This window comes from Notolabrus celidotus, chromosome 8 (assembly GCF_009762535.1).
Source record: "Notolabrus celidotus isolate fNotCel1 chromosome 8, fNotCel1.pri, whole genome shotgun sequence".
Classification (NCBI taxonomy): domain Eukaryota; kingdom Metazoa; phylum Chordata; class Actinopteri; order Labriformes; family Labridae; genus Notolabrus; species Notolabrus celidotus.
The window spans coordinates 26978821-27236914 of record NC_048279.1 but is presented as its reverse complement, the minus strand read 5'-3'; the positions used below and the strand labels follow the sequence as shown (position 1 = coordinate 27236914).

The 258094-nt window shown below is 39.2% G+C and overlaps 18 protein-coding genes, 1 long non-coding RNA gene, 1 other non-coding gene and 1 pseudogene across 29 annotated transcripts; 15 read left to right on the top strand and 6 right to left on the bottom strand.

The window, feature by feature from the left end:
* The first annotated feature begins 1154 nt into the window (after positions 1 to 1154).
* LOC117817652 lies at positions 1155 to 3702 on the top strand. Its single transcript, XM_034690404.1, has 5 exons — positions 1155 to 1449; positions 1570 to 1863; positions 3158 to 3280; positions 3462 to 3508; positions 3586 to 3702. The coding sequence occupies exons 1-5, from the start codon at positions 1200 to 1202 to the stop codon at positions 3700 to 3702; spliced, it is 831 nt and encodes a 276-aa protein (XP_034546295.1). The 5' UTR covers positions 1155 to 1199.
* A 3584-nt stretch (positions 3703 to 7286) lies between these two features.
* Positions 7287 to 9760, top strand: LOC117817651. The gene is made up of 6 exons (XM_034690403.1): positions 7287 to 7296; positions 7837 to 8172; positions 8408 to 8761; positions 8909 to 9025; positions 9122 to 9180; positions 9280 to 9760. The coding sequence occupies exons 1-6, from the start codon at positions 7287 to 7289 to the stop codon at positions 9427 to 9429; spliced, it is 1026 nt and encodes a 341-aa protein (XP_034546294.1). The 3' UTR covers positions 9430 to 9760.
* Positions 9761 to 11142: 1382 nt separating this feature from the next.
* Positions 11143 to 14499, top strand: LOC117818037. Its single transcript, XM_034690895.1, has 7 exons — positions 11143 to 11170; positions 12037 to 12131; positions 12266 to 12586; positions 13171 to 13527; positions 13618 to 13743; positions 13918 to 13964; positions 14044 to 14499. Exons 2-7 carry the CDS (start codon positions 12089 to 12091, stop codon positions 14176 to 14178), a joined length of 1029 nt encoding a protein of 342 aa, XP_034546786.1. The 5' UTR covers positions 11143 to 11170; positions 12037 to 12088; the 3' UTR covers positions 14179 to 14499.
* A 4170-nt stretch (positions 14500 to 18669) lies between these two features.
* Positions 18670 to 21625, top strand: LOC117818042. Of its 2 annotated transcripts, none has more exons than XM_034690900.1 (6): positions 18670 to 18723; positions 18846 to 19154; positions 19278 to 19568; positions 19718 to 19855; positions 19946 to 20004; positions 20115 to 21625. In XM_034690900.1, the coding sequence occupies exons 1-6, from the start codon at positions 18681 to 18683 to the stop codon at positions 20247 to 20249; spliced, it is 975 nt and encodes a 324-aa protein (XP_034546791.1). In that variant the 5' UTR covers positions 18670 to 18680; the 3' UTR covers positions 20250 to 21625. The 2 variants fall into 2 exon arrangements, with proteins under 2 accessions (XP_034546791.1, XP_034546790.1); XM_034690899.1 differs by having other exon boundaries at positions 19275 to 19568.
* Positions 21626 to 24100: 2475 nt separating this feature from the next.
* Positions 24101 to 28897, top strand: LOC117818035. The gene is made up of 6 exons (XM_034690893.1): positions 24101 to 24262; positions 24386 to 24715; positions 26767 to 27126; positions 27232 to 27354; positions 27454 to 27515; positions 27595 to 28897. Exons 1-6 carry the CDS (start codon positions 24184 to 24186, stop codon positions 27721 to 27723), a joined length of 1083 nt encoding a protein of 360 aa, XP_034546784.1. The 5' UTR covers positions 24101 to 24183; the 3' UTR covers positions 27724 to 28897.
* Positions 28898 to 31034: 2137 nt separating this feature from the next.
* LOC117818041 lies at positions 31035 to 33118 on the top strand. Its single transcript, XM_034690898.1, has 6 exons — positions 31035 to 31077; positions 31219 to 31539; positions 31806 to 32162; positions 32249 to 32362; positions 32711 to 32760; positions 32868 to 33118. Exons 1-6 carry the CDS (start codon positions 31035 to 31037, stop codon positions 32982 to 32984), a joined length of 1002 nt encoding a protein of 333 aa, XP_034546789.1. The 3' UTR covers positions 32985 to 33118.
* Positions 33119 to 36751: 3633 nt separating this feature from the next.
* LOC117817649 lies at positions 36752 to 41948 on the bottom strand. Its single transcript, XM_034690402.1, has 7 exons — positions 41906 to 41948; positions 41444 to 41764; positions 40193 to 40549; positions 39993 to 40106; positions 39756 to 39805; positions 39539 to 39650; positions 36752 to 36879 (listed from the first exon to the last, which is right to left on the bottom strand). Exons 1-7 carry the CDS (start codon positions 41946 to 41948, stop codon positions 36752 to 36754), a joined length of 1125 nt encoding a protein of 374 aa, XP_034546293.1.
* A 1403-nt stretch (positions 41949 to 43351) lies between these two features.
* On the bottom strand, positions 43352 to 50349 carry LOC117817648 (annotated as a pseudogene).
* A 1586-nt stretch (positions 50350 to 51935) lies between these two features.
* LOC117817690 lies at positions 51936 to 56656 on the bottom strand. Of its 2 annotated transcripts, XM_034690443.1 has the most exons (7): positions 56552 to 56598; positions 56399 to 56460; positions 56110 to 56204; positions 55675 to 56022; positions 54002 to 54118; positions 53822 to 53886; positions 51936 to 52124 (listed from the first exon to the last, which is right to left on the bottom strand). In XM_034690443.1, exons 3-7 carry the CDS (start codon positions 56144 to 56146, stop codon positions 51996 to 51998), a joined length of 696 nt encoding a protein of 231 aa, XP_034546334.1. In that variant the 5' UTR covers positions 56147 to 56204; positions 56399 to 56460; positions 56552 to 56598; the 3' UTR covers positions 51936 to 51995. The 2 variants fall into 2 exon arrangements, with proteins under 2 accessions (XP_034546334.1, XP_034546333.1); XM_034690442.1 differs by having other exon boundaries at positions 56110 to 56460; positions 56552 to 56656.
* Positions 56657 to 70329: 13673 nt separating this feature from the next.
* gpc2 (glypican 2) lies at positions 70330 to 91659 on the bottom strand. 4 transcript variants are annotated; one of them, XM_034689344.1, is made up of 13 exons: positions 91474 to 91659; positions 90160 to 90338; positions 87487 to 87678; positions 84963 to 85121; positions 82934 to 83068; positions 81761 to 81936; positions 81551 to 81631; positions 81047 to 81212; positions 79685 to 79815; positions 78456 to 78602; positions 76843 to 76979; positions 74816 to 74988; positions 70330 to 74693 (listed from the first exon to the last, which is right to left on the bottom strand). In XM_034689344.1, exons 3-13 carry the CDS (start codon positions 87668 to 87670, stop codon positions 74416 to 74418), a joined length of 1767 nt encoding a protein of 588 aa, XP_034545235.1. In that variant the 5' UTR covers positions 87671 to 87678; positions 90160 to 90338; positions 91474 to 91659; the 3' UTR covers positions 70330 to 74415. The 4 variants fall into 4 exon arrangements, with proteins under 4 accessions (XP_034545235.1, XP_034545238.1, XP_034545236.1 ...); XM_034689347.1 differs by lacking the exon at positions 87487 to 87678 and having other exon boundaries at positions 91474 to 91656; XM_034689345.1 differs by lacking the exon at positions 91474 to 91659 and having other exon boundaries at positions 90160 to 90346.
* Positions 91251 to 118854, top strand: LOC117816947 (cohesin subunit SA-1). Its single transcript, XM_034689348.1, is given in 35 exon segments — positions 91251 to 91359; positions 92172 to 92240; positions 92683 to 92779; positions 93267 to 93470; positions 94223 to 94319; positions 94593 to 94669; positions 95004 to 95118; positions 95121 to 95165; positions 95168 to 95206; positions 95618 to 95769; positions 96284 to 96481; positions 98499 to 98597; positions 99160 to 99239; positions 99879 to 99986; positions 100366 to 100459; positions 102205 to 102307; positions 102569 to 102672; positions 103412 to 103504; positions 103819 to 103911; positions 105387 to 105425; positions 105427 to 105615; positions 105688 to 105752; positions 105848 to 105935; positions 107826 to 107906; positions 109425 to 109517; positions 110957 to 111125; positions 111596 to 111729; positions 113822 to 113923; positions 114326 to 114459; positions 114608 to 114730; positions 115414 to 115592; positions 116877 to 117072; positions 117550 to 117651; positions 117761 to 117872; positions 118372 to 118854. Coding segments are annotated over 34 exon segments (3681 nt in total). The 5' UTR covers positions 91251 to 91359; positions 92172 to 92211; the 3' UTR covers positions 118420 to 118854.
* Positions 118855 to 120263: 1409 nt separating this feature from the next.
* On the top strand, positions 120264 to 130457 carry mcm7 (minichromosome maintenance complex component 7). Its single transcript, XM_034689558.1, has 15 exons — positions 120264 to 120454; positions 124077 to 124156; positions 125059 to 125223; positions 125373 to 125497; positions 125604 to 125784; positions 125872 to 126009; positions 126094 to 126243; positions 126352 to 126466; positions 126559 to 126690; positions 126934 to 127017; positions 127296 to 127507; positions 127614 to 127879; positions 127991 to 128159; positions 129154 to 129263; positions 129845 to 130457. Exons 1-15 carry the CDS (start codon positions 120424 to 120426, stop codon positions 130068 to 130070), a joined length of 2184 nt encoding a protein of 727 aa, XP_034545449.1. The 5' UTR covers positions 120264 to 120423; the 3' UTR covers positions 130071 to 130457.
* Positions 130458 to 133450: 2993 nt separating this feature from the next.
* Positions 133451 to 136395, top strand: LOC117817741 (extensin-like). Its single transcript, XM_034690503.1, has 5 exons — positions 133451 to 133513; positions 133872 to 133935; positions 134027 to 134071; positions 134151 to 134311; positions 135323 to 136395. The coding sequence occupies exons 2-5, from the start codon at positions 133881 to 133883 to the stop codon at positions 136121 to 136123; spliced, it is 1062 nt and encodes a 353-aa protein (XP_034546394.1). The 5' UTR covers positions 133451 to 133513; positions 133872 to 133880; the 3' UTR covers positions 136124 to 136395.
* A 460-nt stretch (positions 136396 to 136855) lies between these two features.
* cops6 (COP9 signalosome subunit 6) lies at positions 136856 to 143588 on the bottom strand. Of its 2 annotated transcripts, XM_034689100.1 has the most exons (11): positions 143570 to 143588; positions 143304 to 143377; positions 141738 to 141863; positions 141469 to 141600; positions 140907 to 140995; positions 140303 to 140365; positions 140171 to 140218; positions 139960 to 140074; positions 139291 to 139383; positions 138952 to 139052; positions 136856 to 137319 (listed from the first exon to the last, which is right to left on the bottom strand). In XM_034689100.1, exons 2-11 carry the CDS (start codon positions 143344 to 143346, stop codon positions 137179 to 137181), a joined length of 951 nt encoding a protein of 316 aa, XP_034544991.1. In that variant the 5' UTR covers positions 143347 to 143377; positions 143570 to 143588; the 3' UTR covers positions 136856 to 137178. The 2 variants fall into 2 exon arrangements, with proteins under 2 accessions (XP_034544991.1, XP_034544990.1); XM_034689099.1 differs by lacking the exon at positions 143570 to 143588 and having other exon boundaries at positions 143304 to 143568.
* LOC117816775 (F-box/LRR-repeat protein 12-like) lies at positions 143364 to 146187 on the top strand. Its single transcript, XM_034689098.1, has 3 exons — positions 143364 to 143772; positions 143901 to 143976; positions 144623 to 146187. The coding sequence occupies exons 1-3, from the start codon at positions 143672 to 143674 to the stop codon at positions 145661 to 145663; spliced, it is 1218 nt and encodes a 405-aa protein (XP_034544989.1). The 5' UTR covers positions 143364 to 143671; the 3' UTR covers positions 145664 to 146187.
* A 1923-nt stretch (positions 146188 to 148110) lies between these two features.
* Positions 148111 to 152976, top strand: aurkb (aurora kinase B). Its single transcript, XM_034689101.1, has 9 exons — positions 148111 to 148241; positions 149821 to 149859; positions 149979 to 150057; positions 150144 to 150189; positions 150327 to 150515; positions 151075 to 151213; positions 151412 to 151560; positions 151658 to 151832; positions 152386 to 152976. The coding sequence occupies exons 1-9, from the start codon at positions 148236 to 148238 to the stop codon at positions 152557 to 152559; spliced, it is 996 nt and encodes a 331-aa protein (XP_034544992.1). The 5' UTR covers positions 148111 to 148235; the 3' UTR covers positions 152560 to 152976.
* A 323-nt stretch (positions 152977 to 153299) lies between these two features.
* On the top strand, positions 153300 to 153381 carry trnal-aag. The gene has a single exon. It is a non-coding gene; the product is annotated as a tRNA-Leu (tRNA).
* A 473-nt stretch (positions 153382 to 153854) lies between these two features.
* Positions 153855 to 168764, top strand: bod1l1 (biorientation of chromosomes in cell division 1-like 1). 2 transcript variants are annotated; one of them, XM_034690757.1, is made up of 30 exons: positions 153855 to 154148; positions 154491 to 154615; positions 154740 to 154930; positions 155306 to 155773; positions 155862 to 156011; positions 156139 to 156287; positions 157727 to 157823; positions 158146 to 158272; positions 158379 to 158433; positions 158533 to 160354; positions 160447 to 160517; positions 160656 to 160758; positions 162236 to 162340; positions 162420 to 162463; positions 162546 to 162597; positions 162694 to 162755; positions 162843 to 162933; positions 163101 to 163159; positions 163267 to 163342; positions 163491 to 163528; positions 163695 to 163836; positions 164452 to 164531; positions 164627 to 164753; positions 164836 to 164888; positions 164983 to 165049; positions 165259 to 165338; positions 165456 to 165561; positions 165854 to 165986; positions 166415 to 166486; positions 167724 to 168764. In XM_034690757.1, the coding sequence occupies exons 1-30, from the start codon at positions 154032 to 154034 to the stop codon at positions 167845 to 167847; spliced, it is 4986 nt and encodes a 1661-aa protein (XP_034546648.1). In that variant the 5' UTR covers positions 153855 to 154031; the 3' UTR covers positions 167848 to 168764. The 2 variants fall into 2 exon arrangements, with proteins under 2 accessions (XP_034546648.1, XP_034546647.1); XM_034690756.1 differs by having other exon boundaries at positions 153883 to 154148; positions 158379 to 158436.
* Positions 168765 to 172117: 3353 nt separating this feature from the next.
* Positions 172118 to 190175, bottom strand: LOC117817949. 2 transcript variants are annotated; one of them, XR_004632269.1, is made up of 6 exons: positions 189501 to 190175; positions 185657 to 185838; positions 181195 to 181486; positions 175088 to 175180; positions 173892 to 173988; positions 172118 to 173484 (listed from the first exon to the last, which is right to left on the bottom strand). It is a non-coding gene; the product is annotated as an uncharacterized LOC117817949 (long non-coding RNA). The 2 variants fall into 2 exon arrangements; XR_004632268.1 differs by having other exon boundaries at positions 172118 to 173988.
* nkx3-2 (NK3 homeobox 2) lies at positions 179792 to 182416 on the top strand. The gene is made up of 2 exons (XM_034690758.1): positions 179792 to 180474; positions 181229 to 182416. The coding sequence occupies exons 1-2, from the start codon at positions 180102 to 180104 to the stop codon at positions 181651 to 181653; spliced, it is 798 nt and encodes a 265-aa protein (XP_034546649.1). The 5' UTR covers positions 179792 to 180101; the 3' UTR covers positions 181654 to 182416.
* On the top strand, positions 189570 to 224207 carry rab28 (RAB28, member RAS oncogene family). Of its 2 annotated transcripts, XM_034690759.1 has the most exons (8): positions 189570 to 190032; positions 196141 to 196237; positions 198988 to 199076; positions 202071 to 202200; positions 216016 to 216119; positions 216221 to 216298; positions 220765 to 220866; positions 222610 to 224207. In XM_034690759.1, the coding sequence occupies exons 1-7, from the start codon at positions 189958 to 189960 to the stop codon at positions 220858 to 220860; spliced, it is 669 nt and encodes a 222-aa protein (XP_034546650.1). In that variant the 5' UTR covers positions 189570 to 189957; the 3' UTR covers positions 220861 to 220866; positions 222610 to 224207. The 2 variants fall into 2 exon arrangements, with proteins under 2 accessions (XP_034546650.1, XP_034546651.1); XM_034690760.1 differs by lacking the exon at positions 220765 to 220866 and having other exon boundaries at positions 189572 to 190032.
* Positions 224208 to 258094: the final 33887 nt, after the last annotated feature.

The window sequence follows — 258094 nt, the reverse complement described above, 5'->3', positions numbered from 1 at the left end:
TTCATTTTGTTTTAATCTTTGCGCCCACTTTGAATAAAGCAGTAACTATCCTCTCTGATTCTGCCCAGTGAATTGTAAGTAGTACTCCATAACACATAAAACTCCCTCTGCTGCCTTTAACAGTCAAACATATTACTCTGTGTGAATATTTTCTACCTAAGATGTAATGTGAGTAAAAGGCACATCTGATCTTCCCACTGTAAGTTGCCTGTGTGTGTGGATCGAGTGCTAAGAATCCTACAGACTCTGCTATGGCAGTGAGACCTGTAGATGTCTTCCAGGGTGGGGCAGGTGGAATCTAATAATTTTTCAGTGTGGAGAAGGAGGTACGAGGGTTCCAGTCTGGGCGTGTCACCTGTAGCCTGCAGAAAGATATAGCAATCAATGCCCCAGACCCCTTTAAATTCCTACAACGTCTCATATCCCCTTAAAGTAGCAGCACTACCTTCTTTATGTCAGTAGGTGAAGTGACACCTGCCAGAATATCTAAGTTATAATATATATGTTCACCACATATGCTTAGGCCATATTTACACAAATGTTTTTCATCTTTTTAATGAGCTGGGCCAGGCCATGCACCAAATCATGTCAGGACTGGAAACTGATCCCACAACTAGTATCACAGTTTGTTCCTCAATCACTTCCTGACCTGCACCCCAAGTACTTTTAGTTGTGTATGTTTTTACCCTTACCCTGCAGCATTAAAACAGAAAGTATAACACAAAAAAGTTCCTCTTGTGTATTAAAGGAAGAGCTCTTAACATATCACCTGAAAGAGGCAAAATAATGTTTCATTACAGAGGATAATTTAGTATGTTCTTTGCTAATAAAAAAAAAAGAACCTGTGACACATGAAACCAAAAGCCAATCAGATTGCTTTGACACTGATCCCTCCCACCTGAAAGTATTTTATTACTGTGAATCATTTTAATGTGCGTTCATAACAACAGCTGTTTCCAGCGGATTAACCTGAAAATGCTTGTTGTGTTTTATTTCTTGCTGATGCTCAGAGCAACACGTGAGTATATGCTAATGTGTCTGAATCAAAATATACATTTAAAGTTTGTCATCCTCTTACAAAGGTTGAGAAAAGCACTTTCATGATTGTTCACCTGTTAATGTGAAATACTGTCTTTTCAGGATGCAAGAACAATCTGACTTTTGAGACACAGACTGTTGGTGTTGGAAGAGACGTGGAAATGGAATGTAAACGAGAGGGTTCAGGGAGCCTGTTTTGGATCAGGATTCATTCTGGAAAATTTCCAGAATATTTAGGCAAATCATACAGTTTACCTAGTTTGGATACTCATATTAAAACCTCAGAGCACACTGGAGCATTTGTTCTGCATATTACCAAAGCAAAGCTTGGAGATACAGGACTTTACTTCTGTATGAAAACAACTCAACAAAACTTGACGTTTTTGAAGGGAACAAATTTGACGGTCAAAGGTAAGCAACCCTTTTTTCTTTGTTAATACTTAACACGCTTACATAATTTAGTCAAAAGACAAAATAGCTTTCTTTCAGGAAATTGATAAAAGCTTCAAACCATCTGGTTTCAATTCCCAGCAGCAGAACCTGTTACCACTGCAGTCTCTACACCTGAACCAGTCCATCCTGGAGAGTCTGAGGGTAAAACCTGTCCAGAAGAGCACAGTGTGTGCTGTTATAGAGCCGGATCACATTCAGGAGGATCTAATTTTACTCTGGGAATCAGTGTCGACCGTGATGTATTCTCAACAATGAAATGCAACTGCAGTTTCTTCAATAACACCAGCTGTCATGATGATGGAGCATATTTCTGTGCTGTGGACACATGTGAGAAGATAAAACCAGGAAACAGATCAAAACCAGACAACAAAGGTAAATGCTTCTGTGTTATGTGAGGAACTTGCGGGTCTTTGATCTGGGTAATTTTTATTTAATAGCTTTGTTTCTGGAAATTGATTTTAAGAAAAAAGCAGCTTCGTTCAGTGTTTTGACTTAAGACTGGATTGTGCTGTTTTTGAGGGGGGGAAATCTCTACTGCTAAATCAGCCTCCTGTAAAAACTTTGCAAACCAAGAAACCTGGAGGAATCCTATACTAAGAACACCAAATAAGCTATCTGAAGCTCAGCTCACAGCCCCTAGTCTGATTCAATATATGCCAAAGAATGTTGGAGAAGCAAACATTTTTAATATGATGGTGCTATTGTACCTGTCTTAGCAAAAATCCCTTGACTGACTTTAGTCAGTGCCAGGTTTTCATCCAGGACTAAGAAATGTGATCTTATTACACCTGTTTTAGCATATTTACACTGGCTGCCGGTATGTTTTCAATTGATTTTAAGATTATATTGATTATTTTCCAGCACCCATCGGTCCCTTATATCTCCAACCTTTTAATACCCAACACTCCAGTGTTCACTTTGCGATCCTCCGGCAAATATCGCTCCGTTCCAGACGCTCGGCTGAAAACATCAGGGAACAGATCATTTTCAGTCTGGGCCTCGTGGCTCTGGAATGATCTGCCTGAGGAAGTTAGACGTGTTGAGTCAGTACTCTTGTTTAAGTCCCATCTCAAATCATACTTTTATCTGAGAGCCTTTCCTGAAACTGACATGTCTTTCACATTGACCTGATTTTATATTTCAATGAATCAATCTTTATTTGTATAGCGCCAAATCACAACAATATCTCAAGACGCTTTTACAAACATAGCAAGTCTAGACCGTACTCTGTTAAATTATTAACAGAGACCCAACATCAAGACAGGATAAGACTCAGTCTTATCTCATCTTAATCCACCATGAGTACAGCACTTTGCAGCATTTAGCAAGTTACAGCAAGAAAAAAACTTCCTCAACAGAGTTGGGGTCGGAAAGAGGGATACAGGAGATTAAGAGAGGAACAGATATGATAGTGATGAGACAGATAGCAGCAGTTGTTTCCTCTGGAGTGTCCTTTTGCCGCCTCATAAAGCACTGTGTGATGTGAATTTCGAAAAGTCCTCTATGAATAAATATTTCTATTATTATTAGATTATGTGGACAGATCTTATTTGGAGATGGGACAAAACTGCAGATCGGTATGATTATTTTTACAGACCTGGAATTTATATTTCTTATATGTGAATAACATCATCATTACTTTGTTTTTTTCTCCTTTGTTTTCCAGAGCAAACAGCAAGTCCTGAGTTAATCGGCCTGATGATAGCGATACTCTGCTTGGTCATTTCTGTGATTGTTAATATTTTCAGCTGCTTCCAAAAGCAAATGGCAGAATGTGAACCACTTAAAGGTAAGAGTTATTGATTAAACTCAAAATTAAGTTTAAATCTAATGTTTCTTATTAATGATATCAAACTGCTGGTGTTGTTACCAGAAGTAATACGACTCACTTGTTCACTCAGCAGAAATATAATCAAACTACTTCATCCCTGATCATAAGTAACTTTGTATTTGTCTGTTTCATGATCTAGCTGCTGCTGACCTGCATATATACAGTGGACGTCAAATAGTTCAACAGGTAAAGTATTTTAAAAGCAGGTCAAACTTGTACGAATATGTATAATTTTTAACTTTTATTCATACTCATATTCACAGACCGATGAGGACACACTAGTTTACTCTGCGGTTGTCTTCACCATGAGGAAAGCTGCCAGCGGTGCAGTGAAGGAAGAGAGGATCAGCTCTGCTTTAAAGGCTTTTGGGTTAAACTGATGAGCAAACAGGTCTGTTTTTTTCATCAGATAGTGTCACATGATCTGGATAATTTTGGTGTGAGCTAAAGTACATCTTAGCTGTATTACAAACAGTACAACCTTATATCAGCAAACCATTTATAGAGAGTATAACTTCTCGCCCAATGACAGCTGGTAGTTGCTCCTGCTATTTGATGGATGTACAGTACATATTAAACTGAGCAGGATTCAGGTTCATTGGTATGAGTCATGACTTTGCAGTTACCATAAAATCCAGAATATAAGTCACATCAGTTTATAAAACGCAGCCTGTTGTATCCAACATGCTTTGTGCATTGACGCAGCCGCTTGCTTCTTTGAGAACCACCATCTGTGTGAAATACCAGTAGGATACGTCTCACTGCATTTATTACTGGTATATTGGTTGCAATAGTTCATAAAGGGCAGATGACTTTTTAAATAATGATACAAGTATTAAAAGTGCATCTCATGCATCACTTTATTTGGTAATAGCTGTTGGTAATAGCGGGCCTTTGCCATAGCCGCCCCCACCCTCTGGAACTCTCTCCCCCCACACATCCGTGCTTCTGACTCACTTCTTTCATTTAAGAAACAGTTAAAAACTTACCTTTTCAAACAGGCATTCCCCTCACATTAATTTTTCCACCTCTTCCCTTGTCGTCTGCTTGTCTTGTCTTTATTTGTATTTATTTATTTATTTGTAAAAACGTCTTTGAGTTATTTAAAAGCGCTATATAAAACTTAGGTATTATTATTATTATTAATTTTCAAATTTATCGCAATAAATAAGCAGGTCTACATTTGAGCTGTTGGTGGAGGCCTGGGTATACTGACCCTGCTTTCACATCATATTGGTGCAGCCAAGCTAAAGTTATCCCTTGGAAAGTTATCTATCTGCTAACCTCAGATTCATTGGTGCCAATATAGTGGTGAAAAAAATGCTTTTTGTGCAGGCTTGGTATGAGTCACTTTTGTCCGTGCTTTAAGCAGTTTTGTTTGACTGTTTTATATATAAATGTACAGCTAAAGTTTCTGTGTTTAACTTTGATTTATTATAAGTTTTGATTTCCTAACAATTTCCTATTTACAATAAAATAACAGTTTAACATTGTTGACTCTGTATCATCTGCAAAATGTATATAAAGTCTTTCCTAAATTCTTAAAAACATAAAGTTATTGGATAATGTTTACAGCATTAATCATTCAACTGTGTCATTTTTATGATAAAGGTTATCCCGTTGACATGTACATTGCTAACATCAAGCTATTATCATTATTAGTTAACGTTGCAGTTGCATTGGTTTTTGACATGTGCATGTTTTTTATTAAAGCTGATTTTTAACTTGTATTCTAGTCTGTTTCCTCCATCATTTGTATCTGCTCAGTGGTAAAAACAAGGTACAGTCTGTTCCACATGACCCACACTCACCATTGAACTCTATTAGGTACGGTGTTCCAATCACCTTGTCAAATTCCTTGTGTGTGTGATCTCACTTGGCAGTAAAGCTTTCTTGAATCTTGAATCTTGAATCTTGATACCAGTGAAGGTTTCCCCTCCTTTGAAGATTAACTAGTCCTGATTCTGTTGCTTGTTATATTAAGCCCAAGTTGGATGAATCTCCACGTCACGGTGGCTGAAAAGGCCCAGAAGGCTCTGCAATGACAAAAAAAGATGTCAACTAGAGAATTTGGATGCAAATTGAAAAACATGCACGAAAGCCTGGAACATAAATATGCCAGTCTGAAAAAAGAATATCTATGAAATAATACGAGGGTCTCTTCTAACACAAACCAATACCACTGAAACACAGGCTGTAGTCGTCTGTTTCTCTACACTTTGACCAAACTTAAAGGCAGTTCACTAAAGGCTGAGCTGATAAGACCTTTAACAGGATGTGTGCAGAGGGAGGGGCTATTTGAGGCTTTAGCAAGATCATTTAAAAGTGAAGGGATTGTTTTAGTTTTTCTTGCTAGTTTGCTCATTAAAAGTACAAATGAAATATGTTGTTGTTTTAAATATGCCACCAAAGGTATATTGTAATATGTATGCATTATTTAATCATTAATTGATTGTTAATTTGGACTGGCTGTCAGTTCAACACTGCTCTCAGTGAGTTACACTAAGAATAAACATCACAGTGTAATATCCTGCTCTGGTCAACAGAAAAAGGGGGTGGGGCGAGTGAATGAAAGCAGCTTTATTTACTCATTTAAGGTTTTGTGATCATAAAGGAAGAAAACTGAAGGTTCATTCGTCTTGCTCTTTTATTAACACTGATACTGCAGTGCAGGTCGACTATCACAGGTCTCATACTGAGAGTGAGGAAGCAAGACCCCTCTCTGTTTTCACACCTCCGTTTGACGCCCAACCACAACACAGCTTAAAGTTTCCATCGTTCATTTGTTTGTCAGTGGTGACTGTAAATGCATCTCTGTTTGTGTCTGTTTGTGTCTTTGAATTCAAAGCTCTGTGCACAAAGGACCAAAAGTGGACCAATGTAGCATTCAGAACCACTTTATGGTCAAAATGTGACCATCAGGAGTGCATGGTTTCAGCATCTTCCATCACGGGTGCTGCAGGAAGACAGTGCAGCCGCTTCAATACTGTGTGCTAAAATTAGCAGAATAGCAGAAGCTATGAAAAAAAAAGTGTAAATGTTAGATCTTAAAGACATAACGATCACCACAATGTGTTATTTCCGATGCAATACTGCTTTAAAATAAATCATTTGAGGCTTACAACTTTGTATCTTTTGTCGTTCTTCCTGTTCTTATGGTCAGTCTCTTTGTTCCTTTGTGAGCACTTTGGGCGATATGTTTGTATGAATGATGCAATGTCCAAGCTAACACACATATATTGGTGTACCACCTCAGTTACTCTACAGTGACATACAGGAGAATAATTATGCAACGCAGTGTGAATAACATTTAAACTTACTGTTTCTAAACTTTGAGTATTTTGTACTAGCTTAAAAAGCTAGCTCTAGTTTAGTTGTGGCGTTTCCTTCACTGAGATGTGGAAAGTAAAAGTCAACTCACTGTACACGTTTCAAATAGCGCTCTAGTTTTCTCCCTAAGGGTTGCAATAAATGTTAAATTATGATATTGTGTGAATATATCTTCATTTGTAATAAGGGAATTCACAGGCTTCCCAGCAGTTACCACTGTCCCTCACTATCAATCTTAATCTGTATATTACAATAAATGGATATCCTTTCAGGGGCAAACCACCCCAAACCTCAATGCCTGCATTGCCTTTTGTATCTTGTTGCATTTTAACACTTTTAGAGTTTGTTAAACTACAGAGTATCACTACTAAGTGATAGCTGGCTAATTTGTACAGACATAAATTGTACCTGACTGTAGGCCACACTCATTTGTTAAAGCAGCAGTAAGTTGATCTGAAACATCAAAAGTAGCAGATGCATATATTTGTGTTAGAACTTGGAGCCCAACCATACAATGTCAGGAAATGATCAGGATTGTGGTGCATGTGTGAAAGGGGCTAATGCGTATCTATCTTGTTGTCCGAATAATGTTGCTTCTGGTTACGGAAAAATACAACAACATGGCGATGGCAAAATGACCAAATGTAAGTACTTTACAAAAGGGCTTCAAAAACCAGCAGGTAACTAAACTGATCCTAAACTTTCATTCAGTCTATGAAAAGCAAAGAAGAAAAGGGAACTACGTGTGTTTCCTCTCAGGGACAATTATAGAAACCTACCATCAAACTTGAAACAGAAGCTTGCTGCTGGCAGTGTTTCACATGCTTTGGCCTGAAATATGGTTGAAGTTTTTTTCCATTGTGGTAGAACAGTGGAACAACATCATAATGAAAGACCAATCAGATTGATCTGCTATTGTCTCCTCCCACTTGATATGATTATATCTAGAAGAATCTGCTTCTTGTCCGAGCTGATTTTAGTGCTGTCGTAAGTGGACTTACAACAAAATGCTGACTGTCTTTTTAACACTTTTGCTGCTCCGACTGAGTCGTAAGTATATTTTACATTTTCTAAACTAAACCAGATTTATATTTCAAGGTTGTTGAATTTTTGTTGTTCAGCACAGAGCAAACACTTTCTTTCTGTGTTGTTGAATACTGACATTATTTCTTTATTTTCTTCAGGGTGCACAGTTGGTGAGAACTATGAGACAAAGACTGTCGATGTTGGAGAAGATGTGACTTTATTTTGTCCTCGCAAGACCTCTGATGGAACGCATTTACTTTGGTTCAGGCTTGTTTCTGGAGATTTGCCTGAATTTTTGGGAGGAACTCATACCTTTGATTATGATGATGTTAATATAACGAGTAAAACTCCTTGCTGCACAGCAAAACAAGAGCCTGGAACATTCATCCTGATTCTCAGTAAAACACAGCTCAGCCATACTGGACTTTACTTTTGTGTTAATCAAAATCAACTTAAAGTTACACTTTTAAAGGGAGTGTTTCTGAGAGTTAAAGGTAAATAAAACACAGAGCAGTCGTTTTTTTCAAGATATCTTAGAAATACAACCAACCCAGTTAATATGAGCAGTTACAATGTTTTTTTGAATGTAGACATGAATATAGAATATAGACAATTAATATAGAATTAAGGATACAACATTTCTTTCATTAATCTAGGAAACTTAACTTAAACTACTTTTACTCTCTTACACATCTCAAAAATGTTCTCTTTCTTTATTGAATATATAAGACCCAGGACCTGACATCACCACAGTCATTCAAGACATTTCACCTGATCCAGCCCGCCCATGGGACTCAAAGACTCTGCAGTGTTCAGTCTTCAGCAACCCTGACAACAAAACCTGTCCAGGAAAACGAGCATTCTGGTTCAGAGCAGGATCAGATGAATCCCGTCCCAGCATCATTTACACTCATGGAAAGAGAAGTGATGGATGTGAGGAGAGCTCTGAGGCTCCCTCTCTGCAGAAATGTATCTACAGCTTCTCTAAGACCTTCAGCTCCTCTGATGTCGGGACGTATTACTGTGCTGTGGCTGCATGTGGGGAGATATTGTTTGGAAATGGAACAAAGCTCAACACTGAAGGTAACTGCAGAATATTTCATGTGTAGCATTTTTAAACATATTTCAGAATCAGGTTAAAGCCTTTGTGGTGTTTTTATATTGTTTTCTGTAATCAACTGAAATATATTATTAAAATAACTGTGACTTGTTATTTTTGCTTTGTGTCAGGGAACAACATGCTGATGACGAACACACCTCTGTGTCTGCTCTCAGCTGCTTTGGCTATCTGTCTGATTGTTATAGCCTTCCTGGTTTATACCATCAAGACAAAATCTTCTTTTAACAGTAATAACATTTCCTCCATCATAAGTCGATCAAACAGTTAGTATTACAGCTCTGTGTAGATTAACCAACTACATCTTTGGTTTTACTTTATAACAGCTGCTGCTGATCTGCACAGAAATGCTGAAACAGCCAGCTCTGGTCAGCAAAGACAGCAGGTAAGATACATGAAGATACAACAAGATAAAGAACATTTTTCTCCTCTTGTCGATATTAACATCTGTCTCATCATGACATTTTTTGCTGTCTATCGTCAGAGAGATGAGAGCTTACTGGTTTATGCTGCACCACCATTTTCTAAGAAGAAGAAGAAGAAGAAGAAAAACAGCAACGGTGAGAGAAGACACGTGAAAAGAGCAGAGGAAGAGACGATCTACAGCGGTGTCAGAACTGTTGTGACCAACTAACAAAGCAAATAATGGAGTTAAAGGAGTTATATGTGTGTGCGTGTGTGCGTACGTGCGTGCATACGGTGTGTGTGTGCGTGCGTGTGTGTGTGTGTGCGTGTGATTGTGTGTGTGTGTGTGTGTGTGCGTGTGTGTCCTAATGCTATAATGTCTAGCTTTGTGACCATCAGGTATGGATAACATTGTATTATATTATATGATTTGTTTGCAGTAGTTGTATTTTGTTCTGCTGTTCTTAATGATGTCTTACAGGATTTTGCTTTGGATAAACGCCCCCTTTTCTTTTTTTTTGGAGCCTTTATTGAAAAAGTGTTAAACAACATTTGCCTAATTAAAGTTTTTTTTATCACTTTTTAAATGATTTATCTTTATTAGGTAGGACAGCTGACGATAGTTAGAATACCTTAAATGAAAATCAAATATTGTTTGTGTTAGAAGCGTATTTCTTTTTGTAATACTGAATAAAATATGCATGTTTACTCTGCTTTGGTGGTACACGATTATTTCCGTTTTGGTCTAAATAAGATATGCATGTTTAATTTACCATTTATGATCTTACATAACGCCTAAGGTAATTTTACATTTAAACAATAGTTAAACCAATCTGTTAGGCAAATGTCTGAAAAAGAAATAAATGGCAAAATGATGACCCAGTAATTTGATGCTTATTTCTAAATAATCTTATTATCAGAAACATTTCTAAATTTTAAGTCTTTGTTGAAAGAAGTACGTCGATCTATCTATGATCAAGAGGAGGGAGGAATCTGCTCCAGCAAAGTGTAACCCCCCCGCCTAAAACATACCTGCACAGAGCCAGGAAGTTCAGCCTTCTGTCTTAAGTTCTCCTTTGTTCTTCCTCAAGTCTTTTTTTTTTTGCATCTTGTGTTTTGTCTTGTCATGCTGTGACTTCACCTTTTTGAGTCTGCATGCACACAATTTTTTTCTTTCTAGTTCAGGTTATCTTATTATAACTTTCTTTTATGTACAGCTTCTAAATTTTTTTCATTGTGTGAAACATTCACCTTCAGTCAATTCATCTATTTTTCTACATTGAAAGTGACATTTTTCTGATGATGTAGACTGGCTGTAAGGATGGCCTAGTTGATTGGGCTCTAAAAATGAGGCAAAAATCAAAGCTGCAGGCCAAGTGTATTTATTTTCAGTGTAGAAAAACAGATGTGCAGCATTATGTATCATGCAGACCTGGGATGGATGTAAAATCTAATATTTGCAAGAAAAAAGTAGGAAAATGCAACAAAATAGCACATTCACAGACAGATGTGTTAGCCAAAATTAAGGGTCAACACAATGCCACTTGGGCCCTTGCTGCTCAATATGCTCTTTGTAATTGCAACACTCTCCAACAACTGATTGGCTTAAACTTCAACCAAAATCTCCCAAGGACATCCAGCCTCCTCTTATAGAGCAGCTGGCTCCTACCAAGAGTGAAGGATTCATAATCTGTAATCAACTCACCTAAAACTCCTACCTGATCTGCAAATGATCCAAACATATGAAATGGGGCTTCAAAACAATATCCAAATGTATTTACATCAAAGTCATTCTCAAGTTGCATCTAAAAGAGAATTTCTTATTTCATCTGTCAAAACATCCCTCCATCTCATTCAATTCATTCATGCCTTCCACTTGGTAAACCTCCTCATACGCTAATGGCAGGCTGCAGCTCTGTTTGGCAGTTCCTGGCTTTGAATGAGGAACTCAGGCATGCAGTGGAAGACAGGTGACAAACAAAAGATACCTTTAACATGTTTAACAATGAATAAAAAAAACTTTGTTTCATTTGCTTTGAGATATGGCCTTTGTAGTTTTTCCACACACAGGAATATTTGTGTTTTGTCAAAGGGGTTTTCACAAACAGTGGTAACATGCTATGCTAACTTTAACTCAGGCCTCTCAGCCGGCAGTAAGAGTTGTCGTGTAACCTTAGAGCATGCATATGAGCACTTTACTCTACAGGGCACAGGGTTTTCTCATGAAACTGGCCATCTAAGTTAATTCTTTATGAAGTTTTGTGAACATCTAATATGTATGTATATATTTTTGGTAAGCTTTTTGAAAGACAAGGAGACATTTCCTGTAGGTATTTTTCTCTTGAGTGTATTTATAACGCTGTCAACTTTACATGCTTCTTTTAATTCATAAACTATTTCATTAAATGTAAATGGTGTTTGCGGATTAATGTTGCTTCCCTCTTGAGAAGGCAAACTTTGATTTTACTAAAATATATGAAAGCAAAGCATCAGAAGAGTTTATGAAGGGAACGCTGAAATCCTGCTGACTTGATGTTAAACACTGTTATATTAACTGGTGTACATTTTTGGTTAAAATTTGATTTTTTAAATTAGTTTATTTTGAACAAAACTTCTAAACAGCCTCAGTCTTGTTTTAGGTTTTAAGAAATCAAGCAGTGATTTCTGTCTGTGGGAGATCTTGGCAAGAAAAGTCGTAATGAAAGCTTTCTTAGTTGAGATCAAATGTTAAGGCACTCCTTCAAGTCAAGTACAAAGAGTAAGAGTGACAGGAAATGCACTTATAGTGACTGTCAAGGATAACCAATCAGATGCATTTCATGGTTTGACTTTTGAGGACCAAGTCTCACTGAAAAACCAACGAGTTCTCAAATGAGGACAGTGTCAAGATGCTGGTGGTTTGGCTCATACTGATTCTCCTCCGAGAGGGATGTAAGTGAAACAACTCTTTATTTTCCTGTTAGAGTATATGAATGAATTCTAGAAATGAGATAGTTCATGTGATTTTCTTAATGATAATTCAATACTTGTCATTTATTTTTTCATGCATTGTTTGTTTTCTTCAGATACAGAGCCTCTTGTGACCACAGTCCAGCTGGGTGAACCTGCGACATTGACATGTGCTTCTCCTGATATGTTGAACGGTAAAGTCTTCTGGTACAAGCAGCGTGCAGGGGAAACTCTGTCATTAATCGTGAGGCTGCAGAAACACATATATCCTGTGTTTGGAGAAGAGTTTTCTGCCTCCAGATTTGAAGTGAACATTTACGAGAGTACGAGTAATCTGACCATTTTGAGGACCGTGGAAGACGATGAGGGGATGTATCACTGTGCAGTCTCAGAGTGGATCAAGGTTACTTGGAGTGGAACGTATTTGTCATTGAAAGGTAAAGCCAAGATAAGTTTTCCTCTTATTCTCTTTCTCTTTTTTTAACCATTAAAAGCTGCACTTAAATTAAAGCTAGTACAAGAATATTTGAGAGACTGGTAAAAAAAAATTGTACATTAGATGTCTTGACCTTTTTTGCAAATGTGCAAGTTGCACTGGAAAAAATCTTAATTTTTCTATTTGGTGTTTCATTATTATTATCTTAGTGATTTTCTTATTTGATGTCACCGGAATAAAAAGAACCAAGATAACATAAAGTAAGTCGCAGCTCAGCTCACAGTTCCCTTACCTCTCCGAGTAGTGTCAGAAAGGCTCAGATTTATGGTTAACGTGTGAACCTGCTTGATTCACTGTATGAACATTTTTCATGACTATGTTGTGTCGTTTTTGAGAGGAGGAAATCTCTGCTGGTAACTTTGCAAACCTTGAAACTTGGAGGAAACGTATACTAAAATCACCTGCAAATAAGCGATCTGCAGCACAACTCACAGCCCCTGCTTTTGAGTCTATATTCAGCAAAGAAGGTTGCACATAAATGTTCTATCTACCTGTTTTAACCACTGTCTCTGTTCTTCTTTGCAGGGAACACTCAGAGGACATCAAACTTGACTGTTGTTCAGTGGCCATCAGTCTCAGATCCAGTCCGCCTAGGAGACTCAGTGACTCTGCAGTGTTCAGTCCTCTCTGACTCTGAGAGTGACATGTGTCCAGGAGACAACAGTGTGTACTGGTTCAAATCTGGATCAGATCAATCTCATCCAAACATCATCTACACTGATGAAAACAGGCGTGATGAATGTGAAAGAAGATCTGACGCTCAGAAAAGCTGTGTTTATCACCTCTCTAAGAACTTCAGCTCCTCTGATGCTGGGACTTACTACTGTGCTGTGGCCACATGTGGACAGATCTTATTTGGAGATGGATCAAAACTGCAGATTGGTATGATTATTTGTACAGACCTTGATAATGTCTATATTTTAGAAACATCATTATTCATTCGTTTTGTTTTTTTTCTCCTTTGTTCTCCAGAGCAAACAGCAAGTCCTGAGTTAATCGGCCTGGTGATAGCAGTACTCTTCTTGTTCATTTCTGTGACTGTTAATATTGTTTTCATCTGCTTCCAAAATCCAAGAGCAGAATGTGAACCACATAAAGGTAAGAGTTAACAAAACTCAAAATCAATCCAAAATTTGGCCTCTAAATCTTAACATTTTAATCATCCTTATTAATCCCATCAAACAACAACTGGTGCTGATGTCTCAAGTGATTGAACCAAACTGCTTTATCCCTGATTAAAATTAATTCTATATTTTCTGTTTCATTATCCAGCTGCTGTTGAGCTGCATAGAATCAGTGGAGGTCAAATAAATCAACAGGTAAAGTATTTCAAGGTTAATTCAGCTGTAACCAAAGAACTTCAGATGTGTTAACCTTGCCATCTCTTTATATTCTCAGACGGATGAGGACACACAGGTTTACTCTGCTGTTGTCTTCACTGTGAGGAAAGCTGGCAGTGGGACTGTAAAGGACACAATATCAGTGGAGGAAAAGAGGATCTGTGCAGCTTTAAAGGCTTTTAGGTTGAACTAGTGAGTCTACAGTTCTGCTTTCAATCAGTTAATACCCGCTGATCTTTTTTTTGGTTAATAGTTAAACATGTGTTAGTTGAAATAATCTGCATATGTAACTGTGCTGTTTATAATTGTATTGCTATGTGTACATTTTGTCCATTTGTTTCACAGAAATGTTTGTGGTCTTTCATACAAATGCACAGCTTGAGTTTCTCGTGGTTTTCCAAGTAGCGTGTTTTAAAGTTTATAACACTGCACTGTAGTTTTAGCACTCGTATTTCTTATCAAATTCAAACTTCTGTTTCTGCTTTTTTATTCCACTTCTCTTTAATTGTCGTGGTCTGGTGTGATGATTTTTAAATATCCTTAAAGTTTTGTGTGAAGCACTTTGCAACGCTTTTTTTTTCTGAAATGTGCTTATAAATAAACTTTCTTTACCTTGCTTTACTAGTTTTCATTTATCAGTGAAGTTATGATATAAATTTAAATGACTTTCCGTAACAACTTTAAGGGTTTATGTCTCCAGAGTTGCTCTCTTTCTGTGTCACATTAGATAACATATTACACCAAATGTTGGCCAAAAGTCAAACAGTATGGACAGCAAGTGTTCCTGAGAGCATTAATATTGTTAATGTAGTGTGAAATGTCTACACAATTAAATTACAGACATTTCAAATTAATGACGAGGACATTCTGTGGTTTAGTGCAAAGATGCCAAACATGACCTGCAAATATTTAGTTCAAGTCTTACAAGGGATCTTTGTTGGGCCTCTCTCCACCCATAAAGTACAAAAGTGTATCCAACAAGTTTGTGTAGATGCAAGGCCGAAGACTGACTGAACTTGTGTGGCATGAGACTGTAAGCCAGATTGCCCCTGATATCCCAGCCCAGCGCCGGGCTCCGAGAGATGATCCGTCTGTCTCTCCACTTTTATCTATTTGATATCAACGTAGCAGAAAAAAAAAATCTTTTTGAAAAGAAGTTTTTAGGTCAAACAGCGCTAATTGAAATGTCTTCCTTATTTTTTTAAATTTATGTTTATATGTTTACTCAGACATATAAAACTGTAAAAAAAAACTTCATTCGCCAATAATGAAACAAGAACAAAGGTCAGATCTGAAGATATAAGAAGGGGATGGCCTCCTGTCATTAGCGTGAAATGTAGCGTGTCCTTAAGAAGTATCTGTATACATGATTTAAAATCTGTAGCTGACCTGTGGCCTGTTTAGTCAGACTGATGGAAACACCTCTTCACACTAAATCTTGTGTTCATTAATTTCCCCCTCATTATATAAATCATCTCTCCAGCCCCTCTGCAGTTTTTTTTTCTCAGATTCGTTTTCTTATGTTAGGTGACTCAGCCCCCCCCTCCCTCCACCCTTCCTGTTCTGCAGCCTCCCCTTTCCTGTACATGCAACAACTTCACTGAAGCACACAGGCTGTGGTGGGCTGTTTCTCTGCCCTATGACCAAACTTAAAGTCTGTTAACTCAGAACAGAGCTGATGAGATATGACCTTTAACAGGATGTGTATGAAGGAGCTACATGAGGCTTCAGCACAATAAACAAAAAGCAAAGATTGACCTCTTTTTGCTTTTATATTTGCTTTTTACAAGCTCTGAATATTACAGATGAATATTATTACATATGTTGTGGCCATTTAAATTTAATTCTATTGATTCAACAAGTGTTCATTTGTACAAGCTGCCTGATAAATGCTGCTCTAAGCGCTCCTCATCAATCATAAACATGATGTAAGATCACAGTGGGACATCCTGCTCCGGTCAAATAAAAATGGGTGTTGAAAAAGTGAATAAATAGCCTCTCCCCTGCCTTACACCGACTACAAGGGAGGGAAAAAGCACCAGATCACAGAAAAAGTGATACAAATGGTCACAACAAAGTGGGAATGTGCACTTTGTTTACGCATGTAAGGTTTTGTGATCTTAATGAATCATAAATCCAAAGAACTGTAGAATCGTTTCTCTGTTGCCCTTTTATCAACAGTGATGCAGCAGCACAGGCCGACTGTCATGGGTCTCATACTGAGAGTGAGGTAGTGAGAAAAGCCCCTCTGTGTTCACACCTCAGTTTGAAGCCCAACCACAACACAGCTTGTAGTTTCCATAGATCATTTGTTTGTCAGCGGTGGCTGTAAATGCATGTCTATTTGTGTCTGTTTGTGTGTCTGCAAAGCTCTGTGCAATGAAGGGCTAAAACTGTACATCTGTAGCATTTACAGCAACTTATTGGTCAAAACAGTTTTTCGTATGTGGTCAGAATCATGTTGACCCTTGTAAAAGCCACAAACCACAATGCCTTGATCTGAATATTACTCAATGCAGATTTAATCTGAAGGATAGCAAGGTTACCCATGTGTTCACACTCTAAAGAAGCTAAAAGGAGGCATTTATGTTGCTGAATTGGGTTGCATTATATTCCCTCACATGAATTCAGATCACAACATGCAGATCAGTTAAGTGAAAGAGTATAAAATCCTCACAGGTGAACATGTTCCTATGAAGTCTTTCTGAAGTAGAAGCTGCTACAAGTGGATTGAAGAGTGAAGTTGAGGAAATGGCTTGACTTGCACCAAGTTTAATAACTCGCCTTGCTGAATCACTGTCATTGTTTGACTGTCATGTTGAGCACCATGCCTCATCATATTACAATTACTCAAAGCTACGGTGTGAAACTTTCATTTTGTGTCAATCTTGGCCCCCAGTAAACAAAGCAGCAAGTCCTCTTCCTGATTCTATCACAGCACATTTGTAAGTAGCACTCCATAACACACTGTCTGCTGCCTTTCACAGTGACACATATAACTCTCTGTGAATCTTTTCCACCTAAAATATAAGGTGAATAAACTCTTATGTTAAAATGTTAAAATGCAAAAGGAGAGGGGGGAGTGACATGCACCAAATCATGCCAGGACCATTGACTGTATAAAATGTGGATGTAGTATCCATGACGTCACCCATCTGTTTCTGAAGAGCTGTTTTGAGACCATTCAGCGGCAGCAGCCATATTGCTTCTGTCGAGCCAGTGTGACGTAAAGAGGCGGAGTTTGAGCCTCCTAGCCAACAGCTGCAGTGTTCCCGCAGTCAGCTGTGCCTCTCATTGGAAGACTCATAATCTCTATATCTTCAAAATTGCTGCGTTAGAAAAAAATTCACCCCCCTCACAGTGAGAGCACATTGAGAAATGAGCTATCCAGACTACACTCGTCTTTTGTACCAGGCTGTAAACATGTTTACTTGTGGTGTAAAGATCGTCTTTTTCCCATTCGTGTGTATGTGACTTCTGGTACTTCCGGAGCCAGCCTCAAGCGGATCCAAGATTAACTGCAGCTTTTAACTCTTCCCCATTGGACTCATATCTTTAGACTGGAGGTTGCCACTTGGCCAGGACCAGGAGTCCATCCCACAACTAGTGTGATGAGGACTGCAGCCTCTGCACATTACAAGCCTGCACTACCAACTGCTCTCTGCCTGTGCCCCCAAATAAAGCATATTAAATCAAACAAGTTAAAAGTCTGGTTCAAAAAATGTTTAAGGTTTGAATCACTCCTTCCTTTATTCGTTCACTGTGCAGGATGTAAATTGTTTATTGTAAGTCATCTGTTTTGATTGTATAAAGCTCAGACTTAATCATGTGTTTGCATTCTTAAGGGCTTGATTGGAGGAGCACACTGTTTAAAGAGAGGCCAAAATCCACCTCAACTCCACCTCTTCGCCTGTTTCTAGGTTAAGTATGGTTGAGTCAGTATTTCCTTTACAGCAGCGGCCATCGTTGGGCTTCATAACACCTCTCCAGAAACTGATGGTGTCATCACCGAGACTATGTCTAAGTTTTAAATAGTCTAAAGGGGAAACACAAAAACCTCTGACTGTTTCTTGCATGCACCTCAAAACCCATGGGATTTAACTTTTTCATCAGAAACAAAACTGTTTTTGGTTTCACAAATTATGTAAATCTTGTCAATGTAGTGGAAAATACTTTTTCCCTTAATAATTTTCAACTGTGTAGTAGGATTATTGGCCATGCTTTCTTATCGCTGAAGCCAATCAGCATGTTGAAAAGGGGCTTTTATCACAGTTTATCATATCCTCTTTAACTTTCTGACCTACACCAAGTGGTTTTATTTGCTCAATCTTAATCACACCCCTTAACCACACTGTATTAATACATAATAAATAAAAACAAATATATCTCTTGATATCAGGAGGTAAAGTAATGTGTCATGACGGAGGATTTGTGTTTGTATCAATTCTTTTGTTGTCAGCTATAGAAAAAAAAACCCTGTGACACATGAAACCAAACCTTGCTCTCGTTTTGTTTTATGTGTTTAGGTTGGAAAGATTGCAGATGTTTCCACAGACGTGGTATACGAGTCAACGTGATCAAAAGCCAATCAGATTGCTCTGACACTGATCCCTCCCACCTGAAAGGATTTTATTACTGTGAATCATTTTAATGTGTGCTCATAATAACAGCTGTTTCCAGTGGATTAACCTGAAAATGCTTGTTGTTTTTTATTTCTTGCTGATGCTCAGAGTGACTCGTGAGTATACGCTAATCTGTCAGAATCCAAATATACATTTAAAGTTTGTCATCCTCTTACAAAGGTTGAGAAAAGCACATTCATGATTGTTCACCTGTTAATGTGAAATACTGTCTTTTCAGGATGCAAGAACGATCCGACTTTTGAGACAAAGACTGTTGATGCTGGAAGAGACGTGGAAATGGAATGTAAACGAGAGGGTTCAGGGAGCCTGTTTTGGATCAGGATTCGTTCTGGAAAATTTCCAGAATATTTAGGCAAATCATACAGTTTACCTAGTTTGGATACTCATATTAAAACCTCAGAGCACACTGGAGCATTTGTTCTGCATATTACCAAAGCAAAGCTTGGAGATACAGGACTTTACTTCTGTATGAAAACAACTCAACAAAACTTGATGTTTTTGAAAGGAACAAATTTGACGGTCAAAGGTAAGCAACCCTTTTTTCTTTGTTAATACTTAACACGCTTACATAATTTAGTCAAAAGACAAAATAGCTTTCTTTCAGGAAATTGATAAAAGCTTCAAACCATCTGGTTTCAATTCCCAGCAGCAGAACCTGTTACCACTGCAGTCTCTACACCTGAACCAGTCCATCCTGGAGAGTCTGAGGGTAAAACCTGTCCAGAAGAGCACAGTGTGTGCTGTTATAGAGCTGGATCACATTCAGGAGGATCTAATTTTACTCTTGGAATCAGTGTCGACCGTGATGGATTCTCAACAATGAAATGCAACTGCAGTTTCTTCAATAACACCAGCTGTCAAGATGATGGAGCATATTTCTGTGCTGCGGACACATGTGAGAAGATAAAACCAGGAAACAGATCAAACCCAGACAATGAAGGTAAATACTTCCTTTTTGTGTAGAAATAGGAAGTTGTGGGGTTTTGATTTGGGTAATTTTTCTTTTCTTTATCTGTCACTGTGTCATACATTGAAAGTTACTTTGGAAACTAGTTGTTAACTTTCATTATTTGATGATTTTTATGTCAGCAGTGCAGAGGGATTTGCAGACAGACAACACAGTCCTCCATCTGTTAAGTGCAGCTCTGGCTGTAAGCCTCATAGTTATAGCCTGTCTCCTTTACTCTTTGAGGAATCTCAGGAAACAATCTGGTGGTTGTAACAAAGGTAAGAAAAGTCAGTTATATGTCAATCTATGAAACAAGAACAGGCAGAAGTCAATGCAAATTAACATTTTGTTTTTATTTTATTACACAGTTGACGTTGTCCTGCAGAGTGGAACTGAAACAGCCCGTAATGATCAGCAAAATCAGCAGGTAAGGAATGTAGTTAAGCACAGTCGGAAATTTATAAGCATGTTTTTTCTTGGCAGTTGTGTAAATGCTGTATTTTGCCATAACCTAACAGTACTCCTTAATTACATCAGGCAGATGAGGACTCGTTGATTTATTCAGCACCAACCTTCACCAAAAGGAACTCTGGCAAAGCCGGAATAAAGGGTGTAAGACCAGTGGAGGAAGAAAGCATATACGCCCAAGTCAGAGTCCCTGAGGTGAACTAAAAGCAAACACTTGAATCAAGGGAAGAGAGAAAAAGGCATCTGAGTATTCATTTATTTTTGGGAGTTTTTTGGAGAAGGTGGAAAAATTCTGAGATTTACATCAGAATTGTTCTGTTTTTCTTGAACTCTGACTTTTCCTCTGACAATTTAGATATCCCAAATCTGAATTCTGTCTATTTTTCTCATGTCAGACTTTAATATTTTCTGCCATCATGATTCTCCTCAGAATCTCTAGAATAATGTCAAAACTCAGATTTTTCAGTTTCCTCAAAATGTTGACTTCTTTTATCAGAATTCTGAGTTTCTTTTCAGAGACCTGATTTTTTTTTCAGAATCCTGAGATTCTAATCAAACCCTGAAGTCTGACTTTTTTTTAATCTCAGAGTCTACACTTTCTCAGATCTCTGAGTTCACAGTCAGATTTGGGTCTGACCTAAAAATTAAAGAAAAACATTTCAGTGGCCCAAATCCTCTCACAAGAATTTCTACTGATTGCTGCTGTAAAACGTTTGTGTTGTCAATTTTGCCTGTAAAATATATATTTAAATTATTATTATTAACTTAAAAGTATATATTTTTTAATTTGATATTATTCATACGTGTTGTCGAGGAAATGAAACCCCATGAATTAAAAATAATAAAATAGTCAAGTTTTCAGCAGTAGAAGAGATACGTTTTCAGAACTGAGCAGATTATTCCGATGTTGTGTGTCCCTTCTGGCCGATGACTATTTAAATAAATGAAAGCCTTTTCAAAGTATTGCATTGTAGACAAGATACCAAACCAATAATGGAATAAAAGGTACAATGTTCTACTTTAACTGCTCTTTGTTCAGTGTGACTGTCACGACTGCTCTCTTCTAGTTTTATATATGTCTTGTTTGCTATGTTAATATCCACTTCCTGTTTTTTGTAGTTTCATCTTGCGGTTCATGTCTTGTTTTACTTCCTGTGTGTCATATGTTAATGTTGTATTTTATGTTTCTGTAGTCTATTTCTCTTTGGTTCCCTTGTCTTTAGTGTTGTCTGTTTTATTTTCTCAGTGCTGTCTCCTTGTGTATAATTTATAGTCTTACTTCCTCTCTTGTCCTTCCTGTGTTTTCACACTACTGTGATTGTGTTTCACGCGTGTTTGATTCCTCGTGTTTTCCCCTCTCTGTGTTGGTTCATTCGGTGTCTCAAGTGTTCCCGGCCCCGTCACCCTTGTGCTTTCTTTCTTCATTCCTGTTTTACCTACTGTGTTTTTTGAATAGTTTTTTTTACTGCTTGTCCTGTTTCCTCAAACTATTTTGAGATTAGAGTTTTGATTTTTGGACTTTGATAAAAGTAAGATTTGTTTTGACGCTTGTTTATTAAACAGTTTGTATTTATCAATTGGGTTCCTGCCTTTGTTTTCAATAAAACATGACAATAACTCCATGGTTGAGCATCTTCTTTAATCAATGAGATTTTGCCATTTTAACATGGTAATTTTTTTTACCACTGTTGTAGTTTTTTCTTTGAGTTTCCAATATATACAGATACACTTTGTCAAAAAAAAGTTGTGTTAGTGCTCCAGAACTTTGAGTATGAAATCACTGAGCCCAAATAGTTTGTTAAACTCTGGACAAAGTTCAACATCAGTGGCATCAGGGCATGAACACCAGTCTAAGCACATTGCAAAGCATCAAATGCACAATAATGGAAATTACATCACAATTTTAGACTGTAATACAGTAGAACGAGGTTTGAACCTTGAGGTCCTCGATACTTAATATTCCTTAAACAAATGTCTTAAAAGCCTGCTTTTTGGATAAACGATGACCTCTATATGTCTTTTTCGTTTTTTATCTGCTCTGTATGTAATCCCCCTGTCTGTCAGTTAATTGGCATACTCACTTTCAAAGAGAAATATCTTAACAACTATTGGACAGATTCACAGAAAATGTTCCACGGACATTCAACTGGAGTACGTAAGAGGGAGCACATTACTCCGATCCTGGCCTCCCTCCACTGGCTACCTGTGCACTTCAGAGTCCATTTTAAGATTATGTTATTTGTATTTAAATCTTTAAATGGTCTGACCTCGCCTTACCTCTCTGAGCTCCTTCACCCCTACGCTCCTGCTCGGTGCCTCAGGTCAGCTGATCTGCTGCTCCTGGAGGTACCGAGGGCAAAACGGAAGCTGAGAGGGGATAGAGCTTTTTGTGTTGCTGCTCCAAAATTATGGAATGAGCTTCCCCTCCACATTAGACAAGCCTCCTCACTGTCCATTTTTAAAACTCACCTTAAAACCCATTTTTATTCCTTGGCTTTCAACCCAGCATGAGACTCTGCTCCTGTTTTAGTGTTTTATGGCTTGTTTTTATTTATTGTTTTATTGTTTTTATTGTTTTATTATCCTGTGTTTTAATTGTTTTTATGCCTGCGTTGTTTGTCTATTTATGTACAGCACTTTGTTCCGGCTGTGGTTGTTTTAAAGTGCTTTATAAATAAAGTTGAGTTGAGTTGAGTTGAGTTCAAATTTCCAAGTGGATAAGTTGAACTTGCACCATTATTTGGGGCCCCATCATGAAGCTGATTATTTGCTTTATACTAAAGCTTACCAAGCTAAGGTCGTACCCATTAGCTTCCACTGTACTTGTGTTTGGAGGTAATTAGCTTACTTATGATTGCAAGAAAATATTAACAGGCTTTTTTCCTTACACATCAATCGACCATGTTGAAGCTAAATTACAATTTTTTTATAACACCTGTTTTGCGTTTTTTGATTTGTCCTTTAGTTATACTGTGGTCAGTTTGCTTGTCAACCAAGCTAGCCATAGTAATGTCTTTATTGGCTAGTATGTTGCTAATATAGGCTGTTTTCAAAACCGCCTACTATACTAGCAGTACGTACTGATCTGGCCAAAATTCAGTATTTAGTAAGTAGTATGTGAACAAGAGCAGTTTTTCGGTGCTGTGAAAAGTATTAAATTCCATATAAACCACTTCTTAACTTTTTAAATCATAAGTGATGCTAAAGAAGCAGTTTCTCTGTCAGCTTGGCCGTTGTTTACTTCCGCTCTCCGAAACCTGAAATTCAGTGACGTCTGGCCCAGCGTACTGCAACACAGATAGAACAGAACAGACAGACTACAGACTAAATTCAAACACAATATGTAGTAGGCAGTACCTGCTGTCTGTAATCTACCTTAAAATCCTTCCCCTCAAAGACTTAACCTTAATCTCTTAATCTTCATCTCTTTCTCCACTTCTCCTCTCTAACAGTGGAGCAAACTCTTACCATATTACTGCAGTAACCACGCTACACATTAAAACTAAATCAAATAATTTGCCCGACACAAGAGCTAGTTTTGCAAAGACAAAAACATAGCTTGATTTAAGAATTTTAATGGTTTGTTAGATTTCAAAGGACTGGTGTTCATTTGAAAGCTGAATAAGTGTGATTCATGATCTGATTAGTTGATAAATCCTTCAGTAATCAATTACCTTCATTTGAGGCTCATTTGGACAACCCATAATGCACATTAGCTCTGAACTATGTCTGGCAAGACTTTCTCATTGTTTGTGTTGTTTGTTCAGCTTGAACATCAGGATTACTGAAGGACAAATGTTTATATGTCTTGAAAGATCCAACAAGGTCAACTTCCCTCAAGTGTAAGATGTGAAATATTTCAGTAATTTCTTGCAGTAAATACTTGAAACAGCATTGGTAACAATGGCAGCTAGTGCTGCTACGAAAGAAAAAATAACGCCCAGAGCGGATATGTGTGAAAAGGTGAACATCTTGTCATTGGTTACATGTGTTGTAAGAGCGGTAAAATGTCTCACAAAGACCAGGACAACGTCTCTGTGGCAGGATGTGTTTTTTTGGGTTACTGTCTGTGGTAACCAATCAGATTCTTTTGATGGTTTGACCTATCAAGACCATCTCACTTCCTTCACTTGCTGAAATGCCTTTAAGATTTCTAAGAAGAGACAATGTCAAGATGATCTTGTTGTGGGTAATGCTGCTTGTTCTTCATAAAGGATGTGAGTGATACTCCACTTTTCTCTCTTAAGAATTTAAATGCCATCTGTAATCTTTTTTGCTGCTACATTTCCACATCATGGACTAACTTTTATGTCACCTGTCATACATTTTCGGTTATTCAGACACTCTTGTTCCAGTGACAACAGTTCAACTTGGTGAACCTGCAACCTTCACGTGTGTTTTACCTAAAAGTGAGATCAGCCACAGAGAGCTCAGCCTGTACAAGCAGAGGGCCGGGGATACTCTGAAGTTAGTAGTGACGGTTCGGAAATCTATGAAGCCTCAGTTTTCACCGGAGTTCTCCGAGTCAAGATTGGAGGTAAAATGGGATGACAGTTTTACCAACCTGACCATCATGAGAACGATCCAAGAAGATGAGGGCATGTATCACTGTGCAGTCAGAGAGTGGATGATGAAGACGGAATGGAGTGGGACCTATTTGTTACTAGAAGGTAATCATGTGATGTGTTTCTTAATACATTTGTTGTAGAATCGAATTTAAAGCTTCACTGTGTTAATTTTAGAAGGACACAATTTATTTGGGCATAACAAACCTGTTAGGACATTTTTTATAAACCTGTAAACTTCTGTTCACTACAAACGCATTAAAGATAGCATTTTTATTCATTTTCAATATTTAGAGTTACTTGATTATATCTGATTACAAACCACTACAAGTGACCACTTTTTCAGTACCAAATACGAAACTTCTTTCAGAGCTCAGTGCCACAGCGGTGTGTGTATGATCGTGTAGCACATAAGCAACAAATGTGTATTTGATCAGTGGTTTTACTAAAACTACATTATTCTGTAAGTTTATATCAATAAACCTCTCTTTGTTTTTCAATAAGAACCTTTTAATTTAAAACATATTATTGCAGTTCTTCATCTGAGAACCACCAGATGTTGTCACTACATAAAGTTAATAAAACCATAACCAAAAGTGTTATTGTGTTACTTAAAGATGAAACTATTGAAGTGGAAATAATACACTCTTAACTCGGGACCTCCTGTAACACTCTTATTGACCTTTAGCAGGTGAAAGACTCCACTTGAGAACTGCTATAACATACCTTTAAAAAAAATGAGTGACAGAACCCCTCTTTTGTGCCATCTGCCGTCGCCACTACTCAACAAAACACCCCGTTAGATATCCTGTGTGTATATGTGTCCTGTGTGTATATGTGTCCTGTGTGTATATTTGTCCTGTGTGTGTGGGTTCGTGTGAGATGTGTGGGTTGATGTGCACTGATTGTTGTGAGGTTGGGTGGATGTTAAGTACCATATTTTCCATGTCTGTATGCTTGTACAGACTGTGGCAACAATTTTCCTTGCTAAGGGCAATAAAGGTATATCTGTCTATCTTATGACTATAGCATATTTATTTAATTTATTAAAGCCATGAGAGACCATAGACTGTAAAAAATATGGACGTAGTATCCGTGACGTCACCCATCTGTTTCTGAAGAGCTGTTTTGAGACCAATCGGCTGCGGCAGCCATATTGCTTCTGTCGAGCCAGTGTGACATAAAGAGGCGGAGTTTGAGCCTCCTAGCCAACAGCTGCAGTGTTCCCGCAGTCAGCTGTGCCTCTCATTGGAAGACTGGTAATCTCAATATCTTCGAAATTGCCGAATTAGAAAAAAATTCACCCCCCTCACAGTGAGAGGACGTCGAGAAATTAGCTATTCAGACTACACTCATCTTTTGTACCAGGCTGTAAACATGTTTATTAATGCTGTAAAGATCGTCTTTTCCCCATTCACGTGTATGTGACTTCTGGTACTTCCAGAGCCAGCCTCAAGCGGATCCTCGATGTACTGCAGCTTTTAACACTTCCGCATTGACTCATATTTTTAGACCGGAGGTTGCCGCTTGTGAGAGACACGACTGGGTTTTGCAGCTGCCCCAAGACACTTAAGACTTGACTTGACTTGGACTCGTGACCAAAGACTTGAGACTTGACTTAAACTTGCAAAAAGTAACTTGTGCCCATCTCTGATATCAGACAAATTAATTCACACATGAGGGGATGGAATGTGACTGATATGTTTGATAGAGGACAACAGGATGTTTTTACGGAGATATTCACAGGACTGGACCGGCAAAGAGATAAGATGTAGCACTCTGTTCACACAGCTTAACTAATTTGACACACTATACAGAAGGTTTAAGATATTTCATTGAAACCAAATGTGAGATGTATTTTATCATTGTAACTGTAGCTCTGGTCAATGTTTCGACAGTCTTATTTTGGATAAAATAGCTCTACTCTTGCTTAATTTCAGCAGACTATCATGCTGAGTGGCATAAACCTAAACTCCTAATGGGGCCGTACTTAACTTGTAATTCTGTCACTTCGAGTTTCTTATAAAGATTTAACTTTTTTTCATATTCTTTTTAAGCTACACCACACCATACCTTGATTTTGTTAACATGAAACTACTTTATTTATTGTTTAACCTGTCTCAATCCTCTGATGTGTCTTTTTTTTGTCTTTGCAGAAAACACTCAAAGGACATCAAACTTGACTGTTGACCAGTCACCCACTGTCCCTGATCCAGTTCGTCCAGGAGACTCGATGACTCTGCAGTGTTCAGTCGTCTCTGACTCTGAGAATAAAACATGTCCAGGAGGTCTCGGTGTGTACTGGTTCAGAGCCGGATTAGATAAATCTCATCCAGACATCATCTACACTGATGAAGACAGACATGATGACTGTGACCAGAGATCTGAGGCTCAGAAAAGCTGTGTTTATCGCTTCACCAAGAACGTCAGCTCCTCTGATGCTGGGACTTACTACTGTGCTGTGGCCACATGTGGACAGATCTTATTTGGAGATGGGACAAAAGTGGAGATTGATGGTAACAGCTAAATACTTTTTTTATGAATTAACTTGCAGACTTAAGTGTAAAATGATTGTGTTGACATTATTGTTTCTTGTATTTTGGGGGGCGTTGTTTTGTCAGGGAATTTTCCGCTGAAGGCCGATGTGATTATTATTCTGCTTGGTGCTGTCTTGGCTCTGAGTCTGATCGTCATGGCCTTCCTCATTTGTGCCATCAACAAAAAGGACAATGATTGTTGTAAAGGTAATAATGCTTATGCTTATTTCCTTTTCTTTAAATGTCATTATTATGTTTTCTTTATCATCTTATATTTATCTATTTGTGTTTTTCACAAACTCTCAGGCTCTCGTGTTCTGCAAAACAACTGCAGTGGTTGGAAAAGTCAACTTGTAAGGAATTTAAAGGTAGGAATGATTTTTTTAAGTGCCCTTTTTTTGTTTTGTATACATATTGAAATGTCTTGTCTCATTCATATTACCTTAGAGAGAAGAGATTTATTCGGCTGCCATCTTCACCATGATGAACTCAGAGAGAGGTGCAGTGAGAGGTGCAAATGCAGCGGAGAAAGAGAGGATCTACGCCGCTGTGAGGGCTTTTGGTCTTGATGAGTGATTTAACAGTTAGTTGGTATCCTATGGTCTATGTACATTTTAGTCTGTTTAGCTCACAAAGGCTTGATATTGCTGTAAAATAGTGCTGTAATAATAACAAATCATTTTAAATTCAATTTTGTCCTTATACATTTGAGATTATAAATGAGCTGTTGAGCCTTCTCATATGATATTTACACCAACTCACCCTGAGCTGGGTAACAGGGTGGTTAGTGGAGCCTTTTTCAGCTCAGGTGTTGTCCCCCTAATGTATACAATTGGTCTAAACTTGACTTCTACCTGTACTTGTCGTCTGAGGGCAGGATTGCAGGTGACTTGCCAATCCACCCAGCTCCTTACAAAGGGGTTCTTTTTACCTACAAAAAATAACTGTATAAATCTCTTGCAAGAATAAATAATTTATTTTTTTCCCTTAGCATATTACAGTTTTACCATGCATTCATGGATGCAGCAACAAACTGTAATCACAGACTATGAGACGCAATTTTGAGCCCATGCAGCGATTTCCACAACAGAGTATTTCCTCTTTTTAATACAGAGCGGCCTGAAGGCACAAAGATCACGGCAGTCCAGCATTGGCTATTTGGCCTTTGAATCTCTAATGATTTGATCTAGTGTAGATGAAGAAACCCTTTGAATTATTTGCTTACGCAGTCTCTGACAGAGTGAAGGACCTCCTCCCATCTTCACGTCTCAGAGACTCAGCCACTCTAGGATGCCATTTTTATTATTAACCTCTTTCAAATTAACCTTATTTGTCTTAAGGTGTTCCTCCACATGTTCTTTGTCAGCATGACACAACTTTTCAGTGTTTTGTTGCCCCTATCCCAACTTTTTGAAACCTGTTGCATGCATGAAATTTGATATGAGCACATATTTTAATAAAATGATATATTTTTCAGTTTCAACGCTTGATAATTTGGGTTTGCACAATTTTTTATTTACAAATACTAATAGTTTAAATGATCTGCAAAGTATCCACATCTGCTTTTATCACCATGTTACACTGCATCCTAACTTTTTTGGAATTGGGGTTGTACAGGGGTAGATGTGGACTGTATGGATGTCTTTCAGGTACAGGTGCTGTGGATGTTCTATATGTATGTATCCTCTGTACAGAATGTAGAAATGAATTTCCCTGTAAAAGGACAATAAAAGATCCATCTGTTGATCTATCTTCCTGTTAGGTTGACTTTTTCTGTTGCCTTCATATGTTAAGTCTTTCAACTGTAACATAAGCTACATAAAAGAGACAAACAGGTTCCATATATAGGAATGTTGATTCTAGTCACTGTTGAACAGTGATACATCGCCTTGTCTTCTTGCATTGTTTTTAGAAATGGTAAGATTACTCACAATCTTGGTAACCTTCAATCTCTGGGCAGAATACTCTGCTCCATACATAGGGTTTGTATTTCTCTACAGTGTCCGGATTAACTCCAGATTATCCCAGCACTTAGTATGTACCAGTATTGCCTCACTCTCACATGCTTCATGGGGTGCAATACATAGAAAGGTTGCAGGTTCACTAAGTTTAACCCTTGTCAGTGGAATCAGTGACTCTAGAACACAGTTAAATGTACAATAACCTTAAATCGTGATTAACAGTATTAATATAATCTCCAGACTGATAATGAGAGACTATTTAGTCACTATCACTTACAAACCTGCTGAAGGAGAATCAGTGTAATCAATAGCATGTTTATCTTGGCACTGTCTTTTGTGAGGAGACATCTTTGTTATCTTGTGCCTAACATGCTGACATGGTACCTGATACTTCAAATTAATCTGATTCGTTACAACAGAATAATAGATCAAAGAGCATTTCCTAACACACTTGTCCTGGTTAATGTGAAATATACAACCTCCACAGAAAACAAGAGAACAACAGCTGTGGTTTGGACCTCCATGGGAATACTGAATTTCCATCAGATGAACATCAAGTGGTTTACTGCACACTTTGCTTTGCTATCATTAGTAGTAATGCAAGTTAGAATTCCAAACAATACATCAGCCCTCAAGCAGTGTGATGTATGTTTACTCAGGAGGACTTTTTGGGAACGCTTTTATTACTGTGTGTAATGTGTATGTTATAAAAGTGGTTTGGTTTCCATACTTTTTTTCTGTCTTCGTCCAGGATCTTGTTAGGATGTCGAGACAGAAAATCCGGCAGTTATGTAACATTTTCCACCCAGAAAACAAGCAGCATAAAACTGTTTGATTGCCATCATGTGGACAGAGCTCACACAGCATGATTTCAGACTTTTTACTGCTTTAAATTATGTGTGACAACATAGATGAGGAATTTTTGCTTTTTAAGTTAAGTAAAATAAACACATTTAATCAAGGTAAAAAAGGTATGCTATGCGTTCACTCTGATCACACCATTAGAAAATTGGGGTTTGTCCCACATTAGGTTTCTCAAATGTAATACAAAGAAAATATCAAGGTGTACTGCACCTTTCAGTCACATATTGCACTCACCAGCATGTCTTTTTGAATTTCAAATAAACACAAGGTACTTGTGTTTTAATGAAAGGATAAACACTCAGAGAAGAAACCCATCCCATTTTGCCCTCAGCCCATCAATGTGTGCTCTACCAACAAGTTACAAAACCCCATGACCCCTAATGTCCCAATCACATTCAGTGAGCAAAAAGAGCTTGGAGAACGGCAAACAGGAAATCCATTTTTTTTAAACTTCCAAAATGTGCACTTCGGACTACGATAGATCAAGTGTGCAAGAGAGAACGAGTGTAATGTGTAATGTTATAAATAAATACAATTAGATACAGAGCACTGGTGTGTGCAGACGGCATGTTTGTTCTGCCAGTGAGTACAATTTAGAAAATAAGTAATAATAAAAAGAAACACATTTTGCAAACTCTGCCCTGTAAGGAGACCTTTAGTGCCCTAAAACATGCCTTTAAATAAAACGTATTGTTATTCAAAGTATTCAAAGTATTATTTTGTATTCCAAATTTAGAAAGAGAAATAAACATTTCAGGGTTAAATGTTAAGGGGATTCAGAATAATCTGCAATGAAATGTATCCAATCCATGTTCAGACTACATGTTTCAGAGTTCTATAATCTGGTGAGAGTTAGGCGTGATTTCTAAATGAAACATTGAAGGGAGTGGATATGTGTCTGATGCTTTTTATAACAAGCACAAAGCAGTGTGGTAGGAAATGCACGTTGATGTCTATTGTGATAACCAATCAGGTGCATTTGAAGGAGTGACTTTGAAGCCTACGTCACCATGTTCAGTCACAATATAACTGAGAAGTCTCCAAAAAACAGACAGTGTCAAGATGATTGTGTTCTGGATCACACTGCTTCTCTTCCATCAGGCGTGTAAGTAATAAATAATAGAGTCCACCTGACTGATAACTTTTTGTATCTGATGAAGAGTTCTTAATGTGAACTCTGTTTTTAATGCCTTTATGCCAATTGTTATTTAATTTTGAATTTATTGTCTTTATTGTTTTCATTTAGATCCGCTGATTCCAGTGAAAACAGTTCAAGTTGGTGAACCTGTGACCTTAACGTGCGTTACTTCTGGGGAATCAACGGAAATAATCTACTGGTTCAAGCAGAGTGCCGGGGAAACTCTGAAATTAATCGTGACACTGAACACATTTGGAATGCCTAATTATGAGCCAGAGTTTTCAGCTTCAAGATTTGATGCAAACATTCACAAGAATATGAGCAATCTGACCATTTTTAGAACAACTCAAGAAGATGAGGGGATTTATCACTGTGGAGTATTGGTCTGGAAAGTGCCAACTTGGAGTTCAACCTATTTGTCATTAACAGGTAAATATGTGATGAGAATCACTTCAGTGACACTGAGCTGACGTCTCTGAACAACTGTAAGAACAGTAGCCTTATTTACTGTTGTTATTTGGAGCAACTTTTAAGATTTCATAACTGACTATTCAATAGAGCTAAATATAAAATATGTTAAAAGATCCAGTTTGGTAAATTACAAAATTTAGTCAATGTGGAAATTCAAGGATCCAGTTTTTCATTTGAAGACTCAGTTCTTACTCTGACATTTGATCCGTTTTTTTTTGTTCCAGGACACCCTCCGAGGACATCAAACTTGACTGTTGTTCAGTCGTCGACAGTCTCTGATCCAGTCCGTCCAGGAGACTCGATGACTCTGCAGTGTTCAGTCCTCTCTGACTCTGAGAATAAAACATGTCCAGGAGGTCACAGTGTGTACTGGTTCAGAGCTGGATCAAATAAATCTCATCCAGACATCATCTACACTGATGAAAACAGACGTGGTGAATGTGAGCAGAGATCTGACACTCAGAAAAGTTGTGTTTATCACCTCTCTAAGAGCGTCAGCTCCTCTGATGCTGGGACTTACTACTGTGCTGTGGCCACATGTGGACAGATCTTATTTGGAGATGGAACAAAAGTGGAAATCGGTATGACTTGGCATCCATTAACGGAGGAAATATTCAAAACATGTTGGTAACATCACGACTGACGAGTGGCTTTTTTTGTTTTCCAGTGAAAACTCATCCAGAATGGATTGCCATGGGGATATTAATAGTCTGCTTGTTCATTTCTGTTGTTGGAAACGTTGTCCTCTTATGCAAACAAAAAGTGCTTCAGCAACTTAAAGGTAAGTGCTGTAAAAAAGTATTACATTCCTTCACTTTGAAAAGACTTAAACTATGAACTTTCTGCACATGAACTGGTTAAACTTTACTGTACAGGGTTAAAACATCTCATTTTACATATTGATCCTGCCTTTATGAAGAATAGCTGCTACATGCAGTTAAAATAAACAAGCTGTTCTATTATTCATCTCAGAGACTCAACCTTTAAATATTATTTACTTTATTACTTAGAAAATAGTCAACAGTTTCAATCTGAAATCTTCTCTAAAGACATTCTCCTCTCATGTGAAGAGTCAAGTTAAGTACATTTATCCATATATATGAATTTTCATCGTGTTATTTATCTCTAGGATTGGAAAGTGAAATTTCAGAAGCACAAGCTGACAGCGCATGCCTACAAGTAAGTGATATTACAAGTGATAACGCAAAATAAATCTTGATACTTGAAACAGACGCTATTATATTTATATTATTGTGTTTGTTTTACTACTTTATGTCTCTGTACAGACTGGTGCTGATGATGAATTGAACTACGCTGCACTGAATTTTTCTGCAAAAAAATCAAGAGGCAGAAAGAAGAGAGAGTTAGTGGAGGACGGGGTGTACGCTCAAGTTAGATGCTGACACTGTTAAAGACGATCAATCTGAACCCTGCATCCAATTGCTCGATTATCAGGGAAATATTAAGCCCATAATATATTTTGTTGCATATTTTACTTTTATTTCCATCATTATTGTTGTGTGAGAATAAACTGTACAATCTGACAAACTCTCCTGGTCTTCATCTGAAAGTTATTGTAAACAGCTGCAATAAAAAAATATGTGGTATAATTTTCAAACAGAGAGATTCATTTTTACATTTTTGAGTTCTGGACATTTTAACACTCTTTCTCATTCACCTGATACATCCATCAGTTTAAACGGCTCTGTGAGTGAACTCCTTCAGTGAATCTAAAGGAGGAGGTCACACAAATCTTGCAGCGAGCTGTGTGAGGTACTTTAACCTCTTTTTAGCTTCATTTGAGTTTTACATTTGACTAACAATGAATATGAGTCAGATAAAACCATCTTAAGCATCTTTAAGCTTACAGTCCTGTTTTGTCAGTAGTGTTTATTGTGTGTGTGTGAGTGTGTTTCAGAGTATATATGCAGAATATGAGAAAAGACACATGTTGTCAGATAACGTATGCCATGTCAGGAAGAGCCAGAACCAGAAGTCACCCGGAGAGTCACAGAGAGAATGAGGGAGATCTTTTAAAGCTGGAGGGCAACATAACAGGTGCAACTCATCTAGCTGGTGACCCTGAGCCGGGGTAGACACAGAGTGGCCTGAGGTGACAGGGTTGTCACAACACACACACACACACACACACAGACACACACACACACGGTTGTTTTTTTAGGGGGGATGTCACCGTTGGAGGATTAATTTAAAGGATTTCATGTGAAGTCACTATGCATTGTTAGTATTATGCATAATAATGATAATAATTCCAAACTTTTGTGTCATTAGCAAAGAGCCAACATCGAGATAAGATAAGATCCCCTCTTTCAGTCAAGACTCAGCCTCATATGTCAGTCAGTATAGAGACACCTGATGAAGTGAGCTGCAGGGTAAAAATGATGTGTATTAATATCTGTGTTCACACCTATCAGGCTCAAATGAACCATACTTTATGTAACTGTTGATGAGATAGGTCCCGGATGATTTGCTGTAACCTTCACATGCTAAAAGCTCCATACAACAGCATTCTACTTCTATTACCAAGCTTAAATGCTGTCATGCTAACATCACTTGCTGTCTAGTTTTAGTGTGCTGCGTAGCTGGCGTCACAAGATGACTGTTTGACTGTCTGTTTGCGCTGCTATCAAATTAGGCATATCACTTCATTCTCTTCTCTAGGAGGGGGTAGAGTGTACAGACTAACCAGGCGGGGATGAGCTGCAGCCTTCAACAGGGTTTTCATCCTGGCTCTTCCTTCCCTGAGCTCTTTCTATTATCTTTCTAAATACTTTTCTCTGTTGGCATTTGATAACTCAGATGATGTGTTTGTGTTTTTATGTAGCCTTTATTATTATTATTAATATTAATAATAATAATAATAATAATAATAATAATAATAATAATAATAATAATAATAATAATAATAATAATAATAATAATAATAATACAGTTTATTTATATAGCACTTATCAAAACAGATGTTACAAAGTGCTTTACATCATAAAACCCACAATAATAAACAAACCATGAGGGGGACACATACAGTATAGAGCTAGCAAAACTATTTAAGAGGAACATCTTAAAGGAACGGCTGAATAAAAGAGTAAAAGAGAAACTACTAAAAGCAATTAAAACAATAAAACATTTAAAATCAGTAAAACAAATAAAAAATGAGTGAATAAAAGAAAAACATTAAAAAAAAGTTAATTAAAAAGAAATAGAGCATCATGGATAAAACAATATTACAAGAAGGCCTTTCGAAAAATATATTTTCAGCTGTGATTTAAAAGATGTTATGTTACAGCTGAAAGTCTTAACATCTGAAGGCAACAGAAAAAGTCAACCTAACAGGAAGATAGATCAACAGATGGATCTTTTATTGTCCTTTTACAGGGAAATTCATTGCCACATTTTGTACAGAGGATACATACATATAGAACAGGGGTGTCAAACTCATTTCAGTTCAGGGGCCACATTCAGCCCAATTTGATCTCAAGTGGGCCGGACCTGTAAAATCATAACATAATAACCTATAAATAACAAAAACTCTAAATGTTTCCCTTTGTTTTCAAAAAAAAGGTACAAGTACATTCTGAAAATTTTTATATTTCATGAACTATCTTTTTACAAAAACAGTTGTTGTATTTCTCGCCATGATGAGTCTCATATAGGGCAATATATTATATTCTTTAAGCCCTGAAACCTGCTGTAAACACACCAAACACACAGGTTACCCATTCACCTGACACAGAGTGTAATGTTTACTGCAAAAGAACAGATAGATTATACTAGACCTTTATGGACCCCCCAGCCGGTCCAAAAAGTCTATGATTTTCCACCGGATTATGCAAATATTCTTTTTCTTCACTTTGAGAAAAAAAAGTCCCGGAGTGCCATTCAGGTGCCCCCCTGTTGGACAAATTTGAAATACCAGTTACATTTATTGAAAAAGTGCAGTCAATGTCTTCTCTGTAATTTCAAAAGTCATCCTGTGGGCCGGATTGGAACCTCTGGCGAGCCGGTTTTGGCCCGCGGGCCGTATGTTTGACACCCCTGATATAGAACATCCACAGCACCTCTACCTGAAAAACATCCATACAGTCCACATCTACCCCTGTACAACCCCAATTCCCAAAAAGTTAGGATGCAGTGTAACATGGTGATAAAAGCAGATGTGGATACTTTGCAGACCATTTAAACTGTATGTGTAAATTGTGCAAACACAAGAAATCAAGCGTTGAAACTGAAAAATATATCATTTTATAAAAATATGTACTCATATCAAATTTCATGCATGCAACAGGTTTCAAAAAGTTGGAATAGGGGCGAAAAAACACTGAAAAGTTGTGTCATGCTGACAAAGAACATGTGGAGGAACACCTTAAGACAAATAAGGTTAACTTGAAAGAGGTTAATAATAAAAATGGCATCCTAGAGAGGCTGAGTCTCTGAGACGTGAAGATGGGAGGAGGTCCTTCACTCTGTCAGAGACTGCATGAGCAAATAATTCACAGGGTTTTTTCATCTACACTACATCAAATCATTAGAAAATGTAAAGGCCAAATAGCCAAATTGCCGTGATCTTTGTGCCTTCAGGCCGCTCTGTATTAAAAAGAGGAAATACTCTGTTGTTGAAATCGCTGCATGGGCTCACAATTGCGTCTCATAGTCTGTGATTACAGTTTGTTGCTGCATCCATGAATGCATGGTAAAACTGTAATATGCTAAGGGAAAAAATATATATATATATTCTTGCAAGAAGTGTATACAGTTGTTTCTGGGGGGTAAAAATAACGCCTTTGTAAGGAGCTGGGTGGATTGACAATTCTCCTCCAATCCTGCCCTCAGACGACAAGTACAGGTAGAAGTCAAGTTTAGACCAACTATATACATTAGGGGGACAACACCTGAGCTGAAAAAGACTCCACTAACCACCCTGTTACCCAGCTCAGGGTGAGTTGGTGTAAATATCACATGAGAAGGCTCAACAGCTCATCTAATTACAAACATGTCTAATGTGAACCGTCTAGTTTTAAATGTATAAGGACAAAATTGAATTTAAAATGATTTGTTATTATTACAGCACTATTTTACAGCAATATCAAGCCTTTGTGAGCTAAACAGACTAAAATGTACATAGACCATAGGATACCAACTAACTGTTAAATCACTCATCAAGACCAAAAGCCTTCACAGCGGCGTAGATCCTCTCTTTCTCTGCATTTGCACCTCTCACTGCACCTCTCTCTGAGTTCATCATGGTGAAGATGGCAGCCGAATGACAAATAGGTTGAACTCCAAGTTAAAATGTTCTTGTCCAATACTCCACAGTGATACATCCCCTCATCTTCTTGAGTTGTTCTAAAAATGATCAGATTGCTCATACTCTTGTAATTGTCTGCATCAAATCTTGGAGGAGAAAACTCTGGCTCATACTTAGGCGCTACCAATGTACTCAGTGTAACGATTAATTTCAGAGTTTCCCCGGCACTCTGCTTGAACCAGTAGATTATTTCCGTTGATTCCCCAGAAGTAACGCACGTTAAGGTCACAGGTTCACCAACTTGAACTGTTTTCACTGGAATCAGCGGATCTAAATGAAAACAATAAAGACAATAAATTCAAAATTAAATAACAATTGGCATAAAGGCATTAAAAACAGAGTTCACATTAAGAACTCTTCATCAGATACAAAAAGTTATCAGTCAGGTGGACTCTATTATTTATTACTTACACGCCTGATGGAAGAGAAGCAGTGTAATCCAGAACACAATCATCTTGACACTGTCTCTTTTTTAGAGACTTCTCAGTTATATTGTCACTGAACACGGTGACGTAGGCTTCAAAGTCACTCCTTCAAATGCACCTCATTGGTTATCTCAATAGACATCAACGTGCATTTCCTACCACATGCTTTGTGCTTGTTATAAAAAGCATCAAACACGTATCCACTCCCTTCAATGTTTCATTTAGAAATCACGCCTAACTCTCACCAGATTATAGAACTCTGAAACATGTAGTCTGAACATGGATTAGATTCATTTCTTTGCAGATTGTTCTGAATCCCCTTAACATTTAACCCTGAAATGTTTATTTAATCTTAACATATCTAAAAACAATTTCAGAAGACATGGTGATGTATCACTGTGCACTAGTTGCTAGAACTAAGATCACTTGATATAGGACCTGTTTGTCTTTTTTATGTAGCTGATGTTACTGTTACCCACTCGTCATTTGCATGGGAGAAGAGGGGAGAGAAAAGAGAGGAAATACAAAGAGAAGAAAATGAAGTGATATGCTTTATTTAATGGCAGCGTGACAGACTTGGCTTGTGACTGCAGCTATGCAGCACACTACAACTAGACAGCAAGTGATGTTAACATGGCAGCGTGCAAGTTTGATAATAGAAGTAAAATGCTGTTGTATGGACCTTTAAGTATGTAAAGGTTACAGAAAATCATCCTTGACCTATCTCACCAACAGTTACATAAAGTATAGTTCATTTGAGTCTGATAGGTGTGAATACAGATATTATTACACATCATTTTTAGACTGCAGCTCACTTCATCAGGTGTCTCTATACTGACTGATATATGAGGCTGAATCTTACTTGTAAGAGGGGACTGGATCTTCTCTTATCTTGATGCTGGGTTGTTGCTAATGATATAATAGTTTGAGCTAATTATTATCATTATTATTATCATTCATTTATTTATTTTGTACTATGCACAATATAAACAGTGTATCGTGACTTCAGTGAAATGTATGTTTGTGTGGGTATGTAAGTGTGTGTGTGTGTGTGTGTGTGTGTGTGTGTGTGTGTGTGTGTGTGTGTGTGTGTGTGTGTGTGTGTGTGTGTGTGTGTGTGTGTGTGTGTGTGCATGTGTGCATCTGTGTCTGTTTTGCAGGGGCGTGTCCTGGCTCGGGGTCACCAGTTAGATGAGCTGCACCTGTTTTGGTGCCCTCCAGCTTTAAAAGATCTCCTTTCTCCCTCATACTCTCTCTGACTCTCCGGCTGACTTCTGGTTCTTGCTCTCCCTGACATGGCATATGTCATCTGACAATTTGTGTCTTTTCTTATATTCTGCATATATACTCAGAAACACACTCACACATACACTAAACACTACTGACAACACTTTAAGTTGAGGTTACTCATCTTTTTGTAAATAAATTACTGTTTTTCTTTTGCCAACTTGTGTTTGTCTCACTCTCTTGCTACAATTAATGAGCCGGCTTGTGGCTTTGTGTGTGTGTGTGTGTGTGTGTGTGTGTGTGTGTGTGTGTGTGTGTGTATGTGTGTGTGTGTGTGTGTGTGTGTGTGTGTGTGTGTGTGTGTGTGTGTGTGTGTGTGTGCGTGTGTGTGCATGTGTGTACGTGTGTGTGCGGGTATGTGTGTGTGCGTGCATGCTTGCTTGCTTGTGTGTGAGCGCGCGTGTGTGTGTGTGTGTGTGTGTCTTTGTGTCAGAACATGAAGCAATAGAACTGTGAGCTTAATGATGCTTACGATGGTTTTATCTGTCTCATATTCATTGTTAGTCAAATGTTAAACTCAAATGAAGCTAAAAAGAGGTTAAAGTACCTCACACAGCTCGCTGCAAGATTTGTGTGACCTCCTCCTTTAGATTCACTGAAGGAGTTCACTCACAGAGTCGTTTAAACTGATGGATGTATCAGATTAATGAGAAAAGTGTTAAAATGTCCAGAACTCAAAAATGTAAAAATGAATCTCTCTGTTTGAAACTGAAAACATATTTTTTTATTGCAGCTGTTTACAATAACTTTCAGGTGAAGACAAGGAGAGTTTGTCAGATTGTACAGTTTATTCTCACACAACAATAATGGTGGAAATAAAAGTAAAATATGCAACAAAATATGTTATGGGCTTAATATTTCCTTGATAATCGAGCAATTGGATGCAGGGTTCAGATTGATCATATTCAACAGTATCAGCATCTAACTTGAGCGTACACCCCGTCCTCAACTAACTCTCTCTTCTTTCTGCCTCTTGATTTTTTTGCAGAAAAATTCAGTGCAGCGTAGTTCAATTCATCATCAGCGCCAGTCTGTACAGAGACATAAAGTAGTAAAACAAACAATAATATAAATATAACAGTGTCTGTTTCAAGTATCAAGATTTATTTTGTGTTATCACTTGTGATATCACTTACTTGTAGGCATGCGCTGTCAGCTTGTGCTTCTGAAATTTCACTTTCCAATCCTGGAGATAAATAACACGATGAAAATTCATATACATGGATAAATGTGCTTAACTTGACTCTTCACATGAGAGGAGAATGTCTTTAGAGAAGATTTTAGATTGAAACTGTTGACTGTTTTCTAAGTAATAGTGTTAAAAATATTTAATATTTATTTATTTTTTATATTTATTTTTTTACAGCACTTACCTTTAAGTTGTTCAAGCGCTTTTTGTTTGCATAAGAGGACAACGTTTCCAACAACAGAAATGAACAGGCAGACTATTAATATCCCCATGGCAATCCATTCTGGATGAGTTTTCACTGGAAAACAAACAAAGCCACTCGTCAGTCGTGATGTTACCAACATGTTTTGAATATTTCCTCCGTTAATGGATGCCAAGTCATACCGATTTCCACTTTTGACCCATCTCCAAATAAGATCTGTCCACATGTGGCCACAGCACAGTAGTAAGTCCCAGCATCAGAGGAGCTGACGCTCTTGGAGAAGTGATAAACACAGCTTTTCTGAGTGTCAGATCTCTGCTCACATTCACCACGTCTGTTTTCATCAGTGTAGATGATGTCTGGATGGAATCTATCTGATCTGGATCTGAACCAGTACACACTGTGACCTCCTGGACATGTTTTATTCTCAGAGTCAGAGAGGACTGAACACTGCAGAGTCATCGGGTCTCCCGGACGGATAGGATCAGAGACTGTCGACGACTGAACAACAGTCAAGTTTGATGTCCTCGGAGGGTGTCCTGTAAAAAAGCAAAACAAAACACAGACCAGGAGGTCTTCAAATGTCAATACACAGAGTAAAGTAGTTTTAAGTTATGTTCATGGAGAATTTGTGCTTTCCAAGGATCCTCATTGGACAAAGGACGATAGAAGAGGTTGTGAGTTGAGATTGTTTGCAGGTGTTCACCTTGGTCAGGGTTATGATTCCCTCTAGTTTCACAGTTCATAAAGTTGGAGCCCAGTTAAACACAGAAGCTTTCTCTTCACCAAACAAACAACCAGGCGGTAAAACCCAGTCACAACAGGGAGCAGGTTCACTGTTAAAAGGTGACCAAGAGACGAGCTGTGCAGCTTCCTTTAACTCAGCTTTCTTCTCTGTTCATGATGTCAGATGACTGAAATCCTCCAGCTCAGAAATTACACAAAGACATAAAACACAATGCTTTGAGCCGGATCAAATGTCAGAGAAAGAACTGAGTCTTCAGATGAAAAACTGAATCCTTGAATTTCAACATTGACTAGATGCAGTAATTAACCTAACATGATCTTTCAAGCTATATTTCATAATTAATATAGATATTATTTCATAAACCTTTGCTGGATGGGATCTCTGCTGACATTTTAGAAAATGTAAAGAATGTATTAACAGGTAAAAGTCTAAATGTAACTTGAGTCTAACAAGTCCTGATTGTCTTGGAGGTCATAAGGGAGGTTAGATTCTGGGTGAAATGAGGACATTAATAGTATACTGAACATATCCTTTCAATTAGCTATCTTAATATGTAGGTCTATTGAATAGATAGTTAAGAAATCTCAAAAGTTGCTCCAAATAACAGTAAATAAGGCTACTGTTCTTACAGTTGTTCAGAGACGTCAGCTCAGTGTCACTGAAGTGATTCTGATCACATATTTACCTGTTAATGACAAATAGGTTGAACTCCAAGTTCCCAAACTCCAGTCCAATACTCCACAGTGATACATCCCCTCATCTTCTTGAGTTGTTCTAAAAATGGTCAGATTGCTCATATTCTGTTGAATGTTTGCACCAAATCTTGAAGCTGAAAACTCTGGCTCATACACAGGCGTTGCAAATTTAATCAGTGTCACGATTAATTTCAGAGTTTCCCCGGCACTCTGCTTGAACCAGAAGATATTTCCGATTAACTTGTCAGAAGAAACGTGTGTGAAGGTCACAGGTTCACCAACTTGAACTGTTTTCACTGGAATCAGCGGATCTAAATGAAAACAATAAAGACAATACATTCAAAATGAAATAACAATTGGCATAAAGGCATTAAAAACAGAGTTCACATTAAGAACTCTTCATCAGATACAAAAAGTTATCAGTCAGGTGGACTCTATTATTTATTACTTACACGCCTGATGGAAGAGAAGCAGTGTAATCCAGAACACAATCATCTTGACACTGTCTCTTTTTTGGAGACTTCTCAGTTATATTGTGACTGAACACGGTGACGTAGGCTTCAAAGTCACTCCTTCAAATGCACCTCATTGGTTATCTCAATAGACATCAAAGTGCATTTCCTACCGCACCGCTTTGTGCTTGTTATAAAAAGCATCAAACACGTATCCACTCCCTTCAATGTTTCATATAGAAATCACTTTTAACTCAGACCAGATTATAGAACTCTGAAACATGAAGTCTGAACATGGATTGGGTTTCATTTCTTTGCAGATTGTTCTGCATTCCCTCAACATTTGACCCTGAAATGTTTATTTGTCTTTCTAAATGTGTTTCTTTTTTTTACTTTTATTTTTTTCAAGGGCACTCACCAGCAGCAAAAACATGCTGGCTGATTACACTGCTTCTCCTTCATCAGGTTTGTAAGTGATCATTAATTATGAATAAATAGTCTCTCGTTATCTGTCTGAAGATTATATTAATACTGTTATTTATCATTTAAGGCAGTCACAACAGTATTGTACATTTGATTGTGTTCTAGAGTCACTGATTCCACTGACTAAGGTTAAACTTGGGGAACCTGTGACTTTTGTGTGTGTTTTACCCCATGATGCAGTGAGAAGTAGGCACTACTGTCACAAACAAAGTGCTGGGATAATCTGGAGTTAATCCTGACACTGTAGGGAAAGACATTATCTTTTTTTTATGTTGGATTTTTGCTAATAATATGACAGTTTGAAATTATTATGATTATGATTATGATGATGATGATTATTATTATTATTATTATTATTATTATTATTATTATTATTATTATTATTATTATTATTATGCATGAAACTAACAATGCATCGTGACTTCACTGTTATACCTTTCAATAAATCCTCCAAACATTACTAAACTGCATCCCTGACATCCCCCTAAACAACCATTTTGAGTGTAATGTGTGTGTGTGTTTGTGTGTGTGTGTGTGTATGTGTGCGTGTGTGCGTACGTGTGTGTACGTGTGTATGTGTGTGTGTGTGTGTGTGTGTGCGTGCATGCGTGCATGTGTGTGTCAGTACATGACACAACAGAACTGTAAGCTTTATGATGCTTAAGATGGTTTTATCTGTCTCATATTCATTGTTAGTCAAATGTAAAACTCATATGAAGCTAAAAAGAGGTTAAAGTACCTCACACAGCTGGCTGCAAGATTTGTGTGACCTCCTCCTTTAGATTCACTGAAGGAGTTCACTCACAGAGCCGTTTAAACTGATGGATGTATCAGGTGAATGAGAAAGAGTGTTAAAATGTCCAGAACTCAAAAATGTCAAAATGAATCTCTCAGTTTGAAAATGAAAACACATATTTTTTTATTGCAGCTGTTTACAATAACTTTCAGATGAAGACCAGGAGAGTTTGTCAGATTGTACAGTTTGTTCTCACACAACAATAATGATGGAAATAAAAGTAAAATATGAAACAAAATATATTATGGGCTTAATATTTCCTGGATAATCGAGCAATTGGATGCAGGGTTCAGATTGATCATCTTCAACAGTATCAGCATCTAACTTGAGCGTACACCCCGTCCTCAACTAACTCTCTCTTCTTTCTGCCTCTTGATTTTTTTGCAGAAAAATTCAGTGCAGCGTAGTTCAATTCATCATCAGCGCCAGTCTGTACAGAGACATAAAGTAGTAAAACAAACAATAATATAAATATAATAGTGTCTGTTTCAAGTATCAAGATTTATTTTGTGTTATCACTTGTGATATCACTTACTTGTAGGCATGCGCTGTCAGCTTGTGCTTCTGAAATTTCACTTTCCAATCCTAGAGATAAATAACACGATGAAAATGAATATATATGGATAAATGTACTTAACTTGACTCTTCACATGAGAGGAGAATGTCTTTAGAGAAGATTTCAGATTGAAACTGTTGACTATTTACTAAGTAATAGAGTAAAAAATATTTAAAGGTTGAGTCTCTGAGATGAACAAAAGAACAGCATGTTTTTATTTTAACTGCATGTAGCAGCTATTCTTCAGAAAGGCAGGATCAATATGTAAAATGAGATGTTTTAACCCTGTATAGTAAAGTTTAACCAGTTCATGTGCAGAAAATGGATTCATAGTTTGAGTCTTTTCAAAGTGACAGGAATATTGTACTTTTTTACAACGCTTACCTTTAAGTTGTTCAAGAGATTTTTGTTTGCATAAGAGGACAACGTTTCCAACAACAGAAATGAACAAGCAGACTATTAATATCCCCATGGCAATCCATTCTGGATGAGTTTTCACTGGAAAACAGACAAAGCCACTCGTCAGTCGTGATGTTACCAACATGTTTTGAATATTTCCTCCGTTAATGGATGCCAAGTCATACCGATTTCCACTTTTGTTCCATCTCCAAATAAGATCTGTCCACATGTGGCCACAGCACAGTAGTAAGTCCCAGCATCAGAGGAGCTGACCCTCTTGGAGAAGCGATAAACACAGCTTTTCTGAGTGTCAGATCTCTGCTCACATTCACCACGTCTGTTTTCATCAGTGTAGATGATGTCTGGATGGAATCTATCTGATCTGGATCTGAACCAGTACACACTGTGACCTTCTGGACATGTTTTATTCTCAGAGTCAGAGAGGACTGAACACTGCAGAGTCATCGGGTCTTCTGGACGGACTGGATCAGAGCCTGTCGACGACTGAACAACAGTCAAGTTTGATGTCCTCGGAGGGTGTCCTGTAAAAAAGCAAAACAAAACACAGACCAGGAGGTCTTCAAATGTCAATACACAAAGTAAAGTAGTTTTAAGTTATGTTCATGGAGAATTTGTGCTTTCCAAGGATCCTCATTGGACAAAGGACGATAGAAGAGGTTGTGAGTTGAGATTGTTTGCAGGTGTTCACCTTGGTCAGGGTTATGATTCCTTCTACGTAGTTTCAAAGTTCACAAAGTTGGAGCCCAGTTACACACAGAAGCTTTCTCTTCACCAAACAAACAACCAGGCGGTAAAACCCAGTCAGTACACTACAGAGAGCAGGTTCACTGTTAAAAGGTGACCAAGAGCTGAGCTGTGCAGCTTCCTTTAACTCAGCTTTCTTCTCTGTTCATGATGTCAGATGACTGAAATCCTCCAGCCCAAGAGTTACACAAAGAGATAAAGCACAATGCTTTGAACTGGATCAAATGTCAGAGTAAGAACTGAGTCTTCAGATGAAAAACTGATTCCTTGCTGGAATTTCAACATTGACTAAATGCAGTAATTAACCTCACATGATCTTTCAAGCTACATTTCATAATTAATATAGAAATTATTTCATAAACCTTTGCTGGATGGGATCTCTGCTGACATTTTAGAAAATGTAAAGAATGTATTAACAGGTAAAAGTCTAAATGTAACTTGAGTCTAACAAGTCCTGATTGTCTTGGAGGTCATAAGGGAGGTTAGATTCTGGGTGAAATGAGGACATTAATAGTATACTGAACATATCCTTTCAATCTTAATGCGTAGGTCTATTGAATAGATAGTTAAGAAATCTCAAAAGTTGCTCCAAATAACAGTAAATAAGGCTACTGTTCTTACAGTTGTTCAGAGACGTCAGCTCGGTGTCACTGAAGTGATTCTCATTACATATTTACCTGTTAATGACAAATAGGTTGAACTCCAAGTTGGCACACTCCAGTACAATACTCCACAGTGATACATCCCCTCATCTTCTTGAGTTGTTCTTAAAATGGTCAGATTGCTCATATACTGTTGAATGTTTGCACCAAATCTTGAAGGAGAAAACTTTGGCTCATACACAGTTGTTGCAAATTTTCTCAGTGTCACGATTAATTTCAGAGTTTCCCCGGCACTCTGCTTGAACCAGAAGATATTTCCGATTAACTCGTCAGAAGAAACGTGTGTGAAGGTCACAGGTTCACCAACTTGAACTGTTTTCACTGGAATCAGTGGATCTAAATGAAAACAATAAAGACAATAAATTCAAAATTAAATAACAATTGACATAAAGGCATTAAAAACAGAGTTCACATTAAGAACTCTTCATCAGATACAAAAAGTTATCAGTCAGGTGGACTCTATTATTTATTACTTACACGCCTGATGGAAGAGAAGCAGTGTAATCCAGAACACAATCATCTTGACACTGTCTGTTTTTTGGAGACTTCTCAGTTATATTGTGACTGAACACGGTGACGTAGGCTTCAAAGTCACTCCTTCAAATGCACCTCATTGGTTATCTCAATAGACATCAAAAGGCCATTTCCTACCACACCGCTTTGTGCTTGTTATAAAAAGCATCAAACACATATCCACTCCCTTCAATGTTTCATTTAGAAATCACTTTTAACTCTCACCAGATTATAGAACTCTGAAACATGAAGTCTGAACATGGATTGGGTTTCATTTCTTTGCAGATTGTTCTGCATTCCCTCAACATTTGACCCTGAAATGTTTATTTGTCTTTCTAAATGTGTTTCTTTTTTTTACTTTTATTTTTTTCAAGGGCACTCACCAGCAGCAAAAACATGCTGGCTGATTACACTGCTTCTCCTTCATCAGGTTTGTAAGTGATCATTAATAATGAATAAATAGTCTCTCGTTATCTGTCTGAAGATTATATTAATACTGTTATTTATCATTTAAGGCAGTCACAACAGTATTGTACATTTGATTGTGTTCTAGAGTCACTGATTCCACTGACTAAGGTTAAACTTGGTGAACCTGTGACTTTTGTGTGTGTTTTACCCCATGATGCAGTGAGAAGTAGGCACTACTGTCACAAACAAAGTGCTGGGATAATCTGGAGTTAATCCTGACACTGTAGGGAAAGACATTATCTTATTTTTTATGTTGGATTTTTGCTAATAATATGACAGTTTGAAATTATTATGATTATGATTATGATGATGATGATTATTATTATTATTATTATTATTATTATTATTATTATTATTATTATTATTATTATTATTATGCATGAAACTAACAATGCATCGTGACTTCACTGTTATACCTTTCAATAAATCCTCCAAACATTACTAAACTGCATCCCTGACATCCCCCTAAACAACCATTTTGAGTGTAATGTGTGTGTGTGTGTGTGTGTGTGTGTGTGTGTGTGTGTGTGTATGTGTGCGTGTGTGCGTACGTGTGTGTACGTGTGTGTGTATGTGTGTGTGTGTGTGTGTGTGTTTCTGTGTGTGTGTGTGTGTGTGTGTACGTGTGTGTGTACGTGTGTATGTGTGTGTGTGTGTGTGTGTGTGTGTGTGTGTGTGTGTGTGTGTGCGTGCATGCGTGCATGCGTGCATGTGTGTGTCAGTACATGACACAACAGAACTGTAAGCTTAATGATGCTTAAGATGGTTTTATCTGTTTCATATTCATTGTTAGTCAAATGTTAAACTCAAATGAAGCTAAAAAGAGGTTAAAGTACCTCACACAGCTCGCTGCAAGATTTGTGTGACCTCCTCCTTTAGATTCACTGAAGGAGTTCACTCACAGAGCCGTTTAAACTGATGGATGTATCAGGTGAATGAGAAAGAGTGTTAAAATGTCCAGAACTCAAAAATGTCAAAATGAATCTCTCTGTTTGAAAATGAAAACACATATTTTTTTATTGCAGCTGTTTACAATAACTTTCAGGTGAAGACAAGGAGAGTTTGTCAGATTGTAGAGTTTGTTCTCACACAACAATAATGATGGAAATAAAAGTAAAATATGAAACAAAATATATTATGGGCTTAATATTTCCTGGATAATCGAGCAATTGGATGCAGGGTTCAGATTGATCATCTTCAACAGTATCAGCATCTAACTTGAGCGTACACCCCGTCCTCAACTAACTCTCTCTTCTTTCTGCCTCTTGATTTTTTTGCAGAAAAATTCAGTGCAGCGTAGTTCAATTCATCATCAGCGCCAGTCTGTACAGAGACATAAAGTAGTAAAACAAACAATAATATAAATATAATAGTGTCTGTTTCAAGTATCAAGATTTATTTTGTGTTATCACTTGTGATATCACTTACTTGTAGGCATGCGCTGTCAGCTTGTGCTTCGGAAATTTCACTTTCCAATCCTAGAGATAAATAACACGATGAAAATGAATATATATGGATAAATGTACTTAACTTGACTCTTCACATGAGAGGAGAATGTCTTTAGAGAAGATTTCAGATTGAAACTGTTGACTATTTACTAAGTAATAGAGTAAAAAATATTTAAAGGTTGAGTCTCTGAGATGAACAAAAGAACAGCATGTTTTTATTTTAACTGCATGTAGCAGCTACTCTTCAGAAAGGCAGGATCAATATGTAAAATGAGATGTTTTAACCCTGTATAGTAAAGTTTAACCAGTTCATGTGCAGAAAATGGATTCATAGTTTGAGTCTTTTCAAAGTGACAGGAATATTGTACTTTTTTACAACGCTTACCTTTAAGTTGTTCAAGAGATTTTTGTTTGCATAAGAGGACAACGTTTCCAACAACAGAAATGAACAGGCAGACTATTAATATCCCCATGGCAATCCATTCTGGATGAGTTTTCACTGGAAAACAAACAAAGCCACTCGTCAGTCGTGATGTTACCAACATGATTTGAATATTTCCTCCGTTAATGGATGCGAAGTCATACCGATTTCCACTTTTGACCCATCTCCAAATGAGATCTGTCCACATGTGGCCACAGCACATTAGTAAGTCCCAGCATCAGAGGAGCTGACCCTCTTGGAGAAGCGATAAACACAGCTTTTCTGAGTGTCAGATCTCTGCTCACATTCACCACGTCTGTTTTCATCAGTGTAGATGATGTCTGGATGAGATTTATTTGATCTGGATCTGAACCAGTACACACTGTGACCTCCTGGACATGTTTTATTCTCAGAGTCAGAGAGGACTGAACACTGCAGAGTCATCGGGTCTCCTGGACGGACTGGATCAGAGACTGTCGACGACTGAACAACAGTCAAGTTTGATGTCCTCGGAGGGGGTCCTGGAAAAAAATAAAACAAACACAGACCAGGAGGTCTTCACATACACAGAGTAAAGTAGTTTTAAGCGTGTTCCTCAGCTTGTTTGCAGGTGATCAGCTTGTTCAGGGTTATGATTCCTTCTAGTTTCACAGTTCATAAAGTTGGAGCCCAGTTACACACAGAAGCTTTCTCCTCACCAAACAAACAACCAGGTGTTAAAACCCAGTCAGTGCGCAACAGAGAGCAGGTTCACTGTTAAAAGGTGACCAAGAGACGAGCTGTGCAGCTTCCTTTAACTCAGCTTTCTTCTCTGTTCATGATGTCAGATGACTGAAATCCTCCAGCTCAGAAATTACACAAAGACATAAAACACAATGCTTTGAGCCGGATCAAATGTCAGAGAAAGAACCAAGTCTTCAGATGAAAAACTGAATCCTTGAATTTCAACATTGACTAGATGCAGTAATTAACCTCACATGATCTTTCAAGCTATATTTCATAATTAATATAGAAATTATTTCATAAACCTTTGCTGGATGCGATCTCTGCTGACATTTTATAAAATGTAAAGAATGTATTAACAGGTAAAAGTCTAAATGTAACTTGAGTCTAACAAGTCCTGATTGTCTTGGAGGTCATAAGGGAGGTTAGATTCTGGGTGAAATGAGGACATTAATAGTATACTGAACATATCCTTTCAATTAGCTATCTTAATACGTAGGTCTATTGAATAGATAGTTAAGAAATCTCAAAAGTTGCTCCAAATAACAACAGTAAATAAAGCTACTGTTCTTACAGTTGTTCAGAGACGTCAGCTCAGTGTCACTGAAGTGATTCTCATTACATATTTACCTGTTAATGACAAATAGGTTGAACTCCAAGTTGGCACACTCCAGTACAATACTCCACAGTGATAAATCCCCTCATCTTCTGGAGTTGTTCTAAAAATGGTCAGATTGCTCATATTCTGTTGAGTGTTTGCACCAAATCTTGAAGCTGAAAACTCTGGCTCATAATTAGGCATTCCAAATGTGTTCAGTGTCACGATTAATTTCAGAGTTTCCCCGGCACTCTGCTTGAACCAGAAGATATTTCTGATTGACTCGTCAGAAGAAACGTGTGTGAAGGTCACAGGTTCACCAAACTGAACTGTTTTCACTGGAATCAGCGGATCTAAATGAAAACAATAAAGACAATAAATTCAAAATTAAATAACAATTGGCATAAAGGCATTAAAAACAGAGTTCACATTAAGAACTCTTCATCAGATACAAAAAGTTATCAGTCAGGTGGACTCTATTATTTATTACTTACACGCCTGATGGAAGAGAAGCAGTGTAATCCAGAACACAATCATCTTGACACTGTCTGTTTTTTGGAGACTTCTCAGTTATATTGTGACTGAACACGGTGATGTAGGCTTCAAAGTCACTCCTTCAAATGCACCTCATTGGTTATCTCAATAGACATCAACGTGCATTTCCTGTTTCTTTAGAAATAACGCCTAACTCTCACCAGATTACAGAACTCTGAAACATGTAGTCTGAACATGGGTGGGTTTTATTTCTTTGCAGATTATTCTGTAATTCCTCTACATTAAACATTGAAATGTCAATTTCTCTTTCTAAATTTGGAATACAAAAGTACAATAAAAATGATAATATTTTTTATTCACTTTCATGGCACTGAAGGTCTCCATTTAAGGCTGTGTTTCTTTTTTCCTTTTTCAACGGGCACTTACTAGCAGCACAAACATGCTGACTGCACATGCCAGGGCTGTTTAATCATTTGTCATTTGTATTTATTTATAACATTACAATTGTTCTCTCTTGCATGTGATCTATCAAAGTCCAAAGTGCAAATTCTGAAAGTTATTAAAAAATTGTTCCTGTTCATCGTTCGCCAAGCTCTTTTACTGACTCACTTAGGGATGATACAGCAAAGTTTAAGGAGCAGGACCGCACCCCAACCACGGCCTCTCCCAGCACTCATAAATGAGTTTTAAGGTCAGCCTTCTTTCACTTACACAATATTACAAAAATGAGACATCCTGTCTCAGAGTGATGTAGAAAAACTAGTCCATGTATTTGTTACCCCCATGTTGGATTACTGAAATTCCCTTTTATCAGACCGCCCTAATAAGTGTCTAAAGACTCATTAGTTTGTCCCAAAATGCTGCAGCTTGAGTATTGACTAGAATTAGGAAGAGAGACCAATTACTCCCCATAATACCTAGAATATAATTTAAAATCCTTCTTCTGACTTACAGCTCTTAATGGTCAGACACATTCATATCTGAAAGAGCTCATAGTGACCTATTACCCCTCTAGTACACAACATTCCCAGCATGCAGGCCTGCTTTTAGTATGGGAGGTCGGGCCTTTAGTTAGCAGGCACGGAGATCTACCAGTCAGGGTCTGGGAGGCAGACACCCTCTCTACTTTTAAGAGTGGGCTTGAAACATTTCTTTGCGATATAGCTTATAGTTAGGACCGGCTCAGGCTTGGACCAGCTCCTAGTTATGCTGCTGTAGGCTTAGACTGCCAGGGGAAGTGACACACTGGGATCTTCCCCCAGGACTGAGTTCTTTCTTATCTTGTGTTGGATCTTTGTTCATAATTTAACAGAATACGGTCTAAACCTGCTCTATCTGTAAAAACGTCTTGAGATAACGTATATGAAAGATTGATTGATTGATTGATTGATCGATCGATTGATTGGTTGATTGATTGATTGATTGATCGATTGATTGATTGGTTGATGGATTGATTGATTGGTTGGTTGGTTGATTGATTTCCTGATTGATTGACACCAAAGCTACTTCCAGAGAAATATAGCAAGCGATACAGAAACACAACAAAAGTAGCTTGCTACATTAACATATTCTTATTATTATTAGTATGTCCAGTTCAGTAATACACAAAGAACAGAGGACATTTATTTATAATTCATGGTCAAAAACAGATGTTAAATACTCATTCAACATTAATCTGACAAGCAATAATGAAGCCAACCAAATAGAAATAAACATTTATTCTTGGGTCACCCAGGCAAACAATAATGCAGCTTGTCTTCAGTTTATACATTCCCCGTGGAGACACCAGAGTATGTACAGTCCTCTGGTAACTCCCTGGTCTTTGTCCACCTTTGCGTTTTCCTCGATGCAAAATCCAGCGCTACATAGTTCAGGGAGTTCTCTTCACCATCCTGCAAATGACAGTTATGACTGTGAGATATAGGAGCTGTGACACCACAACTATTTACATAAAATGGTGTTGATATTAAATATTCAAGAATCTGATGTGCTAACAAGAGATCCAGTGTTATTTATTTTATTTTAACAGAGTTGCTGATCCAATAATTATTTTTAATTTTGTGGGTTGAAACAAACATAACATGGCTGCTTTGAACAAGGAACTCCTCTCTTACTTCACCTCTGAGCCCCTTCAGGTTTTATTTCAAAGACAGGTTGAGTTTTGCCACTTCATTTAATCATAGAGATATAGAAATTAGTGATGCATCGTTGTGTCAAAGAAATCAGAAATTTCAACCAAGAGAATAGAAGGAAGTTTTGATGGTCAAGAATGTTGTTAAACTGCAGTTTATTTTCTATTTCACACCCACAAGTGACCTATTTCTTTTTCACTCTTTGACCAAATTGTTCCATAACCTTTCCCATGTGTTATCGCAGTAACCCTGACAATGACGGTCCACAGAGCTAAAAGAAGCACTTCTTTTAACCCAAACCACAATGTTTCCAAACCCCAGCCCAGTAGTTTAAGTGACTGATCTTCAGACAGTTATGCTGCTCTGTCAACAGGGGCAGAATATACATGTTTGATACTGGCATGAACCAGTTGGGAATACGTTTGTAAGTGGACCAAAATTTGACATCTATTTCTTTGACCAACATATCTACAAACATTAAACTTAATTTTGAGACTTAACTGATGCATCACCATACCAAGGTTAGGAAGTTCAATCAATCCTCAAGGTCAGGGAGTTATTAGTAAAAAATGCCCTCAATCTAAAATATACATCACATGGCCATGGCTAAAGCAGTTGTTATTCTCTTTGATTTTGGCATAAAGCATCACAAGGCTTAACCATCATTCATCATCCTTCAAGTTTTAAAATACTTAAAAAAAAACACACATTGAGGGAGAACTCTCCTTTACAACCATGGACACAGATAAAGTCCTCTTATTGAAGAGGGCAAAGAGGTAATGAATAAGGAGACACAGGTGAGAGCAAAAAGGCACAAGTGTAGACAATCACAAAGGAGGTAAAAAACAGGGAGTAAAACTAGACTTAACACACTTCAAGAATATTCGACAAAATAAAACACTGAAAACCAACTCAACAACAAGACCACAGGTAACCACACAGGGAGTAAAGAGACACAAAATACAAAACTCACAAGGACCACAAGAACACAAAAAGGTAACAAATGATGAAACACAGGACATGAATCACCCATAAACATCACTGGGATAACTCATAACTAGACAGGAAATACAAGCACAACAAGAAAACACAGATAAAACGCCACTACAATATCAATAGGACAAACGACTCATGACAAATCAAGCATTTAATGAAAAACTTAAGTTAATTAATTAAACATCAGCAATTCAAACTTGAAATAGCTTCAGATGCCCTATTATGGTCGGTCTAAATTTCAAGTGACATGAGTGACATAGTAGAAAAAAGCAGATATTTCTAACTCTGAGAGCTTAGAATAGTTAGAAATACGTTGTTAAAGGGTTCGTTCCCCCCACAAAACAGAAAGGCTAATTGTGAATCCTCCTGATGGTCAATTGGCTCCTCATCTAAAATGAGTGGAAGCTTTGTCCTCAAATTGAGATCATTCTGGTCATACAGTATATTTGTAACATATTTACCTCATAGGTTGGTCGATCCTCAGCAGATCTGGGATGTTCAGCTTGACTGTTTGCCGTTATTTCTCCTGTCAATAAAAGCAAGACATCACGGCAACAAGGCAAAAAAAAATAATTAAGAAATATTATAAAAAACAGTGCTTGCTCAGGACTTAATTAATGTGTTGAGCAATCTGAAGTTACCTTTGCATTGTTTACAAAGTGGCCATCGGCTTCTGGAGATAATTAGGGCAGCAGTCACAAACACACAGTAAGGCAGCAGCACCCCGAGCACGATGTACAATGGGTTCGGTTCTTTTTCTGGAAATGAAAAAGCAGAATCCCCCAGAGACATCTGACTTAAATTTTACATTGTTTTTACATGATCAATATTCAATAACAGTGGTCAACAGTGACACAACTCAAAGTGAATTCCTAAGAGAGTTTCTTACTGAAAGCGTCACTTGCTGAACTAATATTGTTGAAATACTGGAAGCAGAATCGTGTACATTAAACACTCCACGGCATCACTGGCAGTCCATGTCCTCCATTCACAAGTGCATCTGTTGAGGACTGAAGACTGAACTTAACCTCATAAATATTCATTAATGTGTGTGTCTATTGTTCGTCCTTGCACCATCATCAATTCAAACGTGTTTTTCATCCCAAACTTTGTGTTATTAGTAGACACCTGCAAAAGTGTTTACAAAAATGTTTCAATAAACATTCTATCTCCAGAAAATAATCATGCTTGCATTTTCATTATTGACATGTTAGCCCTCTGACCTTTGTAGGTATAGCTTAGATCACCACTGCGCCAAATGCTGTAATATCTATGTCTTTTTTTTTTTGTCATGTTGTTTACATAGTCTTTTTTAAAATCTAAATTGTTTTTTATTGACCCAAGTGAGACATTTTAGATTTTTCTTCATTAAAAAAGCTTTCCTTTCAGCGATGCTATAAAGCAGAGTTGCAAGAGCAGGACCACACCTAAAACCTGCCTCTTTGGGCGTTCTTACAAATCAATGGCTGCAAGTTCAACATGAAATTCAGAATCATTATTACAGTAAAATAAATAGTTGTCATATTGCATCCCATTAATGCATATTTACGTTTATTATTATTCTCATTTGAATAAGTAAACATTATTGATAAATGGGTCTTTTGGGATTAAATATTCTCACACATCAACGCAGTGCTGATTGTAGTGGTTTTCTATCTGCACTCTTTTGTTTGAAGGGCCATCCATGCGAGTTTCAAACACAATTCAGATTTTCAAAAGAAACTATCAATACTCATGATTCGTTAAGCGCAGAAAGGATGTTTTGAAAAACGTGTTTCATAAAGCCTTGGTGATTTAAAAGCTGCAGTGTAATATAGTTTAGTATATGGTTGTGTCTGATCCCTCCATCATTACTATCTTACTCATACATCCTCACAACAACAAAAAATAATGTAAACTGCTTAAGACGGGGTGAACAAAGGAGGAAGAGGCCTTGAATGAACAAAGAGCAGGGCAGGAAATGGACATAAATCACACAGAGGTACTGAGAAAATACTAAGAGAAGAAGAACAAAAGAAAAAACTATTTAAGTAGTGCATGCAGTTGTTAAACATGATGTGGGTGTTTCTGTCTCAAGGTTCTGCATCTGTAGCCTTCTCACACTGAGACAGTGGCTCTAACCTTTGTGGCTTGTAACACCTTGAAATGTTAAGTAAACTCATGCCCACCACATATAAACTAACACACAGTGTTTACAGCTGTAAGCATTTCAAATAGATCTAAATGCCTAACGTAAAATTCAACTCTGTACGCAGGAAGCAAGAATATTAAAAAATGAAAGGTGCTGCAACTAATTTAAGACTTAAAATCATACTTGTCTCCACTGTAGTTCCTTCACCAAACAGGATTTCTCCACATGTGGCCACAGCACAGTAGTAAGTCCCTTCATCAGAGGAGTCCTGGATAGTTTTGGACAGACTGTAGACACAGCTTCTCTCCCCTTGTTTAAATCTCATGTTATTGTGAGTGTAAATAACACCTGGATGAGATTCTTCGAATCCAGCTCTGAACCAGTACACGCTGTGTTCACCTGGACACTGGACTCTGGTTTCTTTGTACTTGTGGAGAAGTGAACACTGGAGATCCACTGAGGCGCCCTCCTGGACCGACTGGGTCTCTGGTCTCTGGCTCACGTAGACTGATCTCTGGTGATTTTTATGATCTGGGTCATACACAGCAAAGAAGGATTAGCTCGTGGTTTTTGGTTACTAACGGAGAAAAATCAAACAATGAAATGAGCATACCTTACCATTCACATTCAAGAGAGTAGTATTGATAACTTTCATTTCATATGCTGTTCCAGCTTGACAGAAGTACGTGGCTTCATCCTCTTTGCTTACATTTCTGATGTTGAGAGAAAACAGAGTATCCGTGCCTGTGACTGTCTCCTCCTGTGTGACTTCAAATCTAGAGTTTCTAAATTGTTCCTCAAGTTTCAGGCTTTGAAAACTTCCTCCTGAAACTTTTTCAACCATGTTTCCAAACTTCAGCTTGTACCAGTAAAACAACCCGGCTTTATTCCCCAAGATTGAACATACCATGTGAAAATCATCACCAGGTTGAATGACAGTCACAGAGAACTGGTGAGAAATTGTTTGACCTGAGAACAAAGAACCAAACATGTCAGAGTGAGAAGATAATACAAGGAAAAGGATTAAAATCTAGAATCCTACTCAGAATGTTGTACTTACATACTGTACTGAGAAGAATCAAAGCAGCCAGCCTTCGAATCATTGTGCTACAGCACCTGTCTGTTGCACAACTGCCGTCTCCCACTCAGATGGTAGATTAAGTCTGAAAGTGATCAAGGTTTTCAGAGAGCAAATCACAGTGATTGGCTGAAACAAAGAAAATGCACTTCCTTCCTGTAATTTTCCAAGCAAGTGGCCTATTTACAGTGAACATAAACTGAACAAATAGTGTTTTTAAATGCCCAAGCAGATCATTTTAAAGCATAATACTGACTTTAAATCATAAATATTTCTATGATTTTACATAGAGGAGTACATTTAAACCAATATGGATGTTTGTGAAATGTAGAAATGTTTTTAGTTTCTGTAGGATTCTTTAACACACTGTAAGTTTTAGACTGAAATCAAATTATTGAACAAAATAAAAAAGGTGGAGATTCTTTTCCCCTTAAATTAATAAATGTGGACCTTAATAAATGTGAAACAAAGGATGGATTAAAAGTCTTCTAAATGAAGTGTTCTCATAAGACAAACAAAACAAAGTCCCATTCATCTCCTCAGTGTCACTTCACTGTCATTCAGGATTGGGCAAATTAATAAAACTGTTGGAACTGGAACACAAGTGATAATATTTTATTTTGAGTAAGTGCTGTAACTAAACATATGTTCCTGTTTTTATATGTTTTCAATTTTATTTTAAAATCCTACATCAGCTGACGGAAAGCCTCTAAAACCACAGTCTCATTTCAGTTTAGCTTGAGGGGTCTATGTAGGCGAAGAAAGCCAGGTCCTTCATAATAATAATAATAATACATTTTATTTAAAGGCGCCTTTCTCGGCACTCAAGGACACAGCACAGATATAAATATATACATACACGAATTTACATTAAAGGAAAGAAAATCTGAGTCAAAAATGAAAACAATATAAACTAACAAGGGGTAAGAAAAAAATAGAAACAATAACAAAATGACAGTGCAATTGGAGTCAGACGGAGTAAGCGGTTTTAAACAGGTATGTTTTGAGTTGTGATTTGAAATGGGCTGGGTCCTTTTAAGGATGCTACCCATGAGTTGAGTCACAGTTTAATTTTTCTGGCTGTCCTTTGATTGACAGCAACTGTCTCCATTATACATCTGTCCCTATCTCACTGGCCAGCTCTTTGTTTCCCCCCCTCTGAATGTCTTTGCTAACTGTAGTTTGTGGGTTGCTTGGTTCAATAGTCCATCAGGTTCAATAGTTTTGACTTCATTTGATTTTCAGATATTTGGGTCTTTTCCTTTTCCCTAACTGGATTGGCTTATTTCAGACTGTTTTCAGGTGTTATAACCTTATTTTGGCAGTAAAGGGCATTGAAATTCATCCATTGTCTTTTTTATCTCTGCATCTGAGTCTCAAGATGGGCATACACTGCGCAAGTTGAGGCCACTTGACACCAATTTTGCCAAAGTAGATCAAAGCCTGATCAGCTGATACTGGCTGGTGTGATTAATCTCTGGTATGTTCAAAGTTTTGGTCGGGCAGCTGCACACTGGTATAAAGAAAGCAGAGTCATGAGCCGGTTCCTACCTCAAAGGTTGTTTCCCTGATTGCGCAAAAATGGCAGAGAGCGTGTGAAGCACTATGGCAACATGGCTTGATGTGAACAACTGAAATACACATCAGCCATGACATTATGACCACCCATGCAGCTCCACCAGAAGGCCTCTACAAAAGAGATAGTTGGACTTGCGAAAGCTGTATTCTCTGACGTCAACTTCTGTATGTGGGAGTTTACAAAGGAAACTTTGACGTGTCAAAGCTCCGTCCATATTTCACCTCTACAGTGTGAGCACTCAGGTTATTATTGGCAGTCAGAATGTACAGAGTGAGCACTTAAAAACCGTGCTGTGCTTCGTAAACGATTCACTCACACATTGTGAGTTCAATTTACACCACAACATTTATAAAACCCTACAGTGTTTGCTCTGGCCTTACAGGTCGGAAACAGCCACAGGGAGCAAGAATGGCCAAATAAAACAGGAGTCAGTGTAAACTTAACTCAGAAACATGGATGAAAATACACACACAAGGGCTTTTTCCGAAACGGCCTGCTACATACTACTTACTAATGTAGTAGGCAGTAGGTATTGCCTACTACATACTGCGTTTGAATTTAGTATGTAGTATGACTGTTCTGTCCGATCTGTCATGCAGCATGCTGAGCCAGACTTTGCTGGATTTCCGGTTTTGGAAAGCGGAAGTAAACAACGGCGAAGCCGATAAATAAAATGCTTATTTAGCATCCATTTATGATTTAAAAAGTTAGGAAGTGGTTTATATGTAATTTGATAACTTTCACAGCACCCAAAAACAGATTTCATCCCGTCAAAAAATGAGGAAAAAGAAAAAGCAGAACGAGCGCTGTGCATTGTGGGAAACAGTACGCGAGGCAGACTGGTCCGATGCACACTGAGATATTTTCCCGTATCAGTAGACATCCGGGGAGTTTTGGCTTACTGCAGATTTTGCTCTTGTTCACATATTACTTACTACATACTGAATTTTGGACATATCAGTACGTACTGCTAGTATAGTAGGCGATTTTGGAAACAGCCAAGGAATACAAGAGCACAAGACATGGTACACAAGGCAAGAGGCTACAAAATAAAGCAGGAAACAACCAAGACTCAAAACAAGGAAGAGGCAAAACTTAAGAAAAGCAAATCATGTCTGCAACATGACAACACAGTTTACATTGAAATGTATGAAATAATTATACAGTACAGTTTACCACAAGTAGACGCCTTCTGTTTTTAAAAATAGCTACTTTTATTACTCTGTAATTGAAAGCCATGCTTTAACTATTTTATTTCCACATATAAGGCAACAGTTTCACAGTGGTGCATTTAGTTCTTACCTTACAGTAAACATCTGGTGCAGGATGCACGTCTGTCCTATGAACTATGCAGACATCAAACATTCTCAGAAGAAGCCAGGATGTGTTATTTTTAACCTTTTTTTTTCACCTTTGCAGACAAGCTTTTACGAATACCTTCTTGTAAAAAAAACCCACATTCTTTAGCACCTCTCTGAAAGCTGAGAAAAGGTATAGGAGGGGAAAGGTACACCTCCACAGTTGACTATATAGCAATGTTCAACTAAGTAAAACCAGTGGACTGCATTGTGCTGGTTTGGGAGGATTATTGCTCTGTGATTGGGACTCTCTTTGTGGTTTCTTCAGGATTAACAAAGGAGACTCCCAAGAGCTCCAGTTTAAATTTGAGCTAACTGGAAAACATTAGCATGCTACGGAGCCCCTAAAGTGACATGTGCAGAAATTTTTTTTTGGAAAGTATCTCGTGCGCACCAGATACTTTCTCGTGCGCACGAGATACTTTCTCGTGCGCACGAGATACTTTCTCGTGCGCACCAGATACTTTCTCGTGCGCACGAGATACTTTCTCGTGAGCACCAGATACTTTCTCGTGCGCACGAGAAAGTTTCACGTGCGCACGAGAAAGTTTCACGTGCGCACGAGATACTTTCTCGTGCGCACGAGATACCAAGTTAGCACTGGAGATCAACCAGTTTCGATCTAAAAATGACAGTACAGCAGTTAGTTGAGCTTTATTTCAACCTCGGGCTGCCTTGTATCTTGTTACATTTATATACGGACTGTTCAGTCTGCATTTATGAACTGTTTGTAATTTGTGAACCTCACTGCATTTGTGAATGGAATTTTTGAGACTGCAGGGCAATGTCTGTAACCAATCAGATGTCTCACTCCTATGCAGCCAATCATAGTGTAGATTCCAGGGTATGTGGTTGTGAAGCGATCCCTTTAGCCATGCCCGAGACCAGAGCGCACCGAGACCAGAGCGCACAGAGACCAGAGCGCACCGACACCAAGACTAGTCGATATCATCCCGCATTTAGGCAGTTATTTAATGAGGACTATGTTTGATCCTTTGTTACAATGGGTAGCCTATCTGCAAACGTTTTATCCTCAGCCCGTTACTGTATTATTGATCAGTCTGACGTTCGTTTACCTGCATATGAAAAGTGCTTTAATTCCTTTAATTTGAACATTATACTGAAGAACTGATTTAGCTTTGGTAGCTTTGGTAGTCTTTGGTAGTCTTTGGCAAATCAAATTGAACTTATTTTTATTGATCAGATATTATCTGTGGTAATAATACTGTTAAATGTGGTCACTAGATGGCGCCCTTGCTCTTTGTATTGTACTGTTCTGTCAAAGGTTACACTGTGCGTGCAGATGTGACGTCATCACACAGTATTTGCGCCCTGTTATGTTAATGAAGAGGAGAGCAGGAGATTATGTTTTATGCCAGGATATTAATGATGAAACCTCCTGTACGGCCTCAATAAATATGTCAAAGTCTAAAGAGTAGAGACTGACTCAAGCTTTGCTTATTCTCCACAGCAAGAAGACACCTGTGCACTCCAGTGCTTTACAAATACATTGAGCAATTTCCTAATCAGTGTTCTATTAACTTTGATATACCAGCAGTGTAAAACGGACTTCAGCAAATCTGGACCAAGCATAAAACATCATCATGGTGTTAACATAATGGGTTAAAGGAATTAAAGCACTTTTCATATGCAGGTAAACGAACGTCAGACTGATCAATAATACAGTAACAGGGTGAGGATAAAACGTTTGCAGATAGGCTACCCATTGTAACAAAGGATCAAACATAGTCCTCATTAAATAACTGCCTAAATGCGGGATGATATCGACTAGTCTTGGTCTCGGTGCGCTCTGGTCTCTGTGCGCTCTGGTCTCTGTGCGCTCTGGTCTCGGTGCGTTCTGGTCTCGGTGTGCTCTGGTCTCGGGCATGGCTAAAGGGATCGCTTCACAACCACATACCCTGGAATCTACACTATGATTGGCTGATACTTTCTCGTGCGCACGAGATACTTTCTCGTGAGCACCAGATACTTTCTCGTGCGCACGAGATACTTTCTTGTGCGCACGTGAAAGTATCTCGTGCGCACGAGAAAGTATCTGGTGCTCACGAGAAAGTATCTGGTGCTCACGAGAAAGTATCTCGTGCTCACGAGAAAGTATCTGGTGCTCACGAGAAAGTATCTCGTGCGCACGAGAAAGTATCTCGTGCGCACGAGATACTTTCCAAAAAAAAATTTCTGCACATGTCACTTTAGGGGCTCCGTAGCATGCTTACCCACTAAGAGATTTTTTAAATGTGTCAGACCCCACACATGACAACAAATAATAGATTTGTATGTTCTTATAGTATGTGGTGAGCACCCAAGCAGCAACCTCTGGTCTTAAAATATGAAGCCCCGGCAGAAGTGCTAAAAACTGCAATCTGTCGCTTGAGGTTGGCTGCAGAAAAAAATGAAACCACATACACCCATTCAAAAAGAGAATCTTTGCAGCATGAAGAACCATGTTTACAGACTGGTTCAAAAACAGTTTATGTCTGAGTAATTTCTCTTTCGGCACACACTGTACGGGGGGGGGGGGGGGCAGTGTGTGTTTGTCACCGGCTAAAGGCCTGCCTCTTTACCTCACACTAGCTTGGGTGAAGTTTGGTTGTGTTCGGCATTTCCAATATGGCGCCCGCCGACGATAGGCTTCAAAACAGCGCTCCGGAACAGATGGGTGACGTCACGGATACTACGTCCATATTTTATACAGTCTATGTGAGCACCAATATTCAGAGTCCTTTACCAGACTTTAGAGTAAACAAACATGAGGGCTGACAGGATGGTTGTCAAACTAAACCTTGCTAGCTGCTCAGCTACTTGGTACTTCCATTGGGATATCAATGTCTGTTCAACTCGTTTACTCGTCAGTTTGATCGTGAATTGTTTTTACAGCACACATTGTATCAACAGCTTTCAGCAAAGTGGTCTTTCATTCCTGACATCCATCTGACATTATGCTTCGTGTTTACTGTTGTTGCCATGGCTGTGTTAGTTGTGCTTCCTTCTTCAGTCAGCTTCATGATTGGCTATCGTTCTTTTCCTCTCTGCAAAGTACGTGCTCGGCTGTTCCTCAGGATTTCCGATCCTAAATATTGAACGTTCGATATTTAAAAACAGGGAGGCCTCAATTATCTTTCGAGTAAATTGGGGGAAGTAAAATATTTTTTAACACAGCTCACTCTGCGGGAAAATCTAGGGAGAAAGATGATCGTTAAGACCATCAAAAAAATTGGGCCTTTGCTGACTTTTTGCAGGAATCAGACTTGCATCAGGCCCGATTATCTTGTAGTTTGTACCCAGCTTTAGACGATACTTTGGTGAACATTTCTCCAACTAAAATGTTATGTCATGTTAGTATAATCACTGGGTACATATCAACATGCTTGCATACTGTATGTATTTCACTGCGGTAAGATAGCTTAGCACAACCCCACATAGTAGCCAGCAGGTCTTTAAACTCACAGGCTCAGAAAAGCGACACATTGCCAGATGAATCTAAACTTAAGAGGTTGACAATAACCAAGCAGTGAATTTATGAACAGACACACATGGCAGGGGTTGAGTACACGTATGACTGGCTTTATAGTGTTATGAAATAAAGTACATGCATATTGAATGACTTGAGCAGAGGGACATAATTTGCTGCACCACCACAGATGTCATTCCCCTGTATGAGTTTACTTTGAGAGAGTTGCATGCACAGTGTTGGTGATGAGATCCCTCACTGGCCTCCGGACAAGAAGAATTATAATACTGTAAAAAACTACAAGTACCCTTTCTCCACCACCATTTAAGCTACCTTGAAACATGCATCAAACGTGTCAATTTTTTATTCAAGATGAGTTTTCAGTTCGTGGCTCTCCTCTTCTAAATTGTTGTTAATTTGTTCAAAAAAAAAACAATATTTTGAGGTGACCTTCTGAAACAGGAAGCTTGAAAGAACAGATCTGTTGTTTGGCCTAACCACTTCAGAGGTGAGATGTGACATTCTCATCACAGGAAATAAGAGATAGTTGAGACCCTGCCCACTTGTTACATAAATAGAGCATGGCTGCTATAACAACTGATGTATATTTGTTGCAAAGTCACACCATCACTAACACTGTTTTTGATGAAAAAGCTGACATTTTCCATATACACCTGAATGGCCATCACCTGTCTTCTAATAATGAATTCATAAATAATAAGGATCTACCTTGAATGACAATCAAAGAAAGAAAATGAGATTACCAGGTGAAAGTGTTACTTTAATCTGTTGTTTCAAATTGTGCCTAACTTATTAAGTACAAAACTAAATTGGTTGGCTTTATCTAAAGATATTATGTGAGGATGAACTTAAAATATGTGCTTGATTTTTATCCCTATTTTGTCACAAAGACAAATCAAACAAAGTGCAGCGCAGTCAAAGATGTAAAATAAATGCATATTATTTATTCTATCTATCACACTATATGTTAACCTGGTATATTTCAGCTTGTTCCTCCTTTGGTTATATGTAACATTAAGAAGTAATTGGGCAAGTAAGCATATGTGACTCATTCTTGTTGCACAACAGAGAGGAAAGAATCAGATAACTGCAAAGAAAGTGTCATTTTTTTCATATTTATTTTGGATGGACAAGACAAAAGCCTTTAAAATTCTGTTTGTACAGAAATGCTAACAATATAGGTTCCACATATTTGTACGCAAAAACAATAAGTAAAAGGCAAAGGATGCATTGGTAAATCTGTATTTTCACAGCGCTATAGCATTTGCATATGCTGTGAAACAACAAGCAAACCCACAACAGGAGCTGAATCTTGAGCTGCAGGCTGTGGCTGGCCAATTCTCTGCTTTTACCAGACCACCGTGCATGTTTACTCAAAATGAACAAGAAACTGGGCTTCAACAGGATACGTAGCTAAGGTACAAGCGGTCTGAGCAGGCTAAATTTAGCAAAGACCGTTAACCTGTGAGCCGAGAGCTCGTTTCCTGGATGTGCGCTTTTTTTTTGTCAGTCAAGTCCTAAAAGCTGAACAACTTTCCACTCATCCATATGCAACCACATATGTTTACTAGTTTTTGTATTCAACTTTTGTGGATACTTTAGTTGTCTTTTACACAAATACCAGATCACAAGCTTTGTGATTGGTCTGCTGCTGGGTAGCATTGTATTTCCTGCATTTACATAAGATTTACAGCACATCAACATATACAGCATAAGCTTTCATTAACCCAATCTTTAAATGTCCGACTCAACAACAGAAACATGTTTACAGCTGATACACCACATACAACACAGTGTTTGTCTCTGTAGCTACTTTATTCATATGAGACAACTGAGGGTGTGAGAAGATCATCTGTCAAAGCCATACACATTATTAGGGGTGCGGTGGCTTTTAGTGATAGGTTGATGCTGTGAACTGTCTGCTGAGGTGTGACCTTAGCAAATTCAGTCACAGAGCTTAACCTCTTAGCTGCAGGTTTGTGTTGCAGTTTGTTTTACAGGCTGCTAAAGAAGTGTGTGCTCTATTTTAATTGTTTGAAAATCTAATCTTGTGTTTTTATATATTTTTCACTGATTATAAGCTTTTCACCTGGCAATAGTTGAGTTTGTATTGTATTGGTAATGTCTTTATTGTCCACTAAGGCACCATCTTATACAAATTTCATTACTTATGGTTTCAGAAAAACACAGCCAAAAGGCCTTGAATGTGAACAATCAGTTAGTGACATCACGGTGGCTACGCTTAGCATTTAACCAGTCTATGGTTGAAAGAGCTGTAATGGTCTGCAAAAAGGTTTCCCATTAAGGCAGACCTTTAAATGTTTGTCTTGAGCGTGGTTCAGCAGATAAAAGTAAGACAAGACCAGCCGGACTAAATACAAGCAGACTTCCTCACTGGTGAGTATAAAAAACATCTCAAAGCCCATCAAACCTAACCAAGTTGTGACAGATCTCTTCCCTTTGTACAGGAATAGTAGGAATATGTTGATAGATATGATTTCTTGCCTTACAGAATGGTGTGAAGAATAATATCAGATTTTGGAAATATTTTTTATTTATAATAGTTACAGTGAGCAGCAAGATGGACGGTCTCAGCATCACTCAAAGATGTGGGCGACATCACAGTTTTCTCATCACATACTTTCTCCTCTGTGCAAAAGAATCGCACATCCCCTTCACTTCAGCAGTGAAAGTAATGAATGCAATGAAATACGTGGTATCAATGCTCAGGTGTTTGTATTCCTCCAAAACCCTCTCGACAAACAAAGAGTTGCAAAATAATAATGTGTTTTAATTTCCCTTTATGAGAAAAGGCTTTGTAGAGCTGTAGTGTCCGAAGAGTAAGCTAGACCAGCAAAATCAACCCCTGTGGTTTCACACCTCACTCTGACCACGCTACACCACACTGCTGCTGAATTTTCCATGCAGCAATGTGTTTTTGTCACATTGTCAGTGCGGGCTGTGGGAAAGCATCTCATGCATCAATTTACTTCCCATCTTGTAACTTGTTGACAGACAATACTGCAGATCTAGCCCTTGTTCTGTGTGTGAAAAAACAAGAGAGTCTGGGTTCTAACTTGCATAACCCCCTTATCACTGAGTTAACCCTTACTGAACAGCTCATGCTTTGAAATATTTGAGCAGAGGTAACATTCAAACTAATCTAATGGAATAGAAAATGGCTTTGTGTGTGCCTTCCTATATATCATTGCCCGGAGAAATGAACCAAACTAAAATTTGAAACTGAAATTCCTTTCTCACTACACAATACCCATATTTTTTTCAATCGGTGAAACCAGGTCTGAGATCCTCTACTTCTAAAAACAAACCTTGCAAATACACAAGAGGTCAAACAAGATGCACAAAATCTTCCACCAACTGAATCACGTGTCATTATTCCCCACCCACTAACCCCCCTGAGTTTTTTCTTTCCAAACACTTACTCAGATGGTTCAATTTCTTTTTAACCACCATTTCCTGTGTGGTGTTCAAGTTTTCTGATAAAACAACAAAAAAATTAGGTTATTTTAAGTAACTCGGTTTACCTACTGTTGTAGAAACAGCACAGATATATTACCTTACTACCACAGATGTTACAACCAAAAAGGGATGGATAATAACAATGATGGTTGATGTAATCAGCTATATACTGCAGTTTATTTTTGGCACATTGAAATGTGGATGATTTTGTTGTTGCAGAGGCTGTGCGGATCTGTCAGCATGCTGTGTTGGACCACCAACCAACTGCTAATAAACGCTCTGGTGCCACCTAGTGAAACATTAGCTTTTAATATCCTTTATTGAAGGATCCCAAGGTTTTCCTTGTTAATGTTCACATTTTGCAATGTGTTTTTACAACCAAAATTCCATAAGAGTTGGAACCCTGTGAAATATGTTGATAAAACTGAATTTGATGGTTTGCAAATCATTCAAGGCATATATTTAACAAAAATAATGCAAAGACAACACATCAAATGTGGAAATGAAATAATGTATTTCTTTATTAAATAAATATTTTCATAATATAATGCAATATCAAAGAAATCCATGAAAAGGAGTCTGGGACATTTTATTGAGAGAATGCATAACTTTAAATTTATGTTTAATGGCTGACCAGTCAACAGCAGAGAGAAGATGATGAGGAGGAAAACAGCACCAACTAGTGGGGGATGTTAAAACACACAAAGAAGAGCATGAAAGAGGCTGATCAAATTAACGATAACATACAAAGAGCAACCACAAACCACATCACAGTGAGGGCTCTGGCAGTGTAACAGGGCTGTTTGAGTGAGAAGAAAATGCTAACAGAAGTTACAGGTGCTGCTGTTATTTCCTGCATCAGGCATAACAATTGGAAAAACACTAATGTTTTGACTTTCCATGAATGAAAATATTCAATTTAATGTGATTTGCAACAATAAAGAAGGCTTATTTTAAGACTTTATCAGGTATTAAAATGCTATGTTATAAGTAAATTCAAACAAAGAGTACGCAGATAAGAGTACAGTTGACGTGGCGCTAACAACCGTCTAATCTAAAGGGATTCTTTTTTTAGCTGCATAAATAAATCATTTTAAATCAATCATTCATCTTTAGCACTTTAGCTGAAGTAGCATCTAAGCTACCCTGCTCATTGGGTATGAAGGGTATGATCTGCTTAGCACTGCTGAGGCAGACAGTGAGCAGTTGGCTGTTCAGTATTCTTGAAGTGTGGGTACATTTTTTATATCATTTTTATACTTATAGTTATACTACTAGTTTACCATTCTATTTATTATTTGTTTCTATGTTACTTTCTCAAAAGTTAGCTTTAGCTAGGTGAAAAAGAAAACTGTCTGCCTCAACCATTTGCCTGAATCACTTTATTTAAAATCTTGAATATGGGTGGAAAATGATTTGGCTAAAAATAAACATTTTGAACCATTACTCATTTTGGCCACAAGAGGCTCAAGAGCAGAGTTATCCAACGTTTTTAAAGAGGACTAAATGCATTCATGTTCCATCAAAGTTTATGTTTTATTGTGTTTAAAAAGGTATTACATTGAAATTAAAAGCATGATAATCAAAGACATTTTAACATTCATGTTTTTTGTTTCCATTTTAAAATTGCATGGAAAATCTATTCAATTTAGTCATCTTTCACTTGCCAAACTAGGATTTACCACCCATTTTTATATCAGATATCAGAATATGAAGAAAACTTAAAGAGGCAGAGAAAATGATTTAATAAACCAAAAGTGAAAATTCAAAAAAACTTACTTCAATCAAAATCCACAGAAGAAACACTGGAGAAGACTCACATGAGTCCCTACCAAGTGACATGTGGTAGTGTTTTCTGAAAATAAATCTCTACTTTTTTCCACAGTAAGCTGTATTGTCTCATTCAACACCAACCGTGACAGTCTTTACAAAAAAAAACACTTCTGTATTGAAGCAGTGAGTCTTAAGGCTCATGGTTGTGTTTGCTTATAGGTCAGAGAGAGGCCTCACTGTTGAATTCAGTCTGATTCATCATACTTTATCACTTTAAAAAGGAAAATATGAAAACTAACTTCAAAGAACCTTTTTCTTTTTTTTACCTGGCAAACATTTTTACCTATTTTTTTGGGATGACATTTTACTTTTCCACCAATATGGGGTCATGAATCCTCTGATTAAATATGTTGTGCTATTTTGGATGCTTTTTCTTTCTTCTTTATATTTACTAATATTTTGACATGGTTTCCTTGCAGACAAGGTTTTCAACCTTAATGAATTAGCTGTTTTAATAAAAACTCATATCTATCTTGTGTTGGATAAAGTCAGTTTTATGTATCTTTATGGTGTTTTCACTTAAGGATTATTTTGCATTACCTTAAGAACTTAGCTGAGGTAGTTTATATTTGGAACAACATAAAAAAAACACCATCTGGTGTCACATGTGCTTTCTTGAATTGTTAACCCCCTTCTTAATGTTGACGAATAGTTGGTAAACTTGTGAGGATATATACAGTATATGGAGGATACTTCCTAAAGTTTGAAGCCACTGTATTCATCTGTAACTCTTACTTATCCGTTTATGAATGCTTTGTTTTATGTTATGTCAATGAGCTTCAATACCGTTGAAGTGACATTATATGTCCACTAGATGGTGGTGCTGGAACATAAATCTTGTACAAAGGCTCTGGTTTGTTTTACCCCTCTAAGTTCACTCAAAATGATTTTATAATGGTCATTTCTCAACTCTGCCTTTTATCTCTTTGTGTCTGCTATTAATTCTTATCATCTTTGTTCCAAATATAGTCACGAAATAGGTGTATTGTCAGCAGTCACATGAACATTTAAAGAGTTAATTTGCAAAAACAGTCAACTCACTTTTGAAAAATTAAAAAAATATGTCAAAAAACACATTTTTTCTGATACTAGCTTTTGGTATGATCAATCAACTGAGGTTGGGTGGCTTTGACTAAGTCAAAAGGACCTTACTAATCAGAGATATATTGAAAATGTAACTTTATTAGGAATCTATATAAAAAAGAATGTTCTTTGAAAATTTATAAAAACTGAGTTTTCTGTTTTTGCAAATGAACTCTTCATTTGCACAAATATCATACAGGCTACTTCTCCATGCACATGTGTACAAACACTGTCATAGCAGATCTTTTTTAATAACTTTAAAGGTAGATTGGACGAATCAGGAAGCTGATGAATCCATATGGACTAACCTTTAAGAAGGCTGAGCGTATTCCTCATTTGGTGAAACCTAATGCATTTTATTATTCATATTATCTATCTGTGTGATAACATGAAAATCACGAGTTTAACCAAAGAAAAAGACCACTGGTCGTATCACCTAATCACCATGTCCCATATCACCAGGTGAGTTCACTTAGCTTGTAATAACATAACATTTGTTTTCATGTTTCTGTTGTAACATTGTGCTATCTGTGTGTAGGCCTATTTCTCCTATTTTTGAAGTGTTTTTTTTAGTTTACCTGTTTATTTCGTTTACAATAAGTAGCTTTAGTTGTTTGTTTTTCTAAACTTTTCTTTTTATTTTGGGGATATATTTTTGATAGTCATTTGTTTAGTATTTAGATTTTTTGTATATTTAGTAATTCTTTTGTTTGTTGGGTGATTAGGAAGTACTAGATAACCTGAGGTTATTTAGGTAGGTAGGTGGCAGAAGGCCAGCATGCACCTGGGTGGGCCTATGTTTTTTTCTTCATTCTTTGTTTGCTTGCTTGCCATCCAAGAATAAACCATAAGAAAAAATGAACTTTTAGAAACCTGTGCTTAGCAATAAGTAAGTTGTGTGTGGATATTTGTAAATAAAAAAAAAAGACACCCGATACACTTTGTTCTTTTTTTAATGAAGCAGAAAATACCACTTGTTTCATACCAAAAACTGTTACAATAACATTAAAAATTTGTGCAATACTTTCACAAAAAGGGGAATGTGTGAGTTGTGTTTGAATGTCATTTGAATACTGTTCTTATTTTTGTTTGCAGTTGTATAATATAATACGTGTTGGTGATTGAGTACTGAAAATGGCTCCTAAAAACTAATAATGGTTTCATTCAAAAATTTAATTCAACTCAAAATAACTCAAAATGAAAAGCTTGTTAACACACAACTCTATACGGCAGCACTTCCTTAGAGGAAAAGTCATCTTTCTCATATGACAAGTAAGAGGTGGATGTTTATGACAAACTTTTAGAAAGAAACCTTTATCGGTCTTATTTTTAGTTCAACAGGTGCAATTGCTGATTTGAAAAAAAAAAAGTGTATGACGAAGGGAGTTTTAAAAATGCTAAAGAGAACAATGTCCCTTATCATCATCTGAACATCACTTAAAGGTGCTTTGTTTGTATCTCCGTTCTGTTTAGGGATCCTGTCAGGTTTTTATCATTCTTAGAGAAACAGTTCAACATTTGAGAAATACTCCAAATTGCTGTATTGCTTACACACCTTTAAACAGAGTGACGTTTACAATGTTTTTTAAGCCTTCCTGATGCAATTTTTTTTAAACTACAGATTTGAGAGTTTTGATGTGTTTACTGGACAAATGGGGGAACCAATGGAAACTCTTATTTTGGTTGATGGCGTGTTAAAATATGTCATTTCAACCTTTTAGAAATTGTTTTCATAGTTGTGAGGAGAAAATCTTCACATTCAAACCGGCCTTATCCTTTATCCATTTCTTTATACAACAGCATGTCCTGCATTGATTGGCGTGCGTGTTTGTGTTTATTTTCACATTTCCTTGCTACTGTGTCTTCTCAACGTTGCCACTTAGGTGCCAAGTAGATGATGAACTTCCCTGTGTCATACCCACAGGTACACAGGTTCAAGTTGAAACTAGCAAAAGAGTTGGATCTGGAGCTAGCAGCTGGTTAGCCTAGCTTTGTTTGACAACTGGAAAAAGTTAGCCAAGCTCTGTCCAAAGGTAACAAAATCCATGAGATAGACAACTGTTTAGCTTTGCAAATCTTTGAAACCCTATACTTCATTAGAAAATAGTGCAAAGACGACATATCAAATGTTGAAACTGGAAAAATAAATTGTTTTATGGAAAATATATGCTCATTTTAAATTTGATGCCAGCAACACATCTCAACAAAGTTGTGACAGGGACAACATAACACTGAAAAAGTCCTGTGATGCTAAAAGAACACCCCAACTAATCAGGCTGATATGCAACAGGCCAGTAACAAGACTGGGTATTACTCCAGAGAGGCCAACTCTCAGACGTAACGATGGGAAGAGGTTCACCACTCTAGTTAAAAAAATTCCGATTAATGTTCCTAAGCATTAAGTTGCACAGAATTTGGTGGTTTCATTGTCTACAGTTCATAATATCATTCAAAGAATCAGAGAATCATGAGAAGACTGTAAAAAAAGGGACAAGGTCCAAAACCAATACTGGATGACCATTATCTTCAGGCCCCAGACAGCACTACATTAAAAACAGACATGACTCTGTACTGGAAATCACTGCATGGGCTCAAAACCACTTCTAAAAATCCACTGTCATCCACAAATGCAGGTAAAAACTGTACCATGCAAAGAGGAAAAACTAAAGTAAACATTATCCAGAAACATCAGGGACTATTGCTGGGCCTGAGCCTTTTCAAAAGGGACTGAGGTGAAGTGGAACACTTTCCTCTGGTCTGATAAATTATAATATGACATTCCTTTTGGAAATCATGGAAGCAGCATCCTCCACTCTAAAGTAGAGGAAACACTTGGCTTGTTATCAGTTTCAAAGCCAGCATCCATTATGGTATGGGGATGGATGAGTGCCCATGGCATGGGTAGCTTAACATTAATGCTGAACAATATATACAGGTTGTGGAGCAACATCCAGACAATGCCTTTTTCAGGGAAGACTTTTCATAAGAAAATGTCAAACCACATTCAGCACATATAACAACAGCTTAGCTCTGTTATAGAAGAGCCCATGTGCTTGCAGTCATAACTTGTCACCCATTGAAAACATTTGGTGCATTGGGAAATGAACAAAATGCTCTCCACATTTCCCAAACATTTTCTGTGTTCTTAAAGGAACAGGTGATGCAACACATTGGTAAACATGCTCCTGTCCTGATTTTTTTTTTTAAGTGTTGCTAGTATTAAACTTAAAATGAGAATAAAAGAATAAAACTGTTAAGTTTCAACATTTAACATGTTGTTGTTGCACTACTTTCAATTAAATATAAGGTTAAAATGGTTGGCAAACCAACAAATGCACTTTTTATTAACATTTTACACAGCGTCCACACTTTTTTGGAATTGGGGTCGTATGATTTTAACACTAAATAGGACAAACAAGACACAAATTTTAACAAGAGAGCTTAAAAATATTGTTTGTGATTTGGACCGAGCCAGACCAGCAACCATAACCCACTATTCTCAGTCTTTCTGCTAGGCTAAGCTAAGCTGGGTGAACTAAGGGTGATGGTTGTAGCTCAACATTTTCCATTCAGACATAAAAGTGGTATCAATGTTTTCATCTGCTTCTCAGTAAGACAGTGAGTAAGCATTATCTAAACTTGTCAAACTACTCTTTCATATTCACTCTCCCCTCCTCTCTATCACAGGATGGCCAATCCTTACAGTTTTAGTTTCTGTATCGGATATTTGATTTCTCTCTGTGAAAACACACCGGGCATATAAAAATGAAGAGCCATCGTCTCTCTGTTCCTAAAAGCCTCTACGGCTTTTCTTCAACATTCAATCAAACTTTACATAACACCACAAGCTCACTGTTTTCTCCAACTGTTTTTTCTTTTAGGAAAAATAAGTAGAAAAGCGCAGTATTCAGAAAACATACCAGCATCTTATCAGCATGATTTCAAAACACTCAAACCTGAACATGTGTCAAACAATATAAAACCATCATACAATTTCACACATTCACACATTCAGACACATTTCTTATTAACAATCTCTGGTTCAGGCTATAAAGCCCAGAACAAGGATGAAGGGTATTTTGTGACCCATTATTGAAGTGTTTTCTTCTGATTGGCTGTCATCACATTTGTTCTTTTCTACACCAGAGACTGCTAAAGTGAAACACTTCCTTTAAAACTTCAGAAAACACTCAACCCTTGCCTTAGAAATCATAATAACATTAAGAACAAAGAAATATATTACAAATAAATTAAAAACATTAATATATTACATTAAACAAACATTTGTCCTCACAAGTAACCGCAAAGTTATTTGACCTTTAAGATACATTCAAAATAAGCCCCTTGTTTTATCCCAGGGGTCATGGTTCTCTTTCTTTAATCTCCAAGGTGTATTAAGGAGGATTAATTATGCAATAAAAATCAAATCCTACTCCTTCCAGAAGACAAATTATAAACGGTTAACACAAAGAAGCCCCTTGAAACCAGGATCAACTCAATTGATTTACTTATTTCATGACAGAAGGCAGCAAACATACCTAATCCGATAAAATAGACTGCTGATAAAGGAAACTATATCATGATCTCACACACCACTAGGCCATAAGCTCTGTCTTCCAAACATGCTGCAAACACATTTACTTCTGTTTGGGTGCTTTTGTTCCACATTCACCAAAGACTTTTATACTCCAGAAGTGAATACTATCCGGCATTCAAACTCTGATAGGTTGAATATCTGATAGTGATGTTAAAAAAAACTAAAGATACTTATTCTAAAGTATTGTTCATTCTTGTCAGTGCCTGGTAAAGCTTGTTCGGGGGCTTGGGGAGGAAGATAAAAAACATTTGTTTCAATAACTATCACTACTTTGTGCTGTAAACAGGCTTTTGATTATTGCTAATTTAGCCTGTTTATGTCTCTTCGTTTTTTTGCTGGTGTACCCAAATGGAATGACTTAATTCTATTAATGTGCTCAAGATCACCAACTAACAGGTACTTCTGCCCTCAGCCTGTAATATCCAGCTATCTCCACATGAGGGCGGTATTTACCACAAAAGGCAACGACAACAATATAACCAGAGGAGAAGTGAGCCTGCTGGCAGCAGATCTGACCCGTCCATGGCCGTTGTTTCTGTTCCACTTGGACCCGTTTCTTTCTCGGTTTCGGGGTGGCTTTGCTGGGTTGGAGGCAGGATTAAGAGGGGGTTTGTTGTAGGGTGGGGAGTAAGGCCCGTAACCTGGCCAATCATCATTGTACCTTTCACCATGATCTCCACCTCCTGAGCCACTGCCTTCCTCACCTGAAAGAAGGGGAAAATGCCAACCAATGGAATCAAGACTATGATTTAAAGATTACGCATTCAGTCAAATTGTCACTGTGTCTTCTTATACTACATATACAAAGACTGCCTGGCACACTCACTGTCCATGAAGTCCATGTCCTGTCCACTCTGAGCATGTCTCAGTTTATTGGTCGCCACCCTCAGCTCCATGATGAGCTGTCTGGTCCTCACATCTGGCCTGGCTATGTCCACTTCCACCTCAGGGTTGTTGATCTGGCTGACCAGCCCGTCGCCTGTCACATCCGGTAGGTACCTGAGCGTGCACACACACAGAGGTGTTCAATGACCCCAAGCACAGGTATAGAGATGCACGGATGGATAGGAGCTAAACAACTTTACACTGCTGCTTCAGATCACACCAACACAATGAAACTGTCATTTTGCAACAACCGTTTTCACTGCAAGGACTGTCTGTGCTTACACATGTGCAACTCATTCCCTGTAATTGAGTTGCAAAAAAGTAGGCCTCACTTACCTATCTAGGTCTTTAAGTGTACAAAAGCCTTTTGCATTGAAAATAATTATTGATCTACTGATGGAGGAATGTTGCACCATTTATCAAAATGCAACAATTTTGTAGACACTCTGTCTACAGATACTTCCACTTTCTTCTAGTACCGCCTTGAGGTTAAAACTTTTGTTACAGCATGAAAGATATTCATCCAATTTCTTGATAGGCCATCATTTTGACTTCATGAGTTGTCGCATAAGGACTCCAAGAGAGAGCTCTGGAGGTTTGCTATCGTATCTGGCGCTGAGACATTTGCTGCAGATCCTTTAAGTACTCTAAGTTGTGAGGTGGGGCTGCCATGGATTAGACTTGTTTGAGCAGCACATCCCACAGATGTTTGATTGGATGGAGATCTGGGGAATTTGAAGACCAAGTAAACAGAATTTGTTTTATTCCTCCAGGCTACCATCTTCCAATGCTCTGTGGTCTAGATCTGATGCTTACATGCCCATCATAGGTGCTCTCAGAAGTGCACAGGTGCCCGAATACACAACAGACTGTGATGACCTGTGTATTCGGACACCTTTTTATCAGAACTAGCATGAACTTTTCTCACCAGGCTGAGCTTCAGTAGATTGCATGTTGGATATGACCACACGGGCAAGCCTTTGCTCCCCTGGTGCATCAGTGAGACTCGGTCGCCCATGACCCAATCTTCAGTCCACCTGACTTCCATCCTAGCTACCACTTTTGTAAGCTTATGACCACTGCAGACTGAGAACATCCCAGAGGAGCTGCAGTTTTGTGATGCTCTGACCCAGTTGTCTTGCCATCATAATTTGGTCCTTGTCAGAGTCACTCACATCCGTTCTCCTCTCCATATTCCTGCTTTCAACACATTTACTCTAAGGACAAAATGTTCAGTCGCTGCCTTACACATTCCACCCCCTGACAGGTGCTAATGTAATGAGATAATCAGTGACAGTCACTTCACCTGCAAGTTGTCACATTGTTATGGCTGATCTGTGAATATTATAAGAGAAAAACAGAGAAAATGGGGAAACTGCACAGCTCAAAAACAGCAGTGATGGTGATTGGAGGAAAATAAAATAAGATGATATTCAAGAATATTAAAAACTACTTTCCTGGTCTGCTTGTAATGAACAGACAGGGTGTCAGATGGCAGACAGGCTAGTGTATCCATAATTTAATGAGGGTGTTTAAAGAGTGCTTCAGGTTTTTTTTTAAACTGCAAACTAATATAAATGACTTGCATTATTGTTTTAATATATGTTATTTGTGCCATTTCAAACCAGCATATGTGAGGCTGCAGTTCCACACACACACACACAAACACAAACACACGCACACACACACACACACACACACACACACACACACACACACACACACACACACACACACACACACACACACACAGAGATAAATGGCATTGGTCTGTTTCTGTGTGCATACAAGCAAGCAGACCCCCGCAGTGAGCATGTGGGTGACTGGTGTTAGCTAAATTAAATAAACTTGCTTCCATCTGTTGCATCCTTCCACCGCTGCGCCACCACCGCTTCTCCCTCTCTCTCACTCCTCCAACTCTATTGAACCCCCTTCCCTCAACTCCTCCTCCTCTCTGATCTTGCTCACCTCCCTCGGGTCTGCCCGTTCCAGCAGCGGTCTTCATTAGTGACGTCGGTAGCCATCTTTTCATCGTTGCAGATGGTGTGTGGGAGGGACACCCAGAAGCCACGCATAGGCCGCAGTCGCTCCTTCAGCTCTGTAACCTGTGGGGGGGCGGGAAGAAATTGGTTATGACTCAGACGTGGTATTAAAACATCCTTGTTTGGTATGGCTAGCTGGGAGAAGCATATTGACGTTGGTCAAAGCAAAGAACTGACACGACTCTGTTTCAGGGTCAGTTCTTGGACCACGTCTTTTATGATTTATAAATAGACATGAATACCTTTCCTCCTCCTCCCTCCTCTGCTCTTACTTTCATTTATTTTCTAGCACTTTTATCACTTTGTGGTCACAGGAGGATGTCTGGGCTCTGACTGTTGCTCTCTTTATTATTAGCTTCTTGTACCAAGAAGAGATTTATTTCACTGTTAGTCCACTTTTTGTCCTCTTCTCAGTTTGTCTTGATTCATGTCAAAATCAGATACAGTTTTGACATATTTGACACTCCAACTACACAAAACATGTCAACTCACATGTTGGATTTATAGGTTGTAAAAACAATGTATCAAGCCTGACGATTGAAGGCGCCATGTTGGAAATGCTGACTCAACATTACTTTCAATCAATCTAACACAGGTAGGCTCCTGGCACACAGCTACAACACACCCACCTGTGAGTCAACTCAGCTATGCCCCCTCATATTCAAATTCATGTATACCTCTTACCCTTAATATTATCTTTAACAACCTCTGCACAGTGTGTGCAAATAAATACATGAGCTACATGGCCAAACATTTGAACTGTCTGGACTGTAAAGATGTTTAATTTTGCTGTAAAAATGGGCATTGTAACATGGAACCTAAAGAGGATTTCATGGTTTTTGCAGCTGTCCTCAAGTACACTCAAGGAACTGCAGTTTGTCACACTTCCCCATTGGCTTCATTATTCAACACCAGAGCTTGCCGCTTGGTATAATTCCTCAAAATTCACTTATCAATATTTAATTTAAATGAGTAAAATTATCATCTGAGATGTGAAATGATTATATTTATATCCAAACTTTAGTTTCCCAAATGTTACAGAGAGTTTTTTCATCTTTAAATCAATGTTTTGTTTATTTGGCATGCAACTTTAATGACTTAGCTCACCCTGACTGGGCTGATCACTTTTTTTTTCTTGTCATAAAAATATTATAAATGGCAGCTGTATGCTACCTGTCCAACACCAAATGGCTGACAGACACAGTTAGCAGCTAGCTGGTGAACACTGTGGAGCATTAAGCACCTGGAGACAAATACAAAAGGACTGCAGATGAAAATAAGCATTAGCTAACTCCGATGTGACGCATAAAAGCAACACAACATACTATGTTAATACTGTACATGGTCCCTATACAAATATAATACATACAAAAAAAGACTTCCTTCAATATAATGATGTTTGAAAATAAAAGATAAGTGAACTCATGCATGTGTAAGATGAAAACATGTCAGTGGTGTGTTGAACTACTCGTGTAACTTAAAAAAAAGTGTATTAAACAAAATATTTTAAACACTCCATCAAAAACAGTTCTTCCCTACCAGCCGGTCCAGGTTGGTGCCTGCAGCAGTGGTGGGCTTCTCCTCGGGAGTGTACGTGCGGAAGGGTCTCCTGTTGCCCCCTGACTCTTTGGATGAGCGTTTGGACCTTCCTGGAGCTGGCCTAGGATTTCCACAGCCTTGAAACACCTGAAATAAAATAAAGATGACAAAGCAATATCAGTACAAACGGCTGTGTCATGTGCATCGTTTAGTTTTACCATAACCTTCAGGTTTTCACACGTGATTATTACCATCGTTGGATACTCTGCTTTCAGCTGTCATTAAGTCTCCAGGAAAAAGAGACAAATTAAGTTTGATACAGATTTAGACATTTATCTTGCCTTTACTTCATTTAGCGATGAACTGGAAGCCAGCAGGGTTCAGGGGTTTGTGGTGCCTACTGCCTACAATGAATCACAACATCCTGTAAGGTCTCTGATCTGAGTCCAGTTAGAGTCTTTTGTTGCATGTCATTGCCAATCTCTCTCTCTTTCTCTCTCTCTCTCTCTCTCTCACATCACTCTTCCACAGTCAAAAATCTCAGACCAAAATATAAAATCACTCTCAACTCCAAAAAAAACAAAGTTTTAAAATATATACTTCAAGTCATTGCTCTTTTTAAAGTCCAGATTTGTGATAAAGCTCCATCAAAAACTCAAAAATGACCCAGACATTTTGTTTTTTGGTTAAGCTTAGTGTTAGTTTGCAAACACAACACAAGCGAGAGCTGGATTTCTCACTGAAGTGCTAGCAGGTAAAGCCAGAGTTCATGCCTGTAAAAGTTGTAAAATAGCTGAAACTTTTAAAGTCACAGTGTTGACAAAGCTCTTCACAACTCCATCACACCATCACACTCTGTTGGTGAAATTCAACAAACAGTCAAAGCTTTAAAAGGACAGAACGGCCTGTTCCTGACAGCACTGCTACCACAAACCTTTTCAGTTTCCAATAAGATGTGGGTGTCTCTGATGGATTAGCTGCTGGGACAAATGCCACGTTTTAATCATACTGTCTTGTTCTCTGTGTGGAAATCCAAGCATTCATCTTTCTTTTTTACTTCACCTCCCATTAAGACATTTGGAGCTTTGATAAAGGAAATTAGCAAGATAAAGGCTTTGACACGTGAGGGATTTCCTTGGCAGATATTAAAAGTACACCCTGATATATTTGAGAGACAGACAGACAGACAGTTAAATCCAAGATAAGGAAATTTTAAAAAACGTCCTTGCCTTGGTGGAGATGCTGACGCTGTTTTCCTGCATGTGCATGATGGCCTCTGACACTTTCACAGATATGGAGTCGGCTGCAAGCTCCATGTTGAATGGCCCCTCCAGCTTTTCTGACACCTGGTAAAGAGCGTCTGATAGTGGAGGAGATACAGAGAAAGAAGATAGCAGGGTGGTAAATTTTCCCATGATTGCACTCAGCCAAGTTCTCATCATCTGATAGTACCTAAAAAAAATCAGATGAACATCAAGACCCTGCTTTTTGTGTGGAAGATCCCTCTGAGGCATCTCTCTAAGCCATTCAGGTTACAACATCAGGAAGAAAGCCAACATCATATAAAGAGGAGTGAGATATAGGGAGGAGAATGGTGGTGGGAGAAAAGGCGACATGGGGGTAAAAAGGGGTTCAGGTGGAGCACACATGGGTTGAACGATGAAAGGTAGGAGGAAGCACTGCACATGAAAAGGAAGAAAGAAAGAAAAAGACGCATGGGTTTGATGAAAGGAGGAAGGAAACATAGGAAGGCAGATCAATTGTGAAGGAGCAGAGCGGCATGAATGATTAATGGAGGAGGAATTCATTAGGGGAAAAGGAAGTGAAGTAAATGAGATACAGAGAGCAATAAAAGGAAGTCTACTTTTAGGTCTGCTTCATAATGGTGATTAAAATGTGTAACACTTTAACATGTATTTTAGCCATAACAATTTGAACTTTTGATTTGTTTGGACAAAGTGGTACAACTAATCTATTCAGTGATGTTGACTGAGTGGCTACAATCAGCACTGAATAATGAGACTAGTGCCAAAGTGCAAAATGCTTCAGTTCCTTGATTATCAACTAGAAGCTGGCTCCACAAGCCAAGGAAACTGCTCGTTTTTACAGGACAAGTACAAATGTTTACAGTCTGGTACAGGACACAGTTTTCCTATATTGAAATAATGAGCAGGAGTTGGATTTTTCATAATGCATCCAAATTGATTCTATTTACCGGTAGGTAAAGAATTAGACATAAATTTGCAAATTAAGTAGTGGCCAAGTTGACAGACAGGTGAGCGAGTTGTAGAGGTTTGCTTTGGAGGCCAAAGTCCTGCCTCAGCTCCACCTCTTTACCCGTTTCTAGATTTATCAAAAGTAGGTTGAAATAGCATTTCCAATATGGTGACCATCATCGTCAGGCTTCTATTTTCTTATAACAGTGAGATGTATCACTCACTGTAAAAATCAATATAATAAAGTAATATAAACTAAAACAAATAAATAATATATTATATCTTTAGCTGAAAATACCTTAGCCCTAAAACTAATAAAATTGATCCATATAAACAAGCGTACAAGCACACACTGTTCATGCTGCTCTCACCCACCAATAAAATTGTCCCATTCGGTGTCCAGGTCTGCCTGATTGGCTAAGCAGCCCTTCATCACGTTCAGGCACAGTGAGCGGCAGGGCCGCAGGGAGGGCAACCCTCGACACAAAGGGCAGTACCACTGACGCATTAACCCGCGTACGCACTCTGAATCTGCGTTCAACTGGAAAAAAAAGAAATGGGTCAAAAAAACTGAGTCTAAACTTAATTTACTTTGTAGCTGAACAAGGGAACTCAGCATTAAAGCAGCTGTAAGATATTAGCCAACTCTGAGGATTTAATGAACTTTATATGTTTGTTTTATTTATCTACTTTTAATGTATTAACAAATATAGGCAAATAAGCTAATAAATCAAATAAAAAGAATACATTATTTTATTTGTACAACAGAATGGGTGCTACTTTTAACAGATTTATGCTTGAGAGATTATAATTATTCCATTAAAATCTTATCAGTTCATTTAAACAGCAGAGCAAACACCAGGACAAAGAGCACCTCACCTTTGTTGCTTTGTTAACAATATCCCGACCAGCCGCCAGAGCCTGGGAGAGAGATCTGGCTGCAATGAAAGCCCTCGACACCTGAATTCAGAGGGAAAGAGACACCATAGAAGCAACATGTTGTTTAAAATCAGTAACTGAAAGGACAGTTCTGCTGAATCAAAGAGTTTTGTTATCATCATGTTAATGTATTTTTAGCCAGCTGCGTACTTGTACGCGCAGTTTGCGGGGCACATCCCCAAACGGCTGCAGCTGCTCGGCATGTTTGCTGACACACTCCAGGTAGTCCTCGCTGAACTGATACTGTGGGTTAACCAGAGAGAAGACCCGCTCCACCAGCCTGGACCAGAAGTCTGAGAGAACCTCAGACAGACTTACACTGCCCCCTGTGGACACAAGAAGAACTGTGAGAGACTGTCTGTGTACTACATAATGGAGAGCATTTGAGACCTGGGAAAACAGTGTTCCTGTAAGGACATTTTAAAGAATATATATTTTGGATTATCATCATCCTTTGTAAAGAAAATAGAATTTGGATATTCCCCTCAAAATGTGTTAATTCTATGAAAAGATTTCAAAGAGACAAGAGAGTTACCAATTCTACATATTTTATTTATATTTGTGATAAAATAAAGTAAATACATGGCCACACATTTTTTAATCTGGCGTCACAAAAAGCCAAGATCAGCCAGACTCTGCAACAAAATGTTTTGCTCCTTTAATTTAAATATATCATGTTTCTTTCCTCATTTTCTTCTTCTTCAAAAAGGTGTTGTACTGCTTGTAAATCTCCTCTCATAGACACGCCCAAAACACGCAACTTCCCAACCTGTAGTCTACCATAGAGCCTGAAAATGAGCCATATATGCAGTTTGGCAGATAGAGTCAGCCTGACTAAGCAGCGACAGCCTGGGGATAGACACGCCAGAGAGCGGCTGTCGTGCCAAAACTGAGCGATGAGGAACAGAAATAGAAACAGTCAGCTGTGGGATTCCAAATCTCTCTTCTTTTTTTTTCCTGCAGTTGTCCCCAGCATTTCAATTCTTCTCCAAAGACAATTCTTCCTCTTGTCTGCTGTCCAGAGCAGCTGTGGATTTACCACAACAGGGGGCTGATAAAACTACACTAAACGGTCCCCTGAAATATGGCATTATCACAGCTCTTTAACAGACTACAGCCAAACAGATGTAGTCTTCATGATGGTGATAGAGGCTTTTGTTTCCTCTGTCTGTCTATGTAATCTTCTCCTTCAATGTTTCATCATGTTGACTGAACAGTATGAAACATGAATGAGGAGTGGACAGCCCTGTCAAATTCAACCCAACTGAAAAATCATCAGACCATTTGGAGACATGAAAGCGAAGTGAGGCGGGTTACACAAACCAGAGTAATATCTGCGCAGCTCCACAAACAGCTCCTGGAAGACATGTGCATTCTGGGTAAAGAGGCGGCCGTAGGTCTTGGTAAACATCTGGTTCATGGACTTCTCCGACAAGTCGATGAGCTCTCTGAAGAACTCTGCAAAGAGACGGCACAAGCAGAGAACAGATATTAATCTTCCACCCACCTTCGTTTTCTGCTCTAATATCTTGGCTGGTTTTCTACCTATGTGGGCGCTCAGTCGGCCCCCCCTCCCCTCCAAGATTAACAGCTCATGGGGACAGTTACATCAGATCCTGCATGCTGGTAAATGAGTGTAACGTGTACTCTATTTAGGTCTTCAGGATTCATATACAGTCTCCCACTCCTTCGACGTGTTTCAGTGATTCATCACGTACATTATATAAAAAGATGAGGAGGGAAAAAAAAGGTGATAGCAGTCCACAGCAGGTGGAAGGAGAAAGTGTAAAATCTATGCTGTGGCCGCTGCAAACCTGCAGCTTTATGTGCAAAATTTGAGACGGCGTGGGCTGAATTCTCTGAAATACAGTCAGTAAAGAAGTCTGGGTGAGTTTCTGACATGGACAGCTTATTTTAGAGGATTGTTCAACCCTTCTCACACAGAGTGGACTTATTTGGGCATTTTTAGAAATGGCCAAATCGTAGCAATGGTGACATCATAATGATGTCAACAGGGGGACCTCAGCTGGGTTGGTGAGTAGAAATGTACAACAGAAAGTCTATGATACAATGAGGAAAACCTGAGGTGTGAACTCACTTTCTCACATAGTTTGATATTGCATTGAGAATATGAATTGTGATAAATGAGCAAATATTAAGGAAGCCAGAAAAGCCTAAACTAACATTATCTTTCTGCTTTTTATCATTGTTTTAGCAGTGCTAATGGCTGTTTTATTATCTCTTCTTCTTCATCATCATGAGGGATGTTATTTTTCACCACAAAGTCCTCGTCAATCCCTTATCCTTTTTTCTTCTACCCTTCGTTTAGGCATCGGGCTCGCCAACCACCTACAAATTTGCAGAAATTCGAGGCTAGTCTACATCTAGCTCTGGCTTTAAATCATTGTCCATATATTCAGGGCTTCATCTTAATAGTTTAATGTTCAAACACTGGCTGTGTGTGTTCATTACAGATTTTTTGTAATTTCTTACAATTCCGGTAATAATTTGAGGGATAACATATGATTTATTGTGCAGCCCTTGAGTGGAGTATGAGGATGTGCATTTACCACCCAGAAATAATCGAATCAAAAACATTAACAAGCTGCATTGTGGGAGATGTAGGATCAAAAGTTTTTGAAGGCCGAGGCGCTGTTGGTCTAGCAGCCTAATCATGCGCCCCATATACAGAGGCTTTAGTCCTCGTCACAGAGGTCTCTGGCTTGACTCCTTGTCTCGACCATTTGCTACATGCCTGCAACCCTCTATCTACTCCCCACATTTCTGTGTGTCTTCAGCTGTCCTATCAATAAAGACCAAAATGCCCAAAATTATAACTTAAAAAAAAAAAAGATTCTGAAGTAACTAAGAACTTCTATTTTAGAGGATTTTTACCCCCTACTGTGTCAACTGAGGCCAGTAGTTTAGCCTTTATCGTCCCTTTCCTGTGAATCCAATAACCTTAAATGAGTGCAATATTCAGGGAGTAGCTCTTTAACTTCAGCAGTTCTTGTGAGTTGATTAAAAATAAATTAGAACCACGCAAGGAGTTCTGCAATATGAACGCATCCCTGTGCTCTTAGCTGCCAACGTTAATTTTGTGGCTCAGATATCGGACCATCAGAGAGGAACTGTGCAGGCGGAGATGCTAAATAAGTTTTTAATCAGCTGCCACTCAAAACCAGCAGATAGGCAGGGTGGGACCAGGAGAAGCAGAGTGAAATTTGTGTTCCTTCAGATGTACTCTTTCTGGTTTCAAGAAGAAGGATACTTTCTAAAACTATTATAAACTTTACAGTGTTTCCAGTAAACGTGACTGATAACTGTTCACGCTTCAGAGTCAGACTCTTACCATCAAACCTGCGGTGTCTTTGGGTAAAGGTCGTCAGGAGAAACTGGCTGTTCTCTTCCACTGCTTTGATGAAGTCCCTCTCGCTCTGGAGAGCCAGTGTCTCCTCCATCTGACTGGAGCAGCATGTGTAGTCCTGAGGGCAGAGCCGCAGGTGCTCACCTGGAATTTGAGAGGTGGAAACAGGCAGACAAAGAGAGGTTAGAAACTGTTACATGTGTACAGAAATGTATGAGAGAGATTAAACAAATCAGGTAATATGACATACAAGGGGGTGCTATTGTATCAAATATCTGGATATCCGCATGGTTGTTGTACTAGATATTAGCACAGCTGATATTTATCATAACAGCACGGCCTTAAGGGTGATATTGCTTTAATACAAGTGCAAAGTAGTGAACACCTGATTATTATTTGTTATTAATTTAATCATTAAATTAACCAGTAAACAGTTGAAAAACTTAATGCAAACTGCACTGTTGCCATGCTATTGCAATATTTTTCTGCAATTTTGCAACGTTATGTACATCTACATGTCACTGTTGAGTATCTATTTGTGTATTTTGTACATTTATATGTTTGTTTGATTAATTCAGACTGAGACTGTCTGCTGCAACATTAAAGAACTGTATTCAAAATCCATACAGCAAAGTAATACTATAAGTAAGAAGTCTCTGTGCCATTATACTCCATATCTGTTTTAATGGAATGCCTAATAACCAATCAGATTACTTGGTTGGAACAAGCTCTTGTATAACTGGGTTTTATCTTTATGTATAATTTAGGTGCCATACTGAAATGTTCCTATGAATTTCTAGTTAGAAGAAAGCTTGAAAATATTGTAATTTTTAATATCAGCACAAAACCAAGGCCTGTTCTCAACCAGTAGCTTTGTTATCAGGTCAAAGCAGATGTTTTTAGTCAGAGTGTCAATTCCTCAGTCTCCTCAGTCACTTTGGGGAAATCTTATCAAAGATAAGAGTGTGATAGAAAAATTGTAATTTCACTACATGAATTATTCAGCTTCAATCTGTCTTTTTTTGTCAGCTCAGGTTGGGTCTTTGATATGTCAGAGGTAATGATATGCAAACGACAACCAGGGGGAGTAAGACAATAAAAGACACGACAGCAGCAGCAGCCCTCTGGATGTGGAAAGGGTTTGGATTCCTTTTTTCTGTAATTTTACATCAAGCATGAATATTTCTGTTAATACAGTAAGAAAAGTGTCATTCCCAACTCCACCCTCGCTGATGTTCCTCTCTGCCTCTTTTGTTCTCGCTGTGCGGCTCACTATTAGCCCTCTCTCATCCCTCTATTTCCATTTCTAAACTGCCTCTCTTCATCCTTCCCTCTCCCGGCCATCTGCTCCCCTGGCCCACGGGACAGTGAGCCAAGACTCAGGCAGTGATAGCCCAACACACACACACACACACACACACACACACACACACACACACACACACACACACACACACACACACACACACACACACACACACACACACACACACACACACACACACACACACACACACACACACACAAAATCAATCAATACTGCAGTTGGGACTCACATTGAGCTAAATTACCACAAAATAAATCCTCACACTGCAGAAAGATTTAAGGTCTGTGGCTCATGGCTTACATTTTATACCTTTTGCAGATAAAGCTGCAGGTCTGTCTTGGGCTCACACGAACACACAGACACACAAACACAGTCATTCTCTCACTGATTTACATGCAAAGCTGAACCTCCACGAAGTAGGCTACATTTTCAGACACTGAAGTGCTCCAGAATTTACTCCCTCACTGTGTCAGACATTAAACTCTACTTATAATCTCCTTATTCCAGCCTCTCATCAGAACTTCACTTTGCCCAAAATCCAGCAGTCTGTAATCCATATGATATCTTTTAATTCTGCAGATAAGATTATCACCGGTGAACAGAGCCTATGGGTATATGCAGGGATTTAGCAGTGGGCCAGTAGGCAAAGACTAATTAGGGGCGAGGTTCTTTGTTGCACCGGTGTTGGCAATTTGCTCATCCCCTTAATCATCCTATTTAAACCCCACAGAGGGGAGGAGGGGGTGGGTATAATTTGTTTTAAACCACCCTGCATTATTTCTCTTGAGAGGGAAACTCTCCATGATATCCTACATTTGTCCCTGCTTCTTATTTGTGAGTTTTAAGACACCTTGCACTTTTGGATACCACTTCTTATGAATAGGCTGCATAAGGGGTTTTCCTGCTGTAGTTCTCCTCATGATTTGTGTTGTTTGAGGCGGTAAGCAGCGAGTTTACAGTGGCCTTAATGTACATGATACTATTTTTATCCCTGATGAGAGAAACTAGAGCATGCTGACGCACTCAAATAATTCCCCTGTGATATTTTCTGTAATATCTTATTAATAAAAACTCGACTCATCGTTGTTCTGAACAGATTAAGTTAGGACCGGTCTGCATGACCCCCCCAAAGCTGTTCCACTTCGTGATTACTCCCACTTCAAGCTTGATGCAGAGTCTTACCAGAGATTTGAGTCATCGGTGCAGTGCCGGTGCTGTACCCCTTCTCAGCGTACACCTGCCGGGTGTCTGCGCAGCTCCTCCCCGCTAAAGCCACGGGGCTCCGGGTCCCCGACAGTGCACACGCCGCGTAGAGCAGCACCAGCAGTGGGTACCTGGAGATGCATAGCCGGGTATCCATCCTCATTTGCAGGGCTGAGCAGCAGACAGGAGAGGAGAGGAGAGGGCGGGGGTGTAGCCTTTGAAACCAGACTGAGGGTGCAGCACCTTTATAAATAAATGAATGGCTGTCCGGTTTGGATGCACGCAAATTAAAAAGAGTAAAAGTATCCCAAATCGTCAAACAGTCATGTTTTTCCCCGATGGGTGCAATGAACAGATGTATCCGGGATGTCTTTTTACATCACGCATATGTTTCCATAGACCGTGTCCAGTTAAATTGTCCTCCCGGGGAGACCCTCTGTTGTACGTAGATGTAAAGAGGCTGTGAATGAATGGGGCACTCCCGTCCCTCCGCCTCATCCAGCAGACCGACTGTCAAGCTCACAAGAATAACAGGATAACACCGGGGCAGTGGATGATTTCATAATAAAAGCAAAAGATAAGTTAAGATAAGATGAGATATTACTTTATTGATCCGGGGGGGATTCGGTTGTTACAGCAACCCAGACATAAGTACAATCAAGAAGTTTCAATAAGTAAAATAAAATAAAATAAAATAAAATAAAATAGAATAAAATAAAATAAAATAAGTAAAAATAGAAATAGATAAATAAAGCTAGAATACAAAAGCGAGTAGTATTTGAAAAGCATGTTTACTTTCTGAAAGGCTTCGAGTTAGATAGTGAGATCATTTGATAAGTTATAAAAAACCCTGACACAAGATGGAGAAGAAAAAAAAACACAAAGGGTTTAACATAAGTATCTTTCTATGTTAACGATTCACTTTCAAATATTGAATAAGCTGAGAAAACAAATCATAAGTTACTTTGTAGAATGAATTTTAGTATACCGTAAAAAATATTACCTTTGTAGCAGTTGAGCTTTGCTAAAGGCCAAAAGGAAACCATGATAAAAGAGATAAAAGGAGAAGTTGGAGGCTATTATTTGTTGACAATGTCTTTCTAAAACTTGGTGGGACAACAGGTTATACCCATAGACTGTATAAATAATGGACGTAGTATCCGTGACGTCACCCATCTGTTCCTGACAGCTGCTTTGAAGCCAAGTGGCGGCGGCAGCCATATTGGTAATGTGGAACTAAATCAGGCATATTGACGTAAAGAGGCGGGGTTCAAGCCTCCTAGCCAACAGCTATGTGTTCCCGCCTGTCAATCAAGTCAGTCATGTCCTTGTTTGGGCAAAAGCTCGGAATCTTAATATCTTCTGAAGTGTTGCATTAGAAAAAAATTCACCCCCGTACAGGGTGTGCTGATAGAGAAATTATCTACATAGAGCCAAGCCGTTTTTTTAACCAGGCTGTAAACAGGTTTATTAATGCTGCAAAGATAGTCTTTTTTGAATTGGTGTGTATGTGGTTTCCGGTGTTTCTGCAACCCGCCTCAAGCGAATTCTCAATGAATTGCAGTTTATAACACTTCCACATGGGCTTCATATTTTGAGACCAGTGGTCGCCGCTTCATTAAACCTAGCTGTGTAGCTAGGTTGAATAGCTTGTGTGACCTATTAACAGCTTTCTTTTTAAAGATTATTATCTCCATATTTTAGGCTATAACACATGTTTTAATACCCATAAGCATGAAACATTTTTTCGAAATAGTTTCTCATGTACGTTTTGGTTAAATGCACAATTTGCATACATTTGCTCACTATGATAGGAATTGTTATTTATTAGGAAAATGTTAATGTAGCAAGTCATTCTTGTTGGTGATTTTTTTTAGAAAAGGGTTTTGCTATTGTTACCCAGTTAAACCATACACTGTATAAAATATGGACATAGTATCTGTGACGTCACCCTTCTGTTTCTCAATCGCTGTTTTGAGGCCAATCGCCGGCGGCAGCCATATTGCTGCTGTCGAGTGATTGTGACGTAAAGAGGCGGGCTTTGAGCCTCCTCGCCAACAGCTACAGTGTTACCGCCTGTCAATCAAGTCAGCTGTGCCTCTCATTGGAAGACTCGTAATCTCAATATCTTCGAAATTGCAGCGTTAGAAAAAAATCAACCCCCCTCACAGTGTGTGCCGATCGAGAAATGAGCTATCCAGACTACACTCGTCTTTTGTACCAGGCTGTAAACATGTTTATTGCTGCTGCAAAGATCGTCTTTTTTGAATTGGTGTGTATGTGATTTCTGGTACTTTCGGAGCCAGTCACAAGCTGATCCTCGATGAACTGAAGTTTTTAGCACTTCCGCATTGGACTATTTTTAGACTGGAGGTTGCCCTTGCTTTTATCCCACACAACACATGTTTTAATACCCATTACCATGAAAATGTTTTCCCAAATAGTTTTTCATGTATTTCATGGTTAAATGCCCAATTTGCATAAATTAAGAACTGTTATTTATTAGGAAAACGTTAATATAGCAAGTCATTCTTGTAGGTGGATTTTTTTAGAAAAGGGTTTTGCTATTGTTATCCAGTTAAAGACTAATGCTGCTCGCTGAAGGTGTCAATCTGATTTTCCAGGCAAAATTTGATTCTGCAGTTTACTTACCGGTATTTTATTTTGGAGGTGCAGACCGGACGTTGTGTGTTTTACTCTGGCTGACTTGAACCTCGTCCTAACCAATCATCAAACACAGAACAATGGGCCAACAGGGGAGAGAAGGGTGAGGAGCCTGCGGTGAAGGGGCGGGGAGCAGCTGAGCCCACTACCTCAGGGTCCAAAAAACACTGGACAGACAGACAGAGAGGGCTGGAAGAATTATATGATGCGCATGACATTAAGTACAGAGGAGATGTCTATAAAGAGGGAAAAAAAATTCTGCAAAAGTTTACAGGTGTATTCTCAGGTATTAAGCAATCTTTAAATCATTGACTGTATAAATCTGCAGTAAGATGCTGCAAGTGTTTTATCAGTCTTTGGTGGCAGTGTGTTATTCTATGCTGCAGTCTGCTGGGGAAGCAGTATGAAACACAAGGATGCGAGGCGACTGGACAAACTAGTGGAAAAAATCTGGCACTGTGATTGGAACCAGTTAGGTTTGGACTCACTGGGGGCTGTGGTGGAGAGATACACACAGAAGAAGCTAGAGGTAATTCTAAACCACACAGATCATCCACTTCCCAACTTCTTTGTGGACCAGAGAAACAGCAGCAGTGGACGAGGGCTCATCTCTCTGCGTTGCAGGACTGAGAGATACTTGATGAATTTAATTCCTTTTTGATATTAGAACATTATTTGGGTGGAGGCTTCAAATAAGCTCTCTGAGTTTTCTGCCTCTTCCTGCACATTATATTATTATCTCTGCTATTTCTTTGTATGTATTTTCTTTTAATTGTGCAAATAAATAAACAATACAGAAAATCATTCATCCCTGCAGCCATTAGGCTTCATAACTCTCTAGCCAATGGGAGATTAGCTGACAGACTCCTGAATTACTTGTTTTATGTGATTTTTATCAATTTATCTACCAGACTAAAATAATAAAGTAAATTCTATTCTGGAGTCTACCTAGCAACAGGGTGTCTAATATGAAAAGTGATAATCAAGTGACCCTCCAGAGGAACCAATCAGCTACCGCGCTTGAGAAATTCCAACCAATCAGCATCCAGAAGCACTTTCCCTCTCTTTCGCGCCGTTGAACCATAGACTGTAAAAATAGCGTTGAACATAATCAAGAATAAAACATATCGCCGTCATCGAGCTACAACTCTCAAGAAAGCAACACACTGGTCCAAAAGTTCATCTCAGGTAGTTAAATTCAGTGTTTTGTTTGTTCGTTGTGTTCACTGAATACATCTTTTCTATGTAAATGTCAGCCAGCAGCTTGAACTCACAATATGCTAATGAGCTTAGCAAACCTACCTTAGCAAAGATAGCATCCTGTTATACCGGGAAAAACTACCAAAACTATTCTATAATTAATGTTCAATGTCCGCTAGTTGATTTAAAATACTATAACAACGCAGATTAATTAACTTGATAATGATAAAGGTCACAGACTAAGCTTTCTTGTAGTGATGGGAAGTTCGGCTCTGTTTGGAGAGCCTGCTCTTTTGACTCGGTTCCCAAAGAAGAGTCGGCTCTTTCGACTCACGAACGGCTCTTAATTTAGGATCTTTTGTAGTCGTATGTTTTACATTGCCCTTGCAAAAATAATGGTTTGTGTGTTGATGCCTTGCATTTGTCTAATTTCGTGCATTCATTCTGTTACAAAACCATTCTTACTTTTGTTTAGTATTATAAACAACTTTTTTATTGTACAAATCAACAAAAAACTGCAAACATATCCACAGAACAGAACCAGAACCAAACTCAAGCAAACAGAACCAGAACCAAACTCAAGCAAACATTATTAATGTCCTCAGTGCAGTTTGGCATTGAGAAAAATCAGATGCCTCAGCTTGGATGGGCTGCAGCTAAAGGAAAAAACTGGGAGCCGGCTCTCTCTCCGATGCGAGCCGGCTCTTCTGATTCACTATAAAGCAGGTCTGATCATGACACATCACTATTTTCTTGAACAATAGAAGTGTTCTAACTTTGTTCCTTCTCCCACGCCTTAGGCCTGTCTGCAACAAGCTAACGTTAACTCTTTAACAGACCATGGCAGGTGGAGAATCACTGCTGGACAGGTAAGTATCCGAGCCCCTAGTTTTTTTGTATATGTTAGACACAGCCTTACATTTCAAAGCCATAAATACACTACTAACTCATATTTTCATGTAAAAAATAGAAAAGTAACAGTGGTATATTGAATTAAACTGGAAGCAGGAAACAGTAAGCTCTTACTTCCTATCTTAATGCAATTTTAATTATAGTTTTTTATAGCACATGGTGTATATTTGATATACGTTTAAACTAGCCAGCAGAGAACCATAGTCAGAACCATGTAAAAGCAAAGGGACAAGGTCAAACAGACATTTAGTTAAAATTGTAACAATGTCGTAGCTCACTAACCTGAGTGTTACAGTAGCTTGAGGGTGTCAATTATGCAGGTGTTAACCATGATTGAAATGATAAAATGGTTCTTAGATAAGTCTTTAAATGTGTATTTTTTTTTAATGCGTCCTTCAGTCATGAGGAGTTGGATGACTTCTCAGATTCTGGAAGTGACTATGAGGCCACCATGAAATCAACGAAGAGGAAAAAACTAGTCGTGCCTGGATTTAAGGTGAATGATTTTATTCCTTCTAAATAGTTCTTATTTATTTACCAGCACAATATTTTTCAATGTCAATATTTGATCATTTAATCATCATATTTTGTTGTTCATTGTTACGCTTGCCTTCTCTCTCTTTCTGCATCTCCTTTATCCCCCCTCTAAGCCAAACATGTTGGGTGACTGTATATAATATAATATAATATGTAGTTAATATGATCTAGACCTGCTCAGTATGTAAAGTGTCTTGATATAACATTTGTTATGATTGGTGATACACAAATATGAATTGATTGATTGAAATTGAATGAATCAAGGTGCATCATTGTCAGGCACCTTATAGCTGTTATGGAAAAAGACTTAACTGGTGTCAAAGTAAATACAAGACTGGTTCAAGCATGCACCTTCTCTTGCCATGCCGACCACTAATTCAGTTGACAACATCAATTCCCTTGAACCCCCTGCTAAGCTGCCCTCCCTCCTTTCTTTCATCTTCAAGCCACCCAAGAGACCCAGGCGTAAAGCTGCATTGAAGGTGTCATCCGGCCCCTCTCCTTCAGCCCCCTCCCTCCAACAGCAGCAGTCCCGAGGGACATCCAGGCAGGCCTCTCATAGACCTGTGGAGAGAGCAAACGAAGTGAACCAGGGCATCAGTGCAAATGATCTCTATACTGCTGTCAGCTCTGGAAAAGCTGCCATGGTGGTGAGCGAACCTGATCTGAAAAGCATGGGGGGAAGTGGGTTTGAAGAAAACATGAAGGGTGGAAGGTGGTGAAGGAGGCATCTGTGATGAGAAGAGAAACAAGACAATGAGAGAGATTATATCTGCTGTCAGTGGCTGACTGATGTGACCCTACAGAATTGCCTTTGATACGCAAAGAGGAAAAAGTGTTTTAATGTTGGGTTGTGTAGTCAATGATTGACAGCATGCGTCCATCCCAACCTTTGTTGTGCTGAGCCCAGTCTCCTCCGGTTAAAGACTAGAAAGGAAGAACACATAACAATAGAAGGGAAGACAAAAAGTGTGTTGAGCAGTGATAAAAAAAGGGGTTGTCACTACTGTGGAGAGCAGCAGCACAATACAGACAGGGAATCTGGGTAAAGGCCCATTTTAACAAAGCACGTTCAGCAAATCTAACAAGTTTCACAGAGTTCCTCTACCTCACAAAGGTTAGCAGCATTTGAATACAGACTGCAGCTGTTCTACAGCAGTGTCTTCTTATTTTTAACCTGCGATCTCTTATGAGGCTTTGCTTGCCAAAAATAATCATGGAAAGAAGATGTTGAATAAAACTCAAATAGAAAACGGATTGAAAGGAGCTTCAGATCCTATTAATGTGAGAAACCTAAAGGGCCAGAGGCAGGATCAATAATCTTATTCAAATGCTATATCATTAATGCACACATCTGCTCTTTGTTCTCCTTATTGGCTCCTCTCTCCCGGTCACTGTTTAGACGCTGGTAGACGAGTGGCTGGACAGCTACAAGCAAAGTCGAGAGGCGGGGCTTCTGGTGCTCATCAACTTCATTGTCCAGTCTTGTGGATGCAAAGGTCAGAGGTCAAGAGAGAGCCAACGTGCTGAGGGGTGGGAGTCAAAGTTCAAGGGATTATCTTTTCAATTTCAGCTCAGGCAATGATCAGCAGTCAGCTATTGATCCTCCACCATGGTAACAATGAAACGCCTCAATGCTGGGTTGATCACTGTCTATTTATAGCACACTATATCGATATTAAAGAGAGGAATGATCATAATCGTGAAATGAATCCACATTATATTATTAAAGTAAGATCTGATCAGATTTTATTTTCCATTTTTCGCTCCAGGTGTGGTGAGCAGAGAGATGTTTGACGGGATGCAGAACGCTGAGATCATCGGCACACTAACCAAAGAATTCAATGAGGTGACTTTGAGTAAACAAATCCTAAAAACTTCTCCCTAATCTGAGAGTTTGCATCTCATTGAGTCTCTTTCTTATCTTCTCATCTAATGATCCTGCTGGAATTTGCAGAAGTCAAACAACCCTCATATCCCAGGAGATTATGATTGGAGGGATTGAGTCTAGCGTGATGGAACATACTAATTATAATCTAATGAAGATGAATCAACGAATTAATGAGTTTAATCACTTTGTTTTGAAAGTGATGTAATTAAAATAGCAAACCCAAATTTTCTGTCTTTAATAACTACACAGAGCACCGTGCTTCCTCTATGTGTTGTTTCCTTTGTTCCTCCAGGATTCAGTGAACTATCCTCTCTGCACCCCGGGCCCTCAGATGAGGCGTTTCAAAGCCGGCCTGTGTGAGTTCGCTCATGTTTTGGTGCGTTCCTGTCGAAATAGCATCATCTATGACGGTACCTCTTCCCGTCCCTGTTGGCCTTGCTCACCGGCCTGTCTGACCACAGGTCAGGGCCTTCAGACACACCAGCACCCTGCTTGGTAAGCACATTGATACAATACAGGTGGATTAAACATCTTAGGGCTATGTCCACATGTATACAGAAGTCTTAAAAACAGATTTTTTTCTCCCTGTGTTTAAAAGAAATCCTGTCCACACTAGAGGTGAATGAATAGTTCTCCTCCCAACGATAACACCACTGAAGCATGGCCTTCAGTCACTACTACTAACTACTGAACACTGCTGTTCAGATCTCTAAGGCACATCAGTTTTAAAACCTACCCTGTAACTGTTTTTCATTTAGATTTTTCAATCTGATATAAAACACAAGCATGCTTAGAAACACAACAAAGCAGGAAATATGACCTGTCTTTCCACATCAGCTCACACTCATTTCATGTAGCTCCACTAGCACTATCCAGCTCTCATCATCTTGCTTGTTTCTATGCCAGCCATGAAGTTGATGACCGGGCTGGTGGAAGTGGCCGTGATAGTGTCCATTCAGCTGCAGACCACACAGCGGCGATACGACTTGGAGAGCAGCAAGAGGGCACATGACAGAGCTTCTGGCAGACTGGAGGAGCTAGAGGCCTCCATCAGAGAGGTGACGAGTACACTCGTGTAAACATTGGGAAGAGAGGAGCAGACACAGAGCTACTTTTAGATTTCAAACATGCAGATCGGGAAATCCTCAGCGGCTTGTGAGACATTCTCCAGCTTTACTAGATTAATGCATGCTGTTGTTTAGCTTGTGGTCAGAGCGCTCAGCCTGTGCATTATGAACCACATCAACAAGTGACTGTGTGTAAGCATGAATGTGAAACACAGGCTGTTTATATGTTGTTTGGTGTAGAAAGATGTAGAAACAAAAACATCCTAAATTTAACATTCAAGTGTATATCTTGTTGTGTTCACACTGGCACAGATAAAATCAATTGCTCTGTTTTTTTTTAGCAGAGATAAAAAGTTAAAGTTTTAAAGCTCAAAATAGTTTAGAACAATAGAAAAAGGAGTCAAACATAATGGACAGATTCAGTCCTGTTGACCAGGTCACTGATTTCTTCAAAGTCTTAATTATGCATGTTTTTATGCACACATTCAATATCCTTGTGCTGCAGCTGCTGGAGAACCAAGGGGAAGTCTCCTCCATGATGAATGCCACATTTCGCGGTGTGTTTGTCCATCGATATCGGGACCTGCTGGCTGACATCCGGGCAACTTGTATCGAGGAGTTGGGCGTTTGGCTGAAAGCTGACCCTGAAGACTTCCTCAATGATGGGTATCTTAAATACCTGGGATGGACCCTGCATGACAAGGTAACACATACAGGATTAGATGGTGGAGGATCTCCGTACAGATGCTAGATAACGATAAGTCATCTGTAATAGACGAAAACTGGTTCCAACTTTGCCTTCTTTCTTAATGGTTCCCTTATCAATGCCTTCCACTGAGTTCTGCAGGCCTTGCATAACAATAACGTCACGCATCGTTAGAGCAGTAAACGCCAACAACAACCAAGGATGACATAATCGTGGCGTCATGCAGTTATACCCAATATGATACTAACAACTCAATGTGCAATATATGTGGCTGTGTAGTTTCAGGCAATGGTGGAAACATCAGCACCATGCTGAAACATTTGATACATATTATAATGCAGCACAGCATTAAATAGCAGGATGTTTAATTCTCAACGCCACCGTGTTACGGTTTTAACGGTGACCCTGTTGTCTGGCGACTTTCAGCTAAATGTATCGATGAGTGACGATAACAACAGCTGTTGGGTGAAACATAAAAAAGATCTTCAAGAATTAATCTTTTTTTTGTTTTTAACAATATGACTAAATTACTCATGAAATAATCAGAATCAGAAATACTTTATTTTCAATTCAGTTGTTACAGAATGCTCTAATACACAGTATGAAAAAGTCAACATATTAATAGAAAGAAGGAATTGAATAAGATATAAATATGAATGAAATAATATAATTGGATTAATAATGAGTATGTACAGAAACGCAGAATAGTTACAGTCTGCTATTTACAAAAGCACTGGGAATGGAGTATTGTATACAGGATGTTTAATGGCAGGGATATTGCACAGTGTATTGCACGTTATTGCACAGAGTACAGAATATAGTTCAGTCATCAGAGGGAGGAGTTGTACAGTCTGATGGCCACAGGCAGGAATGACTTCCTGTGGCGTTCTGTGGTGCATTTAGGGGGGATCAATCTTGCGCTGAATGTGCTTCTGGGATTCACCAGCACGTTGTAGAGAGGGTGGTGGATGTTGTCCATGATGCTGTGTGCTCCTCTCTGTCACCACCGTCATAAATAACTCTTAAAGACAACCTAAAGACAATTATTGAAAGAGTTTTCAATAGCCGGAACTGTAACGGCCATATACGCATTTGGTTGAAAGTTTCCAGTAAACAAGGTCACACTTTTAAATGAAACACTGGTCAACAAATGCCCCCCAGATGTGCATGTACAACCCTGTACTAACATTAGTACAAAGCATGCAGGCTGTGGACAATAAACAGGTATTGATAAAGAATACAATAAGCAGAATCGATAATGGCATGGATCAAAAATTTCAACTTGAGTGGAAGCCAGTCAACATTGGATTTCCTGGAAAAGCAAGCTTTTAAACTTCTTTCCTTCTCCTCTTGAGGAAAGGCCTGAAAAGCTAGCATTTTACTTTTTAAAATCCAAATCACGTTGCAGTTATTTACCCAAACTGAAGACCCATCGATTGATAGTAAAGTACAAGAAAAGGTTTTCCCTTTAGAGTTCATACTGCCGAAGCACACCAGAGTGAACTTCTGAGACTGGTTGATAGACATCGTTAGCAAAGTGCCTCTGCCATGTTACTCCTTTATTTAGCAGGAGTGGAGACAAGGAGGATAAGAACTGCAAAGTACTTTCCAAAGAAGCAGCTTTCTCATTCATATTCATGCTTGAAAGGTTTTCACAGCCTCTCACACCAAATTCAATTTCAGCCTATTTTGTAGTTTTATTACAGTTTTTGAACCACATTTATTTTTTCCTTAAGGTGGTTTAATACGAGACAAACTGCATTGTGCTGGTAGCAGAATCCTTCTCAACATCTCCAAATAAATTTCTTGAAAATATTTCCCACAACTGTAGACTTTGAAGCCCCTTTCACAGAACTGCTTTCTGTTTCGCCCGGCTGTAGCCCATACACACTCACTAACACAAAGAGAAATGCCCACTGTGGATGGGTTTTGTGTCTGTATGGACTGTTATAGATGTGTGTGTGTGTGTTTGTATATTTGTGTGCTGATCCCACTTTCTTCTACATTCCTTCAGCAAAGTCCAGTGCGTCTGCAGTGTGTGCGAGCCCTGCAGGGTCTGTACCAAGAGAAGGAATTCATTGGCCGCCTGGAGCTTTTCACCAGCAGATTTAAAGTGAGGCATCCCTCTGGATTGGATTCACACCTCATTTAATGCCTCATCTCTCCCTCCTGTCTGTCTGCCTGTCTACCTGTCTGTCTGCCTGTCTGTGTCTGTTTGTCTGCCTCGCCATCTTCCTTATTGTCTCAGCTTATTGTATTGTTTCTTCATTTGTCTTTGTCTCCCTACCTCATGTTTCTGCCTCCCGCCCCTTACTTTTTTTACCTCTTTATTTATATTCTCCCCACTCCTGTTTTTTTTCTGTCAAAGTCTCTCCCTTTGTCTGGGCGTGTGTCTGGGCGTGATAATTGTTTCCAGCTCCTGATGTTTAATTAGCTCCTATCAAACACATTAAGCCCCTCCTAATCCACATGTGCTGCAGCAGATAAATGGTTTTCATGCCATGGCTTAGCAGTAATCAGTGTGTGTGCATGCATGCATGTCTCCGGCTGTGCGTACATTTACTCATTTCTGTGTTTCTCTTTTATGCCTTTCTGTCTGCTGGTATGATTGGGCATTTGTCTGACTGTGTGGCGCTGCATATTTGAATGTGTGTGGTGTGTGTGTGTGTGTGTAGGCGAGGATGCTCAGCATGGTGTTGGACAAGGACTCAGAAGTGGCGTTGGAAGTGGTCGATCTGTTGCTGATGATCCAACAGTGAGGGATTTACTGTTCCATTGTCTGACATACAGGACAGGGATTCTCAAACACAGCACATTTTGAACAGATGAATATTTACAAGTGCTCCCTTCTTTGTAATAACTAGTTTTGATCTTTATTTATTTTTTTACAGATAGTCACAACTCATTCAATATATTCCTCTATGTGTTAAAAAGTCGGAGGCCTCTGTGTCCGGTCCCTGAATAATAACCTCTTGTAGACCCCGATTTAAATCAGCATTTTAATGAAATATCAACGTATGCTCAGCCGAACAGTATTCTCACCTGAACTGTACAATAATAATAACCAAATATTGCAAATATGTACCCTGCTTGTACACAATAGAAGTTCAGTCTGTAACAATAGAAGTGCAATGGTGACTCAGAACTGTGACTGCAGTCTTTGTCCTGTACGTGATGATTCACACAGTGAGTCAGGATCTCTCGAGTTAGCAGACAAATCCCACCACAGACTCGAGTCCTGTGGAAATGTGATGTTTTTAGGATTAATGACAGAGATGACAGTGCAGTAATTATATTCAGAAAGATGATAACTTCACTGAAGAAGTTAAGACATGCTGAAGAATGAAATATCAACACTGACCTTCAGTTGTTTTTGATGTTTGTGTTTCTGCAGGAGAGCAGAAGGGGGCCTGATGGAAGAGGAGTGCAGCCACATCTATCCTCTGGTTTTTGCTTCACACAGAGGCCTAGCGAATGCAGCGGGTTTCTTTCTCTACAGCAAGTATGTTCTAATCCTCCCTTGACTGAGTACTGTAGAGCCAGAGGTGCAACTTTGTGTTCTTCAAACAAGGTTCAAATGATAGATACTTCTAGTAAATAAAAGACTTAACTAAGTGTTAAAATCTTTTTCACACACTTGAGGTTTTAGTTAAATTTGTTTGGGATTATTTTAATGCAGAATCGTTTAATTTAATTAAAGTATGGCTGAATCATTGTTGCACATCCACATTTCACTTTATAGTGAAGACATTTTATGATTAAACAAACAGGATCATCAGACATCAATCATAGTGACTCGTCCAGACTACAATTAAAAATTGTTTCTGTGTGTGTGTGTGTGTGTGTGTGTGTGTGTGTGTGTGTGCGTGCGTGTGTGTCAGACTGAGAAGTGTAATGTTGAGTGACCAGGACGAAGATGAAAGTGACCATGTAGCCTTCATTCAAACCCTAATCTCCTTCTACATCCAAAGTGAGGTAATGTCTCCTTTTTTGTCTTAGTCACATCTTTTCCAATCTGCCTTTCATGATATCATTCAGAATGTATTAAGTACTGCCTGGAATATATTAATGAACTAATTGGGTTTCTTATTTTTTCTTGTTAAGATATTAGTGATTAATGCTTTCTGATGACAAAGATAGTTTGTTAAAGCTGGGGTTGGGGTTGCTTAAAAAAGGGTGAAAAAAAGCCGCCATCTACAGCCGGAGTAAACCTGGGAAAACACCAACCAATCCCTGCCATCAGGAGCCAAATTATGAAACCAATCAAATCCCGTCCTGCCATTCTGCCTGCCTCCTGCGCGTACATTTCATGTTTGTTTGTGTTTTTAATTTTCACTGTGATAATGTTTTGGTGTTTTCTTACCGCTGAGTGAGACATGAGTTGACGTAGTGCAAAACACAAACGATGTGCTGAGGACCGGTTTTGAATCAGTTACGATCATATGGTCGAGAATCAGCAGCGCTCGTGCATGTGAGCGGGGGCGTTGTTTTGGAGGAGGGGAGGGATTAGACGGAGTCCTGAGGAAATGCTACATTCAAATTCATGCTAGTTTTCCATGACTACCAACACAAGCTTTAATGCAGATCGTTTAAAACAGCTCTAAGTGTTTTCGAGGGAACTTGTGAGTCAAAGAGTGAGTTTCTCTAATATAGAATAACATTCTTCTTCTTCTGTTACTCAATGCGGTTAGCTAACAGATTTAAGACGCTCTTTAGCCACCGTCTGGCGGGAGTATTGTATTACAACCAGGCACGGTGAAAACAATGAAAAATTGTACTTTCAAAATACAAAAATATTCGCAGTAACTCTTCGATTTTTCTAAGTGAACAAATATTCGTATATTAGTACACACAACATGTAGTGCCCTGAAAAATGACCCAATACCAGATTCATAGAAATCCACCCCATTTATTTCACTGTGTTAATTCTGTTCACACACATCTTCAATCTGAGTCTGCGAGCCACAGATTACTAGGCATTGTTACTAAGCATTCTGCAAATATGGAGAATATTTTGTGCTACAAAAGCAAAACACGTCATCTCCTTAAATTTTATATTAAATTCTTTTTTCAAACAAATCATCTCAATCACTCAAAACCCAATTCAACCAGCAATCATACCGTCGTTTAAACCTGAAGACTAGTTCCATACTTCTTTTTTAATCATCCTCTCAGTTGGTAATCATAAATAAATACAAACAATACACAAGAAATGTCTACGGAAAACAATACATTGTTTCCTAATACAAAAGAGTAATACAAGTAACTCAGTATTAGCAACCTTGTGGCTTAAACGCCAGCCGTGTGGAAGCATATTAAATAAGAAAGCTTAAACAGGCCGTCATCCACTTGCAGTATAGCAGTATAATAAAAACAGATAATAAAAAGAAAACCTTTCATGCAAAGATGCAGCCCAAAGAGCTTGGTTTATGAGAGATTTAAAGAAACTAACAGTAGATACTACTGCAGACTCAGTTCTGAAGGACTGCTACTCTGCAAAAAGCATGAAGGGTCGGCTCTGACCCAGTCTCAGGTGGCTGTGGGCTGATGCTTATCTCATCTCATAATTTGTAATACTCTGATCAGGTTCTGCGTTAGTATTGCATTTCCATTTTGAACCATGCCGTGACTCGTGAGAGAAAATGAATCACATCGCTTAGAAACAAACAGTGGCTGTGTCGTAAAGATGATCAAAATCCACTCATCTGCTCTTTTGACAGTTTCACGAGCATGGTGCTTACCTGGTGGACAGTCTGTGGTCTGTGGCTGGAACTGAGCTCAGAGACTGGGAGACTATGACAACACTGCTGCTTCACGGGACTGGTGAGGAACAAAGTTAGATTAAATTACTGGATGAATGTATGAGTGGTTGGGTGAACGGGAAATTCTGGTGAGACAGCAGGAAGTTATAAGAGATTGTAGCACTGAAGAAAGGCATACACAGTGAATACACCCCAACACTACAAGAAGTATATACAAAGTAGATATAAAAGCAGCTCTGCCTGACTTCCTCACTGTATGCACGATGTACTCTCAGCCACCACCCACTCAATTCTGCACTTGTTGGTCCCTCTGTGCTGCCAGGTCTGATGTACGAGGAGGAAGGCGCTCTCATCGACCTGATGATGTGTGCGATCCGACAGGCGGCACAGGCAACCCCACCTGTTGGGAGAACTCAGGGCAAAAAGGTGGTGTGACACACAACACATTCTAATGCATTACAAGTCTCTGTGGTGCACGGGGGGCAAGAGAACGTCAGTTTCTCTTGCTCCAGGTGTTCCTGTCATACGATAGCCAGAGTTTTAAAGCTACAGTTTGAAGCTGTGTGACAGAAATACAGAAACATACTTTTGTTTGAATACAGATCTGCATGTTTTATTCAATCAATCAATCAATCTGTATTTATATAGTGCCAAATCACAACAAATGTTACCTCAAGGCACTTTACAAACAGAGCAGGTCTAGACCGTACTCTGTTTTAGTATTAACAAAGACCCAACATCAAGACAGGATAAGATCCAGTCCCATCTTACAGGCAGGACTCAGTCTGATCTCATCTTAATTTAGAAAGTTACAGCGGCAAGGACAAACTTCCTTAAATAGGCAGAGACCTCGAGCAGAACCACACTCATGAGTCAGACATTTACCTTGGCTGTGTTGTTGGAAGAGGGATAGAGGGAGATGAAAAGAGAGAGGTGATAGTGGTGAGACGGATAGTAGTAGTTGTAGCAGCTGAAGTGACTCAGAGGAACCTACGAGACAAGGGAGCTCATGGACTCCAGAAAGCTCTATTGCTATTGAAAAAGGGGCTTATGTTGGTAAACATAAAGTAATCACACACACTGCTATGACACCTGGATGATTTGTCCACACACATGCACATCCTCTTCATTAAAACGCTGTGACTGAACATCTATGTGTGTTTAGATCATGAGTATGAAGGACAAGAAGATTCAGGAGCAGGACAGGAGGCGAATCACCACACACTTCATCCCCTTACTGCCACAGCTGCTGTCCAAGGTACGACCTCGTACTTTATAACTGATGGGACACATTTCATCACATTAATGCATCATACCCTGAAGGTGAAAGCTGCTAAGGAGTAATTAGACGAGTTGGCAAAGCATCAGACGTGCTACAAGCCACAATTCAGAACTAATGAGGCATGCTGTGTAACTTTAATTAGAAATTTAGAAACTTGTTTTTAAATTAAGGATAGAGCTCAAATTCCTCAGAGTGTTGTGCATTTTTTTATATTTAATTTTTATTTTAATGAGTAAATTTTTTTTTAAGTGCTACGACTTCATTTCCCTCCTCTCCTCACTGACCTGCAGTACTCAGCAGACGAGTCGATGGTGAGCCTCCTTCTCAAAGCTCCTCTCTACTTTGACCTTGAGATGTACAGCCACTCCCCCATGCAGGAGAAGGTAGGAGTTTTTTAAAATGCCAACTTAATTAATATCCCTGAATCACAAAAATGCTTCAAATGTTTTTAAAACTCACATCATGTCCCGTCTGAATCATACTCCCTCGTTCATGGATCCTCCTTAACCCTCCTCATCATACTTCATTTGTTCCTGAGATGTCCACAAGAGAGGTGAACAGAGAAAACCATATGAGCTGACCTGCTGCTAAAACCTTTTCCTCAAGGCCTTTCCCCATAAGATATCCCCACCTACCCCCCAGACCCCGTACCTGACCCTGTGAAGCAACCTTGGGTTCTTGAAAGGCGCTATATAAATATCAGTTATTACTATTATTATTACCACAGAGCGTATACTGTGGGGCTTTGTGTTGTATTTATGGCTTCACAGTGATTGATCTTCAAATTAATTGAAAAGGGGGGGAAAGAATAAAGGGTTTTAACGCCAAATATCAAAGATTAAGCAGAAGAATTAAACAATTATTGAGGTCAGGGTCAGCTGAGGTGCCTACCTGAGTGAGTCACATTGATTAAGCGAGCCAACACCAAACCAGAGGTCATCAGGAATGCACGCTAGAAACAACAACAAGAGTGTCAATTTGATAAATGAGGTGATATGATCACATAATTCTGTTGTAAAGGGAAGTCCACCAGTGCATGAGATAATGAAAGTGATCGAGTGGTATACAATTGGTCATCGAAGGAGAGAAGCAACTGTTCATATTAGGGATGTACATTTCAAGTATTTTCCGTTTTCCATGTCAAAAACAATGCCAAATCCCCTGAATCAAATATTCCTTCACAACACAATGTATATAATTGACAGTATTGAATAGCTACAGATTGTATTGAGGTGTTAAAAACGTTAAACATGCTGAATATTAACATGTGGAGCAGGCTCATAATCTCTGCGGACACACAGTCATAAAAGTGAAGGCTCAGACTTCAACAAGACAACTGAACAGAAACATATTTCAGACTCACAGTGTCCAGTTTTCTGTCTACTCATTCTTATTGAGAAAAATAAGCATGTGAACGTGGTCAGGTGTCAGCCAGGAGCGCAATCAGGTCATAATCAGTCCGGCAGCGGGGAGAAAAAGCGCTCGTGGAGACCTGTCACTCAGCTGCAGCCCCCAGCTGAGCGTTGACATTTAGTCAGCTGATTCACATCAAAACATGCTTTAAACTTAAAACATCTCCCTGATAGCTGAACAGAATATGAGACCACATGATGTTTGTTCCATGTGATAGAAAATGGAAACAAAAAAATGTGTTCGAGTAAGTTCTTAACAATTAATTAATCGATAGTCGAGTAATTGTGAACATCCCTAATTCAAATGAATGTTCAATCCAACATTCTGCACATGTAAATATGAGGAGCCGGATCCTGATCCCCGTCTATGTCTTTTTGACCCATCTGTTGTACTTCCACCTGCTGCTCACCTCCTCCTCGCCATCCCTCTGCCCTCTGTTTGTCAGCATCTGGGCCTGCTGCTGTCTCAGATATGCAGTATTGTGGAAAAAGCACACAGAGGCCACTGTGTTGGAGGCTTGCGCACACCTGGCCAGCGCCCTCTGCTCTGACAGCTTCACTTTCTCCACCCGTGCACACCTGACATTCAGCCAGATGCTGGACAACCTCATGGAGTGTTTCAGCACCTACTTAAGTGACCGCTGCAGGTAGGAGAGCAAGTAGTCCATCCTTTATGTTCATGATCACATACACTGTAAAGCTCTGATTTTAAAGGCCTGTGTTCTCTCTATGTTTGTATGATCACAGGGTACTGCAGATGATGACGTCTACAACGGAACCATGGCCTTGAAAAGGATTGCAGCCTTCAGCAGGTAGGCGTCTGGTCTTTAGATACAAATAACAATCACATGCACACATAGTCTTCCACAGAAATGATTGTGTGTTTTCATTATTTTGTGTTTTCCAGTGCCAAGGACTTGACAAACTTGAAGCTGTTCGACTCCTGTGTGGAGCTCCTGAAGAGCAGGATGGAGTCAGGAGAGCTCGAAAAGGAGGTGTGTGATGGAATCAGTCATTTTGATTTTGAGAAGGAGCATTGCGTCTTAACATGAAGGTCATAACATGAAGGTCATAACATTTGGGGGTTTGAACCTTGAAAGGGTCATCAAGGAGTAGGTGCAATGAAAATATAGTAACATCCTTTACTGATACAGAGATATTAGGATGTCTCCTGTTTTTGCTACACTAGTATGGTTGCAGAGTACACCAGTAACAGTAGTAACAGTCCTTTGACCTCCCTGGTTCATGGCAGTTAATCTTATCTTGTCAGCGGGGAAGGAACTAAAGGCGTCCTAGATTAGGAACATTTTACTGAGTTAATTTATTTATTTACTTGTCTTTTTGTTTCACTTTTCTACCAGTAACAATTCTATCTGACACCATTATTAGAGATAGGCATTTAAATCCAAAATACCATTCGATAATCATTGGCATCTATTCGATGATTATTCGAATAACCTCCCCCCCCACACACACACACGCACATGCACACGCACACACACACACGCACACACACGCACACGCACACAGGTCCCATTAACAGCCCGTTTGTGTGGCAGTCACATTAACCAGCAGCAGGACAAGGTGCTGCTATTAGCGGGCACTGTCAGCGTCTGCCTCCATCTTTATGTCTGTGTTGCGTGTTTTGTTTACATTTTACAGCCATGCTCAGTCTCTGGAAATATGTGTGTTGTAGTATGAGATTCAGAAAGGGAGAAAATCCCTGCAACTGACGTGAATGATTTCTTCTTCTTTTGCTATTTCAATCAGGAGAGACACAATGTGAAGATTAAATGTTATTTATTACAACTTAATGAATAATGAAACTTGACAGAAATCTGTGGCGTAAGGACTCTATGGGGATAATTTTGTGAGCGTAGGATGTGTGGATTTGGCAGCAGAAGGAAATCCCCCTAGAGTCCAGACACTGGTGGTGGTGGTCCCTCCCTTGGGTCTGCTGGCCTCCCCAAATATATGCACCTCAATCTGGCTTGACTCTGCAAATTGCAAGTCCCCTCCTGAGGGTTGGGGGCTGCTCTTGCAGAGTCCAGCCAGACAACTCAATTTAGTAATTGTTTTTTCCCTCCTTTAATATTTTATTCTTCTTTTAGTTTCATGTTGTCTTTTATAGTCTGATCTGTTTGTGTAACACCTATCTAGTTTACTTGATAACCTTGATTGATTATTATTCTCCAACACAACCTTTTTTTTTTTTTTTTTTATGTTCTGCTTAATGTCTAGCACTTGTACGATCTTCACATTCCTGCACATAATATAAAAAAGTAAGATGGAAAAAAGGAGGAACATTTTACTTGCTGTTTGTCATTTATAATCAATGTAATCCCCTTTTTTTGAGTTGGCTGCTAGATACCGGTCAGATTCCCTTCAAACTTACGTCCTGGTCTCGTCCTTCCTGCTCCCTCATGTACTCAGATATTCCTTGGCTTTGTTTCTACCTCAGTGCCAGCTTCAAAAGCAGAGCAGTCTGCCTCTTCTTCAGTGTTTATACCTTTTATACAGACAAAATAACGGCACAGTGCTCTATTGCTACATAAAGTATAGGGTGTAATTCAACCCTAAAACAGCCCAAACATGCATCATGTCGCTGTAACGTTTCACCAAGCACCGTGGGAAATGTTATGATTGTGTTTAGTATTTCAAGAATCCCACACACTGTTCAAACGTAGCCCGATGAAGGTCGAGTACAGAAACGTCGCCATTAAACTTTTTTATTTGCCAGTTGGACAGTGTGCAGGATTCTTGCAATACTAATTTTGTGAGCTTCTTCTCAATCCTCTCCTACGCACATGTATTTATTTCATGTAGAAACGTACAGTAAATATGGATGGAAAATGAGTCTTAACTTCCTGTGTGTTTGATTCCAGCTCATGGTGTCGGCTCTGAAGTGTGCAGCCTTTTACCTGATGTGGGCTAAAGTGAAGGCAGTGAACTCCACACCACCTAAGGTGCTATTTCACATCATAAATGTTGTTTTCCAACCCTGTGTTTTATTTTTATTGGATGTTTTGAAACATATTTTAGTCTTTCACACACTTACTTTGCACCGCACCTTGGGGGACAGAGCCTTTGCCATCGCTGCCCCCACTCTCTGGAACTCCCTCCCTCCACACATCCGCAACTCCGACTCTCTCCTCTCATTTAAAAACCACCTCAAGACCTACCTGTTCCAAAAAGCATACCACACATGACCTCTCCCCCCGCCCCACCTCTGTCCCTGTTTTGTTTTGTTTTATTTATTTATTTATTTATTTTTTCTTTCTTCTCTCTCTTTTTTCTCTCTCTTCTCTTGTCTGCATATATATTTCTGGTTTGTGTCATGTTTGTCACAAACTGTCAAATATTAATGCAATTTATTCTTGCAGCAAAAGAAAAGAAAGAAAACCTTTTTCTTCTGTGCTTGTGACTGTGTGCATGCAACCATCACCATCCCTCTTAGAACTCTGGCCTATCTTTTATTGACAGCTAATATCATGTTCTGTAAAAGAGGGCGTGCACACCTAGGTGGGCCAAAAAAAATAATAAGAGAAAGTGAAAGAAAGATTACATAAGGATATACAAAGGGACAGGGAGAGAGAAGGAGAGAGAGACCTAACACACTTAGATGGAGAACAGATGGTTTTGTTTTATTTATATGTTTTAGTTTTCACCTTATGTAAAGCGACTTTGAGTATTAAGAAAAGCGTTATATAAATTCTATGAATTATTATTATTATTATAACTTCACTCTTTGAAGTGCCTGCTGACCTCCACGAGCCAATGTATCATACTTAATTGATTGCTATCTCCTCACAGTTCAACAGCAGTGGAAAGTTTCTGGTTCCCTCTTGTATTTGTGGAGCTTTCTCTTCTTGTTCAAATCTGGCTACACACAATTAATTAACACAAGTCTGTTGGTGTGTGTTCAAGCTCAGAATGCCACGTTAATGCTTCTCCCCGAGAGGGTTCACACATCCTCTCACATTTTCACTTCACCTTTCTGTCGTATTCTTCTCCCACTCTCTTCGATAATTTACACTCCTTGTGCGTTTTGTTCTCACTCTCTTTCACACACACATTAAGCACGTCATTACTACGTTTAGAAATCTGGGTGTTCCCTAAAGATCCAAATCACTTGTTTTAAGACGTTTTCTTGTCTTAATGATAGAATGTAAACGGGTAAAGAGCTGCAAAAGAAATGGCGCATTAGGCTGATGATTTTGTTAGTGCCTCTTCTGAGGAAGTCAACAGGCAGAATGCTTTTTAACAGCAGGTAGTTTGAACATCTCCTTCATCTGAGGTGACATTCTTTAACCCCAAGGCTCTGAACTTCTGACTGATTAAAGAGTTTTTTCTTAGAAGCTGAGTTACATTTTTGATGTCCTCATGATGACGATGTCTTTCCCAGCCCCTCATTGCTGCTTTTCCCTTGCACACAAAGAATCCTATAATGAATCTGTCCCTCTGTCTCTCTGTACCTCCATCAGGATGAATTAAAGGGTCTGCAGAAGGAGATGCGTTCATTCTGCAGAGTCAGCCAGGCCTGTCTGTCTCTGAACCAGGCTGAGATAAGAGACCAGGTTTGATGTTTTTGTTTTTTGGAACAAGCTTCATCATGAATCTAAAATAAGAGTGCGTCACTGTTATGCTGCTTTTAATTAGTTGAAAACATTTCCTCTGTCATACATAAAAGGACAGGCAGAGCTTTTAGTCCTCAAGACTAATTAGGGCTTGAGCACCGATAAGGTCGATGAAGGCCCTTTCTTTCTTTCTACCTACCACAATAAATTGGCCTTTTGGAGCCTTCAACATGCCCCAAATCTCCCCAAAAGTTGCACATGCATCAGGCCTGGGGAAAAGTTTGAGATTTTACTGGTCCCTAAAATGGCTAAATAGTGTCCCCTTCAATTTTCAATTTTCAATTTTCCAGCCGTTCTGTGATGTAGAGTAATCTTTATTTTTTTTAAGTTATATTTTTGTGCTTTATTGCCTTTATTTGATAGGACAGCTGAAGAGAGACAGGAAACATGGGGGGTTGAGAGTGGGGGAAGACATGCCGGAAATGGTCGCAGCCGGGAGTCAAACTGGCGACCTCTGCCACGAGGACTATAGCCTCTGTATGTGGGGCGCTTAGACCGCTAGGACACCAGTGTAGAGTAATCTTTGCTGACTTGCTGGGTGTAAACCACATGCTTCTCAACCTCCCTGTGAAGTAGTGGGGACATCATGTTCGGTGTGTGTGGAAGTTAACAAATATGGTTCCTTGCCCCATAAATAAAAACCTTCATATAAATGTAATACTCTTAGCAACATAGGATTGGACAAATATGCTTGCTTTATGCAAATGTTTGATTATAACTATTGCAATTATCCTAAACAATCACAAACACAGTCCATACAATTCTACAGAATAACCTCAAAGGTACTGCAAGCTCCAAAAATTAACTAAAGGCATAGCATGGGAAACTCAAGTCCAAGAAGCAACAACTAATGGGCATATTGATCTGAATTAGTAATACTAACACAATATTAAGTCCAACTTTGCACTCAAAATCCAATCTCCCTCACACCTTACCCCTCATTTTGGGTTTTCCCCTGGTCGCTCCGGTTTTCTCCCAAAGATCCAGAAGTAATAAAAAATATTTTGATCTGAAATAGATTGAGCTTCTCTTAATAGTGAAGTACAACAATTACAAAAGTAATATAATAAAATGAATGTATGTTAGCAACAATGGTTCATTTCTGCTAAGCTTCAGAATACTGAACCAAACCAAACTTTTGTGAAATGTTTGTGTGCCGTTACACCCCTGATGACCACTGTTTGAGCATAGACCTAATTAGGTGTAGCATAGCAACATCTGCTTCACAGGCCGATCCTGCTTCACATCATTCATCACCGCTTGCGGCTTTAATTGCTTCTTCTGATGACTCAAAGTCTGCTCAGACAGACTGCATGTGTGAAATCTTTATTTTTAAAAGGCCTCCTCCTCTGTTACAGTTTGTGTCTTTTCGCCCACAGGCCTTTGAGCTGCTCTGTGACGTGCTGCTCTTGTACAGCAAGACTTCAGCTCAGTCTGAACCTCATCTCCAATCTCTGGTCCACCTGCCGTCTGACTCCCTGCGTTCTGAGATGGCTGCTTTCCTCCTCGACTTCATCTTCTGTGACGCTGAAGATGCTGAGCTTGATGGTATCCTGACACCTGAATATTTTCAATATATACTCTCTATAAGCACAACATGGTGTAACAGATCTAGTCATCCTCTCTGATTTTTAAACTACAGTAGTCTGATGGTGTTTCCATGTGGATATGTAGTGTTTATGAAACAAACTGTTCAATTCTAGCAGTGCCAACGCTCTCCCGGAGGAGCCAACCATCATTTACGCCTGCAGACATAGCTTTTGATGTCTTGTTTTGAGAATCCGCTGCTGTAACAAAACGTTTCTTTTTCTCTGTATTTCACAATGTACTGCCAATTCCCAAGCCAAATACCAGTCTCATCACAGCGCTCTGTTTTGCCTGTGTCTTAAAAAACACCTACAAATGTTCCCTCTGCCTCTCCAGTCTACGTATCTCATGTGAACTTGTCACTGCCAAGTCTCGTGGTCTCCTTTTCTCTGCCCATTTCTCCATTCTTCACGATTCTCTCTTCCTTTTAGTTGAAAGTGAGGAGGAGGTGAGGTTAACGCTTCTCCAGAGGAAGCGCAACCAGCTGGCCGGCTACTGTAAGCTGGTCATCTACGGCGTGCTGGACCTCACCGCCGCCACTGATGTCTTCAAGCACTACAGCAAGGTTAGAGACGGTGGAGAGGGCTTCGAATGGATAGCTACGTTTTAAATATTCATCATCAGCCCACATATTCACATCCACAGACTGCCTTTTTAGTTTCAATTGGTGACAAGTGTAAGCACAATGCTTTCAAGCAGTGAATCTAGAGATAGTAGGATTTTTAGCTGTGTTAGAGACTCGTCCTTTGAAGAATTTAATCAGGTTAAAACAGGATGTGTAAGAGTGGAGGAGGGTGAGAGTCTGTTTTAGATGTAGTTAGGTGCTAAAATGAGTCAGAGGGAACAGTGGGTGAAGAAGAGGAAGTGGGTTATTTCTACACTTTCAGACATGGAGACAGGGCCGCTGATTTAAAGCAAGGGTTCCCAAAGTGGGGCTTGCGAAATGCCTTTCAAAAACAAATTAAAATGGCATATAACATCCATAATTACAAAAATAGAAATGAAAGTAGTGGTTACATTTTAAATGAAACCATACCAATAAAAATGTTTGATGTTTTATTCCATTTTCTTTGTTACCACAAGACCTCTGAGGTGACTAAGCCAGATCAGTGGCAGCAGGTTAGCACAGTAAACACCAACATGTGCACATAGGTTGTCTCATTATCAGCTAAATTATGTATCTCAGGCCTTTTTATTTCTTTGATTATTTATTTTTTTTTGCCTTTTAGTACGGAGCCCCTGAATTCCCCCCAAAAATATTGTTTATCTCGTGCGCACAAGATAATTATAATGCGTGAATATTTCATCCTATCTATGATATTAGGATTTATGACTCTATTTCTTTATACGGTGAATCTGGAATAAACAAACAGGTACAAGGCACAACCAGTAAACCCTGATCAGAGGGGTATACTACGAAGCCGGATTTGCGGTTTTCGAGGTAACTTCAGGGTTAATTCTGGATTTTCAGTACTATGAAGGTGGTTCCCTCCTTTCCTGGGTAGATCACCATGGTTACTCATGCTGAACTCCTAACCTGCTCCGGGCAGGTTCTGTTCAGGATCAGAGATCAGTTTGCAGAAAACTTTTCCCACTGACCAATCAGCTCGCTCGATCACAGAGTTCTGTGTGCTGATCGCGAGGGGACATGCAGGACACTTTGTCTACCAGTATGATTTTACATATAAAATACTGATGACAGTTATTGATTATCTTTCCTGACATCATACTTAAACAGAGTCTAAAATAAGCTAGTCAGAGTAAGTTGTTTTAGGACTACTGTATTAAATTTAAAACTGTGCATGATATCTCTTTGAATCATGTTCTCATTTTTATTTCTCCACAGCGCTCAGTTTGATATCGTCAGGACTGCAGCTGAAATATTACGTTTAAAACTGTCACACACGACACAAGATTAAATCAGAGAGAGATCACTGTCAGGGAACAAACAGAGTTATTATTGTCAGATCTATCTGCACTAATGATGAGAAATAAGACGTCATTTGTGCATTCAAACTGTGTTTTTGTCTTATCTCTCAGTTCTTCTTTTATGTTTCAAACTCATCTCTTTTGGTCTTACTCTGGGTGATGTGTTTAACTTCTTCATATTTTTCTAATAGTGCAGTACGGTGCAGTGTTTGAAAAATATGTGGATGTGCTGACTGCAGACTGTCCGTGTCTGTGATTGGTCACATGTTGCCTTCTCCGCCCCGCTCATGTGAACGCGCTCAGGGTAATTCTGGATTGACTGAACATGTTGATAACTAGCTTCATATGACAGTTTAGCGCAATCTCCTTTGTTAGGTTGAGTGAAGCCGGATCAGGAGAAGATATCTGGGATATGTTGAACTCGCTTCGTAGTATATCCCTCAGCTCCCTGATTTAGACTGGAGCCTGACCATTGAGTGCTTTCTACACAATAACAAGAGTTTAAACTGGATTCTGTTGTCCATTGGAAGCCAGTGCAGAGATATGAGGATTGGAGTAACATGAGACCCTTTAGATGATTTTATCAACAGCTTAGCAGCAGCATTTTGGACCACTTATAGGCGGTTCAGGGATGCACTGTTTTGAGGGTCAAGGGCTTAAAGGTTTGGGAATCCCTGATTTAAGGGACTAAAGATCCTAACTCAAGTCTTTTCTGTTTATTTCCCCAGTACTTTAAAGACTTTGGAGACATTATCAAAGAGACTCTGAGCAAGAGCAAGCTCATCTGTCCTGTCCAGAGCGCCAAGACCGTTTGCCTGAGTCTGCAGCAAGTGTGTACTTCCACAATAATAACCCACCTCGAATATTCTAGTATTAAATTGTTTTACGAGCACATTAAAGGTCTGGAGTAGTTTAAAAGTGTGATGGTTATGATGATGATGCTACGACTGTTTCAAATGTATTATAGTTCATTTCAAAGTAACAGCTTTTGGTGGATTTGAATGTGTGCTGTTTACACACAGATCTTAAACTTTAAATGTTTCTCAATGGGACTGGATGGTAGATTTAACAAGCATACCTGTATGTGTAATTTAACCGAACAGTTGAAACGCTTGAAGTGTTTTTTAACTTGAGCAAACCTGCGAGGAAGTGGAAGTGTTGGTCCATTGAAATGTTTTAATTGCATAAATCTGGCGTTGTAGGATTGTTCAGACTTCTGTTTGTGTGCTCAGCTGTTCTCAGAGATGCTGACGGAGGACCACAGCAGGCGGGATCTTGCTGGGATCAGAGAAGTGGCAAGGAAGCTTGCCATGAGCTTTGGCATCGATCTCCCCCGTGTCCGCAAACCACTGGTGGCCCTGCACATGCAAGTGACACACCTGTCTCTGACAAACAAACACAGACCGGCTCGCTCAGTTGGATTTGACTTCTTATCAGGGGAGCGTAAAGCTTTTTCATTCTTTGTTGTGCTTTGTTGTTCATGTCAGTGCTGCTGTGTGTTTTGTTGATTGTAGGGATGGTATACATTTTGCATTCCGGGCACCACAGGAAGGAGAAGAGCTGCATCCGAACGTCACCTTCTTGGAGATCCTCAGCGAGTTTAGTTTCAAGCTGCTGCAGCAGGACCGCGTTATACTGTGAGAATCTCAAACCCAGTCATAACTTGATGAAGTTATCAATATTATTATTATGTTTCTTTCTTTTTTGTTCTCCCTTTTTGTTTTATTTTATTTTATTTTATTTTTTATTTTTTATTTTTTTGTTTTGTTTTGTTTTGGGTTCCCTTTTTCCCCCTCTCTTCTCTTCTGTTTTCTCTCTCTTCACAAGTGTATGAATGTGTTTATACACTAATTAGTGAATTATAAAATAAAAAAATAAATAACTTGGTGAATTCAGGGACAGACCTTCTCCAAACTGAGGGATTGAGCCTACTAAATCAAGATTTACTGAGAAAAACAACCACAACAAAAAAGCAACGGTCATCTACTTATATTCTACAATGTTACTTTTAGTAATTGAATTATTTATCTATTCTAAGTTGCTGTATTGTTCGAATAATGTCCTGAATATTAGCAAAGCAATATGATCTTATTATAATAAAAATTCTCAGTATGAATGGTCTCCTTGCTGGTGACTGGAGTCCACTAAACCCAGATATTTAATCAGCAGTTAAGCTTAAGTAGGAATGAAAAAATGTCTTTTCAACATCTAATCCTCTCCGATATTTCATCCTGTAAATGTTTCTCTGTTTCGGCCTGAATATTAACAAAGGTTTTCTCTCTTTGTCCTCATCTCTCTGTCACACTGCCACCTCCTGTAGGGCTGCTTTTCTGAAATCTAAGTGTCCTGCTGCTGCCCTCTCCTGGCCGTCGACGAGAATGTATCAGCGCTCCTTGGAGGTCCGCTCTACCTCTAGAGCCCCGGAGCAAGGGGAGGGAGGGGACGCTGTACCCTCAGATGACACCCCTGCTAGTAAACGAAGTAGAATCATGGCTCAGGGTGAGACAGACTTGATGCACAGCTCATGATGACATTACTAAAGGATTTTGGAATATTATAAAAAGAGAAAACTGATGGTGATTCCTGAATGAGCTAGTGCTTGTCAGAGGTGAAGGTTTGTTGCTGGGGTCATTTGTTCTTTGTTAAAATGCAACTTCACTACTGCTGCAAACTCCTTTTTTCCGTCACTCACCAGGGAGAATAACAAAGACATGATTCACAAGTTACCCAAAAAGCCAAAGCTGAAGGCTCCAAATGTCCAGCTCACGTCCCAAATTTAAATGATTAATGATAGTAACGTATAGGGATGGGAATCGAAAAACCGGATCCGACTTAGAACCGGTCCCAATTGATCAATTCCATGGGAATTGTACACCTGAAATGTTATCGATTCTTCTTAACAATTCATTTCCCAGCACAACGTCAAATTACGTCGCAGTACTACCTCTCCCCTTTCGGAGTCGGGACGCTTTCCCTTAGGCTCGAGGGGCCACCATGTCCGGACTCTTGCGGCCGAAAATGAGGCACCGAGAGCGGGTGAAATACCTTCACGATGACCCCGAAGGAAAGGCATTTTTTCCTCTCCATATTCAAAGTCTTTTCCTCCAGGCTAGAGGGGCCAGGTCCGGCCTCACGCGGCCGAGAATGAGGTCAACCTATTGTTCAGTATGTTCAAGTTGAATATGTTCATGTTCATGTTCAGTCTTGTGCAGACATAATTTGGGGGAAAATAAATTGGTTCCTTTTGGTGCAGAAGACTGTAGAACTACTTTTTTTCCCCTCAAAAAGATACTCAGGAATCGTTCAGAGAATTGATAAGGAATTGGATTGATAAGCAGAATCGACAATAGCATTGACATTGAAAAATATTAATATAGCACATTTCAAACATAGATGTGGTGTTAATAGAAGTGCTTTCTTTTGTTTACCATTCACCAAAAACAGAATCAAACACTTCACATTATGAGCAACAAAAACCTCACTAAACTTAAGAATTATGAGAGAATAACAATGAATGAAGAAGATATGTGAAAATGTATATTTTCCAACAGAAATGAGTGTTAAACTCCTTGTCTCATATTCATGCAAGGTATATTTGTTTAAAAAATGACCCTGATGTGCGCACTGATCAACTCTCTAGGAATTAAACCTTAACCTGTACAGTGTGTCAGTATCTTTGAGATTCCTTTCGACTCTCTGGATTTGTGTTTTCAAACTACAGAGACGATTTACTCACAAATATATAGTTAGAACTCTTCAGTTACTGACTTCCCTCTCTTCTAGGTTCAGCGTCTAGCACAGTCAGAGAATCCTGGTTGGAAAGCAGCAGCATCCACAGCAGCCTGCCCACCCCCGCTCTCACCTCCACCGCGCACAGACAACCAGCCAAGCGGACGACCTCCAGGAAGCCCAGAGCAGAAGAGCCAAACATCGGCAGCGGTTTAATTGAGCCAGAGTCAGAGGATGAGTTCGCCTCGGGGTGAGTTTTTCTTTTATCTTCCAACATCTCTATTCCAGGTTTTGATATTACTGCCCGTCATGTGCCAAACGCAGTCAGTTTTCACAGGTCAGATGCTTTTTGTCCGTGCAGCGAAGAGTCAGCCACTCTCTTTCTGCTCTAGATGAACAAATTCAGCAGAGTGAACGGACAAAAGGCCGCTCAGTGTGTCAATCAGCCTCTATGAAAGCAGAGGAAAAAGCTCTCTGTGTGCAAGCTGCAGCTGCAGAGACATTATTGACTTGACAAGTGAAGGCTCTGCTCTCAGTGTTTGTTCTGTTGTCGAAAAAGTGATTTAGAAATCTTTTCCCCATCTGTTATTTTACGTACAAACGCAGATGCAGCAAGTAGATAAACACGTAGAAATGCGGAAGGATGGGGGGATTACAAGTTGTCCTCTACACATTCAGATTTGTATTAAAACCTTTCAGTGCAAAAAGTCCCGCTGCTGTTCCACAGGTCAAACCTGCGAAAGGTGAAGTCTACAAAACGCCGACAGCTCTCCTCCTGCCAGACCAGCTCCGTTATGGATGAGCAAGACCTGAACTCCCACCTCACCCTGTAAGACTGACCACATCTTTTCTCTACAGATGTTGTCATAGTGATTAAAGAAGTGATTACAATCAGTCATATATGATTCTGCTGAAGTGAACGTTTTTCTCCCCCCCAGGCTCTCTCTGATTGAGGATGAAGATGAAGGAAGAGCAGAGATTGAAGATGAGGAAAGAGCAGAGATTGAGGATTATGAAAGTGACTCAAACCATGATTCTGAATATGCACTGGTAAATGGAGTAATATCTACATGTTAATAACAGCATTTTAAACAATACACTCATTCACATTGGGTGTACTGAGTCTGCTTTAAACTCTATATTTGTGTTTAATTTGGAGATTTGATTTGCACGTTATTAAATGCAGGTAATTAGAGGATTGTCTCTGCTTCATATAATCACTTCCGATTGCACCTTATAATACACTGCCAAAAGCCTCTGAGATTATTTATTGTTGTCATTTATGGAGCTGACAGTAGATTCTAGATATAACATGGAAACAATCCTGGCCACACTAGGGTGTAATGAATGGAGTTTAAATAAATTCAGTCCTCCGTACAAAGCTGAGGCTGCTGCTTTGTGAATATACAGAGGTGAATGTGGGAAACTGACTTTAATGACACATCTGGTTTTCTTTGCTCCATATTTTTCCTCACAAAACAAGTAAATAGAGATAACAGGTAACATTCCTGGAAAGATCAAACTTTTTTTCCCTGTTTTTCTTCTGCAGCCCTCCACTCGTCACTCAACCAGTGTCCTCGAAGAGCTGTTTGACTGAGGACACCGGAGACCAGGACCACCAAGGGGACAACAGTTCTTTTGATCAATACGTCTCACCACCACCACCACTGTGTTTTCAGTGTGTCTAGCATTTCTTGGTGTATGCAGTAGTCTGTTCTTTGAAATATCCACTTACTGAGTTTGACTGTTAGATCTGTGTCGGTCCTTAGTTTTGTTCAGGGAGGAGAAGAGACATGCGATATTAAATGTTTGTGGATAAAAGCTGTTGTATGTCAATCCAAAGATTGTTCATGTTTTGACATAAAATTCTCCAGATAAACAAAGAATTGTGATTAGTGGGGAGCAAAGAAAAAACTGTTGCACTGTTATTAATTGAAATCTCGTATTTTTTTCTGTGGAAAATTGATTTTGTGTTTATTAAAGTATTCTTAATTTGATTTATAAAATTGTTATATCAACATGAAAACTCAAACACGTGTTACTTCAGCTCGTTTGTGAAAAAATGGAAGTTGTACTATGTAATTTAAATTGTGTTTTCAAATAAACAATATAAATAAATGCACAGGTATTTAATGAATATTAAATACTAAACTGTAAAACATATTCCTAACCTTAAAACATAACAATATGATGTATTAAAATTTATTTGGGAATAAGAAAAGGCTAGCTAACATAATTTATGCTCTTACTGTCTTTGTTTTTGCTTTTTTAGCTAAAAATTTAAAAACTAACAGTTTGCCAGGGGTTCACAAATTCAGACATTTTTTTTTATTATTATATATAAAGAGAACCGAAGTGCAAAGTATTGAACATAACATTTGTAAGAGTTTAACCTGTAATTAACTGGATGACAGTGAAATCACGGTCCAAAAAAGGTTATTTTTGTAGTTTTATTTACGTTTATGAAACTTATATTTAATTTTCTGTTATTTAATGATAAAAAATATTGCATATCCAGCCATAAAATGTCCAGTAATTCAATGGGAAATATTTTATATTACTAAAGTTAGGTGTATTTATAATGCCAAGAAGACTGTTTCAGAGTAGACATTTGTGTTCGATTAAAGAAACCCCCTCATAATACCTGAGAGTTTAAATAAATTTAATATTTATCACATTCTTGATCAAGTACACTACCAGTCAAAAGTTTGGTGACACCTTCTCAATCAAGGGTTTGTATTCATTTTAATTATTTGAAGCACTGTAGATTAATACTGAGGACATCAGAACTATGAAAGAACATATGTGGAATTATTTGATGAACAAAAAAGCCTTAAACAAAGCAGAATATGTTTAATATTTTAGATTCTGTAAAGTAGCCCCCTTTTTCCTCCATGACAGTTTTGCACACTCTTGGTATACTCTCAGTCTGCTTCATGGAGTGGTCTCCCAGAATGGTTTCTAATTAACATGAGCCTTGTCAAGAGTTCATTTGTAGAATAACTTGCCTTCTTAATGTGTTTGAGACCATCAGTTGTGTTGTTCAGAGGTAGGGTAAGTACATGATGGATAGCCCTATTTGACTACTGTTGTAATCAAGATTATTTCATAGTTTTTATGTCTTCAGTATTAATCTACAATGCCGAAAATAATTAAAATAAATAAAAAACATTGAATGAGAAGGTGTGTCCAAACTTTTGACTGGTAGTGTATGTGATTTGGATTATTTGTGCTTCATCATGTAATGTTCGAGTTCACCTTTGGGTCACTCAGTTGTGTGAAATCCAATCACTGCCTTTCGCGCCAATCCCGACTATCAGGCCGGAAGTTTGACAGGTCACCTGACCCGGAAGAGACAACAACTTTCGCGCCACTACAAAGTCCCACCCCTCCTTGCTGTAAAATGTGACCTGATTGGCTGAAGCAGACGTCAGACTCGCGCCACTTCTTGGAGAGACCCGCAAGCTGCAACTGAATGAATCCAGGACTCCGGTTCTTTTTAACCGACTAAACAGTGTATTATAAGTCTGCTTCGGTCTGTTGCGACCTGAAAAGGTTTTGGGAACAAGTCTACTTCACTTGAGGGTCCACGTCTGCAGCCATGGCTCGTAAGGATTATGCGGCTGAGAAAGGTATGAGTTAACTTTCACAATAACAGCATGGCAGCAACAGGTTGCCCTCATCTTTACACTTCTAAATGTATCTTCAGAAATGTGCCTTTTGAATATGTGTTCTCATATTATTCTTGTATAAGTAGTAAATCTGACTTTTTAATATGTTAATATATTGTCTGTGGAGTCTAGAGTTATAACTCTAGTTTCCTTCTGCACCAATATACTTACCGTAACACGTTATTCATGTAAGTTTGCGTATCTCTTTATAATCAAATAAATCCTGGGTATGTGTCACTAACTTGTACTTTTGAAGATGGACACACTTTTCTGAACATTAGTTGATTTCTTAGTAAGGAGTTGGGTATTGTCTCTGAGCCTGTGACTGGTTGGTGACCCGGATGGATCATCTTAAACAAAGGAGCAGGCGCCACTCTGCAAGCACATGTCCCACAATAACCATAGTTTCAATCGAAGAATAAAGCAGAATATAAATCAAAAGCAATGCTGTTATACAGTTAGCATCATGTGTTCTATGTGACTAGGAGTTGAAGTCTCAATGCATGTTCTGGGATCGATTATATGAAGAACAGACGTGAAGTTAGATACAATAGAAAATGCACATTCAAACGCGTTGTCAGGGTCCTTCTTTATAAAAGACGCCGGATTCATTGATGGCGATGAAAGCTTCAAAATATCTTAACTTTTGTGATTTTACATTGTGTCTCAGTTGCTCAATAATTCAGGTGATTTTAAAATAAATAACATGTTTGTGAATGTGAGTGAGCACTGTTGCTTATATTGACTAAAACTATTATGTACATCTGTTTTTAACGTATTTTGTTTTTTTATTATGATTATCCTACTTTATATTTACAAGTGAGTAATAGTTTCTAACGCATGAAGTGAACACTAAAATGGAAATGAGTTTATAATTAATTTAAATATTACCAGCACTTTTAACTGCTATTATCTGATGAGACATAAAGAGATGTTCTTCCCATATTTGGGCTTGAAGTAGCCCTGAAACTAAAGAAAAATCAGTCTTCTAACTGTTTTGTTTGCAGGCTTAACTTGCAAGTCATTGCAAACAAGTAAGTTTGCTAACAAATGCACCCTGACTGAGATTTAAATTACTTAATTGTACTATATTGATCCAGGGTGTTTTTTTGTATGTTGCTTTTAATTTGGGTGTCATTTCCTTTAAGCTTTGGACTACATTATTACCATTATAACTATTGTTTTAGCATACTTTTTATTTATTTCATTTTTATTCTGTCTTTTTTCTATTTAATTTATTTCTCTGGTATTTATTTGATTAGATTTTTAAGTATTTCATATCCCACTATTTCTTGTCTTAGTCTATAATTGTATCTGTTGTTTTCATGCCTCTGTTCTTTTATGAAGCACTTTGGGCTGCATGCTTGGATGTATGAAAGGTGCTATATAAATAAAGATGTAGATAAGATAAAGATAAAGTGTCAGATTTGATCATGATAGTAGCTGGTAGCTTGCAGGTGGTCCCTATGCTTTGTTGTATGGCACTAAGAAAGGCTATGATTTAACTGCACTATGTGTTGAGTTAACATTGGGGAAACGCTTATAAAAGCTCACTGCAACCACTGTCAATACTACAGAAAAGAGCCTTCAGATTAGTGCATGTTGATTTCAGTGAACACACAAATTTAATTTTTCTTATTTTAAAACTGCACAAATTGTGTATAAGGCCAGGAAAAATCCCTTTCCAGGAAAATTAAAAGATTATTATTTGAAAGAGAGGGGGAGTTATAACTTAAGAGGGAAGTTAAAGATGGTGAGCGTTCGGACCACAAGGATAGCTTTTGTATTTCAATCTGTGGAGTAAAACTGTGGAACAGACTCAACATGGAGCTACAGCAATAACATAATTCAGTTCAAGAAAAGGTGTAAATAAATAATTTTCATGAGGTACAAGGAGGAAGACAAGTGTTGAGAATCATGAGGGGTTTGCTTTTGATTGTAGGTAGTAAAGTGCAACCAACACTTCAGGTTGAATTAACAGGTTAACCCTTTTCTGCTCTCGTTTCAACATCCAATACATTTTCAATAAAAGTACATTAAGTGCAACCAACATTTCAACAGTAGGTTTAACTGCTAGTTCTGCTTTTGTTTGTCAACATAAAAATAATACAATATTACTATACCCTTTTTAAATCTATTTTAAGCAAAATATGCCTTCCAACCCAGCTAAATGCAGCATAAAAACTGCATGTGACAGAAGAGGTGTCATGTTCATTTTTTCAACATCACTTAAAAAAATTCAATTCAAAGTGTAAAATAAAATAAACAAATCTGTTTAAAAAAAACTATTGTTTTTATATTTAGGGCTTTCCAATGTGCATTAATGAAAAACAAGTGAGTTATCCTCATTGAACCATGATCTTTGATAATTAAAGAACACCAATGAACTAAATATTGTCATGGAGTTAATAATGATATTAAAAAAAAATCTTATTGGGATTTTTTGGGGTACTGACACTATTGCATAATTGAATATACCTGGGTCAAATTGACCCAGGAACTTTATTGCTGTTCCAGAGAAACGAACATAGCAGGAGGGTTAATACTTTAGTAAATGTAGGTTGTAAAGACAGAAATGGTAAATGTTATTTATTTGTAAATGCACTGGCCACCCCTGCCTAAGTGAGAGCCTCAGTTGGGCCACCCCGGTCCCAAAGTTCTGGACACGCCCCTGTGTCTTCGAAGTTTACAATGAATGCCTCCTCCGCCTTTCATCACTCCCGACATTTTAATGCTTTGTGGTGATGTTATGAACGGTGGTTGTAATTGGACGTGCTGTCACGGTTTATCCAAGCTAAGCTGACTCGAGCTAACGTGGAAAGATGGCTGTCTGTAGGTTGAAAACAACAGCAGGGACTATACTCCACCGCGGAGGACTCGCGGAGGGATATCCAAGTGACGAGGCACAAAGCCATGTGCTGCTTTGTTTACAATAACATCCTCGAACAGAGAAATAACAAACCACAAATGCAGATTTTTCCACTCAGCGTCGAAGTAAGTTTGTCGTTTAAGTTGTCGCTTTGGGACTAGTGTGGTTTCTCGTAGCTTGATATTTATTTATATTGTTAATAGTTGAGGTTCTTCTTTCGAGAAGTGAGGGATATTTTTCTCCAAAAAGATGGACACTGAGCTGAACGCGCCTGTTGTTGTATTTACATCTCTCTCTGGAGCGGATCTGCTGCGTAACTCCTCTCTGAAACTGTGATGGGGACTTAGACTGGGGAGGAATCTGATTCATGTGGAGCATCAGAGGCAGTTTGAGCTCCACAGCAAGCTATAGTGACTCATCGAGATTACAGGATGCCATGTTACTCAACAAAGGGGGTCGTCGCAGGACAACAAATTAGCTCACAGTCTCTAGGCCCACTTGTGGTTGTGTTTTGTAAACCAGCATTAACAACACATCTAAAACTTACAACACAGCCTTTACATCGAGATGAAAATGATTAACAATGATTTCTCTTGGTGTTTGTGTTTACAGCTAACTGCAAACTCACCACCCAGTGTCTGCTGGATGTGGCCTGTGTGTGTTTCTGCTTTCAAATCGTGCTAAAGGTGTTTTTTGTTTGTTTGTTTTTTGTAGAAAAGTGCAAAAGATTCCTTCAGGAGTTTTACTCAGAGGATGATAATGGAAAGAAGGTCTTCAAATATGGAGCTCAACTTGTAAGTAAAGTTTACAAATAATAATAGACTGTTTTTAGCCTCGCCTTGCAAAATGTAATGCCATCATTAAAAAACAAGTGAATAAATCAGATGGTCAGTGAAAGCTCTGAACAGCAATGCCTTACATATTTCTTAGTAAACAAGTGTGCAGATGTTTAGATTTGATATGTTTGGCCCTGTTTTTGAACATGCATGTATTTTAATGTGTTTGTAATTTGCATCTGTTTGTTTTTGTTAAGGTGGGTCCCTTTTTTTGTTTTGCTTAGTGCATCTGATTTTGCTTGATACTGTACAGAAAGAACTTTGCAAAACGCCCAAGCAATTTAAATAATGTTTCATATTAAAGGCATCAAAATAACCCATCAGTGATTATCCTTTTTATGTGTTTTTTCTTGTAATCTTAGACAATATTTCAGTTTTATTCAACAAAACATTTTCAATCTCTAAAAACGTCTGAGATATTCTTGAATTTTTTTGTTTGGCGTGACTAATTAATGTGACCCTCTTATTTTAAGGAAGGTAGTTTTTCACTGCACTTATCTTAACTGTTTCCTGTTATGTAAACTCTCTGTAATAAACGTGTAAACTCTGAAGATATGATCTAAAAAAAATTGGGTTACACAGCTTGCATATGCTTTTCAGATGAGCTTAATCTAAAGTGACAGCTTAGTGGAGCTTAATGTTATCACAGTGATTTATCATATAACACATTATAGTGGATGCACTCACTTCCCATTCAGTGTTAAGACCAGTGTGAATGTGAGTCACTCGTATCAGGATGTACTGTCAACCTGCCTAATTCGGTAAACGTCCGCAGGCCTCATTGGTGTTATTTATGAGAGTCTGTGCCCACAGGTCTGTTCACTGAAGTGGCTTATCAAATAATTTGTTTGTGTGTACAGGTGGCGCTGGCCCACAGGGAGCAGGTGTCTCTCTTTGTGGATCTGGACGATGTGGCAGAGGAGGACCCCGAGCTGGTCGAGAGCATCTGCGAGAATGCGAAGCGCTACACAGGCCTGTTTGGAGACGCCGTCCACGAGCTGCTGCCAGAGTACAAAGAAAGAGATGTAAGTGTGTTTCTGTGCAAGTTATTAAGGCACTTTGACGGTCAAATAATCCCAGTCATTATCACAGAATGAATTAGATTAATGAGATGTTTTGATGTAATGTTGCTGCCCTCTGTAACTAATGCATCCATCACTTTTAATGCCTCCAGATTGTGGCAAAAGATTCTTTGGATGTGTACATTGAGCACAGGCTGATGATGGAGCAGAGGGGCCGCGACCCTGCAGACACCAGAGATGCCAGAAACCAATACCCACCTGAACTCATGAGGAGATTGTAAGTCAGATCAGGGCTCAGATCATTGGATAGTCTTCCACAATGACTCTGCCATAAAGGCAATTTAATGTGAGGCTATGTTTAACACTCAATCTCTCGTCCACAGTGAGCTCTACTTCAAATCTCCCAGCACTAATAAACCCAAAGTGGTGCGTGATGTGCGAGCAGACAGCATCGGGAACCTGGTGGCTGTTCGAGGAATAGTGACCCGTGCCACCGAGGTCAAACCGATGATGACCGTCGCCACCTACACATGTGACCAGTGTGGCGCAGAGACGTATCAACCAGTAAGATCAGATTCATTCATTTATATCCTGAGACGACACTGACATTTGTCCCATGTTACTTATAAGATCCTTTCTCTATCCCCTCAGATCCAATCGCCCACCTTCATGCCCCTCATTATGTGCCCCAGCCAAGAGTGCGTCACAAACAAATCAGGAGGTCGCCTCTACCTGCAGACCAGAGGCTCCAAATTTGTCAAGTTCCAGGACCTGCGTATTCAGGAGCATGTAAGATACTTTAATCAATGAAAATCACTTTGTAATGAATTTAGAAAGTTTCTTCTCTAACAAATTTCTTCTGTCGTCTCACAGAGCGACCAGGTGCCAGTAGGAAACATTCCCAGGAGCATGTCCGTGTATGCCCGTGGAGAAAACACACGTCTTTGCCAACCAGGAGACCATGTGGCCATCACCGGAGTCTTCCTCCCTCTTCTTCGCACAGGATACTCTCAGGCTGTCCAGGTATGAAGATGCAAATATCTATTTTTTTTATTTTGTGATGTACTTCAGCTGTCCAGGCTCCTAGAATCCACCCTGACTATATCCTAATGTGGTTTTTGGTTGTTTCAGGGCCTTCTGTCGGAGACCTACATGGAGGCTCATTGCATCACACTCATGAACAAGACAGAGGATGACGAGCTGGGCAACGAGCATCTCAGTGACGAGGAGCTGCGCAGCATCACAGGTTTGACTTCAACTTGGAATATACCACTATCATACCCGTCTTAGATCAAGTGTGTCACAATTTATTAAACTGATGTGATTGGTTTGTGACAGATGAAGGATTTTATGAGAAACTGGCCGGCTCAATAGCACCTGAGATCTACGGGCATGAGGATGTGAAGAAGGCTCTGCTCCTGCTGCTGGTCGGAGGTGTAGAACAGGCTCCCAAAGGCATGAAAATCAGAGGTGAGCACTGACTGGAAGCATCAAGGTCTCCCTAAACAATCAGCAAACCCCTTAACCTAACACAGACAGACCAAATCCAACTATCTTTCCTAAAACATCCTTCTCCAAATTCTCTGGACTTATAATATCACGCTCTCAAAGTTAGGATGATCACATGACCAAGTCTGTGAATCATTCTCCTCTTATGAAATCTTTTTAAAAACCCTAACAACTCTTCCTGTTTTGTTCCCTCCCCTCCTTAAGGAAACATAAACATCTGCCTGATGGGAGACCCAGGAGTTGCCAAGTCCCAGCTGCTGTCCTACATTGACCGCCTGGCTCCTCGAAGTGAGTGTTTGTTGGAGTATAAGTTGTGTATCTGGTTTAATGTTTTATCAAGTGAGGTATTATCTTTCCATTAAGGAGTTTAGTGGTAAAATATTAACTTGTGATGTTCTGGTCTGGTTAAAGAAAAGTTGAGGGAGGTCTTTTCAGGAGGGAGAAAGGGAACACTGGTTTTCACTTTGATTAAAAACTTTTAGTTTAATAATACTAGAACCAAACACAACCGCCATCTTACTTTGATCTCACCCGTCACTCCCTCCTCTCTCTTCGCTCCTCTTCAGGCCAGTACACAACAGGTCGTGGATCGTCCGGCGTCGGTCTGACTGCAGCAGTGATGCGTGACCCTCTGACCGGAGAAATGACCCTGGAAGGTGGAGCCTTGGTGCTCGCTGATCAGGGCATCTGCTGCATTGATGAGTTTGACAAGATGGCTGACGCCGACCGCACAGCCATCCACGAGGTGATGGAGCAGCAGACCATCTCCATTGCGAAGGTAAGCTGAACCTCACCTGTCATTAACCTCCACAGATGGTTACATTAAGTAAGGTATTAAATCCCGATGTTGTGCCTCCACTAACGTTTCCTCCTCCCCTCTCCAGGCCGGCATCATGACCTCCCTCAATGCTCGCTGCTCTATTCTGGCAGCTGCCAACCCCGCATACGGCCGCTACAATCCCCGCAAGACCATCGAGCAGAACATTCAGCTTCCCGCCGCTCTGCTCTCCCGTTTCGACCTGCTGTGGCTGATCCAGGACAAACCGGATGCCGAAGCTGACCTGCGTCTGGCGCAGCACATCACCTATGTCCACCAGCACTGCCGCCAGCCCCCCACACACTTCACTCCCATCGACATGAAGCTGATGAGGTACTGATGGATTCACAGATGCATGTTTTTTGTTTTGACACATCAGCACACCAGCCCAGAAGAACAAGCTCTTGAAGTTGTTATTTCAACAAAAATATGTCATCCCCTCAGGCGTTACATCGCTGTGTGTAAGAAGAAGCAGCCCGCAGTGCCAGAGAACCTGGCTGATTACATCACAGCTGCTTACGTAGAGATGAGGAAAGAGGCCAGAGTCAGCAAAGACACCACCTTCACCTCTGCCCGTACCCTGCTCTCCATCCTCCGCCTGTCGACCGCTCTGGTGAGAATTACAATTCACTTTGAGGACTGTTGGTGGATGGAAAATTTCACAGGAAGATGAATGAGTCAGATTAGTTTAAGAAATGTTTAACTTTTGTAACACATAGCTCACGAGGATGGTACTTTGTTGTGAAAATGTGTTTGTATTACTGAAGATGAAACACAGGAGGTTAAGAATCTTCATTAACAGTGTGTGATAAAGTGCTTACAGTGCAGGTAGTGATGATAACATGGCCTACTGCAGTGTGAGCACTTCTTTCCCACGCTGGATACCATTCTGCCAAACAGAGATATAGTTCTCATTCCTCACAGAGTGTCTGTAATAAAGTGTGTTGTTGTTAAAGCTGTTGACAGAAGATTTGAAAATACCCTGAAACGAGTGTCTTGGTGTCTGTTTGGTCCCTGGCTGCCAAAAGTGCTGTTTGTGCAGGTAGCAGTCATCCACCTACTGCAAAACCAGCACTTCAGGCAGACAGGAGAACAGTGTGCTGCACCGTAGTGTCCACCGGAGGGCGAGCTTCAAACATCACAGTGGAGTTCAAGTAATCAGGCGTGTGTGTGTTAGGATGCTATTTTCAGAACTGTAAGACTTCCCTTTGTCTGGTCCTGGCCAGCTTTGCAGGGTGGGCAGTCAGCCTGTGTTCGTAAGGAGCAGCTGTGCAAACCCATGCAAAACTGACCATGACCAGAGCTGTCGACCACACGCTCTACAGAAACATAAAAGACCTGCTCTCCAAAGTGTCATTACATTTCAGTGTTTTATGACCGCAGCCTCACGAGAGATTAGCTGGTGTTGAGAGGCGGAGACTTGGGCAATTGCCGGCCATCCCAGAGGGCATTGCACTTGTCTCGGTCTGACAGTGCCGGCACAGCGCAGCCTTCGTCGATCAGACCGATCTTCAGTCTTAACAAAGATTCACTAAATTATACAAAAAGGGTTTGAATTTAATATCCAAATTCAAACTCTGCCCTGTTCTCTTGTGGCCTTTCTGCAGGCTCGTCTCCGTATGATGGACGGGGTAGAGAAGGAGGACGTCAATGAGGCCATGAGGCTGATGGAGATGTCAAAGGACTCGCTACAAGCTGACAAGTCTAACACCACAAGGTGAGCATTCACACCAAAACCTGAAACTTGTCTTCACGACTGGAATTGTTGAGCTCCGAGTGACCGGATGTGGTTTTACCCTTTTTTATGAGTTTTTTTTGTATACCTGTAAGAGAAGCTGTGTATCCTGGAGGAGGCTGTAAAACTTTGCTGGGTTTTTATTGAGCTCTGTTCACACGGCAGCACGTTCAGAGGCAGGCGACATGTTCTCAACTCAGAGCTTTAGATATCCTGGAGGCTCTCTAACATGATAGAAGAGACACCTCATCTTTGATATACAAAAAGCAGATAGAGTACCTTTTTTATCATGCAGGGTAAATATCTACTTCTAGTAAGATATTATTTGAAAATACGTACACCTGTTAGCCTTCTGCCTGGTACATGCAGAAGAATATTCAAAGTATGTAATCATGTAAAACTTACAAGTGAAAAAAGTCTAGCATCAAGATTTTTAAATCATACAAGGAGAAGTTCAGCACAAACCTTTTAACTGAACATTAACTCGACGCAGCACAAGTCAAATCACTTCTCCCCCTGACGTCTTGAGTTCTCAAACCATCTTTTTTTTCTCCGTTACTCAGAACTCAGCGCCCGGCCGACGTCATCTTCTCATTGGTGCGTGAGCTCGCCACAGAAGGCGTGAAGGGCCGTGGCGGAGCGGGCGGAGTCGTTCGCATGGCCGAAGCAGAGCAGCGCTGCGTCTCTCGTGGCTTCACCCCTGCTCAATTCCAGGAGGCCCTGGAGGAGTATGAAGAACTGAACGTGTGGCAGGTCAACCAGGCTCGCACTCGCGTCACCTTTGTCTAAAGAGAAAAGGAAAAAGAAGGGACAACTCACAATGCACGCTTCATTCTACAGCTGATGGAAAACCTCTTACCTGTGGGCGTTCTTCAAACTTATTCTGGGCTATTCTGTTCTCCTGCAGTGTTTTGTAATAAAGGTCAAGCACAAGCATGACTATTTTTAAGCATGACTTTTTTGCAAGTATTCCACAGCTTTTTATATTCCCATTCTCCAGAAATGTGCTTGTAAATATGTATGTCATATTATAGTGTAGCTTCTGCAGTTTAGAGCTTCCAGTTTCTCTGACGTGAAGCATTTCTGTATATTATTTTGTGCTTTAATGAAAGTCAAGCAAGATGAACATTGAGCCTTGTATTGTGACACATAGTTATAATAAATTGATGGTTCAAACCTGTTTCATGTGGTTAATGTGGGCTGGACTGAGGGGTGCACATAAAATGGGACAAAGGGATATTTGAAGTGTGCTGTGGTTCCCTCTGAACACCTGGTTTGTGGATGGAGCAGCCACGCTGACATAATCACTGCTTTCAGAAACTCCTCTGACACGGCTTCCTCATAAAACTGCGACTTCCAGGGATGCAACCAATGATTATTTTCCAAACGTTTGGTCCATAAAATGGTGACAAATGGCCATTAGAATTTCCTAAAGCCCACAGGCCATGTCCATAAATATTAATGGCTGTACTCAGGAACAGATATATAAAAACTGTTTGTTTTTGAACTGTGCCATGGGGAAAAAATGCCTTTATTGGATTATTTTGTGTATTTAATGTTTGAGTGATTCAAGTCTAGAGAGTATGATTAAACTTTTCAATATGTAGACCTCAAACTGTCTAAGATGTAGATGCAAATGTAGACGTTCACGTTCAGATTTTCATGTCTTTTTGGCAGTCGCAAATCACAAAACAACCAAAGTCATTCGGTCAAGTCGCACAAAGTTCTAAAGAAAGGTGGTAAATCTTCACTGAATAAGAAGCTGGAACATTGTAAGTTTTGTCATTAATGCTTGAAAAATCCTTTTGACCAGTCAGAATAACTCATCACACTTAAATTATCTTTATTTTAGATAATGCATGGACAATGATTCAACAAAAGTAGTTTACTTTCAATGAACACTTGGGATGACAAAACTGTTTAAATGCAAACAATCACAAACTTTACCTAATTTAATGCAAAGAAGATTGTACAGACTAAAGTGGTCGTTTTGTGTTGACAGGGTTTGACTTTCCAACATGCATTGAGTTTGTGACTTGAATGTGATATGGCAGCACAGTAAACCACAAATTCATCATTACTTTGACACATGCAGCAAAGTGTGAATTTATCTTAAGAAATAAGAAGTTTTGCAAACTACCAATGCTTCCTACGTTTAGGTTTTTAGCATAATGTGTAATTTTTCTAAATTAAACATAATGTAGATTGCAGAGGTGTCAAGTAACGAAGTACATATACTTGGTTGCCTTACTTAAGTAGAAATTTTCTGGTATCTATACTTTACTGGAGTAATTATTTTTTAGACTTTTTACTTCTAGTCCTTACATTATCACGCAATTATCTGTACTTTCTACTCCTTATATTTAAAAAATAGCCTTGTTACTCCTATTTCATTTAGTCTTGTTTTCATTCAAAAAAACACACAAAAATATAAAACCTATCCAGATAAATCGCACCATCCAGATAGAGTGAATTTGATTGTGGTTGGATGAGAAATATAAACATGATATATTAACATATTAATATAGCATTATAGTCATTATGGCCTATAGAAACATGTTTTTTTGGGAGGTAGGGTAGTGCACTATAGGCCCCTGTGGTGCAGCCTAAGCTTTTGTCCTTAATGGCATTTTTTTCCCCTTACATTACTTTTACTTTTATACTTTTATACTACTTTTAAACTACTAAGTAGTTTTGAAACCATTACTTTCACACTTTTACTTGAGTAAAAAGCTTGAGCTGATACTTCAACTTCTACAGAAGTCTTTTTAAACCCTATTATTTATACTTATACTTGAGTAATGAATAGTTTTGATACCTCTGATAGATTGTTAGATTAATAGGTGTATTTCAGTCAGAACGATGCAGTCTGATCAAAAAAAGTGATAACTGAATCCCTTTTTTAGAATTATTATGAAACAGTAACAAAAAAGTTTCATTACAAAATAACATCCTTGTGTTTATCGTCCAAGAAACAAGAAGTGTCAGATTGGCAAAGGAATATGAAGATGTTATCACTAGCAGAGTAGCCTAATGTTTGATTACCTTAATTACCTTTTAAAGTATATTGAAATACAGCTTTAAGTTAGCTATATTTAAAAAAAAAACAGCTAAAAACGCAGCACCTTATCAGATCTCCAGGTTACTTTCGTACATTGTCTGTCATACATCACTATCAGCCCTTGTTTTGATTCCAACCTCCACTAGACTGCTGCCCAGTTTCCCCATTCTAGTCCACTTACAGTATTTTCTATTTTCCATCAGTATTAACTTTACATTAATGTCAAACTTTGTAAAGAAGTTCCTATGTGGGACGTATTCTAGCATGACGCCTACAGCCTCACCTGAAGTTATCACTACTTTAATGGGATATCTCAATGTCAGTTTCAGCAAAATTTTAAAGATGAGGATGCTGAATAAGAACAAGTTCACAAGGACATTGAAAATTGCAGCAGCAAACTGCATGTGGCGGAGGCAGCAGCGACTGCAGTGGCAGCAGCACAGAATAAGCTCTCGTGTTGCAGTATTTCAAGGATTTGCTCTTCTAGTTGTTTATCACATCTCATATTGTTTACAGTGAACACTAAAATCACTCATCATATGTTTGCCTTACACTGCTCAGACATAGCATGTTAGTGTGACAGCATCCTGTAAGAATGAGGCCTGAGCTCTTATTCTGTGAGCCTCAAATGTAATCATGGACATGCTGAGACATAAAAAGCCTCCTTATCGCTCAGAGAGAAGATGACCAGCCTTTTAAATACAGAACTGTCAGTAAAGCAGATGTTCTCTGTGTAAAAATAACAACCTTTGAAGCTGGATGTGTTTTAGAGATCTAACATCTCGTTCTGAATGTACAGTTGAGGTGGTTCATGTCACCATTACAGGTTTTTTCTTTTTTGGCTGAGTTATTGTTTGTAGGCAGCATTTTTCCCCACAGTTGCAGTCGCCCCAGCAGGTGATACTTCCCCCCCAGACTTAATGGGGAGTTTCCATTTGAAGTCTGTTCTCTTTACGGCCTTGCTGCTAAAAGCACGGGGGCTTTTATTCCTAATTGGCGCCAACGGCTCCCTATTAAACTGTATGAGGAGAGAGGAGGAGACTGAAGATGGAGGTCCGAGAGTCGGTGGAGTCTTATTGGACGTGAGGTAATGTTTCAGGGTGTCTGACATGCAGATCTGTATTTAACCCACCCAGCTCTGTGGAGGAGTGAAGACAGCCTCCTGAGGCAGGTGAGTAGAACAGAGTCAGATGATGTTGAAAATGCATTTTAGACTGTGAAATGGTTTAACCTAGTCTCTTGAAGTTACTCTGTGTTTGATTTTGAACTGATGAGAGTGAATGTAAGAATATATTTATTAGTTAGTGGATGCTTTCAAAGATGATTTTGACACCATGAGAGAATCATTTAAACATGTTTTCTGACATATTCTGCACGTATGGTCTGATGGAAAACCCAAATAAGTTATCTTTACACCCTAAAAAGTGACTTTTCCAGAGAGAACATAAATAATGTTATAAAATCATTACATTATTAAATATATGGGAACTTTTCTTTGTTATATTAATCACTTCTTTGTTGGATTGCAGGCGTTCAAGATGATTTCCTCATTATGGATGTTTGGGGCACTTTGCTGTCAGATGTTGCTTCCGGGTCAGTTCTCTTTATTTATTTTACAAGCAGAAAAAGTCAAACATAAATTCAAAAATAAATAAACATCTCAATGATTTCTCTCTTCTTCCAGGCCTTCTGGAAGCCAAATCTTTGTTAAATGTCATCCAGCAGGAAGGTAAGTGAGCTCCTAAAAACTTTTACATTTCAAAATGATGTGATTTCTTCAATGGCTGAGATTTAACTTCTTATCACAGAGATGGTTCCTGTCGGTGATCTCAGTATCGACTCAGAGAGAGCAAACGACTTTCTGACTCACTCCAGACCGAAGCGTAATGCGGACCCCAGATGGTACAGATCCAACCCAGACTTTCAGGCTTACTACCGCTACTACAGCAGCATCGGACACACTGAGGGGGTGAGACACCATCAGATTAATCAGTTTAACCCTTTGAGATATGATCATCTGGCAATGGATGAGTGTGCAAATGTTTAATTCAGCAGATTGCAGTGAGAAAGGAGGTTTCCATAATAATAATAGATTTACAAATCCTCATTCTGGTGTCCTAAAAATACATTTCTTACTGCCAATCCAGTGATTGTGACCTGTAAAGTCAGTATTGATGCCGAAAGACAGAAAAAAGTGAAAAATTTCTTCAAGTTGACTTTTTATTCAACAGCAAGGTAAACATTAAACATCTTCATTTATTTGTCATAGATCAAACTGATCATCTCTGAACTGAAGCAGCTGGATTGTTGGAATCTGCAATTCTCCAACCTTTTGTGTTTAAAAAAACTACTGAAACAATTCCTCACTTATCATCACAAGTTGGTGAAAAAGTCTTACACCCATTTTTATTTTTTTTTAATTTTGAAGTCATGTACACCATAAGTACGGAAGCCCTAAAAGGACATGATTAAATACATTTTATTTTCTCCATTTTCTCAAGATGAAGAGAAAAGTAAGTCCAGATCTCGAGAAAGCAAGTGACATTTACTCATTATTTTAAGAAAACTGAGAAAATAAAATGTAGCAGTCACATGCTGAAGCGTCCAAGACACTGACCTCTAAATTGACACAGTTGACAGTGTGAGAATGGCACATGAATGGAGTCTCCTCTGCCATCAGTGTATGAATGTGATGAGAGGTGAATTTGACAAGTAGTGTAAGAACGCTCTGAGTGATGGTGAGCATTAGAGGAGGGCAACATGAGCACAAGTCTATGTAGTGCAACAGTTAGAGTTTGATGAGGCTGATGCTCAAACTGGATTAGAGGTTTGTCTTTTACTTCTACGGTTCTCTTTTCAGGAGGGCACTGTGACAGTAGAGTTAAAATGCCACCGAACCCAAACCAGGGTCATTCAGACTACACCATCATCATTGTCCTGAAATTTTAATGCTTTCTAATCCTTTCCATCTCTGTCTCAGCTCTATGAAATCGACAAGCTGAGGATGCTCTACCAGCAGATGAGGTACCTGGAGCACACCTATGGCCCCAACGCCTCCTACTTCCAGAGCAAACTGGGGCTTGGGCAGATGCCCATGTGTGACCCGGCCACAGACAAGAAGTGCAAAGTCCTTCTCCCTCCTCCCCCTCCAATGAAAGGTGTTCCAAGGCCCACAGAGCCCCCAGCAACACCTCCTCCTCCTCCTCCTATTGCTCCATCCATCTCTCAGGCTGATGTCCTCTACCTGTGCAACAAGAAGGACCCCCTCTGTAAGCCCCACATCGTCTACATGCCCACTGGTGCCGTGCCTGTACTCTGTGACCCGCGCTACCACCCCAAGTGTATCCCCCAGAAAGCACCAGAGGCAGTCGCAGTGCCCCAATATCATGTACTCCCTCCTAAAAAATCTGCCCCACCTCCACCTCCTCCAGTCCTCGTGAAGAAGTCTCCCCCCGCCCCCATCCGCACCTTCAAGGGCATGGAGTATGACTGTGACCCCTACTGGGATCCAGACTGCCTGATCGACCACCCACCCAGGGCCATGAAGGGGAAAGGGGTTGTTCTCCCACCACCTCCCCCTATTATGGTAAAGGAAAAGAAAGAGGAGCTGGTGGAGGAGCCAGCTCCTGCTGCTCCCATCGGGAAGAAAGTAGCCCTCTACCCTTACCCGTACTACCACCCTATGCCTTACGACCCCAGAGATGATCTGTACGACCCCGCCCGCTTCCAGTATCCTCAGCCTGCTGCCTCTGCTGACGAGCCTGCAGAGGACAGTCAGTGAAACAAGCAGGAGACGCTGGAGGAGGGAGGTTCATCTTTAAAATCAAACAGACTTTAGCAGCTGAACAGTTTAGAGGGATTCTAACATCTTGTAAATGTACTTTTGAAGAAAACAACGTGAGCTAAAGCATTGAAAAGTTGCAGTATTTGTTCCAAGCTTATTAAAATGTAAATGTATTTACCATCACACTGCTATGCTTTGTTCTCAACCAACAGAAGCATATAATACAAATGACTTTCTGAGTGATAAGACAATAAAGTGTCACAAAACAATGATGTGTACTCTGGCGTACTTTTGAAGGTGCAACAAATATGAAGGGAGGAAAATGTGTGCTCCCTTGGTGCCAGCACAGCAGGTAAATGCAGACTAGTTAATGTAGAGGTGCTGGGCTTGCAGGCCGGAGGTCATTACCTCTAGTTCCGTTGTACATTTAATACCCATAAAAATGCTGACTCCTGTTGGACCCCCTACTCTGGAGCTGTAAATCCACAATGCACCTCTTCTCCTGCCGTGTACGTGTAAACCTCCAGAGGCAATCGAACAGCAGGAGCATAACTTCAAAAGGCGAGCTAACTACAAATAAACCAACATAATAAACCTGCAGCTACGTAGCTCACTTTCACAGGCTCGTTTCAAAATGCAGCTCTTTACATTTTTACAAGATGCGTGTCGTGTATATATGGCTACAGGATACCTGGTTACATGTGAGCTTAGAAAGAAGCAGAGTCAAAGTCCCATGAAAAAAATCAGCAGATCATTTATTACATACAGAAACATGAAACAATAAAACAAAGGGGGTAAAATAATATAATGTTCATGTACAGTGGATTCATTTCTGTGCACACTGGAGAAAGAGTTTGTACGCATCTCTTACTGTCTGATGTGATTAAGTGCTTTTAGATACACTTGTGGTTGAAAATGGTAAACTGGTTTGAAAAGCTACTGTCGCTTTAAGAACTTGTTTCAGCTGACCAAAATACAAAGAAACCAAAAAAAAGGGAACAAAAAACAGAAAAAAAAGAAACTGCAGTGCTCGTTTGTCTCTCTGCTTCTCCTCAAAAGAAGAGTCCTCTCATCCTCCTGCCGATGCCCTGTCTGTCGTACAGAACGTTGAACTTGTTGATGAACTGGTTCATACTGTTGCAGGTCTTGGTGATGGTGCCTAAGTAAGCCATGAGGCCCACGTCATTGCATTGCTGGGGGGAGAAAATAAAACTTCAGTTATAGAAAGCAGAGAAGGAGACTATCAGAGCTTAGCTGACACATACAATCATAACAGTCTGACAGTCTCTTTACTTTTGACTTCTCAGAGATTCAGATCCTACAAATAAATCATACAACACACAAATCAATCAAGTGAAAGAAGGAAACGAGAACCAATGCAGGAACTTCATCAGTTCGTCTTATCAGAAGTTGAATAGGAAACTCACCACCTGATCGACAGATACGTTTACATCCTTAGTTATGAGAAATATTCAACTTGTAACACCTGTCCCTGGTAATATACACCTGGGAGCTTAAACTTTCTTTACAAGGATGATTATTTGGAAGATATGAGACGATAAGGCAGTTTAAAATCATTGATCCTGGACTCAGATTTTACACTGAGCTGGTTGAAGTGAAAAATAGAAATGCTAAATTTAAATTTCTGTAATTATCCTATATCTTTTGTAGAGCCAATAACTAATATAAATAATATCAAACACCAAAAACAACAATAATATCAACCAGCAGTTATTCTTTCTGTACTCAAAGCCTTAAGCCGGTCGGAGCAGATGGCTGTCTAACACGAGTCTGGTTCTGCTCGAGGTTTCTGCCTGTTAAAGGAAGTTTGTCCTTGCCACTGTAACTTGCTAAATGCTGCAAAGTGCTCTGCTCATGGTGGATTAAGATCAGAGTCCTGTCTGTAAGATGGGACTGGATCTTATCCTGTCTTGATGTTGGGTCTTTGTTAAAAATATACCACATAGTAGGGTCTAGACCTGCTCTGTTTATAAAAGGTCTTGAGATAACATTTGTTGTGATTTGGCACTATACAAATAAAGACTGATTCATTGATTGATTAATTGTTGTACGCGGGGCTTTAAGGACACATCGTTGAACTGCACTGTAGCACTGGGTCAAATCTTGGGCACTCTAGTTCCTTTTATTCTGCTAAACCTTTGAATCAGAATACATTGGATCTTCTGCCGCTATAACTAGTGCTGTCCCAGTTGAGTACAATTTGCTCTACTTGGCCTGTATTTTGCTGTTTTGTACAATGGCACTTATTTACAGAAGCTGGTGTATGTGAAGCACTGACCTAGTGACTTCTCCTGTCTGTGTATTTGTATAATTTAGTATAATATTGGCATACGACAAAGAAAAGGCATCTGTCTTAATACCCTGTTTGTGTTGATTTTGGCACCCTCTGTGGAAAAAAATGGCACCTCTTATCTCTTTACTGATCATGACCTGTGTTTTTTTTTTTTACTCTTGTATGGAATGGAAAAAGTAAAAAGGGTTTCTCTTCATCGTCCTACCTGTCCTAATGCTTACAGGCATTACAGATTAAAACAGAAAACTGTCATTGTTTACTTTTGTAGATCATAGAAAGGCAACACTGTAAATATAAGTGAGTTTCATAACCACATACTCCTCAAAGGGGCCTTAAAGAAGGTATGAATGGCTTGAGGCTGGGAGCCACATACAGGCTAGAGAGGGCTTATTATTGAGAAATGAACAAAGGTTCAGACAGCTGTATCCTTTTCATTTCTTTACAAGTGCTACACAGTAATGTCATTCCAACACATCTCCATGCATGCCATGAGTTAACCAGGCTTTCTTACATCATAGAAGTCAGTTTTGAATTTTGTGGTGCTGAGGACCGGCAGTCTGTGACACAGGGCGTTTGCTTCTCGAAGGATCTCGTGGTTAAATGGAACCTCTCCTGCAGCACAGATGGAAGACGAGCAGGAAAGACAAGCACAAAAACAATGAGGTCAGAAGATGCTGTCAAGACGGTATCAAAGTGAGGCTTGTAATTATGGAGGTGTGTTGGAGGGGCCTCTTTAATGAGCTAAAAGTGAAGACAGGAAACATCTTATTCTAGCACAGCTGTTTTCCAGACTTATCTTCACATTCTTTGCGCTCACAGCCTCATTAAACCGAGAGTGTCGTCTGCTCACCTGATTCCACGGCTTTGACGTACTCTAGAATGATCTTCACCCGGCTGTGCAGCATCTTTATTGCACTGTGCTGGGCTATAAGGTGTTCAGCAACTAACAGAGAAGACAAAGAGAAAACACATTTGTAGTATTGTTTTTTTTTATTTATGAAGCATTCATTTCTGTTCATTGATTCATTGTTGTTTGTTTTGTTTTTTTCAGTTTATTCTGCTCTGTTTCATCACTGTGTTGGGAATTAATTTGCTTTCATTTGAGACAAGAATAAAAATAATCTGGGATGGAATATAACTGATGTGATGCTTCAAAAGAAACAATACTGGATACAGTTTTCTTCCTTTGTTTTGCATTATTCAAGGTATTTTAATGATCTCTTGCCAACAATTTTAATAAATGAATGAATGTTATTTAAGATACAAGATCAAAGATACTGTGTTGAAGCTACTTAATGTTACACACAAAGAAGATATGTATGAGACTTCATTTGAGAAAAGGTACAAGATTGAATGATATTCAAGATCTAAATGTAGAATCAAAAAACATCGGTCACACAATGTGCAGCTATTCCCTAAAATACACATGAACATATATGTATAAGCCTAGACTCACAGTTTTATAAGGCTAATTAATGTATCTAACTCAAACACTGATTTTACCAACCCCCAGTCTTACCTGTCGAGTTCTCTCCTGTACCGGTGGCGGTCATTCGAGCAACGTGGTCAACACCAATTCTCTCTGCTTCCTCTGTGGCCAGAGTGTACGTCAGCTCAGCAAACAGCATAGTGGCCTGGATATAAAGAACATTTGTATCACATGAAACTTGAAACACTCTTTTGGTAGTGATTCACATTGACATGCAGATGAAATGGAGTATCAACATTACCTCGCCGTTGATGATGTCGATCACAGATTCATAAACACTAACAGGGAGCTGAGGGGGAAAAAAAACACTGTTACAAGCAGCTGCATGTTAACACACAGTCATGGTGTTAATGAGAGAGGCAAAGAAACTCACATCGGTGTGTTTGGTCATTGGGTTGAGCTTTAAGAAGAGAGGGCTCTCAATAATCTCACACACCTGGCAGAAACAAAGGAGAGAACATGTTTAAGGGAAACAATAACCAACATAAACCAGTTAAAAAGTTATCACACTGTGGAGTCCTATAATAACAGAATTACTGATGCTTCTGCACACAAGTCTGTCCTACACAAACTTCATGAGACAGGAGTTTTATCTGTAGAAACTCTTATTATTACTGATCACAACAGATTTTATGTTACAAATTCAGCAATTCAAAAAAAGTCACAGAAACAGGCACAAATTCAACCTGCTAAATCTCTCTGGGTTGTTTATGATGCATCAACCAATCTCTTAAATCACATCTTTCAAAATTCACATATTCAAATATTTTTTCAAGGGTCAATTCGCCTCTCATCTGAGGTTTTTATCAGCATCTTAAAAGATAGTATGATAAAAATCCGGCTAAAATCCAGTAGTGAAAATTGAGGACTAACTCCAAGGATAGTCCACGGTTACTCACTTGCCATCTACTCTAGATAACAGTTCGGGACCTTCATCTTCTCCTTTTAGTCAGATATTCTGCACAAATGTTGCCTACCTGTTTATGAATATGGATATCTGAAGGGTCAGGGGGGCCGCCTGTGGTGTACCAACCCAGGAACTCCATTTCTTTGAAGACCTGTTTGACTGAGATAAGGATACAAACATGAGAGAAAGACATCAGCAAACACCTGTCTTTGTGTTTTTACCAACTTTGAAAACATCCCCCCTAGAAAAATGTGTAGTAGTCTTTAAATTCAGACCCTGAATGACAAAAAAGTAAAACCCAAACTTTTCAGACATGAAAAGATATTATATAAATTCACTTTCATTTTTATAATCCCTCTAAAACCAATTAAGCAAAGATAAAAAGCAGAGGTAAAATGTGTGACTTCATCTAATGGATGCTGGAGTAGCTAGAATCATTGATAGAGTTGAACAGTAAAACATAGAAAAGACTCAGAAGAAAGGCAAGTTACTTTTCCTCTGTCATTACACAAGTAAAAAATTAAAACCTTCCTGTCAAGATGCCACTGACTGTCTGTTCTACATTTCATATCAATTTGAACAGAGTAAGAATAGCGCTGTATTCTTGTCCTTCAAACATACAAACAACTCACATTGTTCCTCCTTGGTGTAGTAGTACTCCTTATCAATATGCACCTGGTCATCTATGGTGTGAGACAGCAACTCAAAAGAATTCATCACCTCGATGTTTCTCCCCTCCTGTTTCCCGATCAGGGCACCAATCACTGAGCAGGAGACAAAATCAATGTGAACAACTTCTACTATAACAACATAACCACATAGCCTACTGTTACTCAAATCCGTACATCACATCACTGCGTAGTTTCAGGCTACACTTGTAGCAAAGTGTCGTCACACATACCCTGCATTGGTCGTCCCTCTTGTGAGCGGATGCGTATCCAGTGGTCGGATATGTTGAGGATAACCAGAGGGTGTAAGGCCACAGAAACACTCCCGGTGACCCCTGATGCCATAACACTGGGGCTGGCTGTAGTGACACAAAGACACAATAAATCAATCTTTATTTGTATCGCACCAAATCACAACAAACGTTATCTCAAGACCTTTTAAAAACAGAGTAGGTCTAGACCGTACTCTATGTTGAATTATCAACAATGACCCAACACCAAGACAGGATAAGATCCAGTCCCCTCTTACAGACAGGACTCAGTCTGATCTCATCTTAATCCACCATAAGCAGAGCACCTTGCAGTATTTAGCAAGTTACAGTGGTGAGGACAAAGTTCCTTTTAACAGGCAGAAACCTTGAGCAGAACAAAACTCATGTTAGACAGCCACCTGCCTCGACCGAGTAGGGGTTGGAAAGAGGGATGGAGGAGAATAAGAGAGAGAGTGATAATAGTGATGAGACGAATAGTAGTAGTAGTAGTACTAGTAGTAGTAGTAGTATTAGTAGTAGCTGTTGCTGCTGGAGTCCAGTATGTCCGTATCAGCTGGAGTCTGGAACTTTAACTGATTATTTTCTGCTGATTTTTCGACAGTTTAGTGGTACTGCTGGAAAATGTACCTCTGTGAATAATAAACATATCCTTGTATTAAATATACATTTTTTTTTAATTTGCAAACTGCAACCAAAACATGCCACTATGAAATGTAGGGTTTCAGTGCCACATCAGTACAACCAGCAGGTTTATTATAGATACAGATGATAGGTTATATTATGTTGATAACATATACAACCTGCTGGTTTGAAACTATGTTGAAGTAGAAAGATAATTCTAAATATTGACACCTGTTTAAAATCTCAGTATCAGCCAGGGTCAATTTACAACCACAAACATTTGATTGAAATAAAATAGGGCAGTGTGTGTTGAGCTCAAAGTCCACATCTATAGGTTTATTATTGCATGTGATATACTGGAACTATTTATTAGACATCTCTTTTCCTTCTCTGTTCTGCATTGCAATAACTGGCATGTGGTCAGTAAAATACTGCTGAAAAAATGTATCCCTATAATAACTATTGGCATAATCCTGAGTGAGCACGTATATTTAAGAGCAGTGTATTGAATGTTAAAGAAAGGCCGACATATCGGTTCATCTTATGGGCAGCGGACCAGCCCTAACTTGAAACATGGTCGCTGCTGTTGTTGTTACAAGGCAGTGAGTCTTCAAACATGTCGGCACTGATAGGTTTCTACTTTTATTCTTGTAGGAGACTCCAGTCAGGGAGCAGAAAGGAACAGTGACACAAACATCCACGTTTATAAATGTGTTGACAGCTTCACACAGCAGAGCCGTGTACGTTAAACCGCTTATAGCAGCGAGATCCTTGCCTTCCGCCTTTAACACCACCACTCATCACCTACGGCCACTCACAGCATAAATGGACCAGGGACGCGACCGCCTGCAGCCACTTTTATGTTCATTTGAACAGGATATTGAAAGATAAATGAGAAATACTTGCCTGCCCCATCCACTTCCATTCCTCCACCATTGCTGGTCGCCATCTTGTCCGGTAAATCGCGCAGGCGCACTGGACTGTTCACATAACGAACGTTAGGTGGCAATATCGCTTTACATGGGCGTTTTAAAATAAGCTCTACCTCATAAGTACTGTCATACATGGGCTGAGTGTAAACAGGAAGAACGACTTGTTTGAACTGAAATGCATTTTTGTGTGTTAAGAAATATATATTTTAATTATTGGAAAAGTTTGTCGCTAGGTCCTACCGCTACTGGGCTGCTGTTTCCGGGGGATTGCTGATGCGAGTGCAACCTGTGTGCGTCCCGATATTTGTCCGTGTGTGAGATTTTAGGAGTTTTATTGATACAATGGATGAATTTAAAGACTCTAACCTGGACTACTTTCCTGAAAACATTTTAATTGATGTGTTGTCGTATTTGAGCGTACGGGAACTCGTGAGAGCTGGGAGGTAAGGGAAGTTGCTATCTGTATTTTATAATCAATCGTCTTGTGAAACAAAAGTCAGTGTCAGCTTTGTCTTTGTTGTGACTCGTGCCAAGTGACTTTGTTGTTTTTCGTGTTTTACTTTGATTTTAGAGTATGTAAGAGATGGAAACGCCTTGTTAAAGACCAAAGGCTGTGGAGACACGTCGATCTGACAGCATGGAAAGGGGTAAGGTTATTCTCTGGCAATGTTGCTTTGCGTTTTTTGTTTTTTTTTCCAGCAGTGAAGTGTTTATTTAAAGGGACACAAAGTCCGTACAGAATCATTTGACTACAAATGCAATTGCCCGTACATGCAAACAGCATGTATCCATGACCCCAAACATCAACATTACCTCTCTGTCTTTGTAAACAAAAGAAAAAGTCACATTTCATTCTGTAACTCAGGGTTAAACATTCACTTTCAAAGTAAATGACCAAGTCTCTGTCATACCTATTAATCAGACAGAAAAAAATTGGATGGAAATTCACAAATCACTCTTAAAAACTTGTTCCTATCTTAATTTAAAAAGCTTTCACTATTCAAAATGCTGCTGCAGTGATTATACGTCGTGTCCTCCCCAGGCGTTTGGGACAGAGTTGCCATTTAACTTTATATTGTATGGTTTTGTGAGGTTATTTGATTGGAAGCAATCATGGTATGTACAATGTCAAAAAAGCAGAGTACTGTACACATTTTACAGTACTCTATGAACTGATTTCCAGTGTGTCTCCTGTGTGTGTCAGTTCATTTATTGACATAATCCTTTGTGTCTTTCTTGCCTTCCTCCCAACCATCATGACAAACATGTCATGGACTGTCCATTGTGTGTTAGGTAACGTCCCGCATCCTTTGGCTCCTGCTGCGTCAGTACCTGGGTTGTGGACTGAGGAGCATACGGCTGCGTGGTTTGCTGCTTTCTGCCAGAGGAGGAACCTTCCTCTCTGAGTCTTGGCTCAAAGCTTTGTCCACTAAGTGCCCTCGCCTAAGTAAGCTCTATCTACTGCATGCAGACCTGAGAAGCTTGCCCACTTACCAGATCCTACCTCCGTCTTTAAAGGTGCTGGAGCTACATGGGTGTGAGTTGCCTCGTGAGTTTTTTAGCCTGACGCCTGCTTCACCTGCTCCTTCCCAAGCCACTTCAAGTGTTGGTGCTCAGCAGCAAAGAAAGGATAAGAAAGGAAAAGGGCCTAGCTCTCCATCAGTGATTGGAATTGAAAGGTTAGTCCTTAACAATGTGCCCTCTTTCACGGACCAGCATCTGCTGAGTCTGACATCCTGGGAGAGGCTCAGTCGATTGGAGCTAAAAGACACCTTTCGTGTGACAGCTAACGGGCTCAGGAGCTGTGCTGCCAAGGACGGTGCCTGTGGTGTGGAAGGGCTTTCGGGTCTCAAGTTCCTGGAAATAGGCATCACTGGGCGGCAAGGCTACCAGTTACAGATGGCTTCCCTTGGGCTAGGTGCAGGATGGCTCGGGCTGGAAGAGCTGAGTCTGGGTGGTAAGGAGGTGGGCCCAGGCCTGCTCTGTGCCAGCCGCCTGAAGGACCTGAAGTGTCTCTGCCTGTGGGCCTGCACGCTTAGTGAGATGCAGATAGTGCGGAGCTGCAGGATGCTCCGTGGACTCCGCCAGCTGGAGTTTTTGAACGTTGTCTTCCAGCCTCGGCAGTGTCCACCAATGGCAGAGGGGGAAGGTGGTGCTGGTGCTGAAGAAGAGCAGGACAATGAAGAGGCCGCAGGTGGAGATAACAGCAATGATGAGAACAAAGTGCTAGATACAAACGATCCTATTCCAAGTTTACGCCGCGCACTTGCTGCCCTGCTGCCGTCCTGCACTCTTGTTTTCACAAACTGCACTGTGCAGATCAATACAGACTAAAGTATACTGATGTATACAGTTGGATAATTTCTTAGGAATAACTGCACAGAAATTATGCGATAAGTAATTGTATTTTATTTATTTTGCGAAGCATATATTTTTGAAAATAAATCAGAAATTCCAAGGATCAAACTCCTATCAATGCATGCATTATCAAAAAATGCTCTGAGAAAGTCTGTTAAATAATCTGCAAGCATCATCAACCAGAGGAGGACCACCAGTTCTCAATAATGCAACTTATTTGCCCTCAACATGAGCTAAATATTGAATTTTATCCAGGGCTATTGTTTGTTTTTATCACTCACATGTCTTTTCTTTCTGTATTGGTAGGATATTTTTCACTATTTATCTTCAAACTTGAATAAAAGTCTACTTTTAACAAGGCTTCACTGTGATAAAGTATGTATGAACTAACCAGACAAGGATGTCTGTTGGCTAATCAGGATATGTAAAGGATAATTGAAGGACTGGAAAAAAAAAAAAAGATAACTGACGTTAGTATTTTAGAAACATTTCTTACAAAAGGCAAATGTATTTATTTGCCAGATGCATTGTGATTATATACAATACATCTGCATTAACAAGTCATTTTAATGTAAATCACATAACAGTCTAATTTTTAATCTGAAAAAAACAAGCCTGGCACATTCAGAAAAAACAACAACCAATAACTAGACTATAGAGTCATGAGAAAGCAGCGAAGGCAGAGAAGTGAAGCATACTGCAGGCAAAGAAAACCTGTTTCCTGTGCCTTCACTCTTTTTAAATACTGCATAGATAAGGACATTTCTGTTGTAGCAGATGTTTGGTTTTGGTGTTGAAGAAAGACAGCAAAACCTTTAAAATGATCTTAAACAAATGTAATTTGGGGTTTCTTTTTAAGTTTATGTCTTCCTTTTAGAAAGTATTAAATAGAAAAAAAAATGTATTTTGATAAAGAAAAGGAACTTGGTGTTCTGTATAATGAATTGTTGAATCAATCAAAAAAAGTGGTTAAAACTTTGAATAAGAAATTATTTTGAATAAAGTTATTTTTAACTATTCTTGTTGCCTTTCTTTTTTTTCATCAGCAAGCCTATCATCAAGTTGACTCGTTATAAAACAGCTGTGAAACTTCATATAACCATGGAAAGCTAGTTTACAGTGTTGCTTTAGTTGACGTCGATCACATGCCCGATTTGCAGCAAATAACATAACTGATGGGGCATTTATTTATTAAATGTTATATTTGATTAAGATTTCTGACACACCTGTATTGAGTAAGAGAACTTGGTGACATATTCAAGATTGAAGATTCAAGAAAGCTTTATTGCCAAGTGAGCTTGCACACACAAGGAATTTGACGTGGTGAATGGAACACTGGTACTTAACAAGACAGTAAGGACACAACAAGACAGTAAGGACAATAGATATATAAACCTAAACACAAATCCAAAAATTCTAAATAAAAATAAAAATACTATCTGTACAAAGAAAGGTAAAGAAGTACTTTTAAAGACATGAAATACGTTAAATTAGCCTAAGCCAGAGTGCACATGTAGTAGATGAATATAATAATTAGATATGGAATAATTTGCAATATTGCATATGGATTGCACTGGAAATCAAAGTATTACACATGTACTCCATTCGATCTGCAGAGTCCCTCTCTACTTTCAAAAGACAGCTAAAGACCTAGCTCTTTAGGAAGCACTATGCACTTAGCTACACTGTTCTCCACTGTTGTCCCCAGTGGCAGATACAATTGACTCGCACTGTCCTGCTCTACTCTGGGAATCTGTGTTCAGCTCTTGAGTGACCCAGCACTTGGTACTTTGGTCATTATTGTGGTGGTGTTAATTGTTGATGATGATAATGGAAGGTCTTACATTGGTTGGTTGCTTCATTGTAGATGTTCCTTATTTTGAAAAAACAAAAACAAAACAAAATTCCTTACTTACTTTTGTGCATTGCCTTTACACTGCCTGGCAGTACCTGCACCCAAATTGACTTGAAGCACTTTGTTACTCTTACTGATCTTGTTTCCTCTTGTCTAGATCTTTGCTTGTGTTGTTCTTGTTCTCGTATGTACGTCGCTTTGGATAAAAGCGTCTGCTAAATTACATTATAACATTGTAACATTGTATGTATGTGATATTGGACATTAGCTGTTTTTTCTTCCATATTTTGGCAGCAAAGTGATTTGGATAATTTGTAAGGATCGATAAAAAAACAAAAAAAAGTAACAATTCAATAATACTCTACAAACAGGGTTGGACCTTTTTATTTACAGTCTATGGGTTGAACTTCTATCGGCAGACAGCAAATATTCATGTGAGCCGGATGAGGCTGGAGCACGCCAGCTGTGTATTGCAGAAGGCGGGACCAGTTTTGAATAGCAACGACGTCCACCAATCACACGCTTCATGTCTGAGCAATTCTGACCAATGAGAGCCTTCGGAATGCAGCACACCGACCAATCGTGTCAGAGAGGGGAACCTTTTTGAAAACGTTGGCGGCTGATGAGGAAAGTTCAACACAACATAACTGGGATTACATCGCCATAAGGGGCTCGACTACAACTCTTAACAGGATGCAGGTAAATAATTTTAATACATTCGATTAGGAAGTATGACAGTATTCAATTACACGTCAGAAAAACGACATGTACACGCGAGAGTCATAGTTCTGAGGTTGTCAAAGGTTTTGTGCTAACTAGCTAACGTTAGCAGTGAGGCTAACACTGAGTAACACCACGATATTTCATGTTAAATGATAAAGAGCAGAATATAAAGTATGCCTTGTGCTATTGCCTCTGTGTTTTACGTCAAAATGACCCATGGAGTACAGGTTGTTCCTGCATTACACCGAACATGCGGTAAGATAGCTACTTTAGCCTGATCTAAGAGGTGGGATCCGTTTTTAAATCAATCAATCAATCAGTCAGTCAATCAGACTTTATTTATAAATTCATACAATGACATTTTAACACAAAGTTCTGTACATACAAACAACCTCAAATAGAATAAATTGAGAAAAAGATCCCACCCCCAGCCCTGACCTAAAACCCACCCCACGATCCTAAGGTTAAGAACACAATATATGCAACAATAGTAATAAAAACAATAAAAAGAAGTTGCTGAACGAACTGAGGAAACGCTCTCATAATATCTTAATGAGGAAACACTGGAGGTAAAATAAGATGTTAAAATTCAACACAGGAAATTGAAATCACCAAAATAAAATACATTTCTAAGATAATAAGACACTAAAATATTAAACCATTAAAATAAAATAAGATGCTATACTTAGAATAAATGAGTACATAAATACAATAGAATAAAAGTGACTAAAATTTGAACTAGATAATAAATGAATAAATAAAACTGTTGTAAAAATGAAACTCAGTTAAAAGCTAGACTAAAAAGTTCGGTCTTGAGTTTGATTTTAAAAATGTGTCTGCTCTGTGCAGCCCTCAGATCTGAAATGAAGAAACACTCTACAGCACATTCAGTAACACAAGTGTCTGTAGAGAAATGTGCACCATACCTTTTGGGTTCAAACAATTGGTGCATTTTTGTGACGTTAACAATAAAGATGGTGTGTTAAGACAACCCTGTGTGATTCACAAAACAGTGTGGACATTTTGCACAAAAAAAATCCTACAAGAATGAACACTTACACACTCATGTAATCCAGACTATGGTGCAGATACTGGTAACATACTTTTGGGGGGGGATTTAAAAAGGTATTTTAATACTACATGTCTGTTTTACTATGCTGTAAGTGAGTCCCGGTTTTTGATGTTGTATAGTGCATCATACTGAATGCTGCTGTGACAGCTGAGTGTAAATATGAGATAAACTGTGGTATGAAATACTCAAAAAGCCTATTAAAAAAACATCAATAGTTGTTGTTAATGAGGAAACAGCTGAGCCCCTTTACTCCTGTCTCAACTTTCATATATAACTCTGCTATTATGAAGCTTGCACCAAAAAACCCACAGTAAATGAGATGTGATGTATTTGGATTGGATGGCACAGACATTGCCATCCTCAAGCACTGTGTGAAAAACACTATAGCTCTAATCCAACACAGGATTGTCTGAATCAAGCCAAAAACACAAAACTCAAATGTACTGACAGTTAATGAGTCCTGTTATATTCTTGTCTTTGCAGAATAAGGAGAACTATGAGCCCAGGGGCTACCAAGGAACCGTAAGTTGTGATAACTTTGTTGATCTGATTATAAATATATTGAAAACTTGGATGCAGAAAATCAACAGAACCTTTCCCATGTATGCCTCATTTTGTGTGTTTGCTTCTGAATGTGTTAGTTCACAACTCCGAGCATGGTGGCAGGTCCTCAGCGTGTTCAGGTGAAGACTTGGGATATGGACAAAAATGCCATCACAGGTAAACTGAAGCCCATCACATACTGTATGAACCATAGTCAGACACCTCAGGAAATCTGACACTCTGATTGTGTTATCATATTTCAGGTCCTGGGAGAGACCGTGTTGTCCCATCTTCCAGTTCCGCTTCAAGGTAAGAATGTTTCCTTTCACTTCTAAATTTTTTTAAGTTGACAATTCTGTCATTTTTCTAATCAGTACAAAGATCTCAGTGATTTGTTTGCCCTTAAATCATTCATATCACAGTAACCTATTTGTTGCTTACATCAGGAAAGTCTCCATCGATGACTTTGACATCGGTCGACCACTGGGGAAAGGCAAATTTGGTAATGTCTACCTTGCGAAGCTGAAGAAGCCGAAAGCCATTGTGGCGCTGAAGGTGTTGTTTAAGTCACAAATGGAAAAGGAAGGAGTGGAGCATCAACTCAGGAGAGAGATCGAGATTCAGGCACATCTCAAGTGAGTTTACTGGAATGTTTTTTCATGAGCTCAACATTATGATAGCCCTATTCAAACTAATCGAGGAGTGAGGACTACTATGTGAGCCTAAACATGGCCAAAGTGTCCCTCAGTACAAATTCTAATCATTACCCCTCACAGGGACATCTACTTACAGATGGTGTAGGTAAATAGAAGAATTTGTAGGTGCTTTAAGCTAAATAAAACTAGTCTTTTTTTTATGCTTTAGAGCTTTTTTTTTTTAATGTTTGAAAGAAGCTTTTTCATATTGTTAAGGCCTTTCAGAAGAGGCAGCCATGCAACTAGAGAAAGGAAGGGTATACGAGATGCAACAACAGTTGTTGGTTAGATATGAAATTATATGGGTTGCATTTATCTCTGTTGACATATTTTGTACCAAAAATGTTGTCTTGTTTAAAAACCGGCCAATCAATCATGTCCATACCACATTAACACATTATTTTAACTCCTATTTACACTAGTGCTGTAATACTTCCTCTGTCAGCTTTGGAAACACAATTTGAAGGCTTCCTCAGATTATCAATTCTTCTCTCCTCAGGCACCCGAACATCTTGCGCTTCTACAACTATTTTGATGACCGAAAGAGAGTGTTTTTGGTGCTTGAATACGCTCCACGTGGTGAAATGTACAAGGAACTACAGAGATGTGGAAGATTTGATGATCAGCGTACCGCAACGGTGAGAATTCTAGCTGCTAATAAATCATCTAAATTTGAACCGTTACCAAAGGAGTCAGTGAACCTACTTTTTAAATTGACTCTTTCATCCAAGTATCCTGTGTTAAAAAAGACTGATCACTGGACCTCTTTACATTTCTGACTTTAAGAAAGTTATCTTGAACAATTTCCGTTTACTCTTTAATCTTTACATTTCCAGTACATGGAGGAGATATCTGATGCACTGCTATATTGCCATGAGAGGAAAGTGATTCATCGTGACATCAAGCCTGAGAATCTTCTTCTTGGCTATCGGGGAGAACTCAAAATTGCAGATTTTGGTTGGTCAGTCCATGCACCCTCTCTCAGGTGAGCAACCTAATGCAACTAAGGTTCCATGTATCATATCAAATAATTAACTTCTCTGCTCCCCCGGCTAACCCCTTTTTGTTTTTATCCTATTCAGACGTCGTACAATGTGCGGGACCCTGGACTATCTCCCCCCTGAGATGGTTGAGGGCCACACTCACAGTGAGAAAGTGGATCTGTGGTGCATTGGGGTTCTCTGCTACGAATGCTTGGTTGGCAACCCGCCTTTTGAAACTGCCAGCCACTCAGAAACTTACAAAAGAATCACAAAGGTTTGTGTTGGGTGGGAACTTCGGGATCTCAGTGTCCTGAGATATCTTTTGGTATTATTTGGTGCTGTATAAATGATTGATTGATGGAAATGCAAACGTTTTGCATTTAGGATAAAACGACCAAGCTTTGACAGTTAAGTTACAATATAAGACCAAAGATAATATAGGAAGAACCCTTTTGGGGGGTTGCCTGGTGCAAAAGTACTATTCCGCCAGGCTTGAGCTTATCCTGGTTGTCCACATCTTTTCTGTTGAGTTGTGTTTTTATGTATTGTTAGTTCCTTTAATAACATTAAAATCTGTCTCTAAGGATTCCAAAAGAGCTGTAATATTTTGTCCTTATGCTATCAATTGAAATGTTCAAAATTCAAGGACAACTTCAGGGTAGTTAATGAATAGAAGCACAAGTAGATTAAATATTGTTGTGTTTGTGCAACAACTTGCCATGAATGTTCTTCTGAGGAGGTATGTTGAAATCTTAATAGATGTTATCTTTTCTACTGCATCAGCCGTCTCCAGGGTTCATATGTAATGGCAATTTTTCTGTCTGCAGGTGGATTTGAAGTTCCCCAAAATCGTCTCAGACGGTGCACGGGATCTGATTTCCAAGCTGCTCCGCCACAGCCCATTGGATCGCCTCTCACTACAGAGTGTCATTAATCACCCGTGGGTACACTCCAACTCCCGAAGAGTCCTACCTCCTATCTGCCCAGCCAAGAAATCCTGAGTCCACCTGGTTGACCTGCTTTTCCTCCCACTGATGGGTCTTTACTCTGTCCTTCACAAGAGACTGGATGTGTCAGCATGTTTTGGTTTCAAACTGCCATTTTTCTGGCATGTTTTTTTGATGGGTATAAATGCATACCCTCCATTTTATATGTACAGTGTGATGTCATTATCTATGTGTAGTTGATTAGAAATTGTTTGTGTTTTATTTGCATTTCTCCTTTGACACTTTTTAAATGAATATAGCTATATTCTTCTCTGATGGTGTTGACACCAAAGTGCTACTGTCAGCCTGCCTCAAGCTATAAATATATTCTCATATGGAGTAAGAGGAGGTATTGTAGGGGAGTTTTGGGTGGAAATGATGGTATTTTCCCTCAAGCAATACTTTACATTTCTAATAAATATTCTGAAAGGATCTTTTGTTGTGCAGTTTTGGTTGAAACCTTGAACAGTAATTGGAAATGATTCAATGTTGAGTCCATGTGTTATGTACTTCCAATGTGACACTGCTCTATAAGCTGGAGTTTGTGATGCTATTTCAAACATACATTTTTTAAAATATCCACTGACTTAAGATATAAAGGGTTTACAAGTATAACGTATAGACATACAGGGACTTGTACTGCCTTTAGAGCAGCAGGGGGTAATATGCAATGTTGCAAAATTATTGAAATAGACTTCGAATTGCTCATTTTACATTCACGTTCATATAACCACTAGACGGCGCTCTGACATCACGGTAGCGTGGCCGAGCGGTCTAAGGCGCTGGATTAAGGCTCCAGTCTCTTCGGAGGCGTGGGTTCGAATCCCACCGCTGCCAACACTTTTGATTCATCGTTGGTGTGAATGAGGCGCAACCACGGATAGCCTGTGCCGAATTTGGAGATCGATGTTTTTCACTGTCAAAAGTATTATACGGTAAGAAGATAAATGATAAGGAGGCTGAGAGAGAAGAAGAGTGCATTGAATATATAAGATATTTTACAAAGAAATTCAATGGATAGCTGCTATAGATTTTTGTTTAAGTTTTGGAATAGAACTAAGTTGATACAGAATATTTAGTTTTGATGCTATTACTTTAAATTTTATTTAGAAATATTATTGTTGTTTATTCATCTATGTATTATTATTATTATTATTATTATTATTATTATTATTATTATTATTATTATTATTACTTAGAGAAGAGAGTTAATAGTTCCAGGTCCACACTCCACACCAATAAGTGACGGTAATGCACATAGAAGTTACTTGCCAACCGCTAATAAAAATCATAGACTGATAAAAATCCAAGAAGAAGAAGAACTTCCGGGTTACAGAAGGAGGAGGAGTTGTGTTTCCGGGTCAAACCTGCTTCGAACTTCACCATAACAGAAGACCGGCGCGTACAAGTTGCTTCCTCTCTCATGTATTACCGGTAGTGATAATTTTAATAAACCGAGTAACAGCTAACAGAGACCGCGGTGAGAGATGGCTGGTCTACCGCCTGGAGATCCCCAACTGGTCTCGATGATAGTCAATCATCTGAAAACGCAGGGTCTGTTCGATCAGTTCAGGAGGGACTGTTTGGCAGACGTTGACACAAAGGTAACATCTGAATAACGTGAACTGTTCTGTGTCTCGTGACTGTAGTTTTTACACTCGCTATTGAAACATGTAAAAGTGGGTCTGTTGTGGGGAAAGTTGGAAGCAGGTGTCTGCTTTGGGCTACCAAAGCTGCATACGACTATAAATGTATCACATAACGTTAATGCACTGTCTATTACTAACATGGGATTTGAAAAAGCTATTTTTATTCATTGTTTTCACTAAATTTAACTTTATATGTAATCATTTGAAGTTAAATGCTCTTTATAGATGAATGAGTGTGCTTAATTCATGTCAAACTCAGAGATATTGCTATGTCTCCTTCTATTTCTTCCCTTGCAGCCAGCTTACTTGAACCTTAAACAAAGAGTGGACAACTTTGTCTCCAATCACCTCTCCAACCACACATGGAGCCCTCACTTAAACAAGAACCAGCTCCGAAACAACATCAGACAACTGGTGTTACAGTAAGTAGAGGCAGTGATATCTCTTGTGCATCTTTTGTTCTGCAGCAGGTGGTACACTGTATATGATTTCAAATTAAAACAATAAAGGCTTTGTTTCATATTAAGTCAAACTGTTCTCTCTCAGATCTGGGATGCTGGAGCAGGGAGTGGACAGAATCGTAGCCCAGGTGGTGGATCCCAAAATCAACCACATTTTCAGGCCGCAGGTGGAGAGGGTGGTGCGTGAGTTTCTGTCACCTGGCAGCTGTTCTGAGGAGCCGCCTCCCCCGCTGCCTTTATCAGAGATCAAACCAGACAGCAGTGTTCCTGAGCAAGGTACACAACATTTCATCACTTACATTGTGGTTTGATTTGTAATGATTTTGATTAATGGTTATAACAATGGGAAGAGTTATTTACTCTCCCTCTGTGGTCCCTTTTAAAGTGGGGTCAACTTACAGGCTGCTGCCTGTAGCTAGTATTGAATAAACTGCAGAAAATAGCCACCTTCTTGCTTTGATGTCCTGTAACTACTTATAAGCCGTATAAAGATAAAACTGTATTCATATTTTGTAAGATTTTAGTCTCAGAAATCATCAGAATAAGAATATTTCTTGAAAAAGCAGATAATTAGGTTTATTTCTAGGAAACTTTCAGGTTAGAAGGGGTCATGCTTACACTGACATATTTTTTACATGTTACATCTACCAGCCTCATCGTCAGTTCCAGCCTCCATCAATGCCATGTCCATCCTAGACACCATAACCTCGCTGAACCAGGAGGCCAGCGTCAGGGCCAGCTCAAGCACAGACAGACGCAAAGCTCCAGATGAGCCAATGCAGCTGGTGGAGGAGGGCGAGCAGGACATGAGTATCGAGGAGGGGGACAGCGACCAAGAAAAAATGATGCCAGAAGATGGAGAGGAGTCTACATCTGAGGTCCGGGCATTGGAGATGAAGACAGAAGACATGCAGGAACAGGGGGATCTGGGCAGATATGGGTTGATAGAAGAGGTGAAGATGGAAGAAGAGGAGTCAGGAGCTCATGAGCAAACAGAGGAGGAGAGAGAGAAAGCAGGGAGTCGAACAAGCGGGAGACCATCAGAAGAGAAGCAGGATGAAGATCTGATGAAGTCTACCAGTCAGGCCAAGCAGAAAGCCAGAGAGAGGATAAAAGAAGGTGAGCTGTGGTACCCTCTCTGTGTGTGATTGAGTGCAGTGTATGATTAGATATATTAAATGATCTTTGACCTGCTTTTGCTTTGTAGAGTACTTTTTGGAGGACTCTGACCTGGATGGCCTGAGCGACATCACAGTGAGCTCCGTCCACACCAGCGACCTGTCCTCATTCGAGGGAGAGAGTGAGGATGAGGAGCTGTTCTCTGATTCCTCTGAAGAGGGAGAACTTCCACCTGATGGTCTCAACCTTTCACTCCTTACTGAGTTTTCAAACATATTTGACTGTACTCCAAAGTGTTAAATATGGTTTTCTCTAATACTCCCATTTGTGTTAAGCTCCCCTGTGTGTGTGTTCTCTCTCCGCAGATGAAGGTGAGGGAGGAGAGAAACAAGGTGATGAAGGAGAAGATCGAAAACCTCGTCGTAAGGCGTATGTCCACAAGCCCTTCCTGTACTCCCGTTACTATAGCGACTCTGATGATGAAATCACAGTGGAGGAGCGCCGGAGATCTGCGGTGAGTTCTGTCTTTGTCTACAGTAAAGGAAGGGCCTGAGTGGAGAGTTTTTGAACCATTACTATTTGACTTAAAGGTTTTTATTTACAACAGTGGTGAAGGAAGTCTTTAGATTTGTATATTCAATCTAAGCATTGATAATGATCACTTGTTACAGTGCTTGTTTTTAAGTATTTTTAGTCTTATGTTGTAAATGCTTATTAAATAAAAGTATCCAAATGTATTCAGGCAAACAAACTAAAACTACTAGAAGCAAAATTATGAATGCATTTCAATGTACCATGTGACTTTTCTTCTATTGTTTTTATGTATTTTTGTAAAACCAGGATTTTTTCTAAAGGCAGCAGGTTGTTGTAGCGCATTGTTCTGCTTGACTGCAACTAAGACTGTTCAATCAATCAATCAATCAATCAATCAATCAATCAAGCAATCAAGCAAGCAAGCTGTATGTATGGAGCACCTTTCATACAAATCAAATGCAATTCAAAATGCTTTAAACGATTGAAAAAAAGGAAAATCAAATATACAGTATAATGACTAAACATAAAACAGAAATGGATTTAGGAGTAGAGACGAATGCCCATCAATTGCAATACATTGTATATAGGTAAACACCAAAGGGGAATAGTTAAAAAATAATTAAACAAAAGACTAAACGTAACAAGTTAAGATATTAAAAAATGGTAAAGATAAATAAAAGCATTAAAAATAGCAATAGAATTGATCGTTTTTAATCATAGAAAATTCAAAAATGATGAGATGTCCTGACATATTACACAAAGCCATCATAACATTATGATTAGGAATAACTATTTTTAAGGCGCAGGTTGGCCTTGTGGTTAAAAAGTGAGCTCCATGTACTGAGGCAACGTGCCATCGATGTAACAGTTGCTGGTTCGACTGCCGGCCGCCACCTCTCACTGCATGTCATCTCTGCTCCCCATGTTTCCTGTCTCTCTTTAGTCATCCTGTCTGAGTAAAGACAACAATTTGAATAAAAATAACGGAAAATAAAGTAAAAGGAATAATAAAGGGAGGAAATAAAGGAAGTAAGAAATGCATATTTTTAATTATTAGAATAACTTAAAGGAAGGTCTGCAAATCCTAACATTGAAGAAACCCAAAGCAGTCTTTTTTTCTGCATGATAATTATTTTCACATTATTAATACTTTTTGCCGTTTTGTTTGTTTTGACATTATAACAAGACATCATGATTGAAAAACTCTTTATGTTTTAGATGCCTCCTAATTTGCAAAGTAACCTAACCTTTCAGATAATGTGATGAGGTAAAAAGGATATTATTCCCGTTAAAGTGAAGTGAAACAGAGTAGAGAGAGTATGAGAAAACTTATGTTAAGAAGAAATAACCTCAATTTCTACTAAAGTGCAGAACAGTGCTAAATGTATTAACTAACATCACACTGCTGTGTTCCAACAGGCGAAGGACAAAGAGGAACGTCTGCTGAAGAGACAACAGAACAGAGAGCGGATGGAAGTCAAGATGAAACAAAAAGCTCTGCAGGCTGAGGAACAAGGTATTTCAGTCTGTCATGGTAATCATGTGGGCTTCATGAGTAGTTCTTGTCATCCTCATGTTCCATTATTCTCAACTCTTCTGTTATCTTTCATCGTCTGAGTTCTGCCACTAAATGATTTACTACGAGACACGACTAGTGAAAGATTGGAGTTTCTGTAAGACTTTGAGTAGCGTGTTGGAAGAAGAAGAGCATCTTATGACTTAATTCTGTCTAAATGCTCTATTTACCTATGAGGTGTGTTGAGCCAGAGCACATGTTAGAAATGTTCCCATTTTAAATACCTATGTGTAAATCACTCATCACCTTTATTCTCGTACAGATTACAGAAAACAGAGGAGTGGAGACTCTGCTGGCTTTGAGGGCCCCAGAGCCAAAGAAGCTCGCAAAGAGAGGAAGGTTCTGGAGAAGAAAATGGCGCTCAGCAGGAAGAGAAAGCTCGACTCGAGGTAGGGAATGAGACGATCAGGTGCTGACTTGAGCGGCTCTGAAACAAAAGCAAATATTTAGATACGCAGAATATACAATAAATGAATGAGTCATTTTCATTTTCAGGAAAGAGACGGATGTTTCCACCAGAAAGAGAGGAGATGCAGAAGGATCCAAGAAGGTGGTATGTTTAGGCTGTCCTAGAGAATACAGATTTCTTCTCATACTTCATTGCATTCCTTATTTGACACAAGACATTTGTGCTTTTTCACCAAATAAGGAGGTGAAACATACGGCTGTAAAAACCCCACAACCAAAGCTGATACGAAATCTGTCAGAGTCTGCATCGTCTGACGAGAGGCACAGAAGAACAAGTGGCAACGTCTCTGAAGACTCCAGTGAAGCTAAGAAACTCTCAGACAAAAGCCGGACGCACTCCTTCATCCTGGAGTTGGAGCAAGGTTCCCAAGAGGCTCTCAGACAACGCTCCGTGGGGAAATTTGATCGGTTCTCCCGCAAAGATCCTCTCTCCAAAGAACGGAAAGACAAAGAGCGTAGCATGTCGGATGAACGTGCTAAGCTCAAACAAAAGCCGGAGAAGAAGTCTGAGCATCAGGCGGATGAGCCTCAGGTAAAGGAAGGAGTTGCTGTGAAAGTGTCCTCTGAAGAGAAAGGAGAGAAGAAGCTGAAGGTTAAAAGTGAGAAGAAGACAGCATCAACTCAAAGAGAGGGGAGGTCGTCTATAACTGAAGGGCAGGCAGATGAGAGTCAGAAAGATGTCACTCTTAAAAAGGCGAAAGCTTCTTCTGTGGATGCCGTCAAAGTGGATAAAGACAAAGAGAAGATCAGGGAAAAGGAGAAAGATAAGAGCAAAGAAAAGGAAAAGGCCAAAGGAGAGAAAAGTTCAGCCAAAGGTGACCTCAAGCAGCTGATCCGACCCGATTCTACCGGCTCCTCTGAAGATCGATCCGATATGGAGCCAACAGGGTCCGACAGCAGCAAGAAGAAGGAGAAACACTCAAAGGAAGTGCTGAAGAGGTCAAAGAGCCACACTGAGGACAGGCCAGGAGACAAACCCAGATCTAAAGACGGCGAAAAGGAGAAGACCAAAGCAGATCCAGACACCCAGAAGTCAAATAAGTCCAGCTCTGAGAGTGAGAAGGATCAGAAAAGGCTCAAGCCGACAGAGAAGGGAAAAACTTTCGAGAAATCCAAAACAAAATCAAAAGATGAAGCGAAGACCATGTCGACATCAAAGACGGATAATAAAGCTCAGAGTTCAGACGTGAAAAGTACAGGAGCTGCATCCGTCAGCAAACCTGAGAAGAAGAAAGAGGTCAGTGCGAAAGAACAGCGGAAAGCCTCAGAGGAGCCTCAACAGGAGAAGTCAGAAATGAAGAGCACGAAGAAAAAAGTGGAGAAGAAAGATAAAGGTCCAGAGAAGAAAGACGACAGCCGGGCGGAGAAGAAAACACCCAAAGAGGACAAAGTGGAAAAGTCTGAGAAGTCTGAGAAGTCTTCTGTGTCCCCCCAGAGCCTGGAAGCAGAGGAGCCGCTGAAGAAACCATCTCTCCTACAAGACACCAGCACGGACTCTGATCCCATCACCACCACCGTCACCACCTCCTTCTCTGATGACACCTGCGATGCACTGAGCGACATCACACCTGAGCCACCCGAGGGTGAAACAGAATCACGGCTTAGTGAGATACCAGCTGTGCCCGCGGAGGCAGACGCTCTGCTGACTCTCATGGACATTTGCACCTCAGTGGAGGCGAGACTTCCGCATGAGAGCGAGCGAGTGGAGGCGACGCCCGATATACAGGACGCTGACATGAAGATGAAAGAAGCAGCTCTGACTCTGCTCTCCATGGATCCTGACAGCACGGTGACCTCCACCTTAATTTGCCAAGATGCCAGAGTAGAGCCGGAGATGAACCCGGCCGCTCCTCAGCCAATGGAGACCGCTGAGGCTCAAGGAGAAGAGCAGCAGCAGCAGGACGTGGTGACCCAAACAAGTGCTGAGACGCTGTTGACACCCGCAGGGCCGTCACTGGTCACGTCTCAGAAGAGTAATGAGCTTGAAAAACAAAAACCTGCAGGTATGTGTTGAACAATGATGACAAAGTACTTATTTATAGCTGTCTGAATGTCAGAATGTTTCTTTAAATACTAATATTTCTCTTTTTCATAGATTTGTCTGAAACTCCAGAGAAAGAAATGGATGTGGAGATGCCTGAAACATCCCAGTCTGTCCCAGTGCAGGTACAAAAACACAAGATCTTGTTACATTTCTTAATGTGTGAACTGCTTTTGGATCCAAAACACATTTTAAAACATTCAAAACTTTCACATTTCTGCAATATTCTGTGTGTTAAAATAATTTCTCTGTCTTTAACACAGGAGGTTAACACTACCTCGGATAAAGTTCAGACACCATCAAGGGAGGAGAAGGTAAATCCTGCAGAGATTGTTCCTGAAGCACAACCAGCAGCCTGCAAAGATGGTAAACTTTCTGATCACTTGTTAGAGATCCAACCATATTTTGTATTGTTCGTTATATGTAACTTTCTTTTCTTATGATTTCCAAAGTGATGTGTGTGGTTTGATAAGTGACACTGATACAATACGATACAATACGATGTACTTTATTGTCCCATAAGGAAATTTGTCTTTGACATTAGTGCTGCACATGCTACCTGCTCCTTCAAAAATCACGGCAATGACACAAGAACACATAAATAAATAAGAACAAATCCAATAGATAATACACATTCATACAACACACAGCATAACCTTAAAGAGAAAGCACCATAACACTGTCCCAACCCTAACAGGCTATTTAATATTTAAAATTCTAATAGAGATCGGCACAAAGGAGTTCTTAAAACGATTCAGCTTACACTTGGGGACTCTGTACCTTCTTCCAGACAGTCTTCCCTATGACCTTCATGGCAGTCTGTACCAGGCGAGAGAGTTTGGTTTTGAGCTGAACAGAGAAGTTACCATACCCTGGTGTCATCCCATACCTAATAATACTCTCCAGTACAGCCTGATAAAACAAAAACATAGCCTGCTGATTCACACCAGGCTATGTTTTTGTTTTATCAGGCTGATACAACCATGTACAATCTGTGCTTCAACCTCTCTCATGATATATTCATACGTTTTCAAAAACTTTATTAGTGAAAAAAACATGACACGTGACAAAACGAACAAAGAGGAACAAAATGCTCTATAGCATTTTAAATGGATTCACTGAATCAACATTTGGAAAGAGACAAGCAAAAGTAGCAAAGCCGTCTAAGGAGTTTTAAAAACTGTGGCAGAGACCGGCTGGTGTTTCCATTTAAAGAGCGACCAAGTGGGCAACTTCCAGCCAGATGCATCCCTCTCTACTGTCTTTAGATTATCATTGAATACGTCTCTGATGAGGATATTTTGACATTGTAATACAAACTCAACTAAGACGCATTCCCAAGTGCTCCTTCCATGGTTCAACGACTGCTGTAAACTCGACAAAACACTGAGACCTTCAGCTGAGGTCTCCAGTTTACAGGGTCACTCTTCATACTGTAACACCGGGAGCTGATGTAGACTCAGAGAAGACGACTGTTACACAGCTATTAAACCCAAGTGTATCACAGTTGTGTGTGATGTTAATGTGGACGGTGGGTGAATCAAAAACTATGTGGGTACTCTACCAATCAGAAAAGTTCAGCATTGCAGGCCCTGCCCCCCAATGTTCCTTGACTCCTGGAAAAAACTACCCACATCACTCCCATCCTATTCTCCTTAAACTGGCTACCAATCAAATTCAGAATACAGTTTAAGATCCTCCATATTAACATACAAAGTTTGAAGAAGACCAGGAAAAGAAAGTAGATGAGAAATAAAATAAATAAAAAATGTTGAAGAAACAAGGGAAAAACACGAAATTATGAGTAAAAACATGTCTCTCTCTCTCTCTCACTATATTCAAGCTGCTGATGCCGTTGTGTCTGCATCAGAAGAGGTCAGAGAAGAAGAAGCAGAAAGCACGGTCACAGTTGCTGCTGTTTCCGCTGAACAAGACTCCTGTCAACAAGGCAAGTGCTTCAAAACTTTCCTGTTGAAACGGGTTCTCCTTTCTTGTGTATTAACTTCAGTGTTTTATCTTTACTTTAGAGCAAACAGAGCCAGATGTTGCAGACACAAAAACCAGCTCTAAGGTGAGGAATCAAACTTGATTCATAAACTTAAAAATGTTCTGAAAGTGTTCATTTAAGACTGAAATTGAAATTTCATGAATAGGCAGAGGAAAAGGATGCTTATGACAAGCAGGTGAAGATGGATGTAGAGAAGAGTAAGTGTAAAATCAAGTGTTAATCATGATCAGACATCATTTAAAGTATTTCCAAATACTATAATGATTCTAAGTGACATGCCTTTACACCACCAGGTGAAGCTGAGAGGAAGACAGAAGAGGAAGAAAAGGTTGCGTCAAAAAGTGATACTCAGATTGTAAGTGTTCCCACTCCTCCATGCTCATGGTCACGTATGTTTCACCTTCCCTTTGTTGATGAATGCATCTCTATTAATTATGTTCAGGTGGAATCAACAGTGCCAGTTAAGACTGCAGAGACGACAGAGAGTGGACCTGAAAGACCTCAGAGTCAGTCCAAGCTGGTCCACCAAACCAGTGAGTCCGATTCTTCCTTCTGTCATGAAGCGCTCACAGCACCCTCATGTGGCTGAAACTGGAAATACATCCTCACTGTTGTGTTGTGTTTCTCTTCATCCTTCCACTACAGGTTGTCTGCCCTCTTTTCATTAACCTCAGTGGTTTCTGTTTGTTTGTGTTTTCAGGTAATGTCTCCAGCACAGACAGCCAGGACGATGAGAAGGCATCCGACCTGTCAGAAAAGGTGACACCACACAGTTTCTTTTGAATTCAGCTCTTACATTTGATTTTTTTTAAAAAAAGGTGGTAACGCTCTCTGTGGTAAAACTCTGTTTTTCTTCTGTCCTGCAGGAGGAGAGGACCGGGGGGAGAGGAAGACGCAAACGAAAGCTGTCCATTCAGAAAGTCGAAGCGGTGAAAGAATCAGGTGTCGTGTCTGAGATTTCTTACAACTTGAATTATTAAAGGTTACAGGATTGTAAAGAGTGAAATTTTTCCATTTTGTTAATGGAAGAGTGTTTTTAATAATTCTGTCTATCTAATGTGTTCATTAATTATTTTTTTTAATTTACCAGGTGATGAAAAGGAGAGTAAAGAACAACCATCAGCAGAGGTCAGTACAGCTTCTATTCATATCAACTCTCAGAGAATACTGACTTTGTTGCAACAGTGGTGCTTTGTGAGCTTTTGTTTTTAAACACAACAGATTTTTTTGCTGAATCATATATCAGAATTTGTTTTCTCACGATTGATTTATATATATTTGTTTTAATTCCCAGGAATCTGATCAGGGGAAGATCACAGAAGTTAAAACACCACGCCGGGGTCGATCATCTAAAACCACGGAGGAGGCAGAGAAACCAGAGGAGACTCCGAGCCGTGGGAGAAGACGGTCGGGAGCTGCAGCCAACAAAGTTCTTGGTATGGTTGTCTCTTTAAACCAGCAAACTTTGATGTTAAATTTGGAATGATTTAATTGTCTAAGGGATGCACTACATTGGTGGAAGACTGAAACATAAATTCTGTACTTTTTAAAACGTTGGATTTTTTTTTTTTCAGTATTTTGTTTTTTTCACAGATATGTTTATTTACATTTTGTTAAATGCATACAACACAAAACCAAGACAGCACACAGAGTGACACACAGCAACAACAACAACAACAACAACATTACAGATTATATTAAAATTTAAATGATATAGAGAAGTACATACAAATTAATATATGTATAAGTAAATAGCAAAATAAAGAAGTAAATAAATAATTAAGTAAATAAATCAATACAAAAATTTAATTATATAAATAAAATGAAAAATAAAAACAATTAAGGATAAGTAAATTGTTATTGGTCAGTCTGCCGCCCTCAACATCACTTTTGAAAGTTGCCAAAATAGGTAATATAAGTCACACTTTATTGAGAACAGCAATTCTCCAGATTTTACTTTCGTTGTACGTCATGAGCCAATGAGATGAAGCAGCTCGATGAGTGTTTATCTGACTTCTGTGATGTTAAACTGTTGTCATTTTCACCCTCAGATGATCAGAAGAAGGATGAAAATAAAGACGAGAAGAGCACCGACAAAAGTTCATCAAAGCAACCAGCAGAGACCCAAGCGGTATGTTAACAAACATGAATGCATCATACCTTGTATAGGAGAAAAAACAATGACTGTATTTACTTTAAGTTGTACAATATTCTTCTAATCTGTAGAGAGCTGATGGAAACAGTGATCCAAAGATGACTGAACAGAGAGGAAGTCAGGAGAATCTGTCGTCTCCCGTTCCTGAAGAATCTGAAGCTGCAGGAAGCTCTGCCTCCAAAGAGACCACAGATACATGTAGGTTTGAAATAATATCAGTCTGGATGGTCCTCGTGTTTAAAACCAATGGTTAGAAACATTTATATTATTTCTATTCAAGGTGAACCAACACGCAAGAGGAAGAGGTCAGAGGAAGTGGAGGAACCTGTGGAGGTATGACTTAAAACACACTCTTAATCCTGTTCTACCATTAGTCTCTCTGTTGGAGTCCTGTGCCCTTCTGTGTATTCAAATGATGTTTGTTCAGGAAACCCCGGCTGAGGAGGAGGCAGAGAAAGACGACGGTCAGCAGGAAGAACCTGGCACAGATAGTGGTGAGAATCACACCCTCAAACTTTAAATACTTTTTCTTCATTCTCATTAAATTATCATTTACATAACTTAATACATAGAGCAGACACTTGTGCACACTTTTTCTAAAAGTTGTGATCTGTATACTTGTTATAAAGACAAGATTTAACAAAGAAATGTCTGAGTTAGGAAGAAAATCATTATGATCCCTCTAATATTCCTTGTTTTCCAGGCTCTACTCCGTCTGTGAGCCAGGCAGAAGGTCAACAGGAAACTAAAGAGGAGACGAGCAGCAAGGAGAAACCAGATGATGTATGTTGATTAGGGGGAAAGAATAGTTATTCTGTATTCTGAAAAGACCTAATTTTAACACAATTAATTTTAATCAAGACCTTTAAATCTCTTCAATATTTTTCCTCTCCTCTCCAGGTTGAGGAGGAGCAGCCACAAGAGGACCAGGAGACGACTCCAAAGAAACCTGGCCGGAGGGGACGGCCCTCGAAGGCAGCAGCAGCCACATCCACAGAGGACACAGGTGAGGAAGAGCAAAGACAGAAACATGTGTTACAAAGTAATGAACTGCTTATCATACTTATGATTGATCCAAATAACAACTATTATTTTAGCTTCACAATGCTGTTTGGGAAATACTTTGGTAATATATTAGTGACAGGTAAGATTGTGTAATGCCAATGAGTGCATATTGACAGGTTTGATCATTCTTCTGTATGACTTGTGTTTTTACCCCTGAATTAAAAGTATAAACAGTATATGACCCAGGTTACTGTCTAAGTGCAACAAATCAAAGTGTTTCTATACTCCTTCAGATAAAAAGGACAAAAAGGCAGAAGACAGTGAGCAGAATGATGATGAAGAAGAGGAGGAGGATGGGGAGGATGGGGAGAAAGGAACAGCAACCAGAGCGACCACACGGGCAGCGTCTCGTCTGGAGGCTGAGAGGTAATTTTAAAGCCAAGGGGCGAAACTAACCTTAATAACAAAAATAACACTGACTGTAATGTAGGCATGGAAGTGGCACCACTTAAGTTTTAAGACCCACAGCTCAAACTTGTTTTTTGTTTACAGAATTTACAGTCAGAACCTGCAATAAAAAAAAACAATTAAATATTTAAAATCAGGTTCTTCACTAAATATTTCATCACAACTTCAGATAAAATCAAAAATACTTCATATTAAATCAAAGTCAACAGTGCACTAGCAGGTGTGACATCAGTGTATCATCCTCTCTCTGAGTACTGGGTGAACCTCTGCATGTCTCACTCTGCAGCAGTAGCAACGTGGCTGTCACATCCTATTAAATAAAAGAAGGAAAACTGTAGCACCAAAGCAACAACTGTTGTTTCATATTTGTTTTTATTTCTCCTCAGAAACAAGCCAAGCAAACCGTCCACCCGGGCGAGTCGACAGAGCGGTAAAGAGGAGACCGCAGCTGGCACGCGGTGAGTTTGTCTCATTGATGGTTCAGCAGAACCAAACGGGCTCAAAAGCGGCCGCTCTGTGAAAGAGAACATTTGAGCAAAAGCCTTCCTGGAATCTGAAAATATTTTTCAGGTATTAGCTCGCAAAATAAAAATAACAAATCATTTTGGATGGCCTAAGCTGTGTTTTCAAGGAAGGTACATTCAACAGCTGGGATTACAGCACAGGTACAGGTACAAGATTGGTGGGTGGGATTTCATTTCAAAGTGTTTCTCTTTTTTAAATGAGAAACTCTTTGAACTCAGGATTTTGAGTCTAGTTTCATCACAGATTTATAAGTCAACAGGTTCTAAAAGCTGAAAACATGAAAAGAAAACTTTATTTATTACACCTAATAAGCTGTACCCTTTTTTGGCGGATGGATTTAAGCACTTTTAAATGAAGTGCATCAGATTTTTTTTAATTAATTGCTTTATAAAAATCATGGTCACGGGGCGCTGGTGGCCTAGTGTTCTAAGCACCCCACATAAAGAGGCTACAGTCCATGTTGCAGGGGTCACCAGTTCGATTCCCAGCCGCCACCATTCGACTGCTCTCTACTCCCCACATTTCCTGTCTCTCTTCAGCTGTCCTATAATAAAAATAAATAGGCAAAAGGCCCAAAAATATAACTTTTAAAAAAAAACCAATCATGGTCACTACTACTGCTACCATTTAATTAAAGCTCCATCATGGCTTTGTTCCTCTATTTAGTGTAGCACCTAGAAACTGTCATTCTCTTGACATCATTATCTTTGTTGGCATATTTTTTTTTAATAACAAGCAGCATTTTTCTTCAAGGATACAGATATTTAAAGCCAAAAATAATTGCTAAATATTCTAATAAGATTAATATTAATCTAATATTGATTTTTTTTATCCAAATCTATTTATAAATTAAGCTTTTCATAACGCAATGTTTTCTGAGTCTCTGCTTTTCCCTGAAAACATGCGTAATTGAAGGAGGAATTAAAATTGTATCATATCAGAAAAAAAATTATTTTTATTTATTATTTTAATTTAAATTCATGTGAATTTCACAAAAGTCTTTCAACAATCTTTCAGAAATCTGTCTCTTGTAGGTTTGTCCCTCCTCTCCCTTGTTGCAACACTTCTCCTGAATAACTCGTGAATCAGCAAAGACAAATTTTCGCTGCGCTTTCAACCGGACACACGAGACAAACGCTCTGACACTTGCTCCTTGTTTCCTTCTCGCAGCGGGACCAGGGGCCAGGCAGCAGCAGCGAAGGGGGGCCGCAAAAGGGAGGCCAGCCCCCCTGCTGTGCGAACGCGGGGAGGACAGAAATCAGAGGAGCCCCCGTCGAAGAGAGCCAAACGCTAAAAAACCTCAGACACTGATATTTTTCTCTGCTCTCTAAATCCAAGTCAGTTTTGTTGTCGGGGGGGCCGAGGACCCTCTGCATTCAGTCACTCTGCACATAAATCTGTTTCTGCTTCATTGACTGTGGGTTATTGAAAAGCTCTGGTTAGTATTACACACACTCCTCTGATAGCGGAGTGTAAACCTGAGGATCTGTGTAAAAATCCCCACGGAATACCTTCTACTGCGCTACACCCATATGGTTTGGATCATCATTCCTCGGTTTATTCAGTAATGCTCACTGAGTCTGTGTATTTCAGGCCAATCAGAGGCCTAATGTGCGGCCCAGTCGAGCGCTCAGATAAGAGGGTGAACTGAAGTTAGCCAGAGTGAAGTCTGAAACAGTTTCCCCTCCGCAGATATCTCTGCTACACATGCAGATACTGTTGAATGCAAAGAATTCACTGTGAAAAAAACACTGTGAATTTTGTTATATATTACTCATTCTGTGAATGAAAGGAGAAGTTTGCTCCCTTTTTTTTAAGTTTGTGCTTTTATACTTTGACACTCAGAGGAAAAGGGGAGATGTTTCCTTCTTATTTTAATAGCAGTATTAGGCAGAGATTAGAAAAACCTGAGGAGTGCAGTTTTTTTATAGACTCAATCTTCCTCAGAGCAACACATGCTGCAGACACAGCTGTTTCTTACTGTTCAAATTGAGTTAATGTAGTTATTTGTACTGTTTTAGAATTACCAGTTACTGTTTATCATATAACTGTGTTAGATATCTGTCCTACATGCCCATGCAAAGACATTTGTCTCATAAATGTAAAGAAAACCCTGAATACTGCTTCATTTTTCATTGTTTCAAGCAAGTATGAACCATTTCAGGATCTTGAATTAAATTAATATCTCAACTTCTTGAGAGAAAAATTTGAGCTGAAACTTGAATTGATTTTTTTCCCCCAAGTTCATTTTCATCTCTAGACATTTTTATTAACAGAATGAACTTCAGAGAAAGTTCTCCTAGGTTTGAACTCATCCCAAAAAAACATGTTCACAATCTGAGATGAAAATCTAAACTGTGTTGCTTCCGTCTTTCTAGAATCAGAAATCTTGTTTATGAGAAGTCAAACTGCTGCACAAGTCAGAATAAATCTTTTTCTTTTCTTTAATTCGCCCTTATTATGTCTCAAACCTTATCTCCACTGTGTTTCCTAAATGGGTGTACTGTCGGTCTCGTGTAAATAGCCAAAGGCATCAACCAATCATCTCAGAGTGAAGAAGAGGAGAGGACATTCCTGTCTGTTAATGGGGGATAAAACTGACAAACTCAGAATGAATTATTCCCCCATCATTAACACGTTAGGAGGCTTTGATCGCTGCACCTGAAGCGACCAGATCTAAAAAAGCACGGAGGGAGGTTGTGGAAAGCCCGTTTTCCAACCATTCCTGTGGATTGCTAAATTTGATTCCTTTAAGGTGCACCTCTCCCAGGTATTTCCTGGTGCTGCAATCCAAGCCTTAAAATATTATCCCAGCAGCTCTCATTTTAAAGGTTTTGGATCAGCTTTCATTCAGCCACCAGGCCTGGCAGACAAACAGCGCTCCTTTCACTCTCTGATGCCATTGGAGTGACTTGAGACGTCATTTTTACGATGCTCGTTTGCATTGTAGTCAGAATGATTATTGAATTTGCTGAGCAGGCATCGACTGCAGTCTGAGAGGCATTAGGCTGATTTATTAGGAAGGTTTTATGTTTGTGATGGAGGACCGCTCGGCCTGCCCGGACCTCACATCAAGAGAGAGGTTTTTTAGACAGACAGGGAGCAGAAGCACAAGATAGTCATCTGAAGTATTAGATTAACTGCAGCTGCACACATCTGGACAGATGCTGACTTGTTTTTAGGCACTGAGGAAGTTATTTAGATGAAAGTTTTTTTTTTCTTTTGTGTCAGCCTTCAAGTCAGGTCTTCATTTTATTTCACTATTCTATATTTAGGATATTTAAATGATTGAATCATTAAAATCACTCAAAGTACACGCACAAATACACAAGAGAAACATTGACTAACATTTAAAACACACATTATCACCAGTGTTGGAGCAATCCGTCACAAGCAGACAGCAAAAATTCATTTGTATAAAGTGATTAGTTTGAAGAGATTTGTTTTTGTTGTGTCATTGAGAAAAAAAAAGGCCAAAACTTGCTGCTACTTGTTTTTGAAGATTTTCTGTATTTTTTATGTTTGATATGATAACTGAACATGTAGAAAAGTAATGAATGTTTTTCAAAATCTAGTAAGTACTTGACAGTTAAATTGATAATGAAAATAGCCACTTGTTGCAGCTCTTCATTTTGCAGCAAACTGACCCACAAAGCTCTTGAGGAAGTACAATTTGTTTGGTTTCATGTTGACCCATCGATGTGTAAAAGGCAGAATCTGTGTTTTTTGACACAAAGCTGTCATCCAGATATTGGAGACCATGAACTATTAGAATATTGGTATAAAAATACGAGTTCAAAGGGTTTAGCATTTGTGTTTTTTTAAAGTGGAGATTCAACTTTTCCCCCTGCTCATTCCTAGTTAACCTCAGATGGATTGTAAAAATGTTTAATTTCATAAAGGCCGTTTTGGTGATTTATAAATTTAATTGTCAAAGCTGTGCAGGTAAGTGTGTTTGTATGAGAACATTTTGAAGTAGCATTACTGTAGTGAGGAAACGATTCGTAAAGGTGCTGCATTTAAATTTAGAGGCAGGACTACAGATTAGCATCAATGTGGAGGTAAGGCATGATGACTGCAAATATTCTGCAGCAACATGGAAGATTTCAGAAAAAAATAATGTTATTAATAGGTTCTTTCTATACTTAAAACTGAAAGTTTGCTATACTATGTATTTGTATATAATATTTAATCAAAAAGAAAACTTAGTGCATGCTGCGAATAACAAAGAAAGAAAAACTTGAATACAGATTTAAATGCAAGAAAAATAGAAACACAAGGTTTATTCAAATTCTTCATTCCTGCAAACAAACAAACAAAAAGAAAAGAAAAGAAGCTTGAGACACTTCTACTGACAATGCTATAACCTGCTGGGTGGCCCAACTTTCATTAGTCGGTTTAATGTTGTTTAATTTGACTGTGCCAAGAAAATAAAACCACCAGATACATTTAGTTATGTTAATATTTGTGTGTTAAATATATATATATTGGAGTTTAATGTAGAACATTTAAAAGTATGAGATTAAACCGTTAATGTGCTGAACTCAGAGAAACGACATCCGGCTCCACCTGGATGAAGGACAGACAGCCGACATGCTTTAAGACTGTAATAAGTTTACAGTCTTAAAGTACAGATGAAGATTCTTCTTTGAATGGTTGGTGCAGGTTTGAGGATTCTGGCAGCACCAGCCGAGTATTTTAAAGAAAAGGTAAGAAAAAACTGACCCTTGATATAAAATATCAGCAGCATACGCTGCCTCAGACCTCCTCACATCTTCTCTCTGACTCTTAAGCAGGCCTGCTGCCGGGGAGCGCTGCAGTTATTCCAGCAGAGAGCTTGTGGAAGGACGGTGGTTTCACGCTGCTGTCAACTGAAATAGAGGTAACTGTGTGTGTGTGTATGGGGGGGGGGGTCCCCTCAGGCTGCAGGGATAAGGGGGGCACACACACTCCTGCTGCTGCCTCTCTGCTCAGGGAGTGGTCTTTCCTCTACTGGGGATTTGGCCAGCGCTGCACATAATGCTGCTCCATTCAGCCACTCCTCTCATAAGACATAAAAGTTAACAGGTGTTTAACGTCAGAAGCGTTTCATAGGAGAGTCATAGAAATAGCGGGCGACAGGCAGCAGGGAGGGGTGGTAGCTCAGAGTCTTGAAGGTTCATTTTTTTTGCAGCATTAAAATAGTTCTGCTGTTGAGTGGAGATTTAAACTGACTTCTGTCAGCTGAGGCTTCAACAAATACACTCCAGAGTGCTGGAATACTTCTGAGATATTTGTTTACTGACCCACACTTTGGGGTCAAGTTGAGCTGTTGTAATATGTTTGAACTTAAAATGCAGCTTTTCTCCAGATGGAGCATCACAGTTCTTTTTTATAGAGAAACTTTTTAACCACATATCCTCAGAGTACTTCATTTTTAAGCTCTTTATACATGTCCTCAACCAGAGTTTTCTTTTAAAAAATGACAATAACATGCTTCAAAATAATATAACAGTAACAAATACAAGGTAATCCTTCTCTGGACTCTACTTTTTTGGGATAAAACTCGCCTGACACTCTAGTTGTAGTTTGTATGTGGTAAGTCAGTGCAGTTTATTTATACATTATTTCTCAAGAACAGACATCACACAGTGCTTAAGAGTGAAACTGAGTGATTGCAGTAGACATCGAATATCAACTATTACACAAAAGCACACACGGATTAGGAGAATAACATGTCCAAACACGAGTCTTCAGCTGCTTTCTAAAAATGTCCACAGTGTCCATGTTTGTAAGCTCCAGCAGGAGGCAGTTCCAAAGTTTAGGAGGTACATGTTCTAAAAGCTCAGTCTCATTTAGTTTTGAGTCGGATGTTAGGTATAACCAGAAAACCCTGACCTCAGAGGACCTCACAGTCCTGCTGATGTTAGAGGCCTTCAGCAGATCTTTAATATAAGAAGGTTTTTGACAATGCAGCGCCCCAAAACACAATCACAAGAGCTTACACAGCAGCCAATATTTAAATTTCTGCAGATAGATCTTTCACATAACTTTTGGTAGTTGAGCGAAGTTAATATGATGAAAGATAAATCTTTGTGTTGCCTTTGTTTCCTCTGACTGTTAGGTGCTCTGGTGTTTCTATAGGCTCCACATTTGTTTAAACTGTGAAGTAGCTTTGTTGTCAACATGCCAATAAAACTAGCTGCTTTAATTGTACATTAACTGTACTACTGACTTTGCTGCTCTATATTGCAGAGCATTGTTTTCAAACTATATAAGACATGCACTTGAATTTTCTGAGTTTGGAAAAACTGTCTGGCTGCTGTAAATATGCACAGTTCACAAAACATATATTAATCTGCCAATGAAAGTAGTCCCCATTAAACACATTGTTTTCTTTGCTTTGATTGATATTTAATCCAAACAATAAAGCTCAGCGGTTTCAGGGAACCCTTTTGCTTTAGAAAGAAAAGTAATATGTACTATCCTACTATTTGTAACTCGTATTTTTTGTATGACTTAAGTTTTATTGGTTTTTAAATTTTCAACAGCACATATCCACAACATAGAGGACCAAATAGTGCCAAGCCGAAGAGTTAAAATTTTTTTAAAAACGATAATATGTGAGTTTGACGGGCATGAAAAAGAATAAAAAACAAACAGACAAATAGACAAAACAACAAACAGAGAAGAAAAATACCGTATAGACAATAAAAAAAATAAATGCTCAAATAGTGAGAATAACAAAATACCAGTATTAACAAGACATTTTGGGCGAGTTAACAAGATGTCCACCGTACCACTGTCAGATGTCCTCTACCCACACTTCACATATAGATATTTAATCAACGTCCATCCAACAGTGTCCACACTCCTTCCTTTCACCGCACCATCGCCACACCTCCTGCCTTCAGTTCAGAGTCCCAACAACCACACCGCAAGGAACATGTCTCTATATGTTTACAAATACAAACAACTTGTTGTACAATGTATACATTATATAATCTGGCATTCAACAAAAACAGTGAGCTAGTGCCCAGAAGGTTCCCCTGTGGTGAGTGAAACCGCAGAAACTTTCCCCATTTATCATTATATTTTTCTACCTTGTAACTCGTGTTTAAAGACAAATGATATCAGTCAAAGGTGTTTAGACAGAGTGTCAAAGACGGAGTAGGAAAACAAAAGTAAGGCATAAAGATATGATTAAAAAAAGGAAAAAAAAAGGTATTTTAACAAAGTACAACCACAGCCCTTTCCGTAAGGCTTCAACAAAACAAATCACAAGTCATTTTTATCAACGATATAACACTAAATAATAAAAACAGTCCCAAGTTGCAGTCCTGTCTGTTTTGTTATCACCTGTCAGAGACATCAGTCCATCATCTGCAAACATCCAAATCACAGTTTGTCTTCTTGCAGAAGTTGCAGCTGCAGGCAATGACACCCACTTTACCATCTGAAGGGAAAAGAGCAGTGACATCCCAAGAATTTCTAAATGGTCCTTGAAGTTTTCATAACTACATCATCTTGTATTTTTTAAAGTGGTATTTAACAGCACGGGACATGAAACCACTGAAAGGGTCTCTGCTGCTCTTTGAAGGACGTCTTCATTTAGGCCTGAGCTCTGCAGACCTGAGCAGCCTTTCATGATGTGCTTGAGCAGCTTGCATTATCTGTTGCGTGCCAGCGAGGGCGGATGGAAGCTCATTTGTCAGCCAGAAATAAACTATAAATCACGTCTGTGCTATCTACACACATTAATTGGAGTGTAACAGCAGGGCGATCCCCCCACTTCTCCTCCTGTGTGTGCTGTGCAGCCATCACTGAGATGTTTTGAATAGCTTCCCCCTTTTTGTCTCTTGGTTCCATTTACTGTATTAAGTGTTCAGTCCCAGAGGATCCTCCATTTAGTGCCCCATCGCATGCAAGGATAATTTTTCTTTTAGAAGAGGGTTCAGTTGTAACTGAGGCGACTAAAAGCGTACTTAAAGCTGGCAGTAACCCCTCCCTTTCTCCCCTTTTCTTCCACTTTCCAGTGTTGAGGTTGATTAAGGGTGCTATCATGGTGGATGTGATATTCAGTGAGAAATCTAGAGGGCATTTTGGGAGCATTTTCTGTAAATCAGTCTTGGCAGTGCCCTCTCATGTGTTGCTCCATCTGAACATAATTTGGCAGCTATCCTCACATGAGAGAGGGGGGGTGTACAGGGGGGTGTATGGCATGCTGCGAGCCTCCTTCATACCAGCACGCAAGAAAAAAATTCAAAACCTGTCATAAACACACCCAGGAGAGGAGGGGAAACAGAGACGTTACCATGGCATCAGGCAAGATTTCAGTTTGAAACACCAGATTTCACTTATGAGGACAGACAGGGGGAAAATTAGGGTTGGGGGGCTTGTGGGTGGAGGTAAATGTAGTACTGTAATATGCCATTAAAGTTTATGTCTTTACTGGAAAGGTGGTGGTGTTAAACTGAAGGAGAGCAGACAAAGAGTCTGGGGGTGATTATGGAATTGTGTCACTGTACATATAGAAAAAAAGAAGATGAATATACCTTTTCCCGGCAGAGCTATTAGGAAGTGAAGGTCTCATCTTTCCCTTTTTTCAGGACAGCGGTTTCTCGTTGTCACCAGCAGAGGGAGCCCTCCTGTTCACAGATAGAAAACCAGGTTCTGCTGAATATCAGGTAAAAACTCTGAACTGTATGTGTGTGGTTCTTTTACACTGTTTGGTAAAACATACAAAAATGGTTTACGGTCATGGCAAAAAAAATTCTGTCTGCTTTTCTGTTTTTTTTCAGTTTTCTTAATTTCTAATCTTTGACTTTTTAATGCAAAGAAAAACCAAAAACCAAAAAATAGTGTATCTGATGTTTGAAGCTTCTGGAGTCAGGAGGATGTTCTTTCTTTCACTTTCTAACATTTATCAAAATTCAGTAACTTTATTAGATTAGTTTACAAAATAATCCATTTTTTTAAAAGTCATTAATTTTGACCCTTTTGGTTGTATATCTTTCCATACATCAAATATTATATATATGCTTTATGGTTGATATTTTCCAAAATGTGATAAGACACTGACTGACATTACCATAATGACAGGACCAGCAATGAGAATAGAGCTGTAACAAAATGATCATTTTATATTTTAAAGCTACTGTGAGGAACATTTAACTAGTTATGAAACACACTGAAATGTAAAGTGATGCCTCTTTGCATCCTACAAATTTGAACAAGACCATCTGCAACAAGATTGATAATTCTCATATTATCCTTTTTAACGCGGGTAACCACTGGTAGAGGATAGGTGTCAAACAAAAGGCTTTTTTTTCACATTTTACATCACAAAGATTAACAAAGAATTACATTTTCAACTATTAAAAGAATGCAGGGTAAGGTTTATCTCCAGAAAAAAGGTATTTGCACATGTACAGAACAAGATCAACAAAGAGATAAAAGGTATCTCTCACTGGCACCAAACTCCCGATATGTGGTGTCCAACATTAAAAATAACTCAATAGAAATAGTCACTTTCTCGCTGATGGTCTTGTCTGCTCATTAATTAATATTAATAGACATCAATATTAGATTCTGTCTGTTTCAGAACCAACCAAAAACTCCTCACAGGAGCTTTAACTTTTATTTCATGGGGTAGTTAATAACCTGAAATTAACTCAATAATCTCTCTCTTGCAGCTCTGAAATATAACCCGGTAATATTCCCCATTGGTGTTATTGATAATTAAAGTACATTTAGCTACTATTTTTAAATAACTTGTTGAATGTAGGACTTCTATTAGACTACTTTATTCATGTTTTATAGTTTTGCTGCTTTTATTTTAGTTTACATTTTACTTTCAATTGGCTTCCTATTGTGTTCAGAATAAATACATCTCTTACATGTTTATCCTCTAAATGGACTAAACCTACTGTTAACTTAAATATGCAGCTGAAACTTAACCTTGGACATGCAATGTATGCTGTTCTGCTCATCATTGTAACAGAAAAATGTGCATGCTCATTTTGATATTCCTCAGTAGTTTATTTCCTTTTAGGTATAAATACATTTTAAAAAGTAGGATAATGTGTTGCTCAGATGATGAACTTCATTGTCCTCTGAGTGTGAGCCACAACAAAGCAGCTGTGTGTAAATGTCCCTGCAGTTTTCTGAATGAAAGCCACGCTGCCTGTTTACATTTCCTGCCACTTGCAGCTACTTACTGCTTATTACTCCTCCTCACAGTGTGGTTACCAAAACACGGAGTAACCCGGGGAGTTCTGCTCCACATCACATTGATAGGCTCACACTGACTCACTTTGTTGTAGGATTGGCACACTGTTTTATTTATTTTTCATTTTTCCCAGGCTCTGTATGGGGGTCAGTAGTAGGCTGTTTTTTAAGGACAAAAGACAACAGTGTGGTATGAGAGAAAAAAGCATGAAGGACAAAGAGAGAAAAACTTGTATAATACAGCATGTGATGTAGCACTTGTGTATTGGCTCTGGGTGGAGTGAGTATTTTGTGAGGGAACAAGAGGCCGGGTGTGTGAAAATATCCAGACGTGTCAGTGGTTTTGTGTTTTCCCCTTTTTCAGTTGTGTTTTCATTGCTTGCGGTGATTCTGGCTTTAATACCACAAGATCACATCCAGCCCGGAGACAATGCTACATAATTTCATTCTGTTTGTTTCCACTGAGCTCGATCACACAGTTAAGCCAAGAAACAGGGATTTACATAACTCTTCATGATAAGTTTTTGGAGCTGAAACTGAACTAATGAACACACATCTGACTCTAACATGCAACTTTCTCCTCAAATATAAAAGTTTCATCAAGCTCCTTGTGTATCTATTGTTATGTGCAGAGTTTGAGAGAGGTTCAGTGTGGTGTCTGCCCTGACCCCAGATGTGAAAAAGTCAGGGTGAGGAGGTATTTGCAGTGACCACTAGATGGTATAATGTATGCATGTTACAAGTCTGCACAGGAGCAGCAGCACTAAGGTGCGATAAATGTAAAGAGGACTCTTCTTATTGATGAAGACGGGATCAACCAGTTTTTATTGGGATCCAAAAGGCGCGTGATTTTTGGGCGTTTACATAACAAATCGTTTGACATGGAAGGAAGAAAGTGATTTACATTACTATTTTTTGTCAATGTTTTATTTCAATAATTAATTCTGCTCATAATTTAATTCTGCTGCGCGCGCTCAGCCTGTGAACTTCAGACCCCTCACGTGCAGAAAAAAAGTACGGGTAGCCTACTAATGCATACTAAAAGTCCTAAACAAAGAAAAGCAAGAACTCTTGTTAATTTCTCCTGCAGCTGATCTGATGCAAGTGCCAAAATTTATACTTTGTAACGAAAATGCTCGAGCTGACTTCACTGTCGATTTTATTTTATGGTTTTATTATGATGTGACGTTTTATGATAACAAAAGAAGCGAGCAGGTAGCTTTATTATTATTATTATTATTATTATTATTATTATTATTATTATTATTATACATTATAATCATTTTTATTTATGTATTATTATCATCATATTTGAATTTATTATTTTGATAAAAAGTATTTTTTGAAATTATATTTATTGTATGTCTATGACACTTAGGCCTATATGACATCATTTTACTAGACTGCAACTGCAACCGCTTCAAAACTACAATTAAAATTCAATCAGGTCAAATGTGTTGATTGTGTTATATATGATAAACATGATAAACAGGCAAGCCGTTACACATTAGTAATATTATGTAGCCTACTTTATTTTTACCCAATAACGTTAAGGGTCCGAAGATTTCAGAGTAATGTTAAAATTGACGGATAAACTACAGGGATAGGGTGGCAATTAAACGGAATAAAAACGCATTTAATTTGCAGGAAATTATCTAAGGATGCCTCAAGACTTCTGCGCTCGCTTTCATATAAATAATGAGCAAAGCAAAGTACTATCCTTGAGGTTAAATCATAGCTGTCCAACCTCAACATTATGAAATATCTCCTCGCGCGTAAAAGTGAGTAAAATCTTATAGAATTTGCCATTTGCCCTCATAATCACCCGAACTTTTCACCCGAGTTTCTTTTTTGTTTTTTTGCTTCTGTACTGTGGACGGAACGCGTAAAGGACGGCAGAGGTCACGGTCTGGCTCTGCACATTTGTCTTCTCAAGCTCTGAGGGAGAGCTCCACACTTAATGTTTAATACAAAATGCTAGAACTGACAGGAGCCCATGTGTGAGATTACTCTGTTGAGATTTACCCGAGGAGAAACATGAGGTACAAGTAAGGAAAAAATGAATTACCTCAACGTTACAAAAGATGCATGTCTGAAACTTAATTCTCATAGAATATCTAATTTTTAATGACTCCAATATTTAGCCAATAACACGAGATAATTACAGTTTGAATGTCTGTGACGTTTATCAGGATTTTTAGAATCATACGCCAATATTTACAAGACGTTTCACAAGCTGACTGCTGCTAAAAATATATCACACATCATCCCCTCATTTATTGACACAATTTTTTACTGTAAATGGTCAAGTGTGGGAGAAGGCACTTGGTAGAATTTAACTCACCCAGCTTCGTTTACTGACAAATTTGGGGCCTACCTGTTCATGACGGCTCATGATGCAGAATATTTGAGAAAATTTAGCACTTTGATGACCTCAAAATGCAAAATGAATAATAACAAAGTGACACATGTTGTTCGGTGCCATTAATGTAGCCAAACTGCGAAAATCCGTTACATTACGCAGCAGACCCAACAGACATTTTTATGTAATTAAGATGACAGATCCCACAATTTTTTTTGTCCATGGTGCTGCATTCGAGTCTCGAAAGGAAAACTGGACACATGGCTTTCCCCATTTTCTGTAAGTAACAAATTAAATATTCTTCTTTGTTGGGGTGTCAGACTTTTACATACGGGTCTTTGTATTTCAGTGCTGCACCAATTTGGAAAATTTCTTCGACGAAATTAAGTCCACCATCGCGAGATTAACCCAATTAATTGATCAAAATGAAAGAACAATTTCGCCATCAGAAGCCATGCACACAACACAGTCCGCTCCACTGATATTATATTAAGTGTCAGTTGAGATATTTTTTGGGTTGCAACTTACATGTAAGTTCAGTTTCCTGTAAAAACTTACACCAAACTTTTCTTGAACTTTTTGCTAACCAGTTGAAAGCAGCATGACGTCGTGTACAGCAGCCAATCGTGAAACGGCTTTCCTCCCCACAGGGCCAATAGGAGGCGACGAGGAGTGCCTGTCAGTCACAGGTGAGGGTGGATGGTTAAAAAAAATTGGGTGAAAAGGGCCGGAGTGCGGAGACAGCCTGTGCTGATGGCAGAGCTATGCGGAGGAGAAGCATCGTACTCGCGGATGTAGCAGAAACTTTCCACGGCTTCTCCCGCGGGGATGTGAGCAGGAACCACCACTGGAGGGAAACAAGCAGCGCTCAACGGAGGTAGAGGCTTAAAATGTGGATGAACTGACATTTACTTCACGTATCGGACCGGTTATTTGCTCAACTTGAAGAACAGAGCGCAAACTTGTCTCCTGTGAAAATGGCCGTCCGTGGAAACTCGTTGATGCCTTTCTCAATCCAAGCCATCCTGAACAGAAAGGAGGACAGCAGACACTTACCAGATTTGGACATGTGCTTCTCCAAGACGGCGTGCTGGAAAATATTTGGGGAGATGAACGGAGGGTCTCGGAGGGCTGATGGGGAGGCTTGTGAGCCCACGGACCAGAAAAGTTACGACTCGGATTCGGGACTCAGCGATGACAACGACAGCAAGACTCCGGCCGCGTGCAAGTCAGAGAAGGACGGGGATCCTGCTTCGGATGTGCTGGAGGAAAGTTTGCAGGAGGAGACGGATCATGAGTCTGCAGCTGCGGAGAACGCGAAGAGTGATAGTGAACCCAATAACGCCACGGGTGAGTAGGACAGAAGGACTGTCATGCACATTGCTACTCTCTTTTCTGAACTAAACCACCGAGACTCATTTCAACGTCTGCCTTTAAAACAGCCAAACTATAGAGCCTAGTTCCCTTTTATTACTCTGGTTTAATATTTTTGGAATAATTCTATAGAATCATAACGAAAGCTGCGAGTGTGTTATTGTAAGATAACAGGCCTGTTAGTAAACTTCCTTGCTTCCTGCTTACTTTTACGCACGGGTTGTTCTGCTTTTACGCACGATTGTTCATGAATACATCGGCATCATGACCCTAATTTTTATGGATTTGTTGGTACCAACATGACTTAAGGTTACACTTTTTTATACATTAGCAAGAATTGTATTCATGATTCCTTTATAAACTACCATTGACACGTTATTATTTGAAGCATATTTTAAGGAAATTAACTTCAAATCTTTCCAAAACAGAAAAAACCTTGCACACCACCTCTGTTTAGGCCTTGATGATAACTCTTCTCAATAATTTTCCACTGCAACTTTGAAATTAAAGTGTCTAGATATGTATTTATTATAACTTGCTACATTAGAAAAATTCAACAGGGTTTTGTACAACTGTGCACTTATATTTCTATTCCCTTTTCCTTCCTTTGGATGTTTTCCACAAATATGCACGAAGCTCACCCACTACCACGTGATTCCAGCTGTGCTAAAATAACAAACAAGTACAGGAATTTACTTGCATGTTGCATCTGCGTGTCTCCCTCTGCCAGACTCCAGCACCCTAGATGAGAAGAGTATGGACCAGCCCAAGCAGCGGAAAAAGCGCTCCAGGGCCGCTTTCTCTCACGCGCAGGTCTTCGAACTGGAGCGCCGATTCAACCACCAGCGGTACCTGTCTGGGCCGGAGCGCGCGGACCTTGCGGCCTCCCTGAAGCTCACAGAGACTCAGGTGAAGATCTGGTTCCAGAACCGCAGGTACAAGACGAAACGCCGCCAGATGGCCGCCGATCTCATGGCTTCGACTCCGGCTGCAAAAAAGGTGGCAGTGAAAGTTTTGGTGCGGGACGACCAGAGACAGTACGGCCCAGGAGAGATCCTGCGGCCCCCGCTGCTCTCCCTGCAACCGTCCTACTATTACCCATATGCATACTGCCTCCCGGCATGGACACTCTCTGCTTGTGCGGGGAACCAGTGAGAGCTCGGTGACTGTATTTATTCTTTTTTGGTTTATCATTTTGCTCCCAGGAAATCAAACTAACTCGATATTTTTCTGACAAGAGGAGGAGCGCCTCTGATTGAAGTGCCTCATCGTGACGTCCAGGCAAGACCAGGGGTTCCTCAACTGATTTTATACATCCCAAAATACTCTAAAAGGACTCTTAATAAGAGTCTTTCCAGAGGAACCCTGTTTAAGAAGACATTTCAATTGGTTTAGGCATTAAAACCTAAGTTTAGGTCAGCGGGGAGCCTGGACTTTCTTATAAAATGTCAGTATGTGAACCTCCGAGGAGGGACTCAGAAATAACAAAGTATTCCTCTCTTTGCTCGGGAGACTTCTGAAAGCACCCAGGCCCCTTCTTTTGGAACCGGCGGCCTCAACAGACTGAACATGTCACCTTATGTTGGTTTCTATTTTACATGCGCCTTCCTACCTCTGCAGTGATTGGAAATAGGCATATTCCATTGACTTACATATAACTGTTTCTGTTGCAGGTTGTGTTTTTATTTTTTTTCTTGTTGTGTTTGTAAAGGTAAGATATTTTGGCACTTTTGAGCATATACGTTATATTATTTCAATGTTTAAATGCATTAAGGTGTGTGTGGACATGTACAGTGTCATACCGAGGAGTGGTGGTTTGTTGGTGTGATCATTTGACACGAAGCAAAAACAGACCAATCGAAATGTACATGTGTTTTGTTAAATGACTGTTTTAGACATTAAAACATATCAGGCATAATTTATTTGGATGCTATTTCATTTAATATTTTAGAATTTGTGTATTCTTGGTACAATTTTCTGAATCGGCAATCTGACTTCAAATAATTATATCAGGGTTTAACAGCTAATTTACTGAAGGATTGTGCTTAGGTTTTATTTTTATCATACGACTGACTGACTGATAACTACACTCGAAAAACGACATGACGACTTATTTTCTACAGTTAGCCTATACCACTGCTAAACTCTTACAAGCGTTGTTTTCTAGTGCAAAATAATACAAATACGAAGTTTTGCGCATTCCTTTTTGCAAAAAAAAACTTAACAAAAACCGCACTTTAATTTCATTAAATAAAGTAAATTCACCATTAAATCTTTACTTGCCTTTTTGTTATTGGCACAATGCTTTGGGACATTTTTACCCAAGTATAATAAAAAGAAACAGCCTTAGTGGAAAATACCACAACATATAGAAACGAGTCTCCCTCAATTTCAGCTTCATCGTACGTATTTTGCTTGAGCGTAATAGTTTTAATTTTTCCCCGACACAAGTTCAGTCTTAATTGTTTAAGCTTCACACTCACACCTTCCAAAATGCTGGGCCACCATTGCTGTCTTCCCAAACACACCTGTCAAACAATGATGAATAGCTCTGTGAGTCTTGGACAGGGCAAACTGACAGCTACCTTTAAGGCTGTATGTCAACACAAGGAGAGGAGGATTCCGGGGTTAAGGAGGTCCATGTCACTGCGCAAGAAGGGTGGAAAATAGGTGTACAGTTTGGGTTTGTTGAAGATCGAAAACTATGGGTTATTTTCAACAGAAAGCTGCAGGCCTTTTATTGTTTTCGCTTTATGCTGGACATGAAGTATTAACGGGAGGACGTCTAGGTGATATTCTGTCTCCTCTAACAACCTGAATGTTAAGTCGGGGTCAGCAGGGAGCTGCCGTTCATCAGCCTTTAGCCCTATAAAACATCTACCACCTTAAAGTCACTTACAGCCTGTGGGACAGCAGCTGCGTATATCATAAGTGAAAAGCTCTATCAGGCACTGACAACTGAGACTGACAGATGAAGGAAAAAATGATGACTATTAAGCACAGGTGTCCCTTTTCTAGCCGATGCCTGGAGAGTGCACTTTGTTATTTGTGGGCACACCAACGCATCCCCTGTATTTTTTCAGTGCCTGCAAACACTGCGCTTTTACGCACAGCTTTTACGCAAACGTCTTAACAGACATGCAACAAATATCCAGGAATAATCAGTGTTTTGTCTCATCATAGTCACATCTTTTTTAACCCTTTGTGGGAAAAACTATAAGGCGCCTATATGTCCTAAAATCTGATCTCCCCGATGCAGGTATAGACGCCATCAGAAGCCATCACCGGCGGCACTAATGCTCCTCATTGGCTGCCCGGAGGCTGTGAGAGGACAGAGAGGGATACTGAGGAGTGGACCGTCCCACATAACTTCCTTTCATACCTGCATGTGGAGTTATCTGATATAGAGGGACATATTGCGGCTGTTTTTCCTTTCAAACTGCGATCATTGAAATGCAAACACCCCCTCCCTCAGGTTTGACTTAACCGCATCTCACTGAAATGTTTGACTTTCTGATATAGCCCAACATTAGCGCGTGAAAAATACACGTATGGTTTCATCATTTAATATCTGATTGGATATTTTTTTCAAACTTAAACCACGATGACCGCAGGGTAGGTATTCTTTTTGATTTAGATTGGATTGTTTTGGGTCTATTTCATAATTTACGCACGAAAATGAACTTTACGCACAGGTTACCTTTTTGACTGTTTTTTTGTTTTGTTTTGCTTTTGGAGAAAAAAGTAACTACTTTTTAAAAATGTATATTATATTAACCTGTGCAACTTTTCAGTAACAGAAACAAAGCGGACGGTGTCAGTATTTAGATACAGAAAATATACATATGGAAGTAGCTCCGGTGACATTCCCATCAGAAGCGTTTTCTTTCCATTTTTTTGCACCTTCCTCCTTCATCTCAATTAAATTTACATGTAAATCTCACGCTGGTCCATCAGTTCACCCGCTCCCTCAACACCTTTTCTCTGATAGGCTATATTTTCTATTTGCAGAGCGTCACCACTTGATATTGTTGACAGAAATTGTGCATGCAATAGACATTTATTTTAGGAGCCGAACTATGCTTCGGTTGAGCTGACGGTTATACAGTGGTGCCTTCGAAAGATGAATGGTAATGAGCCCTTGCGCCCTTTTAAAAAAAAGACGGATGGAGTTATTTATGTCTTTTTGTGGCGGAGCTACCGCAGAGAGAGAAACTAAGTTTTTAGGAAGTTTAACGGAGCAGCAAAATGCCCTGAAGCGTACTTTAAATTTCACTTCAGGAAACATGTTACCACCAAATAACGCTGTTTAAAACGTGTATTTATACAAGCGTTAAATCGGAGTCTAATTTTATTAAACTGGCCTTTGTAGGACTGTCTCGTGTATTATATTACTTGTATTTACTATTATAATTTGTCTTGAGATAATCTCGTAATATCAAGATACATACCAATATTAATGCTGAGGGATAGAAATAAATGAATGCCCCAACAAAATAATTTTAGATTTCCTGCATCAAATTTGTTGTGGCTTCCCCTGAGTCTCCTGAATCAAGAAAGTCACCCTTCTGCAGTGTCAAAACATTCAACCTTGAGGCCTAACAACTTTTAAGCACAGCTTGTCTTTGTGTAATAAATCCAACAAAGAGCAGTTTTTTCTGGGTTATAAAAATATAAATAGATAGATCTGTGTAGAGGTTGCATGGATCTGTAAGTGCATTCTGCCCTGCAACTTAAATATTGCACATGCAGAATAATCCTCTTCTAGGTGTTTTAACTATAGCGGATATTCAGTACATCAGTATTCTAAGACCTATGTAAGTTAATGTCTTCTATGGTAGCACTATAAGTTTGAAATTAATTTAAATGGCATTGTCCTACAAACTGATCATTTCACCTGACTGCAACTATCAGCTCAAAGATCACAAATGATGACTTTTTGTGTTTTCACAGTTGCATTTTTGTTGTGTGTACCTTATTCATCCTTGTAGTCATCCTAATTCTTTCTTGTGAGTTTATTCATCTGTGTTCAATCAGTTTGGCCTTTAAGCTCTAAAGTTCCTTGTCTTAGAATGAATCAAATATTTTCTCCTTTAGGTGATGATGTACCAAAAAAAAAAAACAGTAAAATGAAAAATAAGTAATTAAAGAATATTACCTGCCTATCCATCCTTTAAAAACATGTAAGTTTCATTTTGCTCTTGAGCTTTCTGTCTGTTGGGAAGCTGTCAATCACACCATGAGCATTTTGTCTTAGTATAACTTCACTGACAGTCGCTGCACCCTGCTTCAAAGTGGCCCAGGTGCATATCCATCCTCGTCCCTCATGACATCCCTCTCCTGCAGTGAAGAGAAAGAGTGAAAGACGAGGACCAGGAATTAAGCCTCTGAGAAACTAAAACACAGGTTTTACGGAAGTATCACAAAACATATAACAGACACATTACCAAAGGTTATCGCATGGAAGAATTGTCTGAAGTAACATTTTGCATTAATTTCTCTGGATAAAACTTGATGACATTGTGTTTATTAACTTTTTAACATCACACTCCAGCTCAAACAGTTAGGAAAAAACAGTTAGAGTCTTTGAAAAGGTATTAGCCCAGCCGTATTTGTTGTTAAAAAACATGTTTTAATCTTCCTCTGAGGCTCATAAAACTATGTATATATGTCGTTTATTTAACTTGCAATTCATAAAAAATAGCTTATTTATTCTACATTGATTTCTGCATGAAACATTTTGTCACAGCCCCAACTTTACATCTAAACAAAGATGTGCAAAGATGAAAACATTTAAATGTTTCATGCTGAAATGTTTGACCTTGAATCATGTTTCTGTAACTCTGTTTCCTCGATGATGTTGCATTTCTATTGAGCATTGAATCCTGGACAGATTAATTAAGAATAATCTACAAAAACACTGGAGGAAAGTGTCACAAAATAACTGCTCCAAAAGGATTTACTGTGCCACTTAATCCACGTCTGCAATATTAATGACGGTAATAATAATCATTCTTCATTCGGTAAACACATTAAAGTGTCATAGAGCAGTCACATCACACAGCTGGTAAATACATTTCTCCAAAGACTGTTAAGCTTTGATTGAGCTGTGGAAAAAAACAGAAAACACACTGCCAGAACAGAATAGCACTTTAGTTTAAAAAAATTAATTAACCCTGCAAAGTGTCTGACTGTTTTAGGGCAAAAATATTTATAGACTTTAAGTGTTTGTTGGCCCTGCTCATATACTTTTTAATAGTAGAGGCCTGTGCTTTCAATCAGTCACAGTCATCATGATCAGAAATCCCAAATTTTGACATAGTTTGCATGTGTTGAGGATGAAAGACAGCCCATCAGTGGACAACTTTGAGACTGTTAAAACAGCTGAATGTTTTAGTGCATTATAAATCTTTGTTATTAGAGATATCTAGGTAAACATTTGGTTATTCAGGCCATAAACTGTTAGATGGCATCTTTTTTATATTTATATCCACTTATTTATCTCTGAAGATCTTCGAGAAAGTCAATTTGTTACACTTCTGAGGTAAAGAGAAGATAAACATTCAAGATTATTCACCAAATATAAAAGGGCCAAGGCTAGACCTACACATAGGGATTTGAATTTAGAGGCTGGGTGAAAGGGTGTGCATGAGGAGAAGAGAAGAAAGGTAAACAGGGGCAGAGAAAAGACTAATGATCAATCATCTAAAAAAATATGCTACCTTCCAAGTGGACATAGTTAGAGGATGTATGTGTCACACCCTTCAAAAAGATGTGTCATGTACACAAGCAAAAGAAGCAAAGCGGCGATTTTACACAAAATAAATGTTGACCCTATTGCCTGTACAGTCATTGACTCATGCATGAATATTATGGTAGCAGGTGGAGCCTATAATTGCTTGATATTCTGTTTTAAATGCTTGTTTAGAATTCATAATTCAAACTACTATATTTTTTAAGGGTAAATTTGAAAATTAAACGAACTATGGCATTTAATAAAATGTAGGGCAGTCAAATGTAAAATGTTTTACAGTCTAAAGCAGGGGTGTCAAACGTGCGGCCAGTGGGCCAAAACCGGCCCGCCAGAGGTTCCAATCCGGCCCGTGGGATAACTTTGAAAAGTAAAAAAATTACAGAGAAGACGTTCACTGCAATTTTTCAATAAAATTAGCTAATCTTTCAAAATAGTCCTCTGAGGGTCGCATACAATCATAGTGCTTACGAAGCGCACCAGAACCAGAACGGCGCTCCGAGAATTTTCTTTTTCCCAAAGTGAGAAAATAGATTTCTTGCTGTTTGCATAATCTGGTTGAAATTCATGAAGACTTTTTACAGCACTTCATGATCCAATTAGCATTAAAGTTTACGTATATGTAAATTTGTCACATTTGAATGGTGGATCCACGATCTTCGAAAGGGGCCACATATTGTGTACGTGCTTACCTACATGTGCGTATGTCATAGGTGCGCTCTGTCACTACTAACACTACACCCCTGCATACAACACTGTCAAGCAAGCAATCTGCTCATGCTAGGATGAGGAGTAAATAATAGTCAACTTTACCTTCTTCATTATTATAATCTCTGTTCTTTTGCAGTAAACATTACACACTGTGTGTCGAGTGAATGGGTAACCTGTGTGTTTGGTTTCTTCGCCTAAGGTTTCAGAGCTTAAAGAGTAAAATATTCTGCCCCACTATGAGACTCATCATGGCCAAAAATACAACAGCTTTGTTTGTAGATAGTTCATTAAATGTGAACATTTAAAGAATGTACTGGTACTTTTTTGCACTAAAACAAAGAAAATTTAGAGTTGTCGTTATTTATATGTTATTATGTTATGATTTTACTGATCCGGCCCACTTCAGATCAACTACGGCTGTATGTGGCCCCTGAACTGAAATGAGTTTGACGCCCCTGGTCTAAAGCAAGGGTTCCCAAAGTGCAGGTCAGGACCCCTTGGGGAGGTCGCGAGATGTCTTCCATTTTTAATTTTTTATCTAAATTTGCTGATTTTACCCATTGTTGTAAAAATATAGACAAAAATAGTGGTTACATTTGAAATAAAACCCTGCAAATAAGTACATTTCACTAGTTTTCTGCCTTTCTTTGTTGCCAGATGACTCCTAAAGTTAGGGTTAGCTAACAGTTAATTAAAAAAAGGATCAGTAGCAGCAGGTTAACTCACAGCAGCACAAGAAACACAGCCACATGTGCATGTAGGTAAACTAATTTTAAAGTATGAAGTAAATTAAGTATGAAGCAACATTTAACCACTTCGAGGGACAGTGGGGGTCAAAAGTCTTTGGCACTTATATTTTAGTGGTCACATGTCATTGGCACTAATATTTGGGGGGGTCACAAGTCTATGGTACTTATATTTGGGGGGTCACAAGTCTTTGGCACTTATATTTGGGGGGTCACAAGTCTTTGGCACTTGTATTTTGGGGGTCATGAGTTTTTGGCACCTATATTTTGGGGGTCTCATGTCTTTGGCACTTATAATTTGGGGTCATGAGTCTTTCGCACTTATTTTGGGGGTCACAAGTCTTTGGCACTTATTTTGGGGTTCACAAGTCTTTGGCACTTCTATTTTAGGGGGTCTCAAGTCTATGGTACTTATATTTTGAGGGTCGCGAGTCTTTGACACCTATATTTTGGGGGTCGCAAGTCTTTGGCACTTATATTTTGGGGGTCACAAGTCTTTGGCACTTGTATTTTGGGGGTCACAAGTCTTTGGCACTTGTATTTTGGGGGTTGCGAGTCTTTGACACCTATATTTTGGGGGTCTCGAGTCTTTGGCACTTATATTTTGGGGGTCGCGAGTCTTTGGCACTTATATTTTGGGGGTCACAAGTCTTTGGCACTTATATTTTGGGTTTCCCAGGCCGAAAAGTTTGGGAACCCCTGGTCTAATACTAAATTTGAATTAATGAGAAACGTAAGTAGGTGTAATATTTGAGTCAGTGATCAGGGTAAACAGTTAATAAGGGATTATTTACCTTGTTTAGGTCATTTTAGGCCGCTGGATTAAGCATTTTGATATTCACACTCTGGCCCTTGTTGCTGTGGCAACAAGAACGCGTCACACGGGACGCAACCACTGCGGCGGTGATCTGGTTTCCGGTTTTGATATTGTCCCCGTGCTGGTAAAGGGGCCTCGGGGCAAAAATTGACATATTTAAACTCTGAGTTGTCAAGTCGAGTCCTTCAGCCCGTTTCTCGGTCTCTGTTCCCTCCGTTTAAACTGAACTCTGTGTGTGTGTGGGAGAGTGGAGCATGCCGAGCCGAGCCGAGCACAGCAACAGTGTTAGTAGAGTCAAAATGGCGTCTCTTTGCCCACTCCACTGTCGTCTAATCCATCTGTGATTTGCCTGAACTCCAGCTACCTGTGCTTCTTTTCTCGTGTTTCGTTGATTTCCCTCACACTGGTGCTTTATCGGAGCACACTACAGCGTCATGTCGGACTCGGAGGAGGACAGCCAGGACAGGCAGCTGAAGATAGTAGTTATTGGAGACGGTGCGTGTGGGAAGGTGAGACCATCACAGACACACTCACAGCCTGTTACACACTCTATGTTGGTGAGGATATTTGACACTGAGGTCTAACATGTACACACTGTTGGCTGCACGTCGTGTTAAATCAGAATCCTGCAATTTTACGTTTCTCCTCCGGACGCTGCGCCGTCTCCCCAGTCACCATGGAGACCGACGCTATTACAGCTAGCTAAACCGGCTAACAGCTAACAGCATCAATGCTAACAGAGCACATAATGGGATATAAGAAGCGCCACAGTGCTCATGTAGGATTAACTGAAGACAAACACTGATAGCGTCTATATACGGAGTTATAACTCACAGATGTTGTGTCGTTCAATCATTAAAAAATCTGCGACGCCTCGTTATTAATTACGTGTCCATTATCCATTAGTATTTTATATTTAACTTACAAGGTAAGTACATCTACAGGACAATTCTTAGTCTATGGCATGATTTGAAAGCATTGGTTTCTAGATACTTTTAAGATTAAGATTAACAGAATGATTTATAGTTTACCGATACAGATTCAAGTAGTTGTTTTATTTTTCCAGAGCATGTTATTATATGACATTGAACAAAATTAGGCACACTGGTCCTGGTTTCAGAAAAGCAATAACATAAAAATACAGCAATACTCAGGGTTCCCACGCGTCCTGGAAAACCTGGAAGACAGTTGACCAGTTTTCCAGTCCTGGAAAACACCTGGAAAATGGGAGATAAAGTAATATGTCCTGGAAAATCACAGATTGTCCTGGAAAATTATTCCAACATGACTACGTTTGACCTGGCACGGTTAAGAAAACACATCCTCATTCAACATTTGTGGCCATTTTTGTCATTCAGTTCTATTTAAGTCAATCAATGCACTGATCCTCTGATTATAATTATTATTATTATTATTATTATTATTATTATTATTATTATTATTTATTTATTTCAGTAAGGCAGCTTCCAGATTCTTTTGCAGGCTCTTTTGTTTTTTACTTAGCTAATTATATATTATTTGAGAAAAGAGAAAGCTGAGATGTTGCCCATCATTGTTACCTGGTTGCTCAATAAAGTGAAGTGCTATACATCTGCGGTTGCATTATTCTATAATCAATTTAGCATAATTTTTAAGCATGTAAGTGATGATTTCACAGATAGCTGTAGACTGCACGTCATTCAATGTAGACTTCCACTGAGAGGAACTTATTAGACTATTTAGGAACTAAATTAGGAACTAAATTTAGACTGTCATACCAGCTTGATCATCATCATGAATACTGCAATAAAACTTTAATAAGAATAGCAATAGCAATTTTATTTATAAAGCACATTTCAATACACGTAAGTTCAATGTGCTTTACATGGAGAATTAAAAAACATAAAGACATTTTTCCAAATAGAATAAATAAAAACAGAAAAACAATACATACACCCAACATACATCAGTCACAGCAATCAAACAAACAGCAGTTGCTGCTGCACATGCATGCAGTCACATCAGTCATTATATTATTCATACGCTTGTGAAAATAAATATGTTTTCACTCTTTTTTTTAAAAGCGGAGACAGTTGTGATGGACCTGAGGTCAGCAGGCAGTTTGTTCCAAAAAGATGGACCACAGTAACTAAAGGCCCCTTTACCGGACCTAGATTTCACCCTGGATACATTTAAAAGACCTCCACCTGCTGACCTAAGGATCAAGTCAGGGATGTACTGGGGAGCTGAACCGTTGACTGCTTTATGGACTAATAATAGGATTTTGAAATGGATTCTGTATTGAACGGGGAGACTCGAAAGGTTTTAACTTAAGACTGAATAGACACTGTGGATAAACCTATATGAAAGCATATATTATCTTTATTAGCCCAACGATTGCAGGATGCCGCATACATGTATAAATAATACAAATATAGAATCATATTCTTGAATAAAAATACAGCTTTAAGAACCATAACGCTAACCACTGTAATGGTGTGCAAGTTATGTAGAAAGTCTGTTTTTGTTTACGTTAAAAAAAACTAACTGCACTGGCAACCATAACAAAACTTTGTGATAATATACAAGCGGCAGCCTCCGGTCTTAAAATATGAAGCCCATTCAGAAGTGTCATAAACTGCAATTCATCTAGAATCCCCTTGAGGCTGGCTGCAGAAACACTGGAAACCGCATAGACACCAAACCTTTTGAATGAATTTGATTTGTTGTTGTACTGGGTAATTGATCAATCTTAGTCTCTGAGTTTCCCTACAGTATCTGCCTTTTCAGTGATTCCACAGCTACAATGTTTTTTCTCAGTTGTGGTGGATCAGAGTTGATAATATTTCAGCTGCAGTTGAAAGTCACACCTTACTTAATTCCACTCATCAGTGTGAGATGATGCAAACAGTGGATGGCAGAGTTGCCCGCTCTAAAATTGTACTTCTGTATTTTGTATTTCTGGAAAAAGATAAACACAACAAAAATCAGTTTCAAAGCTGTGTTGAAAATCAAGTGGCACACTTTATAAAGCTGTAACATACACGATCAGATGGAGATGTGTAGGTTTACTGCTGATTTCAAGATAATGTAGCACTATGGATCTAAGTCTGTCTTGAATCTGTTGTTGTAGATGTGTTAAGTGCCTGGACCCTAATCCAGGTTGCTTGTCTTTGTATACAGTTATATACTATATGCCTCTACTGCTGTGTTTTGAAGTAACTAAGCTCATAAGCTTAATTAGTGATACATTTGTGTGTTTACTTATTGTTACCTGCCAGTCAAGTTTTAGTATCACATCAAATAAACCATTTTACTTGTTTAAATACTTCTGTGAAGCCTTTGTAAACTTCGGACAAAGGTTTAATTAAACTTTTAACATTTTTAAACTTCTGTGACCACATGAAGCAGATAATAATGCTTGCATACAATGATATATTGCATTCAAACTCCTACATTTAAATTAAATGCTTCTTTTGAACTGTTCTGAACGGGTAGTTTCTCTAAGGTAGTCTAAGTTCTGAGTTTTGATCCATGCTGCACACTTTGGGTCTGTAGCTCCTGCTGAGTGATCTACTGCACTGTACAGTTTAACCTTGAGTGTGAGAGTTGCTCAACCTGGCTCTTTGAGCTGGTGCTTGTTTTTCATCAGGGACCTTCTTTTCTCCTGGTCATGGACCCCTGTATGCATTAGGCTCCAGGCTGAGGTCCCATTGGAGAGAAAATAATGTCTGGGTTGTCCATTTGGGAAACATTTCTGTTCCTTTTTTCACTTGATAGACTAAAACAGCTACAGAAACAAAGCGTGGGTTAAGATTTTATCTGAACTGTGAACAAATATTATTCTATTCAGTGTTCTCTTTCTTTGCCAAATCCATTTAGTGTTTAGTACAGCTGATAACTTGTTCCCTTTTAAGACAACTGAACTGAATCAATCAGAGTGTTTGTTTAAGTCATTTCAAAGATATACAGATCCACCAGAGATTATTTTTCCTTCGTCAAACAGTGCTACCATTTGCAACAAAGCAAGGAGGTTGGCATGACAAATCAGTACGTTTCTTCTTCATTGCGTCTTAAATTCCCAAATGTGTGAATGTGACTGCAAAGCGGGGGACATCAAGTGCCTCTCAGCTACACATCCTTTTCCCCCAACTAATCCATCCTTCCTCGAGGAGAAAGAGAATGAATGTAGCATTAATGGAGACCCAATGAGGAGAAATGAATGTTCTCATTCTGGAGAGTCGACATTTTCTTTTTGGGGAGGGGGAATTAGAGAACACACACAACTCAGTTCCCAGCAGATACGCTACATTAATAACCCTCCCCACGCTGCTGCCAGGTGTCAGCTCGTCACTGTCTGAATGACTTACCTGCTTGTCTGTTTTGGGCAGAAAACAGCAGCCCGGCCCCCCATTTTGAGCAGGCACCACTGACTGACATCTTGAATGCCGTTTCCCCCCTTATTAATGTCAATTTGCTCAGCAAATTGCAATCGGATCAGTTTTTCTTGGACAGCGTTTTGGTTGGTATTTTTGCTTGTGGTTGGTTGTCCATTCAGAAATATAGGGAGATGTGGGAAGGCTTGTCCACCTGAGCACGATGTTTTTAAATATGGACTCTCACATTCTGCCAGGCTCTTAAGGTGCTGGGACTGACTCACACTATTTCTCAGAGTTATAAAACACTCAGTTTTTCTGAATATTTGCTGTTCTCTTCCCCTCAGGCTGAAAAGGAGCCCCAGATGCATTAGGTCCTGTACTTTTTTAGACACTATTGCATCCAGCAGTGGTATTTACAGTTAAACTCCTTATCAGAATGACAACATTTATATCTGTCTTTGCTGCTAAAGTCCAATAAAGAAAGAGTTTTAAAACGACTGCACTGCATCTCTCATACGAGTTGCATCACATGGATATAGTCAGCGTGTCATTTTTTTCCCTCTCTCTCTACGTTTCTTGTTTCAGTAGAACTTCCCCCATTTCCCGGCAGTGGTATCATTGGTGACCCGGTGCTGTTCTCTGTTGGAGTGTCAGGATTACGCCAGCTTTTACATTCGCTGGTTAGTTCCAATTGTACGTTGGAAAAAAGGTCTACGTTTAGGGAGGAAAGCCAAGCTACTGGAATGCCAAGACAAATGGCCGACTGGGCCAGCGCTCGCATGTGGAATACATTTTTGCTGTCGGAGCTTGTTATTCCTGTGTTGTCAGTGATTGTTTGGGCTACTTAAATGGCCGATTTTCTCCTTGTTGCGTCAGTCACCTCTAGTAATTTTGCAGTCACTCCTGAGACTGTGACACACTCAGCGGGCTGAAATTAGAAAAGGCTGTAGGTGAGTGAACTATTACAAGAGTTAGATGGATACAACTTTATTCTGCTCCTCATAGGAAATCACGAAAGCCATTTGCAGAAGTCAGGGTTACACACAGAATAAAAAAAGTATATAAGAATCCAAGCTGAGTGGAGCAGGGTTGGGTTGACAATGAAAGTTGCATTATTATGAAAAAATCAGAAAGGTTAAAGATTGTGTAAATATCTTTACTTTCTGGCTGCCCTGAAATAATTTAAAGATAATTTGTGGAAAGCCAAACCCTCTGGTCATGAATGGAGCTGGATAAGTGGTGAGACTTAAGTGAAAGCTTAGTTGACTGAAAAAAAGAATTGAGTTTAAATCCTCTTACCCTCAGAGATCGTAGAGTACAACATTCAAATGCATTTGTTGCCACATGAACACTCAGGGAATCCCGCAGCTTCACTTCTCTGCTGTGTTTATGTAAGCAAACTGCTCTAAAGATAGCTAATAGACATTCAGCACTTCGTTTTTCCCTCCTATCCTCATCCATCAAAATGAATCAAACTTGGCATGTCAAGTCTGCTCAGTGAATTCCCATGGATTTCAGGAGAGCCCCTAACATGTGATTTTTTCTTCCCCCCCTCCTGAAACACGACAGTGACAGTGATGGAGGTTTTATAATTTGTGGCAATTATTGGGTCTGCAGTCTGGAGACATGACACACACTGCGACACCTGTTTTTGTAATTTGCGTTGATTTCTGCTGTCAGAGCCGTGGCGGAGCGCTGAGACAGCAGAGGAGGAGGCAGACAATTACATCAGCGCAGCGTCCAGTCAATCATGACAGTTTGAAGGAGCCTGAAATGGATTTGTAATGATGAAATTAACGTCTTACAGCATAAACTTTACTCAAGACTTTACGCTGAATTCTGTTGAGTAAAAGACTCACAATGAAGAACTCTAAAATGATGAATTGTACCTTTAAATTATTAGAAATGTTCTAAAAAATACAAGGCTTGTATAAAGCTTTGTTTGGCCTCTCTTCCAGGGAGTGTTTTTTTACCCCTGCTTTTTCTGAATGATATTTAATATGAAGGGTTTTTTGTGTGAGTTTTGCAGTTTTTCCCTGAATTAGCTGTTATTCAACTTAGTTTTTTTTATATGCACGTAGGTATTTGGTTATTGTATATTAGTGAAATAATACACACTGAATCAAAGTTTCTTCCTGAAAGCAATCTCTTTTTAAAAAACCACAAACCTGCTTTGAATTACATATTTTTGACCTATTAGTTGCTGCAACTGTTCTGGCTCTCATTCTGCACATCTCTCCCTTTGTGTCTCTGTTTCAGACATCACTCGCCACTAGGTTTGCACAGGAGGCCTTTGGGAAGCAGTACAAACAAACCATCGGGCTGGATTTCTTCCTGAAGAGAATAAGCCTTCCAGGTGAGACACCTTCATAATCTTTTGGGAGCGCTCGCTTGTTTGGAGACGCAGCACTGATACGCGTGGTGCACAAGAAAGAAGTGGCTGACTGTAGTCTTGTTAATTCAATAACACACTGTGGTAGACTGGTTTAACTGAATATTTCAGATGTGTTTATATGTTTAAAGATATTTATAAAATTGTATTTTAAATTGATAGTGTAACAAAAAGGTCTATTGTTCCATCTTTGTACTCTCATATTTTTACTTCTCAGATTTCTGGATCCGCTCATATTTTCTTCTTCTACCCTCTGCAGGCTAAGTTTGTTCTCCAGGTTAGCTCCGGAGCTGAATGTTTCTTTTTTTGGTCGCTCCTTATTGTGGAGTGTCTGCCACTTCTCAGGCTTATTCACTCTGAAAGCTCTTCTCTCCTGAGCAAACAGCACACTTTTTTTTGGACTCCACAAGGCCAATGGACTGCTTAAATGTCCTAACGGGCGAGCCCTGCTCATAATTCTGTGGGCACAGTACAGAGTAAATACATTAACATTTTATATCCATATCACTGATCCCAAGGATCAACTGATCTTTGTCCTGCACCACATAAAGCATCCATGCTCTTATTTGTTTATGCTGAACCTAGAGAAATAAAGCACACTCTGTCCAACCTTAGATCTGTAAAATACATGTTTATTGACTAAAGCTATATTTAGAAGAAAGCAATCCATTTTTACTTCCTACATGTGAAATGGGGATTTTCAGCATTTTAAATTGCATTTCAAAAACTCTGCCAAGGCCTAAGCTCCAGAAATCTGCAAAGTGCTTCCATTCTTTCATTACTAATAAAATAACATTAAGCAAGGGCAAATTAAGTGCTAAAAGTAAAAGTTATGCCGGTTTGTGAGTTGGCCGAGGGATAGTGTTTTGATTTTGTGTCAGTTTCAGCTTATGAGACTTAGGAGAACTAAACCCCCAAAAATGTTGTGGTGGATGAAAAGAGCCAACCAAAAGCACAGGCTGCTCTTAGCTCCTTGATGCAAACTTGAACAAATGCTTTCAATCGTTTGACCTCTCTTTCCAGTAAGCTTCTCCCCTGAAACCATCCCTGATCTTTTCCCTGTTGAATGTAGCCTTTGTCTAAATGCAGTGTACATGTATCTGTATCACTAGGCAGCAACAACACAGGGTCCAACACTGGAGTTGTTAAATGGCCCATTTTCTGGGGAATTGGGTGTTGATGAGCTGATGAAGAGGAAGGTGGCTCGGCTAGGTGGGTGGTCCTAAACTAGGACCCCCACCCTTCCTTGTATTGGAGAGGTTGTGGCTCGGCGGGTCTCAGTGGGGCTGTTAGGGTCTTTTGCAGCAGGGGGGTGAGTAGCCTATAGCCAATGTTGGCCCCCTCTCACCATGAAGGCCCAGCTTGTCAAAGTTAATGTACATTTTCCAACGCAGGGAGAGGTGAGGCGAGGCCGACTGGCACACAACAGCCTCCTCTGTGTGTGTGCGTTTTATAACAATACCTCCTCCAGATGTGTCTGCCAAACCAGTAAGATACAGGCACTGAATCGGGCCGACTACGGGGGAAGTTTCCTTGATAAGTTCTGTTATATTCTAACTTCTGACTACTGATTTGCCTGTTTTTTCTGACTTTATTATCAGCTTAAAGATTCACCCATCGCCTCTGAGCTCAGTTTCTGCTTCTTGCAATCAGTACAGTATCAGCCCTGTTGAGTAAGCGTGAATCTTTACAACATAAATAAAGCTTGGGTCCAGACATGGTGGATGGATGGGTGGGGATGGCTCTTTATAACACTAAGGAGTCGTTATTCGTCGCACTCCTGAATGTAGCTTTACATTGACACTGTATAGTCTGGATGTAGTGACTGTGAACCTCAGCATTTCCTGCCTCTGCTTTAAAAAGGGGACTTATGAAGGGCTTCAGTCGTCCAGCCGTGTCCACAGTGTGTGCTCTCTGCTCCCCATCACGCTCCAGCCCAGAGCAGGGCCCTCATCACACCAACATAAACTCTTCGCTGTCTGGTCCTCCCTCCTCCTTTTCTTCAACCACCTCTTTCATTTTCCAGCGGAAGAAAATATGCCTTTGGATTTTGTTTTTGTGCCCTTCTTCCTCCCTCGGCCTCATTCACTCCTCTTTTTTTTTCTTTCCCAATACATGAGGACAAGAGTCTTCTTTTCCTCTTATTTAGTGTTTAATTATTACTATTTTCCTTAACAGCACATAATTCTCCTCCTTGGCAGGATAAAGCAACATGAAAACAGCTCTTCCCAGGCTAATAAGAGGTCATTTTTTATATTGCCAGGGTGTATAAGAATGTTTAAATTAGAGGGTGAGCGCACCTATTCATCCTCCACCATCTCTTGGCTGGATGTCCTTGGATGTGAGGTGTGGGTGACCTGCCAGGCAAGAGCGCTTAGCATGAAAGATTAATCGCTGATTTATTGTTTCCATTATGTACATCAACAACATTGACTTTTATTATAGAAATCACTTACCAAAAATACAGGCTCCAGTTACAGCTGACTCGTTATTTCTTTAGGGTTATTAGCTTTGTTCAAACAATGGAAACCCACAAATTACAGCTTTATTATTTCAATTTTATTGATAGGGAACATTGCATTTTTAAAAACAGAAAATGAACTCCACTCAGTCTGTGTCCTCCTTCAAAAGGCTGATTGGTACATATATTTTGTAATAAATGGGCCATCCTTGTTTAATATTAAAATGATTCCTGCCTCTCTTCTCCCTCACAGGCAATATGAACGTGACCCTGCAGGTGTGGGACATTGGAGGCCAAACATTAGGAGGGAAAATGCTGGACAAATATGTATACGATGCACATGTAAGTTCAAAAACACTAACACACATACAATTTAACAGTGACCTTTCTGTTGGCGCTTCCTCTTCTGTTATCTAAAAGTCGTTCATTCGTCAAAACAGGAAAACTGTCTGTGACTCCGGGAGCCTGAAGAAGTATATGAAGCTTGTAAAATAACAAATCAACTGCTGTAGATATTCTGTATCGAGAAGGGTCAAAGCGTGGATAAACTTAATGTTAAACGCAGTCGTTCCTTTATAGAATAATCTTTTGCACACTGTAGAATTCATGAAAAATGAAAGTGCCCTCTTTTATATGGCAGTGTGTGTTTTCAAAACATCTATCACCCTGTTAAATCAATGCATTTTACCAATGCTATAACCACTTTATTAGATGGAATAAGCAAGGAGCAACTGTACGTGATTACTACAAATACCCAGACAGATTTATACTTGGATGAGTCATGATTTTTAAGTGTTTGAATTGTCTTACTTTACATATTAAAAAAAGAGTGGATCATGCTCGTCCTAAGAATGTATTTTTTCCATTATTATTACTACCTGACTAGGGCCTGGCTGTAATGCAGTACACTCACCACACAGTGGCTTTAGCCCAGGGGTTTCCAAACTTTTCAGCCCATCACCCCCAAAATATAGGTGCCAAAGACTCGCGAACCCACTGTCCCTCAAAGTGATTTAATGTGGCTTCATTTAGCTGGTCTGCATAAAATCAGCCTACCTATATGAGCATGTGGCTGTGTTTCCTGTGCCGCTATGAATTAACCTACTGTTACTGATGCTCTTCATAATTAACTGTTCACTAACCCTAAACTTAGGAGTCATGTGGCAAAAAGAAAAGCAGAAAACTCATTACATTTTCAAGGTTTTATTTGAAATGTAGCTACTACTTTTGTGGATATTTTTACTATAATGGGTAAATGTACTCTTTTTAGATAACTTAAAAAAAGAAACATTCTAGAAGACATCTCACGACCCCCCAGGGGGTCCCGACCCACACTTTGGGAACCCCTGATTCAGCCCAATCTTAATTAGAATCAGAATCAGAATCAGAAATACTTAATTTATCCCGGGGAGGGAAATTCGGCTTAAGCTGTTTTCTAACTACCAGTTCATAACAACATGAAGACAACTTACAAGACAGCTTTACTAGAAGGTGTTGTGATGTGAGAGATGTGAGAAAACTTCTAAATGTAGACTTTTACAGGTCAAATTATCAAACCATAAGTGTACAGAAGCTACACACACAGAGCAAGGCACCCTGCAGAAAGGGAGGTTAATTGCCAAATAGTTCCCAGTCACTTTTGAATGTTATTTTTACTTATAATGACGATCCCTACTTTATACTCCATTGTTTCCATCAGCTATATATGTTGTGAGAAAGTATTGGAAGCACAATAGAAACTAGTGTCTTGGTGTCTGTGGTTAGGTTTGTTAAACAGCCTCAGCAGCTTCATTCAGAGACTTCTACTCCCTGCTCCTAGAGCTGTATCATAATGAACTGATATTAGGTGAGGGAGCAATAATGAAGAACTTAAATATTCATTTCGGCTACATTTTCAGCTATAAAAATTACAGAATGGAGCAATTTTAAGTGAAATTATTAAAAGTAATTCCTACATTTTTAAAAAGCTCAGCTCATCTGTGAAGGAGCATAAGAAAAAATAGGCCTTTTGATCTATTTAATCATGTTTAATGATTATCCTTAGAGAAAACTCAGCAGTTTGTGATTAAAGTGACAACCGAGCTCTCTGAAAACACTGTCATTTGTGTCAGTCTGTGTTTATTTACACTTGACAGTGACATCAGTGTCCACAGGTAGCTTGTTGTAATAGATGAGTGCTATCTGTCACTCCCAGAATGCCTCTTGTTTGAAGAGGTTTATTCTAAGAGCGTTCTCTGTCTAATCTGAGCCCCGCACTGCAGTACAGACATCACATTTTTTGTAACTTTTTCTACATGAGCTTAATAAATATAAATACAAGGTTCCTTTCCATTCTGTGATCTACCTGGCTTCAGAAATACAGAGAATGACAAGTTTTTAGGACAGCATCTGCACCATGATATTGTGTACTGTAAGCCATTCATGTCTGCAGCACTTCCTCCACCGTCTCTGTCCTTCACAAGCAATATGTCGTACATCAATGCCAAATTACGACACTTTGCTTAGGGAGTTTCTCGTCAGCGCTTCATGGAACTTTCACACCTATTGTTCAGCGCTGTGTGTCCTGTAATCAATCATGGCTGTTGGAGGAGACTGGCAGTAATTGTCAGAGGCCTGAGCTGTCGTCACCAACCCTGCGTGTTGTGACAGTGCATGTCTGCTGAACAAAAAGCAACAGACACCTCTACAGTCATGTTGCATCATGTAGCAAAAGCCGAGACATATCGCACGGCTCGCCTTAATTTCCAGCAAAAGCTTCAGAAATGATGGCAGACAGTTGAGACGTGATTATTTATCTTGAATCATGCCAACAGCTCTCGTATCTGTGTTTACTCTGATTAATTTATGTGTAAACCAGCCCAAGTGTTTGCTCAGACATGGCTCTGGTTTTGCTGTGTGAGTGTTTCTGTAGTGCATTGAGGATTACACGGGAAGTAGGGAAATATCTTCATGGCAGACAGCCTTCATTCATTAGCTCAGGTACCAGATGACCAGACCTCTTTTCTGCGTTGAATTCTGGGCTGTGCTTACAAAACTGAAACTATTTATGGACACATGAAAACATAAATCATAAATCTACATACTCTGAGTATAGCTCTCAGATTAAGATAATTCTGAAGCTGTCTGAGATTGATCATGTGTCCCCTTGTATGTGAGTCTGTCCCCTCCTCTAAGAAGAAGAGGAGCAGTGCCACCTACTGTTCCCTTGCTCCTTTAGTAGCACTTATGTTGACATGAATGTACATGAAATGAAGCTCTGTGCCCACATCAGGTGTAATGTTGTGCTGCTTGGATTCAAGTCTGAGCACTTTATTCTTTCATGTGTTTCCTTTGCAGGGGGTTCTCCTGGTTTACGACATCACAAACTACCAGAGCTTTGAGAATCTGGAAGATTGGTTCAGCCTGGTGAAGAAGGCCAACGAGGAGTCTGACATCCAGCCTGTCATCTCCCTGATAGGGAATAAAAGTAAGATTTACACATGCACATTATTATCTACTCCTTTGGTTTTCAGTAAGTAGGATATGCAGATTGAAAACACTGTTATCTTTATTTCTGCTAATAAGCTTCAAATTGAATCAGCTTTGGATTTTTTCATTTATTTTGACCTTGCACATTTTCCATTTAGCGTGTCTATGCTTGTGTGTGAAGGAGTGAGTATTTGATGGTAGCAGACATGTTTGTTAAAGCACCAGATAACTGATCGGTGTGATAAGCCAGTTGATAAGAGAGTGAGGTTTTGGAGCGATGGGAATGCTGATGTTTGTGAACTCTGGGGAGTGACTGACGATGATTTAAGATCCACCGGCAAACGGACCTAAGGCATAGCTTATCAGCTCCCCCCCTGCCTCCCCCCCGAGCCCAAGCCTCTGCTTCTGTACCAGGTTGTTGGTTAAGAAGAAGACCTCGACGTTAACCAGACGGCTTCCCTCCTATCAGCCTGCGCCCATCCACCCATCTCCAAAATAAAGAGTAATAACGAAGACTCTTTTTAAACATCACCCTGACAGATGCGCCGCTGTGTTATTGTAAAGTGGGGCGTCAGAGTGTGTGTGTAATGGTGACTGTCCACCTTCCTGAGCAATGATGAACGGTCAGCAGAGTGGTGCCTGCACACAGGAAGCTCTCGCTAATGTTACTCAACAGGAGGCCACAGGTCATGGTTTAATTCGCCTGTCTCGAGCAGATTCTCTTGTCTTTGCATCAGTTGCATCACTTAATGCCTCAGCCTTAACAGCGGGCGCCTCTGTATTTAGGCTAGGTTTTAGGCTTGTGGATGAGTGTGTGTACTGTAATATTTAAGTTGTGTTCATCCTGCTGTCATGCTCCTCACCCCCACACTCACAACGTTTTTTTGCCCTTAATAGCTCTATTGCTGAGAATGGCCCATGTCTGTTTTTTCTGTTCCTGCACTCTGAAAAAAGAAAAACAAAGTCCCACACAGATTGCCCCACAAGGAGCAATTAATTACCCCGCAAGACTTCATCAATCCACGAACCCTCCCATGGGCTTCTTTTTTCCAGGAATCTGATGAGAGTTAGTCTAGTTAACTATCTGTAAACACACACCTACAATTTGATTTTGATTTTCTGTCTTCACTCCTAGCTTCTAACATTTTTGTATTGTTGTAAAGGTATGGTATTGCTTTTTTCCCGACTTGAATACTTGGCACACATAAACAAAAAGCTGACCGTATGATCACACAGGATTCTTTTGGGAGCCAAGTTTAGATTTCTTTTTAATGGTTCCCATGATGTTGGACCGAGTATGACAACATGTTTGTGACAACCGAAATAGAAGTAGAAACATAACAAGGAGCTTATGAAAATACAGCAGATTTATGTCTCTGTGAGGACCCATCTGAGGGGAGATTGTGGTGTTTCACACATCAGAAGTCTGAAGTGTTTCCACTTAACACTGACTGTGAATGAGAGTTACATGGTAGGGCTCACTTTAGTAAGTACTTTAGCAGGTTGGAGCAGGAGTGCTACACATCAAAATAAAAGTTTTATTCAATTTCAATTCAATTTCATTTTTTTTTCCAATTCAATTTGCTTTATTAGCATGAACAAAGACTTGTTGTTGCCAAAGCACATAAGATCCATACCAAGCGGCAACCTCCGGTCTCAAAGTATGAAGCCCATGCTGAAGTGTTATAAACTGCAATTCATCGAGAATCTGCTTGAGGCTGGCTACAGAAACACCGGAAGTCACATAGACATGAATGGGAAAAAGACGATCTTTGCAGCATTAATAAACATGTTTACAGCCTGGTTCAAAAAACGGCTTGGCTCTTCGTAGCTAATTTCTCTATCGGCACACACTATAAGGGGGGTGAATTTTTTTCTAACATGACGCTTCAGAAGATATTAAGATTAAGAGTTTTTGCCCAAATAAGGACATGACTGACTTGACTCCCGGACGGGAACACATAGCTGTTGGCTAGGAGGCTCAAACTCCGCCCCTTTACGTCACACTGCCTGGTTGAGTTCCGCATTTCCAATATGGCTGCCGCCGTCGATTGGCTTCAAAACAGCGCTCAGGAACAGATGGGTGACGTCACGGATACTACGTCCATTATTTATACAGTCTATGATCCATACACATACATTACATATTATATACATTACATATTATACTTTACGTATTATATATATTACATATTTTATACGCATTAATAAACAATGTTGTCACCAGTACAACATATCTCAATGTCCTCACAAACCAAATATTATGGGATGGTGCGTCCCTCAGGCTGTGACAGGCAGACACATATTTAGCAGCCAGAGGTGCTGCTGACCCTTCCACCAGGAGAACTGACGGTTTCTCTTCTGGGGTTAATGTTGGGAAGTTTGTTGCTATTTTTATTTATTACAATTCTCTACTGAAGACCTGACAGAGAAAAGAAAATTGTATTTGTAAGCACCCTTTTTCACACAGAGTCCACAGTCAAACAGGCATCTGAACATTACATGTGCTACAGTGTACATTGAGCTCAAATTTCCTGAATTACCCAGTACCTGCCTCCTAGCCTAATTTGAACACTGTCTTCTTTGCCCAGTGTACCAACAGTAATTGAGCCTATAGAGCAGAGACCGGTTCATTAATGATGCTGTCCCCTCCTCTCCTTACCCTGGCCTGACTGCCCTCCTGTGCCATGTCACAGCTGGGGGAACAACCTTTCCTTTCTTTGGCTTAGCGCGGCCGGCTGGGGTTAAGTGTGCTTGTTAAGCACTAGTATGCTGCCCCCCCATGCCCTCTGTATGCTGCCCAGAAAACCTTGTTTTAAACAATGGCACCACTTGTAACAATTCAGAGAGGAAGCCAATGAAATGTTTTATTGAGGGCACACATGGGCGCATACAATTGTTAATGCATCTGCACGCACACGCACACGTACATGCACACACACGCACGCACACGCACACACACACAGGGAAACATGCACTGAGGTGAAGCGACACACTCGTGGAGTTTCTGGGAACACATGGGTAATGGAAGAATGCTAAGCTCTTGGTCTGTCTAAACATACTATAACTGTTTATTACAGCGCAGGCCAGTGTTACACCATATGCTATACAGGAACCTCTCAAGAGAAATGTTGGCTTGTTGCGCAGTCATCTCCTCCACCACTCAAGTGTTTCATTTTTAGGAGACTAATAAGTGCTCCATGTTTTGATTTGAGCTTTAAATGATTAATTCTGTTGCTCTTTACTTTACAAATGTCTCAAGAATGTTTGCCTTTCAGGGTAGAGATTGACTGAACTCACTTACTCAAGGAATACAGCAAACTATTAGCAGACAATATTCATATTTAGCATGTTCTAGCTTATTAAACTGTCTTGTTACAGTTCCAGATCAGAGGACATATTTCTTTAAGCCTGTGCCGTCTATCAAGACAATTTGTTTTTATTAAGTGGGGATCGCAGGACCCATGCTCGTTCCCGACCCATCACCCATCCCATCGCTAGCGCTCTCTCCCTCAGGAACTCCAGAGCATCCATCATGGGGTTGTACAGCCCTTATTTGGGTGACTTAAATGGGTTCAGTTCTCTTAACCCCTCCTCATCACTCATGGCTTTTTGCTCAGAGGTTCTAACACTGTTCACTGCAGATCCACTCAGGCCTGCCATGGGAAATGTTCTCTTCTTCAGGGAGATAAGGTCCCCGCATGAAGAGACTTAGTTCACTTAATTACATCTTACCCGTCTTTCTCTTCCACTGTTTCTTTTTCCACCGTCTTCTCTCACTCGTTATCTTCTACCATCTCTCAAACACTCTTGTACATTCATTTTCATCCTTGTGCAAACATTACCTCTTTCAGTCACACACTTAGACATACTCTTAGCGCTTATCTCTCACATGTGTAGACCAACACGTCTGCTGTTGCTGCCTTTACTTACAGTAATGTCTTTTCATTGGCTCTGCGTCACTGTTGTGTAAAACAACATGCGTGTGTTTGCTTTCTGCACGCTACGGCAGATCTCGCCACATACCATTACACGTCGCACTTCTCTCTCCACAGTTTTCCATCCAGCCATGTGAAAGCTGAAGCGAAACACGGATCTCCCCTAACTCTCGATTCTCATGAAGCATGTCCTTGCCACCAACATTGTTGGTCTTGAGTTGTTTGGCCTCTTGGCAAACCCCCCCTCCCAGCTCTCTCACCCCCCATCACCTCCCTGCCCCTGTAAAGCTGCCACAGTTCCTGTCTGTTCAGTGCAGGCCTGCACATTTCTTAATAGAGATGCTCAGAAGTCCAGGAGTGCAGAGGAGCTCAATGCGCTTCTGTTTTTGGTTTAGCTCAAAAAATGTTTTTCCTGGCTCAACCCACTCGTACTTAGGTCCTCTTACAACAAACTAAAAGGTCCTAATTGCCCCCAAGGGAAAGGTTAGCCACAATAGACATGTGGTGGGACAAAAGCCCAGTACTCTTACCCAGCACCCTCACCCCTCCCCAGATAGAGGGGATGAACACGTCAGCAGTGTCTGTTTTGCACTGTGGGCAGCGCGACCACAGGTTAGACACTGTAAAACGTTATATATACAGTATATAGACCCAGTAAGGCAGGGTGTATGGTCGGCTAAAAATCTGGAATGTTTACAGTTTACAGCAAATCCAGTGCTTCCTGTTTCTCTTCACATTTTATTAAAGGTAAAGGGTCAGAAAAGACGTGTGTATCAAATTATCTGAGTAACCACACTGACTGTAGCCTGTGCTGTCTTTTTGTAAATCTGGAAAAGATTGGAAATAAAGATTCAGGTTACAATAAGAATATTGAGGGATGACAGAAGAACACCAGCTGCATTGAACTGCGGCTGATAAGTTGGTGTTAAATCGCAGCTGCAGATGCTGGGACGTGTGTCCTGCAGCGATTCAATAAAAAGGTTGTTTCAGCCGACTCAGGTTGCTGATAGAAGGTTTTTCCGACTCAGCATTTAGTTTATATAGCACGGAGCACAAGATTGCCATTTGTTGCAATGCTCTGAGACTTAATTGTAACAACTGTTTGACCCAGCTCTCATCTCTCTTGACTCTCATGCCTGTCGAAACATGGAAAGTCCTCATTCATTTTAGCCATCCATAAAGCAAATATTGTTGCACATGCAGAAGATGATCAGTCTTCGCATACCTTCTTGTGTGGTAGGTCATGGGCCATTTGAGTTGCACAGCAAAGCTTAGCCACCTGACCTGAGTGCAGCCTGGAGCCCTCATCATGCTCAGGCTGTACTTTATTTCTCCGCTGCTCCACAACATTGATATGGAGGAATTCCTGGAAGAGGTCTTGCTGACACAGGGCTGGGTAAATAACTGATTGATCTGTACCCTCAGGCATATATTCAAAATGTGTGTGAAGTAACAGAGTTTTTTCCTCCTTTTTTTTCCTAAATGTTTTTTTTTTAATGTGTAAAATGTTACTGTCTTTGCACCCTGCTTCTTAGCTTTACTTTCTGTTATTTGCTCTGGCATTTGGGAACTTTGCGTGTAACAGCTCACTACTGTGGCCTGAAACTGAATTTATATTTGTAGGCTGCTTTAAGGCATCATTGCCCATAGAACGACTGTATAATTATGAATAGACTTGTAGGGATGGGATGCATACAATATGAAGGCTCTCCTGTGGTTTGTATAATTATTACAGCTCATAGTTACACTGCCGGCTCACAGAGGCATGTATTACCTCTCGCCCATAAAAGACCACTTAGTTTAACAGCAACAGGAGAGCTTGGAGGACATGGCCAGTGAAACCCCGGGCAGCGTCTTGTGCGGTCGGCTCAGAACTGGGCCTTTTGTTCACTTTTCATGAGTCCTGGGAGCCCGTTAACGCAGTCTGCGAGGCCCTTTGGCCCCATGTTTTACTGTAGCAGTGACAGCCGGGCTCTCATGCTCCTTCCCTGCCTGCAGAGCTACTGCTGGACACATTCTCTGACCTGGGAGGAACACCACATTGTTTTACTGGCCGCTGTGGAGTATCTGATTAGGGTTTAAAGTGTGAAAGAAATATGTGTGCCTGTGTGAGTGCACACGGTTTCACGAAGAACGATCAAATGACAAGATGAGCTGTGATCAATGAGCTGTCGACAGAACACTTCTGACCTAGTGGAAAGCGAGTCCCCTGACGGTCCCCGCCTGCTTCAGGCCACCGGGGCAGGGGCCCAGAGCACAAAGAGTGCTCTGTCTCTGTCAGGATCCCCCCGAAGACTCCTGCAGCGGCCCCGCTCACCTCCACAACACCAGGCTACTAACAGCACTTCATCTGTCCCTGCTCACGCTGAAAAGTCATGATAATATTATCAACTCACCTTCAAGCTTTACTGTACTGAATATTTTTTATTTTTCCACAGGAAGTTAAATTCTTGTGATTTCCGTTTTACAAGTTTCTGCCAACATCGTTATTATATATCTGGCATCAAATTGCTGATATTTTATGAAACTGTACTAAAGCAAAAATGTTGATTGCCTTAACTGTAGAGGAAAAAGCCAACATCATATCATAATAATTATTTATTTCTGGTACTTTTGCAGTAAATTTAGCTGCTCAGATCCTCTAAAAATAAACATTGCACAGGGTACATAATACCTACACTGTTAAAGTCAAATAAAATGTGCATGAGTGGTGGGTGCATTAGTGGACTTCTGACTGACTGACTAGTGTCCTAAGTATGAAGACAACTCGACCTCTTCTGTGACACCTCTGTGTGATACTTTGTTTTAGGGAGGGTAAAATGGAGCTGAAAACCAGCCAGTCCTTTTTTCAAATGAGAATGAAATCCTTCTTGATTGCGTTCACCTTATGCCGTCCATATTTTAATACAGGTAAAGGACGTTTTAAGTCCTTCATATTTCAAAAACACTCAGCTTTTATGAGCCTGCTGTAAGTCATGTAAACCAGTTGGGCTCAGTCAGTTAAATGCTTCACATAAATCCCTTCAGTCATTTTGTTTTATTAGGCACTTGTGCTATGAAAGTTAAATTCATGTCCAGTTCAATCAGACATCACACAGAATGATTAATTATAACTTTTACTGCCTTCTTGAGCTAGTAAATGTTTCACTGTGTTGTACCTGAAAATTTAAGGGTAAATAAAATGTCTCTTGCAATTATTTTACCCGATGCTATTAGACGCTGAAGGAAGGTTTTTCTGCTTCTTTCCATTATTCCTGCAGTTTTATAATTACTTTAATTTAAAAGCTAAAGCATGTGCAGTAAGCTACTATAACATGTTAGTGTAGTTACATTTTTCAGATAGGGTGTGGTACTGTTAAGAAAACTTACTAAACATACTGAGAAATACTTCACGCTGCTTTTGACTGAATGTTTGACTGTTATGTAGGAGATTTGGACGCTTTAAGCTACCCTGTGGAGTTTATGACTACCTGTGGTGTAACTGATCATTGTGTCGACATGTAGGTCATCATGTTGTTGTTAGTTGTCTTCTGCTAGTGTACACATGGGGATGCAAATAAGGACTCAATGAAGCTCTGGCTATATACAAGTGTTTTTGTTGCTGGTTGTAAGGTGGGACAGGATTGTGGTTCTTAAAAGTTAGTACTGTTAGACACATGACAGCGTTCACATGCTTATTTTTCTCAGTAAGACCGAGTAGACAAAAAAACTGGACACTGTGAGTCCAAGATATGATTCTGTTCCGTTGTCCTGTTGCAGTAAATCCACATGTTGTAGTCTTCACTCTATCACCATGTGTCCACAGAGATTATTTATAAGCCTGCTCCACACATTGACATTCAGTGTTTAACATTTTGAACACCTCAATATGATCTGTAGCTGTTTAATATCGTCAGTTATATACATTGTGTCATGAGGGAGAATTTTATTTAGGGGGGAAAAAAACGCATTTGGCATTATTTTCAACATGGAAAACGTTCACGTTTTTTAAATGATTAAATGATTAATTGATCGTTAACATTTCCAAAGATCGATCACGGAAAATACATGAAATTTACATTCCTAATTCAAAGAGTTTACTTTATTTGTTTTAATATTTAATACTTTCATTTGGGAATCGTTCACTTTCCATTTCTTGATAATTGTTCTGAAATTTTCCAACAAGGTATTTTTGTACAGTAATTTTTAGTTTTTTTTTGCAAGGCACTAAAAAAAAGTGTGCAGTGGTTTTATTTGAGTTACAACACACCTTAAAATGAAAAAAGATGACTTTGTTTACAAAGAAATAGAAGAAAAAAAATATTTATTGCAACTGTCCATATCTGAGAATTGAAATAAAATAGTAATTTAAATTTGAGCTCAATCCAGTTTTCTTGAAAATCGTTAGAGAATCGTGTGTGAATCGTATCATGAACCAAAAATCGGGATCTGAATTGAATCATGAGTTGAGTGTATCGTTACATCCCTAGTGCTAATTCATGTTGAGGATCACAAACTGACATCAACATCTAAGGTTTCCATTTATTCTAAAAGGTTTAGGAATTGTTCAGCATACCTTCAGTATGGTCCATATTTCATTTTGGGTGGTGTTATAGAAAGAATACTTGATTTAAAACATCCATATTCATATTTAAACACATCCGTGTACAGATTGTAACAGAACTGAGAGATTTGGTACATTTTACTTTAGCACAGAATTAACAACAGTCTTGCAAACAGCTGAAAAAAATGACCGCCCTTTTACCCATATTTGTTTCAGCAGTAGAAACTCATAAAAGCCTATTCTGTGATGTTTTTCAACTGAGTGGTGCACAGTGAAGAATTTCCCCCAACAGTTGTAAGTCATTTGGTTAGAAGTTGGACGAGGTTTGATAGTCCTTGCCCTTACTATGCCGTCTTAATCGGTTGTTGGTCGTCATTGAGGGGAAACTGAGGCAAACCCTCTTAACAGGGTCTTAAAGGCATAGTGTGAGGTAATGTTAGAAGTGATAGGTTCCCCCCTGAGGTTGATTAGGCCCAACTCTGTAACTTTCACTTAATGTGGTATGACCCTCAGAGCCCCAAGTCTCTGACAACACACACACACACGCCCCACCGTTACTACCACACACAGGCGCATAGACACACACACACACACAGTTCACACATCACACCCTCAGCCTCCTTTCTCCCCACAGCACCAACTGCTGTTTAGTTTAAAACCAGGCTGCCGGCAATTAAATGTGTTATGTCAAGCTTATTCTCTGGCTGTTGCTCGCTGGCTAAACTGTTCCAATTGGTCCCCAGCAGCCGACCATAGCAGTAAGTAGGTGTCTCTGTTATCACAGCATGGTTTTAAAAGGCCACTGAGGATCGCACAGTGCAGTGTAGGATTTCAGGCTGGTTAGCCAGCACCGGGTTGTTACCTTATTGTTTAGCTATGGCAACATGTGATGGGGAACTCCACATTTGGCCAATTGCTGTGTCCACGAGAACAACTATAGAACAAGGTATATTGCCAGTAATTAATTGATTCTGGTGTGATTATTTTCCCCACAAGAGAGAGTGTACATTGTTAAGGAAAAGTCTTGAAATACAGACTTGTTTACCAAGTAAAAAAAGCCCCTTGGGGCAATAAATAGCCAGCCCAGCTTTCATTCTGCCCTGTAGCAGACATGTTGTTAATTATATTCCTTTTCATTACTTGTGCAGCTACTATCCTTTGTTTAAGCATTAACCAGCACTAGTCACAGAATCAGTAAGTTAGCAACAAACTTTAATGCCATAGTTGATGCTAGCATAATTTAAATTAAAAGAATAAAAGATTAATTAAATCTTCAAACTAACTCAGTGACATCATCATCAATCTAAATCTACCTCATGTTTGCCAACATTAGCATAGGGTAGGGTAAGCTAGTTCTACCAGAGCAACTAAGGCTCTTTTTTTAGGTTACATTTTTGGCCTTTTTGCCTTTATTTTATAGGACAGCTGAAGAGAGACAGGAAACGTAGGGAGTAGAGAGCGGGGGAAGACATGCAGGAAATAGTCGACCGGCCGGGAATCGAATCGGCGACCCCTGCGACGAGGTCTGTAGCCTATGTATGTGGGGCTCTTGGACTGCTAGGCCACCAGTGCCCCTAAGGCAACCTTTATTGAGTTAATTGCTTTGTTATGAAGTTCAGGCTATTGGTTACTGGTACCTTCTTTGCAGGGAATATAATCAAACAGTAGATCAATGAATTAATCAATCTATCCATCCATCTATCCATCCATCCATCCATCCATCCATCCATCCATCCATCCATCCATCCATCAATCAATCCATCAGCAGAACCAGACTCACATTAGACAGCCATTTACCTCGGCCGCGATGGGGTAGATGAGAATAAGAGAGAGAGAGAGAGAGAGAGAGAGAGAGAGAGAGAGAGAGAGAGAGAGAGAGAGAGAGAGAGAGAGAGAGAGAGAGAGAGAGAGAGAGAGAGAGAGAGAGAGAGAGAGAGAGAGAGAGAGAGAGAGAGAGAGAGAGAGAGAGAGAGAGAGAGAGAGAGAGATGAGACGATTACTAGTATTAGTAGCTGTTGCCCACCTTATTTTCTACATCAGAAGAATCTTTGTATGAAGAAACTTAGTTAATGAAGAACATCCACATTTCCCCCTCATTTGGTTGTGTTCTCATTAATTCAAGAGATCACTGCAATAACAAACCGGTTATTTATGGTAAAAGCTGAGTTTATCCTGCAGATATTAATCTCTGTTGTATTGTGATTCACTGAAATGACAGGCAGACCTTTTAAATAAACACTGACGGTGACCAGAGTGCGGCCGGGCCATCGCTCTTGACGAGTGATGATCCCCTCCACTATCTCTATGTCCTCTGAGGCCTAAACAGTTTATTTCGTGTTTGCAGTCACTTCCTTGGGGTTGTTAAGCTGATGTACAGTTTTGACAGAAATGGAGGGAAACCAGATCATCAGAGGAAGATTGCTTTGACCTGATAAGTAGAAATGAGTACATTAGGGAGAAAAATGGAGCAAAACACTAAAACTGTGGGATTAGTGTTAAATTCAGTTTACACAGACAGATGACACACACTGCAAAAATCTTGTGAGAAGGTTGACCCACCATCCGTATTATTCTGTGTGCCCAGTCATAAATCTTCAACCTTTAAGAAAACTTGCTGTCAAGAAGTGAGATTATATTTTTATGCATGCCACATTCTTGATGTGTAAACAGAGCGATGTCTCAACAAACTCCATTTAGTAGATATTCTGGGCTTTTCATATTACACACCATATGATCTGAATGTGTCTGCACTTGTTATGGAATTATACAAAAAAAATTCAAAGGACTTTAATTTATATTTATACCACTGCTCTTTTTCCTTTTAATTGCTCCCTGGGGATAAATAAAGTATTTTGATTTTTTTTTTTCCAATCATATTTTTATTGTGTTTTTTTTTCAAATTCAAACAAACAAGAATATGAACAGGGCAGCTCAGACATTTTACAAAAGGACACACTACTAGGAAATAAAAGATACACAAAACAGGTTATACATCTTACATATGTTACAGGTGGACCGAGAAGATGAAACCGTGAGTTAGTCGGTTAGGCACCCCTCATTCACATTTGCAGACAAGACAGTCCCATTACGGCTATATTCATGGTAAGCTCCAGTCATTGATCCTATGTGTCCTGGTTGACAGTGTCACTTCTGTTAAGGAATCCCACAGTTAATGTGTTAGCTAGGTTGGGATCAATATACTGTAGATACAGATCCCAAACCTTGTAAAAGGTAAGCAAGTATTTTTAATTTAATTTAATTTAATTTAATTGTGAAAATGTTATTTTTTACTGCAGAAATCTTTAGTCATGTCACATCACTTCACATTGAAAGTATTTTCACTTGACTGATATTAAACTGCTTCACAACAGTACATAATTTCCAATGCACTTTCTTTATGTCACAGACACTTGTACTGAAGTCAATTTCAAGTGCTTTAATGACACGAACCAGTCAACAATTCAGCTGCTGCAAGTCCTTACTCACAGATATTTATTTAAGTGCTATTGAAGTAAAAGTCAACTGCACAGAGTTCTTTAAATTTCTATTCAAATTGATTTAAGATCTCAACACTTCATTCTTCCTCAGTTCCAACCTCAATTGACACTTTAACTTCTCTAAGTGTTTCTATTTAAACTACAACTCCCTTAAAGCTCCTTCCACGCAAACTATTAACATTAACCCTATCACCTTAGTTGCCCTGATTGCTCCTGCAGCTTTTAGCACAAGCTAGCCTACATTTTTCATCAGGATTTCCCCCGTGGCCTAAATCTAAATTTCCTCTCCTCTTTAATGCACATACCCTCAGAAAGGAGTCGTAAACCTCATTCACCTTTTCTACTTACAGTAACGTGACTTTCCCCGGCTCCTAAGCTGCTGTGTTAACGTTGGCTAATCTGACTGTGACACTTGATTGATTACCCCTCCCAAGTGTGCAGGATCCAAAGGATTAGCTGTGTTTACATATAGTAGCATGCTGGGTACCTCTGCTGTTAATGACTGGAATTAATAACCTGCTGACGCCTATGAGACAGCTTTGTTTATGTACAGGCAGAGACATGACAGTCTGCCCTGGGTATGAGGAGTTGTAAAAGTGTCTGGCCTTGCCCAGAGGTTTGTGTTTATATGCCACTTGTGATGATGGGAGCATTCATTTTAGCCTCAAATAGTTCCTTACAAAGTATTTTTGTTATTATGGATTGGCCTTTAACATTATTAGGTCATATGACTCACTGGTGTATTAATAATACAAGATTACTGCAGTGTTTACATTTATTCCTTACTATGTATCTGTCTCATTCCTTCTCTGCTTCATGATATACTCCTACCCCTCCTTCCCTCTCTCCCCACACACACTTTTATGCACATACACACACACACTAAGGGGCATGAGAACGGGGAAAATCTTTGACAACTTCAATAAAACCTCACACAAAGAGTAAAACTCGGGGGGACAAGAGAAATGCAACACCGTACAGTAGCCTGACCTCTTCCAGCTACCATAGACACGTACGCACCAGATACCGGGCGTGGCTGCCTCCCTGCACAAAGCCAAGAAATAAAGGCAGCAGCTATTGCTTTCAGTCGCAAGACCCCGGGGTGACCCTCTTCGTCGACCCCTGCATGACCCCATAGTGGGGAAGGAGAGAAGCAAAGCGCGTGGTATCACTGCACAGGAGTCGAATGCACATCACAATAGCTAAAAAGGAAGGTGCTGTCATTGTGAGTGCACGGTAAATCAGCATGAAGGTGACAGTCCCAGTTCTTGGTCCTGCGTGCCCACCTTAAAGGCCGGCACACTCATAAGTCAAACTGTTTTCTCCATCTGCACTCTCACTGTTAGTGTAGCCTGAAGACTTTGCATTGTTTCTTAAGCATTTCTCCACAGCTGGCCCGGTTTGTCTTTTTCGGGTCAAATAGAGGTTCTTAGCTCCGGGGTTCGAGCGTGCTAGGTTTACACTGAGGAATGTGTCACATTGAGCTTTAATACCAGCCGGCGATGGACGCTTGAGGCTACTGAATTGATCATGTCCACTCCAGCAGCCACTAAAAATCCCTTAAATAGTGCAATACAATAATTTTTTAGACTCAGTTGAGTTTGAAAGCAACATAACAAATGAGTTATGCTCTGTTTTCACATTCATATATGCAGTTTCCCTACACAAGGCAGACTCCCTTCCATCTTAACTCAAGTGTAAACAGTTATCTTTTCTGTGTAGCTCCAGATACGCAACAGTTAACCCTGCATGAGTGCTGTTTACCCACTGTACAACCGTATTTATCTTTCCTTTGTGAGACTTTTTTTTAATGTCACACTGTGTTTCATCCACAGTCGACCTGGAGCACATGAGGACAGTAAAGGCTGACAAACACCAGCGTTTCTGCCAAGAGAACGGCCTCATCAGTCAGTTTGTATCAGCCAAGACAGGGGACTCGGTCAGTAACAGCTGATTCACTGAGTTCAAGTAGAAATATGGGGTTCAAATTGATTTCTAATAAGACCTGCTTTGTCCTTTTATTGTTCTGTCTCTCTCCAGGTGTATCTTTGTTTCCAGAGAGTGGCAGCTGAGATTCTGGGTGTGAAGCTAAACAAAGCAGAAATCGAGCAGTCCCAGGTGAGCAATAACTGCAGCCAGGTCCTTCTCTCCAATTTCACAGAACGGACGATTGCTGCTCCCACTTACGCAAAAATATAAATCACTAACTTGTTCAAAACCAAGATAGAAACTTTTTATTTCTTCTTTAAACTTAACCTCTGGGTGTTTTTAAAAGTAAACTCAAGACTTGCCTTTTCAATCTAGCTTTTAATTTGGAGTAATTTATTTTTAGCCCTGGACTGCATTATTGTTATTTTAACCATTATTATTTGAATCATTGCTTTAAAATGTATTTATCTTATTCAATTATTTATTTATCTATTTATTTCTTGTATTCATCTGATCTTGTTAACGCTACTTTATTTTAAACTTTTCTTTCCACTATTACTTATTTTATTAATTTGACTATATTGATTTTATTTTATTTTTAAGTATTTGGTTTATAATCCTGCCTTTTATAATTTTGCCATTGCTGTTGTTTTCTGTCTCTGTTATTCTGTGAAGCACTTCGGGCTGCATGTTCTTATGTATGAAAGGTGTTATATAAATAAAGCTGAGTTGAGTTGAGTTAACCAGCTACTGTTGAGAGGTCTTTCTGCCCTCGTTTGTGTAACCATTTAGTAAAAGAGGAAAAGTATCTGGCGCTTTCCTCTCTCCTAGCGTTACTTGTAATGTTACTCCTGAACTTAAGGAAGGTCACGGTGAGTGTGTTAGGTCGATGAAGGTCGCCACACACTGTAAAGGACCTTTTGTTGCGTAAACACGAGTTTGTTACGTCTGCCTCCTGTGATGGTTTACCTGCCACTGACACTGCCCATCTGTAAAGACGGCCACATTGACCACATTAGTGCCTGAAGTCAGAGGTTAAAGGAAGGCAGTCAGAGAGGGGAGGAGGTTAGGATTGGTTGTCTGATTTATTTGGTTTATCTCCCACCGTTCTGGGGAAACACGGCGTCTTAGACTGCCAGCCAGACCAAGGTGCCCAGTGGTGGCAGCTGGAGGATTTACAAGGTCACCTCCCCCAGAGGCATTAATCCTACGTCTGATATGAACGCCTGGAGCCACTCTGGCTGGGTAGTGGTTGATGAGCCTGGGGGCTACAGAGAGGTCAGGACCCGCAGAGAAGGGAGAGCCTGTAAGGGAAGGACTGGTCAAATTCTCAAGGCCCTGTCCCATCACTAACACCACCACTGCTGACTAAGAGAAAATGAACATCGAGTTATTCCCTCTTCTATCCCTGACTTGATAGATTTGTGGATAAACAGACTATTATAAACCTGGTTAATGGAGAAGGGCTGGTGGCTCCATCCAATTTACTCCATCTTGAAAAAATTACAAAACTTTACTAAGGGAAGTTTTTATTGAATTGTGTTGTATTTAAATGATTTGCAATGTATCAAGAAAAGAGCTGTTATGACAAAGAAGTTATGAAATTAGACTCGGGGAATAACTCAAAGCCAAAAAGGGTAAATAAGGTGCTTTTTGTGCACCAGCCAAAGTGTCTAATCATCTTGAAAATACATAAAACATTACTGACTTTGCAATGCCTACACATTTTATACAATGTCATGTAATTAAAGGTCAAGAATACATTTTAATGATTGCCACTTAGATGCTTTCCTTTCCTCATCAAAATATTTGTAGTAACTTTACAAAAGACAAAGGTGCTTTCAGAAATCATGAAAGATTGAGCATACCAAGCCATACATAAAATGATGGCCACACTTAATTTATACTTATAAAGTACTGTTTTGGTCTGCTCAGAACCAAAAGTTCTATTATAAAGTAATCTGAGACTTATTTTCTCAGTCATTAATGTGATGCGAAGGGATGCCTACATATTTTGGTTTTTGATCACGGCAAGATTCAAAATCCAGACATCTGTACTTTGAAACTATATGGAACAGAGAAGAGCAGCAAACTCCTCACATGAAGGAAGCTGTCATTTGGAGATGTATGGCATGATGTAATGACGCATGGCTAAACTTTGAGGTTGGTGTACAGACATTTTGCTTTGTATGAGGTCTTGACACACAAAACTGTATACATTGTAGTTTTGTGTCATGGTTACAGAGACGAGGCTCTGAGCGGGTCACGGCTCTGGGTCTAGCCGTGGGGCCGGGGGGAAGCCTCATTATCAGCTGTCAGCTTTGGAGAGAGTCGAACACGAGGGTCACAACCCCTGACAGTATTGTATCTGCCTGACAGGCCTCTCCGTCATGGTACTCCGTCTGTTGGATCAGATAGCGAGGCCTCGGATCACTCACTGACTCCGACGGCAGGCTTCGGCAGATCGTTAATCAGGCAGCCAACCACAGCCTGCGATTCAGCAGTGTGGTCTGGTCTTGGGTTGATGCATAGAAAGAAGTAAAGCAGCCTGTTGCTCCATAGAAATGAATGTAGGCTAGTCTGAACCCAAATACCTTTTAAATCTGTTTAAAGGCACTGTGAGGAGTTTTTAACTGATTTTGAATTAGCCTCACTCTTATATTGATGCCTCTTCATGACCTCTATGTACAAAGAGATTATCAGCAGGCAGTGAAAACATTGGATATTATTTAATACTGATTTTTTATGCCTGTCCTCGGGTCCCATATTTCAGAAAAAAACACAGAGTCAATATTCAGCAATCAACCGCTGGCTATGTGAAGAACTTGGTTGGTAAAGTTTGTCAGTGTGAAGTAAGTGAGCAAGCAGGAGGAGTTTTTCTTTTTACATCATGTTTTTGAATCATTGGAAAAAAATAAGTACGTTTTCTGTTCATGTATTGTTTTAGACAGAACATTTCTCAAACCAGAACTTTGCCGGGCAAAGGAGCGAAAAGGCTGTGAACAAGATTTCATGTTTATGTCAGTGTTTGAATGCTTTACTGCTCTGTAAGGACAAAAAGGGTTAAGCCGTGTGAATATTTACATTATTTGACATTTATTGGGACAACAGAGCACACACCCTGACACCAGGGCTGTAACGTTGAACTGGTACATCTGGTCACCTTTTGTAAGCTCACTAACAGTAATAAATCAAGGTTTTGTTGCATTACATTTAATCATTTTACAAATAAACACATTACCTCATCGCTCTACATCCTGCAAAAAGTTGAGTGATGAAGAAAGTAGAAAAGAAAACATCTGTATTCTGTTCATTTGCTTTCACAACAAATACACACTTTGGCAAGAGAAACATCTTAACAACAGTGAGTGCAGCGCTCATGGGAAATGCAACCAGAAGTTATCAGAGTCGAGACAACATAAAAACTTCTCACAGTGCTTTAAAGCTGCATGCTGTTGGTAGGAATGGTGTAAAAAACGTTACTTTTTTTCTGCTGGGTTTGGAGAAAGGGCCATTATACCTATCGGTACTCATCGGTAAGTGAAGTAATTTGAGACTATCGTGAAACCTCTGTGTTTTCCAATGCCTATTTATAAAGCAATGTTATTGGTCGCCTTGTTCCCATTATGACGGACCAATCATAGCTCCAATCCTCCGTCCTGATTGGTCGAGTGGCGGCCCCTGATTAGCGGGGAAGCCACTACTTCCTCATAGAACGCGCACAAAGATCTTTTGTGGGCGGGGTTACGGGAGCAGGGAGGGGAGAGGTAGTGTTGACATTCAAAATCAATCTCCGAACTGATGTTTATATCACGACTACCAACAGCAGCTTTTAGTATTTTTACAACTGCAACATCTGCCTCAATACTTAGTTACCATGTAGATTAAAGTCAGGACAGAGGTTAAACTTTAATATGCATTTTAGGTAATGAAGTGTAGATTCAAAATTCTTGATTCAGTGAGGAGATTTCCATAATAGTGGTGGAAACATCTCACTTTGTCAAGAAAACTTCCCTCATGTAATCATTAGAAATAAACATCAGCCATAACTTAATTCATTTTCCTTTGCATTCCAATGGTTAATGGATCAGATACAGAAAAATCCATTACAAGCTAACAACTTGAAAATCTTATAGTTGTTTCAAATGCATACAAGGCCAAAATGCCAACAGTTTTTATAGTCTGATCATTAAAAAGTGAGCTTCTTTGACCTTTTGTTGAATAATATATGGAAAAATATATTTGGGTTTATCTTCTGTGTTTGACAGGTTTATCCACTGAGCTTTGGGAAACAGCGGTCATTTTTTATAGTTCTATTTGTTAATAATAAGAACAGCACTAATTTACAGAGTTTTGTTGCTTTTTTCAAGTTCAATAGGAGATTTTTCAAAAAGTTAAATCAATTTTACAATCTTAAAGATACATTTTTAAAATCTCATATTCTTGGTTTGGCTGTCTGCTATCTGAACACATTCATGTAGTCCTTCACCATATTTGCTTTGTTTTACATTTGTTGTTCATTTCTCTCACTCCATATCCCTCTCCTCATCCTTTCCCTGTTATTGTCCTCACCCTCCTCTGTTACTTTCTCTCATGCCTGTGTGTGTCTGCTTCCCTCCATCTCTCCACTGCTCTGACGTGTTGAACCCGCTCAGAGGATTGTGAAGGCAGAGCTGGTGGACTACCCTCAGGATGAAGGCCCAATTAGACAAGAGAACAACCAGCAAAGCAAAATATGTTCTGTTCAATAGTGAGAAGTATGTCACGGTTTCAAAGACATCTTTCAGCAGATTAGTCATAGATCCTTGTATATGTAAAAACAGTTGCTTCATAGCTGCAGTAGATTTCAGTGGCGTGGTGGATGTATGTGGTCCCAGATCTAATCTCCTCTCTTAATGTGTTGTGTTAAAGTGCTGACAGTACTGCGATGAGTGTTTCTCTGACTTGGTTGTGAGAGATGTGATGAAAAAAAAATCCCCATAGAAACATTTCTACTCAACCTTAAACTGCCCTCTGACAGGTCTGGGGTGGTAGTGCACAAATATTCCAACCAGTGTCTTCATCATTGCATACTTATTGAACCATGATAACTCTATTTCAGTGAATTAGCTCTGAAGATGGACATCACTCTCATGTGTATGTCTTAAATAAGAAGCTAAAGTAGGCAGCTGGTAAATTAGCTTTAATTTCAGAACTTGTCAGCCCAGTTAGTTGATGATTTTAGCCTCTGAGGATAAAGAGTAATGTTTAACCCTCCTGTTATGTTTGTTTCTTAGGGACAGCAATAATGTTCCTGGGTCAATTTGACCTAGGGCATATTTAAAGATTAAAAAGTGTCAGAACCCAAAATATAAACATTTTTTAATCCCATTATTAACTCCATTGCTAACCATTTAAATCAATATTTAGTGCAATGGTGTTCTTTAATCCTCACAGATCAAAGTTCAATGAGGATAACTCACTAGTTTTTTATAAAAATTCATGTTAAAACTCTTTTTTAATGTACATTGGAAAGGCCTAAATATAAATACAGTAGTTTTACATGACATAGATTGTTGTTAATTTTATTTAGCATTTTATTATTTTATGAAGTGATGTTGATAAATATTCGATATGTTGACTGCGCTAATTAAGCCAAGGCGAAGAAGTTTCATACTGAAAAAATATTTTTAACATTTTTCTTTAGATTTTCAACTTTAAAATGGGTCAAATTGACCCGCAACATAACAGGAGGGTTAAGAGATTCTGGTGTAGCCAGTGGATTTTATAATGACAGATATCTGGACAAATATACTCTCTTCTCAGTTCAACTTAAGAGGCAAGACTTGAATAAATACAGTAGCTGATGGTGGACATACATGAATAATCTCTATAGAAAGCTATTTGCTTAAAGCACTCAAACATTGTTGGACTACAGACAGATCCAAAATGTATTATCAAATTCTAACTTTGGCCTTCAACTACAAATTCAGGATTCAGATCTCAGCTCATAGAGTTTAAAAAGTTAGAGTATTAGAAGTCTTTCTGGTGTTTTCTGTAGCTTTAAAAATGGTCGGTAAAACTGACACCTGTTTTTACCACACTTAGTTTCTGTACAGATAAAAAAAGGTACTGATAGGTAGATGCTATTGCCTCTGTTCACCCCTGTTCCAGTCCTTAGGCTAAAATCAGCTCATATTTAACCCTAAGACTTAAGAGTGATTCAGATCTTCTCATCTAACTCTCTGCAAGACATCAAAAAAGTACAATATTGTGATGTTTATTCACAACCTCTAATTAAGTATTTATTCTTTATATCGGAGTGTTTTAGGCTAAACTTCCCCTTGCACCTTTTTTTCATGTCATTGATTTTATTTTTCTTTATGACCACGGTGGAGGCGACTAGTCCTTTTTTAACTCAGGATTTACCTTCTTGTAAATTTGACCTTGTATTGTTGAACTCTTTGCTTCTTTTGTAACAGCAGCATTTTCATTTATCATTTCTCTGCCCGTGTTTTCAGCGTGTGGTGAAGGCCGACATCGTGAACTACAGCCAGGACACCGTGGCCAGGACAGTCAACCACCCTCGCAGCTCCATGTGTGTGGTGCAGTGACCAACTCCACCACACACACACACAAAAAAACACGCACACACACACACACATACACCATTAAAACAATCACAATCACACTTTAAGATGTAAACTGTCTTCAGTCAGTATTCCTGCTCTTTCAGGGTTTTCCGGGGTGGCTGGATGAAACGTGTTCAGAGTCTGTGTTCCTGTGTGTCTGTTGTTTGAGTGAGATGAAGAACAGACTGTGTGGTTTCGTAGCCTTGGCCTGTAGTGTGGGTATTAAGAAGGAATGATTTCTTGGTTGGTTCACCAAAAAGGAAACAGACCTCTGTTTTCTTCAAGTTTACACGCAGCTATCATTTTATTTCTATGATAAAAGACTTAAGGTGATTACTTGATTTTGAGTTAGTATGAAGCTGGTTGTTTATGGGAGAAAGACAACTGCTGTAATCAGCCCCTCCGGTAATTGATAATATTTTTATACATAAAGAAGTTTTCCTCTGTTGTTGCTTTTAGAGACGCCTTTCTCAGTCATCAGAATTACTGCAGTATATTTAAAAAGATAACTATCAACATCTATACAACATATGTCCGACACGTGGACTCCTGTCAGAGTAGGCTGAACAGAAACCGGGCGGAGGGACTAATCACTCGCTTGTAGAATGTTTTGTTGTTTTCTTTATGTCTGTGGTGCTCCTCAGTCAAAAGGATGGTAATTGGCTTTAAGATGCTGTAGTGAACTCTACTTTCAAATTGCCAATTAGAGGCTTACTCTAGCAGTACTGTGATAAGTATACAGCTATTTACATTTACATAGACATATTTTAATTTGAAAAACCTTCGTTTATTATCTTTGTACTTTAAATTATTACCAAATATTTGCCATCCTCTAAATAGTACCTCTGTTTTCCAGATGTTTTGTGTCTGTTCTATGCTTCATGATTTAGCTTTACGTTTTTACACTACGAGACATTCCCGGGTTAGTCCTGTTAGAGGAAATATGTAGATGCTGTATTGATAGACTGTTGATAAAGCTCAATAAATAAGATACCTGAGTGTCAGGCTGAGCATGAGCTGAAATGTACAACATTTTAGTAGCCTTATTGAACTGTCCGTTATAGAACAGATGTTTGCATTGAAGGTTGGCTATGAGGCATGTAATGCTTCGTCAGATCTTCTTTCTGACCACATTTTAATAGCCTGCTCAACAGTATGTGTATCGTTAGAGACAGCTAAACTATTGTACGTGTAATCAGTTGCTGCAGAATAGTTTCTACATGTCGGCATGATGTCATGTAATGTGGTGTCCACCTTTCAAGCTATCTGCCATATGTGTAAAATGTGTGTTTGTACGATTAAACCAGCCTCCTCTGCATTCAAGAGCTCCTTTAACTGATCAGAAATTATCAAAGTGCATCATGTAAATTCTTCTCATGTAAGCATAAAAAAATGATTGTACAGCTCAAAGTGAATGTGTAGTCAACATTGTACAACAACATGGTTTTGTGTTTCTAAATAAAAATGGAATCATGGAAAACAAGAAATGATTTGCAAAGTGCATTTCCTGTTAAAACAACACATCCTCTGCACCACTAACAAAGAGAGACTTTACAAGACAGCACACCAACTAGTGTCACTAAATATACAGGTAAAATATAACAGACTTCAAAATCAGATATCACGCACTCACGGTCAAGACATCAGTCAGCTCAAAAAAGGCATTTCTTTGTTTCATAGACAGAAATGGTAAAAAAATCTGCAATTGTTGAAAAGTATTGATAGCAGTATCCTCCACAAAGGCCTCATGGAGCGAAGCCTGTAAGCCAGTTCAAGCAGGCAACTCAAGCTGCACTGATTTTAAACTTGACGCGCATCATACCCAAAACAAAACATATCCTCCCAATCTGGCGGTCTATTTAAGCCGCAAGATTCCTACCACTACCATGCATTAGTGCTGGGCTCAAATTTTCCAGCATCCACCTGCAGGCTCTGACTATAGGGGGTTTAAGATATTATCTCATCACTCCTCAATTTCTGCATGTAAAAGTGAAACTGCAAGGAGTGCCTAACACAAACAATGTTCTGATGCTGCAATACACAGTTCAAAGTATTAAAAGCTGAGTTGTCTGACTGAACTTTAATTTATATATAGTCACACGTTTTGAAATATTCCTGTATTGGGCGTGGACTTAGCCTAATGGTTAAGTTGCGCGCCCAAGTAGCGAGTTGTCCAGGATTGAATCTAGCCAGCGGCCTCTTTCCCGCATTTCATTCTTCCACTCCCTCCCAGTTTCCTACATTGTCCTCTCCTCTATAAAATAAAGGTGTAAAAAGCCCCAAAAATATAACTTGAAAAAAAAAAAAAAAGGAGTATTCCTTTATCTGATGACAACTGTGAGTAGTGGATTACACAAACAGCTTGAAATTGTGTTTACTGCTATAATACACTGTGCATTAAGGAAACTATTTGATCCTTAATATGTGAGGTCTCAGTCTAAATAAAATAAACTGCATTCTATGTAGAGTAAATAGAACATGTGTTGAGCCATGCAGAAACCCTTTATTAGAAATAAAGAGCTCTGAGCGTGTGCAGGCCTCATTACTCAGCCTTTGTTACCACGTTCAGTGTCATTGCAATTTTTCACTCCGTGTTCAGAACACAAACCAATCAGATCAAGCCCCCGAGGTGCTCACGTGAGCGGCAGATGATGGGAACAGGACTATAGCTGATGAGGGCAGTACAGATTAAGGATCCATGTGTTGAAATTTAAGCATAAGGACTGAAACTCGAACACCCCAGAGATCCCCCCCTATACAGGCCAACCTAAGTCTCTGGGAGCTAATGAGCCACCTGGTCTTTGTTCAGTAAATCTTCAGTGAAATAGCCTGTAAATCCACTCTGGACAGGTGATACAAACTGCTTTATAAACGGTTGTAAGCTGTATTAATTAATCACTCCAATAGTCCAGCCTTTTGTTGCTGTCACACAACTGTAAGAGGGTCCTGGTTTTAGGTTTAGCCTTTTTTTCAGCTGAGTCAATGCCACTGAAACCGCAGGTGTATTTAGGAGGATTAAAGGAATTTGAAACCACAGAGTCAAGAGAAGAATAGGAACAGGAATATCATGCATTTTATCATCTTCTCTGGGTTTTTAAGTTGCTATCTGTCTACTGCAGAGCCACGGAAAACAACAAGGAGGGTGAGGCTGCCCAGCTGGGGTCAGCCCAGCACACGTGCATTGTTTCGCTTGAGTGGACGTCTTAGGAATTGTCTCTGCTGAATTTTTGTCAGGAGCTGTCACCGGCGCTGACAGGCGAGACTTGCCCTTGGCTTTGCTGCTGTTTGGACAGGTGTTTTTGCAAAGAAAACAACTGCAGCCCCGTTTCCAGCTCAGACGCTTACGACACTGATGTTCTTCTAAAGACGGAAGGAAAGAATATCACTGTGAATAATGCCTGGGAAGGGTGAGGCCTTTGACAGATTTGCAGAAGTCAAGGGTGATTTGCGCAGTAATGAATTTGTCTACCTGTTTCCTTGCTAGCTCCCTGTGAATCATTTTATGTGTTAGCTTTTCTGTGTTTGCTCACTCTCCGTTTGGGTACACACACCAGCGAGGATGCAGGAGTAAACAGACAAACTGTAAGATGTATTTGTTCATGTTTAGCTAACCACAGTGTTCACATTAAATTTGCTCACTACTTTGTAGTCTCAAAATAAGTTTTGGTCCACATGAAACCGAAACACTTCTTCCCTCTGTGGACTTCTCCTCTAAACTTCCAGGCTGGTGAATTCAGTGGGCACAAGTCCTGTTTTTTCTTCCTCCTCTTCTTCCCGGCCTGTGTTTCTCATCGCTGAAACTCTGCGATGACAGTCTCAAGAAACCACACACGACAAGCTGGTAAGAGGGCCATAGTTGTGGGTTGTGCTTTTTTATTTCGTGTGGGCAGAACGGGGCCAACACCCTCATGATTACCCACTCACCCTCTTCCGTTTTCCACCTGTGCAGAGTGCCAGACCCACAGCGTTGAGCGAGCAAGGCAGGACTGAGTCAAGTCCTCTGATGAGCTCCAGTCCCCCTGGTCCCCACACTGGCTCCTTTTCTCTGTTACAGGACTGACAGGCAAAGCAATGGCAGAGCTGAGCCGGTCCAGAGCTGGCATCCAGTTTTCAAAGCCCAAAGTGGAGCCAGCAGAGCAAAGTTCCCAGGGTACTTCAGAGGATTTCTCTCTTCTGATGTCTGTGGGTGTCCCTAAGTGTTTGTGTGTATGAGCGTGTGTATAAGGATGTGTGCTGGTACCGATTTTGTAGACAGACAGGACTGTCCTGGTAGGTGCCATGAGTCTGTCCCAGCTGAAAGGCACATGATTTATTTTAGGGGCAAAGGATGTGGGCATTCAGAGGGGTCATATTTATAGTCTGCTGGTCTGGTGAGAAGACCTGCCAGTAAAAGCACAGATTCTGAGAACGAGGCATGGGGACAGAAAACTGAAAGTCTGTCTCTCTTTAGAGGCCATGGATGAATGCTATTTTCAGTGGGCTGTAGTGAAAGGCACTAAAAAAATGAAAAAGGGCTTGTTTCAGATTTTTGGATGCAGAGGGAAAAGGAGCAATAACAAAGCAAGCACCACTTTTTGAGCTGCTTTTAACACCCAGAGCACCTTGCACTTTTTAAGCCTGGAAGAAAAATCAGCTCAGTTCTTAAAGCCGCACAGTATTGTTTTCATAAAAAAAAAAAAAAGAAATTCACTTTACAACAAGGTAAAAAGTTTCAGAGACACTAGTTAAGCTAAGGACGTTTGATTTGATGGTTGCCCTGAAACAATAACAAAAAAGCAACAAGCTGCCCTTCTTTTGTTTTAAATGATAGCCTTAAACTGGAAAGATTATCGTACAGGCTTCTAGATAGGGTGGAGGAGTATGACTTGAAGGGGGGCATTATCACTCATTTTTATTGTCTGACTGAAGATGTCTCCAACTCAGAAAAGAGGAGAATGATTTCAGTTGAACTACAATAATGATGTAAACAATTGTGGGAATACTTTTTATATTATATTAACATATTTTTATATGTGTATGTAATTTTATTGTGTTTATTTTAGTTCTAAGTGGTCCTTGCCATTCAGGGTGCCACTGCTTGTTTATGTTTATTCACTGTGAAAATAACAATAAAAAACTATGAATCATAAAAAAAAATGATAGCCTTAAAAAAGTATTTTTTTTATCTGATATAGGCCCTACTGGGTGTTTTATCCTCTTCAGTCTACCAATAAAAATGCCTATCTCCCAATACCGCCTGACTTTCTTACTAAAAATCAGGCTATATTAAATACTTGATTCTGATTGGTCAAAACCTTGTGACAGTGGTTAATTAATTCTGAATAACAAGAACATCGCCAAGGAAAACAAGCTCATACACAACAAATCATATCAATCTGCAGAAAGGAGTGCAGCACATTTAAATAATTTTATATTTCACTTCTACCTGTTGGGACAGTGTAAAATTAAACGTTAATTTCAGATCGCATTGGTAAACAATATTATTATTATTTAGTCAAGACAAGAGGAGGGAAACAGCGCAGGAACTAGTTAGGGATGTTAAAACACACAAGAAGCTGAGTGAAAGAGACACTGACTAAATTGAAGAAAACCAACATGCAAGCAACCACAAACCACAGCACAGTATGGGCTTCAGCAGTGTGACAGGACTGGTTGAGTCAGAATAAAATGCCAACTGAAAAGTCACAGGGAAGAAGACTTTATACAGGTGTTAATGTCTGCCTCTGCCAATAGAAACACTGTAATACTTTGACTTTACTGTGAATGAAAATGTTACATTCAGTGTTAATTCAATCCACAAGTCAGCTGATAAGAACACCATTGCTGTGGAAGGGCTACCAACCTTTGAATCAGAGGGACTGTTTTTTTTAGCTGCATAAATAAATCATTTAGAAAAATAGAATCTCAACAGGGTGAGACAAGACCCCTCCACATTGCATCTGGGTCTTATTTCACACTGTCTAGATTCTATTCTGTATAACAACCCGTCCCCTTACATGTTACAGGAAAAGAGCCAAATGTCTTTAAATGATCACTTGAGGTGGATCTGAAAAGTTTGTAGCTTTCTAAATTCACAAAAACTTTAATTAAATTTACTAGTGACCAAAAGTCAAGGCAAAAGAAAGAGAAACTGAGATGTTGTGTTACTCAGAGATGTTAAACCACACATACCCTAATGACAGGTCAGAAGTCATTGTAATCCAAAGAAGCAGATAATGAATCATCTGACTTTTTCAGACTTGTTAAGGACGACCTCATCTGTCAAGAGAGCGTACATGTTTGATAGAGAATCTGTTAGAAGAAAACACAGTGATTTCATCCTGACATTTATGATCCAACACCTAAGCCCTCACCCTCGTCTCGGCACCTGTTTTCAGCCTGTGCCAGCTCTCAACAAAGACACAGCTACTGGGTGGGACCAGAGTCGGGTGTCGCTACTTACCACATCTGCTGGAAGATAAATAGAACATAAAGGAGTTTATAAGCAGAGTGAAAAAAATAAGCAAGGAGGCAGTTTACAAAGCAATTACTCAACTCTTCTCCGGTGTGTCTCTTTCGCTTTGTGATTCCTCCCTCATTGTTCCCCAAAATACTTTGGATACAAAACCTGATACGAGAGGCATTCAGCTTTTTAAGTGCTATTCATTACAGCCCAGTGGAAATAGCATTTATCCAAAGATGACACTTTGGGGCTTTTCAAAAGACAACTTAAGAGATGCTGCAGCGCTTTTAGACACTAAAAAAAGTGTGAATATAGACGTAGAAGTTCCACTGCGGCGCGTCCTGAGGAAGGAAAGAATTGCTCTGGGATTAAGTAAGTGTGGAGAAAAAATTGTCCTTGCCAAAATGAATTGAGCAATATTGCTAATTACAGAGAGCATATCCCGCCTGGATTTGTGGAAGTATGCTAATTCCATGTTGATCCGTACCTCAGATTATGTCCCATTTAACGTGCGACAGAGTGGAACTTTCATTCCATATTTGACTGGAAAATTCATCCAGTGTGGAGCCTCAAAAATGAGTCAGGCCTCAGCAATCTCTGTGCAGAAACAATAACGTGAAGACGACACGTTACGCAGCACAAGTCCATGTTTATTGACACCCATGAGCGACTGCCTCAGGTGTTCATTTCTCTCAAGGGGTGAAAAAATTCTGTTGAAAAGTGTTGAAAGTGTGTGGTCCCTCTATCCAGTCTCTTTCCAAAGAACAAAAGGGACAGGAATATGAATTGTTCCACCAGGTGTCTTTAGAAATAGCTTCATGATGTGTACAGAGACCACATATCACCACTGAACCTCCACAGTGTCAACTTTTCAGGAATCCAGAAAGACGACTTTTAGCTTAGTAAAAGGAAAAGCATTTCTCATGTTATCCAAACAGATAAGACCCAAGAGCTTAGAAAATAAATTCAGCTCCATGAAGAACAATAAATGAAACGCTACATTTACCTGAAGAAAACATGATTATCACCAAAAGTTGAAGGTGATGAGTTTTTTGCTCAATGTTTGATGGATGAAAAAAACATTAAAAGTTATTTCTGGCGAAGTTTAACTTGGCCAAAAGACATAACAGTCTATGTGCTGGACATGACCAGTCAAACTTTGGACGTTTATGGCTTGCTTGACATACAAAGGCAACGAACAAGGTGCCAGCTGATTACACCATCACTAATGTTCCTGTGCACATCAAGGTTTATTGTTAAAGTTATTCTTGAACTAATCATTGGCCAGTGAAAGTAAAGGCAGGGTCTGTGCTCTGTCAGGATGATGATGTAAATGCCCAGGGGGCTCTATATCCCTGGCAAACACTGCTAGGTTTTATTGTGAACCTGCTCTGGAAGTGAATTGAGACAGCTACAGGGCAAGATAGCCCTCTTAACGCTGGCAACCTTGGCTGAAAAGTTGGCGTTGTTGACGGAAGCATCATGAACGGAGAAGCTGGGAAACTCCAATTCATCCAGTATGTTGGATCTGTTAGCCTGCGAAAGATGCCAAGGCGGTGGTGAATGAAATGGGCGCAGGGCTGGTGAATGGACTGTGTTGAGTTTACTTTTGTCTGACTCCAACCTGAAGCTCTGATGGTTAGTGGGGCCAGTGCCAAAAAAAAAGTACTGTTAGGAAGAACCACAGAACTTAGGACAGTTATCATTTTATCTTTTGTCAAATCATTAATTAAGTAAAGAGCAGAACATTTTGTATATGTTGCCGATTTCCTAATTCAATTGCATTTGGAAGTGTAATGCCTCACTGGTTAGTTTTCCTGAATGGCACTGCCTTTTTTTATGCTGGAGACTCATGCATCTGCATCTAAAACATCTCAATGGATCGCCCCCCTTTGCAATGAATCAGGGGGCTGCATTTTTCCACCAAGCTCTTCAGCATCCCAGCTGGTAGGAGTTCCATATCTTGCTGAAGGGCACCTCAGCAGGGTGGATTTTGGCTGTCAAGGAGAATTGAGCCCAGGCCCTCCGGCTGAAGCACTGTGACACCAAACATAACACCACCCTGCTGGTCCCGCCAACAACAATATATCGTCAAATAGAGCGCTAGCACGATACAGACCAGCACTGAAATGTTTAAATCAAGGGATTTTTTTCTTGAAATGTTTGAAAGAAATGTGCTGAGACAGTGCTTGGGTCAGCTCGTGGTGGTAACAGACAATGTTCTTTCTCTGGATTGCCAGAAAGAAAAATTGTATGCTGGAAAATGTAGCAGCCTCATATTGAGAAGCACGAAAGCATTGATATAATGTGAGGTGACGTAAGAATTCCTCTTTCTGTCCAACACAATGTGGGCAGTGTGGAAAACCTGGATGGTGTGACTTTTTTCAGAGTATCCATCACAGCGTCACAATCCCTGCAGGTCTCACTTAATGTACACAGCTCTGTTAATCAAAACCAGCCTGTTCTAGGGGCTCGGGGGTCATCAGCCAAGAAGAGGAAATTATCGATGGAAATAAAGGTGCTGGACTGCCCCAAAGGTTGCTAGATGTGGAGTTTCTAGACAGGCTGCATTATGAACAAGGCAGAGTTGTTCACATCTGATTTAAGGGCTGCTTTTGTCAAGACGGATGCCAAAGATGGGCTCATGCTTTTATTGGCTGTTTAGTCTGTTTCCATTTCTTGACCTGCATTGAAGGTCCACTAAAAGTTAATAAGTCTTTAATGTTTTCTTACTTTGAAAATTGCTTACGGACAGAGTGGAGCCTGTGATTTACTGACTTCAACTTCTTGAGCTGCACATCAAGACATTTTTTTCTGCATCATATTATAACATATGAAATCACTTACAAGTAGCCACTAATTCACAGCAGTCTGTCAAACCATTTTAATCGAGACATGGACTCATTACAGAGCGCGATGACATTGCGTGTGTGCGAGGTATGGCAAGCCGCCATAATTTGGAAAGAGAAGTGCTGCATAGAAAAGTGTCACAAAAGAAGAAAGGGAGCCGTGAGGGTCAAGTTCCCGTGTGCAGGCTGTTGTGTGAAGTGTCTGGTGATTGCCAGGCTGTTCTGAGGACGCTGCCGGACAGGGAGGTGAGAGGCAGGTTAATTACTAAACTGAGAGGGAAGGGTGAGGTGCTTTACAGAGCCCTTTGTGGCCTGCGGTCTTGGGTTTCCAGCACAGAGAGGTTTGAGCAAAGGGTGCTGGTGAAGATGGCAGAGGGTGATGCTGTACGGGCCAAGTCTTTCCTAAAGTCGTCCCATCGATCATTCATGACAAGAGCTGGGAGTCCCGTGTGAAAAACATTTTGAGTCATGCTGCTGCACTGTGCATGAGCAAACACTGATGCTCTGAAAAGTTGGAGAAGCCTATTTATCAGACTGAAGTGCTTTCTCTGTTTGGCATTGCATTTGCCTTGATTGACTGGTGGATCTGTCCCGTCAAAAACAAAGCGGCTTTAACAACTTACTCTGTATCTGTCATTTTAGCTGAAGACAGATGATTGATTTCAGGATTTTTAATTATACAGATCAGATTATATATATTAAGATGTGTTTAACATGTTTAACCGTGCCAGTTTAGTTTGCCGCCATTTTCGTGGCAGTTTCATTTTTGCAGAACCCCTAAAGGGACATGGAGGAAAAACTTTTGGAATTTGGACCACATGACACTTTATTGAGATCCTGAGAAACTTTTGATGATCATTCAGGTGAATTCTTAGTTGAGGTCACTGATCACAGGAATATACATTCACATATTTCGCCTTCTTAGGTCAATAACTTAAGCGTGAGCGTATCATTGTACAGAAACCCTCACTTATTTCCAACCCTTCTATGGTAGACAGTGAGCTACAACCCAATTTTCATCAGTACGAGCTGTCCTCTGAGCTGTACAACTTACAGTAGCTGCTTTGCACAGACGGCCGTGACTAGAGTGCAAAGGGACTGTCTTCAAATAACTTCATGCAAATCTCAAAGATGTGTTGGCTTTGTAAAAAAAATGCTACACTGATGACATAATGACCCAAGGAAGTCTGATCCGTGCAGCAAAAGCTTCTCAGGATCAACCAAAAAAATCAATTGTCCTCCATGTCCCAAATGGTAAATGGACTTGTACTTATATAGCGCTTCCCCAGTCTTTCTGACCACTCAAAGCACTTTACAATACTTGTCACATTCACCCATTTACACCCATTCACTCAACATTTACACACCGCTGAAAAATCAGTGGGAGCAATTTGGGGTTCAGTGTCTTCCTCAAGGACACTTCGGCATGTGAAGTACAGGGGGTTGGATCGAACTGCCAACCTTCCCATTGATAGACGTCCGACTCTACCCACTGAGCCACAGCCGCCCCAAAGATTAAGTTCTACTAGAGTCGGTCTCCCCAGCATTGATTTCTCGCTCCTCATGGGGGATTCAAAGTTTCTCCAAGCCAGATGACAAATATTATCTCTTCAGTGTGTAAGTTAGATAGATAGATAGATAGATAGATAGATAGATAGATAGATAGATAGATAGATAGATAGATAGATAGATAGATAGATAGATAGATAGATAGATAGATAGATAGATAGATAGATAGATAGATAGATAGATAGATAGATAGATAGATAGATAGATAGATAGATAGATAGATAGATAGATAGATAGATAGATAGATAGATACTTTATTCATCCCCAACAGGGGAAATTCGGTCTTTGCAAGGTTGTCCTAGTATCGTCAGAAAAATCTCCTGACACAGATGGTCTGTTGGTGCCCATGGTCAGCACCATTGACTTTAAAAAGAATGGACGACGTGCCATCATTTCCACCCATCGCAGTCTGTGAACCCCTTTGCGTCCATTTAATCTGCAGTCTATGGTCTCTAACAAAACTCATGAGAATATGTTAAGAGTCCAAAGATGCTCATGTCCCCAATTTTAATCCAGCGTGAAGAGTTTTGCAGATTGGTGCAGTCATGATTTTTCATGCCCACAAATATTGAGTCCATATTATCATAGAGCATTTGGTTAAGTATAAATGGGTGTGCTCTTTATTAATCTTTAAAAACTAAACAACAAAGTACAAAGTGGAGGAGGATCACACAAGTCTTGGACTGCTATTAAGGCTACATTTGGTGTTGTAAAAAGAAGCGTCACCACACGGATAACAGCTGATAGAAACGTGTGTGTTTGTATATTTTCAGACTTTATACACACATGCATTTCGTCCACTGACTGAAGGGAGCTTTCCCTATATTAACGAAGGTCCCATGACACGATCCTTCTCGCTCATTTTTTTCGTTTTTGCTCCACTTGGACAAATTGTCATTATCCGCACTCCTGCTCTGTGTCTCACTCACTTGCACACACACATGGAAATATCATTAATACAATCCAAATGCTTTCATTTGGATATTTACTTTAATCCGTATTTTTGCCCCAGGTCTCATGAATCCCTTCATTGTTTTTCCAGTGGAAGGCCAAAGGGAGGAAACACTTGATTTACAGTCGCAGAAAGCAGCTCCAGCCTGTCTCTACAGGTAGATTAACAAAAGCACAAATGCTGATATTTACTTTTTACTACTGGGCTTCCATTAGAGGTTTGTATGTCTTGAGACCACTATGTTATGTCTCAGTTTATTTTCTTGCCCCTGAACACAGTGCAGTGTTTTTTGGAGTTCATTAAGTAAATGAACAGGTGTTTCCCCCCCTGAAGTCTTCATACACCACTAATGAGCCAACTTAAGTGTGTTTAAATTATTAGGCAATTAGGGACGGGAAATGTAGAAAACGCTGAACACAGGAAAACATTAGGTGTATGTACACACACAGCCACCTCATACAATGTTGAGTCTTCATGTTTAAGAGAAAATCAGCAAGCCATTCAGTGTGTTTTCAATACTAAATGTATCATTAATGATTATACACTCATGAAAAATGGCAAAGATGAAACTAATGTTTGTTCTGCTCAAAACTGACCGCAGCCTCATTCGTGTGTATTAACCTCTTTATTATTGCAAAGCTTATGGAAAAAAAGAAGCTTGAGGGCTTTTCAATATTCTTAGGGCAAACGATGAGGTGAAATAAAAACATTCTTCTGAAACTTCACTTTACTTCTAATTTTAGGTGGAATAAAGCTATTTGCCAACTAAGTTTAGAGCCACACAGGATTACTATTGCAATAATATAAAACATGATACAGACAGGCTGCTGTGTCAAATATAACTTGTTGTATACAATGTTTGTACTTGTAACAAAACATAAGAAGTTAGATACTAGTAGTACCAGTAAGTGGATTTTAGTTAGTCCTAACACTTCAATATTAGATAAGTAAAAGACACATTAAATACACAATCCTTTAGATAAATATAAATATCTGTTATACAGCCATCACATTTTTAAAAGTAGTTGCCTTTTCAGCGAGGCTAACCATAAAGTTCTAGGAAAGGTGTTGAAATAATGTGCAGACTTTCATGGTTCCCTTAAAGGAGACCTATTATGCAGATCTGTATTTTAATACATACATACAATGTAACAACATTTTGGATGTCCACTTTAAACCCTGTATTGACCTGTTGGCGTAATCCCTGGATGTGTTTTCCCACCTCTCTGTTCAGCTCATTTCCAGAACTTCACGAAACTTGGCCTGTACCTGACTTCGAGATCTACTGTCCTATTAGGACAATGTTGAAGGAAATGCTCAACCGAAGACTCTTTCAAATTTCCCTCGCCTGGAAATTTCATTTCAAAGTTGCCTGTAAATATTCTTTTGATTGCTGAGGTCACAGCTATTTTCTTTGCCCAAAGACGAATGCACCAGAAAACAGCGGGAAGTTTTTCTGTTTTTATACGTCACTGTTTGTGCTCACACTTCAAGGATGACTCCTTTGTAAACAAAAGGCCAGAAGGAGCTGGATCAGCATCTCAGCTGTTACTGAAACCTGGGGCTGGTCTATTTATGAAGGCTCAGAACCACAAGCTGTAAAGTATATTATAACAGCACGTAATGTAACAATAGCTAACGTATAATGTGGAGCTAACTGGTGGGGTGCTAATGGATAAATAGCTAATAATTTCCCCTTCTTAATAGCTTCTTACAGCATGTTAACCTGCTACACTGAGAAAACACCACACTTGCTCTCAACATCAACATCTGTTGAGCTAAGCTAACACTTAGCCTATGGCACCACTGTGCCAAAATATAGTCCCAATTACAAGAAAAAAACACATCTGTAGAGTTTTGGCCTTAACAATTGCAAACATCATTGCAGGAACATTTAGTGTCTTCTTTTTCCAGAGTCTTTCTAAATTTAACAAGTTTTCTCCACGTCACTGTAAGTTGAAATACGCAGCCAGATTGCGTTACCTGTCCATCATGTTCAACTGAAAAGGGATCTGTCTTTTATTTAATGTTTTAAATGAAATATGACTTTTTTAATAAATAAATCACATTAAGCTGCTGAACGAAATGCATTCAACCTGCACTCCTCGGTATTTATTTTAACTGAACACTACAAAAATTCAGATCTCATCAACTCTATAAGTCACACTCACCTGAAAAGTCTAGAAATAAATCTTATTTCAAATATTATACATCACAAATAAGGTCTGATTTTCTTGTAATGAATAATCATATCTAACATTGCAGCAAGTAAAATTTCTTGATAAGTTTCTTGAAATATTAAATCTTATTTAAAACGATTTGCTAAGACATGAGTTTTGCAGTGTACAATATGTCACACGCACTTACACACCTTACCATCCTTTTATATTTTAGACTTTGACAAAATAACCTTCAGGCTTCTCTCACACAGAACTAAAACCTCACTCCTACGCCGATGAAATTTATGTAATCCAACATTTTTGGCTGTGAAATGTTCCACTTAGTTCAGCCTGCAATGTGAGACATTTTCCATGAAGTACCTCAGTAAGCTGATTTACTTCAAAGCAAACACAAACAAAAACATGTGACGTGAACGCTGACAGAGGAGCGCTGCTTGGCACTTCATCAGCTTGCTGTGTCTCAATAATTCACCACAGTCACAGTTGGCGAATGAAAAAGAGAAACGATGTAGCGCTCTGGGAGGAAAAACCTGATCCGTCTCCTAACAAGGGGGAAGTGTGAATACGACAAAGCCGTCCCATCTGACACCCAACCCAACAAACAGCCATCTGTCATCATTATAAGTGGCGCCTGATGTGCTGCACTTAAGAGGCACCTTGAATCTTTTATGCTCCACCGCCAATTAAGCTGGGCCAATTATCTTCTGAATTATTGAATCAAATTTAGAAACCCAATCACTTATTCATAAACGCACCAATAGCTGCGTTTCATAGTCAAAGGTGGGTCTGATGAAGAAGTTGAAGAGTGCCATCCAAAGTTTCTTTACCGCATTACTTATTCATACATTTTGATGAGCTAATCTTGTGTCTTCGTGTCACCTAACTGCCAACATCATCCCCTTCAGCGACGCCAACTCTTTGGTTATTCATATTCCTGGCCTCAGACAATAGGAACCTCTTCAAACTCCATAACGGATAATCCTCTCCCTGCAAAAGTCACCTGTCTCAGGTGTATTGAGAGTGAATGTCACCTGAAACATTATCAACCCTGCAAAAAATGATGTTCCTCCTTTTTTGTTCTTCTGACAGGACTTAACACCACTTACAGGCCTTCTGACAGGTCCAGGAGTTATATTTTCCACCATTATGTTCAAGGGTGTGGAAATTAAATCATGCAACAGGGGGATTTGATGACACGTAATGTTCATTTTAACTGAAGTCATTAATATCTGTGGTATCCTGTGACTAATCCCAAATATGGCACAAAGAAGCGGGGCGGAGGGGAGTTGTTTTCTGAATCCATCTCATCATCTGCCTTCCTTCAACAGAGTGATTTCACAAGAGAGATGTCTGAAAGAAATCAATCCCCACTGGGAGGAATGTGAGCAAAATCCTGTAAAACAAGTTCTCTTTGGTCTGCAACATATTTTATTTCAATGCGTTTAGACATTTTGAAAAGACTTCCTTCAGAGTTTTGTTTTTGCTCTGGCAGATGAGCACTGATTTATTTTCAGTGGACTTTTTTACCATGATGGTCAAAGTATTTATCAGCACTGCTACAACAATAACTCCACGATGTATCACTACTGCTAACTTTAACACTAATTATTTTGTAATGTGCTACAACTCCAAGAGATAAACATGACTTATATAATTGTGTGTGGAAAAACAAGCCAAGAGAAGATAAAAAAACTATAAGTAATAATCATAAGTCTGACAAGATGTTTAAAAACAAACTCTTTTGAAAATTACTGGGGAAAAAAATGAATGGCTGTTAGGACAACAGTACATTTAAGTCAAGGAAACATTACAGTATAAAAGTAGCTTGATTCATCATTTTGTGTAAATAATTTAACAAAGATATACTAAAAAGTACACTAATGGCTTTTTCTGTCAATACTTTGAGCGTTCACTGTTTTTTGTAGAGATCAGACAGCAGTGATGGTTCTGGGGAGGGGCCAACAGGGGCCAGTGCCCCTGTAAAACTGAACCTGGACCCCCCTGTGGCCCCCCCTCCACACCAAACAAATATTATACAATAAAAAAAGCTTTGGTATCGTGCCGATGTTACCGGCGGAACACATGCGTGTGGCACTTGGTTTCAGTCCCTTAAAGCGCTAAGGGACTCATGTTGAGTGTAAACAGCCAAACAACTGCTGTCAGTCTGCATTTTGATATAGTACACAGTAGTATATATGTCTAGTATATAGGGATACACGGATGTTTTGGCAGTTTGTTCTCAGTCGGTCCTCGCCCTTCTCAGTCTCTTTTTTAAGGGTTGAATGTGTCCCTCTGACAACACCCTTGGCCCCAGCCTGGCCCCCCCAGTAAAATTGGTCTAGAACCGCCACTGTCAGACAACAAACTGTCTTCAGCTGAAGTTAAATTAAGAATATAGCTGTAAGTTATTGGACTCATTATTTCTATATTCTCTTCAGGTCTCATGATTTAAAGTAATCACCAAAGTGAACTCATAAAGTTCAGAGAATTATATAATTACGAGTATAAATTAATAAGGAAAGTATAAGCATAATTCATAAAATCCCTGTATTAAAATGACAACACTGTGTGTATCCATGGAACTGTTCATATTAGTTTTTTTGGTCTGCTAAACTTAACTCCTAAAATAGTGCAGCATCTCATGACCTCACCAAACACCAGAGTTTGAGGCACCAGCCAACCCACCAGCTGTGAAAAGTGTTACCCATCCAGGCCTGGCTGGTGACTGACAGCAGAGTTTAATATTTGATGAGGGACTTGGGATGAGCCAAAGGCTGGTCTCTCAGAGGGTGTGATGCAGGGAACACCCAAACCTCCACTATTGTCCCCCCTCCTCACTCCACCCGTCCTGCTCAGCTATTCACAGAGCCGAGGAGTTTCACAGAGGAGAGAAACACAATGGAGTCAGAATGACAAAGGTCACTGTGGCCTTCTCATCTCTATCATGTGAGCTGGAGGTGGAGAGTGATGGACAGGTGAAATGGAGGAGAGAGCCTCGGTTAGGTTACCTACAAATCAGTTATGGATTCATTAATCTATGACATGAACTTTAAACTTTGACTCTGACAGTATGAATGAAAATAACTATGATCTAGTGGCGAGAACCATCTGGCAGAGTTCTGAAGATGAGCCAGTCAAAGGACTAATTTCTTTATCCATGTCTGTTCAAGGAGATTTGTTTCTGCTTGTCGTCCACAAGGTTACAGTTGCATTGCTTCCTGGAGGGTCAGAGGATCATATCACAGAATTTGCATGCATTAATTTTGCGTTTAAACTAGTTGCATTAAAAGGAATTTCCATTAATGCATTACTATATACAGTATATGCACTACCTTTCTTCTGTATTTCTTCTAATCAATTTATTTTCGGATTGCTGTTTACTGATCGATTAATTTTTTTGCACAACCTCTTCTTCCCTTTTTGTTGGATTTTATGAAGCTAATTTTCATAATTTTCAAAACTTAGCCTGGGTGCTCTATTTTTTTGGTCCTACTCATTTTCTACAGTTAAAGAAGTCACCATGGAAGTCATCTTTGTGCAGATTGTGTAATTTAAAGGTAGTGAAAAACAAGCTTAACTCAATAAAACTTCACTCCTTATTTTAACCATGGACCCTGATGCTCATCTGTTAGTTTCCAGGCTCATGTGTCTTGTCATTAAACAGACCTGAGCTAATTCCAGATTTGTTCCACCAACTCCATCCTGTTATCTCAACCCCTGTTAACCCCCACTCACCTCGGGGACCTCCGACCTCTGACAGGCTGTGGGCATAACTCAAAGCTCAACGTAGCAAGTTAACGCTCTTTGGTAAAGGGTGTTAAACGGCAGCTTTAGGAAAGTTCAACACTGTTGACATGCATAGAAACAAATGAGTCAAGTTTAGGACAAATTATGTACAATGCAGTAAGTTCTGCTGTGATATAAACATGAAAAACTGCATATAATATCACCTTTCACGAGTATTCACCTTTCTAGGACTCTTCCACATTTTGCAGTGTTACAATCTGGGATTCAAATAGAGTTACTTTGTGATGAACAAACAAGAGCTGTCTAAGAAGAGAACATATCTGTTGGACACACAGGTTAATGTAACAGCGATCTGTTGCACTTGATCTGGTCTCGGTTTCACTGCAAAACACTCAAAGCTTTGAATGTTTTCATCTGCTTTTAAATAAAGTTACCACCTCAGAGTTAAGGACTTTATTGTGTCAGCCTGTTACATAAAACTGACATACAAAATGATCTGATTGAATTTGCAGTTGAAACTAGACAAGGTCAATACTAGTATGAATATTTTACAACTAATTGTAAATTAGTTGGGTGAGAGAAGTTGAGTGACGGGTAAGTAATAAAAAAACAAGGTAAAAGTATACTTTCTATCTATTAAAATCTCATAGTTTCAGGTGACATGTTCTTTAATAATAATAATAATTCATAGAATTTATATAGCGCTTTTCTTAATACTCAAAGTCGCTTTACATAGGGTAAAAACTAAAGATAGAAAATGAAACACATAAATAAAACTGACTTTAATATAAAGCATTATGATGAAAACAGAAAATTGATTCTTTCTTTAACATGATGCCAAAGATTTCATTAATTTAAATAAGCTGTGGAGTCTACATTAATAAGAAAGGGTTTACTCTCTTTTGGACTTCACTCAACATTTCGTCCTTGAAAACCAAAAGTATGTTAATGTTTTTTAGATTGTAGGTACAGGGATTAGTCAGAAGTCGATTTGATTTGTAACCCCTAATGTAAAATGTTGAAAAGCAGCACCATGTCAGAGCATGAAAAAAAAATGAATTCAACATCTAGATATATTGAGATTTTCAATATATTATCATATATATTTTATATATGGGCCAGTATATAGTTTTTTTATTTGAATATTTAAGCGTTTTTGCTACTTTTGTCTAACTATGCCATTTTGCTTACCAGTACATAAAGAGTAATGTATAACCAGAGCCAAATTCTGTACCTGTCCACATACATGAGCAAAAGACTGATTTCAATTCAATAGGAGCAGAAGACAGCAATGTTCTTTTCCCTCGACTAAAGCTGAGCTAATGTGTACTGAAGGTGATGTACCTGAGCCCAAAGACAGAGGTGAAATATACTGTATCAAATGTCCTGCAGGTGTCTGTCTGTGGCTCAGCGTCAATCCATGGGATTTACTGCTGGACTTAGAGGTGCACTCTGTTCACAGCACCTCTGGCAGCAAGCCTGAAGAAATCAACAGCTCCAACTTCTTCTGTCAGGACAGCCATGAGGGAATACTGTCAGGTTGGAAAGAAACTGAAACTGATCCTCCTCGTTTTTTTTTGTCGTCTTATTCTCAGCTCTTAATCCATAAACCATCCCTGAACAGACCCATCTGGCATCTGGTGGCCTCCTCATCCACTCCATCTCCCCTCTGCTCTCAGGAGGAGCAGTGAACACACTCCTGAGCTCTTCTTTTCCAGTCTGTGATTTCACTCGGACATATTTAAGGGATATTTAAGTCACTTACTCTTAATTTCCCCGTCTCTTTTTTCTTCCCACCTTTGTTGAACTGTCACAGTGACAGAATAATTCATCATTGTATCTACGCTGAAGACAAAGTTAGTCAGTGGCAGATCATTTAAAATTCTCAATTATTTTGGCTTAACCTTGACTGTTTGCAACTTCTCAAATCTGTGGCATATTTTTGTCATGTATAGTATATTTCAATTAATTTAATACAATCATGGCCAGTTTGATAAACATTTCAAACATAAAACACACACAACTTAAAACAATACCTGTAAGTTGAAAAAATTACCATCATAATACTCAATTATAAAAATATTTTTTAATGATTTGAAGTAGTTTGTTCCAGTCCTGAGTGCAAACCTTTATCCATAACAATTTTGCACACATTTTCTTCTATGGAGCAGTAAAACATGGATACCTCCACAGCCAGTGGAGTAATGCTACTGGATTGGAGTTAAAGATAAATAGTACTTAAAGGATAAATATTTGAGGCAAAAAAAAAACTAAAACACATTTGTCCTGTAAAGATGCATAGTGAGTCATACAAAAGGTAAAAAAAAATTGCTAACGCATGTTCAGGGACAAAATCATCAAGGTGAAAAGGTATCACTTTGTCCACAGGGGGGGCGCCAAAATCAACTCAACAACCAAAAGTCCCTTACAAGAACTTCAAAGAAAATATGCTAAGAAGATGTGTAACTGCTTGGTTGTGTTAGCTTTTAAAGTTAAAAAATACACAACTACACCCACTATAAAAATATATATGACACTTATTCTATAATTAATAATTCAATGCTATGAATAAATAAGTTATAACATCCATTTTCAACTTACTTTTTATTTGTTTGTGCACACATAAATCAGAATCAGAATCAGCTTTTTTGGCCAGGTGTGCTTGAACTCACAAGGAATTTGTCTTGGTAAACTATGCTCTCTTTGTACAAAGGCATAAAAATAAGGCATACAAATAAAAATATAAATATAATAATAATAACATCAACTATAAACACAAACGAACAACAAATAGGCATGACTAATATGTACAGGCTAAAAATAATATGATAACAGTGCAGTGGTGAGTAGTGTAGAGGTAGTTTTACATTAAAAAAGTATATGTAGGCGATAGTTACATAATAAAATAAATAAATAATATATTTAATATATTTAATTTATATAATATATAATAATAATATACTTCATGCAACCCCTGAATAATTCAGTGCCCCAGTTGGGCCACTGCAGTCAAACAATTCTGGTCACACCCCTGGAGATATAAGTATTAGGGCATGTGGCCATTACATGTAACACAGAACTGTTGTATAAATAAAAGCATGCTTAGTCCATAAGAGCATTGACACATTCAATTTGAAAATTTGAATGAAATATAAAACTGTTTTCAAATTCTTATATTATAAAATCCCCCCATTAAAATATGAATTATTATAATTATTAAAATATATCCTTCTCAATATGACAAAACAACCATATATAGTTTCACTAAAAAAGTGTGAGCACAGAAGTATCACTAGTAAAGTGAATATAAATAATCTAAACTTATCAATAAGGATATCGTCATAGCAGTGATCTCCATCAATAACTGGGTAAAGAGCTTAGTATATAAAGCTGCGTGCATGTGACACCATCAGTGTTTGTGACCTCTCAGCATAGTGTGTCTTTAGTTGACACTTATTTTCCCCACAACATTTTCCCCTTCTTCTTCTCCAAGAAATACGTTGCTTTCTCCTCCTCTGCGTCCTCACAAACCCACAACACAAACAGCGGTGGCCATATTGAGTCCCAGCTGCCGACACATCTGCTCAGCGGCGTATTTATTTAAACCTGCCGCTGGCCCTGGCGTTGCTGCCCGGGCCTCGCCGGGGGCCTCACCGGCTTGTTTGAGAATCCATTCACACCTGCGCATTAAATTACTGACACTAATGTTACTGGTAATGCTTGGACAGGCTCCCGCATTTTTTTAACCCATAAAGCTGCAGGAGCTGGGAAACACTGGACATGTTGGTGGGACAGAACGGGGACAGATTCAGACGGATACATCAGATCAGCAGAGGCCCATCTGTGTTGTGTTTTTATCTTGTAGCTCTCTAATGTTTGTGTCTGTCTATTTACTCACTCTGCGGGGACTGAATAATGGGAGGTGATGTCATACATGCACTTTGGTTAATATGTATATTTGTATTGTCAGTGTGTGAGCATGATGAGAATATGAGGCTCTTTAAAGCGCGACGCTCTGACAGTAAAAACAGAAGACACTGTCGCCTCCGGGTGGGGGTGGGTGAGACATTGTTTGACTGTTACCTGGGTTGCTAAAGCCTCAATGGCGTTTGAACTTGAGATGTGTGGAGGCATGAACACCTGCGTGGCCCCCCCTCCTGGATACCTTTCAGCTCGTCTCAGTGTGCGGCACTCAGCGCGGGGCCCGGGGAAGAAAAGAGCCGAGCAGCGGAGAAAGGAAAGTATCCCAAAGACATCTCCCAGGTTGTCAGTACCGGGGTCAGGGGTCAAAGGTCAGCACAGAGGGGGTATGTCAGGTGTTAAGTGGAGCAGACAAGCTGGTGTAGAGCTTGTTAAATGCTTACCTGGCGACCTGCTAACCTGCGGCCAGGTGGGAACACAAAGCAGGGGGCTTAAGCAGGAGATTACCCAAACAGGATGCAGATCAGAGGAGAAGCACCTGATATATATATAGAGAGGTGTAATTAAGAAAAATAAACTTACACACAGCAGATTTAATACATAAATAATTACCAATAATATTGAAAATTTATTCAGTTTTCAGCTTATAGTTCACATATTGTTCACTTTCTTGTCTTGTAGAAACTGAACATATTAACTGATAAATGTATTTGATTTACAAATATTAAGGAAACTACATGAACTGGGTATTTCCTTGTCCTTACCCTCTCTCCTTCTCCGTCATGTCTTTAAATTGTTCATAATTCATTCTGCTTTATTTGTCAAACAGCCATGGTTACTTTTTCTTTTCAGATGAACCAACCAGAAAAATCCCTGGTTTATAAAACAAAATGCACTGTTAAAGTTTAGACTAGTCATTCCCGTTCCCTTACTTTTAAAATTCAGCATTTAGTCTGAGCTTTTTGTTACAAATAATATATGTACAGGTTGCCAGACGTTTGCTTGCAAAGTGCTTTAAATTGAGCATTTTTACAGCTTTTTTCTTGCCCTTAAAGCTCCTGTGATGAGCTACTTTACTCCAGAATGACATGCACTGCACTTTTATTAGTGTACAATGTCCTTTACTTTCACTTTAGTAGGATTTTACAGCCAAACCATCTCTTAAAATAAAAATATTTACTCCTTTTTTAAATATGAAGCTCATGATTAGTCTCTGTAAAAAAAAACTCTTCCACTTTTGGCACCAATTACCAGATTTTATGAAAGAAGATCCAACAGAATTTTTGCAAGATGTGAATAATTGTAAGCTAAAGCTATGTGAGAGAGATTGATAAAACAGAAGCAACCTTTTAAGGTTTAATACTCTTCATAAAGTAAAGTTTTCATGCTTGTGTTTATCAAAATCAGACAGTCTTCTTCAATGTCAATGGAAATAAAAAAGTAAGCTTTGTGTCCCTGTGTTTTGGAGGTTGATGACTCTAACTTTGTACCAAAACATGATAAACTGTATTTGATAAATATACTCAATCATACATATGTCAGTGTCACTGATACTGGTCTCTCTCTAGTTTCCATAAATGCTCTGTACTCTGAGCATTTAAAATCACAAAGGAGTTTATTCAGAGGTTAAATATAGCATTGCTCTGTAATCCACAGCATCACTGACACACGATCATCAAAACAAACACTGGGTTTAATTAGAATACAGATTAACAGTGTTCGAGCGTGCATACAACATCCTATAATAACAGGACAATTATCACTGAGAATCTGGCTGCAGACGATGAATAGGCTTATTTACTTTAGTGCTGTGTGTCTCTGTAAGCCGAGGGACAAGAAGAGACAACGTTAATGATGATCTGTGACAGACAGCCCAGGGGGTGATCTGTGACAGACAGCCCAGGGGGAGGAGGGGTCCTCTTCATAGAGGTGAACATTATGTGGAGTTGGCATTCAGCTCTCATTCCAGATGTCTATTATTTATTGATGGCTAGTCTATTGTCCTGTGGGCACAGTATGGAAACACACACTGCTGAAGTGAGAAGGTAACACTTCAGTCCAGGTCTGAAGCTACCACGCTGTGTGAAACTGAAACTGTGAGTGTGCACATCAACAAGGGGATTAAAGACAAGGAAAACATAGAAGTTAAATCAAAATATCACAAGTTCATCCAAGTTAATACATACAAAGAAAAGAGAATCAACTTAGAAAAGTAGTCGGTTCAGTCTCTACACCTGCGTCTACTAATCATATGTGCAAACAGTTTTCTGTGGTGAAGTATTTTTAAGTCTATAGGCACCAGACTGGCAGGTTTTACACAATGCAGAATGCACCTGTTGATTTACAACAATAGTCCATTTTTATTGATATTATTATTATTCAAATTAAGTAATGTGAAACCTTTTTCGGTTATTTGTCTAAACTTAAACATAATTTGGTACTATGAGACGAGTAAAGAAGTGGAACAGCTGTCTGTAGTAAGGGTATACAATGGTCTAACTCTGCACTGAATACCATACACACAATCTAGACCTGCATCAATTTGTTTATTTATCTATAGGATATTTGGGGAGTAAGAAGTGGGGGGGAGACATGCAGCTAGGTGTCAAAGTATAGCCGGAGACTACTTCAACAAGGGCTACAGCCTCCATACATTGGGCGCATACTTCAGCCAGTAGGATGACAGCGCCCCAACTGATAATTACTGTTAAAATCTGTTAATCATTCAGTCATTTTTATTCATTCGAAAATACAAAAAATAGTCATATGTCCTGACTAAGGATTGATTTGTTTCTTTCTCGGATAGGAGAGGAATCATTGGATTTAGGAGTTTGAAAAAGTTGTTACTTGTATGTAAAAATGTTGTTTGCAGATGCCAGTTTTTAACATTTTAAAAAACAAATGTGTTTTTTAATAATCCTGAAAACTAATGGAAGACTCATCCACAGTATAAACTATTATTAGTTGCAGACCTAAAACAAACTATCTTGTAAGTATTCATTTTTTGACAAGACAAATAATAAAGTATAATGATGTTGAATTTTCATTAACAGAGTCAAGTTCAAGGAATGAATGAAAGTGGTTTTATATTTAGTATAAGATTGTGTTCAGTACCCTGCTTTTTAAAGTTGTATATATATTTTTTCACATTTTAAAGATAAAATGATTATTTTGTAACTCTAGAAATTAATTGGATAATTAAGTACAATGCAAACAGTTGTTGGTTTCATCTCTACTATAATGAGGATTTGCTTGATTTATTTAAGTGTACATTTAACATCTCTTAGGTTTCTGGTTATTCTGTTGAAACATGCTATACAATATTTTATTTCTAATTGTTTTTATTTTTATTCGACACATCTAGAATCATTAAGACAATTTGATTATTTGCCGCCATAATTCACTGAAGTTGGGGACTATTCATTTACGCTGCTGGTATTCATTATCATCATGTCTCAGCACCTCATATCTTTCTTCTATGATAAAAACAGTGTTCACACACTAATCACTTCTTTTGTCACTCAGCTGATCTCACATATCCTCTCATGACGTGTGCCAAAGGGGATCTTTCAGTCATCTGTTTCAGTTTTGACTCACTGGTCCGCCTCGCCTTGTTTCCCTAAATGTTACCAACCGTCTGTTCCATACTCAGGGGGTTTTCTTTAAGTGAGTGACTATTGTTTGTGTGGTTGTTGCCCCCCTCCTCTTTAAGTTCTTATAACCAGGAAATGTTTAAACAGGTCTAATTAGCCGTTATTCCCCACAGTGCGTGGCTCTGGCACTCCTTCTCTGTGGCTGATCTGACAGGAGTCATGCCCTCTGGGGTTCTGCAGATCAATTATGGGGCCTTTTACTGTTTGCCGTTTTGGAAACATCAGACAAGCTCAATCGCAGGTTTACTCTTCACTGCTGTTATGCTAGACTTTTAAATCTAGTTGTGTCATTTTTTTTGAGGTTGAAGAGTTAAAGGTGGATTAATGTGAGCACATAGGACAATGGGATGACGGATTGCCAAAATAAGTGTGAATGCAGATGAGATTTTGAGTGGAGAGGCTGCATGTTTCACAGAGACTGCTTTGGTTCTTCTGGAAGATGGTACCAACCACCAAAAGCCCACACACTCACACACAGACAAACATTCCAACATCAAATCAAAGATTTATGCTTGGGGAAGTGCATCTTGTCCCTTTTAGGCGGACACGTCCCCACAATATGTCCATGCAAACAGATTTAAGTCCCCACAACATGAGTAATATAAAATAACACACAGAAACACACACAGAAAAGCACCCACAGACCAACAAAGATACATCCAAACCTTCAATAAATCAAATGATTTATTCTGTGGACAAGCATTTTGTCTCCATTAAGAAGACCTGTCCCCACAATATGACAGTGTAAACAGATTAAAGTCCCCATAATATGAGTAATGCACGTACACACACACACAACATACACACAATACCCACGCTCTATTCCCTGCAGACAGTGCTGTACTCCCTCTGCTGCCTCCTCTGTGCAAACACAGCTCCCTGCCTGCTTTTCAACCCAGTGCGCAAACAGAGATCTTCATGAATCCACTGTCACACTGACGGACTGTGAAATACACAGAAGTGATTTCACTTCAAATGACTTAATTTCTATGGTGGACAAACTGAAGTGTTTTCTTCAATAATCAACTCATCAGGTGAGCTATTAGAGAAAATGTAAATTGGTTGTGAACCAACACCAGTGATTACACCGCAGCATTCACAGTGTGAGCTCTTAAAGATACACAAAACTCAACACTAATATATACATACAAAAAAAGTGAACCATGTTATAGTGAAATTAGATACAAAAACAGTCACCAGGTCAGTCATGATGGCATGACTTGTTCCTTTAAAGTGTCTCATCTTGAGTTCAAGATTATCCCAGTCATGATCCAATAACAGTGCCAGAATTACTAAATAGTGGGAGCAGGACTATGATTTGAAGATCAGTACCTGGAGCAGTTCCTATAATAAATGTTTGAATCATTTTAAACTGTCTTAAGGAGGAAATTCTCTTTTCCGTAGGGAAATTTGTCTTTGACATCAGTTCTGCACATGTTACCTGCTCCTTCAAAAATCACCACAAAGGCACAAGAACACATAAATAAATAAGAAAAAATACAATGAATAATACACATTCATACAGCACACAGCATAATCTTAAAGAGAGAGCACCATAACACTGTCCCAACCCTAACAGGCTATTTAATATTTAAATTCTAATAGAGATCGGCACAAAGGAGTTTTTAAAACGATTCAATTTACACTTGGGGACTCTGTACCTTCTTCCAGACGGTAAAAGTTCATACTCAGAGTAAAGGATGTGCAACGGGTCTACAAGTATTCTCTGGGCCTGCCCAAGAACACACTACTCATAAATGGCTTGAAGGGAAGGGTTGCCAGTCTTCCCTATGACCTTCATGGCAGTCTGTACCAGGCGAGAGAGTCTGGTTTTGAGCTGAACAGAGAAGTTACCATACCCTGGTGTCATCCCATACCTAATAATACTCTCCAGTACAGCCTGATAAAACAAACAACAACTTCAGTTTTTAACAAATCATAATTAACTCTGTATTAACTCATGTTCTCTGCATCTGTTTGAAACTTAGTGTGGCACTTTGGCAGCTTTGAATCATAAGTTGTGATTTTGCAGAAATGCTTTGTGGAACGATCGATTCGATTATTGTGCATGTAGTGCCCTCAGCTCAAGTTACAAAAGTAGATTTGTTATTCTTAGTCCACCCCCCCAATATTTTCTGTCACATTACTGGAAAAAGGACCAAACTCCTAACATCTGATATCTGAAATATATTCTCAGAGTTTTTCAGATTTAGTGAATGAGTATAAACCTTGAAGTAAAGAAAACCCGCACTGATGTGAATACGACAAAGCAGCGGTTATTTTCTGCATCAAAAAAGACATTGTGCTCAGGGGAGCCTTTCCCATTTTAATTTGTCCTTGTGAAAAAAGTGCGCCTCAAATTATCTAAAATGTAAGATAAACAAGAGTCAGACATGTGTCACCTCTTCACCAATTATCATTAATAAGGGCCGTATTTTCAGGGAGAGCCTCGAACAAAAACACTCGGCCCGCTGCTCCTCACTGATGAAATTAAGTTGTCATTGGAGCGTCTGCCTAAATCCAGCACGCTTACGGGAAAAATAAAGACCATTCTGAGTTCAGAGTGCCATGTAACATTCAATTACAATTTCACAGACGGCTCTCTATTAGCCGGTGTCCATTTCAGGGTCTGAGGCACGAGGTCACGACCCGCTCCTCAGACAGGTGCTTATGTTCGACTCGACTTGAAGAAAAACTACGACCAAACAGAGAGATTAAGGTCAATACAAAACACACCTGGCTGACACAATCTGCACATCATCTTTTACACACACAAACACACACACACACTGGAGTGGAAATTCAAGCTGACAGTCAACATCTCAAATAAATATATTCCTCCGTCTTTTTGTTTTAAGATATTAAAGTAATTTCTATAATTGTTTGAAACAAGTCCACTTTTCCTAATTCCCATCTGTGTCCTTGACAACCAGGTCACAGCTGAGTCCTCTCCAGGCAGCTGTGCCAGATGGTGAAGAGGAGAAAGAAAGAGAGAAAGAAAGAGAGACGACTTCTGTCAATGTCAAACAGAGTATTAGAGTTATTTCCCCGCCTTTACCTGTCCACTGCCTCCCAGAAACCACAAACTGATACCCTTCAGGCAATAAAAGTCAGCAGCGGAGGCCCAGTGAAGGGCTGGAAAAATCCCAACCTGTTAAGAAAGTGTTTGAACTCCTAATTGTGCAGAGCCCTCGGCAAATCAGGGGGTGTTAGGGAGGAGGCCTTGTCCAAACAGAGAAGAATGAGAAAACTATCCACGTTAGCTTTGTAAGAACACGAGGGAAGACAAACAGCAGCGATAAAGACACTGATGAAAGATGGACAGACACAAAACACAAACCTTCAGACACAAGGCAGGTCCAGCATGTCCTTCAGTGACACTCAACAATACATGATTCAAGCTGTCTAGAATTTATGACACTCATACACTTACACGTGTTGTGTTTATAGAGAATACGTACTTTCCACCAAGTGGGAGGGTTTGTGTGAACAGCTGCATTCTGAAAGTGAAATGTCACTTTAAGGATCTGGATTATTTTGGTCAACAAACTACTTTACAGGCTTTGTCAACGGAAGACTTCAAAATTGTAACTTATAATCAGTAAACAAAACTAATGGGGTTCACTTATGTAACACTAGCTATAACTCTTAATAGTCTGCAACATAGGCGTTTCTAGCCCATTTTTGGGGGTGCTGAAGCCCCTCTAAATTGAATCCCAGCACCCCTAAAATTTGAGAGATTTTCAAAAGTTTCAAAACCATACAGTACTTGGTTGAAACGTAATATACAGCAGCTCCTCCTCGTTTTATATGTTGTGCATTGCATTTCAAATTAAAGTCCAAAAAATATCTCCAATGTCAATTTTTTTTTTTTGGTACTCACTATAGGGGGCTGCTTTACTCCAAAAACATACATACTGTTTATGTATATGTTGAGGAGCTGCTGTATCAAAATGAGTTGTCTTTCCCCAGAAATTAGGGTTACCATATGTTTCTTTTTATGAGTCCAATCCATTCATCTTTTGCTGTGGCTCAGCATTTAAATAACCTTTATCAGATTTGGCGGTTTAGTCACAGACTTTCCCAAAAAGTGTTATACTTTTCTTTCAAAAATGTGGGAATTAAATTGCATTGAAATGTACAAAAAAATTAAATTTATCTTGCCCGGCTCAGCACCTCTAAACATCCGATCCCAGAATCGGCCCTGGTCTGCAATTTACACAAAGACAAACCTTTGCTAAAATCAAGGCAGCCTTCATGGCTTTGTCTGCTCTGAGGTTACCAACTATGCACATGTTAACTAGAGTCCTGATAGCACAATTGCTGGATGATTTTTAAAACCGTGTTTTAAAAAAACTTTGTAAAAAGAAAATAAATCCATCACATCTTTTGGTACGATCATTGAAACTATTATTCTATTATTTCTATTTTTGACAGCAATGCATTACTTTTTTATGTGAGGATACAGGTGTGTGTGTGTGTGTGTGTGTGTGTGTGTGTGTGTGTGTGTGTGTGTGTGTGTGTGTGTGTGTGTGTGTGTGTGTGTGTGTGTGTGTGTGTGTGTCTGTCTGTGTGTGTGTGTGTGTGTGTCTGTGTGTGTGGAAGGGAAAAGATCACCCCTGTTTTAGACCCTCAAGATCGACACTAGAGCTGCATGCTTTACACTGATACTACAACCAAGTCCACAGGGACACAGCGAATGGACAGAGATTGCACGGCTCAGTTTAAGAGTCAAAGGCTACCCATAAGAGATGTTATTAATTGGCTTTGACTAATCTGTGTCACTCAATTTGAAACAGAAAACCCTTGTTGAGACAACGTGATGTAAAAATAAGAACAAGACCATGAAGAAAAATCTGCTTCTTTTTGTTACTGCTCCAGTCCAGACGGAGGAAACATTCTCAGTACATATAAGACCTGTTATGGGACTGGATCTTATCCTGTCTTAATGTTGAGTCTTTGTAAATAATATAGCACAGAGTATAGTCTAGACCTGCTCTGTTCGTAAAGTGCTTGACATAAAATTAGCTGTCATTTGGCGTTATATGAATGAAGATTTGTTGATTGATTGATTGATTGGAGAATTCATCTGAAATATAAAACCAATCAGGGCTTCATTAGTCTGTTATATTTGTATAACAATGGACACAATAACTTTCAAATCATGCATTATTGTGTCATGCAAATCCTCTTGACTGCTCTGTAAATAATTTTGCTGAATAGCTTTGTTTGCATAGAAATGTAGCATTAAAAGGTGATACCTGGTCCTTAAGAAGTTTGAGACACTAATTTATGGCTTAGGAAAAATAAACCATGTTCCATCCTCAACTTAAAAACAGACTTTGTGAAATTGTTTTGTTTTAGTGACTGATTCTCCACTTTAGTTACCTTGTCTGTCTTTACAGCTTTGAATAAAGTGTTCCTGGTGAAGCAGACACCTTCAGACGCAGCACTTTGGGACTTTACGATAAAAGAGATGATCGTGTTGTAAGTAGGTGTCAGAAAAAAATCTATAAATAAACAGAGTGAGGCTAACTGGAAACTACACACACACACACTCACACTGGTTAAAATGAGGCTCTTAAAACAACAGTGTGTGAGTCGGCAGGTGAAGCTAACCAGAGTGGCTCGCCTTCTCTCTCTCTCCTGTGACAAAGCACTTGAAAGGAGACATTATGGGACCGAGCTGGCAGAGACAGAGCAGACTACACACTCATAAGACTTTTTTCAGCCTTGTTCTCTGTCAGCATCCTCTCACCAAGTCTCTGCTCCGAGCTCCTAGAGTTAAATCTGGTTCTTATCTCGCAGAGAGTCAAATGTAACCAAACAAGTGCAGAGAGGAGGAAAAAGTGGGCACCGGTCTGCACGTGTTCAGTCCCAAAAGAAGCTTGAAAAATAAGCAGAGAGCAGACTGACGACATCCTGGGCTCCACGGGGGATTCCTGAAAGGTCTAGCTGCTGCTGCTGGGGCTTCATGTCAGACTGAGGAAGAAGAGCTCAGCGTCACTTATTCTATTCTTGGTCTGAATTCAACCGCGTCAACCTGGATGGAAAGAAGCTGAGTTCATTGATCCATCTATTGTTTTCCTCCACCAGGGAGTCAATTACACGTGAAACCAACTTATAACTATCCAGACTGTTTCTGTTGTTTCATATTATTAATGTAACTAAATTAATAATCTACTTTTAGTTTGGGAATTCTATAAACACAAAGTCCTTCCCCTGAATAGAAAAGTAAAATGTAAGAGCTCTGAGGATTAATTGATGAGTTGGCAACAACTAAATAAATTTCAAATTCCTATAATGATAATAAATGAATTAATTTTAGTTGTTTTTTTTATATAATAAACTGACTAAATACATTTAACAAATTAATCTTGAGCCATGGAAAAAAATCTCACAATTTTCTAAGTTTTTATTTTTTTATTTTTTTTAACATAAGACATAACTAAACTATGCAAATAATAGGATAAGATTTAGCTGAAGATAGAAAATGTAGAGAGTTCTTGAGGAGACTTCTCTTCTCTGCTCTTAAAAAACAGGGTTTTTTTTTAATATAAATGCTTTCAACATTTCTACTTGCACTATTATTTAAATGACGAAAGGAGTGACCACATGAAGACAACCTACTTTTATCAAACAGATGATTTTGGTGCTTTTATGTATTTAATATACAGATTTACAAAGTGTAATCTCTGTAGCCAGATTCTGATATCATGTAACGCTCTGTGCCATTGTTGGCCAGAGAGCGTGCAATGGAGTCAGACCCACAGATGTACTTGGGGCTCATTGTATTGGAAGCTTAAAACGGACCTTGTTGTATTAATGCACTGTTTACCTTTATTTGAATGACATTAGCTGAAAACCACAGAGCCTGATAATACAATTGAAACTTAACTATAAGCAGCTTTTTTAAAATTAAATTTGCTGACACCTTTTGAAAGTCTCAGTCCTGATATTCAGATTTTCAATATTTTCTTCTGGAGTAGAAATTACACAAGAAAGAACACAATTATTAAATCTGAGGTTTGAAGCTGCACCATGTGTAGACAGAAACAAAAAACTAAAACTGCTTTACAAATATACTTTGAAAACATACCTGTTATAATAATCATTATGACTGATTAGAGATGTATACATGTTACGCAGTTTGACATGAAGGGAAATGCCAATCACACTTCATTGAAGCCTTTGGAGACATCTCTATGTTGCTGACTTTGTCTGATCAAAGGTCCAAAACTTAAAAGCTTAGATTTTTACCCGCACATAAAGAAAAGACAATGAATACGTTTAAGAGGAATATCGGCATCATTGTCTGAAAAATGTCCCAGTAACAGATTCTTAGCAGATCCTGATGTTTTTTGATGACTGATAATTTATTTCTGCTCTGAATATAATGTACATGTAAGATGTGTCAAAAAGAATAAACAGGAATACGGATGGTCATCAATTGTTTGCTGTCTTTGCCTTCTGTCACTCTCTCTCTCTCTTACACACACACACACTCACAGCCATCAACCGTGACTTGCAATACTCCATTACAAATGCGATCAGCCAGCGTCTCCTCCTCAGCAGCTGGCACAAGTCTCCTTCATTCATCCCTACATCTCCTCTGCTTGTAGACCTTTCCCTATTATTAGTGTTAATACAAGGCCAGAGGACATGGAGGGAAACAGGCCTGGCAGTGCTTAAAAAGCCCAAATGTCAGACTGTGACATGCTGCCAGCTGCCGGCTGCTTTGATATGCCGGGGCTGGATGATTCTCATTTGATGGTTTCATTAGAAAATTTGGGCTAGGTGTCAAAGAGGTTCCCTATGTCTGTGCTGCAGCTATTAGGCTCAATTATAGCTGCCAGCGAGGGAGAGAGGAGAACTGAGCTGGCTCTGTGCGCCGCATTCAGAGTGGCCTTAAAGAGCCACTGAGAGAGTCACAGAAATTGCTATTCATAACACTTAATGGCTTATGAATTAAGTTTCCCTGTAATTATTCTTAATCATGCATGCACACTCAAGGAAAAAAGCCAATTACGAATTCAGGTTTTGGGGAGTTAAGCTGTAAACTTGGACACATTTTCAGAATGACTTGTCGGTTGTTCTTTATTAAATTGAAATAAACTAAAATAATATTAATACATAATAATCACTGACATAGTTTCTTGCTTAGAATTGTAGCTTGAAAAATTAATCCTTCTATTTGGTGGTTTCCAATATGAGGGTCTGGACCCCTTCAATGGTCAGGAAATGACAGTTTTGCCAAGCAAAATTATTTGAATTATCAAAACAAACAAGCAGACAAACTAATGATGTATAAATGTGTCACTTTTGTAAAAATATAGCTATTCAAACTTAGCACAAGAAGTACACCTCAAGTTATAAAGTGACATCGATGACAGCTGGCTAAAGTTAGCATTTGTAGTTTTCTAAACTCAGATTTGAAGAGTTACACTCATTTTTAAAGAGCATATTAAGACAAGATGGCCTTATTGGGTTAACATTAGTGGCTTTAATATAAACGTTATGCAGAAAAAAACTCACACTTTGGAAAAAGTAGAATAAGATTCACTTGTAGGCTGCCATTATTGTGCAATGTACTCTGAGAAGTGATGTCGAACTGTTGCATGGTATTTCTTCCCTTGGTGTCGTCCTTTAAGTCTTTCATTTTACCCCAAGTGTAGTGTTAGTGAAGAGGACAATAAGGAAGAAGTCACTTGCAGTGTAGATCGATGTGAAGACAAACAGAGAGATTTTGGAGGAAACACAAAAAAAACATTTGGCCCCACTACCCAGAGTGCATTGCACAACAATGGCAGCCTGTGTGATTTTTTTTTCTCAAAATGTGGAAATCTATTGTGTTCCTTTGTCCAACACATTAAAAACACTAATGTATAAATATGCAGGCTTCCCTCAAGAGAAATACAGAGACACAGCATGCTGGTCTAATGTCTCATTTGTGTTTAACCCTCCTGTTATGTTCGTTTCTAAGAAACAGCAATAATGTTCCTGTGTCAACTTGACCCAGGGCATATTTAATTATGCATAAGTGTCAAATCCCAACAACATTTTTTTAAGTCTCATTATAAACTCCATTATTAACCATTTAAATCAATATTTACTGCATTGGTGTTCTTTGATTCTCAAAGATCATGGTTCAATGAGGATAACTCACTTGTTTTTCATGTGTGTGTTTATGATTGGGTGAAATATGTCACACAGTTGCAAAGAAAAAAAATGTATTTGGCACATCTGACCATAGACTGCAGACAACTTCTGACCCCTTTTAGTCTCCACTTTGACTGCCGGGTCAAGTTGACCCGCGGACAGTATCTATGTAGCCTAATATAAACATGCAGGGAGGGTTTGCAAATATGTTAAATGAACCATTTTTATTTTATATATAGAATATGCTAATTAAGCCAATTAGAAGAAGTTTCATATCAAAAAAATACTTTAAACAACTTTGTTTTTGAACTTTGAAATGTGTCAATCTGACCTGGAACATAACAGGAGGGTTAAGAAAAGAGATTCATCTGCTGGATTCCAGCAAAAAGAGTGCAGATCTGCTCCACATGCTCAGCAGCGTATGCTAGCTAACCAACTGTCTGTCAATATCAGGCTATTAGTAACACGGTAACACAACCCCAAGAGGGAATGACATGTGGAATTGACTTTTATGTATCTTTGCTGACACTGATCATTGGTTGGGTTCTCACACTCTTTTAAGTCATTGCATCAGTGCTGAATGTCAACAGGTTGACCTATACTTTTTAAAAATGAAAGCATGATGTGTGCAGATGGTTCAGGTCTTTTCTCCTTAAATTAGAAAAAGAAAAAATATATATTGTTTTTATGACCACACCCTCTACAGGACAGAAGAGTAAAAAGAAATCGCAAGACAATTTTGCTGTTATGTTGAATATTGCTTTAGCTACTTGCTTTTTGATGCAACGTTTCTCTTTCTATCGTGCGTGAAAGTTTACTAAATTGTTTTGTTTTGTGACACTGTCAGGATTTTTACCTTGTGCACTCAAAGTTTTTTTGAACAAGATAGATACAAGGATTGT

What these genes read in the sequence shown, in the direction of transcription:
- LOC117817652 (XM_034690404.1), top strand. Translation starts at nt 1,200, where the DNA reads ATGGAATGTAAACGAGAGGGTTCAGGGAGCCTGTTTTGGATCAGGATT. An exon ending in AACAAATTTGACGGTCAAAG is followed by an intron (nt 1,450 to 1,569) that starts GTAAGCAACCCT and finishes TTCAATTCCCAG; the next exon opens with CAGCAGAACCTGTTACCACT. An exon ending in AGAATGTGAACCACTTAAAG is followed by an intron (nt 3,281 to 3,461) that starts GTAAGAGTTATT and finishes TTCATGATCTAG; the next exon opens with CTGCTGCTGACCTGCATATA.
- LOC117817651 (XM_034690403.1), top strand. An exon ending in AGTGTTTCTGAGAGTTAAAG is followed by an intron (nt 8,173 to 8,407) that starts GTAAATAAAACA and finishes TGAATATATAAG; the next exon opens with ACCCAGGACCTGACATCACC. An exon ending in CTGGTCAGCAAAGACAGCAG is followed by an intron (nt 9,181 to 9,279) that starts GTAAGATACATG and finishes GTCTATCGTCAG; the next exon opens with AGAGATGAGAGCTTACTGGT.
- LOC117818037 (XM_034690895.1), top strand. Translation starts at nt 12,089, where the DNA reads ATGCTGGTGGTTTGGCTCATACTGATTCTCCTCCGAGAGGGAT. An exon ending in AGAATGTGAACCACATAAAG is followed by an intron (nt 13,744 to 13,917) that starts GTAAGAGTTAAC and finishes TTCATTATCCAG; the next exon opens with CTGCTGTTGAGCTGCATAGA. An exon ending in GAGGTCAAATAAATCAACAG is followed by an intron (nt 13,965 to 14,043) that starts GTAAAGTATTTC and finishes TTATATTCTCAG; the next exon opens with ACGGATGAGGACACACAGGT.
- LOC117818042 (XM_034690899.1), top strand. Translation starts at nt 18,681, where the DNA reads ATGCTTGTTGTTTTTTATTTCTTGCTGATGCTCAGAGTGACTC. An exon ending in GCTGATGCTCAGAGTGACTC is followed by an intron (nt 18,724 to 18,845) that starts GTGAGTATACGC and finishes CTGTCTTTTCAG; the next exon opens with GATGCAAGAACGATCCGACT. An exon ending in ATCAAACCCAGACAATGAAG is followed by an intron (nt 19,569 to 19,717) that starts GTAAATACTTCC and finishes TTTTTATGTCAG; the next exon opens with CAGTGCAGAGGGATTTGCAG.
- LOC117818035 (XM_034690893.1), top strand. Translation starts at nt 24,184, where the DNA reads ATGCCTTTAAGATTTCTAAGAAGAGACAATGTCAAGATGATCTTGTTG. An exon ending in GACCTATTTGTTACTAGAAG is followed by an intron (nt 24,716 to 26,766) that starts GTAATCATGTGA and finishes TTGTCTTTGCAG; the next exon opens with AAAACACTCAAAGGACATCA. An exon ending in GACAAAAGTGGAGATTGATG is followed by an intron (nt 27,127 to 27,231) that starts GTAACAGCTAAA and finishes TTGTTTTGTCAG; the next exon opens with GGAATTTTCCGCTGAAGGCC.
- LOC117818041 (XM_034690898.1), top strand. Translation starts at nt 31,035, where the DNA reads ATGATTGTGTTCTGGATCACACTGCTTCTCTTCCATCAGGCGT. An exon ending in AACCTATTTGTCATTAACAG is followed by an intron (nt 31,540 to 31,805) that starts GTAAATATGTGA and finishes TTTTTGTTCCAG; the next exon opens with GACACCCTCCGAGGACATCA. An exon ending in TGGAACAAAAGTGGAAATCG is followed by an intron (nt 32,163 to 32,248) that starts GTATGACTTGGC and finishes TTTGTTTTCCAG; the next exon opens with TGAAAACTCATCCAGAATGG.
- LOC117817649 (XM_034690402.1), bottom strand. Translation starts at nt 41,948, where the DNA reads ATGATTGTGTTCTGGATTACACTGCTTCTCTTCCATCAGGCGT. An exon ending in AGCGCTTGAACAACTTAAAG is followed by an intron (nt 39,806 to 39,992) that starts GTAAGTGCTGTA and finishes ATTTATCTCCAG; the next exon opens with GATTGGAAAGTGAAATTTCA. An exon ending in GGTGTACGCTCAAGTTAGAT is followed by an intron (nt 36,880 to 39,538) that starts GCTGATACTGTT and finishes TTTAACTTGGAG; the next exon opens with TTCAACCTATTTGTCATTCG.
- LOC117817690 (XM_034690442.1), bottom strand. Translation starts at nt 56,594, where the DNA reads ATGATTCGAAGGCTGGCTGCTTTGATTCTTCTCAGTACAGTAT. An exon ending in GATTCTTCTCAGTACAGTAT is followed by an intron (nt 56,461 to 56,551) that starts GTAAGTACAACA and finishes CTTTGTTCTCAG; the next exon opens with GTCAAACAATTTCTCACCAG. An exon ending in ACTTTGTAAACAATGCAAAG is followed by an intron (nt 53,887 to 54,001) that starts GTAACTTCAGAT and finishes TTTTATTGACAG; the next exon opens with GAGAAATAACGGCAAACAGT.
- gpc2 (XM_034689344.1), bottom strand. Translation starts at nt 87,670, where the DNA reads ATGAGGATGGATACCCGGCTATGCATCTCCAGGTACCCACTGCTGGTG. An exon ending in TTGTTAACAAAGCAACAAAG is followed by an intron (nt 81,213 to 81,550) that starts GTGAGGTGCTCT and finishes TTTTTTTTCCAG; the next exon opens with TTGAACGCAGATTCAGAGTG. An exon ending in GCGTCAGCATCTCCACCAAG is followed by an intron (nt 78,603 to 79,684) that starts GCAAGGACGTTT and finishes ATTTTATTTCAG; the next exon opens with GTGTTTCAAGGCTGTGGAAA.
- mcm7 (XM_034689558.1), top strand. Translation starts at nt 120,424, where the DNA reads ATGGCTCGTAAGGATTATGCGGCTGAGAAAG. An exon ending in GATACTCTCAGGCTGTCCAG is followed by an intron (nt 126,244 to 126,351) that starts GTATGAAGATGC and finishes TGGTTGTTTCAG; the next exon opens with GGCCTTCTGTCGGAGACCTA. An exon ending in GGAGCTGCGCAGCATCACAG is followed by an intron (nt 126,467 to 126,558) that starts GTTTGACTTCAA and finishes GGTTTGTGACAG; the next exon opens with ATGAAGGATTTTATGAGAAA.
- LOC117817741 (XM_034690503.1), top strand. Translation starts at nt 133,881, where the DNA reads ATGATTTCCTCATTATGGATGTTTGGGGCACTTTGCTGTCAGATGTTG. An exon ending in AAATGTCATCCAGCAGGAAG is followed by an intron (nt 134,072 to 134,150) that starts GTAAGTGAGCTC and finishes TTCTTATCACAG; the next exon opens with AGATGGTTCCTGTCGGTGAT. An exon ending in GCATCGGACACACTGAGGGG is followed by an intron (nt 134,312 to 135,322) that starts GTGAGACACCAT and finishes TCTCTGTCTCAG; the next exon opens with CTCTATGAAATCGACAAGCT.
- cops6 (XM_034689099.1), bottom strand. Translation starts at nt 143,463, where the DNA reads ATGTATGACAGTACTTATGAGGTAGAGCTTATTTTAAAACGCCCATGT. An exon ending in TCGACATCATCAACGGCGAG is followed by an intron (nt 140,075 to 140,170) that starts GTAATGTTGATA and finishes CTTTATATCCAG; the next exon opens with GCCACTATGCTGTTTGCTGA. An exon ending in CGTCAAAGCCGTGGAATCAG is followed by an intron (nt 139,053 to 139,290) that starts GTGAGCAGACGA and finishes TCTGTGCTGCAG; the next exon opens with GAGAGGTTCCATTTAACCAC.
- LOC117816775 (XM_034689098.1), top strand. Translation starts at nt 143,672, where the DNA reads ATGGATGAATTTAAAGACTCTAACCTGGACTACTTTCCTGAAAACATT. An exon ending in GAACTCGTGAGAGCTGGGAG is followed by an intron (nt 143,773 to 143,900) that starts GTAAGGGAAGTT and finishes CTTTGATTTTAG; the next exon opens with AGTATGTAAGAGATGGAAAC. An exon ending in ATCTGACAGCATGGAAAGGG is followed by an intron (nt 143,977 to 144,622) that starts GTAAGGTTATTC and finishes ATTGTGTGTTAG; the next exon opens with GTAACGTCCCGCATCCTTTG.
- aurkb (XM_034689101.1), top strand. An exon ending in GAGATTCAGGCACATCTCAA is followed by an intron (nt 150,516 to 151,074) that starts GTGAGTTTACTG and finishes TTCTCTCCTCAG; the next exon opens with GCACCCGAACATCTTGCGCT. An exon ending in CTTACAAAAGAATCACAAAG is followed by an intron (nt 151,833 to 152,385) that starts GTTTGTGTTGGG and finishes TTCTGTCTGCAG; the next exon opens with GTGGATTTGAAGTTCCCCAA.
- bod1l1 (XM_034690756.1), top strand. Translation starts at nt 154,032, where the DNA reads ATGGCTGGTCTACCGCCTGGAGATCCCCAACTGGTCTCGATGATAGTC. An exon ending in AAGTGGAGGAACCTGTGGAG is followed by an intron (nt 164,889 to 164,982) that starts GTATGACTTAAA and finishes ATGTTTGTTCAG; the next exon opens with GAAACCCCGGCTGAGGAGGA. An exon ending in CACATCCACAGAGGACACAG is followed by an intron (nt 165,562 to 165,853) that starts GTGAGGAAGAGC and finishes ATACTCCTTCAG; the next exon opens with ATAAAAAGGACAAAAAGGCA.
- nkx3-2 (XM_034690758.1), top strand. Translation starts at nt 180,102, where the DNA reads ATGGCCGTCCGTGGAAACTCGTTGATGCCTTTCTCAATCCAAGCCATC. An exon ending in TGAACCCAATAACGCCACGG is followed by an intron (nt 180,475 to 181,228) that starts GTGAGTAGGACA and finishes TCCCTCTGCCAG; the next exon opens with ACTCCAGCACCCTAGATGAG.
- rab28 (XM_034690759.1), top strand. Translation starts at nt 189,958, where the DNA reads ATGTCGGACTCGGAGGAGGACAGCCAGGACAGGCAGCTGAAGATAGTA. An exon ending in CTCCCTGATAGGGAATAAAA is followed by an intron (nt 202,201 to 216,015) that starts GTAAGATTTACA and finishes TTTCATCCACAG; the next exon opens with TCGACCTGGAGCACATGAGG. An exon ending in CAGCCAAGACAGGGGACTCG is followed by an intron (nt 216,120 to 216,220) that starts GTCAGTAACAGC and finishes GTCTCTCTCCAG; the next exon opens with GTGTATCTTTGTTTCCAGAG.